Raw genomic sequence first — 288,358 nt, forward strand, 5'->3', positions numbered from 1 at the left:
GTTTGTTCATGTTACCAGAAAGCATCTCTAGAACTTTGAACAAAAGCCTTGGTACTGTTTTAAAATGCTGATTTTAACTAATATTTTTCAGGAGAGCAGAGCAGTGCTAGAAGCAATGCTTCCTTTTCAAAGCCCTGAGGAAAAATCTCAGAACAGCAAACAATAAGCAGTGTATGTTGTTACTGTAAATGTTCCTGCCTACCCTCAGCTACTTATTCTCACCCCTTTGCCTCTCAGACATGGGCTGCTGGGGGGAGGAGGAAGAATGAGCAGCTGGCCAGGAGACTTCCTCTTAAGGAAGGTCAGCTGCAGATGGGATAGAAGTAATGTAAAAATTGCTCTGGGTGTTTCATTCCTCTTTACGCTCACAGCTCCTCTCTCCCATACCCTTTCCGTGCTGTCCAGGTGAGATTTTTTGACCTGTGACCATGCACAGGTTTGTGTAGCCAAATTCTAAGCGAGAAAGGGAAAAAGGTAACTATTTATTAAAAAATGTTTTTTCAAATCCATTTCTACCTGTCCCAGGAAGGGAGGAATAGCAATGTTACTTCCAAGAAGTATGCACTTTCCACATCTAGCAGGATGCATATTTGTAGCTCTTGGGTATTTGTTTACATAAAAGCACAATAAAACAGCCATAAATTGATTTTCAAAGAATTAGATTACAGCTAAAAGATATACTGAAGTGATTTATATTTAGCTAGAGCACATTGGATTTGGCCTCAGTGCTGTTTGTGCAGCCACGACTTACAATAAAGCCTCCAAATTCCATTTCAAGCAAAATGCAAGAAACTGTATTAAAATGCAACAGCAAAAGCAGCCAGCCAGCCAAAAGAGCAACGTTTAATATTCCTATTTAAGATAACGTCCAGAGGTCATAGTATTAATACGTCTATATTAATGCACACAGCCCTGGTTAAAAGGGAGCAGAAATAAATGACATTTGCCGGAGAGTTCAGTATAATAGAGAGTCCTTTGGAATTAACCGAAGATTAGAGCTTGTCATGGCTGGAATTCTTAAAACAGTGGGGTTTCAGCCATTTTAGTTCTAGGCCTAGAATCGTTTTTTAACAGAGACATTAATCTGATTTAAGCCTACTGGCAAGAAGCAAATTGCACTTGAATATGTTTATGGACCCTTTAGAAGTAATCCAATTTGACCTTTAGGAATAGGGGACCACTGATTGAAAATTGTTGCCCTAAAGAATGTGTTTTCTAAAGGAATTTCATATATATATACACACACATACATGTGTATGTGTATTTGTGTGTGTGTGTACACGTATACCTTTTGCTGCTGTATGATGGATGTAGCAGCTATATATATATCCATTTACGCTTTTGCGATACTAGGGCTTCTGTCCTGGAGAGGGCTCTTCTGCCTTCTACTGTTTTAAATGAACAGTGGAAAACAGGTACCGGATTCTATGAGAGGATTTCAGCCATACCCACTGCCTTCTTTACCTTCTCTAACCCCCGTGATCTATAGGAAGAGAGAATCTCAGAACAATTGTTTTTGGGTTTATGTATCCATCTGGAACAGGAACGTTCATCCCAGGTGCAGCCTTCAGAATGCCAGGCCAGACTGGAAGATGGTATAAATCAGTTGATCTCCATTCCCAAACATACTAATCAGCAATTATCAGTCTAAATGAAGAATTAAGAGATCATTAGCACATTCATTAATGACAACACAGCATTATGGAAATTAACACTCATAGTCACAGCTATACCAAAGACTCCTGGAAGACTTCAGTAGTCTCCTGCTAAATGTCAGGCTCTTTTTTTCCCCGTCTATTGCTGCTACAAATAGTAGTGTCAGTTCCTCCTAACGAGGCTGTTGCACTAATAAATGTTTCACTTGTGTGAATGTTTTGACATGGAAACAATTTTCAGGCCAGTTCATAAAACAGGGAAGGGTACTATAGTGGGGCACATAGTGCTTATTTTTTGATTTATAATGACATTGCCAACCTTAGTCTTGTGTGATTGGGTGGTCTTTATTCCCTCGTAAGCCACTGCAGCTCCATCTGCTCTTCTCTAATTCACTGTGAGACCCACCTTCACTTTCTTGATGCTTCTTTCTGCGTTGTGCTGTAAGACATTGCATATGATTGACTGTGAATAGAAGAATCATTGCCTATGTGTATGTTGCTATTACATGTGACCTGCTACTCAATTTTCATGCCAGATTTTTTGCTAAGGCTAAAGCTCCTGAACAGAGAGTGTAAAACAACCCCCAAACCCCACCAGTCATCAGGGCGCTGGGACTGGGCAAAAGGGGGCTGTGGGCAGCTGGCAGGGGACCACCACTGCATGTGTGTCCCTGTGAGCATGCTGGGGTCCTAGCCCGGTGTGGGGCTGTGTGAGGGCTTGTGTAAGCTGCAGAGTAACCGTGCCACCTGGGAATGACAGATTAACCTGGAGGTGTATTTATGATGAAGCTACTGTGATGCTGTGTTACGCAGCCATGTGCCTTTCTCCGTAATGAGTGTAATAATAACCCAGGACCTAGTTCCTGCTCAGTGCTGCTGCATGAGTCGCTGTCCTGAACTACATATGTAAGGGATTTCTGTGTTCACACTTATTTATTTTTATCTAATTTAAATCTCAGTCCACACATGGCAGCAGAGCTTCCATGATTGCTGCTCTCCTTCCCCATCGGGCTGCGGTGATGAATGGAAAGGTGCTCTCTCTCAGGGAAAAAACACAGCGCTCGCTTCTGCTGGCTTGTGCCAAGAGAAATGAGAGTCCACTGCTGATCAGTCTGAAGTGCAGAGGTGAGGTATTATGGTCAGGAAAGCGTCCTGGCTGCTGCACCAGGGTGTTAAGCTGGTTGATACCCAGCTGCTTCCCGGAGCCTTTTGCTGAGGGCACCTGTGAACTCTGCCTGTGCCGGGTCCTAGATCCAGGCTTAACTGGTGGAGTCCAGTCTTTTTGTGGCCAGTCCTCCCTTGAGAAGTTCAGCAGCGCTGTGCATCTCCATGGGTCCAGTTCCCTGAACCTTTTACCCAAGGGCTGTGCTCACAACCTGTTCCCCACTGCACTCAGCTACTTGCTGTCATCTCCAGTGCTGCTGGTGCAAAGAGCTTTTAAGCAGGTTGAAGTCACGTCGCTCACATGTCTCCATTCCAGAAATGGTGCAAGAACACCTGTGCTGGCCCTGCAGCTGGGCACACAGGTAGGCGCAAGGCTCACTCGGGCTCAGCACTGACCCTCATCTCCATGCACTCCTAGCACAGTGAGGAGCACGGCTGGGCCATCGGAGGCTGCTGGTCTAGAAGACCACCACAGAAACTGGAAAAGAGGAAACCCTTTGAATTGAGGGTGAAACTCTTCAGGCAAATAGTTTGTTTCAGGCCATTAACTTCTGTTGTGTTTTTTTTTTTTTTACATGCTTTGGAAAGGTGATGAAATGATTGAGGTGATTTACATTTTTTAAAATTGTTTTTTAGTAACATAGCTAAGCTACTGAAGCTGTGACATGGACAGCAGTTGTCATCTGCTAATGCCGTACAAGGTGCTTTTTATCTGTGTAGTTTATTTTGTTTTGCTGAGTCTCAGTGTAGGATGCTGTTGTGAGGCTTCAGTATTAATGTAACTGTCCACGCTAGAAGGGCTTTCTGCTTCTATGCTGGCATAGATAAAAGGAGTAATGTCTTTAGTACAGACTTTGCACTGTGAATGACCTTGTTAAGTCCCAAGAATTACTTGCACCTGGTTTTCATGTTTGTAAGCCTTTGTAGGATCAGCTGCTCATGTGAAAAACTACCTGATTTTTACTAGTTCAAATTCTACCTGAAGTGGAAATAATTCTGAGTCTTGCATTTTCTTTTGAGATCACTGCAATGCTAAAAGTGAGGCCTCTGGTTAGGTAAAATTGCAAATATTTATATATATATATTTAGTTCATAGTGTAAATAGTAACTTTCTATTTTATTTTCTAGAGATGATATAAGCTAAGGCATATTGCTGTTTCTCTAATGTGCAAATACACAAAATATTAAAACATTGGATGGAGAATCAAATCTCCATTGAGTAGACTTACTGCCAAAAATATTTGAATTCCAGCTCCCTCTAGCTCTGAAAGCACTTAGCTCTTAGTTCAGATCCCAGATGATCTCAGTACTCTGCAGGAAGGTAGGAAATGAAACATTTGCTGGACTTGAGTCCAAGTTTTTTATGTCTTATTTTTGACTAAAGGAAGTAAATTTTACATGTACTTGAAATGCAGCTGAAACATGGTTAAAGAGAAGTAAAGCCTCACTTTTCCTGGTAAGCACATGATGCTTTGAATTCATCAGCCTCTTGAGCCCCTGAGCATCATCTCTGCTACCTTGGTATGTTCTGGGGTATGATTTTTGAACTACTTAAAGAATAATTTTAGACATAATGGTTGCAGAATAAACAAAATGGCAGTTTTTGCCTGGAGTAGCTTTTTGTGTTGGAGAATCAGTTAACCAAACAATACCTCAGAAACTGAATAAATCACATGGCCAGCTGACCTAACCAGTTTACAAAATAGTTTATTTGAATAAAATGTGGAAAAGTTGTATGGTGTGTATAAAGGATTGCCTTACGATTTACTGTGACTTACCTGTGCAGTAAAAATGAGGTATAATGTTTCCCCCAGTTTGGTGGCAGAATCCAGGGTGCTGGGGGAGCTATCTCTGTGGCATCAGTAGGTGCTGGTTAGGTGTTTGCTGGCAGGGACCTTGCCTTGCACCCAGCATGGGGAGAGATGTGCTGCCATCAGCTCCTCATTGAGTGCTGTGCTCACCGACAAAATGTTTGTGATGAAAGTTGTATTTTGTCAGTCATCTCCTGGTGTCCTGCCATGCTATGGGATATAGCCTCAGCACGTTGCTGACTCTCCTTTACCCTGTCTCTGTTTGTTGGGTCTGTATTAGTTGTCATTTTTAAATGCTAATGTGCCTTAATGCATTGTAGAAGATTTGTTAGCACAAGAATTTTCTGTCAAATATGGTAAAATCTTTGGGATTTCTTTATCGCCATTAAAAGATTATGTTTTTTCTGTTGTTGGACGTATGCTTGACACCTTAGAAGATGCTGCAGCTATAAATTTTAAAATGAAAAGCCATATATTTGAGCAGCAAGTCCCCAGTCCTGTTTCTCCTGACAGTGGTGCCCAGTCCCTGCTGTAAAGCGCAGCGTATACCCAGCTGTGCGCACTGTTCTCCCACACTGTGCATGGTACACACATAAGCACGCATGCAAGTTTCCTGCCAACATAAACAAGGGCACTGACTGATGATACACAGCCAGCAGCAGGCTTTCTCCTTGTCCTGGCTTTGGTGCTCTGTGCAACCAGGCTGCAGTTTGTCTCATGAATAATAACAAGTAATGTGATGATGATGGTGTAAGATGCAAGAAATGTCAGATCTGGTCAGGTTTGGTGCTGCTTGTACTTTATAGTATGTGTAGTTATAGCACATGGTATTACATATTCAGCATTACAAAATTGCTGCAAGGTATTTCAGTGTTATTTGACGTAACAGGTTATATGACTTGGTCAGGTCATGGCCAGTAAGCCAGAGCAAAAATCAGAGCAGCTCTGGGTGCAGTTCTGGGCAGTTACTGTAAGCATTTCTCTGCATATGTGTCCTTGAGTTACACAAAAGATTTTATCGGTCCAGTATGGCTCAGCTTTTACCTGAGGATGCCTTTCACCCTAGGAGACCTCAGCACTGTAATTTTTGTGTTGGTGCCAACAGAGTGGTAGGAGCACTTAATTAGGGAGAATGCCAGCAGGAGCTTTCTGCTCTCTTGAAAAGCTTAGGACAGCCATTGCTTTCAGCAGAGTGACTGATTCCTGCCGATACAGAGTGGAGACAACAGGCTTCAATCGGCAGCACCCTTCACCTATGCTACTTACGGCTCTACCTTACCTGTGGAAAACTAATTCTCACCTTACATGCTCCTGTACTAGATGAGTCATGCCCCCCAGCCTGGTCTCCTGGGTTGCAGCCTGATGGAAGCTTTTTGGGAAAGGTATACCAGGGGTCCAGCCTATGCAGAGCCCTCCCAGCACCTGGTAAGCAGCTGGCTAGAAACTTCCTGAGCACTTCGACCTTTGTTACAGCTTTTGCAGCACTTGTCCATGAAGCTTCCTAATGCCTTTTCTTGAACCTATTGATTCCCACCACACCCTGTGGCAGTCCCACCATTTGTGTTGTGTGAAAAAGCTGCTTCTGTTTAAAGAAGAATTCAGATCCAATCTTGTGATATGGCAGATAGTTGGAGGTGTGCTGTTGTTTCTGGGCTTCTCACCCATCTGCTGGAGCATCTTTCTGTCCTGTGACATTGAGATGTGACTTCTGTGGGATCGCTGTCCGCTGCCTTGGTGCACGAGTAGCTGGTGTGGGATGGCTGCTGGGAGAGCTCAGGAACCAGGCACAGAGCTCTGCCCGACACAGTGCCTGCTGTGCTGCAGTGGGGCAAGTTGTGGTAACTGCAAACAGGATGACCCCGGGAGCCAGCCAACAGCTACAGGGGGAAGCAGCATCCCACCGGCACAGCCTCAGTGCCGTGAAGGGCTCATAGGCAACATGCACAGGTCAAGCCTGAAACAATGCCAAATAGCCTGGGCTGAATGCCAATTCAGTATGAAATAGAAATGCATCTCTCCATTTTTATTCCACCGTATTAATCTGTAATCAATTTAATCTGTTTACAGAGCCGTTATAGCATTTTCAATTATTAACTTGATAATTTGGAAAAGGATCATAAGCGTTGGACACTTGTCATGCAGGGAAAAACATGAAGACAGCAACAAAGTGCTGCGAGAGTTGTCACAGAATTGTTTCCACCCTCCTTATATAAATTGGGAGTGCTCCCCAAATCCTCTAGCTGATGTGCTTGGAAGTGCTCTTTTTTTTCCATCTTCTACAAGTGGGTGTCAGTGCTGGCGGGACGACCTGCAGCAGGGTGTCAGCAGGGTGGACCCAACATGCAGTGTCCTCGATAGCCAGACAGCTGATATGCGGTGTATCACCTCTGTGGCCAAAGATGCTCTTCCAGATCCTTTTAGATCTGCTACCTTGGCACTCAGTCTCTTTCCAAGGTCATATGCTCCATCTCACACCTTTCAAAATATGCTAAAAAAACATTCCTTCATGTCTATCTTCGTGGTTAATTGCTGGCAGTAAGCAGTAGCTTAAATAGATACTCTTTATCATTATTTGTAGGTTCCTTGGTCCCTCTCAAACTTCAGAGTGGTGTGACTGCATTACCACATGCAGTCACAGGGTGAGTGACACTTTTGGCCTCACAAAAGTGTTTATGTCTGGAGAGAACTTTATCCTTGCCTTGCATGCTCTGCTGTGACCCCTGCACGTTAGCATCAACTGCCTTGCAAAATAACAGGCGGCTGCAAAAACTCTTTTATTTTCTGGGACGACCCAGTGTACTGCTTCCACATTCTCTGGTGTTCTCTCTTGCAGAAATGTGAATAATTGCTTTCCAAGAAACCACAGGAGAGGTTCTGTTCAGCTCTGTTCAGTTTTGTCCTCAGGTGCTTTTGTCGCATTTTGCCGTATTTCAGCAATGGGACCAGTTCTGTGCTTGTCTCCTTTTTCTTGTTTTCCCCTTAAAAAAAGATGATGTTTTGTAGATGCCTACATATTGAAAGTTCATTTCAAAGTGGAACTGAACCTGCATCCATCCATAAAGACTGTCAAGTCCAAAATCTGAAGGGAAGGAAAAGCATCTCTCTTGGATACCTGGCACCATTACCTGGCTCGCTTGCCTGTTTCTTTTTTTAATACAGTTGCGTGTGATTTAAGTAACTGTGGAGCAGTGAGGTGCAGCCATGTACTAAGTCAGGCTGGCCCATTTATGGATCCAAGACATGTGGGATGCTACTTGAAAGGCTTCCAGAAGCCAAATAGTTGTAAATGTATTTACAAGCCGTAAAGGAAATCAAAAATCCTTGTGCAATGCAGTCAGCTCTGTTCCAAAGAAAATTGGAGATGCCAGCTTGTCCTATTAAATGAAAGTGATGCATTGACATAGCAGCAGAGACTTGAATTCTCTACACTTAGCCACTGCAACATGCCTGGGTAATGGTCATGGACCCAGACAATTTCATTACTTTTTTCTACTTTAGGTTAGAAAACTGAAATAGCCCATTACTGCATTTTCCTCGTACCTGGAGCCTGCATTTCCACTGCTCTGTTTCTAGCTGGCTGCAATGGATGTTGCATAGGTGGATGTTACATTGCTCACATACCATGCCATAAATGAAAAAGTTGGATTCCATGCTTTCTGCTTGCCTCGAAAACAGAGGGTGCCATGTTAGTGGCAGGCAGTGTCCTGTCTGCACATGCATTGTTGAAGCTAATGCCATCTGTCAAACCCAGCCTTGCCCAGAATGAAGCTAAACTGTTAAGTGAGTTTATAGTGGCAATAAAGAACAACCGTTGAATATGCGTTTGAAAACAAACTGTTTCAGCAGTTAGCTCTAGTGACCTTGTGTTTGGAAGGCAGCACAGCCATAGCCAGCTCAAGGTCACATGAAGTTCCATTATGGGTTTCTTTTTTTAAGCTGTCTGCTACACATTTTCTGGAGCAAACCTGAAATGTTTACGGTTTCTGCCCTCGCCTCACCTCATGCAGTAAAAGTGATTTCAGCAACGTACACAGTGTACAGCGTAAACAAGTATGTACTTACATCCTCTCTGTCAGGACGGAGAACATGATATGGCCTTTCCTCAGTGCCCACAGCCTGAATTTCAGGTCAGTGCAGAGAACCGCATGAACAGGGAAGCCAGCTAGGTCAAGGAGCTTGAGAACGTAATTGCAGAGAAAGTATGGAATATTCTAAAGTTGAGTATACCAAAGCAACTGTGAATTTGCACACAAGAAAGGGGGGAAAAAATTTGTAGAGAAGGATGGCAGGGGAGGCATGGAGACAGAAGGAATGGAAAAAAGAACCGCTCACCAAAACCTATGCCTCAGAGAGATGAAAGAGCATGGCTGTATCAAGGCTTACCAAGCTATATTGGGTGGTAAAGGAAATAATAACAAACAAAAGAGTTCGGGAATATATAAATGGAATATATAAATTCCATAAAATATAAGTAAGTTCTAGAGTATATAAATGGAAGTTAGAAGGAAAAGCAACAGCAGGCAGTGAAGGCAGGGTGGAGGTTAAAAGTAGATACTGTCACAAATAGAACAAGTGCTCTGTCCCATTTTCATGGTGGACTGATCAGGGATCCAGAACTGGACATGAGCGCTTCCTAAATAAGATCAAAACCGAAAGATGGATTGTGCTCAGATGTGTTTTATCCCAGCAAACAAGCCAACTTAAAAGACTAGCCTGGCTGGCTCTTCAGTGACTGAAATTCAAGATGAAGGAGTCATACAGAAAATGGAAATTTGGATCATTTGCTTAGGAAGAAGATAGAAGAGGAAAATGACTGAATAGAGACAACATCAGACAGGCCAAGACACAAAATGAGCCATAACTAGGAAGGATTGTAAAGCATATGAAGGGATCATGTTTTAAGGACCGGAGAATGACAAGGCTAAAAAAAGATACTGTCCACTACTGAAAGAAGGGGAAGGGAAAGGGAAACTATAAACTGATGTACCTGAACATACACGAGCTGTGGAGGAATGGCAGAGAATAAAGAGTTCATATCAGTAGATAAATACGTTGAGCAGGTGTCTCCCCTACCATGTGCTCTCATTTTTTTCTGCTGCCAGAGAGCACTGATGTTTCTTATTTATTTACTTCTAATTACTGAGACTTCCACTGATGAGATAAATGTAGTCCAGGATGCTGATCTTCCCCTTCTCTTCCCTCAGGGTGTCTTCCCAGCATCTAAATCAAAGCCCTGTGAAAATGTAATCTCTCCATATCCCAGAACATCTCTCCAAATGTGGTGGGCTCTCAGCCCCCTCCCCAAGCCCAGAACACAGTCAGTGCCAGGAACAGAGGCAGGGGCCAAGCTGCCTGAGTGCCAGGCGTTTGACCTGCTCCACAGGGCAATGGCACACCCAGCAAAGTCTTAGAGACTAGGTCACAGAGCGCAGGGGGCTGTTGGCATCATGCTGGTGAAAAAGCTGCCAGGAAAGAAAAGTCATTCTGGAACAGGTTTTGCTTTTTGATTGTTTTTGGAACAAAAGCTTGTCCAGAATAGATGAAAACCTGAGCAGAGAAGCTTGACATTACTCTCCTAGCAATTATGCTCTCTCAGTTCAGGGACAGGCAGAGCAATAGCACACATAGGAAGATTTCTTTGCATCGTTCCCCTTGTTTAGCAAACACATCTCCAGATACTGACAATACTGTTATCTGGCAGGAGCACTTCTCTGAACCCCTTCAATCATTCTTAATGGCCAGAACAAGTTTTCATCAAAAATACTCTCTCAGAATGATGTTTGTTTTCAAAATACAGCTCTGTTTGGCCGGCTGCACCATCTTCATCATCGGCTGGAGTGTGATAAAAGGGCTGATCGTTTGGCTGAGTAACTCAGATCTCTCCTCAGGGAAGCGGCACATGGTCCAGAAGGAAGGCAAAGGAAACAGGTTTGCAGTTGTTAGCCTTGTGCTTTCTTTTCAGTGAGTGCCGTGAGGTGAGGAGACAGGTCTGTCTGCAGGGGAGAAGCTCCAGGTGGTGAGAAAATACCCAGTGTATCTCCCCACAGCCAGAGAGGTAAGAGATTCGGATTGGGACTAGTGTTGTGAAATGAATCCGCAGGGCAGGGGAATGGGATTTTTCGTCATCCCAATTCAATTTCTGAACTGCGGCCATACTAGGTCTCCTCTCAGGAGAATTTTTCTCTGTGTGTATTGTTCAGTTTTGACAAAAAGGTATGTTTTTTTGCAGTTTTGACTGAAAAACTTGGAGTAGCTCTGGAAGATGATTACGTTACTTAACCAGACTGAAAAAGTAGGATGCTTTCATTCTGCAGATAGGATCCCCTGTGATGGGACTGTGTGCTGCAAGTCAGCCATGTAATTTAAAATTTTGAAATGTTAAAGGAAAAATTATTTAGCAGATTAGTCCCCTTACCCATGTGTTACATTCTTAAAGCATCACTTGGCATATCTCAACATTTTCAAAATAGTTTTTGCTAAGTGGAAATGTCATCAAGAGATGCAGGCTTCCTGAAGAAGTTTCGGTGAAATAATATTGTCTGATCTTAACCCATCCTGCTGCTCTGCTTCAGGACAAGAGGTATGTTAGGAAGGAACAGAGGGGTCTGTAGCTCTGTCCCTGATGTGGGCATCTGTGCCAGTGTGAATGCAATATAAACTGTGGTCACAGGGTTGTGATTGATCAGGTCCACAACTGAAAACAAATTAACCAGCACCATGGGAAAGTGGTTTTATGTTTGATTTGTCTGAGGTTATTTTTCTTTTTTATTTGTCCATGTAATCTGCATGAGCCTTGGAGCTAAGCAGAGCACATTACGTACATGACTGCAACACTTCATGGGTGCCTGCTGTCCTGCCTTAACTCTCCTGGCGCAATGGAGGACACATCAAGCCAGAAGTCAGGACAGAACAAAGTGCACTGGGCTCCCTAACACCAGAAGAGAGTCCTGCCAATTTTACACATGTCGAATTGGAAGAGTATGAGCCTGCAGGCTTCAGCACCAAGGAACTCATCCTAAAGAAAGCCAGAGAGGTATGCACATGCAGTCATCAAACCACGATCCCCTTCTTCTGTCGGCTGTTCCCAGTGCTGGACTGGCTTCCCCGTTACAACGTCAGGATGCAGTTGCTTGGGGATGTCATATCTGGGCTTCTGGTAGGGATAGTTGCCATCCCTCAGTCTCTCTCCTACTCCCTCTTAGCCAGCCAGGATCCCATCTACAGAATCTACACCATCTTCTGCAACATCATCTATGTCGCTATGGTAACTTCGTTGGCTCCTTTGGCATCCTGTGCCTGATGATTGGGCAGTCTGTGAACTAGCACCTCCAGCTAGCAGGGTGCAGCAACAACAATGCAGGCTTTTTGCTGGTGGGCAACACCACCTCCTCCAGTAACGGGATGGATGCCTGTGACAGGAGCTGCTGCGCCATCACTGTGGCCCTTTACTTGAGCTTTCTGGTCGGTCTTTACCACGTACAAATGTTTGCTATTGTGCTGTTTCCTCTCTGTCCTTTTCTGGCTAGGAACTTCTCTGAGCTAAAGATCTCTAGGCTCTAGCTTTGGTTCAGACTTAAAAGTCATGAGAAACCTGTCCTGATGTGACTAGACCCCAACACCCTTCGAATCAAATGTAGTGATTTAGAAACCCCCAAACATGGCTGAATGTGGGGTTTTGTTTCCCTCCATATGATAGGCCAAGTCCTTGGATGTGTCTGGAACATCCATAGGTTGTTTCAGACACAGCAGGGGAGGAGAAGGAACTTGGAACCACCTTCCCACCACTCCCTGGAGCTGGGCCAGCTCCTGGTGCAGGTTAGAGCAGTTTCAGGGCTGGCAAGAACAGCCCTGAAGGACCCTGTCATCAGCAGGGGCTCCTTCAAAGGCCATGCTCCCTGGCAGTGCCCCCACTGGCTGGGCCTAGCTGTCACTGAACAAATTCAGGCTCTTTCACTGGAACAACTAAAATTCAGTGCATCACACTGGTTTTGTGCCACTGAGTGATACTCAGATCTGCTTTGATGGGGCTGCTCCCTGGACTTCCAGTGTTAACTGTGTGTCCCTATTGCTTGTAAGGAAATAGCGGCAGGGACCTTTTAGGCTTCTTTGTACAGCACCTCTAGCTGCAGATGAGTGCTATAGGTAGGTCCCTTTAGTTTTTCATACCCCAGATTAACTACTGAAGACAAAGTCCTCTGCCTCACACTGTGAATGCTCAGCAGGCAGAATAGCCAGAGCTGCTAAAGTAGAAGCAAACTGATATAAATTGCCAGCCACCTCTTCCAGCCCTTCTCATCAATGATAAAGGTATGGATGGCTTGCTTTTCAGATCCTGCTGGGTGTTTTACAGCTGGGCTTTGTGGCTGTCTATGTTTCAGAACCTCTCCTTAGTTGCTTTGTGACTGGCTCCAGCCTCACCGTTATCACCTCCCACATGAAGTATCTCCTGGGACTGAAAGTCCCTCATCACGAAGGGGTGGGGTCCTTCATTCTGACATGGGTGGACCTTTTCAGATACATCCAGAACACCAACATCTGTGACCTGGTCACCAGCCTGGTTGCTTTGGCCGTCATAGTGCCTGTCAAAGAGGTCAATGACTGGTATAAGGAGAAGATGAAGGCCCCGTTCCCCATAGAGCTGCTGGTGGTCATTGTAGCCACAGTAATATCTTACTACTTTAACTTTGAAGGGTGATACAAGTCTGCTGTTTGTGGGGATATCCCCACAGGTTTCAGGAAACCCACTCTACCAGATATAAACCTGTTTTCCAGCCTGGCAGTTGATGCTCTGCCCATTGCTGGTTTTGGCTTTGCCTTGACTGTCTCCCTGGCGGAAATCTTTGGCAAAAAGCACACTAGGCTGTCCGTGCCAACCAAGAGATGATTGTCATTGGCACATGCAACCTGATCCCTTCTTTCTTCTACTGCTTTGCCAGCTCTGTGGCCCTGACCAAGATTCTGCTGAAGGAGTCCACAGGGATGCAGACCCAGATCTCTGGTCTTGTCACCTCCCTGGTGCTGCTGCTAGTGCTGTTGTGGATCACCCCGCTCTTCTGCTCGCTGCAGACCTCCATCCTGGGAGTGGTCACCATTGTCAACCTGCGGGGGAGCCTGAGGAAGTTCCTTGACACCCCACGCATGTGGCAGCTCAGCAAGCTGCACACGGTGGTGTGGGGGACAACCATGCTGTCCTCCACGCTGATCACTATGGAGATTGGCTTCCTCGTGGGTGTCTGCTTTGCTCTGCTCTGTATCATCTTCTGCACTCAGAGACCCAGGGCCATGCTCCTGGGCAAGGTCAGCAACACAGAAATCTCTGAGGACTGGTGCACTCACAAACAGCTCAGCAGTATTGCCAACATAAAAATCTTCCACTTCAAGTCATCCCTCTACTATGCCAACAAAGACTTTCAAGACAGCTCTCTACCAGAAAACTGGGGTGAATCCTATTGCGCTGGCTGCTAAGCACCAAAGGGTGGAGGCCCAGGCAAATGCAGACACAGGCAACAGCAAGAACTTTTTCTGCACCATGTTTGACTGCCTGAAACAGGCCAAGAAGAGGGCTGAGAAGCCTCCAGCAGATGCCTGTCCTCCCTCTGTAGATATGCACACCTTAATCCTTGACTGTGGGGCAATGCAGTTCATAGATACCGTGGGTCTCTCTGTGCTAAAGGAGGCACATTGTGACTATAAGGAGATTGGCGTCCAGGTGCTCCTGGCCACCTGCAACCCTGCCATCTGCCACCAGCTCCAGGAGGAAGGCTGGGCTGGCGAGACAGATGGTGTTGGTCAGCTGGCATTCCACGGTGTCCACAATGCAGTGCAGTTTGCGGAATGGTGGTACCACGTGCAGCAGGAGGAGAGCAAGGAGAAAAAGGATGCTTTCCTGGACCCCGATGACCTGAGCTTCCAGGTGTCTTTGTAGACCTGTGTGTGAGGGACTATTTCTAAAGGGGGTGGGCTTGGTATGTACTTGAGAGCAGTTTTAGTCTTTGTGCAGTCAGAGCATGCAAAAAAGACTTTGTTGAACTGTCAGCAGCAGGCATGGGGCACAAGGCTTGGGGAAGGGTGTATGTCAGGAGAGATTGCCAACAGGTAAACAATCTGAGAGGCATTTCAAGGTCTGTCATATTGGTAAAGAGCCTGGATGGCTTTTAACCCTTCTCCTTTTTGGAAAGGGCTGTGATGGCACTAGGTGTGGTGCAGGGAGGCGGGATGCCAGGCTTCACCTGCAATATCCAGCAAAGTGCACCCCTCCAGCCCTTCCCCCACCAAATGCAACATCCTGGGGTCCCCTGCCAGCGTTGGCCCAGCCTCCCCACTCCACCCCTGCACAGCCACATGTCTCGTGTGGGCACTGAGGGGCATGAGCTGGGCCAGACCCCTCTCCTCTCCATCGGGGGTAAGTCTGAAGCACCACAGCGTGGCCCCGAGCCCTGGGCAGGGTGGCTGCTTGCCAACCGGGGTACCCTTTGCTGAGGCTTGGGGAGCCCCTGAGGGCTTACCCACCATCAGAAAGACCGATTGACTGCCAGTGTGGGCAAAAGCAGGAGGTAAGCTGGGGCCACCTCCGGGCTGGAGCCATGTCCTTCACTCTCTGGGTGACACTCGGAAGTGGTTTGGGCCCCGCACTGGCTGTAAGGGCCAGCAGCATGGGACAACCCTGTCCTTCTGTGTTACAGGTGCTGTCACAGTCCTTGGGGAAGCAACAGGTATCACTCTGCAGCAATGGCAATCACAGGAGGAGACTTTGCAGGGGTTTATCCCCAGAGGTCTGTGAATGGCCCAAGCTTTATGGCTAAAAATCCCATTCCCCGTGGCACCCTGGCATTAACTGCCACCTGATTGCTCTTTGGGGACAGGGATGGTTGCGATGGGACACTAAGGCAAAGGAGAGAGAAGCTGTAGGCAAGGTCTGCTCCAAGGATCCCTGGTGACAATTCTCACCTCCCCACAGGAAGGCACAGTCCCAGCCTCTGAGGCCAGGCGTGAGGGTAAGAGCTCTCCTGTGCTGTGCCTCTTGGCTATGCAGCTCAAGGTGTGCACCCCCAGACAGGAAAGGGCTGCAGCCAGCTCTAACCCACCAGGAAGGTTCACAAACGAAACAGGAGCTTGTTACATGGAGTCTCCTTCTGTGTGCAACTCCAGTGTCCATATACTGGCCCAATGCAGAATTAACTAGGGAGGGAGAATGTCTTCTCCATCCTCTCTTGTGCCACAGTCCCTTGAAAATTGCACTGGGGAGAAATGCACACCCCAAAGCATTTTTGGGTGCCAGACATCGAGGCCACCCACTCACCTCCTGAAACGTGCAGCAGCGGGGGCTATGGCCTGGTTGCACCAGGGATGAGAACCACCAGCCCTACTCACCCCTGCACTCACTAATGTATATTCATCTTTTGCCACCTTTATTTTAGACTGCCCTTCTCTTCCCCCACAGCCACTCTGAGTCAATGCAGGGAAACAGATTGCAGAGACTCATTTATTTTCCAAACACCTTACAGCACAGAGTTTAACAGCCCCTCAATGGCCACAAAACAACAGCAACAAACCTGGCAACAGCAAAGGACCTCCCTTAAAAACAAAGAAGTTTCAGAAAACTGCTGGGAGTTTGATCAGCTGATAGCTCTTGCTCAGGCCGTGTGTGGTTTAGGACAGTTTGCTACAGGGGAGGAGAGGTGCTTTTCCCAGCAGTTATTTACAGACTGGGGTTCATGTGACTTCCATGGCTGAAATTACAGATTTCCCCCCCAAAAAGGTATCTGAGATCACCAGCTGCTCTTCATGAACTGTAAACCAGTAACACCTGTGCCACAGCTTACCACGGCCACACTTCTCCCAGTGTTTGGCAGAACCTGCACTGCCTTCCACACGCACGGCTGGAGACACAGTGGTGTTGCTCATGGTGGTGGGGCAGGGCTGCTTAGCGCTGGCAGCACCACCAGAGGCATACAGCTGGAGGGAACCTCAGCTCCGAAGTGGGCATGGGGACCTGTCCTTTCTGCTGGCTCTGCTTCTGCATCCCATGGGTGAGTTCTTGCTCTGAGCTATGAAGGCTCCACAGCATTGCCAAGTACCAGAATAGATTTTCTTCTGTGAACTCCATCTGTAAAAATACCTTCTATGTTGCATATTTAATATGTAACTATTCTCCTGGCCTCACCCAAGACATGCAGCACCAAAGATATCCCGCAGAAGGGAACTCTACCTTTGGCAGCTACTTGGGAGCCCAGAGACAGGAGACTGTTGTAAGTAAAGTGCATGGAAAAGGAGTCCTACTGGCTCTGTTCAGGAATATGTCTTCTTGTGGTCAAAAGACTATTTCAAATGGATTAAAAAGTGTGGTGTGCCCAGCTGCTTGCAGGTCCTTGGAGCAAGGTTAAGTGTCAGGTGAAGCTAAATTGACTGAAGGTGCCGGTGCAAGCCTTGCAGGGTGAGATGGACAGACATGCACAGCGGGTGCAAGTGTGAGCAGGGTGCAGCTCTCAGGAGCTGCACCACCTCTCTCCAAAGGTCCTCGCAGGCCATTGCAGCATGAGGAAACTCCCCAGGGAGGTTGTATCAGCCATGGAGCATAGAGGGGCAGTTTTGTGTCTAAACAGTGAGTCAGTAGACAAGAAAAGGCTTGTTACCTGCAAGGAATATGACCTTCCTTCCCCTTTGGAATAACATTGCCATAATTTTCTTTATAAGGCTGTTTATGGAGAAAATTAAGTTGTTTTAGTTAGACTTTGATGCATTTATGATCTCAGTGGGTCATAAAGCCACAGCAGGAAATAAAAACAGTGCTGATAATTCCTGAGCACAGTCTGGCGCAAGATAGCGCAGATGAGATTACTGTCAGAGCGGTGGTTTCCACAGCCCTGTGCAATGGGAAAAGGCTGTTTATATAAGCAGTTTCTGCTCATAGCTGAGTGTGCTGTGAAAATGCCAAAGAGATACCTGGCAGTTTTTATGGGAAGCCTTCCCTTGGAAAGGAGAACTGAGGTGGCAACCTCCTTCCTTCTCTCCAGCCCAGAGCAGCTGGGATCTTGCTGGCAGACCTTGCTCAGGTTGCTTGCCTGGATCTCCCAGCCCATCAGCTCCAGCATTGCCTTCCAGCTCACAAATCAAACATCCTGGTGACCCAGTGTTCCTCTGTACCCCGCAGATAGGCAAGGTAGCTCAAGGATAATTGCTATTTTTGTATCAGTTCCTATGAAGAGGCCCTGGGTGGTAAATCACACAGAGGAGAGATGAGGAAGGACAAATGACGCTGTTCAAGGTCAGCTTATAATCAGTGTCAGGAGAGATCAGGCTGGCTTCTCACCACCTAGATCTCTGGGTGGAGGCAGATGTGAGCAGGAAGGACCCACAACAACTGCAGGCTGATTCCCAGTGGTAAGAGCACAGGGCTCCCATGTGCCCCCAGCACCTAATTGCAACAGCCTGAGTGCCCCTGTTTGCTGAAGGGCCTCAGCATCTCAGCTGGGGGCTGACCCACTGCATCCCCCACCCAAGAGGACCTGCTGCTGTATCCCAGGGCATCTCACATGCCTGTCCCCTAAAGCTTCACTGGGGCTGAGGAAATGCCATGCAGCTGAAAGCAAATGTTATCCCTCCTGGTAAGCAGCTCACCTGTTATTCTCCTTCTCTCTCTCCCTCCTGCCTTGCTTTGGATCTATAAATACTCCAGGCATGTGATAAATAGAGGATTGCTGCTAAGGCTTTGTCAACTGCAGCTGGAGCTGACTGTGCAACTGTTAATTATGCCTCAGCAGCAGCCGGACAGGTTTAAATCCTTTTGATGCTTTGAAATGCTCCCTCTGGGGAAGTTTAAGGAATGAAGGATGTCATGGCTGACGGGTGTTTGCTTCCCCTTCTAGAAAGCATACAAGACACTGACTGCTGCGTGGAAGGCTGTTCTCCTCACTCCTGTTGGCTGTTCTCCTCATTCCCGTTGCCTGTTCCTGGAAACACACGCTGTATAATGGCAAGAAGATGCTTCTGCAGATCTGTAACCACAATAAAACAGCTTGCACATGCTGGCAGCACGCTTAGAGTTTACCCGTGTAATCTTTCCCTAGCAGACAAAACTGAGTTGGAACAAACACAGTGAGCTGCGGGTGATGGCACTGGATTTTCTGGAAGGGAAAAAAAAGGGTTAGGGCCAGCATGAATGCCTTATCGGAGATAGCCTGGTGATGAAAGAATCAGCAGGCAGTGGCTTGGGCTAACATAGTCCAGCTGCAGGTGAAAAGCTCCCAAGGGGTTCAGCAAAACCCAGGGTCTCTACTGTGCCCCTTCTACCCCAGCCCCCCAGGAGCTTGCCAGGCTGAGCTGTGTGGGTGACTGAGTCTTCATCTACAAGCTTGCTGCTCTGGGTTGCTTTATGGGTTTGCTGTGCCATATTTCTACTTGTGTTTCTCAGAAGAAAGGCTTTGCTCTGACACATTCATGGCAGCTTCCAAACTCTTCCACTGACTGAGGGGCATGCACCCCTCAGCTTAAATCCTGGTCTAAAACATTCAAAGTCATGGGACAGCCACATCAGAAAACCTTCCTAAGCCACTGGGTAAAAATCCCTTCCTTCTTCTGCCACTCACCCCTACCCTCTAGTACAAAGTGCCCTGGGTGCTGTGTGGGTGCCCTGTGTAGAGTTATCATCACGGATGGTGGATGATGCCCTGGCAATATGAAAGAAAAATCCAAGCTGCAAACATCAGAAGGTGATTGTGGGCAAGTGTCTCCAAAGCCACTTGCAGAGCTGGGGTGGAGCCAGGCCTGGAGCTGCAGGGCTTGGGGCCAGGCACCCTACTCAAACTGTGTGCTCAAGGGAAAGACAGGGGGAGGTAGAGGATGGATCTTCAGTCCTGGCTTTTGCACCAGCTGTGCTAAGTTGATATTAAATCCACCAAGTTTACTACTAACCTGAGCTCCACACATCTACTTAAGAAGTGCTTTTCACACTTATTCTCCTCTTAGAAGATTGCTCTAGGGCACTGTAAAGCACTGTAAAGTCCTTGTCATAAACAATAGTCTGCTTTCACAGATATATCCTCCTGGACATAGTCTCCTTCCAACCGTGATGACTGCAGGCCAAATACCGGGTGTGATTTCTATTGGGCCATCAAATAAATGATGTTGCTGGCAGATGATGCTGCCTTCACCAAGCTGGCAGTGCACACAGGTGTGGATACCCAGGCACAGCAGCCCACATAAACACTGAGGCACATGCACTTACAAGCCCAACCTTGTAGGTGTTCACCCAGGCACAACTCCGCTGCACCATTTCCAAGACCCAGCTCTCCAACTCAGGTTCCCTGTGCAGAGCTTGCAGCATGACTGGGCTGTGATAATTTGCCAGCAAAGCCTAGGGTCTTCTCCTGCTACAGCCACATGGAAAAGAGCCTCCAGCCCCCATGTCTCCATGTGTCTCTGTGACATTTGGACCCTGCTATGAAGGTTGCATGGGTGGTGCAGCCTGAAGGTGAGAGCCTGGTGAAGGGGGATGTAACCACAGCATACTGTTCCCTGCTCCATCCTTGGCAAGTCACTGAGCATCCAAACCCTCTTTGCCTTGAGTTCTTTCCCTCCCTCCACCTGCTGTAAAGTGGAAGCGATGAGATTCATATCCCTGAAGGGAGCTGCCAGGGCTCAAACCAGACAGCTTTGCAAGTGACATTTTTGGTAGCATTTCCAGATTTTCAATGGCCAGGAATAGGAAGGGGAAGAGACACAGCACCATTTGAGATGCAAAATCTCCTGCATTACTTGACTGGGGATATGCTCAATTTGTTTTTTCCACAGTGAATCTAAGAGAAGGGGCTTTTCCCAGTGACATTCTTGTGAAAACAGGATATTTTGGTCTTTTTTTAATGATACAGCTCAGTATCCTCAGTTTAATCAGCAACCCAGCACCCCTGGGAGCACTGGAGAAGCAGGGGTGACAGCTGTCCGTCAGCAGCCGCTGGGTTCCCAGCAATCCCCTTCTCCTCTGCTTACAAACAGCCTCTCCTCCAAAGGAGAGCAGATTTACATTACCAGCACGAGCAGCACCTCTTATCTCAGCAGCACCTGGAGCGATAAGGGCAGTTGCATAAGTGATTAACATTAATGTCCAAAGAAGCAGAGCAGCTTCCTGGAGAGGCTGAGAAATGCTTCCTCACATCTACTGGGGGAAACTGGCCCTGGCAGCAGGTTCCCACTTCCCATGTCCCAGCAGTGTCAGGCTGGGCAGTGGCGCTGAGGCTGCAATGATGTCTGGGGCACAACCACGTCATCCAATTTTAGACATGCAATGGAAATTCATCTTCTCAGACCCTGCTGATCAAGACAGGTATGTTTCTCCAGAGATGGAGATGTTTTTCTAGAGAGTTCAGAGCCCTTGGAGGCAGCCTGTCTTTTCCCATGGCTATAGAGGGGGCCCAGGGGGACAAGTCTAATTTGGACATCCCCAGAGGATGTCTAGGGAGTAAATAATGCAAAGAGCCTACCCACTCTTCTGCAGGCATAATAACAATCTTTGTGTTACAGACCCCACGCGACCTGCTTTCCTGAGCACTCAACAACCATTTGGACAAATTAGCAGCTGATGCATGCAGGTAATTGTACCTACAGACTGGGAGTTAGCCACTTTGGAAAGATAGATGGGGGAGAGTCACCTCACCTCACTCAGGCTATGCAGAAGTAAATGGGAATGGTAGGATCCTGTGGCTCTGATGAAGAGAGAGGACTGGAGTTTCACCCTGCCTAAGACAGGTGCCAAAAGCAGAGGGGATAACTCATGGCTGGGGATCCCATCTCATTGCACAGCCCAGGCTGGCTGCAGGTAGGGTGAGGGTGTCCTTGTACATCCCTGAAAGGGAAAGCTGTGCCATCACCCCACCACCCGCAGTGCTCTACCAGTAACAGTCACACCGTGGTTCCCAGAGGGACCAATGCCACTCCAAAGGGAGAAGCTGTCAGCTGTCGCAGAAGGAAGAAACAGGAGGAAGGACAGAGATGGAATGAGCTGAAAAAAAAAGATTACTCAGGGCAAAATTCTTGCAGTGTCCAGGATACAAGCAGCAGAGCTGCTGATCTACAAAATAGTGAAGCCAGCCCGGTGACTGGGAAATCTTCCTGCAATTGCTGTTTTGCATTGAACTAGCTCTGCTCTTCGCCCTTTTTTCATACTTGTCTGGAGAGGAATTGGATGGAGTCAATTTGTTCCACTTTGTGTCTGATCATTTTTTGCCTTTTAATCAGGAAGTCCATCGGAGGGGGGAGGCAGATCAAAGTGCCTCCATTTTACTCATGGCTACAAGCCCAGGGCCCCGTGCTGCCCAGCCAAGGCTCTTTAGTGACAAATAATGCTGCCCCCAGTCATTGCCCTGGAGAGGACAATCCACCCCACTTGCCTGGCGATGCTCCCTCCTGGTTACAAGCGGGTGCTCTGCTTCTTGATGTTCCATTAGTCACTTAGGGGCTCATGTCTCACTAACTCTTAGGAGACCTCACTGGGGAAAACAGCTCTGTAGTTCGTCCAGCTCCATTCACGGAAGATTACTCTGGCTAAAACAGTCTTGCAGCTTCTTTAAAAGAAGGCAGTTCCCTGGTCTGCAGCCTGACCTGAGAGGACTGCTGTGATAAGTGCAGGTACTGCTCGCTGCATCAGCAGGCAGAGCTGCAGATGCTTCTCTGCTGAAGACCTCAGCTGGGGATACTGCAACACTGGCACAAAGCACAGGGGCTGGGCTGGCCTTGGGAGGCACCTTGGTTTAGCAACAAGCATCTCCCGAGGACCCAGGTAGATAAGGGAGGCGCATGGTGCAGGCCCACCCAGCCCTGCCCTCCACCGGTGCAGGCAAGCCTGGCAGAGCAAACCCCTCACTGGAGCTTTTTGGAGGCCAGGGAGCAGCAGCGCTGCTGCCCCTGCATGCATGGTGTCCAAACTGCCTCCATGCGTACCCTGCCCTGACTTGAGTCATCAAAAGTCGCCGCTTCCACAGGGATTGTTTAGCAAAGAGGAAAGTAGTGTTGTCAGACTGTGGTGTGGGCTTGTCGCGATGGCCATGGGCCGGCTCCCAGTTAGATACAGTGTGTTAGGGGAAGAGTAACCCACTGAGGAAAACCATTGATGTGAGGGGACACTGGAAAAATAAGGTCAGGGAGAATGAGGGAAGAGCAGAACTCTGCTGGTCTGGCCAGAGCAGCTCCTGAGGCAGCGATGTGCCAGCTGGCCACCTGAGACATCCCAGCTATTAGCTAACAAACTGGCTCAGCTGCTGGCACTTATGATTTGAACAGTCCGAGAGGGGAAGCCTGTGCCGATGAGACTGAGGAAAGCGAGGAGGGGACAGGAGCGGAGTGGGGAGGACACAGACACAGACACAGACCACAGCCTGAGGAGCACTGGGCTCTATGCTGCCTTCTTGGCAGCTGTGATCTGGCTGGCTCATTAGTGCACATTATCACGTCCTTTAAGAGTTTGAAGTACTTGTTATGACTAATAATAACAATAACAACAATAATAGTAAAGATTAAAAATAATTAAGGAAGCAAACCATAGAGGAAATTGGATGTTCAACTGCATGGATAACCCAGGGGACTCCCCCAGGGTCCTTCCCTAGGGACAAGGCCAATGTTACAAGGAGACGGTCAAGGTCCACCTGAGCAGAACAAGGATTTGGAGAGATTTCAGAAGAGCCAGCAAACCTTCTGTCTCTGATATATTGTTATTATTGCCTCCTTTTCAGGCTGCTTGCCCAAGAATACCTCAATTTTAATGAAAAGACAGCAGAGGAGAGCTGACAAGCAGACTCCTGACTGTGGGGACCTTCTTACGGGGGGCTGGAGAAGCTCGTGAGCGCCTCCATGCCGGTAGCTATGCTTTCTCCAAGTGTGGCAATCAGTAGGTGACAGCTTGTCATCATCTGTGGGGGTGGCAGACGTGCAACACTGGCATAAAGTGGGGGATATAGGAAGAAGTGAATGATGGCCCAAATAATCTGCAGCTGGTAACAAATCGAGCTGTGGAGCCAAATGATGTTCCACATAGGGCCTAAGGCAGAGGTTGGTGTTGTGAGCACAGCTAAATGATGGGGTTTCTGTATTTTTTTATCTGGCAATAATATAGATCTCAGAAACCCTGCGGGAAACTCTTTTTGTTGGTGCTGTCATCAATAAAAAAACGTGAGGAGGGTAAATTGTTTTTTAGTGCACCCCTAACAGCCTGTAATCTCAGTGCCTAGCAGCTGTCAGGCTTGTGGCGCACGGATGGCGAGGACAGGGTCTCAGCTCAGGCGGGCAGGAGGTGACGCAGTGTTATCATGATGGGCAAAATCAGAGCAGGGAGAGCTTTGTGCCCACCTGTCTGGCAGCAAGGAAAACCTCCAAGTTTCTTGGCCTTCAGTAAAGTAAGAAAAACGCTCAAAGCAGGGCAGGATGAAGGCAGGGAGAGGAACTGAAACGAGCTTCATTTGCTTGGTCTGAAAAAACATGAGACGTGGAGGAGGTGGATTTAGAGGGTGAACACTAAGCTGGACTCCAGTTCCAGCTGCACCGCAGCAGCTCTGGTCACCTACTGCCCTTGGCATCTATGGCAAAATCCTGCAGTTTTGTCAGGTCTTGCAGTTTTGGGGCTCTTTGGTGGATGTTTGGACAGCCCCAGCTTCTGGGAACTACTAAAGTCTGTGAAGATAGCTGTTGCATCTTTAAAAATGTATATTGCTCATATAGTTATGGAAAAAAAACACAGAAAAGGTGAGAGTCCAGCAAGAAGAAAATCTTTCTTTTCTTTTCTTTCTTTCTTCAGCGACTGAGAAGTGTGTTTCAGCAGGTATAACTGTGGTTTCTTTATAAAGTAGAGACAAGATTAAATGTATTGTAAAATACATGCCAAGCCAGACAGCAGCGGAGACTCACAAAGCAGGTAACGGATAATAGATACTGAGGTGCAATAATGCAAAGGAGAAATAACAGTGGTGAATGCTGACATCTCAAAGTTGTTTCTATTTCAAACCATCCTTGCCAAGGAATATGTTCATCACTTTTCTATGTTATGCTAATTTATTGTTTGTTTTTTTTTTTAAGAAAAGAACATTTAATTGAATCTTTGAACTTCCAACAAATGCTGGCCCTCTCTTCCAAATCAATATTTACTCTAAACACAACAGTTGGCAGTGCCGAGCATCCCCCGCCACCACTGCTCTGCGCTGCAAGCGAGTGCGTAGTGCTTGGGCACAGGGCGGCTTGTGGGGGACAAGGTCATGCAGGGACGGGGCTGCTCCGCTTGGTGTGAGTGCTGGTAGGAGGGCACTTGGGCACGAAAGTTCGGAGAGTATTTATTTTGAGATGCGGTAGTATGCCAAAAATAAATTCAAAACCCCAAACCAAGGCAGGTACACTTCGACCCCCTTACAGCGATGTGCCGAGGGGAGTGCAGGCGAAGGCTCGCCGGCCACTGGATGGCATTGTTGTTTCACGTGGATAAAAGCTGCGGAGGCTGCCCTAGCCCGTGGTCTGGAGCTGCTGCAGGAGGTTGGGCACCAGTTTTGGGGAGACTCTGTGGTTCCTCTAACCATGATATGACGGTGGTCGTGGCCTGAGTGACACCGCACATTGGCAGATCTGCCATTGCAGGGCAGAGGGTGCTGGGAAAAGCCTGGTCTGCACCATGCTCAGCTGTCCCCAAAGGTGCCACCACTGCAGCCAGGCTGGCTTCAGCTCCCTGCCTGCAGAGAGCAGCTGGAGGCTGAGCACAGCCAGCCCTGGCCCGGGCACCGTGTGGGGATTGCCCTTTGCTGGGGCAGCCAAGGGTGACAGAGGGTGCAACCTTCCTGTGTGCCCCTTGCTATCCTGGTGCAGACCAAAGGGAGCTAACACCACTGCTGAAGTACCCTCTGTGCGGTGCGTTTGGAAGGAGGCAGGACTTGGGATCTGGGAGGTGAGCAGCCCTGGCTTAGGCCAGTCAAAGTTTAGGGGCTGGTGGCATTCACATGAGATGTTGCAGACATGCTGGAGCCCCTCTGCATTTACTCACCTCATAACACCCTTCCTTCCACCCCACCTATCCAGGCCACTGTGTCTTTAAAGCAACGGAGTCATTCCTCCCGATCGTCCGCTCATGGGAAGGGAACATCTCACCCTTTGCAGTGGGGAAGAGGCAGCTCAGCCAGTGCGGAGGGAAGAGCCCCGTGGGTGGGAAGGTCCCTGAAGCAGATGATGCTGAGCAGGCAACGTTTAAAGGAAAGGAGACTTGCTGCTCTCACACCTTCACATGTAGATTGGGAAAAATGAATATTTGAAAAGAAAATGTTAGACTGGAGGGCTTGATGCTTCGTTGGTGGAATGAGCTCCTAAGAGCGCTTCCTTAGAGCATGTAGGCAGCCCTGCCACTAATACTGCTTTTTAACTATCTGCATAAGCAGCTCCTGCCTCTCCAACGAAGACACATACCTGTTTATAGGCTCTTAGAGCTGTCAAGATCTCCACATCCAGTGCAAGCACTGCAGAAGGAAACAGGAACATCAGTGCATCTTGAAGCATTAGCTTCAGGAGAAGCCCCTGGGAGTGCCTGCGCATTTATGTGTGCAGGGAAGGACTGTTCCCTGCTTCTTTCCACACGAGGAGTAGAAAGCGCCAGCTGCAACAGGCGGGTGGTACACTCCAGATACGCCAAAGGGCTCTTCACACAAGGATTAATTAATACAGGAACCCCTTGGTGCCAGATGCCAAAAATGTGTTCGTAATGCAGTGGGAGGAATTAATGGAAGAACAATCAATTGAGGCAGTGGTGTCCTCTCTGGCTGAGGGACTTGTTTAACGGCAGATCACTGGAGGCTTGGAGAGTGTCCTGGGGACGCCGTGTGCTTGCCTGAGCCCACATGCCCAACTCCTTCTTAACCTCTTCCTTAGATAGCCACTATAGAGACAAGGGATGGGGTTAGATGGACCGCTTGTATTTCCCAAGCACTCCAATAACTTTGCTGAATGCTGCTGGGATGCTTGAGGCTACTGTGGCTAGACCACAGGCACCTTTTCCTTTTCCTTTTCCTTTTCCTTTTCCTTTTCCTTTTCCTTTTCCTTTTCCTTTTCCTTTTCCCTTTCCTTTCCTTTCCTTTCCTTTCCTTTCCTTTCCTTTCCTTTCCTTTCCTTTCCTTTCCTTTCCTTTCCTTTCCTTTCCTTTCCTTTCCTTTCCTTTCCTTTCCTTTCCTTTCCTTTCCTTTCCTTTCCTTTCCTTTCCTTTCCTTTCCTTTTTCCTTTCCTTTTTCCTTTCCCCTTTCCTTTCCCCTTTCCTTTCCCCTTTCCTTTCCCCTTTCCTTTTTCCTTTCCTTTTTCCTTCCCTTCCCTCCCCTCCCCTCCCCTTCCCTCCCCTTTCCTTCCCTCCCCTTTCCTTCCCTCCCATTTCCCCTTTCCTTTCCTCTTTCTTTTTTCCCTAGAAACTGTGTTCATACAAACAACTCACTGTGTGTGGCCTCAAAGAGGAAGCACAGCAGGTGCTGCTGGTGAAACGTGATTTCCTCTTGCCAAGCGTTCCACCCCTGTGCCTGGCCTGGCCTACCATGCCCGTTATTTAGCTTAAAATGTCTGCTGTGTTCAGGAAGCTGCATAATGAATTTCCCTTCAAGGCTGTGTGAATGTTGTGGTGTATTTTGCCAAAACCAGCATGGGAACTACAGAAAGGAGAAGTGAAAATGGCTGAAGGTTAAATGCGGCACAACAGGTAAGTTAAATTTGGGTGGGGAATTTCTGGTATTTGTTTCTTGGAAATGATAATACTTTATTGTCTTCTGTATTTATTAGATCCCAGGGTAGTTCTGCAAATCCCAGCTGTGGCTTTCAGTCTTAGCCGTGGAGGAGGAATAGCCACGTGTCCATCTTGTCAAAGCCCGGACAAAACACATGAGTATCACAGCTCTGGGATGGGCAGGTCTAGTTTAACTTTTGTTCTGCTGAGCTGCTGCAGATCATCGAGTGTCATCCTGGAAACATAAAAGCAATCACCATCACATTTGAAAAAATACATTCTGGGAAGAGCCAGCCATCGCGGCTGCTGGGGTGCAGGAGGCTGGCCACAGGCTCAGGCACTTTCTGCACTTGGGCAAACATTGGCTGTAGCCATGTGCTAATCCAGCATGCAATTGCCAGAAAGAGTTTGCAAACCACCTGCAGGCTCCAGTATGTTCTCCTCTCTTGGAGCAGCTCTGAATAAATACATCTTTTTTTTCTTTTTTTTTCTGAAAATTTTTGATGGAAAATTAATGGTCAGAAATAACATTACTACACTAAGCAAGTAAAGGACTTAGGAAATAGGTTTTCCATCTCCAAGTGGGGTCTTGATTTTCCTTCCTGCGTAGCTGAGGGCGCCCCAGAGTACATCTGGGCTGCTGGCTCCCCTCTCTGCTGGGAGCAGCCTCCTGCTTGCTAAATGGCCGTGGCTCCTGACTCAGGGCTGACCTGAGCCAACCTGGCTGTGTTTCTGAGGCTGTGCAGCATGGCACTGGCATGCGATGCCCCAAACACTGCTGCTCCAGCAGCCCCAGGGAAACTTGGTGGGAAAAGCCACAGTGGCAGCCTGAGCTTTCCAGCACGGAGCAGAGGGTGAAAGCTCCCTAAAGCCCAAGGATTGGGAAGGAAAAAGTCACTCTCTGGGTTTATTTTTGTTTGTATTTTAATAGTAGGGCTGCTCACAAGTGGAATCGTCTAAATGCTGCCATGGAAACAGCAGCCTTGGTCCCCAGCACAGTTCACAGCCATCTGCAAGGGAACAATTGTTGGCCTGTTTGTGCAAAATCATCTAGGGTGGTGCCGGGCGGCATGTGGCTGGCCAAGGGGAAGCCACACGAGACACAACAGAGCTGCTTGTCATGCTGAATAATGGGACGTACAAATACCCACAGACAGGATTGGCAATGTCCTGTCCAGAGAAGTGCTGATGTGCAAAACTGGTGTGAATCAAATTGGTTTGAATGAGTGTTTGATTCCCAGGGGCTGCAGCACTTTGCATGCGATGCTCATAGGCATTCATGCTGCCGGCTTTTCAGTTCGTGTGAACATTGTGATCTCCGTGCAAGCAGAGGTCTGTGTGTGCAAACATAAGTCTTCTGAGAGGCAACAGCATGGGAGTGCCTAGGAGGCTGCTGCTCCTGTGGAGGTGAATTTCAACTGCTCCATGCTGGGACCCAGAGCCAGGTCAACTTTCTGCATATAAAAGTTCGACTGAATGCACTGGGCTTACAAAGCTCTTGGCATGAAGCACGTGCAGAAGACTTAGCATGAGCCAGCATTTGCCAAAACTGCTGGGGAACTAATTCCTGGCTTTACTCAACCATGTGCTGGACTTCAGATCTGTGAAGAGTAGCTTCTGTTCCCAGGAAGTTGCCCTGTCTGAAAAGTGATGCACATGAGAATTGGCAGAGGGTCACCTGATCCATGCTAACCTCCTCCCTGCTTGGGCAGGATGGCTAAGCTCAGGATTGCTCTGCTGGCTCATGACCTAACCATGCTGGGACACGCTCTGATGTCGTGAGTGTATGTCACTGACATCTCATGCTGGCTGACACCAGGTAGAAAGCCACCAGAGAGCCCTGCCAGAGGAAGGTGTCTTTCCTCCGCTGGGAATGGGTGAGGGTGTGACCTGCTGGTTGCTGGTGGAAGCTGGCTGTGCCCTCCACCCTTCAGAGGTCCTTCAGCACCATCGGTACCCAGCCTTGGCACACTTGGGTTTCTTCATCCTTGCTATCTGCCTGGAAGGCCAGCATGGACGGTATAGAGACTCAGGATTTTGCCTGAAGGGTCCACAGAGCAGCTGATTTCTTCTTGTCGGCAGAAAGAAGAGCTTAAACAGCCTCCTAACGTGTGTGCGTTGAACCTGCCAAGCTGAGTTTGCACACCTGCAGTCCTTCCCTCAGCAGCCTGACAGTGGAGCGCAGCCCTGCCTGAGCCCTACCCAAGCCCTGCCTGCCGTAGCTGGAAGTCCTTAATTCGAGCTAGCTCGTGAAACCCCTTCATTTCTGCTTGTCCCCCTGTTTTGAGCTGATTTTCCTCTTAGATCCCCATGACTGCACTTTACATATGTGAATGTTCAGGGGAAAGATTTTGAAGCTTCTAGGCTCAGATGCCAGAAGACACTCACTTTCTGGGAGAATTTGCAGTGGTTAACCTGACTGCAAACATCTCATTCAGCCAAGCAAAGAGGGGAAAGATTACTTGGTTTTAATCTACTTTGTCTTCAAAAATATTTAATAAAAGAGGGAAAATAAATTCAGGGGGGCTTGTGGGCATCCTGAGAGCAGAAGAAGAGGTAAAATTATTCCTATCTATAATCCATGATGAATGATTCACTCAGCTCTTTTATTCACAGTTGCATATAGTTATCCTTATTCACTCAGATGCAGTACTCATGGAAATATGTACAGACTCATCTGCATATAAATGATTGTATTGGGTTTGTGTGTCAAGGTTTTGGTAGCGGGGGGGCTGCAGGGGTGGCTTCTGTGAGAAGCTGCTAGAAGCTTCCCCCATGACTGACAGAGCAAGGGCCAGCTGGCTCCAAGATGGACCTGCTGCTGGCCAAGGCCGAGCTCATCAGCAACAGTGGTAGCACCTCTGGGATAAGGTATTTAAGAAGGGAAAAAAGTTGCTGCCAACACCAGCAGCAGTCAGAAGACAGGAGTGAGAATACATGAGAGGAGCAGCCCTGCAGATACCGAAGTCTGTGAAGAAGGAGGGGAGGAGGTGGTCCAGGTGCCAGAGCAGAGATTCCCCTGCAGCTCGTGGTGAAGCAGGGTTCACCACTCCTGGTGAGGCAGGCTGTTCCCCTGCAGCCCATGGGGGTTAACTGTGCAGCAGATATCCTCCTGCAGCCTGTGGAGGACCCCACACCGGAGCAGGTGGATGCACCTGAAGGAGGCTGTGACCCCGTGGGAAGCCTGCACTGGAGCAGGCTCCTGGCAGGACTTGTGGACCCTGGGGAGGGGGAGCCCATGCTGGAGCAGGTTTGCTGACAGGACTTACAACCCCGCAGGGGACCCACACTGGATCAGGCTGTTCCTGAAGGACTGCAGCACCCTGTGGAAGGGACCAACGCTGGAGCAGTTTGTGAAGAACTGCAGGCCATAGGAAGGACCCACACTGAAGAAGTTCATGGAGGACTGTCACCTGTGGAAGGGACCTCAGGCTGGAGCAGGGGAAGAGTGTGAGAAGCCCTCCCCCTGGGAAGGAAGGAGCATCAGAGACAATGCGTGATGAACTGTCCACAGTCCCCATTCCCTGTCCCCAGCACTGCTCAGGAGGGGGAGGTAGAGAAATTGGGAGCGAAGTTAAGCCTGGGAAGAAGTGTGTTTGGGAAGGAGAGCATTTTAAGATTTGTTTTTATTTCCCAACTCTGATTTGATTGGTAATAAATTAAACTGATTTCCCCGAGTCGAGCCTGTTTTGCCCATGACAGAATTAGTGAGTGATCCCTCCCTGTCCTTATCTCAACTCGCAAGCCTTTTGTTCAATTTTCTCTCCCCTGTCTGGCTGACAGCGGAGTGGCAGAGCAGCTGTGGTGGACACCTGCAGTCTAGCCAGGGTCAGCCATCACAATTATGAAGGCCAGCGAGGGCTCCTACGCAGCCAGGGTTACAGCTCAGCGTAGCTCACACAACCTACGCAGCTGCACGGACCTCACTCCCGCTGGGCTGGGCGCAGGTCGCTGAGCAGCCTCTGGGCCCTTCGGAGCCTCAGGGCGTTCCTGCACAGATGCGCGCCAGGGCTTGACTCCTTGATGCGTGCGTTTTCACAGCAAGTTGATCCATGTGCTCTAGCAGGGACAAGGAAGGGAAGGGGTCTGTGTCACCCTACCTCCTGGCAGGAGGCACTTACAGCAAGAAGGGCTATAAAGCCAGCGCAGCCTGGTGTGCAGCGTGCTCCATGCTGCTATGTGGGAGAGGTGACACCAGTGTCCCCAGTCCACAGCTGCCTCCACCCAGCTCCCCTGCACTGAGGCTTCTCTCTCTTTTGCCCATTTATACCAGAATCTTTTCTCTGGTTTCAGAGGTGTGGCTCCAACCCCCCGCAGCAGCAGCCAGTGTCTCCTGCAGTGCAGAAGGACAAACACCCGACAGCCCCAAGGTGCTGTGAGCCAGAGCCAGGAAGCTGTCTCCTTGCAGCACTGGGGAGAGTGGGGCAGGGGCAGGAGATGTATTTCTACCTCCCAAGCAGCTCTTTTTCTTCCAAAACTTCTTTGCAGGAGAAAAGAACCAAGTGGAAATTTTTTATTAGAAATTGTGTTTTTAAAAAACAGTTTAAAGAAAATTATGACATTTCTGTGACACTTCTGTGGCCTGCAGAGAGAGGATTGAGGTGGGCCAGCACTCCCACCTCTCTGTGGAGAGCCTCTCCCAGGAGAAGTCAGAGGAAATGCCAGGCGATACTGAAGAGCAGAGGACACAACGCCATCAGACACTGCTCCAGCTTGGGGAGCACCATGGGTGTGCACGCACGAGCAGAAACCCAAAATATACACAGAGCCAGCAGTAATGCCAGCCTGCGAGGACAAGCCAGTGGGGCCAGATGTTACTGGAGGGAGGAGAAAAGGCAGCCCAGGAGGATGCAGCCCCAGCACAGGCACTGCCTACTGTCATCCCCAGCAGAGCTACAGCAGCACTGGTGCTTCTCCAGGTACCCACATTTGCTCAGGCTGAGGATGCTTTATTATCAACTGTCATTTCACCCTCCATAGTCCCTACATTTCTTATGGATTGGTCAGTAGTTTCCAGTTCACAGACTGCAAATGGGAAACCTATCTCCCAAAAAATCGCTTCCTGTAAAAAAGAAAGACAAACTTGTCATAGAATCATAAAATCATAGAATGCCCTGAGCTGGAAGGGACCCACAAGGATCATCGAGTCCAACTCCTGTCCCTGCACAGGACAACCCCAAATTCACACCATGTTTCTGAGGGTGTTGTCCAAGTGCTTCTTGAATATTGCCAGGCTTGGTGCCATGATACCTCCCTGGGGAGCCTGTTCCAGGGCTCCACCACCCACTGGGTGAAGAACCTTTTCCTAATATCCAACCTAAACCTCCCCTGGCACATCTTCCTGCCATTCCCTTGGGTCCTGTCATTGGTCACCAGAGAGAAGAGATCAGCGCCTGCCCCTCCTCCTTCCTTTGTGAAGAAGCTGCAGACCGTGATAAGGTCTGCCCTCAGTCTCCTCTTGTCCAGGCTGAACAAACCAAGTGACTTTAGGCACTCCTTGTCCAAATTCCCCTCTAAACCCTTCACCAACTTCATGGCCCTCCTCTGGACACTAGTAGCTTTATATCCTTAATGTACTGTGGTGCCCAAACCTGCCCACAGCACTGGAGGTGAGGCCGCACCAGCACAGAGCAGAGCGGGACAATCCCCTCCCTCAACCAGCTGCCATGCAGCGCTTGATGCACCCCAGGGCACAGTTGGCCCTCTTGGCTGCCAGGGCACACTGGTGGCTCATGTTGTCCCCCGATATCAGACTTATCCAACATTCCACCTCGCATGACTGGAACCAGGGAAGGGGTAGGTGGTCTTACATACCTCTGGCCATTTAAAAGTTGGGGCTGTTGATGGAGAAAGAGGTTTTTTGCAAAAGACAGCTCAGGCCACCCATCATGGAGAAGCTGCCCTGCTCTGCAGAGGGGAGCCCTGGTCCCGCAGGCAGCAGGCAGTTGCCTGGTCCTGCTCCAGCTCTAACTCTCCAGCTGGTCCTGACATGGTTACCCCTTGCTTTGGTTTCTCCTTTGGTCTCAAGAAAATAAATACCTCAAAGGGTCACTCTGAGATGGCATTTTAATGCTTGCAAAATAATTTTGCAACCCTCAGATGAAACCTGCATTAATGATGTCTGTGTAATAACAGTGATAGTTACGCTGTTAAAAATAAATACAAATGTTCTCCTTTAAAGCTAAAAGTCAGACCTGCCTTAAACTGGATTTTAGATTCATAGATCCACATAATGTTATACATAAAGTACGGTGATTAAATAAAAGTGCTCTGCAAGCAGTGAGATTTCATACCACACGTGCTGGAGTTTGATTATTCGAAGGGCTGTCTGCTTAGGTATCACTGGTGTGACCCTCTTCCTTTTGATTGCTCTGGTTTTGAACTGCTTCCCACCTTAGCTCAGCCTGAGCACTTTTATCCTGAGTCCAAGAACCTGGCTGCTTGGCAATGCTGTAGCATCCAGAGTGTTCCCTGGACTCAGTAATGAATAATGTAAAGAAAGGAGGTGGTGACAACAATGAGACATAATTCTAAGTAAGGACGAGCACCAAATCAGCTGGTGAAGTAAATCAGATGTAGACCAGAATTTTCCTCCTGCGTCACCTCTTCACAATGGTTTTCCTCAGAAAATGGACTGGGATCCAAACAACTGAGAAACCCAAGGTGTTCGGCTACTGTATCTGGACTATTCAGCTTAGGTCTGGATACCGATAGATGCGGTGGCCCAGGCAGAGGCCTTACTTCAGAGGTAACCTCCCAGTGAGAGCGGTGAAGCTTGCATTTAAAATGGAATAGAAAGAAAGAAGTTCTTCCCCAACAGAGTGGGAGGACTACATGATCTAATGGCAGGTATAACCCTAAGAAACTTAATTTATTCAAGCTTTCTTTTTAGTAAAACCCATCCCACACAACTGGGCAAAGGAGACCATGCTGTGTTCAAAGGGAACACGCTGTGCACACCAAAAAGCCTCTCTGTTAAGTTGGTTTTATCTCCCTCTCTCTGTCTTATATCTGTGCCTGAAAGCGCAGCCAGTGATCTAAAGCAGTGACGGAGTTACTACTGCAGGAGCGAAGGCAGCGAATTCCACTGCATAGTGACTGTGATTCAGTCCTGATGAATCACTCAGCTGCTTTTTTCCCCAACTAGATCTTTGGCTTTATTATTTTTACAGAAGGAAAAAAGGAGGAGGGGGAAAAAAGAAGAAAAAGCCACTGCCTTATCTTCCTCTCTAATCCTTTCCAATTTTTCATTTAAAAAATTTAATTAAAGTTTTGTAGGCATCCCATTCAGGCTGAATAAACTCTTTGATAATCCTGGAGGGGAATCTGCATTAAAAGGAGGTGTGATGTATGGCCAAAAGCAATGACAGCATTGGGGTTCAGCATGAACTGTTATTGGGGTTCAGAAACACCCTGTGATGGAAGGGTCTTGCACTCTGCCTCCTTCATGCATCAAAATCTATTCCCCGCTTCACAGCTTGCACCTGGCAAAGCAAAGAGAGTGCCAGGATCCTGAGACCAGGACTGCAGAGGAGCAGTGGCAGGCAACCTCGCTCTGCTCGGGTACTCCTCACATTCAGGTATCTTTACACAAGGGGCCCTGTTTTGTTCAAGCTTCTGCGAATGACTGCCTTGGCTGTTGATCCACCCTGACCCACTCTGCCAGACAGCAAAACACTTTGCTGCTGTAGGCTTTGCCTGGATGGAGAGAGGGCTCCATACACGCCTGGTATTTGTGATGTAGAATATTGCTGTCCTCCAAATATTGGCAACACTGGCACACCAAAGGGCCAGGAGGTGAAGAATCACATGGCAGAGACAGCAACCAGGCCCCAGTGCTCATGCAATGGGTGTCCACAGGCTGGGATCACTGCCCTGGCCTCCAGCAGGACATAACCAAACTCCTACCAGCACAGCGTGGTCTAACCCTGGCTCTAACCCCTGGGGCTGGGGAGATGGGGCCTAAGAAGTCAAGACCCTCCTCTAACTGCAAGTTTTGAATCTGCCTTCTGGTGTTCACATTTTCAGTGCATTTCTCTAAAACTGCTGTGAGCACAGCAAGGCCGGGACAGGAGCTTACTGCAGTGCCACTGGGAAGGGGACTGCTCAGTTCACTTTTCCATCACTCTCCAACTTGATGGATGTGGGCAAGCATCTTTACTCCCAGTCCACAGTGCTGCTGGTTTTTGATCCAGTGAAGCATTTACATGCCTGCTAGGAAAGCTCCTAAACCCGGTTGACTTCAGTTCGCCTACTTGTGCAAACTGCAGCACGTGCTTGGCTCAGAGCTCTGATGCTTCCCTTTTTATGCTGTCAGGCTCATGAGCAGCTGCTGCTGGAGATCCTGACTCAGAACAACGGTGAAGGCAAGTAAGAAGCTGCTCTGAGGACTCAGATCTTGAAAGAAGAGTTACAAGTGCTCACTCCATGAACAGACATCAAGCCACATTACAGATTTGGCAATAAAACTCAAGGCTATAATGATGAGTTGTCCAGAAAGCTCATGATAGCACTATGGAAAAGAAAATGAAGGCAAAACAAAATTGTTTCAGGAACGCTTTAACTTATGGTTTTAAAGTGACCCATCTCTGCTCCTCCCAGACCAGACTCATCCAGTTTGTCCTGGGTGGTGCAAGTCTGAGAAAATCCAACCTATGACAAGGTGTTTCTTCATGGATTTGATCCTGTTTTACTTTTCTTACTGTTATTCTTTGTCTATCTTTCAGTTACTATAGTGATGAACAAATGCATGCAACAAACAGGAGGCCTGGCAGCCTGGCTATTTCAGCTGCCGGCTGAAAACACCACCAAATTTTTGGACAAAGCAGTTGAAAGATCTTTGCCAAAACCCCTCTGAACTTTAAAAAATGGGTGCTTTTAAACAAGTTGATAGTAAGCTGTGTTTAATGTACACTTGTTTTTTGAAACTTTATCTTGTCAGCAAGCAACATATATTGCGATTTGGTGGGTGCTCTTGTTTCTCCTGCATCTACACACCATCAAAGATGTCCCTTTTCCAGGTGCAACGACCAAAATCGTGATTAAAGGGCACAAAACGAATGGCTACAAACCAAATTAGTCCCCTGAACTTGCGTGTACTCCTCTGGATCACCCAGTTCCAATGCAGTTCTGCTCTGAGAAAGGACAGCCTGAAGAGCTCCCAGCGAAGTCCCTCGGTGTGACCCACACAGCCCGAGAGGCGTTGTATGGGTGCAGTGGTCTGCTGGATCCACGCCAGGGGTCTCACTCAGCAGACTCAGTCTCTCAGAGCCGAATCTGCCAATGCTTGCAGCCAGAAGTTGCATCAAGCTGGAGAGACCAAGCCGAAGGGCCTGCCCTGTGGGTTGGGTTTAGGTTTGTGAGTTATCCCTATCAGCAGCAGCTGTTGTGTATGTTTCGTAGGGCACGCAGAGGGAATGGAGGACCCAGTCTCAGGCAGACCCAGAGGTACCGGTGATGGAGGGAATCCAGCTAGACCCGGGAGCTGCGGCTGAAGCTGCGTGCTGGCAGTTGGAAAAATACTGCTTCATTTCCAGAAGCAGGTCTGGTCAGAAATCCTTCCTGCAGCAGTCAGTACTGAGCCTCGTGCTTTCACCAGAGGTTTACAGGCACTTTGCAAAGGAGAAACTGCAGAAAGGCGTTGTCACTTGAAACCTTGAGACCACAAAATGCAGATCCAGATGTGGAAGGGCAGCACGCCTGAGGATGGAGCTCCTCAGAACCTGCTTTTGTGCTCAGTCCAATATCCCAATAGGTATTTTAAAAATTCAGACGATGAACTGGTTGTGGCACCTGCCGCTGCCAAGGCTGAGGTTTATAAGGGTCACAGGGCCAGATTTTCAGCTGCCAAAACTTGTATAATGTCAAATGAACAGGGCTGACACTGCAAGTGAAAGATGCACTCCCGCCATTTATTTCACTGGGCTCCACTTCCCTTCCGCTATTTTCGCCCGCAAATAAAAAAACAAATCGCTGAACTTGGCGTCAAAAGCCGAGAGAGGGAGAGAGAGTGAAGCATCGGAGAGCCTTCGCCGGGATGGAGGGAGGCTGGTCCTGCCCTGAGCGCCCGGGGTAGCTCGGGGATGTATCCGAGCGCTGCTGGGGGCGGGCGGAGCCGCCGGCGGGGGGGGACACGGACACGGGGGCGCAGCCCCCCGGCCTGGAGGGGACGGACCCAACTTTTCTCGGGGCTGGCTGGGAAGGGGGAGCCGGGAGGAGCCGGGGTGGGGGGCGGTGGGGCCCGGCAGCCCCTCTGCTCCCGGGGCGGGGCGGGGCGGGGCGGGGCGGGGCGGCCGGGGGCGGGGGCTGCTCGGCAGGCAGCGCCGCAGCCCCCCCGCACCGCACCGGCCCCGTCCAGCCCCGCCGCCGGGATGAGGAGCCGCAGCGGGGGAGCCGCGGGGCTCGGGCACGGCGATGGTGAGGCCAGGGGAGCCGGGGGGCGGCGGGGAGGGCCGGGGTGTCTCCTGCCCCGTGGGGGGCCCGCGCGCGGCTGGGGTGGTACCCGGGGGCGTCCCGGTGGGGAGGAAGCCCGATCCGCGGTTGCCTGGGGAAGGACGCGGGCACCCGTGGGCGCCGGCAGCCGCGGCCGGGTGAAGGGCTGCCACGCGTGTGGCGGCGCAGCCGGGCGGGCAGGAGGGTTTTGCACGGGTGTTCGTGCCCAGCGCGTGTGCCCGCCGGCTTCCGTGCCTCCGTGTCTGTTCAACTCGCGGCATTCACCTAACTGCTGGAATTCCCACTAGTGATGCGCAGGAAGGCGAGAAGCGTTATTGCGGCCGGGCCAGGGCAGGAGCCCGGGGCCACCGGGGGAGTTACAGGGACTGGTGGGGCTCGGCGGGAGCGGGAAACCTCGTTTACGTGAAGCCACGGAAGGAAGAAGGTGTTTTCCAGGAGCGGAGCCACGGGGGTTCAGGCAGCTCTGTGCTCTGGCAGTCAGGGTCCGTAGTGCAAAGCTTCCCATCACATCCGAGCTATCCAAGCGCTGTGCCCCTTCCAAGCTCGCGTCGTTGAAGCTAAGCGTTTTGTTGCTGCTGAACACGCACCTTGTTCAGACTTAGCGAACCCGAGGAAAGTTAGCTGGTCCTGCTCGTGTCTAAGTGCTTTGAGTCAGGTACTGGGAGTGGAGCCAGTCTGTGGATCTGACACCGGGAGAGACAGAGCTGTGTCTGTGAGTGTGACACTAGTGTCATTTCCTCAACCCCCTGAGGCGTCTTTCCTAGCTCCAAAACAAACTTCCCCTCTAGAAACTTAATAGAAGGGTGAGTAATAAAAACATTATGCAGCTACAAGTTTCTGCTGCTTCAGGGCAGCGAGGAAGGAGCTGGGCCCTGGTTTGCCAGCTTTAAGCTCCTAGGCAGGTCCCAGTTGGCCTGGACCGTGCTTTGAAGTGTGTGATGTCGTCATGACTTCATTTCTTTTTAAAAATAAAATACTTTTCTTTTAACGGGAATATTGCCCAGTGTTTCTTGAGGGAGAATGATTTTCTCTGTCCCGTGTTACAGCAGCTGACTGTTTTTGCTTGGGATAGCAAAGGTAAGGTAGAGTTTTTTAGGATACTAGTCGAATTTGCCATTGTAGCAGGGGATGATGGATCCCTGGCTGAGGTCAGCCTCCGGGGAAGGCAGCTCGGGATGCTGCAGCAGTCCGACTGCTCTTTGGAGGAAAATATAGTGAGGGAGCCACAGGTGCTCCCACCAGGCAGGGGTGACCCCAGGGACCCGGCTCCCTGCAGCGTTCCCGCCAGGAGGGGGAACTCCTGCCATGTGCAAGGAGCAGCAGCTGCCTTTCTCTCCTTGGAAAAGACCTTCACTCCTTCCTTTCTCCTCTCCCAGCCTGACCTCGGCACTGTCAGCACCGTCCAGTAATGCCGTTGAAAAACAAACATATGAACGAACCTGTGTGTTTGCTTAAATAATAAGTACTTACACACTAAGGTATGTTTATCTTATTTCCTTAAACAGTCTCCTACTGGGTACCGACATAAATAGTTTAATTTCCCCAGGACTGTGTAAACACTGATTTAAGAGAAGAGGAACAAGTGCACTGACTGTGCTTGTTGGCTCATTAAGGCCCTCTAGGAAGTCTCCAAATCGTACATGCAGCTCCTCTGCACCAACTGTGTTCCTGTGAGCACCATCAGTGAACCCCCACCTCCTCCTCCCCAGCCCCTAGAGCCAGCTGCCATGCCTGGTTTCCCACACTTGCTCCCCTTTTCTGAGTAGTCCCTATCACCAGGAAGTGTGAGGCAGGACAAAGAGCAAGGTGCTCCTCCCGGCAAGGGTGCCTGCCAGTCTAGGTCTAAGTCCTCTGGGTCAGAACTGTCTGTTTGGATGTGGTGGAAGGGGTTGCCTGATGAATGCAAGGGAGATACAGCTTGACATGGGACAGAGGACTGCAGGCAGCCTGTGGTGAGAGGGGTGATGAACAGGAGGAGATGGGAATTCCCCACTTTTCCTTTGAGGACACCTGAAGTGTCTCCTGCTTTCCAAACTCCTCTGCTCCTGGCTGGAGGCAGGAGGAGGCAGTGCCTGGGGGAATGTGCAGGACAGGGAAGGATCCAGATCTGGTGCTGTGGTGTGCTGGGACGGAAGAAGGAGCTGAGCACCTTGAGCTGAGGACCAGGGTGTCCTCTGTGGGGAGTCCACCACACTTCCTCCTGTCTCCTGTACTGGAGGAGCAGCAAGCGAAGGGTATGGAGCATATGCCAAGAAGGTGTGAGGAGGCAATGTATTGCCCTGCATGTCCAAGCTGTCATGGTACACAATATGGAAATATTTGTGGTGGGTTTGCGTTTGAAAGCAAAGCTGTCATTTGAGTGAAAAGCAGGAGAATGTTGTCCTTCCAACACTTGCTGGTGAACAGGAGCAGAGAAGAGGGGTAGGATTGCCCCATGCTCGGGGTGCTTCACAGATGCAGATGCCCAGCTTCTGTAAATGGAAGTATTCTCAGTAATTTTATCGCGAAGCCATGCTGATATAAGCTGCCTGGGGATCTAGCACAAGGACTATGGTGCACATTCGTATAAATACTGTGAACTCTGCGGCTGAACACCTGGGGTGACGGTGTGCCAAGTCAATAGAGCCTCCTGTGTTGGGGCACAATGATCGCTAAGCTCCTAAGGGTTAAAGAAAATCTTCCCTTGTGGGAAGACTACTAATTAATTATCCACTTACAGCTTCCCTAGGCAGTTGGCTGAAAAAGACAGCAATGAGTGCCAAGTTAGAGACCGTCTTGTGTTCTGATGTTGTTATTCCTGTGCTTCATTCCTCAGGTAGTCTCTCAAAAGAGTTTCCAAGTCTAGATGACCAATACACCAAATTAAATGGTGTAGATGTTTCTTTGGAAACCCAGTTGATTGCTCTAGGAAGCAGAGTTTTTCACTCTGAACACTGACTATGACGATGCCGAGGAGCAAGGGGACAATTTCTGCTTGCCCAGCACTGACCCCCAAAATTTTCACCCTACTGGTCTCAGCTGGCAATGGGAACTTCTACCTTCAGGCCTGCACTTGTGGCCTACCCTTGCCCTCAGCTGTCTTACCTCATTCCTCCTCTATGCTGGTGTAGTGGGGGGTGGGGGGAAAGTGTGGCATCATTTCTCACCATGAATGAATTACACCTAGGCTGGGGAGGCAGGGCAGTTCCTTCAGGTCTCCAGAGGACTGAACACCAGCATATTTTCTGCTCCTGCCTCCTGCATGTGTGTAGGAATAAAGCCATAGGAAAGGTCAAAGGCATATTTATTTGGCTCAGGGCCAGCTACAGCCCTGAGGTTTCTGCCATGTGGGCACGGGTGAGCGCTGGTATTTAGCCGGGCAGGCTGCATTTAGTTGCAAAGAACCTCATTGTGGAGCGATTTATGGGGAAGAGGGAGAACGTGCTTCATGGATTTCACATTTAATCTCCTTGCACTTCTGTTTCCTGGGGTTCCCTGTTCGCCCTGGTACATTTTGTTGTGGGGCGGCTGCTTTTCTGAAAAAGCTGGTGGTCGTCAGCATGATCTAACCTTTGCCTCAGCTGGTGCAGAGGGTGGATTACCTCCCACAGGAGCCTTAATGGGGGGGTTGGGAGACAGGTGGGGGATGAGCCATATGCTTGTTCTCTCAGCTAACATGAAACTGAAACCAGCGCATTCAAACCAGCTGACTTTAATCCGGTCTTGTTGTGTAATTCCATTAGACTTATTTTTATTAGAACAAATAATCTAATTTGATCCCCTTCTCAATCCTAATGTATTTGAGTGGCTGCAGACACATGGGTTGCAGTGAGAGACACAGCCAGCAATGCATGATAGAGCGCAAATTACCTGTAAGAAGGCAAACTGAACTTTGACAATTTTATGTGATTAGGGGAACAATTAGAGAAAATAGCTGGAGGTGTACTTGCCCAGCAGTTTGTGCACTGGTGGAGATGGGTGGTGGGGTGGCAGCTGCTCTCCAGGGCGAGAGTCATCCTAAGCACCATTCTAAGATGGGTGCTGGGGTGCAGCGGCAGCCCACCTGAGTCTCTTCTAGGCTGGGATGGGAAGATAATGGTGAAAAGCCACTTGCTGATCTTCTGTGCTGGTGATGCTGGCATGTTTTTATCATGTCCTGATGCAGACAGGAGGGTTTGCTTATTCATAGGTGACCTGGGTTTTACAGAGCCATGGCTTGGTTTTGTCTGGTGCAGCAGAGGTTGGATCTGGACCTGTTGTACAAAGTTGAGCAGGGAGAGCATTTTCTTTTGGGTTCTCCCCTTTGCTTCCGAGATCCCTGGATTTGTATTTCAAGGAGCTGAGGCAGGAGATCAGTACCCTGCCTTCAGTATATCTCACTCCCACCTATTCCATGCTGCCCTCATCTCCATCTGTAAAGGTACTCTCACCCATAGAATTCTTTGAAGTCGGTCAGCTCTGTACACCTCCAAAAAGCAGGCCTGTGTGGTCCCACTCGCACATGCACCCGTTTCCTGGCTGCATCCCCACACTCTCTCTGCTTCCCTCCCTAACTTGGTGCCTGCCTTCTGATCTCTGGCTGGGCAAGAGTCGTGTTCAGCCACACATTGCAAAGCTGAAGTTGTGGTTGGTGGGTACTGTTCAGCATTTGCGTTGCAGCGGCACAGTTTACAGCCCCGAGCGCCAAAGCTGCTGTTGGCTACAGCAGAGCCGCAGAGTAAGGGCTTCATCCTAGCTTAGAGGAAGTGAAGCAAAGGGCCGGTGTGGGGTGGCGGCAGGGCACTTGCTCAGCCATCTGCTCAGGCTCTGTTTGCTCAGAACCACATTGCTGTGAGGCTTGTTATTTTCTTTGGCTCCCCCCCCCCCACCTTTCCATTTGAGATGGCACAGACAAGTTCTGCCCTTATAGTTCCCATGGAGACAGATTTGATGCTGTACAATAAAGTGGGGTGAGACACAGTCAGCTCTCCTCTGGGCCAGCAGTTCCACCCATTCATTTGCAGGCATCTCTCCCAGCAGAAACCCAGGCTCAGGGTCCATGTCATGTTCTTTGTCTTTAGAAACAAATCCCTAAAACATGTCTTCCTTTCTTATTCTTTGTGTGTGGGGCATAGCAGGAGAGTCTGCTATTGGGCTTTGGCTCTGGCACCCCAGGGGACACCTGTGCTGTGGGTAGTCCTGCCTGAGGTTTCCACCTTAATGCTTGAAAGTCCTTGAAATGAGTAAAATTCTACATTATCCCTTTCAGTATGTGAGCACCCACTCTCATAGCATCCATGAAAAGCTCACAATACTGTCTTCAAGTGCAGAAGGGTTAATTTAGGCTGATGGATGGCAACAAATGCATTCATCTATTTTATGGTGTGCCATGGCTGCTTTAATATTAGGAAGTCACATTTGCCACCTTTAAAGCCTTTCTTAGGGATCTCCCTGAGATGACTTGAAGGATGCAGCTGAACATTTGGATCCAACAAATGCACGAGTCCTTGCTTGTCAGGCAAGAAGGTGTCCTGACTCCAGTGGGACACCTCAGCTGAACAAGAGTGTGAACCTGTGAACCATTAGGCCCTTGTAGTGAAGTGATTGGCAAGGTGAGGTCCAGGCTGGTTTCATATGGACCAGAAAAGTTAGAGGAGAATGTCTGGGGCAATCTGCTGAAGTGCTGACCTCTTTTATGGTGTGCCATGTCTGCTTTAACATTAGCGATGTCAAAGCTGCCACTATTAACCTAACCCCACCTAACCTAATCTAACCCTAACCCTGCCTTCTCGGGGGTCTGCCTGTTAGGACTGAAGGATGCAGCTGATTTTAGATGAGTCAAAGCAGTGGAACGTGCTTCCTTTTTATGGGCCCTCTATGGGCATGTTACAAAAACATGTTTTCCGTAACAGGAAAAACTGCTGAGCAAACTTTTTATCATTTGGCAGAGAAGGGAAAGAGGAAATAAAATAAAAACCCCAAACCAGTTAACATTGTACCCAGAAAAATAAGGGAAGGTAATAGCAATGAATATAAATTAGAAGTTAGAACATGTAGGTATCTGATAAGGGAGGCTAAAGGAATCAGTGAAATAGTAATGAGCAGAAGGGTTAAAGATGAAGAGAAAGCATCTTCTAAGAACACTAGGAATCAGCAGAATGCTATGTCCAGCGAAACTCCTTTGCTGGGTTCAAATGGTAGAGTCACAACAGGAAAAGAGAGCATTAAGTTAAACTCCAGCACGTGGGTTGTTCTCCAAATCACCCTTCTCCTTAGCAAGAAGTAGTCTTCTGTTGCTATCACCAGACTTCCAGGTGAGAAAAAGTATTGGCCAGGTAGTCAAGGAGCATAAACTGTTGTTATAATAATACCTTGGTCTTAAACTAGTGCATTCTCTGTACGCTTTACTGAAGACAGCAGTGCTGTTGTTTCAGTCTTTTAGAAAGGATGCTGAGAGAAAAGGGGACTTCTCTAAATCAGTGTTGGTGATTAGCAGCAGGGCCAGGTATAAACCCCTGTCCTGCAGAGCCCCAGCCTCTTGACTAGGTCTAGCAGTTTGCCTGGCACAGGTGATATACTCCGCTACTGTGACATGGCACAGATTTATGCCAGTGAAAGGGGCTTATCCATGGAAAAAACGATTCTGAAGCTGAAAATCTTGCCCACACTGAAGCTGACAGTAATAATATCACTAATTTAATATGCAGATCTTTAAAGCCAGAAAAGGACTTCTCTGATCGCCTTCTCTGCTGTCCTACCTACAAAAGAAAGATGCAAACAAAAGGAAAACTGTAGCTAAGGAAATGTCTTCTTGATTAATTCCAAAATATCAGATGGGGAATAATAAAAAAGAAATAAACCAGTTGTCTTCTGTAATAATAATAGAAGACAAAAACCCCCATCAAAACCTGTTTAAATTCTCACTTGATGGTGAGGATTTCCAAACAGCCGATATAACGCTGTCCGGAAGGACAGAATGAAATGGAGTGATTTCAGGTAGTGGTTTGAATCCTTCTTTGCCTTCTTGGGCCAAACTCTAGGCTGTTCCTGGGAGTTTTGTTCTGTGAGAAGACACATGGTCTTCTGGGTGGTGCAGTGCCAGGTGGAGCCTGTATGGGGAGAGAAGAGAGTCAGGGCTCACTGCTGGAGCCCAGACCTGGCACGCTGCATTGTGCCTCACTTCATGAGCCTGGCTGTTCAAATTAGCAGGGCACCTCAGGAAGCAACATCCTATTTACTGGGCAGAAGATGAATAGCAACCCATGGGAAGAAGAAAAGGGGATGCTGGCACTGCGGCATCGCCAGGGTTGGGCAGGGTGCTGGAGGCTGAGCATGCTGCACCAGAAAGGTGTGGGTGAGCTCCCAGAGAGGAGCCAGCCTTCCGAGCCACCCTCTAGGGTGGTGATGCCATCCTTCCTGACAGCTGGGCAGTTCCTTTCCTTCGCTGTGTTCCCCGCCCCCGGTGCACTTTGTACCATCGTTCACATGGGTCTGAGCCGACTTTTAAACCAAATTTAGTACAAATGTGCATATGCTAAGCATTAGAAACCAAAAGGTCCTGACAGACAACTAAAGAAAAACCTGTCTGTGTTGAATGGATTCCAGGACTTACTCTGAAGCCAGTGTTTTCTGGGATGAAACCAGGAGAGTTAACTCATTGCCCTGGGAACGCTCTCTGCTGGAGACATGATCTGCTTGATGTATTAAGGAGGATAGTGCATGTCTGTCCTGTTTAAACTTAGACAAAAAACTGGTGTCCTGCTATTGCCAGTGAGAAGAAATAGGAGAACTTCGATGCTTCAGCTTCTTGCTTGAAATGTGGCAGGAAGAGCACAGCAGCTCCGCAGGACAACACCCTGCATGCCCACGCTGACAGCCGGCAGAGGTGGAGCAGCCAGGTTCACCTCACAGCATTGTGTTATGCCGTAAAGCCCCAGAGTACCCAGGGGAAACAGAAAGTTTTCTTGGCTTCCACAGACTGCATAAATCAGTAAATACTTTGATGTGTATAGCCTTCCTGCCTGGAGGGGCAGGAGAGGGAGGGAGTCAGAGGCTGGATGGGGTAGGTAGCAGGTGACTGAATATTTGGGGCTTGTAGTGCCCTTCTTAACTTTAGGAGATTTCTAGAAAAAGTAATATTTTCTAGAAGTGCAAAGTTGGGTGTTTTTTGTTTTTGTTTTTGTTTGTTGTGGTTTTTTTTGAGAAGAGAAAATACAGTTGACACACTGTGGGACAATTGTAAGGTACAAGAGATTCTTTTGGGCTGGATTTGCTCATGATATGCAGTGCTATGGGTCTGGACATTACCCCTCTGCCCTCACTCTGAGGAGAGTCGGTGAGAATTTGATGGAAGTAAAACAGGACCTGTGCAGAGAGGCCCACTGTGCAAGCATGTAAGAGCCAGTTGTGTGGAGCCAGTTGCTGCTGGTGGAAGATGAAGTTCCCATTCCCTCCTCTTCGCCTACATCTGCTTCCCATTCTGGAGTTATCCATGTTCTTGGATCTGTCTTTCAGGTCATGTTGCATATGGACCTGCTCTCAGAGACACAGGCAATTCAGCATCTGCAGCTTCGAAAGTCTTTCATTAGGAGCCAGGCTGTCTTTTACTGTAGGGGCATGTCAAAGAAGCACAAAGTAAGCATCTTGTTGCTAGTATGAATTTAAGAGCCTTGCTGGTCGGGGAAAATCACAGGAGCTGATTAAAAACTGCTGGCTTTGTCTTCAAGGAATAGTCTTCAACCTTGCATTCACCACATTTGAGGGAAGAGCTTTTAATTCCAGGGCAGGCTTTAGGGTTGTCTTTTCCAAATGACAGCACTGGGGACCCAGGTGGCATCTCATATATTTCCAGGTTTCTCCCATTTGCAGCGCTGGTTGGGTGTCGGGGCCTGTGTTCAATAGTCACTCTGAGCCAAGCCTGCAAGCCAGGGGTGGTGACATTGGCTTGGTAAGGAATGAAAGAGTCTTTGAAAGCTGATTTATACTTCAGGTTTTTTGTAGTTCTTGGGTAAATCAGATAATTGCATATTTTGCATTTGATGTAACATAGCCCAGACTTTCCCTGTCTTCCACCTACACTTGGTGGCCCCCAGGATGGATTTTGGAGCCCTTGCCTTGGTGGGTGGTTGCTGTGGAGGGTGAGGGGGCACAGCCCATGTACTCCTCTCTTGCTTTGCTAGTCCCTGTGCTGCACTGCACTGCTAGAGCCAGCAACGCACCAGGATTCACTTGGCCAGGCAGAAGGGCAAGAGAAAGGCTTGGGTCAGATGAAGGGTTTCTAGTAGCCAAGCATTCCTGCAGCATGCCACTTTGAAGATGAGCGCTGTGGTCTGTGAGTAAACTCCATTGTTTATTATTAGTAAGAATTATAATGGTGGCAGGTTGACTGCCTTTCTTTGGCCCATCTGTGTTTACCTGCATCCCAAAAACTCCCTGCCTCCCTGCATCGCTGCCTGACAGATGAGCTGTGAGGTATTCTGGGATGTTTGGCTTTGCAGTGTTTCCCAGTCAATTCCTCTCTCTTCCACAGCCGCATCCCTCTTCTTTAGCAAACACCTGATCCTTCACTCCTCTTTGGGTCCCCAGACATTAATTATTACAGCTTTTGTTTATTTAAAAACAAACATACAAAAAAATTAGCAACGACAGCCCAGATCAAGGATCTAAAAATAGGGAACCCAAGAGAGATCGAAAGCTCTAATCTTGGCACATGAAAACATTTTTAGGTGATGAAGACTTAAAAAAGCCTGGTGAAAAGCAACAACAGCAGGAAAAGCACCCCAAAAACTTCTGCAAAGAAAAATGGCAAACACAGCGCACACTCACAGAATCACAGGTTGGAAGGGACCTCAGGGATCATCTAGTCCAACCTTTCTAGGAAGAGCACAGTCTAGACAAGATGGCCCAGCACCCAGTCCAGACGACTCTTGAAGGTGTCCAACGTGGCCGAGTCAACCACTTCCCTGGGGAGATTATTCCAATGGTGACTGTCCTCACTGTGAAAAATTTCCCTCTGGTGTCCAATTGGAATCTCCCCAAGAGCAACTTGTGTCCATTCCCCCTTGTCCTCTCCATGTGACTGTAAAAAGGGAGTCTCCATCTTCTTTGTAGCTGCCCCTTAAGTACTGGTACACGGTGATGAGATCCCCTCTGAGCCTCCTTTTCTCAAGGCTGAACAAACCCAGCTCTCCCAGCCTATCCTTGTATGGCAGGCTTCTTGGTGGCCCTTCTCTGGACCCCTTCCAGCCTGTCCACATCCTTTTTGTATAGAGGGGACCAGAACTGTACACAGTACTCCAGGTGTGGCCTGACAAGCGCTGAGTAGAGTGGGATAATGACTTCTTTCTCTCTGCTGGTGATGCCCTTTTTGATGCAACCCAGCATCCTGTTGGCCTTCTTGGCTGCAGCAGCACACTGTTTGCTCATGCTGAGCTTTCTGTCCACCAGCACCCCCAGGTCCCTTTCCACAGAGCTGCTCTCCAGCCAGGTGGATCCCAGCCTGTGCTGCACTCCCAGATTATGTTTTCCCAGGTGCATGACCTTACACTTGTCCTTGTTGAACTTCATAAGGTTCTCATCCTTCACTGAAGCTCAAACCCCAGGCAAAAACAGTGTCAGGCATGGGACGCCATGCCACCATGCAGCATAGCTAGCACTGCATCAAGCAGCCAGCACAGCAAGACTGCTGGGCAAACCTTCCCAGTTCCACATCACTGCCTGCACCTCCTGCCTTCCTCCTCCAGGGAAAGTGTTCCTTGCTGGGGCTGTACAGTGCCAGCCTGACCCTCAGCACCCTGTGACGGCAGCTGGGGCCGGATGTGAGGTTCTCCCAGGACCGATGGCAGTTGCTGCAGCACAGCCGAGCAAGGATTTGGAGAGGGAAGATGCATTTCATCTCCCCAGAGAGCTGCAGCACAGGGAGAGGCATGCAGGAGGCTTTCTGCAGCTCTCATTCCCCCTTGTCACAGCCTGCACATGCAGGGGCTGGTGGCCTGCCAGCCACAAGAGGTTGTCTTCCTCCAGGAGTTTGTGTCCAGCCCATTTCAGGTGGACTTTCATGCCCCCATGAAGCGCCTGCTGACCACCATGTCCCGGGGTGACCTCCTGAGCTCGGCAAAGGGAGGAGGGTGTGCATCGTGCGGTGGTGGAGCTCACAGAGGAACCTGCTTTTAAAGGAGATGTTTTTCTTCCCGTTAAATAGGGAAATAAGAGATGGGTGGACAACACCAAAAAGGATTTAAAATTTGGATCCCAGAGAATTTGTAGGGGTTGCTGTGGAGGACGGAGCAACACTAGTTCCCTCCTTTTATGGCAGAGAGATGGATTTTCCACATTGCTTGTGGAGACTTTGTGGGAAAAGGTCTTCATCCCTTCAGCTTTCTTCTGGCTGTCCCTCTATAAGAGCATTACTTAGACAGCAAAAACCTTGCTAGAGTTTAAGTTTCTTTGCCCCCCTGCAGTTTTTAAAGGACGAGTGAATTACGTTTTCTATGCTACTTGGCCAAATGAAGGCAGGGGTTCCTCATCAGTTGTGCTGCTCTGTTGTTAATAGGGGAGGCACTGGCAGACTATCTGGAGCCTTTTTGCTTGTAAACTTGTCTCCTCTATGCGGCCTTTGCGAGCAATGCTAAGCCATAAATGAAATTGTTAATGGTGGTGAGAGCAGCTGAGGAAAGAGCCAGGTCCAAGGAACACTGCCTTCCAGATTCTACAGTAAACAGCTGTATGTGAAGTTACGTTTTAACGTACTTATATGTGGTAAAGCTGTGCTTCCACGTGAGGACAAATTCAGGTTGATGACACCATGTGCCCCCTCAGAAATGCGAAGTACTAAGTGGTTGCATGCCCTCTGTCAGTCATCTAAGTTTGTCAAAACACTCTTAAACGGAGTGGGTTTTGTCCTGGCAGGCTATGTACTGGATCAGGTATAGTGTGTCCTCCAGCCAGTGCTGCGCTGGGGATGGAGTACAAGGCTGGCATAAACATGGTGTCACGTGCTTGGCCACGTAAGGGGGATGAGATCATGAGCTCCTATTTCAACATCAAGATGGCATTTTCCCTGCTGGGAGTGGGTGCATCTCATATGAATGAACAAGAAGCCACATTCATACATCCAGGCTTGATTATAAATACAGACAGTTTTCCTAAACAGATCTTAAGATCACATTGTGTGAGGGTTTCTGCTGAGCTTTCCCTAGCATGTGGCAGGCTTCCCTCTGGGAAATCAACTTTGTCTGCAGGAATCTGCCACTTCCACTGGCATGTCAGATGTGTGATAGCCTCTGCAGTGTGGTCTGCTCCTCCTGAATTCAGTCATGAGCCATGAAAATTTGCAGGAAGTCACTATGAGCATGTAGCTCTTGGCAACATGTTTTCATAGCCCAGGTGGCAGAGATGCACGTGTCTTGTATCAGGAACTGGGTGCAGAGTCTGCTTCCTATCAGGCCCTGGTGGGGGTCAACCTTATTGCACCCGAGTGCCCACCTCTCCTGACTGAGAGGTTATGAAGATGGATCAAGTGCAAAACTCAGAAATCTCTCTCCTGAGACTTTCTCATGCTGCTGGGGAAGGATCTTGATATGAAGACTGATGGACCTGATGATGATGATGAGCTGTGCTTAGGCAGGAATCACTGACTGCCCAAGAAGTAGATGGAAAATGACCAGTTCAGAAGGTATGCATGGTAAAGGACATGAAAGTTATACACAGAAAGCAGGGAATCAACAAAACCCACCAACTAATACCGAAAAAGAGCGAACACAGTAGCAGCACTCATACAGAAGAATGTGATATGTAAGGCAGGGGAAGGAGTCATTCCTCTCAGCACCCTTTTCAGGTTTGGGAATTGCACTTCAGGAAAGGTATGGGAGAGGTCAGGGAGAGCTCTCAGAAATCAGCAGGAGAGAAGAGCAGAGCTGGGGCAGGCTGGGCTCTGTCAGTGTCAGTGCGGCCAGGGCAGATTTGTGGCTGCTCTTCAGATGCAGGAGTGTCTGCAGAAAGGAGAGTAATAAACGGACCTCAGTGTCTGCTGGGGGTAGGAAAAGAAGTCACAGCAATAAAATGCATCAAGAAAGGTTTAGGAGAGACCCTAGAATAATCCCTATGTGTATTCCCCCTGTGAGAATGCATAAGGAGAATGTGGACTCTCCATCCCCAAGTGCCATCTACAGCAGCTTAAAATATAGTTGGGTCTGATTAAACAGCTCCTCAGCGTCTCTCCCAGCCCTTTTTTTCTGTCTGATTTTTCTCTCCATGGCCTAAGAAGCTGTTTCGCAGTCTGTCTGAAACGAAATGTGGAGCGGAAACAACTAAATGACAGACCTAGCAGATTTTCTTGGTACTGTTTTGGTTTTAAGTAACAAATGGAAACTTCCTTTGGGAAAAGTCTGTTTTCAGGGTAGTCTGGTTTTTTTTTGTGGAAAAGCCAAGATCACAAAGAAAGCTCAAGGGGAAAAACGTTACTTAACCAGATCTGCTGATTTGGTCATGACTAGAGGTTTTATTGGATCTGCTAAGTTGGTGCTGATGAAAGATTTTGATGCTCTTTTCCATTGGATGTTCTTCCTTTGAATCAAAAGCATGGTTAAATATAATAAACCGAAGATACAGATAGCAGGGGAGGAGGTTGTCTCAGGTCAGTGTTTCCTGTGTCCCTGTACAGAGACACTTTATGCTCATTGCTGGGGTGTTTTTAAAGGGTACATTGTAACCTGCCCTCTTCCTGAGTGCATCGAGGATGCATATCCAAATACCTCTTGGTGCTTGTTCAGCATACATTCCCTATCGGCTTCCCCCTCCGTGTGAACCCAGACCCACTCTGCAGGCAGAGAAACAGACAGACTTAGTGGACGACAAGGGTTAATCTCATTTGTGCTGCTCCTTTTCATGGTGGGCTTTGGCAAAGCCACTCTTCATTCTGCCCTCAGCCGGCTCCCGCCCTAAGGCAAGTCTGAGACGCTGGGTCCCTTGGTGGGCGAGCAGGTGCCTGGGGACAGCTGGGGCCTGCGGGAGCTGCATTGCACGTGAGACTGGTGCAGGGGAAAGCTGGGGAGCAGAGCCTGGACACTATTTGTTCAGCCAAGATAAATGCAATGATAAAAGGCTTTCAACTTCTCTGGCTGCCTATAAGATGGATCTTTTTTTGATGTTCACCATCATTCACTAAATAGGGGGCTTTTCTAAGAAAACTTCTCTAATTTCTATCATTAGCAACATATGTGCAGGCACAAAGTTTTGGGTAGTCACCAATCACACCACTTGCTGCTTATTGTAATGTCCCAATGCTTTCCCTCTTTCCTTACCATACCAAAGCAATTAGCAGGAAATTCAGCTTCTGCCTGAATGGACACATTTTCATCAATCTTCCTTAATTCTTTATTTACTGTAAAAAAAAAAAAAAAAAAAAAAAAAGGCAGGAAAAGAATATGCAAAATCAGTTCCTCATCTGAAGATGGATTGGTTCTCTCATCACATCTCACACTCCTTCTCCCCTGCACTTTCCCCATCTGTATCCCAATTTCTGTTGAGCTGTGATGAAAACAGGCAGGAAAACATCTGATTTCTGCCCATTAATTCCTTGAGTGAACACATTTCAGAGGTAACTAGCATGCCATAGCCGACCGCTTGGAGCTGATAGCATCCCTTCCTGCATTAGACAGTGACTTGTACTAAGTGAGCTGAAACTTTGCTTCTGGATCATCCATAGCAGGACCTGATGTAGTTTCCTGCCATGCAAAGAGAAAATTAAATGCCCAATCTATTACTTTTAATAAGGAAGGGTTTTAGCAGTGGGCATGGGATGGGGTAAAGCAGTAGAGGGACTGGCTGAGGGAGGGGAAGCAGCAGGCTGATGAATAGGGAGAAGTGAACTGGTGTCTGTTGTATTGACCACTATCTCACTCATTAAACAGAGCCTTGAACATCACTGCTTCAGGAATAAAGTAGTCGGCTGTGAGTACGGACATAAAAACCTGGCCTCACAGAACAGGGATCGCAGAGACCTCACTGACATTTCCTTTTGATGTTCCACACAGTCAAACAAACAGTTCAGAGGTCTGTGCAGCCGAAAAGTTACACCTGAGGGAGCACGTTCCCCTGCTTTCAGAAAACAAAGAGGGGTTGGGGAGGCAGATGTCTGTTGCTGAAAAGCTTCAAGCCAGCTCCTGACATCTGAAAGGCTCAGAGGGCTCTCCCCTTCCCGGCTTTCAGCCTGCCCTCCTTCCCCCTCCATGCCTTCACTTCTCAGCCAGAGCTCAGCCTGGAAGCAGGAGCAGGAGGAGGAGGAGGAGGAGCAGGGCTGTACCACGCACAGGGCTGCACCAGAGCAGGGCTGCAGGCTGGTACTGATGGCTTCCTAGGGGCTTCTCTGGGGGAAAATTGGGACCATGGTTATAATTCAGAAAGGCACCTCTGGCTGTCTCTGCTGAACTGAGAAGAGCATCAGCTCAAAATCTCTTCTCTCTGTTGGACTCAGAGGTATATAGAAATTAAAAAAAAACCAACACCAAAAACCTATAAAAGTGTGATGCGCTGCCTGGGGTATAGCCCACCAGCGAGCGCTACGGCCAACCAGTGCTTCAGCCGATAACTGGAATCTTCTGCACCTCCTTCCCCCTTCCCTTGCTCACTTTAGGTTTGCCTTTAGACATGAAGGAGGCTAGGTCCTTATTCCCAAGGCAGGGAGGAGGGGAAGAGTCGTTTTTCTGAACGAAATATGCAATTTGGAGTTAAGCAGCTCTCTCTTATCCTCCTAACTCAGTCTCAGCCTCCATCTCTGAGACGTACACTCCCGACCGCCCTTCTCCTGGCTGTTTGGCCAATTGTGCAGTGTGCTCTGAACTGTACACTGACAGTTAGGGGTTGCTGTTACCTCTTACAGCTGAATAAACCCTTCCAAAAGAATATTGCCTTTGTTATAGAAATGCAATAGAAATGCATTTTGATTAGTTATTCTCTTATCTCTTAACGCTGGTGGCTGTTCAACAGGGTTGTCTGGGCTAGAACTTTGTCTTTTTTCTGACCTGTGTAGCAGGTCCAGGTGGGACCTTCTGAGGAGAATGTTATCCCCCAGGCATGTTCCTAAGCCTCCACCAAATGAACAGTTTGTGTTCTTGTAATTGGAGTAGCTAAGAGAACTGTGTGAAAAAAGACATGAATGGATTTAAAAAAAGATACCCCAGAATGCTGAAGCTTAGACCATACATGCCTTTGAAAACCTTTGGTCTGCAGCTGTAAAACAGCTGTAACACCATATTGCTGGATAACTTACCTGTGTATGAATGCTTTATGGCTCTTATGTCCCATATATTGTGGTCCCCAGGTAAGGACTGGGGGAGTAGTTACCTAAAGCTTGTTACCTGTACGGCTTTTCCATGTGAAAAAGAGCCACATGAACATCCAAAGAGTGTGCAGAAATGAAACTGGTTTGCAGAAGTTAGTTCAAATGGTGCCTACACACTTGGGATCTCCAAGGTCTAGGGTAGGAAGTATGCGGGCTAAGGTCCAAAAACTCAATGAAACACACACACAGATCATGATATTCATAAATTCACAGTCCGTGGACTCTGGCTTTTAGTGGACATGGCTGTTAGTCACGTGCAAAAGCCGTACCCGTAACAAGCTGCACTGCAAGTGATACAGTAACCTTGATGACCCATTATAGTAAGTTTTAACAAATCCTATGGAAATGGTTTCATGCATCAGTAGGAGTGTTAGAAAAGATCTCAGGGAAGTCAGGTGTGCAGGAAGGTTTATTACAGAAGATGCAATCAGTTATAAATCCACATTTAACTTCAACAGCAAACTGCAGACAGTGCAACCTTCCCTGTCCCTTCTTGGCCTCTGCTGTAGACCATATGCTCTTCAGTCTTTTTTTTTATTATTTGTCTTTTATCACAGTTGTTTTAAATATTATTGTGTCTGTAGGAGCTTCCTGAGCTAGATGAGAGTGGTGTGATTGTTCAAAGGCAGCTTCATTGTGCACCAGAGTGTCAAGAGGTGTGGATTACTGTACTGTGTGCAGGAGATATTAACATCATGATTATGATAAAAATCAATAAATTGATACCAGCACTCAAAGATCTGTGAGCTACAGTTAATTTCTAAGGGATTTACAGAGAGGTTATGGCCATAGTACTGTTAGCTGGATCTCTTGTGCTGGTGGGTATCATATTTGATTCTAATGAAGGAAATAGAATTAGTTGATGTAGTGAGAGAATCAACTCTAAAGTTAGGATTTTCACTTTATTTCCCCAAAGGAATAGTATCTTGAAAAGGCATGTTAGGACACACGGAAAAAGTGCAGTATTGCTGGAGCCAAGAGATTTTAGGGTAAAATAAACTCTAAGCAGAAAAGTATGTGATGATGAATATATGTGTTTGGAAGGATCTGAAAGGATTGCTGAGAGCAAACAGATGATGTGCTGCTCAGGGACAGAGGTGATGGGAGAGTCCAGAGAAGCATAAATCAGGCTTTTCTTGGATCCATTTGGAGAAAACAACAGGTCTCACCCTGAAGAGTTTTCCCAGGAATGACAAATAGGAAGGAAAAAAAAAAGACCAAAATAACAAATTATTAGTTTTGAGTGACCGTGAAGGCTTGCTTGACTTGGAAGTAATTTTTACAGATGGTTATTTTGTCTGTGTTTCCCATTGAGACACCATAAACTGGTGTAATGAGCGTATAACAAGCCTTACATGACCTTCTATTTTCTTGATGTTGTATTCTAGGGAAGAGGTGGCAGGTTTTGCACTGGTATCTAGCAGTAAAATGTGAGATGAGCGAGAGCATGGTCATTGGAGGACTGCCATCTCCCACTGCACTTGGCAAGTCCTCTGTAGACGATATCTGTTTCTTGACCCTCATTCAACCCATCTGCAAGGTCTGGTGTTTTGTATTCTCTAGCAGGGACCAAACCAGCTTGTGGAACCTGATGGTAGTGTTTCCACCAGCTTGGCTGGGAAGGGAATGTGGCTGTTCTCGCTGACTTTGCAATGAATGGTACAACCCAAGGTGAAACTGTCTTTTGAACTTAGACTCTGGGAACCAGCTAGTGAGCCCCGAGAAGGGTCTAGTCACATACAGCAAATAAGCAGTCCAAGGGTGTACCTTAGCATCAGGATTTATCAGCTTTTCAGCTGTTGCTGCACCAGAACACAAAACCAGAACACCAGGAGAGATTCAGCAAACTTTTTAACTATGAAATATAAAACTAAACCATACTCGATAATCTATGCTTGAAGGAATTGCTCATGAAGCCTATCTCCTTGAGGCTTTTTATCCAATCTCGTCTCTTCCAAATGCAGTGTGGTTCCTCCCACTGTGGCACAGCATTACCACTGAGAGCTCATTAGCCTGCATCTGTAAAGAAGCTACTGGAAGTATGATGGACTTCAAGAAAATGATGGGGTTTGTTACGGAAGGGGAGGATTGAAGTTTTTTCCCTTTACACATGTTGTTGCAAGGAAACACCTTTCTTCTGCATTTTTTGTTTTCTCCATCCATGAGTTTTGGCAGATCTTTAGGGCACTGGAACCTGAGGACACTGCCAAGTGCTTATGAACTTAATTTGTCATGCTGCCACTCACATGCATGTCCACCAGGCTTCAAGTGTGTGGGAGCGCGTGCATAGAAGCACACTCATCTGAACTGAGGCCACCAAATAAAGTTAGCATAGACTGCTGAGGCACTCTCCTGATAGGAATGGAACTTCTAGCTCCATGGTCTGCTGCCCTGTTTGGACCAATGGTGAGAGACTTGGTCTTACTTGAAACTCACCTGAAGCTCAGGTGAAGTTCTAAGCTGCCATAGCTTATAAGTTCAAGTATTTTCTTTGTGGTTTTGTTTCCCATAAGATTTCCCAAGGAACACAAGAAAAGTCAGAATCAGTTTATACTTTTCTCCCTTCCTGGTTTTGGACAAATACAACTCCATTGCTTATGTAGTGATTTACTTTTGCTCAAACAGGAGATAAATCTTAGTTAAAAGCCTGATACGCAGTTGTTTTACAGCAATCCTCCTCCTCCAGAAATGTTGCTGTCCAGAAGATAGAAGTTAAATTACATTTAATAGCAGAAGTTTACAAAATCTTATAAAAGCTTCTTAAAGTTAGACAAGTGTTAGTAACCATAACCATTCCAAAGCACTAGCTCATTTGCTCACAGGGTGAATAAACATTTTAACAGTTGTAGCTGTCAAGAGCTGTGCTGGTATTTAGTTTGTTTATAGTCGTTTGATCAGATGGTGTTGAATTTGGAAGGACTTTGCTTGGTGCAGCAGGGTAAGTTATGGCCACCACATGGCCAGAGGGTGTGACCTGTATGGAAATCAGACAGCAAACCAAGAATTATAAATTCCAGTTGTACAGTGTGAAAAAGCTCTGGTAGTTTATTCTGGCATCCCGTGCTCTAACACTGGGTGGCAATTTAACACAGAGGTTTGCTGCTGCACCTCTGCATTGCAGGAGAGAAAGGTTCTGATCTTTTGTTACTTTGGGTCAGTGACAGACCGCTGCGCGACCTTCCAAGTTTGTGATTTTGGGGGACAAAAACTACCTTCAAGCTTTAAGTATCTGCCAGTTGTGTCAATGGAGCCCTGGGCAGGTGGGCTGCACCAGGGAGCATCTTTTGTGGCATCTCTCTGGAAGATAAGTGGCCAGCTCACCTGATGGAGGAGCTGCAATGTTGCATCCACGAGCACAGTGACAGCCACAAGAGCTACAGTGAGGGAGGCTGTGGCTCCAGAGCAGTGCTGCCAAGGCCACGCAGAGCCAGCCACAGGCTGCATTACCTACCAGGCTCCTGTCGGCACAGCTCTGCTGCCATTCACGTCGCATAGCCCTGTCATGGGAATCACATCTGAACTGCCCAGGAGCCAAATGTTAAACTCAGCTGACCTAGAAGGTGTTAATAAAACTGTTCTGCAGCCATGGCATCCCATTTTCCATGGTTGATTATCTTCATCAGAAGAGAGTAAGGCCTAGCTGGTGACTTAAAGGCACTCCAAAATCTGGAGTCCTGTTTCATACTCATGAAAGGAGAGGAATGCAGATGTTTTGCAGGCTCAGAGTAGGGAAAAGCTGATTTCTAATCCCAGCTCTACTACTAGTTTGAGTTTATAGTCTTAGTCATGGCCTTTAACCTCCCTGTGTCTGGGTTTCCCATGGTCTATATGAATGCAGTACTGTTAACTTCCTTCACTTGCCAAATGTGTGGAGAAGTTCCTGTCTACGATCCTGAAATTTGTTTAAAATCATCTTTATGATTGTTGCTATGCTGGAGATGGGAGAGGATGTAACCTTGTCTTCCCACTGAGGCTAGAAAAGCTTAGTTATGAGACAGGCAGGATGGGGAGGGCAGGCTGGAGAGGAGCTGTACCTGGTTTGCCTCCACGTGCTTTGGGAGAGCATTGCTTTTGTGTAGACTTTTGAAGCTATTCTTACTTTTTTTTCATTTCTTTTAAACACTGCGGTTTCTTCTCAGCTAATTTATTAAGACACATGAAAAAAATACTTCAGCGATTGAGTGGAGATGGCTGGCATAGGCTGGCTCCGGGGCAGTCAGGCATGTGATGTGTGTGGTCCCAAAGCTGCCCCACTGTACTAGCATGAGCACACCTGGGAGGGCAGTCTTGGGTGAGCACTTCCAAAATCTTCAAGACTGGATTGATGTAAGCCCATGGGCTTGAAGCATCGTCAGAGCTAACAGAGACATGCTAGTGCTTTGTGTTCCACACTTAGCTGTGTGGGCAGCGAAGCAGTTGGGTGGGGAGACATGGGGAGCTGGAGGTGCAGCTGGAGAGGATGCTGTGCCAGGTCATGCCCAGATGTACATCCTGGAGCTAACAGAGCATGCCCAGGGCAGCTCAGTGTGCACCCAGCACAGTCCTGTGCTCACCCAGAGCAGCTCAGTGTACACCCAGGGCAGCTGAATGTGCACCCAGGGAAGTTCAGAGCACAGGCAGGGCAGCACATGCAGATGCTTCCCTTGCACTGACATCGCTGGGCTTTTTATGTTATAAAAAACACTTCTCCTTGCAGACAGATCCATAACTTTCCCATCTTGTACATCATACAAGACAAGGAAGCAGGTTTTTAAAATTCACTTTATAATAATGCTTGTTTAAGCTTTCTGTATTTAAGCTGGCTGAAGGTCAAATGAATGGTGCTAACAATGCAGTTGTCACTTCAGAGGGTAGGTCATGCTCCTCACATGCTTGTCTGCAAACAGCTCACAGAACCAGAGGAATGAGTTATCTCCAGGATAACAGGGGATACCTCTGGGAAGGAAACTCTTCTCCAGATGGCAAAGCAAAAAGCTTTTTACTGAACATAAAGGCACCTGGCACGTCTGGGGCTAACAGACAGACACACACTGATCGCCTCCTGGGCAGCAGCTGCAACACACTGCCAACAGCTCCCCTCCGAACCAAGAACACCTCCTCCTCAGCAGGCTGAGGGGAGCTCCAGCCACTGCCCTGGTGACATTGCAATGCAGACCCTCGGGCATCTCACGCACAGTGGCAGCTTTCACACCTGTCCCTCCTATGCCACAAACTGTGAGAAGGAAACTTGGTCCATGCGGGACCTGGACAGGAGTTGGCAAGAAAATCTGGGTCAGCCACTGCCAAGTTTAGAGTCAGAACCAAGTGTGGGAAGGATTTGTATCTTCTGCCAGATCACTTCTGGGGGCTAGCAGCATTTAGATCCCGCCCAGGACAGATGCTTTCTCTATGCCCAGCATGCTGTTGGCTGGCTCAGGTGCCCCACAGCCTCCTACCTGTAGACCCCGTAACTCTCCCTGTAACAGAAACCCAAAATCAGAGCCCTCAGTTCTGCTCCACACAGGCAGCGTAACGTGGTTAAGGAGTAGTAGCTGTTATGGGAACTCTGAGGTTAAGGTCCCTGCCTGGGCCACTTTCATGGAGGACTTGCAGGTTGTCCTAAGAGCCCTTCTCAGGCCTGATGGATTCACTGTCTGGCCTGTTTGGTTTCTGGTGCTTCAAGGATGCCAAGGCTCCATTAAACACTGCCCTTTCCATAACAGGTTTTGATTCAAATGGATAAAAATGTTGGAAGGGGAAATAGGCACCAAATGCATAAATTACTTTCCTAAGGGTGCAGGAGACCCACAGGCTAGACATATTGTGATAAACCTGTCCTTGTAATAGCACATGACAGAGGGAGGAGAAGAACTTCTGAAGGAATTGTCCATCTGGTGACTTCTCCCAAGTTACTAGCGATAGAATGAGAAGAAATGGCTTCAAGCTGCGTCAGGGGAGGTTTAGATTGGACATTAGGAAAAATTTCTTCACTGCAAGAGTGTTCAGGCATTGGAACAGGCTGCCCAGAGAGGTGGTGGAGTCGCCATCCCTGGGGTGTTCAAAAAACATGTAGACTTGGCACTTTGTGACATGGTTTAGGAGGCATGGTGGTGTTGCGTCGATGGTTGAACTTGATGATCTTAGAGGTCTTTTCCAACCATAATGAATCTATGATTAGCCACCTTTTGCCAGCAGTAGTCATGGGCATGCATAAGGAAGGTGCACATGCAAACCCTCCATTTTCATTCTTTCCCTGTGGCTCTTCCTCTGGTGTCCTAACTCTGCTTGCACCAATGTCCTAAAGAAGTCCTGGCAGGGACTCCAGATTTCCCACTAACATGATGTGAACCAAGCCCCCATGGACTTTCCCTTCCAGCCCTGGTAAACACATCCAGGGATTGCAGATAGAAATGCCTCTCAAACAATTATCTGCTTTTGTTTCAACAACAGTGAAATTTCTTTCCTCGTGTCCAGGCTGTTGTGGACCCTTAAATACTGCAGCTTTGGATGGAAGGGGTCTGGCAGACACATCTGGAACTTGTTTCTCAACAAGGACATTTATTTTTGGCTAATTTAGTACTTTGCAACTTTTAGGACAAGCAGGTTTTTTATTTACTTTATGATGGTCTGTGTCAGTATGAGTAAAAGTTGGTTGTTTCACTAGAAGTGAAGAAAATGCAAAAAAGGATCCTTTGGCAAACACCCACACAGGGGTTTTTAAAAGCAGTCTCAAAATACTAAACTGCATCTGTAGGCTGCAGCTCCTCCACCACCATGTATCCCTGTACTCCATAAAGGGAGTACAAAATGACAGGAAATCACAATAGCAACTTTTAAAGCCACTTTTTGTGTTTTTATAGAGAGCTACACAATTTGCAGAACAGTGCTATATTGTCACTGTGCATTGCTATATTTGTTGTACTGCCGTGTATGTGCCTGGAAACAGCAAGGAGGAAATTATATAGGCTGGAGCATCCTACATATGTTATGGGCAAGGTGTGAATTTCCCTCTGCATCTTCTTAAGGGAAACTTGCCAACTTTTGCTTTCCTGTTCTTATGGCACAATTCAGAGTCTCTGCAGTTGTTTGGAGCTGGTCAGACCCCAGCTGATGCATATTCAATACAACAAGGGCTTGGCATAAGTACTGAGACCATGAAAGAACAAAGCTTAAACAGTTGGGTGAAAGTAAGGGAATATTAGTGGAAAATGACAAAAGATAGTTTGTAAATTAAGAGGACTTACAACCTCCATGGCCAGCAGAAGCTCTTTCCCTGCATCAGTCTTCTGCCCCAGAATGAATCCACGAAGGACATGTTGTGTATCATATTTTTCAGGGACAAAAGCCGAGAAATTTGAGGTCTTTCTTAAGCTGGTTTATCTGGTTGTGACCAAACCTTTTTCTTGTTTAAAGCAACAGAGTTCCAAAATAAAGACCTTTATTGATGCTGCTTGTGCCCTGATGCCAAACTTCCTTTTCCAGTATCACAGACCATCCTGTCCACATATCCCTGTAGTCTGAGCGTGTTGCAATCTCCAGACTAATTTAGCACAGGAGGAACACACCATGAGTCTAGGTGAGCTCAAGAAAAATTAGTATCTCTCTCCCAATAACTATGGAGGGTACATGATTGAATACCTGTCTTTATGCTGGATAATTTTAGATGTAGATATGAATGATAAGCTTTGCTGACAACCTGCAAATTCTTTCCTGTACTTATTTTCAATTTGTGGACCATTCATTGCAATTTTTCAGTGGCTGATATTGCAGTTGTATTTGTTAAGTTTCATGGGACGTATGAGTTGCATACTGTTGATTGCCTTGTCCAGTTCAGTGACTAAGCCAGGTTTTTCATTGCTAGTCCTTGCCATTGCAATTTCAGAACTTATTATTAAGTACTGCACAATATTCAGTTAAAAATCTGCTGTTCCCATGAGTTTTCTTACCAGCTAACTTATTTGCTAGAATATTTTCAGTGGTGGCTATAACTGCCAGAAAGTCAGAGATTCTTTGTACTTGGGAATAAAAAGTGGGATTTTCAAATCTTCTCATGAGCTACATAAGAATTGCAAAATGCTTTCAAAATGATTTTTAGAAGTTTGTTTTTGAAAATTTCAAAATTATGTGGAGTGTGGTAGTCATCCCTGCTTGGGTGGTGAGGGGCTGGGATAATGGGCATCAAGAAGCGGTGGATGAGTGGAGCCAGGGTTTTAGAGACTCTTGGCAGTGGTGGCTTTGAAGAGGCTGAATATGAGCTGGACCTTCCAGCCTCCACAGCAGATGGTCCGGAAAGGCCACAATCCTTCAATCTGAGCAGGTCACCAGGGAAGGTGGCTGGAAAGCATGCAGGGCTGGAGCTGCCAGCTGGATTTGATCAACAGTCTTCCTAAAATAAGTATGGTGGGATGAAACATCTGGTGTTTCACGATATTGGTGCATTGCCTCAAAAACATCGCGAACAGAAATCCCCAGCCTGCTCCCAGACCTCTGGGGTGCATGGGATCCTCAGCAGGCACATCCGTCCATACTTCCAGCTCTGAGGACCTCAGCTGAACTGGCGGTTTGTTGGCCAAGGTGGTGGCTGTCACATTTGCTCAGCACTCGTGTCCATCACTTGCTGTTACCCTGTGAGGCAGGGCTCCCCACCCGCAGGGTCTGACTGGAGCAGCTGGTGTCACTGGGGACTGTTTACAGCTTTGAGTCGAGGCTGAATGGGGAATCAGTTCTGTAAACACTGCCAGAAGAGAGTGGATATTATTTATTTAGTGTGAAAAACAACAGCAGTGGGTTAGTCAAATAGTAATTAGCAACAGGTCACGCTGTATTAGAGAGCCTGTTGCAGCTGGGTACCTCTTACTGAATGCCACCAGTAAGTCATCAAGCATCTGGGGTAAGTAGGGGATTAGTTTGGGAAGCAAGTGCTTTCAGGCAGTTAGGACTGTTTGGGAACATGCAGATCTTTTTCTTTGCCTCCCTTTATCCTAGCAATTAATGTAAAACAAGGCTCTGAAGTGGCACTTGCTTCTCTCTTAGTTGCATGAAATCTTGAACAAAAGCTCCAAACAGCTCTCTTGAGTGATTAAATCTCATCTGAAAGAGTTTGAAATCTCAGGGGGTACAAAGGAGTAATTCTTTTTTCCGCTCTTACAGAAGAGGGAAAGGAAAGTTCTGCTCCTCAAGCACAGGTTTATATTTTACATGCCTTTTTTCCTTCTTGCTATTTTAAGAATCAAGTTTCCACAATTCTATTGTCTGAACATCAGAAGTTTCTCTTGCTTAGACAGGCAGTGGGACTCTGGTGCCTCATATGTGAAAGTAAAGAAAATACCTCAATCAGTTAACTGCATTAATGGTTTTGGTTTTTTTTTTGCTGAATCTTCCTTCCACTGGATGATTTGCTGTGTTTGAAGAATGAAGGACTGAAATCAGTGACTAGAGATGGCAAATAACTAATAGGTGAATGTCATGCATGCCAGTCAATAACGTTACTCAATCTTTATACCCTTGGATGTTCCTGCAATGCCTTTACATTGCAATTTCATCCTTTCAGTCATAGCTTTCCCCTCCTTTAACTGGACTGTCTGGAGCAGCTCCCATTTCTGCTCTCCATTCATCAGATTGGCTCACAGATTTTGCCTTGCCTTTATCTGCAGAGATTTGCCTCCCAATAGGAGTGTGTATGGTCATGCTGCATTGCTTGACTGCAGCAGCTGTAATCAGTACAAGCCAAATTGGAGGCCCCATCCCTAAGACAGACATTCAAGGTCGGGTTGGATGGGGCTCTGAGCAACCTGTCTAGTTGAAGATGTCCCCGCTCAAGGCAGGGGGGTTGGACTAGGTGACCTCTAAAGGTCCTCTCCAACCCAAACCATCCTACAATTCTATGAAATATATGCATCATCTTGCTTGTCTGAATTTGCTCATTTCAACTTTCAGCCCCCAGAATGTCTTCTGCCACCAGGATTGTCTTGATTGTCCTGTCATCAGTCTTATGTTTCTTGGGTACATACTTGCAGGACATACTCATGTCCTTCTTGAGCCTTTCCTGGGACAAACTAAATAGATTACTCTCCACAGGCAGCTCTTCCATTTCTTTCATAAGGCTCCTGGCTTTTTCTCCTATAGACTTCCAGCTGTTCAACATCTTTCTTATATGTCAATATCAGCATGGAGTAAGGTACCACAGCAGCCTCATACCTGCTTTCTCATTTCAGGATCCTCCTGAGAATTCTGTTAGCCACAACAAATGGCAGTAGGCAATTGCATTGAGCTGTTGATGAGCAGGGACCTAATTTCCTTTTCAAAAACATCTCTTTTCAAGGCCAAATTGTCCCTGTCCTATAAATATTGCCTTTATTTTGGCTTCCAAATATGTTGCCTCACCTTGGCTATACTCAAACGCATCTTGTTTTCTTGCAAAACATATCCAGATTTCTCTGTATCAGTATGCTACCTGTTAAATTTATCAATCCCCCTGATCCTGGTCACCAGCAAACTCTTAAGTGATGATTACAAGGGATTTTTCCTTGACATCGGTAAAAAACTGAATAGCAGAAAACTTAAAACAGATTCCCAGGAGACCATGCTAAAACCAGAATTATTAGGTGTCATTTCTATGTTTGCATGTACATTTGAGACCTCTCGCTATACTGGGTTTAACTCTGCTCAGGAGTCCTGTATGGAGTTGGTATTGTCCTTGCTTCTTTATCAAAATCTCATGTAATACCGAATCAAATGCCTTTCTGAAATCAGAGAACACAGCAGCTTATTACAGCAGTATCGTTGTTAATTATCACTGTAAATATCAAGATGGCAAATTTATTCTCTAATCCACACTGATTTGCCAAATTCTATTCCCTGTCTTTAATTCTTGGTGAATTGTATTCTTTATGAGCCATTTTTGTGCTGGAGGGCAATCTTGGATTGATAGGTTTATAATTACCTAGATTATACACTTTATCCTTTCAAAATATTGGTACTTTTTTTGTTAACTCCGATTGTCCAATTTTACTCGAAATCAAGATCAACCATGTGTAATGTTCCTTACACAGCTCTCTAAAAAGTCTTTTTAAAGAAAAAGATGCCATTATCTGGACTTGCTAATTTTGAAGCGTCTAGCATTAGTAACTGCTGTTTAACATTTTGTTTAATATCTGTGGGGATGTAAAAGTTCATCACCACGTCATATGGGTCCCAAAAATAGAACAGAAGTATTTTTTGGCGGTGTCTGCTTTTCCTGAATCATGGTCAACAACTCCACCATTTTCTAGCTGATCAGCCTAACTTCTTGTATTTCTTTTCTTCCCAATATGCTCAGAATCAACTACTTCTGCAGCCTACAGGTTTGTCTACCACTGTTACTGCTTTCTGATCATTCCCAAGCTTTTATTACATATCCACAGCTACCAGCTTCCCCTTTCTTCTCATTACAGTATTTTTTTGAAAATACTACCAAGCTGTGACATCTGACCCACGTGTCCCTACGGGGCTGTTGGCATGGAGGCTCCTCTGTGCTGCAGGTCTGTGACCTAGTGTTTATCGCTCTCTTCTGTTTACATCCTTCCTTCTGTTTTAGCTCACTGCTTTCTGTTGTGTTAAAAACATTAGGTATTGTCTGAACTCTTTAATGCACATGCCTGTCTTTTCACATATTCCTACTTTGGCTTTTTTTCTGTTTGCTTCTTAGAAACATAAAAAGCTGCCATGATCACCATTTCTTAATCTGGTAAACATTTTCTCTCAGTGTAGCACCATGATGTTCTGTGTAGAAGCCTAGGACAAATGCATTCACGCTCATCCTTTCTTCTACACAGTACGTCAGAATGAGGGAATAACCCACAGTCTCTGTGGAGTTGATGCCTGGCCTGTAACTGTCTGCTCCTTCAGCACATATCATCAGTGGGACGCATTTCCAAAAGTCCCTCCAGTATCACCAGAAATGAGGAGTGAAGCCTTCTGCATTCAAGTCCTGCCATAAATTCAGTTCCTTCCTTCCTTTACTTACCAGATAAAGTAAGCATGGGATTAGGAAGCCTGCACTTCACTAGCAATGCCAAGTGGGATGGATGCCGTTACACTGCTTCCCCCATGAGGGAAGCAACGGCATGGGGTACATCATAGAGAGCCTGACAGAAACCAGCCTGAGGACATTTTTCAGGCAGTAGCAGCCTGAAATGAGCAGAATTTGAAAAATGCACTTGTTCAAAGTATGTGTGCTGGTAGAAATAACTGTTCTCTGTGAAACCATTGAAAATGAGACACATGACATCTCATAGCTGCCAGGTGTCTGGTGCCAGACACAATTAGTGTCTGGACAGCTTGTTTTACCTGGAGAGTCTGGCTGATGAAAACTCACAGCCCACGTAAAGCATGTCCTGTCATTTTTACTTTGGAAATAACCATCTGAATGCAGCTTGCCCTATGAGCTCATTTATCCTTTTCCCCTTCCCATCAGGATTGCTATAAGGCTCACAGCTTTAGCCCACCAAAAAATCACCTTCAGGATCAACCATCAAATCTCATAGTTCCCAGTTTATTGTGGTTTCTTCAATTTTAATGACCTGAGAAGGATTCAGTAATTTGGTAATTTATTTTAAAAGAAGTTGAAAACGTCAGCAGCATCTTGGAAGGTGCTGAGTTCAGCATAGTTTGGTAGGGAGAGAAGGACACTTCCTCCACATGCATGCTTCCAAAAACAGGGGAGCCCCAGTCCCAACTTCTGCTCAAACCCTGCCACCACAGCTCTTGGCCATACACTACTATTCAATCAGACTGAGCCTGACTTACAAATATATGCTCTGTGATGGGATCACCTATTGCTTCCACCTGGGATGATGAGCTGTCAAAGCCTGCAGCTGGGACACAGGCTTTTGTTTGGGTCCCCTTGCCCTGGACTGCTGCTAGCAGTGCAAAGGTAGTGGTGCAACTGCCAGTACAGCCTGGTTGGGTACTGACTCCACAATGATTGTTTTAACTGCTTTCTCTCAAGAAAAATTGCATCCTCCAGTTGTTCCCCTCTGACCACCGCTAGAGAAGGTCACTGCTTTATTGCTGCAGCATGTAAGTACCTGCAATCATCTCAAAGTAGTTCTGTTACTGCTTTGAAATATTTGGAGCAAACTCTTCTGTAGGTAACATCAGAGCCTGTGTGTTGAGAATGTATTATAGCACGTTCCCTCTTGCACTATCTCTATCTTTTAAAAAAAGTAATTATTTAATTAACCTTTTGACTTTCCCTGATGGTATCAGCTTCTTAACAAGAAAAGATGATGGCTGTGCACTTCATATATTCTGTACAGATCTGGAGAATCACATGGTCTCTTGAGGACTGTGATTATTTTAGCTTGCTGCTCCACTAACTAATTTTTTGAAGTGAGCCAGAGGCAGATCAGCTTTAAGATGAACATACTTAGCCAGTTTTCTCTCCAGAAGCTGTCACGTTTTAATGGAGTGTGAGGAAATGGCAGCAGAGGCATGAGTCAGGTGGGTTGGTTACATATATCTGCAGCTCAGAGCTCTAGGGATTTGTATCTGCTTCATTTTCTAAACTGTCCCATGGAGTCATGGCATTTGCATCCCATCGCAGGGGCAGCAGAAACCTCCTGGTGCTGGTCTGCCCACTGCAATCAAGAAAGGTGATGAGAAAGTGTGAATGTGATGCAATGAGTTAAACTGTGTGGGATCAGCACCCTTGCTCAGAGATGTATCTGTTGGTAACAGCTTCATACTTACATTAGTTTATTTGTCTTAACTTCCCCTTGTGTAGAGAGTTTTGGGGTTTTGTGTGGCTTTTTTTTTTTTTTTTAGTGAGGATAGTGCTCATGTCAGAGCAGGTCTGTTGGTGCTCTTGGGCAGGAGGGGTTAAGATCTGTGCTTGTAGGCTTTCACACCGTGGATTATAAATTTCCAGCTAAGCCTCTGTGAGATGGCCTCTGCTGCAAAGGTATTCCAACAGATGCACCCCAAAACTTCCCATCAATACCCAGTTTGGTCAGACAGAAGTAACAGGAATCTCTGATGCTGAAGATTCAAAGGTTCACCTAAACCCTTTGCACAGCTAAAATCACAGAAGCAGTAATTCAGCACAACCGTACTGATCTCTTAGTCATAGTTACGGAGAAGTAATTACAACAAGCAAAGGTACCGAGGCCATGAAATACTCGTTTCTGCTGAAGTCCAGGGGTTGCAGAACCATAAACACAGCGACTGGTGTGCTTGGCGCTGGGCTTCAAAGCAGGAGGTTATTTCCTGCTTGCATTTCACAGGCTACAAAACAATCTTATGGCAGTAATAAAAATAAAGTGGAGGAATTTTATTCCAACACAATAAACTTATAGTCATGCATGACCTCCGCATGGGGAGTGGAACATGTCCACCATGTAGGAAATCGGGCAGAAGTTAAGGTAGTGCAAAAGACAAGTTGTGCTTAAGTCCTCCTTGTGCTTTGAATGAATTATGGTGCCTGCAGTGTGGTGGCAGCCCCAGAGGGCTCCTCTCCACAGAGCGCAATGAGGAATCTTTCCTGGCTTGCTCATCTGCTTTGACTCTCGGTTCCCCTGCTTGGCCTGGGTGATGCAGTGCTACCCGAGTGGGTTTGCAGGCAGGACAGGAATCCAAACAAGGAACAAAAACGTGAAAAAAGCTTTCCTGCACAGCTGACAAAGGAAAGAATAGTATCACGTATTGAAACGCAGTAGGTGGGAGTGACTCCAGGCTCTCCCTGTGACATTTCAGCACTGGATGGCAGGAGGGAGATGGTTCCTTTCACTGCTCTTTCACTCAGCTGTCTCAATGTGGCAACTGCCAGTGCATACTCGTTAGCAGAGCTCAGAAGAGCACAGCAGTGTATCTCTGCGGTAAGATGAATGAATGCCCATGGTAACGTGCATTTTCCACAGGTCATTTTCTGTTTGCTTTGGAGCAGGGTAGCTTTTTGAACAAGAGGCTGGAGCCTTCAGCTGCTGTAAACCAGAGGATTGCCATTGAGTGATTCAATCACTGCCCATCACTGCCTGCGATGTTCTTGGGGTATGAGCCAGCCACTGCCATGAGACCACCAGCACTTGTCTCTAAAGTTCATTTGCAGTAGGAGGACCCTATACTGGCTAGCAATTTATTAGAAAATTGGTAAAAGCGAGGATCTCGGGCAAAGTTTAGAGTTGCTCTCAACTGCAGCGAGCATCAGGTCACCGTGTGTGTGCCGTCTGTAGAAGCAGAGCTAAGTTAGTGGTTGTGCTGGGTGTCCTGTAGCTTATCCAGCGAGCTGCGAGTTACCTTCAGTACCATCGCACCATGTCAAAGCTGAAGGATTTCCTTATTTCCTGGCATTTATAGTGTATATTTCTCTGCTGTGTAAGCAAAGTAAGCTTATTTGTTTGCAGGCACAGAAAGCACAGCTGGTGTCTTTCTGGAGCAGTGGTTTCCAAACCCTGGTGTGAGAACAAGAGTAGCTGGAGAGTGTGTTTTCTAGGGAGGGAAAGCTTACAGTGAATAATGGGGAGTTTTATGACATGTGAGCAAGAAGGAAACATGGTAGCCCTGTACAAATCTCCATCGAACACATGTATTGTTTCTAGTCCTTTGTGGTGATGAGGAGCACTAACATTATGGCTTGTCCTTATCAACAGAAACCTGCTTGTGATAGTGTCATGGAAATTGTGCCCACCTGTGTTTCCACCCACACTTCTGATGCACTTGCTGAACAAACCACCCTTCTCGCCTTTATGTGTTGACTGATGCCTCTTACTGTGTCTTGGTCTTTTTAAGACACACGGTCTCACACTGGATGCTTCTCTTGCCTTCCTATGCTGAGGGTTTGATATTGCAGCCAAAGACTTGGAATATTTTAGTTACTGACTGATAGTAATTGCTAAAGGTGAGAGCAGTGAGTTGTGAAATTTCATAATATTACTGTCATAGTAAATAACCCCTCAGGTTTTATAGCTGCTTTCTCTCCTCAGACCTCTTATACAAACAAAGATCTCATACAGATGTCCCTGCATTGGAACAAAGGCACCCTTGAACAGCCCATAGAAACTTTACTGCTGTAAATATTTGGTCCAAGAGAACACGGAGGCAGAACTGCTTCCACATGCCCTTTGCAAAGGATCAGCCCTTATATTGTGCTCTCTGTTAGTATTTTTTTGGTACTCAAACATGGAATTTAAACTTTCATTTTTGCAAGTGCAGAGCACCTTGGTGTAAGGTTGAAAAGGCACAGAGGTTACAGCTGAGAGGCCATGAAGGCCAGATGAACATGAAGAAAAGCCCACCTCTCAGCAAAGAGGCAAGTGCAAGGTGCTGGTTTCTGCTGTGACCCGCGTGCTGCCTGTGACTTCTGCGTCCCTCAGGAACAGGAGCCTGTTAATCCCAGCACCTCTGGTTTGGGTTGTCAAGCCAGAGCCCCTCTCTGTGGGTTTAAAGAGCTGTTTTGAAAAATAACCCTTCAGTGAAAAGGCATTTCTTGTGTCTTTTTCCATTTAAAACTGGACTCTATTTTCTTTTCTAGGTGTTGTGTCAAATCTATCTTTTTATTTTGGTCTGTTTAAGCAAAGTACTGCATTTTAACCTGCTGAAATGACATTTGATTAAAAGCAGTCCAGCAATCTGTCTCTGCTGACAACTGAGGGACTTCTTATCAGCTTTGTCCTTCATGGGGAGAAAAGAGACAGCAGTGACAGAGAAGCCAGTGCAGTGGGAGGGGGCAGTGCCTCTCTCAGAAATGGATGGTGGAAATAGAGCTATTTTGTCTGGGAGTAAACAAGTTGGATCACTCTGGTATTTCCTACTCAAGTGTTGTCATGGGCAGGATATTCTCTTGCAACAGTTGGAGGGTTTTGGACTGCTCTGCAGTGATGAGCAAGACATTATCTTTGGACTGAGGCAACTGTCACTCCACTGCATCAGTTTAATGTGGCCTGGGAAGATCTTGTCCAGTTATCCGTTGTCAACAACTTCTCTTTCTGATAATGATGAAGAAGGAGCTATGATAAAAATCACAATCCCAAATGTGAAATGTGGTGGGAATCAAGCTACAGCTTTTTTTATTCAATCACAGCTTTAATTTGGCAGATGTTCACTACAGAAAGTGAGGAGCCTCTTGAAATCACAGATGCACGTAGTAGTAGTAGTAGTCTTTATTTATGTTAGAGTGATTCCTCTGACCTCAATCAGGAATCACAAATACTGGATGAAAGCAAAATGACTCCCTGTACTTCCAAGAACTTATACTCTCAGATGTGGAGGACAGCAATTTCTAGGGGAAGGCTAAAAAGGCTTCCCAAACATCTGCAGCATTGTTTTTTTTATCAGTCCACTGCTCTACCACCCAATAACAATGGGTGTCTGCAGGACATCTACACTGATGTCAGAGGCTGCATCAGGTCATCATCCCTGCATACCACACTCTGCTCTAAGACGACAAAGCTGGCAAAGGATGGGGACAAAGGGCAGAGAACTGCAGTGATAAGTCCAATTCTTCACAGAGAGCATGAGACACTCAGAAACTGAATTTAGTGGGTTTTTTTATATCCCACTCCCTCCCCTGTGGTGCAGTAGAGCAGAAGGAACAGTACAATATTCATCTGCAGGTAAAATGAAATGGGTTTTTCAGGCTACTCCATCCACCCTAGACATGGCTTCATTTAAGGTGTCACAAATGATGAAGCAGCACAATCCAGCACTACAGGAAATGGGGGTGTAAGTTTTTCAGAATGACTCAACTCTTCTGTTGTCATCAGCTCAGCAGTGACAGAAAGTGGAACTGGATGGGGCTTGAGTGGGAGGGAAATAAATTGGATGAAGAATGTGTCAGTGTCTCAGTTAATCAGTGCCTTGCAAGGAAAATGTCTTGCAAGGCTGGCATGGCTATTGCTGTCATCTGGTGGGACATTTTCATCTGTACTGGGCAGACTAAGGCCACCACACAGAGCAGGCCAGTTTGTGGTCATCACTTAAGAGACAGGATTAGCTGTTGGTCACCAGCTAACTCCTGATGGTCTCTGAGAAGTGAATCCTTTGTTAATTCCTTGAGGCACTGAGTAAAGTTTCCCCAAGAGTCCCTACCACTTGGTTGGGAAGATACGTTTGTTATCCGTCTCCTTGTTGGGTTTCCCCTTTCTTACCCCCTACCACTGTGGAGGTGAGGAGGAGAAGGGGCAGAGGTAGGGGAGCGTCTGCTAAGGTGACTTGGTGGTGAGTCAGGTGAAGGAGTGAGGCGCAAGCATGCAGCTGATCTCATCTTGACAGACGGATGGTTTCTGATTTCCCTGAATGCCATCAGTGCAGCCTTGCCGAGGCTTATTACTGGATCACCTTTCCCAAGTCGGAGCCTGACTCCTGTGCAGTGATGACTAGGACCAGTCATACACATATGGCATGTCTGTCTTGCTCTTGGTGGTGGTGGTTAGTGGAGAATCACATTAGATTAAGAGTTCTTGCCTCATGAGGGAAGTGTATGGAGCTGTCATGTCAAGCCTGCTGGAGACGCTGTGCCTGTATTTTTTTCCATTAAAAAAAGTTGTGCTTTGCTGAAGCGAAAATGCAAGAGTACTAACTTCAGCTAAGTTTCTCTGGGCAAACAGTTCTTTGCAAAGGCCTTTTTTTGTTGGTTTGGTTTGGTTTTTTGTTTAAGAGTTCTATGTTTGTGGTTTTGGGTTTTTTTTTTGAATTCTGATATAGAAAATTTCAGTTATTGCAGAGGTCTGTGATAGCATGATGGTACAGATATTGTGTAACTTCAGTGTACGTTAAAATTAGCAAATTTTGCAGAAAAATAAAGCAAACAAGATGATCCCAAACTGGAAGTTTGACATACACAATCACTGAAAAGTTTTTCTTCCATTTTGCAGGAGTTATCAAAATTATTTTGCTGACACCTGAAAAAGTGAAGCCATTTCACTTCTCTTCACTGCCTGAATTTAGCCCCTCCTGGTAACTGAAGTCCTTAGGTAAATTACTGTGGTGAGCTTTTCATTGCAGTCCCTGGTACAGGGAGTACTGGGGGCTCCAGTACCAGTACTCCAGATAAGTTGCTCATTTTGAGATGTATCTGGAGTGTGGATGCTCAGCCTGACTCTCCCGTCTGGCCAGCAGAGCAGACCCGTGTCTGAGTGGGAGCCTGTGCTTGGAACCAGATTTTTATAAGAGACCAGATCTGGAGCCCCACTTGGGTTCACTGGCAGGTTGTGAGTGGGGTTGCTCTCAGCAAGCCCAGGATGGAAAGGCTCTGGAGCCCAGGAGAGGAAGGCCATGGGTGTGCAGGACGGCTGCCCTCAGCCCATGCTGTAGAGCAGGGACTGCTCATGAGCTGTTGGAGTCTGGATGTTCACATTCAGGTAAAAATGACCTGGCTGCAGTGATGGGCATGGTACCGTGTGACTGCAATCACCGTCATGCACAACGGCAGAGAAGCTCTTTTGTGCTGAAGGGAATATATCTGTATGATGGGTTGGAGTTAAGAGGTCAGTGTTATCTTTCTGAAGCAGGGAACAGCTTCCTAATTGAGTGTAAGTAATTCCTTTAATAACAAAGAATAGCACCAGGCCCTCTATGTGAGCCAGATATATTTACAGAATAACTCATGGAGATTTTTTTTTATTACATGATATTGACGTAATTTTTCTTTCTTTGTTGGGACTCCAGCAACTGCAAGTCTAACCACTGTGGTGTCATGGGGAGAGGCAAAAGGGAAGGAAGATCCAATTTTAAAATCCATTACAGAAAAGATGACAAAAGCTAAAAAATGTAATTGGTTTAGTGTCCTTTCATTATATATTCATTTGTATGCTTCATTGTATGGGGAAAGGAGAAAGTACTAACAGCCCTTAAAACACTGCAGGTCTCCTGTATGGTGGTGGTGGGTTTCCGACCCTGGTGGGCTGTGGAGCGTGATGCTTTAAATTCATTGCCTGTTCAGATCCAAATGTTGCTTGTTTCTGTATTTGTGGGGAGAAAGATAGTATGTTTGTGGGGGGAAAATAAAGTGTTCTCAGGGCTGCAGAGCTTAGGAATATATACAAAATTATAAGAAAAAAATAAATTGTATGCGAGGTGCAGTGTGAGAAATGTGGCCGCTGGCAGTCACACGGTGTATGGGATGGCTGCCAGCAGCACAGCTAACAGCACAGTGAGATGTAGCAGGGTGTTTGTAGGCAAAATTCCTAGTTTTATCAAAATCCTTCAAACCTTCATTTTTTCCTATTTTGTACCAAAATTTTTATTTCTACTGCATAAATAAACACAAACTAAGTGAAGAAAATACTAATGGAAATAAAAAAGTTTTTCTGTGTTTTTAAGCATGGCACATTCGCTGTGACTGAAGGAACAGTAATGCTGGTGCCTACATAGAAAAGTACATTTTGACGAATAGGTAAGACAACAGTTCTGGTTGTACTTAAATTGTGAGTTTTGCTTGTTTTAGAAAGTTTCTCAAGGTACCTCTTAAACCCTGCTACAGAAGGGATACTGCAGATAAGTGACACTTTTTCTGTCTTCTCCCTTCTTGCTGGTTTCTCCCACATACACACATTTCCCTTGTAATTCAGAACTGTAACAGCCATGAACTGCAGCATAGCAGTTTCGTAACTTCCCACTGTAGCAGTAAGTACTAAAGCCTCACTTCTTCTGCATAGCAAAGGAACAATTTCCCCTGAATCAGTGTCAACAAAATTTGACCAGATTTTCCTTGTGGCGTACCTGTGCTATCTCAGCACTAAGATCAGTTTAATATCTGTATCTTAGGTCCAGGGGCTTCTTCTGCCCTGCTCTGAATCCTCTTGGTGGATTTGAAAAGGGTTCAGTGAACCTCTTTGTTGCCTCCATGGCAAACCGAGATGATGACTGGCTTTTGGAGGATGCTGTAAGGCATAATTAACAAGTGCTCACAAACTGTGCTGGCAGGCAGGGGAGATGGGTCAAGACCTCGTGTTTTGACTGCAGTTTATGAAGTGTTCTCTTAGGTTCATGTTAATCCTTTTTGAAATGACAGGTCAAGGAAGAATTGGTTCCTGTCCCCATTGAAACAAAGCACTGTATCAGACCTATTCTGATGTATTTGTGACTGAGCTAACTGAAATTAATTTAAAGTATATCCCAAATAAATGAATGATTTGACATAAGCAGTTACTTAAACCTCTTTGGAGGTGAAATAATTATGGCGGTTTTTTTGTCTGTTTGAGCTCAGAAACTATTGGTTGTATTTTTACATCCCCAAGACCATCTTCCAGGATATTCTTCCTGCATCTCTGACAGGCAGCTGTCCCAGCAGCTTACAAGGCATTTTGTTCTACGGAAGAACTCCAGTGCAGGAGGACAGGAGAGCTTTTTCCCCCCAAAAAAAATTAAAGTTGGAGGTCAGGTCTTAGGGACACAGAGGTGACTTGATCAGAAACTCTAGACCTCTCCCCCTCACATTTACAAAATGCAGCTGTCGTCTTTAAGTCATCAGATTCCAGAGTGCCCTTAGAAACACCAGCTGAAGCTTAATCTGTAAATAGTGGCCAAATTCTGAAGGTTTCCACCCTCAGATAAAAACACCCTTTTGACTTCAGTAAGTGTTGCTTGCAAAACTATGTACAGTCTATATGTGCTGAAATACTAATTCTGGTAAACACTGAACGAGGCCTGGATAGTGGGTGTTCATTTGCAGCGCAAACTTGGCATCGTATCTAGGAAGTCTGAATGAGTATTATTAGTCTTGTCTTTGAAGCCAAACAACCACAATGGCATTATTTGCATTTGAGTTATTATTAACAGTGCCATGGTGTGGCACTACCCTCTGCTCTCTAGAGATGGAACACAAGGTGCAATCAACAGTCTGAAGTGCTCAAAAACGTATCCTATTTTTTCCACTGGATTAGCAGCAGCAAATATGCAAACTCTTTATTAAGATGGTGCATTCATTTCTTTGGAGTCATGATAGAATTTTGATAAAATCAAAAATCCCATTAATATTTATATCTCAATGTTGCTGTGAATAAGTACATTTATTTTAACTTGACCTGTAAATCATTTAGTTCTTTGTAATTACAGTACTGCTGTTAAGTATTCATAAGGCTGTACAATATAGTGTCACAGGAAACCTATTTTAATTTAGTGGTAAGTCAATGTTTTAATTTTGTGTAAAAACAGAAACTAATTTACCAAGTATTCGTGTTTGTGTTTTCCCAGCCAGGTTTTGCAAGCCTTCTTCAGCTGATTGTATTTAAACTACTTTTTTGTACCTTTGAAAGTGTGTAAGTTACCATGAAAAGTCTCAGGTCCAGTGCAGCTTACATGTGTGCATGCTGTGGCATGTAATTTTGAATGTAAGCACAGGCTGGAAGAAGTCACTTGTATCAAAGTGCTCACCAGAACTGCAACATAACATATTTTCGTGAACTTCATAAAAAGTTGGTCTTGGAGGACAAGTGTCAAGAATGGTACCTGTATGAGTAATTTTTGTTGCTTGCATTTGTTTCTGGAAGTAAGACTATTTCAGCTGTGAGAGTCTGTGACAAAATATACAGATGGATTTCTCTGAGGTCATTGCGGGTTTCACTTGCAGAAAGACAGGGCAAACTGACCTGTGGTATTTACGTGTGTCCCTTTCCACACCAGTGTCCAGAGCTCACTGGGTAGAGCATGGTATACTGTGTGCACTAGTATAATACTTTGGGTTTGTGTCTTCTGAAATTACTTCCCTACTAACTCATTTGTGGTAATTAGAGAGAAGGAGCTGTTACCACCTGAGGAGGTGCGACACAGAACGGGATTTTTCAACAAGTGACACGAGATGTCTGCAGAGGACTGTGACAGATACGGTCTTAGATGTGATCTGTATCCTGTGCATTATTTCTTATGACTTCTGCCCATGCAGCTTCTCCTCACCCCTATGGAAACTGAATATTTGGCCATAAGAGCCTTTCCTCTGTGCCAATGTAGCAGTCCTTAGAGTATTTTACTACCTTGCTGCAGCTGAGACAATCCTCTGGGAATCTAAATCCAGGAAGTCCCCAGGAGAAGTGATGATCATGGAGTGGATTAAAGGTTACTCTTAATTTCCAGGTGAAGACCTGACTTTGCTCATAAGTGGTTTTTTTTTTTTTTTTTTTGTTGTTATTTCAGTAGAGCTAGTGTTCCCCTGGGACCTCGAAGCACTCTGTTAGCCCTAGGTTATGCATGAATGGGTGATATATACAAAACCACAAAGGGTTATCTATCACTTGAGCTTGATTTTTGTGCCTCCAGGCATGCACCTTAGTGTTGTGGGATACAAATATGTCAGGGCAGAGAACTGAAAATTGTTTTATGACAGCTCTGTGCAATGATATGGCTTCATTTTGACATGTCTACATAACTTCTTGTTTGAGGAGAAGCCAGGCCAGGGAGGCAAAATGCAGTCTATGGGTGGCTTCACTGGGGTGAATGTGCATCTGTGAGAGATCCTGTAACTTTTAACTGTCCTTTCTAACTCTCTCTACTGCAGGACGAGGTCTCTTCTATGGACATTGAACTCCCAGCTACCTATGCCTATTGCCTGTGATGGAAGAACTTGATGTTAATGTGAGGTAGGATAAACTACACAGCTCCTCCTATACCATGTCTTATCGAGCTGGCAGTATGGTGTGTTTGAAAAGCTGCAGGATGGTATTTTCTGTTTGCTTGTAGATGAAGGTCTCTGCTTATGCAGCAATGCCTTGTTTGGGGTTTCCTGGAGCTTCTGTGAGGATGTAGTGTCACCCTATTATTTGTGTGTCATATGTGGCGTAGCCAAGTCAAGGACTTCCTTGCAGTATAGGGCCACATCAAAAACAAGGCACAAGCCCATCTGTGCCTGCTGAAAGTCTGATCCTAGGTTTTTGTGGTTTTTTTGGTGCAGTGGTTTAAAAACTTACAACTTCATCTCTGCTGCCTTATACTGGGGCAAGCAAAAAAATGACATCTCTGAAGTAATTTCAAACCCCTGGGCACACTAGTGGTGTCAGTGAGAGACAAATTTCAGTATGGATCATTTTGATCCTGGAAGTGTGATGCCAACAGAAATTGTTCAAAAAGACTGGACATCCTGTTTGCAGCTGTCCCTGTGACACAGGGGTGGCATTGGCTCTGCCATTCTCCCTCAGGTGTGATCTGCAGGGTCTTTCTGTAGGACTAGGGTTTGTCCCTTTTATTTCTTGGCCTTTTGACTGGCTGCACTGCCAGTAATGTGAAACTCTGAGGAGCTGAACTGAGACTTACCAAACCCACTTCACACAAGGACACCAGACTTCTGACCAAACCCATGTTGCTGGCCCATACACAGGAGGAAGCAATATTCCAGTTCCAATGAGAGGTGTATGTTTCCACAAAGAGTTTTCTTAAAATCCACTCGGAGTATCCATTTGCTGTCACAGATTTTTATTTCAGGGAGCAATTCTTCACCCTTCCCTTGCCTGGACACTCAAGTGGCAGGTACATGGGGAAATGTCTTGGAGAAAATTGCTCTGATAGAGACAGATCAAATGTATGTGCTTTGGTCTTCCAGGAACCCTTTCCCTAAGGAGTTACTGAAGAGAGATCAGGAGGAAATGTAGTACAGAAAAGGGGGGAACAGGGTATTACAGCTCAAAGGGGATCCTGTTGTGCCATCCTGTCCTCACTGCTTTCTAGCTCTTGGGCTTTCAGGTTGGGATGTGCCTCTGTGCAAGCGGCAATCCACTCTTTCCAGTTGCATGCAGAGAGCGAGATAATACATTTTCAAAGACAACTGCTGTTCTTAATGAGTCTTCTCAAAGTGCCATGCTACCAGAGAGAACATCTCTAGTCTTCATTCACCTACTCAAGTGTTGGGAAAGTCACCAGCAACTCCAGGTTACTGCTTTAACGCACACTTAGTAGGTCACATCTATAATCTGGTAGTCAATGCTGAGAGGTAATGTGTTTTGCTTAATGAAATTTGTCTTGCCTTTTTAATACCAGAAGTGTAGTTAAATGCGTAGGCTACTGCTATTTCTCTGTAAAGGGAATTAAGGTGCTGACACTAGGCAATTTTCCTTACAATCTTTTCCTTCCTCTGAAGACACTAGGAAAAAATCTGCTTCTCACTATGGTGAAAAAAATTCCCCACTATAAATTTTATCACTCATAGAAGGAAAACTTGTCAGTTTGTAGACACCAAGGGGCACAGACAAACCTGCTCAGTAAGTGCCTGGGCACAGGGAGGCTATACTGGGACGGAAGTGTGACATTCTATTTACCTTACCCGTATACTTTTTTCAGCAGCATGCTATTTGCCAGTGGTGGAAACAGACACTGAGTAGGTCTGACCAGGCATGGATGTTTTGAAGTGATCTATTGGAGTGAATAGTAATTAACTATTTGTAGGAACCAACAGATCATTATCTGTTTCTTTCTATTTTTGAATTTTACTGTAATTCCAACCAGCCCTAATCTTGGTCCAAAAAACCCCAGCCAAAACCCCGCCCTTATCCCAACCCCCCAAAACCAAACCCAAATAAAACTGATTCCTATCAGAATTAGGCTTTTTCTTCCTACTTGTGATACTTTCCAATAAGTGATGTAGCCTGAATGCAATAGGAAGTGCTTGGGAGGAAGGGGTTTGCATGCTCAGGGGGTGCCAGAATGTTGGCAGAGCTGGGGGGTCTCCTTCGGTCAGCTTGGTGCAGAAAATGCCCATTGCATAGGCCCAGGGAAAGGTTTTTGGGAGAGAGTCCCTCAAGAGACTGCTTTCTACTGGAGACTGGTTAGTGAGGCCAGCTGGTGTGGTCTGACTGTGGCAGGGCAGTGGAAGGATTTCTGAGTGGGGAAATTCTCATTTGGTGAATTATTTCATCTGACTTCCCTTTTAGATGTTAAAAGAGGCAACACAAGGTATTCCTGGGCATCTGATGAATGAAAATCCATGGGGATTTGAAAGCTCTCCTGAATCAATACTTATTCACTGTTCCCCAGCTGTTTTGATTAAACACTGTGGTCAGACCTCACTTTGTTATACTTCAGGAATGATTTTATTCTTTTGTTCTCGGGTGCTCTTTCTGAACTGGGCTAAGGCAGTCCTTCATTTTGTGTGACTGGTTGCATGAACAGACTTTGTGGTAGGCACATGATTTTATTTTGACTCCACATTTTTCCAAACCATGAATTTTCGGTTTTGAGAGCTTTGCTTGTCAGCTACTACTAGTAAGTAGCTAATGTTTCTCCTTTATCTTCCCTGATTTCAGCTTTTTTGCTGAGATGTGAAATACTGAATTTTTTCTGTCCAAGCCAGGGGCTACCATGTGTTGTTTTCCAGAGCTGCACGTGGTCTCCAGAGCCTGAGAGGTGGGAGCACTTGGGTGACCCCTCTCCATTCCTGCATGGCTCAGGGGCGCTCCAGTGGGAAGCCTGCATGAGAAGGGGAGCAAAGCTTGGGGAAGTGGGAGATGCTTTGACAGCATGGGAACAACAGCCGGGTGGGAGGAGAGAGTGACAGGTTGACCTTGTTTAGAGCTGAGTCCTGTGGAAACAGCATGTACTCTTTGGTTCAGAGCAGCAAGTGCCACGGTTGTCCTGCTCCAGCCAGCTGGGATGGCTGTGGGCGCAGGGCTCCTGCGCTCGACAGGTTTTGATGAGGTGCCCCAGAGGATTCCAAGTGATGTGTGGCTTTACATCTCTCTAGCTACCTGAAGCATTGCTGGCAGATTCAACTGTACAAATGGTTTTTTTTTTTGTCCATGGAAAAATTTGGTTATGAATGTTACAAAGGCTGCAGTGTGCGGTTAGAGAGACATTCCTGGAAATTTTAGACAGTCTGCTTTGGGACTGGTATTTATCACAGCTGGGGTGGGTGGCAGACCTCATTTTCTCTAATTCTAGAGTAGAAAAATAAATGACCTCGCAAGTATTTCTGATCTATATTTTATAGAATTTTTTAATTTTTTGTGACTTGGTGATTGTTATTGAACATATTTATTAGAGGCAGTAGGTTAATGAGATGCTGTCAAGTGGTTTGGAATGAAAATCCTAACCCTTGAATCCTTGAATTGCTTACAGTGTGGGGGAAAAAAGCTGTTCCCTTTATTCTTTTCATTTCCAATAACTTTATAAAAATATTAGTTGGGCACACTATGAACAAGAAGAGTACAGCAGTCCTTCCTACTGACCCGCTATAGCACAGCAGGCATGTAGTGAACCGTAGGCTGTTTGCTGCTGCTGTTCTCCAGCCAAAGGGCAGGAGCCCCTGCAAATGCCTTCACTGCTACCCTCGGTGGCACAGACCTCCTCCTCCTTCTGAAGGTTGTGACGTACCACTTTGAATCTTCTGTTTGGAGCCAGACCTGGTGCAAGGGTTTCAGCAAGCAGGTTCCTGCCCTGCCTGCTCAAGACAAGGTGCTTGCCCATGTTTCTTGTAAATTTGTACAAACCTTCAAAACGTGTTTGCACTTCTTTATCTCAGTTTTTCTGGTGTTTTATTTTGTGCATCAGACAATTTCACTTTCATATAAACACAACGATTTTGACAGCCTCGGAGGAAGTAGAAAAAGGCTGAATCTTTTTGGGCACAAAAGGAAAATATGTGCAGAGATGGCTTTGCTGCAGTTTGTTTTACTGTGCCTGTGCTTGCATTTCAGTGCAGAACAGCAGTAAGGTGAATCCCCCGGTCATTCCCACACGTAGTGTATCAGTTCACATGGCAAGGGGACTTGTGAAGTACATTCCTCTTGGAAGACATTAAACTGGCAGCTCTGCACCATGCACTCTGCAGTCCACAATGAGGACTAAAGGTTTTGAAGCACCGGCTTGGACCATGCAGCTTCCACATTCAGGTGTGGTGGGACATTCAGGCAGAGAGACTGAGCGAAATCTAATCCAAAATATCCCCCCGTGTCCTGCATAGAGTGGAGATGTAGGGGCCACAGTACCAACTGCTTTGATCTGCTCCTGTTGGCCAAATTATCAACTAAAATAGACGTAGTTTGTGTGTACAGAAGTCACCTGGGAGTCCATGGACTCTTGTTTTTCTGTGTACAAACCAGGTGGCTGGCTCTTACAAAGCGTGGCTAGGTACATAATAACTCTGCCCATGAAAACTGAGAGGCGTTTCTGTGTACCAAGAATGGCACCTGCAGACCAGTGGAGCAATCCGGAGAGGCCTGAACAGGGAGGACTTTGCTTCTCTTGGGCACTTGCCAGTGTAGGTCACAAACATGCCATGCACAGGGAGTGAGCTACGGACTTATTGAAGACTATTAAAGCCTTCCTAGACCTTTGGTAAGACTTTCATCATCCCACTACAGAGCATTCCATGTAGCCAGGAATGAAGTAAAGCTTCCTGTTGGCATGCCAGTCCCTCCTTATCTTGTAGCAGCTAAATCAGACTCCTTTACGATGCTGGGACCACAAGTGACTCAAATCTATGCCAGTTCCGAATGGTGTGGTTGGCCATTCTTGTGCATTTGCCTTTGAGCTCCAGCACTAATCATTCATTCATTTATCCCATTGCTACGGCTTCTGCATGGCAAGCCCAGCATTTCTAGCTCCTGGGCGCCTCAATTTTAGCTGACCAGGCACCATAGAGGACTCTTCATGATGCAGCTCTGCAAATCTCCCACCACCCTAGAGCTGCAGGGTGCTCAAATGCTGTATTCAGTTAACTGCTTGCAGATGCTCTGCTGACACAGTTTGAAAGCCATTGGCTCAAGGTTTTTGAAAGAGCTTTTGGCACAGGCATGCTCTGGTGTGGTTTACATCAGTTCAACAGGTTGGGAAGTTGTAGTTATTAACAAGAGTCAATCTGAACATGTCTCAAAAACTGCAAACTGATTTTCGTGTGCTGGCTGATGTTTCCATTGGGCAAGCACCCTACTGTGTTTTAGGCAGATTTTTAAGTATTTCTGTTAGCATTTTAACCCAAGAGGGTGTGCATTGGGCTTTGAGAACTGTGTTGTTTTCCAGTCCTCACACCAAACTCTTTGTAGGTCCTTGGGCAAATCTTCAAGGCTGATTCTCCCCACTGTGACAACTGGAGTCCCATACTAGGTCCAGCACTAGCAGCCCTTGTTGCTCTTCAAGTCCATAGCTGGGAGGGGAGAAGTGGATGAGCAGCTGCCTGGCATTTACAGCCAGGACGGGGCAAGCAAAGCTGTGGTTCTGCTGGCCGGAGCTCTTCTCACACTCTTAGGCAACAAGGAGAAACCTCTGCTATTTGAATGAGTACTTCTGAGTGTGGTCAGAGCTGTTCTGTGTTCTTCACATTGTATGAACATTTCTTGCTTATTCAGGTGTTGGGGAGAGGCTGTTACGCCCTTGAGAAATAAGCTTTTGAAAAAAAATAATTTCAACGTTCAGTGCAAGTAAATAGCTTTTATATAAGCCTTTCTATTGTAGCTGTTGGTGAAGGCAGACTCCCTTTGCTAAATCAACTATGGAGCAACAATGTATTATTTGAGTTTGTCACAACACTAATTGCTTTTTATTTTTAAGCAGAGCCCCCAAAAGAGCTGAATTTCAGATTGATGTTAATTGCTTCCAAGCTTGGCTTTATCAGCTTTAGTTTTCTCAGTTTGTTGCTGAAGGTATTTTTTGTGGCTTGAAGTACACTGAAAAACACAGCCCTCCAGCAGTACTGTGCGGGGTTCATTAATCTTGTCTTGACTTTGAGAAATGAGAAGCGAGGTGAGGGAATGAGGAATCAAATTGGTTGAATTAGTTGTGTGTGTTTGGAAGCAAAAAAAATATTCCATTATTTAACCCAGCTGCTGTTTCCAAAGTCCTCATACAGAGGCATAGTGAACATCATGTCTGACAACATACCTCCATGGTATGCCCTTTTGAGTCAAGTTGTATGTTTGAGTGAGTCCCAAATCTGGAGCCTTGTTGTGTTGGCGCAAGAGGCTCCTTTCTCCATGCACCGCAAGAAGCGGTGCTGTTGATGGCTGGCTCTGACTGGTTCATTACCTAAAGCTGGTACACTGCAGGATGGGTGACTGCAGAAAGAGACAGAGAAGGTCTTGGGTCTCCTCTACCCATCCAAACCTGGGGGGAAGGAGGAGCACTAGTCAATAGTGGGAGGGAGAGGGACCCAAAGAGCTCCATCCCTGCAGCCCCAGAAGTACCCAAGGGATGTCCTAGGAGAGGAGTCTATGTGAGCTCTCAGTCCCTGTGCTCCCCTTGCTTAGGAGACTGGCAGCTAGCAGTGAGGACTGAGGGCACCAAGAACTGAGCAGTGAGGCAGGACAGGCAGAAAACTGGGCTGAGGCAGAGGTGGCTGTTTAGGCACAGGGGAGGCTGCGCTGAGTGATTGAAACAAAAGAAGTGTCTGATTTAATGACCAAAAATGTAGAAAACAGAGGGTTTTAGGAAAGAGCCTGTGTGCTCTGAGTGCCCTACCAGTGGGGAATCCTGGAAAGCAAATAGCTTAAGATTCCTCCAGCAGGTTGCAATATAAGTGTTTATTCTTACATATATACAAGCTCTTTTCAAATCCTCTCTATCTTCTACACTTTGAGTCATTGAATCATTGTTTATCTCAACTGCTTTGATCACATTTCTGTTTAGGTGAGAGATACCAAGCTAAAATGTCATTTCACAGGCCAGAATCAGCCTAGAGCACTTTTCCTAGTCCCCTCTCTAAGGCAAGATCAACTCTAATCCTCCTGTAATACCTGCAGCATTCATCCAGAAAGGTATTTGCTCATGCATATCTGTGGAGACAAATGTACTGATTGAGAAGGTTTCCTACAGAGCTCTGTCTTCTCCACCTGCATCCCCCAGGCAGGAATGGTGTAGCGATCAGAGGAGCACCTAGATGAGAGCTGAGTGTTTTCATCCCTTGGTATACGAGTCCTATAATGTCCTGTTCCGCTTGCTGAGCTGATGTGGATGAGGATAATGGCAGGCAGAACACACAGTGCCAGAAAAGAGCAAAGTAAGATCCTACAGATCCCTTATGAGGCAAAATTTAACAGTACTGATTTACATCAGCTGTAGATACGGCCGTATATAAGCCATGCTATTGAATAAAATGAACCATTTTATAAGTAGCCATTTGAAAGCTGGCCAGTTTCTGGCTTTGTAGCTTCTGCATGCCTGCGGTTGCTGGGGTGGTCAGGTACAGCAGGGGCACCTAGGAAGGAGTCCACAAGCTGGGAACACTAAAACGCCTGGGGCATTTCTGAATCTGCAGCTATAGACTTTGCAGAGCATGTCCCATCTGCTGTCACTGGCTGCAAGAAGAGGGGTAAAGCAGGAGGGCACAGGGTAGCAAGGCATGGTGTAGAGGTTCACTTTCATATTTGTGTGCTACCAACCAAAAATCCTTGGTAGCCAAAAAACCCTGCAAAACAAGTTCTCTCTGCTGAACGCTCCCGACAGCCCAGGCATGCTCAGCAGGACCGATAGCTATTATCAGCCTGGGTACTTTTCATATGGTTCACCTTTTTTCTCAGTTTCTAGGGGAACACTTTATAGCACTATATTTATTGGAACATCTTTCTAAACACCTCCGCCAGCACTTAATTAATGGAATTTTTAAGCCTGGCTCTGGCTTCTGTAAATTAATAGTGTGCTCCCTTATGGCAGCTGTGGAGTAAGTGAGACATTATCTGCTCTCTGAAATAGTGGGTGCAGAGGCAGAGGGGCAGCTTCACCATTTGCCTGCATGTGCTGAGACCCCACAGGGAGGTGGGGCCGTCGCGCACTTCTGCGCTGTTTCGCTCTGCTTTTATTAGTGTTCCCTGAGGAATCTGTGCCTGAGGAATTCCCTTGACAAAGAGCTGGGCCGTAAAAATTAACTTTTTGGTGTCTTTCAGCACATCCTTTCTTTAGCTTCAGTGTCTTTGCACAGAGTGGCAATTAGTGAATATCTGGAAGAAGCTGTGGAAGGCTGTTAAAACAGTCCCAAAGCCTGGAATATCTTGGGGCAGGCCTTGGCTCTAGGGCTTGGCAAAAATGGGCAGCTGCCCTAGAAAGCAGCAGATTGCCTAAAGCAGGAAAATGGGCTGGACCTTGTTGCCAGCTTTTGCCCACACCAGCTGCCTGGAAGGGCAAGGCTGGCAGCTGTGACACCAGGGGCTTTCCAGGAAACCCTGCTTAACTTTCCAGGGCTAACCCTTAGCATTAGGCTGGCAAAATTCAATTTGTCTCCATGGTTGGGATTTCTTGAGCCACCTGTGCTCAGAGGCTGTGAGTAAGGAAGCTGGGAGGGGTATTAGGGTGTTCTGAGAGACAGGACTGCTACAAAACTGGAGCTGTGAAGGAGACATGGGACCGGATTAGCTGTGTAAGGGTTAATAGGGCACCGTGAGTCATATTGACAGAGCTGTGTTTTTTTATAGAACAGACATAATGTTGCATCTCAAAACCAAAGTGTATTGGCTGTAAGTGGGAATTTAATGGCTGTCGCTCTCCTCTCAGGGAGTTAAAATTCCCTGAGTTGCTTTTGGAGAAGCGCAAGAAGGACAGTCCAAGGTCCTGGGTAGACATCTCTCTGGGAACGCTGTGATAGGGCTGTGATGAGCAATTACCTACTCCAGATCCTGCTGCAAGAGTGCATGCAGCAGCACAATGAGCCGTTCACTGCTTGGGAAGGATCATTTCTACTATCTCGGATATGAACATGCTGCAGCAAAACGTTTTGTGCTGTTTGCTTGGCCGTGTGTCTAGGACCTGCTATCGACTAGTATAAATGACTGCTGATAGACTGGTACTCCGGAGCTTTCCACTATTTATTTTGCCCTTACTGTGCTGCAGCAATGAATCATCAATGACGTGACTCTCTGGTCTGGCAAACAGTCAGGGGTCTGAACCTCAGTCGCCGGCTGAACTTACTGTCTTGCCCCATCTGTTAACTGAGGACTTGCCATCACGTGTCCTCTGAGCAGCAGCCTCTGCCTCCCAAAGTCAGAACACTAAGTAAAAGCAGCGATTGTCTGAACACAAGCTTTGCCATGTGACGGACAAGAACCCTGTGGAGACAAAGCTTTCAGGGAGTCCTTGGGTGTTTGGGGGTGAATCCATTGTAGGGTGGGTTATTAAAAAAAAATAGCAAAAAGAAAAACTACAGCTTGAGGCATGCTAAAAAACATAGCAAAGCAATGGCTTCTTCGTCGTCCCTTGGGGAGACAAAGGGCCATTACTGATGTGAACTGCTGGGCTCACATTTGCAAAAGGACTTGCAAAGAGGCAATTTCAGCTCTTGTGCTTGTATCCCTCAATACAAACCAAGTAACTGGAGGCCAGACTACTCTACCTTTAAGCACATGCATAGGAGGTGGAGAGGTGACGGGTCTGCCTGTTGCAGGTGACTTTGCAGTTGATGCAGTTTCTGCTCTCCATTGAATTGTTGAAAGCTTAGTATGGCCTTATGCAACTCAAGTCCTTCCCAGGATATGATGCTGGGACTGCTGGGAGAATTTGATCTCACGCTTGCCAGATGCCCTTCTATTTCTCACATTTGAGGAACAGTAAATCTGGAAACTTTTTTTTTTTTTTTTAAAAAGCATTATTGCAGAAGAAAGCATTAGAAAGAGAATGTCAACATTGAAGAGAGCTGCTGGGGACAGAAGCCAGATTTCTGGCTCTGTGCTTGTATGCCTGTGATAAATGGACCAGCAGCTGGCTTTTTGATTGCACATTGGCGTTGCTGTAAGCTCAGAGAGGAGTGAAGGAGACAGAAAAGGGCTCTGCTTGCTGCTGGTGAGGGGTGGGGGTGAGCAGGATGCTGTTAAATATCTGGCTATCCATCAGGTGGTGGGTCAGAGTGAAAGAGAGAGTGAATTGAGCAGGGCATTTACCTTCCCAGGGCACATGAGCGCATGCCTATGTGAGAACAGAGGAAATATGTCACGGCTGGTTTGGGTCATATCTGGCTTCTGTCACCCCTCCCTAGGTGGGGCACTTATAGCTCATCTTCAACTGTGGCTCTGTGTATAGGCACAGGGTATTTCTACCTAACAGTAGGCACAGGCATTATCCTTGCTTTTTCAATGCCCCCGAAGTTTTAACGCACCCAGTATCTGCTTGTTCATTCTCTGTGTGGCTTTCCCAGCCCAAACCCCCTCCCTGTGGGAATATTGGGTCACTGCTCCAGCAGGGTACCAGGGGGAGGTAACAGCAGACTCCAGAGGTTATAGTGCTGGGCAAGAGTATGTCCTGATGACTCTGAGTTCTTTTAAAAGAAGTCAGTTCCAGATGTCCAACATGTGTAAACATTTGACTTCACCTAGTCCCCAGTTCCTTAGCCTAATCTGAAAAATCACCTGAGCTCCCATTTCGCTCCAAGAGCTCAGATGATATTTTTTCCCCCATTTCCGTATCTGCAGAGTTATATCTATTGGCATTTAAGTTCTGTTCAACTTTGCCTTAAAAGCCAGGACCTGAAAATACAAAGTCTGCATGTTTCCAAAGCCTCCTTTCCACAGGGAAACCATAGGTCTGTGATGATGGGCCAGCTCATTGCTCACTGTCAGTAGACCAGTCTGGAGACCTGTCCAGGGCTTGCTCTTCTCATGAACTTCCTGAGAGCTCTGAGGACCTCTCTGGCAACAGGCTGTTGTCTACTCAACAGGGAGTGTAATAGGAGAATAAATAAATCCAACAGAAGAAGATAGGAAGGAAGGACCTGGTTCATGTTAATTTAGTCAAGAAGTTTTCAGGACTGAGCACTGAGTCGTGAGGAAGCTGCCCAAGAGCTGTGATATGTTTCTGAGCAGGCTCAGCCAGGGGCTTGGGTATTTGGAGGACTAGGGCAAGCAGAAGGTGTCACAGGAGTCCAGATGAATTTTAAGTTACTCTGTGGAAAGGAGACAGTAGGAGGCATGGGCCATTCCCTTTGCAGCCTCTGTCAGAGAAGCTTCTCTGGGGCTTGTGCATCAAGATATGAACCTCCTCTCCACTGGTAGACATCCCTGGAAAATTAATAGGCTGCCTCACTTCTTTGGGAATTAAACTGCTTTTGTGGTATTTGGGGCCATGCTAGAGTAGAAGAATGCATATTTTTTTCTCCATTCTCAAGCAGCTGGAATAGATTTGGTCCCATTACTGCCATTATTTGCAATTTCCATTTTTATGGGCCATAATGGGGATGTGATTCTCAGGCAGAGCTGGAAGCTACAGTGAAACATGGGGGTTTTGTTTCTTGCAATTCAGCTACTGTTCAGTATGCTTTCCTAAGCCCAGCAGATCTGGGTCTAGTCCAAGGCAGACACCTAGTGTTTTTGTATTGCTTATACTTTTCCCGTGAGCCACGCTCAAAGCCCTTGTTGATGCTGTCTTCTTGCAGCAACATGAGGATCTGTTTAGAATTACTCTTGGTGACACACTGTAAAGCAAGTTTTCACTGGAGCTCGAAGCTGTAAACTGATTCAGCTAACAGTGTCCCTCACCTGAAATACCTGTCAAAGTTAGTAACTAACTCTAAATGGCCAGAAAATTAATCACAAAATAAACTGCCTTTCTGTACTTATCCTCAGTTAAAATGAGCTGGACCAGCTTTCCAGAAATGTCATTAATTAAGGTTTTCAGTGCTTTGTGATTGACAGGTGCTGTTGCGTTTCCAACAGCCTTGCAGACCCCTAAGCACGGAATTTAAGCCCAATGGGAACATGCTTCCCTGGTGTCCCCAGATGAGCAGCCTGGCTGCTCAGCACCGCCAGGGATCTGCCAACCCCGGGTTGGGAGCTCTGACGTGGAACAAATTGCCCTCAAAAACAAATGGTTGTTGTAGTCTGTCGTCTTGTTTTTGAGCCTTGTGCCTCTATGCTTGGTCCCTCCTCTGACACTTGAAAGAGCATTGTGTTTGTAGTGTCATTTTCTAGGCGCCTGCTCTAAGGTGCCTGCTGTGTGCAGGCACCTTACCTCCTTCACTTGTCTCAAAACTTTACAAATAGGGCCACATGATACAGCTGACATGCTTCATCCCTAGACTTTTAAACCCCCAAACTGATCCTGTGTTTCTGCTCTATTTTATTAAATTTCAACTCTCCAGGCCTTTGCTTGTTTCCAAGTGTGCCTGACCAATAAGTTCTATTTCCAACAGGGCTCTTAGCTTGTAATCCATTTTGATATGCAGCTTTATGGCTTATTTTTGTAGTCTAAAGAACTTATCTGATGTTGCTGACCCTTGAACCAGGATACCATAAGCAGTATTGTGGTGCTGCTGGCTTCATCTCTCTGTTTTCTCCTTGAGCTTTTCTTCTCACTGTTCTTGGACCAGTTTCCTCAGCCAGTGGCAGGGAAAATGATAGACCTGTGGTACCCAGGATACCATGATGTAATTTATTTGCAAGTAGTTAGCTATCAAACTGAAGCATTTTTAAATCAGCCTGCACTGAGATAGCTGGGAGAGGCAGCAGCTAGCTCCCAGTTGTGGATCAAACATGAAATTCATAGAACCTGTGAGTGCACAGTCCATACCTGATGCCACGAGAAACCTCTAGGTCACTTCACTCCTTTGTGGGGAAGAAGGGCTCCCCTTCACATTGCTCCCTCCTCCAGAAATGGCTGTTTTTAGGAATCTTTGTCAAGGACTTCCGCAGAAAAGCATGGTGGGACATTCCTTCTGGAAGCTCTTGCACTTGTTAGCAAAAGGAAATCAGTACTGAACAAACACTTCTAGAGCTTCTTAGGCTGGCCTCAGAGAAATGTGCTGGGAGTGGGTGGGATCTGGGTTGCCTCTGAGCTGACTGTCTGCACAGTCCTAACAGTTTGCTTTTCCTCTGTCCTGCTGCTTCCCCAGGTTGACATCCTCTCTTGTTTATTTGAAGTGAGAAATGTGATGAAGCTTTTGTGGAAAGTATTCAGAACATGCACTTAGCTGGGGACACAGAAGGAGGTTTAAATAGAACAAGAAATTTAAGTACTTTGTTCTTAAGTCAAGGACTTCCTGTGTCTTTACTTAGAAAGGACACCTACCTGGAGCCTAAATACAAGAGCGAGATTCATACAAAATGAGCTGATGGTCATGTACTGTGGGGGTGGAAGGTTTCTGGCTGCCACCTCTGGAATTAGCTTTATTTACCAAACTCTGGTCTTTATGGTAAAGCTCAGATTGAGGTAGCAGAGTTGGAGATGCATGACATCTCAAAGATGACTCTTATCCCGCTTGACTGATGTGTTTTGTGTCAGGGTACAGCAAACCAGTTGGACAGTTCAGAAATTGTGGCATTGGAGAAGGGACTAAGGAGACACACCATTCCCTGGGGACACAAGGCAATCACTCAGTCAAGGGACATACACCTTGGGAGCTGAACAAATGAACTCCACCATGCTGTGCCTTAGAAAAACTCATTGGAACATAGAGTCCTATGTTGTCTTCAAAAAAGAAGTGAAAGTATCTTCCTGCTACTGTCTGGTAATGAATGAGCTGGGAACTGGTTTCGTGAGGCTCAGAGCCACATGGGCTGTCTGGGAGGTGTCTCAAATAAAATGTATTCCAGGAATCAATGTATTATCTTGTCTGTGCCAAGTCTTCCATTAGCAGGGGTGACAACAAGAAACTCTCGTTCCTTTAGATTCTTGAAACTGGGAAACTATCCAGGAAATATTAGAAGTTAGGCAGCCAATAAGCTGTATTTGTCTTTTATTGTCCAAGGTGTAAATAAGCAATGGGAAAAGTACACATCCTAGATGTATTAATATACAGCCTGATGCCAGGACTCTTGCCCCGGTCTTGACTGAGTGCCTCTCATTTAGCAGTATTTCCCTGACTGCAGATATTGCTTGCAAAAGCAGAGCAGGGCCATCATGTTTTTTGATTTGAAAGTCTTGCAACTTTCAGGCTTTCAGCAAAGATGGGAACTAAAGTTTTCCCTGGTTTGAAAATGAGAACTCAGTACGAGAATGGCAATAAAGACTAAGAACTGCTATTATGGTGTTCTGATAAAGAGCTATCTTTGGGGAAGCAAATGCGTGTATATAGGGCAGGACTTATATTTTGCTTTTTATGGGAAATGTTATAAGACAGGGAAACAAATGCTTTTAGCCCAGGAACAACAGCTCACCCTGAAAAAGTAGTGGCCTCTGCTTGATCAGTCTTGCACCTGGTTATTGCAGGAGGTGTCACACAGATTTCTCTGAGAAATCTGGTACTCAGAGTATGTTTAGCATGAGTCTAAACCTTGATTTTTCCAGCTTACCTCTGTGCCAGAAGAGGATATGTCACAGATCTGCCTAAGTGACTCCCTGCTTCTAAACTACTGAGATAAATCTTGACATAGTTGTACGTGTATGTGTAATGGTGATGTTGCTTATGTCTCTGTAAAGTAAAATTATGTTGTACAATAACTGAATTACAAAATTCCTTGTTCAAAAGGGCATACTAGACTCTGTCTTCAACATTTATAGAACATGGAAGTGAAATGAATGCAATTAATGGTGATGCTGCTGGGAGATAAGGTGCTTCATTAAATCAGATCTCCTGAGCATAGTTATGTTGTATTTGTCTTTTGAACATACAGCCTGCTCTGTTTAAGACTTCATATGGCATGAGATAGGCAAGAAGCACTTATCTGGAAAATATAAGTTAATCACATTATTAATGTGGAATATACACCAAAAGTCAGGTTTATTTTTGTGCTTCTTTCATCATCTTCTGTTTTTTGTTAAACTGACATGTAGTTTGGTAGATGTAGTGGGCTTACTTCTGAGAAGCAATTCTAAGTAGGAACTGATCAAGACATTTCTGATTAAAGGCACATTTGATCTTTGGTTTTATTCAGTATTTACAAAGGAGAAATTATTGTTACAAGATCTCTGCTGCACCTCGTAGTGCGCCTGAATTCCTACCTATGCCTAACCAGAGATTTGGGGTTTTTTTTTTAAAGTTGTAGAGTATTTGGTAACCTCATTTAAAAAAGTAGACCCTGCATATCTGAAAAATGTTATCTTTATGTGAAAATAAAAGGGGAGTACTCAGTGTGTGAAGGGGGCATTGGAGGAAAATTTAAAGACTTGGAAGTATATTATAAGGAGCAAAACATAATGCCAAAGTTCTGCAAACTCCAGGTAGATGGTGTAAGATTGGAATTTGTGATGGCATAGGGCTTTGCACAAGAGCTCTTGTGTTAGCGGTAGTGTTAGCGGATCCCAAACAAAGTAATTGCAGCAGCTGCCCTTCCTCCAGGTAAATACCATGATCTTAATCTAATGCTAATTTAATGAGTGAATTTTAGCTTATATTTTAGGTGACGGTCTAATGGTTTTTAAGGATTGTACTTGCATTAGTCTTGCAGCGATATCCGTTCATATGTGGATGTAAATTATGTAACACTTGATCTGCTGCATGGGGGAGAGCAGAGCCAGGGTTTCCATACTTCATCGTATGAAAAGCAGAGACAGATGTGGCTGCTGGACTTCCACCTAACTTCCCTGCAAGGGGAGAGGCCCTAAGGCTTAGGCAGTGCCTGGAGACTCACTGTGTCTGGGGTTTTTTCCTACCTCTATCGCACATTTCCCATATAACTCTGCAAGCTGCTCGGAGGACATCTCAGACCTTTATCTGTATTAAGACTGTGGTAAAGGATTGCACTGTTCAGGATGAGTTTTCAGCCCCAGATCCAGAAAAGGCAGGAACTTCTGCTGGTGTAAACTAAGGAAATTGCATGGACCAGCAGAAATCTTGATTTTTCTGGGTTTGTTACTTGGAGCCCCTCATGCCTTGCCTGTCAGTCCGAATCTTGGCAGTCTCATAGCCTGAGGTGCATGCAGAGCTGGAGCCACTGCTCTGGCCCCAATGTCTCCTGAGGTCCTGCAGTGTCTGGCAGCTCCAGCACACACCTGCTCCCAAATAGGAGTGCACTCCTAGCACGTCCTGATTGACTGTGCAGCCCACACACGGCAATTTTAAAAACATTTAAAGAGCCTGTCTTCTTTGCTTCATCTTGACAATTGATTTTAATCAGTATTATCAGCTGCTTAAAACACTTAATTCTCTGGAGCGCTATACCATTCAGTCTCCAGGAGATATGTGGAGCGGAGGAACAGTATCAGTGATGTTATCAGTAGTTTTGTTCAGGAGGAGGTGGTCTGAAGTCCTTGTTTCATCCTTCATGGTCCTACCTCAGCTTGCTGCTGTTCTCAGTAGTGTGGCACATTTTCAGCTCCATGCCATCAGTGGAAGCAAGTCAGTGTGCAGAACGTTTCTGATGTTCAAGCCAGCATAAAAGGAGAAAACCTCATCCCCTCCCGCCCGCCTCACTGCTGCAACAACTTTTTTGGTTAAAAAAAAAAAAAAAAAAAGCGGCACTCAAATAAACTAATCATGTAACTGAGTTATTTTGATATGTGGAACGTTGTTTATTTCTGGCTTGTCAATACTTTAATTAATTTCAATCTGTTTCTAAAACAGAAGTGAAGTACATAATTGAATTAAATCTGTTAGAAGTTGTCCTGCCATCTGCACGGTCTGAAGCGAAGCAGCACAGGCAGTGTAGCATTTGAAGGCATTAGAAGAAGTTATATGCTTCTGGATGAATGCTGACTTCTGATTAATTTTTTTAGGTGGCAGTAGAAAAGAATATGGTAACATCTAGAAAGCCATAGATCAAATATCATCTTCCCTATTGTAATGTTTCTATACTGAGACACGCGTTGTTAGGTTTACTTATAAAATAACATATCTTGATTTTTTTTTTTAAAGTATTTAACACCCAGTCTTTGATTTTATGCCTAGGAATAATCGGGGAAGTAGAAAGGAGGAGAGGCAGATGACAGCTTATTTGTAGTTAAAGACCTACATGAAGTATCGTGTCAGCTGGAGTTATAGAGTGGGAAGGCATGGCTTGGTTGAAAACAAAGCAGACCAACTCCTCCACGTATTCCCCACACACTTTTAAGCCATTGAGAAATCAAGAAGAAAGCTCTTTTCTAGGCTACCCTGGCAAAACTCACTGCTCTGAGCTTGTGCTTTTCATCACCTTCAGTGAGAATTACAGACAGCCCTTGTTATGAAGTGCTCACTACGGTCCCTGGCTACCTCCAGGAGATGCTCCAGGTTACCTCTGCAAGCAGAGTTATTCCTCTTCAGTTTGGAAATGGGCCATCCAGCCTCCTTTTTATCAGCTGCCCTCTTCTTCCCTCAAAAGAAAAGTCTTATTTATTCAACCCTCACTCTCTTTTCCATCTCTCTTACTCCCGTAGGAGTGTCTGTGCAGTGCCTGAGGTGCTCTCAGCACCAAGCTATTTATTAACGATTTTTTTCCCACTGCAGTGGCAGGGAGATTAGGGTGTGACATGTGTAATGAAAACCAGAGCAGCAATGTGCATGGTCTTACCAACAGGACTGATCTATGCAGTTTAATTGCTGCATAAAATATGCAAAAGCACTTGAGGTCATTTAGAAAAGTTGGGGTGTTTACAGGAAAGTAGAAATTGAGCTTGAAAAAATAATTACACTTGTTTTTCTTCACATTAATGACTATGCAGGACCACCTTTTAAATATGTCTATATATGGGTTTTAAGCATTCATTCTACATCAGTATTTCACCTTTTACCTTAAGTGATTTCTATATTCCTACTAACCAACATTCATTTTGTCTGAATCTCATTTCCTCATAATAGCAAACCCATCAATCTTTGCTTTATTAAACAGGGAAACATGCTTGGAAGCAAGAGCACTCAGATTTGATCAAAGCTGTTATGCAAACCATTGATTTTAATTTACAGCAATATTCACTTATTCCATTATTAACAGCTTTGAATTACTGAGACTGAATAATTAACAAATATTCCTACTCAATGATAGATTATTCAAAAGGCAGATGTATAGAAGCATAGCCCAGATGAACATCCTTCCTGTACCCCCGGTGATGCACATCCCTATTTAATGTTCCCCAGAGGAGCAATACAACACAGCATGAGAGAAATACTCTTTGGAGAGATCTCCCAAGTGCTTCCAAAACTATTATCACAGCAAATGCTCCATACACAAGTGTGCCAGTGTGCGTTTCTGACCGGTTTGTCTTCGTTCAAAGCCCTGGGCTGTGGCCAGCTGAGTTAAATGGTGCAGACCAGGATGCCACCACCTTCAGGGCAGGGTGGCCTGTGTACACTGGATGGGAAATGTGGACTTAAAACTTAAAACCCTGCTTCCTGGCTGAAGTCTTCAAGCAGGGCAATATTTGGTGAAATGTGGCTCTGTGCTGGTCTCCTTTGGCATTTCCAGAGATTGTTTTCATGAATAAAACTCAAAATCTCTGCACCCCAGAAGACCTGTGGTGGGGCATTCTCTTCAGTGTCTGTTCACGTGCATAGTTCTCTGCAGCTAATGAGGCTGGAGGGGGTGAAGGTCTCTCTCCTGGGCGATAAACAATAAGCTCAAGAAGACATCTGTGGAAGCACAGAGCAGATCTAAATCTTCACCTGCTGTTATGGTCCCTGTCATTCTTCATGAGCCAAAATGACAGGAAAACATCTGGGATTCTTACACAAGGAGACAAACAATACCTGCCTTGCAAGGACAAATCTCCTTTCCACCCAAACCCACATCCCTGCACTCTGGGTGTCATTGCTTAGCAAAACCCAGCTGAAATTCAGTGCTGATCCACCACCGCAAAGCACCAAACTTGGGCAGTTATAACTTCAGAGTTATAACCTCCTTGCAGCTGTTGGAGTTTTACCTTCCATGCAAAAAATCCTGCTGCTAAGGAAGAGCACGGAGGTGTCTCCAGCTATTTCTGTCCTAGATGCATGGTGAAAATCATAATTTCTCTCCACCTCCAGAGCCCTTTTTTTATGGCATCCCTCAAGCTCCCTCCTCCTCTGGTCCTGCAGAACCTCCTGTGCCCGTCCCAAGGGGAGCAGGTGCACTGAGCAGTCAGCAGCACTCCAGGGCAGCTGGCTTGCCCCTGCTGTGCTACCCCACCCAGCTGTGTGGCATGGGGATGCTGTCACCGCTGGGGAGGGAGCAGCTGAGGGTATGCCTTGACAAAAGGGATGCAGTGCTCCTGAGGAGTGGTCATGGTGTGAAGAGCCTGCTCTGGTGCCTGGGGACAGGGCCATCCTTTCGGTGGCAATAGCAGACGGCAGCCTTGACATTTGCCAGGGTTTCCTGCACAGGCACAGCAGATTTCCAGTGGGAGGTGTGTGGGCAGTTAGGTTCACCCATGCACTTATTACATGTTGACTTGATTATTGTGAAATGTTTATGTCCAAGTGTAAACCCGTTGCCATTAGGATCGGAGCAGCTCATTCAAAGAACGGTTTAAATCAAAATGCTGCACTTGCCTCTCCACCTCCCTCTGTGGGATGAGGCCTGACACCAAGTGCCTTTTGCTGGGCAGAACAGCAGCCAGCCTGACAGCCAGCATCCTCGCTGTGGGGAGGGGACAGGGATCTCTCAGCAGGCAGCCTCAAAACCCCGCAGCTTCCCCCAAAAAAGAGCCACCAGGCTTGGTCACCAGCCGCGCTCCCAAGGCACTGCATGGTGGAGTGAGAAGCCCCGTCCATGGCCAATGGCCATCTCACCCCCCAGCAGGGCTTGGGGACGAGGGAGGTTTCTCTCCCTCTCTGTACGTGCTGCAGAGTGCAGATGCAAGGTGCTCAAATAATGCAGTGGTGAGAATTGTTTAGGAACAGCAGAAGGTGGGCAAAGCTAGATAAGACAAAACATAAATCTCTCTGCCTGGTTCTGTATAAAGTAAACCATCATCATCCTTGTTACCACTGTTCCATCACATTTGTGCTACCATGCTCACTTGGGAGGACCATCTTTTGTATGGTGCTATTCAGTGTAGTTTGACATTTTGTTTCACAGATGCAGCCACAGAGCAACGTTAGCCTGTTGTGAAGGCTTATTTAGACAGGTACAATTACAGCTCCACAGTGAAGGTGCCTTTGATCCCGGCATCCCCATTGTTCCTGCGCCTTTTCATCCCATCCAGTACCCAGCTAGAAGGCCTGTGACGGAGACCTGCCTTTGAAGTTGTTTCTTTTCCATTTCCCTTTAATTTTCATGGAGTCTTTTTCTGCTGATGAACATTATTAATGAAGGTTCTGACATTCGGTTGTGCTTAAAATGCATGTGCTGAGAGTTTGAAAGACAGGCCAGAGAGAGGGAAGGCAGGGGATCCACCAAGAGCTATTACACAAGCCCACTGTGACACAGACCTTTGTGGCATGAGAGAGCATGCAAGGGAGGCACTGCTGTATGCATGTAGGCATTTCATCTCCTACAGGTCACTGTCAGAGACAGGATGAGGGTTGAGGCAGATCCTTTTGATCAATAGGGATTTTCTTCTGTCACATGGGAGGGAGTATGACTGGACCAATATAGGCAAATTGCAGGCAACAATTGCAGTGTAATTGCAAGAAGGGCAGACACAAAACCCACTTGTTGGAAGAGTTGTCCAGGAGCTACTGACCCAAGGCATCAGGAAGCAATGCTCTCCAGTAAAAACTGGGAAAGCCACATTTAGTTCAGACAGAGCCTTGTCAGCATTTCTGAATGCGCTGAAGGATTGGCCCAGAGCTACCAGCTTCCTGGAGCCTTAATTGCGCTCACTGAAGTTGTGCTATGTTCAGCAGACAGCACTATCTAATTAAGAGCAAACTCTTTCAGATGCTGAATAAAACCACATCTTGACTTTGCCTTTCTCCTATCTTAGCATCTGTAATTGGCTTGCACAAAAATAAGTGTCTTGCTGGCTGCAAACCCATGGCTCCAACTGACCCCTTCAGCATAACACCAGAGACCTTCCTCCATTCGGCAGGAGTGGATTTACTGACAGCACTGAAAACCGGCAGGGCAGAAGAAGCAGTCATGCCTTTGCCTTTGCCTCTGAGCTGGGATCATGCGTTCCAACGCAAGCCAAAACCCGCTTCCTTACCGAGTGCTCTTTGCCATGAGCCACCCGTACCTCCTCCCCTGGCACACTGGTACCCCAAAAACCCACCTCCAGAAGGACACGTGCCTGGCAGTGCTTAGGGACTTTTTGCTTGAAAACCTTGTAGAGACATGGAATACATCCAACTGACCACTTTTCATGACATTGATTTAGTTTTAACAGAAGAGATGATCTGGAATTAAGAGCTACCTCTGCCCTCACAGGTGTGAAAGCCCTACTTGGCATATGAACGTATATTTATGAAACTAGGATATGCGGTTGCCTTGGACCTCTTTCTTATTATAGCTGTATAATTGCACTTGGTTTTGAGCCTGCCTATAGCTGCCTTGTGCTGTGTTTTTCTGTGAAACTAGTATGAGGCCAGGGCATCTCCTTTCTTCTTCTTTATTTGCTCGTAAACATCCTCACCCATCTGGATAAACCTATACCCAGTGATGTATTTCCTTGTAAAACATTGAAAATCAATAAATTCCTAAGATATTGTTTATACTCAATACGAAGAGTCCAACTTCAACAGGCTGCCATCTGGCCCACTGGTGCATGTGGCAGTGGGCAAAGAATTCATACTCAATGTGGCATCGCTTTTAGGGACAAAAACGGAGGTTGTGATTAAGTGGATGTTCCGCAATGCAGGCTCAGGGTGAAATCAGTTGCTAGAAGCGTATTAAAATGGCACAGGTAGTGGAGGCAGGACCTCAGCAGCCTCTAATCTTTTTTAGCTTTGCCAAAATCAGGCTAATTCAGTGAGATAAAGTGTAAAATTCTGGAATGTATTTAGTAAATAAAAAGTGACCCCAGAGGAAGTCAAAGTAAAACAGAATAACAGTTCAATTTTTCAATTACCTGAACAATCTCACAACAGTAATCCTGGGTGCTGAATACCAGCTCTGTACGCTGTGAAGAAATTTCCCTGCTGAATTTGTGTCAAGTGCTGCTTTTAATGCCAGTTTATTTCTAGCCACGCTTGATAACATGAACAAACACCTGTTCTCACCGTTGTAAGGTAATAGGGAAAGTTACACAAGCAGGTGAAGGTTTAGAACACATTTTGTTCTGGTTACATAATTAGAAATAGCTTTAAAATGAAGTGACTCAAAATTTTGTAATAAACCTAATGTTATGAGGAATTGAACAGTATTTATTGCATGCTATGTATTACCTTCCTGCTTTGCAGGCTCCAAAAAAAACCCCAACAACTTTTTTTGAAACATTTAACAAGATATTTGTAGAAATGCAGACTTAAAATATGTCCACCATTGTGTTTGCATGTTATCCTTCTTATTTTCTCTTCATTAACTGAAAGAAATTAATGATGTTGGGGTAGGGGAAAATTGTGTACTTCTTTTTAAAAAATTCTTATTTTTTTTTCCCTGATTCTGGAAAAATTACCAAGTGAAAAAGAAAAAAAAATGCTAGACTGCCTCTTATTCTGTGGCACAGAGGGAAAAGAAGAGAGAACAAGGGAACTATTATGTAGAAGATTTCAAAATTCGAGATGTAAAATCCTCATCTTCAGGAAAACCACGGAAAAAAATTGAAAAACTAAAGGACAGAAAACCAAAATATTTCTGCATAGAAAATAACATTATTTATTGAGGTGAAAAGAGAATGAAAACATTTTCATCCGCAGGCTCTGAATTGGAAGGGGCTTTCAGAAATCAGGCACAGTGCACTCCAGCTCTCTGCCATACATGTCAGCTTAACCACCCCTGGGAAACATGGGTGGCCGTGGGCGTTGCGGGTATCCTCTGCCTGCAGCCTTTCTGCTGATGAACACAAGGCTCGCTGCTTTCCCCATAGATATGAATTGCTCCTTGTGAAACGGTGCCGAGGTCTTGGTGGGAAGGCTGCCTCGCTCCAACGGGCGTGGGGATGCTGCTCTCACACCTGCCAAAACGAGTAATCCCTGGGCAATCCCCTCTTGGCACTGCTGCAGCTTCTTTTCTTTTCTTTTCTTTTCTTTTCTTCTTTTTTTATGTGCACCCCAGTTCGAATGAGGGCTTTGGCATAGTGGAGAAGATCGTGCTGCTCACCTTCATCTCCGCCGTTATACTGATGGCTATCCTGGGGAACCTGCTGGTGATGGTGGCCGTGTGCCGGGACAGGCAGCTCAGGTGAGCCCACCCAGCCGGCCACCGCCTGCCCTTCTGCGCGGAGGCACGGGGAAAATCCCTGCCTAAAAAGCCCTGTGCCCACAGCCGAGGGCATAAACCACCATAATGAAGGATGTCTCTTGCCATGCGTTGCACCACGGTGATGGCAGACTCTGACACGGGCCTCTCTGCATCTCCACTCGGACTTACACCATGGAGGTGGGATCATTTTAGTATCCATCCTCTACATTTTTAGCACTCTCAATGTCAAAAAAACAGATAAATCAGTAAAAAACAGAGCTAAGCAGCAATTCCTTGGAGAAGCAGGTTGGCCTCTACCGCTTTTCCACCTCAAATTTCTGGACAAGTCCATCAGAAAACTGTGCAGATCAAGGTCCTTCTGCAGTTGTGCTGCCCTGCTGCAGCTTGGCAAATGCTGCCAATGATCTGGGGGGGTCACAGGCAAAACTCCTGTCTCGAGGCTTGCTGCTACCCCTGGGAGTTGTCAGACCAGCCTCAGGAGCAGAGTGAGAAATTCAACAGCCTCTATTCATATTCTGCGTGGGATTTTTAATGGCTTTAATTCTATTTTATTGTTATGATTTAAAAAGTACTCTTCAAGTTAAAATTACAGCTTCAGTCTAGATCCTTCTCAGTGCTTTCTGGAAGGATTTTCTCAATTTACAAGTTAAAACAAAATCCCCCTCCTCTACCCCAAACTCTCCAATGCAAGCTGTGAGGCTGAGCCACATGCAGAGGCCTGTGAGCTTCTATTTGCCTCTTCTGTGTGAGCAGAAAGATGTGTTCATGCAGAGAACACAGTGGATATGTAGCTGTAGAAACCAGGAACGAGCTAGAGGTGACCGTATAAAGTGAGGAGTATATGACTATATAAAGTGAGGACCCTTCAGTGTGATGGAGCAAATTAGACCCAATCACAAGCTGAAATCCCTGTCTGCATGTAGAGGATGCAGCACTGAAACTATTCCACTCTAATTTTGTCATCTGTCTTGCAGGAAAATCAAGACCAATTATTTCATTGTTTCCCTTGCCTTTGCGGACCTGCTGGTGTCAGTGCTGGTGATGCCATTTGGAGCCATTGAGTTAGTGCAGGACAACTGGATCTATGGAGAGATGTTCTGCCTGGTCCGAACATCCCTCGATGTCCTGCTCACCACAGCATCAATCCTGCACCTGTGCTGTATCTCACTGGACAGGTATGAACAGAAGAGCATAGAGAATATAGTTGCTTTAGGTTTCTTCGGTGTTGTTGCTCATCAGCCGTAGCCAAAGCACAAATATGAACCTGCTGGGAACCATAGAGCAATAAATCTCTCTCAGTAGCTGATTTTGTAGAGAGCTTCCTCATTCCGCATCAGTATAGAAAAAGTCTGAAAGGAATGAGATTTGTATCGATAGAGCAAGCCAGGTTCTCAGCTTCTTGGTGGCACAGCTCTGTTCCATTACTGATCAGACATCGCATGGTTTCTTCTTCAAAGTAAAGAAAAGACACCTTAAAGATGTATCCAAAGGAAAAACCTGCAGCTGTTGCAGACAGAGGTGCACTGTGCGCAGGACATTGTTTTAGCAGGGACAGTACTACCCATTACAGTGTCAGGTGTTGCTCACTGCCAGGGGCTGCAGGGGATGCTTGGCTGGTGCAAGGCTTAATGTGTTGTGCTGAGCCCGTCTTCCCAAGGACTTCCCAACACTAAATTATCTGCCTTTCTCTCTCTTGTTAAAAACATATTTGATGCATCTTTCAAGTGCTATGAGATCTGCTCTTCCAGCTGCTAGCAGCCATACAGGCAGATGAAAACCAGTATTACTAAATGACACATTTTGGCTTATATTACTAGCTTAAACGGAGAAAGATCAATAAGAGCAAAGCCCCAAATATTTTATGGGCTGTTTTTCTAAGGCTTCCTTTTGCACAACTCCACTAGTGACTGATAACAAGGAGGCAAATAAAGCTGGATAAAAGGGTACATAGGCTTTGTGGGAGAACCTAAAAACTTCCTTTTCTTTCAAACTTTTCTTGCAAAATTAAAATGAAACCAAAAATCCTAAATAAATTATGGCAAACAATTCTGTTTTACTGTTGTCTGCAGTTTTTCAGGATAAATGACAGAACTTCCCATAGAGAATAGCAAGAATTTTTCACAGGATAAATACTTGGGAGAAAATATTTTGACTGGCTGCTCTAATAAGCAATATTTAGAGCTTTCATTTGAGTTCTGTGCAGAGATTTCACAGAATCACAGAATAGTAGGGGTTGGAAGGGACCTCTTGAGATAATTTTGTCCAACCCCCCTGCTTGAGCAGGCACACCTAGAGCAAGGGGCATGGGAACACATCCAGGTGGGTTTTGAATGTCTCCAGGGAAGGAGACTCCACAACCTCCCTGGGCAGCCTGTGCCACTGCTCTGTCACCCTCACAGGAAAGAAGTTTTTTCTCATGTTTAGGTGGAACTTCCTGTGTTCCAACTTGTGCCCATTGCCCCTTGTCTGGTCATTGGGCACTAATGAAAAGAGTCTAGTCCCATCATCCTGACACCTGCCCTTTAGATATTTATAGGTCTTGATGAGATCCCCCCTCAGTCTTCTCTTCTCCAGGCTGAACAAACGCAAGCCTCTCAGCCTTTCTTCATAAGAAAAATGCTCCAGTCCCCTGACCATCTCGGCAGCTCTCCACTGGACTGGCTCAAGCAGTTCCCTGTCCTTAAACTGGGGGACCCAGAACAGGTCACAGCACTCCAAATGTGGTCTCACTAGGGCAGAGTAGAGAGGGAGGATAACCTCTCTCGACCTGCTGGCCACATTCCTTGTAATACAGCCCAGGATACCGTTGGCCTTCTTGGCCACAAGGGCACATTGCTGGCTCATGGCCAACCTGCTGTCCACCAGCACTCCCAGCTGCTTCTCAGTGGAGCTGCGTTCCAGCAGGTCACCCCCAACCTGTACTGGTGCATGGAGATGTTCTGCCCCAGGTGCAGGACCTTGCACTTGCTCTTGTTGAATTTCATGAGGTTCCCCTGGGCCCAGCTCTCCAGCCTGTCCAGGTCTCGCTGGATGGCAGCACAGCCTTCTGGTGTATCAGCCGCTCCTCCCAGCTTGGTATCATCAGCAAACTTGCTGAGGTTACGCTCTATCCGTTCATCCAGGTCACTGATGAATATGTTGAACAGGACTGGACCCAGTACAGAGTATTTAAAAATACTATTACTTAGTATTATTAATATGGCCAGAATAACCATAATAATTCTCATCATCATGACAATTGATATTTAAATAGCATCTTTCATCCAAAGAGTCTGTACCCAGCCAGACTTCAAAACACACTTGATTAACTTCTCCATTGATGGGCAGCACTCTGTTTTTGTGGGAGAGAGGGGCCAGCGCATGCAGTATTGTATCCAGAGAAAAGCTGACGTGCAACAGCAACAGCACATTTCCTTATCTGGAAGTTTAGATGGCTGGAACACAAACAGGAAGCTCATTATCTTAAAAATATTGACAAATTACCACTTAGAGCCAATTACCAGTAAAGCAGATGTTAGGCACTGAGCTCTGGATGTGTCCTTGGTATATAAAATGTTGGGGTTTGATTCTCCAGGCTCTAATTAAATGGAGGGGGTCATGTAGAGAAGGGGACAGGAAGGAAAAATATTGTTTTTCCCCCTCCCCTTCACCCCGTGGTCTCTGACACCTGCACAGGAGGGGGAACACCTATGTGGGGTGCACAGAAGGGAAACTCCCACTGTTCTCCTGCCTGTGCCACCCTTTGCCATGTCATGAGCTCTTGGTCCTGCTGTCTGTCCCTATCAGCTCCCATGCTCCTGGGACAGCCTCACCTCTGGGTGGCGAGGGGCTTGGAGGCAGCCTTGGGACTGTGGCTGTCAAAATGCATGGCTTAGAGTTAATTTTTTAGGGATACAGAACAGAAATTGCAGTTTTGTACAGGAAGATTTTCTTCATGTAAACAGATCTGAGGTAGAGTTTGCAAACACCCAGCTCAGTAGGAGGAACTGGAAATGGGGAAAAAAACCCACAAAGAAAAAAAAACCCTAAGTTAAGATGGATTAGATTATTCTGTACTAAATGAAACATTCAGAGCAGAGTGTGAACACCTGGAGAGGACTACAGCTCTGCTCTTCCTTCTATGCTCTTTTATCCTCTGACCCAGGGAGTCTTGAATTTTCTCTGCCAGATGCAGAGCTGCCATAGCAAAGGGTGAGCATCGCTGCTGACAGTAACACATAGATGCTTCCCCTTGTTGTGGACAGAGGGAAACAGGGAGCTGAGCCTGGGACCCCCACTCCATCCCCCTGTCCCAAGCCAATGCTTTAATCACTAGAATACTACACAGAAGAGAACGTCTGTCTTGAAAGAAAGCAGGAGCTGTAGCCGTGTTTTGGAGGAGGCTAATTCTCTAAGCTTGTTCCATGTGTGTTCGGAGAAGGCTTTGGGAAGGCGCAGCATCCCCTGCACTGGGTCTGAGGGTGATGGACACTGTGCTTGAATGAGTCCTGTATTAGCATCACTCCATTTAAGTGGCTCGGCCTTCTGTGATAAAATGATCCTGCTTTTAAAGATTGCTGCTACTGAGTGTGTATTTGAACCTGTTGCTTGTCCAGAAACATTCTTCCTGTTTCTTCAGGTTTAGAAAAAATTCTTGAAGTAGAAGGAAAAGTAGACACACACACACACACACACACACACTTGGTGAATTCATTACTGAGTGATGGGTGTGCTGAAAACCTCTGCAAGTTCAGGGGTGAGGTAGAAAAGCTGCACAGTCTGGGATACAGAAACACAGCAGCATTTTTTTTGACAGCTGACAAACCTGAAATTGCCAGATGTCAGGGAATTATTTCAGGACACACAAATACTCTTTCTCTTTTGCATGTGAATGTACATGAGGTTTGCATGTGATTTCCATACATGTGCTGTTCTTTGCTCTCAGGCAGAGCAAGGGGAAGAGAAAAGGTTCTCCAGCCTGACACGGATAATTACCACAGCTTTATCATTTGCTTGGTGCTTTCATGCTGAAGAATGCTGCCTCTGCAGACTAGCTGCAGATCTGATCTAAATTTTATGTAATTTTCTGGTACTGTGTTGTTCTTGTTTCTCTTTTCAGAATGGCTTTATTGAGTGCTTGTTAGAGCAATGACCACCACACACAACACCATTAGCAGAGCACTAACAGCAACTTCCCTGAGACAGGCTGCTCCCCTCCAAAGGCTCTTGAATTTGCCATAGAAACTTTTCTCTATCATCTAATCTCTGCAGGGCATATATAGTTTTCCTAGCCATTCAGTCTTGCTGTAGAAGTTCATCTTGGATGCTGTTTTGACTCCATGGCCCGTCATGGAGCTTTAGGAGCTTAGGAGCTTTGCCACTGACATGAAGAAAGCCAGGATTTCATCTCAGATGTTTCAAAAGGTATATTTCTTCTCCCAGTACAAGAAGGCACAATTATGTCTGTGTTTGCTGACAGTGAGTGTCAGCTGGAAGAGAAAACCCAAGATGTGAAGAGGAGAATCCCAAGTCAGCTGTGTGGCTTTCATCACTTCCTGTTTGGTCAGACATTTCACTATGAATCTGATTGAGTCCCAGGTCTATGGGCTTCTGGGTTCTCCCAGGACCAAAGATCAAGTTCAGACTACTCACCGTGGTGCTTGAGACAGACCAAGGTGCCTGCTGTAGCACCGGACTAGCTCTCTTGAACTGCTGTAAATGAAAATATTATGGAGGTGGGTCAGTCCCTAGTCATCTTCCTTTCTTAAAGCTGTATTTCTTCCTCTGATTGATTGACTGACTGACTAACGTGATTTTCAAAATACAGCTTAGTAGGACACCAGTAGGGTACTGTAGCCATTGCTGAAGTTGTTTAACATCCACCTGGACATCATCCTTGAGCACAGAAACAGTCCTAACCTGACCAGGAATTTCTGTGCTAATTCATGAGCTCTTTCATGTCCCAAATAGTCTATTAAAAAGACTTTCTTCCGGAATTACTACTGTATATATTATTTTACATTTCTTGCAGTGCTTGCTCACTGGCATGGTCTGGCTGCCTGATTAGATAAATCAGGAAAAATGTTGTATAAAAGAATTGCTTTCCACCACACAAGCAGCAGACCCTGATGCCTGCAGATCCCAAACCCAATACTCCTTACCTGTCAACACTGTCAGGTCTAAACATTAACAAAGACCAAGTACATTAAATTTGCTTCCTATTGGGCCTGTTTCATAAACCATTTTCGGACTGAAATGACACATGAGGTCTTTCCCTCCGTCTCTTGGAGGAAGCATTTGGGTGGAAGAAGACCACCAGAAGTTTTGGGGAGGATGTAGACATTTTGATTTTTGCCCTTACCACATCTCTACGGATGTGCCATGGCCTCTTCCTTGCTACATTGTGGGGGACATTACACTTGTGACATGTCCTGCTGCAGATCACCCGGTGCTAGTGACAGTCCCACTTCACTCCTTTGTCCTTTTCACAGAGATTAATTCACTTTTGCTGCCACGAAGTTGGCTGCAGTTCCCAACTTCCTCAGCAAGGAGGACAACAGGGATTTTCAACACAGTTTGGGTGGAGTGGTGGATACAGAATTTTCTGTACCAAAAGAAGGCTAAACCCCATGTTTTAAATCTGCCTTTTCCTCCTTCCCGATGTGCCAGCCCCTTGCTGTGACTGTCCTGGGAGCATCACTTCCAGGTGTGTTTCAGTCTGTGATCATCCTGAGAAGGGCAAGGAGAAAATTTCAACCTCACTTCACACCTGTGCTGGAGTTGAAAAGGGGAAAAAGTCCAGACTTCAGTCACATTGCATGTATTTATTGGATAGAGTACCAAAAATTTTCTAAATTCCTTGAGCACTTTGCCAATTTAAAAAACCCTCTTCTTTTTGCACACTGAACTCAAAAAGTTGTGCTGTTCCTGGTACATATTAGTTAAAATATGAGTACCTGACAGCACAGGCTAATAGAGATTAATGACTTGATAGAGTAACCATCCTCTAACCCAAATGAGCAGTGTACCCAGCACGTTCACAGCAAGGATTTCACAGGCTAACAAAGCCTCCTAATTTCCACTGCTGCATCGAATTTTCCTTTTGGAACTTGGACTACAGGCTTTCAAAGCATATTTGGTCCTGTGCAAACATTAGCTGAGTTTTGAAAAGACTTCCAAAGAGGTTTTTTTGGTAGAATTCTGCAGTCATCTCTAGGCAACTTTCAGATCAGCTCAAAATACTCACTCTGATATGAATAAGAGCAACATGTCTTTCTTTTCCCCTCTTGTCTGCAAAGCCTCACACCTAGGCTTTAAAGGTGGCTGGCAGAAGCTTGAACTTCTGTGACATTTTTCAGTTGTTTGGGGATTTTTTTTTTTCTGCAGTGAGAACTGACTCCCAAACAGTGTTAAGAGGACAGACTAGATGAGGAGACAGTGGTGGACGGCCCTGCAAAGACCAGAGCAGGCAGATGAATGCCTGGGTTTCTGGGCAGGGAAGCATGGCTTGGCCCATCGTGGGGCTGTTCTCCATCACCAGGGCTTCACTTGTCCTGGCAGCTGGGTTGGAAGAGCACTGACAGCGCTGCTTCCTTCACAGGGTTTTATTTAGTTTTTGCTAGCTGTTGCCCTTCTGTTCATTCAGACTTTACAGGAGTATGCTTTTTCTAGTTAGTGTTTTTTCTGTGATTCTTATATTTCCTGCCTCCTGTTTTATTTGGGGGCATACAACTGTGGGTTTTTTTTTTAAAGAAACTGGGTGGTTAATCTAATCCTCAGGACTCAATTTGGAAAGTCATTCTCTTCAACATTCTCAGAAAGTGTTGCTTTAAAAGACTTTTATCTGATAATATCTTGTGTCTAGTTCCATTACTGACTCTGGGCGAAGACAAAAAAAAGTTATTCAGGCTTTAATTCTTAAAGGCATTTGAGAAAATCTGGAGAAATCACCACAGGATAAACTGATCTTACTGGTCAGACTCAGGGAGCAAAGTACTGCAGAAACTTAGAGACACTCTCAGTCTTATCTGAAAAAGTGTTTTTCCAAGGTATCAGAAGTACCTCAGTGCTCACTGAATCCAAATTTTGCTATCACTGGGTTAAGCTTTTTCATCATCTCTTTGGTATTCTAATATAAAAGAAAGATTTATCCTTGAATTATTTATTTATTGCGTGTTTTATGCATATCTATCCATTCTTTGTGCCTGTGCAATAAAACTAATTGCACTGCACATACATGGACCAAGCAGCTATGATAGAGACTCCAAATACAGTTAATCTGTCAGCAAAGGCAATTTTCTTCTCCAATTTGCAGTACAATTTACAATACAATTACTTCTCAAAGTCTTGGTGGGAAAAAAACCAACAGAGAAGCAAACAGGTCCTAAATGTCTGTATTCTTGGGCTTAGATGCACATCTGGCACCTCTGCTCTTCCTGCAGCCAGAGCATCCTGCACCCTCTCTCCACATCCTCCAGCTCTCCTGGCTGCATCCCAGCCCGTGAAGATTTCCAAGTGTACTTCTCTGCTGGGCACTAGGTACACTGTTTGCCTGGCATGTTCAAAACATTTGCAGATTTGCTGTGTAACATGCAGCAAAACAGACCTAACTCTGTGTTTGTATATTCTCCGCTAATCTTACTGGAATTCAAACATACCACATAATTACTGCTAAATAAAGGCTAAAGCAAAGCAGATGTATCCGAAGAGTGTCAGAGCACCAGAGTGACAGATGCTTGTTGCATCATTTACAAACATTAATTAACATTAATGTACTGTTCAGACACCAAATTAGCAGTCCCTTGGGAGAGATGATGTTTTAGTGGCTCACAAACCCTAGTGCTCTGCCGTGGCAGTCTGTCTGCAGAAGCAGCCCTCTCCCTGCACGGGGTGGGAGAGCGCGTGGGTGGGAGAGCATGTGCAGGGAGCACAGGAGCGGTCTGGTTTGGGTGGTTGGGCCTCTGCCCACCCTGCCTGCTGCCCCTTGTTTCTGGATTCTGCATCACATGGCTCTCCGTGCTCGTCTCTTCTGCATGGTGTTACAGCCACGCAGCTGAGGCGCAGGGAGATCGACTGGCTCGCCAAAGGATTCTTGAGCCATGGTGGGGCTCGAGGTCGGGAGCATGATGCCTTTCTCAAGGACAAGGAGAAAGCAGCTGCGCCCAGCTGCGCTCTGCGAAACTTCTGCTGGCTGGCCAGGGGCCAGGAGAGGTTATTAGTGGGAAGACTTATTAGGTTTTAAATAGCTATCAGTAAGTAATGAATAGGCAGTCAGCAACCTGATTATACGACACAAATTCCAGCTATAGTTTTGAACCAGGCCATAAATCCTCCATGCCCTTTTCAGCTGGAAAAGTGTCTGATCTCGTACAGCTCCCAGGTGCTCCCAGGAACAGAGAGGTAGCACAGGAAAGGGCTAAGCAAGGGCAAGTGGAGACCGCCCATGAGGGCTGCAAGACGTGACACATGACTGCGGAGTTATCCCTGTTGGCACTCAGCTTGGCAAGAAAACTAACATGGATTTGCAGAATTCAGGTCCGAGAGCATTAAGAGAAATAATGGAGCAGATGGTCATGGCACAGCACTGAGGAATGCACTGTCCTTTATTAATCTTCACAAAACTCTAGAAATATGGTAATTTATTTTGCCACTGTTGCAGCCAATAACCCTACACACACCCTGACCCGCACGGGGACCATGAAGGAGTCCTCTTTCTCTGTTTGGCAACATACACTTGTTTGTATTACCAGCTAAATTTATCCAGTTCCAATTAGCATTTTTCTTCGTGTAATTATCTCAACACCAGCAGGCCGTTGTTTTTCTAAGAAGAATTTCATTTTGTTAGCTATAATTGTTTTAGGACTTTTTTTTTCTGGACCAGCAATGCATAACTTTGGTTTTTTTGGCACAGTCAGAGACCATAGCTTATTTGCTCAGTGGGAAAAAGGAAAAGAGAAAGATCTGTTCTTTCCAAAGAAAAGTAAAAATCTGGTTATGTGGAGGCCAGAATCTGGTTTCACTGAAATATCAGCAAAGCCAGTAGTGCTGTTTTAGTTCCACTCAGGCACAAATAAATTGAGATGCTGGCTCCTTAGACCTGGTCACTTGATTAGTGTTCAGGGGTAGAGTCTGGCCCAGTCTGGATTAGCTGAGGGAAAGGAGGAGCATGCAAAACCACACTCAGATTGGGGTTTTGTGGAGTGCACCAGCACAGAGCTCCAAAAAGACAAAGGGGGGATTTTCCAAACTAGACAAATCCTTATATGTAACTTGTATTGTGCAAGGAGAAGAAGCTTCTGAATAAGTGTCCTTGTCACCCTCCAGAGTTTTCTGGCAGGAAAGCAGTATTTTCAGTGTCTGGGGAGGCAGCCCCTGGGAGCCCATGTGCTGGGCTCAGCCTCCTCCCGAGTTCTGGGTTAAGAGCAGAGTCCCCTGTGGTGGCAGCTACTGGAGTCTGGCTCTCTCCTTTTGTGTTTCTTTGGCCTCTCTTTCCTCAGGAAATCAGATATGAATCATTCCCACTTTGGTGTTTAAGGCACGGTTCAGCAGACACACACAGGCTTAGAGCCTGTATGGGCTTTGGTTGTTGCACCCTAACTTCAGGAGAGAGCTAATAGCACCCACAGTTTTCCCACCCTCTTGTCTTCTCTTTTTGAGATTCTTTAAGGGGGGTAAAAAAATTATTCAGTATTAGTATGGAGTAAATTTTCCTCAGCTCAGTTCAGCCCCAGTGATGATAAAACATATGGTATGTATGTGATTTTATACATGCACATGACACCAAATGGTTTTAACTGTGGGCCACCCACAGAACCAGTCTGTTTAGTAAAGGTGGGTGTGTATTTGTCTGTCTGTGATATGTAAGGAGCTTCCTTCAGGGTAGTGTCTACATACCCATGGCTCAGATAAAATTGTATTGCAAACCAGGGGGATGCTTCAGTTTTTCTCCAAGAGCAAGGAATTATCTAATACATCTACATTATATTTCTGTAATGCCCAGAAGGCAAGGAGAGAGCGGTGGTGTGGTTAGAGGATCACTGATCCTGAGGCAGGAGCTGCGGGCTCCAGGACTGCTCTTTCTTTAGATCCTGGAGATGTGCCCAGGGTAGCTTTTACACCAACTTGGGCTTGAGGAGGCGCTTGGATGTCCCGGTTGAATGGTGGCCAGATGTGCTGGCTGCTGTATCACTGATTGCTTCTCTTTAACCAGAGAAGCTAGTGTATGTTAACGTTACTGGCCCAGCCGGTTATCTGGGTTCTTGGACCCTTGATTTCAGTCTTGACCACAGATCCTGGTCACAACTGGAGTCTCATCATGTTGGTGCTTGATGAATATGCAGGTAGTCACTACCACAAATAGCTGTCCGTGCCATGGACCACAGCTAAATTATGTTGCTGTCAGATCTTGGTCACCGGTGTGTTGAAATGCAATGTTGTTTCTCAGTCCCTCCACTTCTCTTTCTCATCCCCAAGAACTTAGAAGCTACAAACTTGTAGCTTTTCAGTGATGACACTACAGGTGTCATCACTGAAAAGTTTATGTGCTTTTCAAGAATTGGTTTTTTTCCTGGAGGAAAGGCAGTGTATGATACAAGGAGTGTGCACACATGTGTGTGCACATATGCGTTCGGTTTTTCATCCAGGCAAAATGGCAGCAGCAGACATCCATGATTTACAACACTTAAATTTCCACAAAAGCCTTGGACCAGCACAGCAGATTCAGCATTCAGTCATATGAAGCAAGAATATAACTGAGGTTCATTTTCTGTCTATTTTCTCTTTGGCTTCACAGTTTCCCTCTTACTGCCATCTCTTGTCTTCACATATACCCAAGTTTAACTTTAGGCAAGCTGTCCATGATCCTGCTGCTGAGGAATGTGATATTATGTCTTCTCTGCCCAAAGTGCTGAAGGCTGTTGGGTACAAACGTGTTGCAGATGTACGGTTCATCAGGCATTTATATCTGCTTTCTGGTTTTACATGTAACACTGACTGTAAAGAGGAGCTCGCCGGCAGGCAAGGCTCAAGTCCTGTTGGGAAAGGATAAAACATTTTGCTCTTTCAGCTTGTGGACACTGTGTAGGAGGCTCCTGCATGTTACTGTGGTAGCTCCTGCTGGTGGTGGATGTAGAATATGGAGGAAAAATTTCCCACAGATTGGGCACTGGGTCACTGAACCTTGAGTGTTTTTTATAGCTTTTGTGAACATAATAGAGGTGCAACTGCATCCCCTCGGAGATGTGGGGAGGGTGTTCATAACACACGAGATCCACTTCTGGGAATTGATCCGCTTGGCACTAATCGGTCCCTCCAATATCCTTGTCACTGGAAATTCTATGGGAAGACCAGGGAGCATCATGTTCATGTTCCTCAAGACAGAGTGTGGCCACTGCAATGTTTCTCAGAGCCCCCAGGTGACACTGGGCAGGTCACAAACCCTCAGTAGCATATCTGCAGTGGCCATGAGAGCTAGGGATTTGTTCTTTTCATCCATCTATAAAATGTGAGCACTTGATTCATTCATGTAGCAAATGTCTGATATGGGAAAGGAAAAGTGTAATAATACCCTTTGCTTTATGGAGCTACTTGGAAGATCTACAGCTCCAAGAAGGGATTCTTGTCTTTCCCCTTCAGCAAAGAATGTCATAACAGAGCTCGAGGAGAGGATGTGTTTCACACCATCTGCTCTGCTGTAGGTAACGGGGACATTAACATTTTCAAGGAACTACAGAAACATGGGTCTTGGCTGATAATAGTAAGAATTTAATGTTTAATTAAACTTGGACACGGTATTAATCATGTGTATGTATTACATTTTGTATTCATCCATCACACTGTCATACCAGTACATAATAGATATTCTTTATGAGCACAAGAAAAACAGTTCTAGCTTGAAAGGAAGCAGAAATGTAGGATAAGAAAATGTCTTTATTTAAGCTTTTGACTAAAACTATTGATAATCTTGGGGATATAATTACTTTTCTCTCAGTGACTAAATAGCTGCTTAAATGCCCAAACCATCACATACATCAAATCACTAGCTACTGCAAGAACTGATGTGACTTCAGTGACTTCTGTTAACATACACAGATTTCTATTATCTGACTCTCTGGGCCATTGAATGGAAATCCTGCTGAGCTATGGAAAAGTGGACGATGTGCTTCTCTGCCTCCCTCACCATCAGCAAAATTGTCACCCTCACTCTGATCGCGGAACCTTGTTACTGATAACAGTGTAGGGCAGGAGGAACCCAGCTCGACTTTCTGAGCGCAAGGGAAGTCGCAGTAACAGCGGTTAGCAAAAAATATATATATATAATCTTTTGACATGTAAGTGGAGGAAAATTGCTGCTGAATCACTAGGAGGGAAGAAATATGAGAGCTTAAGATGTCACTTTTACAGGCATAATTTTTACTGTAATGGCCTTTAATAGCATGTACAAGTCAGTGTAATGCTGTCAGCTGCAGCAGAGATAGATAGAAGTACAGAAATGTAATAACTCAAACTGCTTGGAAGAATTGTTTTCCTGCTGTAGGTAATTAGCAATGTATCATGGTTTCCCTTTCCTGTTTGCTTATTCAACTTGTGAAATGGTACCTGGTGTGTCTTGGCTGTTGTTTTCCATTTATTTATTGAATTTCTTTTGCCTTTTCTGCAAATAAATGTAGTCTCTTGTGACTTGCAGTAGCTTACCATCAGGCGCGTCACAGGAATCCTTTGCTGTCCAGCGCTGGGTAGCTCTTTCCAGCAGGTGTCTCTCAGATAGTAAACAACTAAATATGCCAGATACATCTCTCTTGTGTTTAGAATCAGAAAAGCAGTTGCACATAATGCCAGGAGAAACACCATCTATCCTAATAAGCAATCAAAAACATTACTGAAAATACCTGTTTGAATTCAAAGGTCAGTTTATTTCCTGGGGAAAGGAAATCTGGAAAGCAGGGGGAAATCCAAATGCAATAAACCCTCACAACACAGGACAAGGTTATTCAACAGTTGTGGCTGTCACAAGGAGGGCAGTTATCCCAGGAACAAAGCAAATATTTATTCTATCCTCTCAAATCATTAATATTTTGAAATCTGACCATGACGGTCCTCATTGTCTGATAGACTCAGAAAATTGTAGGTTGGAAAGGACCTCCTGGAGGTGTCTGACCCAGCCCTCCTCTGAAAGCAGGGCCAAACTCAAACTTAAAGCTATCGTCCTTTAATTAGGTCACTCAGGGCCTTACCAGTTGAGTTTTGCCTATCTCCGAGGCTGGATACCCTCACTTGTTCAACTCATGATCCAGTGAAGGCAAGCTCCAAAACCGAGGAAATCCTGTTCCTGTTAATAGTCAACTTCTCCGTCGTGGGAGAGACGTGAGGGCTGTGTTAGTGGTGGCAGGAGTGAGACCCACTGCCTGCCCGTGTTAGCGTTAGCTGTTAGCATGAGCTCCACGGGAGGAACAGTTCACCCAATGCTCTATAAGAACAGCTACTGTCAAATATGCCATTTCTTTGAAAGTGAAACTTTTCAGAGGAACAGGCTGATTTTCATGCACACACAAAGCCGGAAGAGAATGTAGAAATGATCAAATTGAAATAGTTGAATGCTTGTTTCAACATTTTTCCCCTGTGACATTTTGAATCTTGTTTCAAAGAGACTTTTAAAAAATGTTTTCTTTTGACACTTTGAAATTATTTCAACCCTTTGTGTGGAATATATAATCTGATTTTATCAAAATAAAGCAATTCAGTTGACTCCACATAACTTTAAAAAGAAAAGAGTTAAGAAAATATGGAAACTCTTAGATTTTTGTGCCTGTTTAGCACAAAACATTTGGTTCCCACTCATATCTTGATGAAATAAATTGTGGACCTCCACGACATCTGTCTAATACACACACATGAACTGTGTGTATGCATGCATTCACATATGTCTTATTATAACGTGCAGTAGGCATCTCAGGTTAGTGGTCCAGCTTTAGTGTGTGTTTGCTAATGTAATGTCCCTAATTCATGGTTCTGCTGACGTCATAAAATCAACTTTTATAAGCATTCGTCAGTGAGGCCTGGATGTGAGGCTTGACTCAAAAAAATCTCTGACAGAGGTCATTCTTTCCCTTTACAAATAGTTTTTGAAAGCATGGCCACTTCTTCAATGCAGTGCTCGTATCCTATGGGGCACCATATTGCATAATTTCTATGCTTACCAAATCTGGAAACTACATTTACTAGATAATCATTATTAATTCACTAAGAAAATGTATTCATCAGACACATAGATGAAGGATATATTTCATTATTTAGAAAAGCTGAGAATTTATGAGCACCTCTTGTGTCTCTGGACCCCAGTTACCTGTCACAGCAGTGGGGACATCAGTACTGGCCTGTCGCCACAACATGTGCTGAAATCCAAAACTCTAAAGATCAAGAACATTTCACTGGGAACCTGAGGCAGACTGTCAGGTCAGCGCCACCAAAAATCTGTGGTTGATGATCTGCTGTGCCTGTGGGCCTATGTTAATTTCAGAGGAAAGAGATTTCCAGTTTTAGGTTCAATACACCTTCCTGGTGTAGAAATCTGCGAGCACGTGGGTAGCACAGGGACCAAGCAGACAGAAGAGCTGATTTTTTATCTCTTTGAGGAGACATTTTTAGTTCATAGCTAGTTGTTATTTGAGAAGCAGGGACCTGTTGTACTATGAATTTGTTGGATGAATCAGGAGGAGAAAGGAGAGCAGAGGCCACGTCCCCTTGATGCTGAAAAGACTAGAAACCCCATGCAGTTGTTTGCCCTGTCCACGTGGCAGAAGGATAAAGCCCAGCCAGACAAGAGGCTGATTCCTGTGAGGTAGGAAGGGAGCTTGATTATGGAAAAACACACTTCATTTTACTGACATTTTCACAGCTTTGAAACACTTCGTTAATTTGCAATAACAGCTTTTGCAGACTTGTCAAAATAAATGTCCATTGCAGTTAGGAAACCCCCAACATTTACTCAGTTATGGAAGGAAGGTGGACTCATTCATCGTACTAAGGAAGGTGCAGACAGCTTTCTGACTAAGTGCAGGGGGTGAGGAGAGCTGAATATGAAGTCAGTCCCTTGCTCTGTGACCTCAGACAAACCACAGCATTAATCTGTGCCTCATTTTCCCTAGCCAGAAGACAGAAAATGCCAGCTTTCCCCTGCAAGGCACTGTGAAACCTTATTTACTCATGCTGTGGAAATATCCTGAGCTCCTTGTGTGAGAGGCAGGCAATAGACATAGGCTATAGACTCATTCTTTTCTCTTTTTTGAAAGGCAGGAGAAACAAGCTGGAGAAAATGCTTCATAGTTTTAGGTTTTGAAGACCTGGAAGTCTCCTCTGATGACAGTTGTTCTCACTTTTCTCCTTGCAGGTATTATGCTATCTGCTGCCAGCCTCTGGTTTACAGGAACAAGATGACTCCATTGCGCATCACTGTAATGCTTGGAGGGTGCTGGGTAATCCCGACATTTATTTCTTTCCTCCCTATCATGCAAGGCTGGAATAGCATTGGCATCATTGATCTGGTGAGTAGCTAAGGAGGTACACCAACCTGGTATCAAATATATTTGGTGCTGTATATTCTTCTTTAAAAAGCAATATTCAGAGAAAAGAAGGCAAGAGAGACTGAAGGGGAAACTTCTTGTTATCGATGCACAGGGGCTGCTGAATTTGTGGAAGGTGTCTTTAAGGGGGTTTGAGATTACTCAGTCCTGGAAGGACTGTTTCAAAGACAGTGGTGGCTCTGGGAGAGGATTTTTACCTGTGTCTACCTGTCAGTTCAGTGAATAGTCCTTTGAAAACATGCCAGGCCCCACCTGGCTCCTGACAGGCACCTCGGGAGCCCTCAGATCCCCTTGGCCTCTGCAGATCTTGGGGAGTGCTGGCCACTGCCAGCTGAGCCTGAGGGTCCTTCCTTGCTGTACTAGTGATGTTTGGAGAGCCAGGAAACCCAGACTTTCCCAGAAGGGATGGTGCTTTGGGCCAGTCCCATCAATAACCTATGTCTTGGTGTGAGCCTTGAAGGTGAGGGAGAAAATGAAGTTCCCCCATGCAAGTCATTGCAGCAGGAGTCAGTTTTCCCTGCCACTGTCTCGCTTCACTTGCAGGATCCCGTTTGCAGGGCAAGGAGTTAAAAGCTGCAGATCTGCTCTCCTTCCTATATGGAGGTGCAAAAACTAAAAAATGGCAAACTGTGAAAACACCTTATTTAGAAGAGTTTGTTTAAAGTGATGGGGCATCTTCTATGCCAAGTCTCAGTCAAGGAGATATGAATACTTTTTGGCTCATGGAGAATAACAGGTGCAAGCTGCCGAGCCTCTAGACAAGACAATAAAGCCAAAATTGCTTCCAGGCAAGCACCTTTAGAACACGGAGCTGGTAGAAAAGGGAGGTGTATTTTGTTTATTTAACAAACCACATCAGGTATCTGATTTTTGCCACTAATTTTTTGCCCCCACCTTTTCAGAAAAGACTCGACACCCACCTGTCTATACTAGACTTTCTAAACACCAGTGCAAGCCGTGCCCTTCCTTGTAACTTGCTGGTGTTCGCCATGCAGGTTTCAGTAACTACATGCTGAGAGGTAGTGCAAGGTTCAAACACCACCTAGAGAAAATGCTTCATATTTTATTTTAGAGGTAAACTTCCTTACTTGCCCAATTTATAAATAATTACATAAATTATTTAAATTAAAAATGTAAATTAATAAATTTAAATAAATAATTTACTAAATAATTTTAATATTATAGTTTCAGATAGGAGACAGGGTATTCTCTTGTTGGAATAAACACCAGAAATTATGGGCCTGATTAAGCTGCAGTGACATTGTTTTGTAGCAAGAATAACCTCAGAGAAATCTTGTCTGTCCCAGTTATGCCCTCTGCTCCCCAAAAATCACATGCAAGACCTCTTTCTTCCTCTGTTGTCTCTGTTTCTGTCACAAGTCATTGACCAGATCTCAGCCTACAGAGTCAACCTGCAGACTTCTCCTGCCCAGGTTGCTGCCCACACCCCCTGTGCCTGGGAAGTTCAGTGTCACCCTGACCTGGAGCTGCCCCCAGATGCTGCAGCCCAGTCCCTTCCCTGTCCATCTGGTCCTTCTCTAATAGCCCTGTGGGGCTAAGCTGGGTGAAACTTGTGTGTCCTTGGTCTAAAACCACGCCCTGATGACCAGAGCAGCAAGCACCTCAAAAAGCATGGCACAAAGTGAAGTTATTCCCCCTCACTGTGTCTGAACTGGGGATTTGGGCTAATTTTTACTGGCCGGGTTGAAGCATGGTCTAGGGTGCCGGAGCTGCAACACAGGCTGGTCCTGCATACCTGGGGACCAGGAGGGCCAGAGAGCACATGGTGTGAGCACAGGCAGGAGAGGCAGCAGTGGGTAAGGCAGATATGGCAGATGGGAGAGGGGAGGGAGGAGAGAGAATTGGAAGGTGGTAGTGAGGTGTCCTGGCAAACAGACTGCTGGTATCAGAGGAGCGGTGCTGAACTTCTTTCCTCCTTTGCCCTTGTCCTTCCTCCCCCTGCCCAGATTCAGCAAAGGCAGTTCAACAAGGCTTCCAACTCCACTTACTGCATATTTATGGTCAACAAGCCATATGCCATTACCTGCTCTGTGGTGGCCTTCTACATTCCCTTCTTCCTGATGGTGCTGGCCTACTACCGCATCTACGTCACGGCCAGGGAGCACGCCCGCCAGATCCGGGTGCTGCAGCGCGCGGGGGCCCCCACCGACGGCCGGCAGCACCACCCAGACCAGCACAGCACGCACCGCATGAAGACTGAGACCAAAGCTGCCAAGACCCTGTGCATCATCATGGGGTGCTTCTGCCTGTGCTGGGCCCCCTTCTTTATCACAAACATAGTGGACCCTTTCGTAAACTACACGGTGCCGGGCAAGCTGTGGACGGCTTTCCTGTGGTTGGGGTACATCAATTCAGGGTTGAACCCTTTCCTCTACGCCTTCTTGAACAAGTCTTTCAGACGTGCCTTCCTCATCATCCTGTGCTGTGGTGATGAGCGATACCGAAGGCCTTCCATCTTGGGGCAGACGGTCCCCTGTTCCACCACCACAATAAATGGATCAACTCATGTACTAAGGTGAGTGCTTCTCGGATACTGCAAAATGCCTGGGGTCACTAGAAAGAGTTCTTCTCCAGAGTTTTCTTAAAGGATTGGTTTCACTTTGAATTTGAAATATCTGATGGATTAACTGTTTAAAAAGGGAGGGGCAAGAAAAGTGTCCATAAATCCTTGGGGTGCTCAAAAAAACTGGGTTTGTAGGTAACAGATAAGTGTTGGAGTGCACAGTTTCTCCAGAAGTGTGTTCAGGAAAGAGCTGGGAGATAGCAGAAGTCATGTATGCATTTTGGCAGGCCCTGCTGTTTGGTCTGAGGGGAACAACTTGAGTCCATGGGGAGCACCTTGAGGGAGGCTGCCTACTCAGTCATCTTTAGCAAAGGGATCATGACCCCGTTGCCCCTTCTCAGGTTCTGCCTTTGTATCCCCACTAGCCACTGCTGCATCTTCTGAACTAATGAAACACCTTAACCCTGCTGGGGCACCTCAGTAGCTCTCTGGGAGAGGGGAGACTTGCCATTGTGTTTTAGCAGCTCAGGCAATGCTGGGGTGTCTGCCTTTTACTATAACCCAGACAAAGCCTGCCCCTGTGCAAGGCACCAGCACCCAGCTCTGCAGGAGCCCTGGGAGCTGAGCATGCCTTACACAGGCTACAGGACAGAGCCCTGCTGGTTGGCATTTTGGGGTTCCAGTGAATTTGAACCCCACACCTCACACACCCCATCCTTCACTGAGTACCACAATGTGTTCATTGCAAGAGAGAGTGTGTGGGCTGTGCACTGTGGGGGTACAGAGGGGTTTGGAGGGCTCTGTGGTATGAGGCACACTCTGTTGTCTTCTCCTCATTGAACAGAGAGGTGGGAGGCAAGCACAGGAGAAAGGCAGGAAGAACAATTATCTCCTGTAATATCAGAACAAACCACAATCTCTGAAAAAAACCATAGATGTTTCTATGCAACTGTCTAAAGGAGATTTGGTTCTTTTGGTAGATGGATTCCTGGCTCTTCACATGCAGATGAGGACTTTGTAACCATATTTGTGTTCAGAGCTTAACCCATCCGGAGACAAAATCAGACACTGAGCACTTCCCAGCTGAGTCTGATATGCTGGTTTGCCCGAAGCTCCCTTCTGTACTGATTTCTGAAGTTTTGGAAAGAGTCCTGAGCTGTATAATGGATGGGAGGTAGGGCAGGGCTTGTCACAACCTCGAAACAGACCTCTCAATCTTTTTAAGTCCTTAAACACATTACAATGTATTTATCTTCTGCTGATAAAAAACTGTTCGGGGACTATGGTCCCAGAGCCCTCTGTGATGGATGTGTGCCACTCTCAGCCTGTATTTCTGTTGGAGCTGTGCTCCTGGGGGCAAGCCAGATAGATGCTCCTCTGCTGCCATTAGGCAGATCGAGAGAGCAGCCCTTATGGGGCACAGAGCACCATCCTGCAGCAAGCGAGCTGGTACCTCTGGCTGGGGTGCAGGGGTGAATGCTGGAAAGGTGTTCCTGTGCAGGGAGATGGGGATGGAGGGCTTGCTCCCATCCCTGGTTAGCTGGGATGGCTCCATGCTCTCAATACGGGACCAACCCAGTGGCCTAAACACAAAAGAGTGGAGTCTATTTTGGCTAGTAAGCACAGCAACAAGATACCTTTTGTTAAGTATACAAGGCAGAGAGACGACAGGAAGCCTTTCTTAGGTGTGGGTTTGAGATGTGGAGGGCAGGCAGCATGTGAGCCCAGAAGGTGAATTGCTTCAGTCTGTGCTGACATTTGACCTCCAAGCATTGCAGATGACAATGCCAGTGCCTCCTCATGTCTCCAAGTTGTCATGCTGCTTTTGCACTAAGTTATCTTGCTGTGAGACCTCATCATCCTGCCTGTGCCCTGTGGGACAGGCAGGCTCAGGCCAGCACTGCCCTGGGGACACTGGGCAGTGGAGACGGGCTCCTGAGAGAGTGAGCAGCCAGGGAGGCTCTGCGTATCTCCAGGAGGGCTGAGCTGCTGGGTCTTTCCTTCATTCTGTGCTGACTGTCCCTGAGCTGACAACCTCCTCATTTTGAGACTCTTTTTAAACGTATTGATGTCCCTGCAATGGCCAAAGCAAATGTGAAGAGTCATCTCCCCTCCAAAGCTGGGGTGGCCACAGTCTCAGCCACCCTGGCCAACTGGGGAGGCTCTGGTGGGTTGCAGTAAATGGTGAATCTTGCCATGGAGCTGAGATCAGCCTTTCCTCATTTCCAGCTTCACCCTCCCACTTCTACCACTCTGCTCCCACATACAAGTTATCCATGGTAAAGGTATAACAATCCTGTCAATCTAGATGTGACAAGCATTGCAAAAGGCCCCATAAGAACCAAACCCGCACAGGGCATCTTGTCCACTTCTAGCTTTTATGGGTACTTTTATGGATAAGAGCATGTTGCCTCTCTTCAACATGCAGCAAGCACAAGTCAGATTATCTCCTGCCTGTCCATATCACTCCAGCTCTGCAGAAGGCTCTTGCTTCCCGCTGCCACATCCCCTCCTCCCTCTGCATGGTGGAGGGATGTGGCTCTACACATCAGCACTTCAGAGAGCAATTATTTTCTGTTTTACTCAGCTTTGTAACTGATGAGAAAAGCATGACTTCTTTCCCTGGTGCAGATTATGCTCTGATGATGATAGAGGTGTGGACATTAAAGGAAAACCAACTAACGGTAGTCTTTGGACAGTTAACCTCACTTGAGGAGTTTGTATTTCTTTGGTGCTTCTCTCTTAAGTGCAAAAAAGGTTGGACTCAGCATGGATGGAAGAGAAATTCAGTGTGGCAGGTTCTCTCGAGGTGTAACATACATTTGCTTTCTAGCATGGAAATACAAGGGTTTTGTGCCCAGCAGCTGAAATACTGTAACCTTCCTATATGGGTTGGCCTCATACCAACCCAACTGAGAAGCTGTGTAGGGTTCACACACTTCTTTTCCAGCCTCAAAGTTGTTTCTTCCTGACCAAGAGCTTCTGCAAATGGGGAAGTTGTGCAAGTGGGATTTTACAGTTGTTTTTGTACCCTGGCAGGGAGAGCAGTGATGAGCAGGACAGACCACGTGCTGAATCTAGGGCAGAGTTCCTCTCTCTCAGACTGCAGAGATTTGAAATTTTCTGTTAAGCTGATGTGAGTCATTTAGCCTCAAAGGGAGTCAGGAGTGGTTGACAGTGGGAAAGGGATTTCTAACTCCTCTCTACTTCCAGTCTTGAGAATATCTGAACTTTCCTCCAGCTCTACCTGTCCAAAGCATTCTGTCCTTGCTGACAGTCTTCTCACCAGAGTGTTTGCAAGTGCAAAGAATGTTTCTCATTACTAAAATTCAGGCTCTTGCTTTTGGATGCGTCTGACCTGTGAGAGTGTCTTGTAGGGAAGGAAGGCATTTCTTCTTTTTTTCTTCTGATAACTTTAGTGTCAAAACGATCTGACATTCCCATTTTGGGATTTTTCACATTTATATTAGGAATGGGAAAAAAAGAAGAAGGAGGAGCAGAGTGCGATAAAACACGGCAGTGAGAAGAGGCAGACGCCCTCACCACACACAGGCTGAGAGACCGCTTGGGAGACAATACTCATTCTTTCTTTTTTTTTTTTTTAATTTATTTTTCAAGTGATCTGTGAAGACTGTGGTGCTCTGGGTGACCCAGGAAGGGGGAGATATTTTACAGCACACCTGAGGTCAGATGTAACCACAGTAGCAATGGGGTGAGAAAGCAGACTGGACAGTGGCTTGACCATGATATGAGGGTGACCACAGCTTTCTTAATCCCCTGGAAACCACCTCACTTTATCCCTAAATCATGAACCAGAAGATGGGGAAAGGATTTCCTGTCACCCGTTTTATTCGTGAACTCTCCATCAGCTGGTGTGAGAGACACCCTTCCCGTGGGTGGGGCGGGACGTGGCGCAAAATGTGTTTTGAAGATGTCATGAACAGCCAGGTGATAGGATTTGGTTACAGCTGGAGCTATGTATATGATGGGAAAGAGTATTAGAATTAAATATTCAGCTTTGAAAGAAAATTTTGATTTGCCTGTTTTCCAGTTTTGCTTTCTGCAAGTGTAGAAATTGCCAGAACCCTTTTTTTTTTTAACCCCTGGATATTCACCTATTTCAATTCTGATGTGTATCGTCAACTGGAAAATTCAGATAGGACACATGCAAAAGGTGTACTGAAATATGCAGGTGTGGCTACAATCCAAAATTCATGCCCTATTAATTTTTCAATGGCTGAGATTGCAACTCACATGTCATATACAAAGGTTTGTTTCTCTGGTTTCATCGCAAATTGTGTAATTCATTATAAATATTTGCAATTCATAGTTCTAATAACCACGGTTTGGAATATCATTCACTGAGAGGAGGAATCATTCTGAATAATGAGTAGAGAGCAGAATTTACAATAAGCACTCAACTAACGTATGGCAAAAATTAGTACAATACTTAACGACAATAGATATGGGTTTCTGGACAGCTGTAGCATGTGTTCAGGGGTTCTGTGTGCCATGAGACTGAAAGCAAAATGCTGAAAAATGCTCTCTTCCCCTTTAAACATATTGCTTGCATAACTTTTGCCATGCATAGCTATTTATTCAACACAAACCAACAAACTCATGCCTTCATGAATCATTAAACTCTCGTACTGCACAAGCGGATGGGAACCCAGATCAGCATTTCCTGAATTCTTGGATAAAACAAGGTCTGAAATTTTGCCACTGCGAAGAGGATGACTTTGGATAAATATAATTGAGCAATGATCAGAGTAGACAAACTCTGGAATGTTTGGGTCAAGGAGATCGCTTTGGTATATTCCCCATTTCCTCTCAGAAGTGCACTGTTCAGCACAGGACAGTGTATTAGTATATTCTGGGAAAGCCAGACTGAGTGGCTTATCTACTCATTTTCCATCACAGAGAGGTCTTCTCAGACAGGGCTGATGCCAATTTTATTTCTCCAAAGTAAAACACATCTTCATTTTCCTTTCAGAAGACCCAAGAGAAACAAAGCGAAAAAAAAAGAAGCATGCAGCTTGGGGGGCTGGATGTTCATTGGCTTCATAAGTACTAAATTAAATAAATAACCCAATCATCCCACATTCATGTCAGCACTCTGCAGGTGCACAGAATGCTGGGAGAAGTGTGCAGTAAATCATTGCGTGCAGCCGGCACTCAACACCAGAGCACTGTTGTAGAGTCTTATTGGTCCCTATAAAGAGCAAGAATAATTGTGTCAGTAAATCTGAACTGCAGCGAGCCCTGATGCTTCCTTGCTGCTGCTGGAACTGGCAGTGCAGCAGCTCAGGTCTCCAGTTTTTAGAAGTTTAGCAAATCCTGGCTTACAGATCTGTTGGAATAAAAATAAATCAACTTTGATTGTAGGGAAGAGAAGGTCAGAGCTGCCGTGGAGCAAAGGAAGAAGTGATGTGTAACTATCAGTGATGCTTCCCCAACAGGAGTGCACAGGGGTGGTCCTGCTGCATGGCTCAGTTCCCTACACATCCCTCCCACAGAGCTGCCCCAGCTCTGAGCTGGAAGCCCGTCCCAGCACAGGCACACTGTCAAATGTCTGCTGTAATTTGAGGGAGACCCATAGCAGTGCAGGCAGTGTCTGCACAGTGAGGGGAGCTCCATAGGTACCCAGTGCACTCGCTGCCCCTGTTCCATGCAGCCAGACCCTCCTGTTGCAGGGGTGTGACATGTGGGATTAGCAGGAGGGTCAGGGCTTGAGAGGGAATTTGCACGTGGGTTTAGCTTTGTGTTGCTACTTCAAGTCTGTAAAGGCAAAGGTAGGAGCTCTTCCTTTCTCCTTGCCTGTTCCTGGCCAGGAGCAGAGGACACTTTGGGCTAGAGGCCACTACATACAGATGGGATGGATGAGCTGCTGGCACTGCATTACTTTTTGCAGCTTTAAAACAGTGAATAAGTTAAAGAGACTTTCCCCCTCTGTTTGTGAGGTAGCTTTTCACAAAGATGAGCAGCTATCCTGAAACCCTCCTGGCTTTGCAAGGCTGTCAGCTCAGAGCCCCATCTCCCCTTGCTCCTGGGATCTCCCCGACACCCCAACATGGAGGACTCCCCTGCCTGAGCAGCAGCCTGGGTGCTGCCTGCAGCAAATACACAGCAGGACGCCCAGATGCCCACCGCTGTGGAAGCAAGGCAATTTGCGTCTTTTCAAAGATGACTTTAAATGACCATGCCTTTTCAACAACTTTAATTTCACAAGGACGTTAACTCCATCACTGCTCAGTCACCTCCTCACAGGTCAAATCCTGCCTGGCCAGGTGTCCCTGTGCCACCACGCACCATCCCCTTCTTCTGCGGAGTCGCCTTCAAGGGAATGGGCACATTTGGTGGCTGTGGCGTTACAAATCCGCTGGCTGTTTCCAAGCTCCCAGGCTCAGAAATGGCTTCACAAGATAGGTTAAAGAGTGCTGTTTTCCCTGTGCATCCAGGTATGGGTATGGGCTGAATCACACAGCAGGTTCAGTGCCCAGTGTGGATCATTTCACTTGTGTTCATAGGGCATGGATGGAGTGGCAATCCCATCCCGTCTGTGATGGTGGGATTTTGTGCATGTCTGTTGTGGCTTGACTCAGAAAACACAGAGGTTAGACACTCAGAGCTTCTTTCTGATGAAACTGTCAGGTCTCTCTCAAGGATTTGCGTTTGCAAGTAAAAAAAATCTCCTCCTGTTCTGCCTTTTCCTGTTCCTCTTATCTCTTATCCTTCCTTAGGCACTAAGAGCCGCAGAGACCACAGGGCTTCCTGAGGCAGAATCACACCCTTGCTGCTGGGGGTCGGAAAGCCTCGGCAGCTCCCAGTGCTGCTTCGCAGCAGCACTCATGGGCTGACGCCAGCAGTGGGGCTTTCCCACCCCACCCCAGCCTAGCCGAGCCAACAGCCGACAGCCTGGCCAGCACAGCCTGCCTGTCCTCTGCTCGCGTGCCTCCTCTCCAGCCCTCCTGGGGCAGAGCAGACCCTTGGCATTTGGCAAGCCAAAAGCTCTCCTGGCACGGGCGCTTCATTGGCAAAGGTGCATTTAGCCTCAGACCGGGGGGATGCACGCCTTCCTTATTGCATTTTCCCGCAGGACAGAATGGTGGCCACTGGCACTGGCAGAGGTGTTTTGGAGGAAGGAGGGACCATGGCAGCGAGAATGGGGGGACAGGTCGGGCACGGCCAGGATGGTATCTCAGCCTTCCCTGCTGAAGACCCTAAAACCCATTTCAGTAGCAGCAGAGAGGAATCAGCCCAGGTCTGCTGCTGCTACATGATGCTAAATATTTGTCTCCCCTCTGTTTTCTCTCTTTCTCTCTCACACATGTGCATGCATTTGCAGAAATGACTAATTATGTAAGCCAGAGGGAAGTTATTTCTGGAAAGGAGATGTTTACAGGCTGTGTTATCAGGGAGGTGTTACACCCTGCTCTGTTTGTGATGCTGGGGAGAGCACGGTGTGCGAGGCCTGCAGTGAGACCCTGGAATTCAGTCTGAGGCTGCAGTAGCAACCTGCCAGGCTGGGCAAGGAAAGGCTTCAGCTGGCCCAGAGGTGAAAGATTTAGGTTTGGGTTCAAACTCAGGGTGCCCTCACTGCTCTCAGCCTCAAAGCCAGCTATTTGCAGTCCTCATTCACTCTGCTAGGCTGCCTGGAGGTTCCACCAAATTAGTTGAAAGGGTAGAAATCCAATATTTATTGGTTTTCCAGAGTTTCTGAAAGGTTTTTTTTTGTTTTGCTCTTAAGGAGAAATAGGCAAGCAGCAGGTAGGCATCCATGTGCACAAAACTCACAAACAGACAAGACAAGGGAACAAAAACCATCAATGTGCTATTTGGTTTGGCCAATTTTGAAATAGATGTGGAAGTGAATCTTCACTGCAACTCCATTTTTAAACACAAAGGATGCACGTCTTCGATTTAATTTTTTTATTTATTTATTTTAGCACTAACTACAACATGACTATTCTTCTAAAAGGTTTTTTTCCCATTTACACAAGCGGAACAGATTTTTCTGTAGATGTTCTGTGATTTTTTTTCCTATCACTAAAGTATAATTTAGAAAAGCATTCCAGTGGCAGGATACTACTGCCCAAAGCTACCCAGTTATTTAGAATAAAATCAGGCCATTAAGGTTAAAATTTCTGACTGGCAGGAACCGCCTAGGAATTTTAATGATCCTGCGAGATGGATCAGAGCTTTGACATATGCCATCATCTTCTTCACTACAAGTTCATTAGTCCCTAGATGGATCATTTGGACTTGGTCCACTCTTTCCTTCATTGCCTCATTGCTCGCTGTTTCACACTAGGTTTCCACAGGTCATTTTGGAGGAGCAATGTAAGCAGCATCTATTTTGCTGTGCTTGTGAGACTTGGAAAAATTACAGGCTGCTAAGCTTTAGTTTTTTAGTGTTGTAATTTCTCCAGCAGTCACCTTCTTAATGGGACCAATAGGCAAAGATCTCACCCCTTTGCAAATGTGCTGATAAAGCATATTCCTGCTAAGTTCTTTTTAGGAAGTTTCTGAGCAAAAGCTTGAGAAACACAACAGATTATGACATCGCTGTGACATCTCCATCCCCTGCAAATTTTGCTTTTTTATGTAATTCCTCTTTCTGACAGGAGTTTAGAGGAAGCTGCCCATTGAGAGACACAAATAATTTTCATTTTCAGAGAAGCTGATGAAATACAGATAGGGTGAAGCTAATACCTTTGTATGTGTTTGGGCTGGGATTTTGATTCTTGTCCTTGATGGTAGGAATCTACTTTGCTTCATTGTAGTGAATAGATGCAAACATTATGTTTGCATGCAAACCATCGTGCTCCTGTGATTCAGCTACTCTGATGAGCAGGCCTGTGGGCAGTCACCCTCAGCTGACTGTACCCAGCAGGCACATTATCGCATTGCTCTGTGGTGGCTGGAGGACGTGAAGGAAAGTCCTCTTCTGTGCCTCAGAGGGCTCTGTCCATAGGGACCCTCCAGAGCTTAGCAAGAGGCACAAGAGAAGCTAATGAAATTTTTCATTTAATAGACGTGAATCTGCTGGTGGTCTTGACTTTAAATTGCAGTAGTGTCATTTTTCGTCAGCTGCAGGTGCCTGGAAAAGCCATGCTGACATCCTTGGGTGCTGTCCAGCAGCCTTTTTCACCAGTCTTGGACACTTTCCCCATTACAAGTCTGCAAGCAGAGCATTAGGCATGGCCAAAAACATACTGCATACGGTATGCTTACTGCCGGAGGGGTACCGAGCAGGTGGCCCCATGGGTGACTCTGGAGGCTGCACTTCCCACCATGGTACAGAGACATGCCCAGGAGAGAAACCTTGTGAGAGCTCTCTGTCCCAAGGCGCACAGTATTATGCCAGCCAAAACAATTTAAGAATGGTGACTTCAGGGATGATAAAGAGTATTTTCTTCATTTTGGCCCAGCCCTAGGTCTGAGCCCTCTAGGCAGCGCAACCAGAGATTGCTCAAGATGTTTTTTCCATTCCAATAGTTTCAGTTCAAGTATCAGTCCCCCGTGTCGGCAGGAACAGCACCATGTGGCTCTATACCACAGCCTCAGCATGGCTAGCTTGTTTCATCTAGCAAAATGGGGGCTAAGAGGGGATCTGATTGATGCCTGTACTGCATCAGAGAGGTAGAGGCTGGGAAGGGAGATGAGTTATTTAAAGCAAGAAATAATGCTAAGAACAAATGGATATAAAATGCCCAGGAATAAGTTTAAGCATGGAATTAAATGAAAGCTTACAGCCATCATGGCAGTGACGGTTTGAAACAACCTCTTAGTAAGACTAGTGGAGGAAAACATCTAACTTTTAGCAAGCTGAAGTTTGATGAATTTCAAAAATCATCTCATTATATGGTATGACTATGATAGCAGGAAACTGCCTCAGGACCCCACAAAGCCCCACTTTGTCCTTAATTCTGACCCTTGTGGAAACCAGAACCGGAGCTGAAATGCTTCAGGTCTTGTCAATACCTGACCACACTGCCTACATAAAATGCAGCTTTCTCCCCCATCCTACTGATTTTGCATCCATCAGGGATCACTGAGAGAAACAAAAATTGTCCCTATTTTCCAAAATACCTCATGGACCAGATTCCCATGTTCCTACCTCACCTTTCCCCTCTGGGCAGTGCAGTATTTCCTGCTAGCTGGCAAGTGGGCTTTTCAAGATCATAACCAAGATCAGCACCTTGATAATCTGAGGTTGCCTCTGTCTCATTCCCAAGATCTGGATTTGGAAGAAAATTGCACCCGAAGATAAATTGGAAGGAAGAACAATGTCCTTAAGTGATAGTGTTCAGACTGTTTGATATAGAATATGATGAAAAGACAGGGTAATGTCCATACCACTGGCAAACATGAGATTATGAAAAGTAGATTTCAATTCTCCAAGCTAATTTTATGAGGTTGCAATTTGCAAGAAGTGTGACACCTTTGACTTTTACCTATATCAGCATGGCATGTATTAACTAGATCACCCCATAGTTTGTAAACCATAATAAAATTACCATCTTCTAGCGGGTGTGTTTGTTGTCAGTATTCTTAAGGAACAGGTCTCGTCCATAAAATGTTTACTTTTAATCTCTCTGGAGAAAAACAAATAATTGCTGATAACATATGCAGATAGTAAAGAATAGAGGACTAACAGTAATAAGTGAGCACCACAGGGCTACTCTGCGCTCTGAATTACTTGGTCAACTGAGCACAAGGAAAATGTTTCCACAGAGTTACAGAAACACGGTCATTATGGCTGTGCCTTTTGGCATGCTGAACAGAACCTCAGACCACTGGCTGATCTAATAAACTGCCACTGTGAAACAGGCTTCGATGCTGAACATCAGCTCCCACTTGAGCCTGAGGGGTGAAGGTGGCTGCTCCTGCAGACATGGAGCCAGTGCTGCCCACGTACCTAGCGCAGGCAGGGCTGGCAGTGGGGTACCATGCTCCAGAGGGAGGAGGCTGGAAAAAATGAAGTATGATTAAAAGTTTCAAAAATAGGCTGCAGCAGAATTGTCCTGGCACTAGATCTATTTATCTTGTACTAGAGAAGGTAGAGAGATCAGTGTCTGTTTGGCATACAGAAGTCTAATGCACAGATGTGTAGCAAGGGAAGGACCTGGAAGTTTAAAGTGCCCAAACTTGCATTAGACACACAGTGTTCATTTTTAAAAGTGAAAATTGTAAGTCATGACAACTGATTATCATATGCAGCTGTCTACCACTAGAAATTTAAGATTGGCTTTCTTTGTAATAACCTCTCTAGCTCAAGAACAAGTCTTGAACACAAGAGTGAGTCCAGGGAAGACCCACAGCCTGTTTCATTCAGGACATACTGGGCGGTGACAACAGCCTCTGCTGGTTGAGCGACCTGGTCGCCAGGACGGGGATGTCCTCAGCGCCTTCCTTTGCTTCCAATCCATTGTTTTGTTGTATTAGCACTGAGGCCACCCAGCCAGGAGCAAGTTCACCATTTTGCTGGATGCCACGCAATTTCAGAAGGGAAATGCAGCCCAAGCTCCTGGCAGCCATGCCTAGGCCAAGCGAGGGACAGGGGGTGGCAGCTGGGAGCAGAGGGACACCGCGTGGCACGGAGCTGGCAGGCTGGACCATGGCCTAAGACGATCAGCTCTCAGCAGTGTGTGGCTGTGTAAGCAGCTGGAGTATTTTGTTGCAGCCTGGTGGCGGTGATGAGTGAAGTAAAGGAAAAAACTATTTCCACCTCTGTCCCTGAAGTATTAGCAGAGCCAGCACAAGTGTGTTGGTTTGCAATTAGGTCAGCACAAGTGCTCTCAGTGACCTTGAAATAACCTCCACTATATCTCTAAATACGTTTGTTGTGCCTTTGCTCTTATTTCCCAGTTTCTTTTCCAGAGTGGGTATGTGATGGCATGTACAGTACACACAGATGACTCATCTCCCTCTGCCATTTAAAGCTAGACTGGACAAAGTAGTTAAAAATAGTACAGGGGACAATCTTGTACCAGAGAAAGGGCTCAGACTGGAGAATTAGAGTATAGCACTTACTAGGTCTTCCCTTTGCTAATGTTGTTAATCTTAGTCAAGAGCCAATTTGTTTTTCACTGAAATTTCATTAGCTGCAAATCTGAAAAGGTATTCTTGTAAAAATATAGGAGATCATTAGACTCAGTTACAACTAAAAAAGAAGTGTTTAATTTCTTGGAGGAGCTTTCTTGTGATTTTTTGTGAAGCTTTGCCAATATTTACAATCAAACTTATGTTCCAACTTCCCTGGCATGATTTTACAAGTTGGCATCAGTCTTCTCCACAGTAACAGCCTTCTAGTGTAACATTCACAAATACTGTGACTGGGAGTTGTGAAGGATCATGAGCAGAACACAGAGAGCTATAAATATCAGGAAGTACATGATAGCTCAAACAGGAGATATGGGCTGAGTCAGGAAGTGCAGGGTGAGATGATACACTCTGCTATGCAGGATGCAAGAGCAGAGAAGCCCCTGGGTCTGGGAATTCAGATGTTCCACAGCAGCAGAAGTTATCACCATAAAAGTAGAGAATTGCACACATGGCAAAGGTCTGTGCAGCATCAAACAACCTACAAACTAAACGATGGGACATCTTCATCTGCACATCTGTCTTGTCCCTCCATCCCCCTTTCCCTCATCTGAAGAAAGATGTATTTCTGTGTCTCCTGACTTCTACAAGCAGGTACCCTGGGCAGGAGCTGGCAGCACACAAAGCTCCTCCAGCAGCTGATATGCCACCCACAGAGGCTGAAGCCATCCTGGGCAAAAGCATTTGCAATGGCCAGGACCTATATCTAGCATTGCAGTGCACACGGCAATGTGTGGAGGGCAAAGCAGCCGCAGCCACAGCCAGGCTGGTGGGAAGCTGCAGTAAGGGCTCCTTCCCTTCCCATCCCTGTCTGGCTGCTTCCTCATGGCGGTCGCCTGTGCCCACCTTCCACTGATGCTCCCATCGCCGAGCCCTGGACCACTCGGCCTTCTCAGCTCTCCTCCAGCAGCTTTCTTCTCATTGTTGAAGTGTAAGGATTAAAAAGGAAAACTGGGGAGAAAGGGTAGAGAGCCAAGGTCAGCGCTACAGCCTTGCTGACCGCTTGCAGCTGTGCATAAAGGGGAGCTGGTGTCAGCGGAGGTTTTGGCCCCTTTTACTAAATGGTGACACAAACACATCTTCAGGCTTTTTCTGTCATACTGTAACATCACCCTGAGGGGAAGGGAGTGGGAGCTGCTGCGAGCTGCCGGGCTGTTTGGCACAGCATTGCTTTTGGGCTCCTGCTGCACAAACACTCCCGGGCAGGCAGTGCTGCGACCGCAGGTACCAGCTGCTTCCCACGTCATTTAAAATCCAAACATCAGAAAAAAGACTCCCAAAGGCCAAGAACTGCAAAAGAGGAAGAGACACTCCAGCACAGTCTGGAAAATAAAGAGCAGGGTTTGCACCATTAATTGAAGCCAGAAAAGCTGTGGGGGGGTGGGAGCTTATGGCAAGACCTGATAGCTGGGATCCTCTCCGAAGCTGTGCTCACTGTCTGAGATACAGCCACTGCTCTGCCCCTGTCCTGGTTTTGGAAAGGCAAAGCATGCCTGTGCTTACCACCAGCATTACCGCATACAGCGTACCTCCTGCTTGCGTGGGGGTGGACTTTTTTTATTGTGGTTGTTTTCTGAAGTTATTGCTGAAGCCTTTCTTTGTATTTGTAAATGTGATAGGCTTTTTATTGAGGTTGGGTTATCCCCAGGGTAGGGGGTTGAGACACTAATTGTTGTTCTCAGTTGTCATCTGTGAAGTCTGGGGTAAGATTCCTCCTCCCATCCCTTCCCTGCTTTTGCTTTCCTAGGAGTCTGCTAAATTTAAAAGCTAAATGGTTTTAAGATATTTTTTTTTCTTTTGACACTTCAAAATTCTTCTGTGAAAAAGGTTTAAGTCTAGGGAACGGGTGTGGGGTGAACCTGGCTCCCCACCCCGCTCAGCATCACACCAGCTCCCTGGGACAGTGACGTGCTGCCAGCATCCCACTGGGCTGTGTGGGCAGCGTGGGTGCGCATCGCCCCTTCCCTGGTCCTCACTGACTGCATGCCAGTCCCACCCACCACCCAAGCCCCCTGAAACCTGCCGCCAAAGCAAACTGCCTGTCCCAGTACAAACCAGCTCCCACAGGGACTCGCCTGCAGGTAAACTGATGCTGGCACCTGCACTGCACCCTGTGTCAGGGGAGGTTGGTATCTTCCTTCACCCAAAAAACACTTGGCTTGCCAATAATCAGGACACTTCTTAAGGCTGGTACACAGCTCAAAAACATGCCTCACCAGAGGAAACAGAGAAGAAAAGCTTCTTGTAATAGTACTGAGTGAAATAAAGATGTTTATCTTATGTCCTACTGAGGAAAGAAGGGATTAGGGTTTTAAAATACCACAGTTTCCTTCAATTTTAGTAAGATAATCTCTTTCAATATGTCTGTATAGTGTAAAAAGAGATTAGAGCCGAGATAAAAGCCTTTTTGTTATTTGGCCTAATATAAGATTCTAGATCAGAACTTCTTTTCTGCGTCGCTTTGTTTCTGGTAGAAGCCAAGGCACTGAAGGGCACCTTGAGCTTGGAAGTGACTGAAATATCGACTCATTTTTGTCTGTTTTTAATTGCATGACTTGTGCTTTGGGTAATGAAGGCAATTGACGTACTCTGGTGGGGCAGCATCCCAGCTGAGGCTTTCTTATTGGTCTGAGATTTACTTTTGCTGTTCATTGCCCTGGTTTATATCTGCCTAGGGAACGCCTAACCCCTGGCTCAGTAGCTTCCCATTTGCGGAACAATCCATATAATTTGGAGGTTTCTGGGAGACCCCTTTCTGCAGGAAACAGTGAGGATTTTGTACTCCATGGGCCATCCAGGGAAGCTGGGCTCAGTCCAGCAACTCCAGGATCTGCCTGCCCACGCCACCCTGCATTCTAATTCTACTCAGTCTTTCCAAGTACCACCAGCAAAGCCTACATAACCAAACCCCTGGCTCAGCCCCGTCACTCTGTGCAAAGCCTCTCCTAATCTGTTTATTGTTTATGAAAAATGGAAAGTAACTTGGTTTACAGAAGTTGGCGGCAATCCAGGTGACAGTATGCCCTCCGGTGCTGTCGGAGGACGGTGCTGGAAGGAAGGGTGCTGTTAAGAAAAGTAGAAGATGGGAAGAAGCCACAGGGGTGGCTAGTCCTGCTGCAGGTCAACATTTCTTCTCTGTGTAATTATTGCTGGGTTTCGCTTCACTGTGCCTCTGATTCAAATGGAAACTTTAAGTAACTTACATTAATTGTTCTCTTTTCCAATTAAACCTCTCTGGTCTTTGACATGCATGACTGTTTATTCTGTCTCTCTGCTTTGCACAGCCAGTTTGCATAATGAACAGCGTGTCCCCAGCATTTTGCAATCGCTGTCCTGGAACAGGAACACAATTTCCACATGGAGCCCTGGAAAGCTCTGACAGCTCTCCCGAGGGCTTCAGAAGTGCCTCCCTCACTGCAAAGCCTCGGCACCTACTGCCATTCTCCCATCTGCTTCCCTCCTGTCCAGCATCTGCAGTTTTCCTCAAAGTTTCTTTTCCTCTGTCCTGCAAAAGATAGTGCAAGGAAACAGCAAAGGAGTGCTTGACAAAAACAGGAAAGTCATCTGCCTGGTGGGACTCACTCAGTAAAGATGGGATAGATTTCCACACATTTACTTTTTCATCCTTCTAGATCTCCTGACTGTAAAAGCAAGCAGCTCCTGTTCTGCACAAAGTTATTTGAACGGTAATTTTAATTGGTTTGGATGCCTTGATGAAAAAGCAGGACATTATCTGTTGGGAAAAGCTCTAATCTGATTTCACTTGACTCCTTACTGATATGGAGCACCGTTACTGGACTGTCTATTTTAATCCCAGCTCTGCTTCCTGAATCAGTGGTATGATGCTAGATATTTATTCAGGTTTATTCACCTAAAGCGGAAAGCTTCTGCCAAAAAATGAGTTCTCTCTCACATAATGGTACTTAGCTGAGTTTTTCAACAGCAATGTGTCCTATGTCGGGAATACAAGACAGACTGAATAGCTGGTGCTGGGAATGGTGCGATGAGGTTGACAAAGACGGACTGCTTGGCATCTCCTGTTACGTGACAAGGCCCAGACCTATTGAAAACATTTCACTTAAATAGTTGAATGTAACTTAAACAATTACATTTAGGTAAATACATACTTCACTCATACTGAATCTGATGGCAAGTCCTCTGGGACTCTCTCCATTCATTCCAGAGGGCCAAAACAGGGTTTAAAACTAATTTCGGTACCTGAATAAATTCTGTTATGGATAGCAATCTACTATCCACCTACTTCCCTCCTGTTTCAATTGCAGAGAACCCAATCGAGACCTTCGCACAGTTGTGCTGAATGTGTTGGGCTGTTTCCCTCCTCTCCAGAGATGAATATGTTTTATCAGTCAAAATGGTTTTAGACAATGCATATCAGCATTTGCAAAGAGCTCCACATGCCTTAGGGCTAGAAATGCTATATAAATCTAAGCAATTACTGTTATATTCTCTTATTCATTATGGCAGCAGACATCTCTCAAACTCAGGGCTAATTGTTTAAGTGCATTTTAATTTTAGGTTAACTTCTTTTTTTGTTTTAATTTTTAAATACCTGTCTTCCTTTCTTATTGCTGTAGGAGAACTTATTTAAGCATTATATGTACCACCTCTTTCTCTGTAAACCCACACTGTGGAAAAGCTTCCCCGTTGCGGTAGCTAAAACTGCTTCTAAAGTCTTTTGTGTATCTGTGGGGGAGAAGAGCCCTGTTAATCGCAAGACATTTTGGCCAGCTCTTTGATATCTTCAGGAAGATGTCAAGAACTTTCACTACATCTGCTGTGATTTGATTGCCTTTTACCATTTTGCCACTTTTTTGGATCCTTAACCATTGCCTGTATTTCCGATTGCTGGGTGGCTGGTAGCGCCAGCCTGCCTGGTTCACAGTTCACACACTTCATCAAATTCAGGTACCTGCTTAGCCTGCTGTGAGCCTGTCTGCAGTGCTCATCCACCTGTGATTTCAGTTCTTAGTCAGCTGTAAGCATCTTTCTGTCGCAAACTGCATATTTCAAAACAGTAAATTGGCCATTTGGGGGGTTTTGTTTTTATTTATTTGGCACAGCAAAGATTATAGTGGCTGCTAACATCTGCTACTCAGTATACATTTGCATCTTGAATAGATGACCTGACCTGTGAATTGATACAGATGTGGTTTTCTTTTGGTTTTGTCGCCGGTAAAGATGCAATATATCTTTATGTACGCCTTTGGGAGTACATAATGTCTTGCAAATACTACATCAACCATTAAGTACAGCTGAGAAAGGCTATTTCTTCATTAGCTGATGATTTCCAGTCCTCTTCCTCTTTCTGTTCTTTGGCTATCACAGGCTACTTTGGCATTATTATCATCCATCACAGAAGACAGCATTTTTAACATTCAGGTACCTACATTTAGGAAGCAGTTTTGGAACTCACGTTGTTGTTGTTGCTGTGTTTTGCTTTATGGTTGCATCTTTATCAATGAGATTTATACATGGCATGTGATGCCGTCATTGATGACAACGCTATCAATGGGGGATTTTTCTGGCTTCTCCCTTTGACCCTATGTCTTCATTTAATCCTGATTAAGTTCTATAATTTCTCTTGCTTAAAGAGCTCATTGAACCACACGTGTTGCTTTCCTCCTACTGGTGACAAAGTGTAGTCCTCTCCTTTGAGATGAACAAGCCACTTAATATCTGAAGCCTTTTTCTTACTTTGCAGGGATACAGCTGGATGTATTTTCTTACTAGGGATGTCAAACCGTATGAAATTCTATAATCTGAAGACTAGTTTCACCATGAACCTTTGTATTTTGCAGATGATGTAATTAGAAGAGTAGTCGTATGTTAACATGCAAGATTAGTAACTCCTGGCTGGGGAACCTGTGACTGACACATGTCAGAGCCCCAAGTCTATTTTCAAATTTCCAGGGACAAAGCAGATTCCTCGCTCTCTTTAGGGAACACTTTCATGATTTCTAGGAGCTTTCACTATTAGATTTTTTTTTAAAAGTTCTTTTAAGTCTTTCTTTAATTTCTTCTGTTACATCCAGTTAATTAATTTGCTAGAAATTCCTCTCTTGATGTTCGTATTCTTGGCATCTTATACCCAAAGTCTACATATGTAGTTAGTACAAAGCAAGTTAATCACCTTCTATTTTACAAATTCCTATTTGACTTTGGCCTATAAGCACTACTTCAGGTTCATAACCTATGAACTTCCCAAGAGGTCACTGGAGCAGAGAAAATGTAACTAGCTCATTCCACATCAAGTGTAATTAACTGCACTGCTAGATGCCAGAAGAAGGAAAGACTGACTGTAATCTCTGTGTAAGTAGAGTGAACTCTAGTCATGTCTGCTATTTTGTACGAGTTTAACTTCTTACGGGCCAGAGGCAACAGGTGAGCAGGAACAGCATAACAGACCCACGTGCGAAGGGTATTAAAGGGTATTACGAGGTGCTGATCTACATTAAAAGCTCAGAGCTTTCCTGAGCAATGCTGGGAGGTTGTAACTGTGCCCCTGCAGGAGTCTGCTGCAGGGCTCCAGACCAGCAGCAAAGAAGCATGAGGGTGGACTGATTTGTTTGGATTAGAAGAAATAATATCTTCTGGAAGCTTAAGAGGTCTCTGCTGGTACCCCTGATGTCGGCGGTAACTGATGAATCCACAGTGGGACTCGGCCACCACTGTCTGTGGAGAAATGTGCATTTTTTTCTTCTGAAAGATCATTCTGAGGGAGTGATAACATGTAAACATCTGGTGATAAAGAGGCAGGCGGCTTCCTCCACAGATGTCATGTACTTGGATCAAAGTGAGCTTTCTATGTAAAATGTTTATAAATTAACTCTCAAGCACAGAGGCAAACTGACCCTGGAGGAGAAATGGCATAGGCACTGTCAGATGCAGGGCTGGCTGAAATTGCCTCAATCTCATACGTTCACTGCAGAAAATGTGGGGATTTCTGAGAGGATAGCTCCAACGGTTTTGCCTTCTTCCTGCGGAATGAAAGTTTATCGTATAAAAAGGGTGAGGAGTTAACTAGCAGACAGACTCACTGATATTTTTCCTCTTTTTCTTTCATCAGGAGAGAAAGACACGTTAGCTCTAGCAAAAGCTCAGTTTAGCTTTGTGTGCTTCCACATATAGCAGAGTCAGGAACTCCTACCACAGAGTCTTCAGCTGGACTTCCCTTAAATTAATTCAAGAAAATATAGACACGTTACAGTCACGGGTTTTTAAATGAGTTTTGCACAACAGAGCAATCCTTAGGATATAGCTGAGCTGTATTGGTTTCCTTTGCTTGAAGAGTACTGTGCTGGAAAGGAGGATTATTGCTGTGGTCCATCCTGCAATCTTCCTTTTCTCTGATGCTGTTTTCCTTCACAGAAGTCAAAATAACCAGCTTGCTTTGTTAAACCTTTCTTGGCAGTGACTGAGCCAGTAGTTTCAGAGTCAATCACATCCCTTAAGGAAGAGTGTTGACTCTGTCTGACACTTGTTAAGTGTCACTGTCACTAACAGTCTTTGAAGAGATGTTCTTGCAGACTCAACAGAAGGGATGTTAATTAGGCAGTTGATTTGTGTTATTCCATAGGCCCATCAAACACAGCACTTCAGTAACTAGACACATGGTACTAAAGACCATTTAGCTTTATCTATAAAGGGCTCTTTATTACCTGGGAAGAATGTCAGGTATAAGCCAGCATTTTTTTAGACGTTGTGGCAGCAGCCATCACTGCCTGCAGCAGCTTCCTTAAATAATGACATTGAATGCATCCGCACGGTGGGAATACACTCTGAGACTCATGCAGGCAGTTGGACCACATGCAAATGCTGCTACCTCTACTATGAATCCAAGTGCAGCTGAATGCTTTCAAGAAAGCGTTTGCTTTCAAGGTCATTAACTTTGTTCCTGTTCACAAAAATGCTCTTCCAGATCCTTTTGAAGCTAATAAGAGTTTTGTCAGTGAGCGCATTCAATCCCAGGAGGATTCAGTGTTGCAAAGGATCACTGACCCATTGCTCACCAACCTGGGCATTACCTTGCCTATACCTGAAAACAGGCAGGGACTTGCATGACCCAGAGCATCAGCCAAGCTTTGGCACGGCATTTGCAAGGGCATCACCCTGTGTTTTGCACACTCCTGGAAGAAGGAGGCAGGCCAGAACAGCTTGGGAAACACTGCTGTAAAGAATAACCCTTTCTGGACTGCTTTCCAAATCATCTAACACAAATATGTGAATAGTAAACTGAATTTAGCTTATCTTCACATACACCTGCTTGTATGAAGGGAAAACAAAAAAGTAGTTCACATCCCTGTACGTCCCATCATATTTTTTCTCCATTTTTGTGTTTTGCCTTGGTGTTACATCACACATCCTATAATGTGACGTCCTTGTCCAGGAGCATTATACTGCTCTGAAATCCTTACCTCTCTCAAAATGATGTATAGCAATTCCTTCAGCCTCAAAGTCTCCCAAAGGTCTGAGTCTTGGCAAGGCTTTTTGCACCACTGAAGTGAAGCCACCTCTGGAAAGACATGTAACAGCTGTTCAAGTGCAAACCACAGTAATACACTATTTTTTAGGAAGTGAAGGAAACAATATGGATTTGTCACGTTGGAAGGAACGGAAGGATGCAGCATTGGCTATGCTCCATTCCACATAGCAAACAGGCAAACTCAAGTATTTGTACCAAAGAAAAAAAATCAAGAAACTGGTAGTATCTTATGTTAATGTTATGTATGAATAATTTTATCATTGATTGATCTGTAAGCTGCCTGGCAGTGCACAGAAACAGTTCACATTAATGTATTAAAAGCACATATAATTTATTCAGTGAGATTCATGCCCTGTGGTGCTTTTTTGACAAGCCTTTATAGCACCCTAGGTAGTATTTATTAGCAGTGAAAGCACTTTATAACACTTTGATACAATATTTGAGACAAGAACTGCACAAAGTAACTAATTCATAGGCAAGAAAGCAATTGCGAATGACAGTTCAAGAAGTGTGTTACCAAGAAATCTTCAAAGAGCTCAGTTTCATACCATTGACAACACAGCACCCAGCAACAGCACAGCACTGTCAGGGTAGAGGATGGGAATATTTGTTCAGCTCCACCCCAGCAGGAGTGTCACATCCACCTCCCCAGCAAGGAAAGGCACTTTCTGCAGCACCTCGGCATCCCTGGAGCTCCCTCATTAGGCACAGCCCTGTTCAGCTTCTGTGATCATATGGGAGTGAAGAAAGCAGGATGCCTGAGAGGAGTCCATAAAAAACCCCAAACAGCTCGGAGAACTTAGGGAAATGATGCACTTCAGTTACACACCATTTCTTTTTCTGTTTTTGAAAGAATCTTTGTTCTTAATAAATTTTAAAGAAGCCCATAAGAAGCCTTTAAAATAAGCTGTAGGCTAAATTAATTGCCTTAAAAATCTGTTTCACCTATGCACAGGTTCACATGGGTTTGCCTTGCAGATTTGGCTGTAAAATTCTGTATGCTTACTTTGGACTTCTTATTGTCAGCTTAATTAACGGTTGAGCAGTACAGGCTGTTGTGCTACTCTGGAGCTGTCCTGCCTTGCCTGTGCATCTTGTTTGAAGTCTGGAGGCACATGCACATTTTACAAGCAACTATTTCAGAGCACCTCAGACTAAACAAAAAGGCTTTGATTTTCAGCAACGCTTCTCCCTTTGGCTTCCAGTACAGACCTGGGTGCTGAGTGTTTTGGAGGCAATTAGATCCTCAGTGATCTGCAAAATCCGTACCTGCCTTTAAGTAAAAAATACATATATTGGAAAGCAGCAGAGAGGCAGCTGGACAGAAACTGGTCTTTGGAATATTGCTCAGAAACATCAGACATACATTAACTATACTCCCATGATAAAAGGAAAGTTGTCTAATTCAGTCAAATTTTTAGCTGCCTGAAGTTTGGTTTCTTCACCAACCCAAATTCTTAGCTGTTGTTGCCATAGTTTTTGTCCAACTATGACACAGGTAACACAAGCTGAGAGAGACATCACCTCTGGTTAAATTAGCCTCACAAAGCTCTTGTGCCCAAACGGGATAGTTTTCAGCTATTAATTACGTTGTCACTGCCACTGATGCTACTTACACCACTACTGTAAGCCTCTTAAGCCAATTCAGTGGCTTTTAGGGGAGGAAGAACAGGCAGCTCAAGTGATATCCAAGTGTTTGGGTGTCAGAAACATGACTCCTATAGAGACATGCAGAGGGCTGAGATAGCCATGAGCCTGCAGTTGCCTGGGGGCGGGTAGTCCCACTGCCCTGGTGAGGCACCTAAGCTGGGACTTGCCTCTTGCCCCAGAGATATCAGTGATTACGAGCTCTGCCAGAAGGCAGTTCAGGGTAGCTCGGCTCTGTGAGTACTCCACCTCTGCAATCAAGTGTGTCACACAGGTGTATTGCAAAGCCTTCCCTCCATTTTAAGACAGCAGAAGGAGAATAAAACCCTGATCTAAATATCATGCAGCTCCCAGTATAATGCTCTCAAAATACTGTCTAGGCAGATGCAGAAGTACAAGGGTATTGTTGGGCTGAAAGAGAAAGGCTTTTATTAAACTAGAGATGTCAATAAAAAGCAAGGAAATTGAGAAAATAAGGCAGGTCTGTTAACTGTTCAAATCTTTTCTTTCTTCTCATGGTTGACCCTAATGTGTAATTCTTTTCTTTCTCATTCAGTGGAGCTGCTAAATCACTTGTGTTTTGCACTAACCTCCATGTCCTCCACAGCTTGGGAAACCTTCTTCAAATCTGCAAAGTACCTCATGTTTCCTGACTTGTTCTGTCCTTTTCTGTTTGGCAAAGAGTTACTACCACAGAGTCCTCTTCCCATATATGCTGCTTTATGAATTATAGTATTTTTATTTTTGATAATTGTTGCAGAATAAGGTCTAGATCTGCTAAATCTCAGAGAAATAAGGCCTACAACTGATGCTTACATTTTTTAATAAGTATGAGATAAAACACCCACCTTCTCATCTCATGACTTTCTGCTCAGGTTCTTGGAAGTATACTTATAATGACCTGAATATGTGGGTGAAGATAATCCCCACAAGGCTGGAAAGGCAAACACGGATAGTCTTCATTGCACTACGGCTAAATTTCAGCTACCTGCTTCTCTTAATTCCCCAAAACTCCCTTTTTTGGGCAGGTGTTGGAGGATCAGAGTCTCCTTTTCTGATCCCCATGAGCTGCTTGTAAGTGAGGGTCTATCAGGGGAAGGGAGGGGTCGGCAGAGGATGAGGCTCATGTGTAACTGAGGACGGGCAGCTGAATGCAAATCTGGCAGCTCAGCACACCCGTGGGTCAGGAGGGCAAAAGGTTCTCTCCTGTCCACAAATGAAGAAGTAAAAGGAATATCAAGTAGAAATAAAGACGTGACCCCTTTATTTGACATGGTGTGGTCACCGGCTATGCTGTAGCCTGTTCTTATGCACCCACCTCAGGAACGTGAGAAAAATCAGAAAATTCAGGGGGAACAAAGCACAAAGTAACTGAAATATTTGCAAGCCTGCCTTACAGTGAGAAATTCACTGATAATCTCTTATTTGGTGCCTAAAGGGAAAGCTGGTCTTTAAAGCTTCCAGAAGACAAAAATAATCTTTAATATAAAAGGCAGTGAAAAGAGGATCCTGTGACTGAAAGCTGAAACTAGAACATTTGTACTGAAAATAAGGCACAAATTTCTAACAGTGAGGGTAGTTATTCAAAAGATAAAATTATCAACTGCAGTATGGCTTTTGTTTTACTTACATCTTAAGAAATTAAGGATTCTCCCCCAAGGGTACAACTGGTTGAAACATTTAGCAAGGTCCCATGCTATACACAGGCAATAGGGTGGGGGTTTTTATCCCTAGGGCAGCCCAGATGAAGAGAACAGTGACATCAAAGTCTACAACAGGGACCTGTTTACAGGTGCCTGTAAATCTCCAGGCACCTTGCCAGTGGGGAAAAAACCCAAACAAATCCATCAAATCCAAGGAAATCTCCATTTAGGAAAAGGTCTAATTAGCTCTCAACTTCTCCACATCAGAACTGCAGCTGTTTACATAAGAAATTTTTCTTCTCCATTTGCACTTTATCAGGCTGTGGTCGGCTGGTCAGGAGAAAAATGCAGGACTAGGAACGGGAGTTAACAGCTGTTAAGTGCACTAAGAGGCACTGGTAATTCTCTGTTACACTTCAGAGGTTTGGTGAGAGACCAGTAGTATTCACAGCCAACAGCAGTATATTTTTAAAGCTAGTACTGCTGGCTGGCTAGCAGCCAGGTGTAGTGATAGCTTTACTAAAAATTAAACAGTAACTGTGGTATTCCTGCACTGCAGTCTGACAAAATCAAGAAGCTCAACTGTTACTCCCCCATCTGTACTTAAAAAAGCAAACCAACATTTCCAGCATACTAGAGCCATCAAAAGGCTCAAGGAGCACTAGCCTGCAATCTATGGCAGGTCCACATTTCCTCCATAAATCGAATGTCTTTGTAGTGAACATGTCAGTTATCATGGATAGAAATTAAATGACCCAATTACTACTCCCTAGACTTTTGTTTAAGAGACACAAGTGGCTTCCTCAAAAGAGGATGCTCAATTAGACCAAACAGGCTGGTGGTGCTCATGAAATTGGCAGGAGGAAGACAATATGTAGCTACCAAATCCCCTCTTAGAGCAATACTGAAGAGCTTTTGGAAAATGGGCTCAGCAGAGTATTTCTGCCTAAAATCATATGAGTGAGACAGGAAAAGGCTATTCTTGTGAAGCTGAAGGAATCCCAAAATGATTTATGAAAAAAAAAAAGAAAAGAAAAAAAAAGACTCCACCTGATGGCTCATACCGTTCTAACCCAGTTACCACTGCTACTGTAAAAATCAGGTTTCCCCTTTAGTGGGAGGTTTGGGGATGTAGCTCTAACTTTGACAGTATTGGAATGTAACTTCTTGGTGTTTAATGTTGGGCAAGCTGGAAAGCATTTTCCTATTAACTATCTCTGTGGTTTTTTTTTCCTTTCTCCCACTTACTACCTCACTGTGTCTGTCTTTCCTCCTTTCTGCACTAAAAGTGGCTGTTCCTCTGTCTCCAAGCTCCTCCTGCTCTTCTGCAGTAGACCAGCTCCTCTTTAAGCATGCTCTGTAAGTCCTTTCTTTTATTGCTGCAGCTCTCTGTGTGTCTGTTCAGCATTTTTTGTAACACAATTTAAAGCTTAATATTTGTGGGTTTGAGTCAGAAACCCCAACTGAATGGGGATGTTTCACCCCAGGACATTGAGGGCGGGCTCCTGGCTTCAGGATGCTGCAGACAGCATGCAGCAGGAATTCTGCCTTTTGGTGATGGTTGTCCTCACTCAAAGGACAATGTTACAATAGTGTAGGGTCTCACCAGTAGGTACCAAAATAGTAGAACAAAATACAGAGGACAGTAACAAGCTGGGAATAATTTCACATTAGAGCTACACAACACCATGTATCACAGACTGTGCTCAGGACAGAGGAGCTCTCTGTGGCCCTTGGCTGGACCAAGCCTGACCCATGCATAGAGCATACAGGACTTTTAATAATTCCTGGTGTTTAGATACAGCCATGAGAGGTTCTCATAGGGATGTGGAAAGCTCCAGTAACTCCAACACCTGTCTTAAGTCAGATAAATCTTCTGACAGCTCTGTGACTTCCTCTTCCCTCCAATGGTATGTAAGGTTCCTGCCACAGTGGGACAAGCGTCATGGGAATGCTCCAGGGGCCAGGCACTTCCAGCCATGCAGCTCCTATTAGCTCACCATTAAAAATAAAAAGGGAGTAGGTATGCAATTTTCTTCCTGCTCAAGATATTTCTGGAAAGAGGGTAGGGAAAAGGAGCAGAGCTCATTTCGGGACCAAGAAAATCCTGGTGGTCATGATGACAATCTCCCTACCTTTAAACTGGGATGACAAGTCACAAGAACTGATACTTGACCAACCTTTTGCCTCTTCCATCAGGAGACACACAGAATACATCTGGCCCTTCAGTGGCACACACCCACAACTGCTCCAGCACATCAATGTTACTGATCCCTCCACCTGCTTTCCAGACCATGGCATCTGCGCCAGGCTATGAAGCCACAGACCCTGTGGAGATTGCACCTCCCAGTACCCACAAAACCACCAAATATCCCAACAGATTTGTGGCAGGCAGGGAGTTTCTCCCCTTTTTCCCTTCAATGCTTTTGTTTATTCCTCATTAGGACACCCAGATATTGAAGAGAGGTAGCAGATTTCAACAGTTGCTTTAAGAGAGCAGAGTTCAAAGTGGAGAACGCAGTTTCGGTTTCTGCCATCTGTAACTTTCTGTAGCCAGGTTCCCAGACAGGACACAGCATACGCAGAGTTAGAGCTGTGATCAGGCTGCAATCTGCTCCCTATTGGCGCTCAACTTGCTTTTGAAGTTTTGCACTGCAGAACTCCCAGCCACTGACAGATAACTGGCGCCATCCCTTCAAAGACCGTAAGAAATAAAGGACATTCCTCAGCAGCAAGGCATTGCCAAAATGCATTTTTGAAAGCAGCCAGTGGAAGCTGCATAAACTGCTAATTTAAGGTAGACTAACATGAAGTAGGGACCTCAGGCACAGAAAGAACATTGCTGGTTAAACAGAAAGGGAATGCTAAGCACTTCTCAGAGAGCACATTATTAGAAGCAAATAAAAACTTCTGTAACTTCCAGCATCTCCCAGTTCCTGGCCATCACTGAAACTTGAAGGATTAGGAGGAGACTCCGGGGTGTTTCAGAGCCAGTCAGACTATCCGCTGGATACACTTGCAGGTACAAAAGCACCCATGAAGCAGAGCTCCTCAGAGGAGAAATCTCCTTGCCCTTTGCAGCGTCCAGGGCAGGGAAAGCAGTCTCCTAGCAATGACTGCCAGGATCACCCCACACCACTTCATCCCCGATGGACTCAGTTCCTGCACCTCAGAGGCTATGACAAGCAGCTCTGCTGAATTTTCAGCAATATTCCGGTCCTTCCCCAGCCCCACAGCCACTTACAGCTAGACAGGCAGAGAGGAGGGGAAGCACTTGGAAGAGCCCGGGTACAAACCCCATAACTCCCAACCCACAAAGATTTCCTCAGCTGAAATAAGTGTCAGTGAGAACAGGATTAGCACAGCTATTACTCCATCTGATAGCTATCTTCTATAACATAATTTCCTCACATTTTCAATGCTCCCCAGGATAAATGAGCACTGACAGAGCTTCTTTAATCACCACACCCACTCCAGCACCCAGAAGGGGTGCTCTCCCACCCTTGCTCTTTTCTTTCCTCGTCTCCACCAAGGCACTTGGTGCTCATGAGGCTCTTTAGGCTTCCTGCTGCCCTACCCTGCTCTGCAGGGGCAGCTGCCTCTGGTAACCCTCTCCTGGCCAGACTCTGTACACAAGCACCCTGCAGCCGTCTCAGCTGTGAAAAAGACACTATTCTACAGCATTGAAGGACACCATAAACAGGCAGTATCTCAGTTCGCGGAGAGGTCCACTGCCTATGGGCCTTCTCGCTGAGGATTGTAATTTTGCAGTCTACTCCTTTACCTAAACCACTTAGGACCAGCTGTCTTTCTTCTTCAACTCATTTTTGCATGTCTGTTAATAAGCATGCACAGAGCGCAAGTGCAGTCTCAGGCCATCAGACCTTTTCACCATGTCCTGTCACCTTCTGAAAGGCCCCTGGGCTCCTTCATGTGTAGGACATGAGCTGTGCTGGCCCACAGGACAACAAGACCAAGGTGGGGTGAAAGAAGCACCTCACTCTGCTGGTTGCACTGCTTTGAGATTATTGGTTTTTTTGAATGATATGCAGAGGGCAGGTCATCCTGATTCTCCTCAGTTGCTGATGTGCTACTTGATATTGCCATATTGCAGCAGTCATTGGCTTAGGAGATGCCACTCACCTCATCTTCCTTTTCTTAAGCAGGGGCGTTAGCCACAGAAGTTAAAAAGTCATCCTGCACTGCGTGTGTATTTAAATACTTGTGCAGAATGGAAAAACTCCAACAGAAAACACAAGCAGGAATCAGTACCTAAAAGCAGTTACTAGTCTGGAAGTGGTGGGTCACTTCCACAGGATGGGGCAGAAACAAGTTTGACTCTCTCTGGGAGAAAAGAGACACGAAGGCTGAACTCCAAATCCCTTTCTGCTTACTAAACTGCTCTCACCAATGCCAGCCTGCCTGAGCTGATGGGATGGGGCAGGAAAGCTGAGACTCACTCAGACCAGGGTTAGGAGGCTCCTACAGTTTCTGCATGAGGCAAGTTCATAGCTCTTCTGGGTTCTTTGCGTTTAGGGATCTAAGAGACTTGACTGGGCGTTCATAATTAGATGGGGGTTGAGCACAGAGTCCAAAGGTTTAAATCTCAGACGTAGGTGTCTGATGTGTCTGTTATGCCTTCAGTTCTTTGTGTCAGGTGTTTGTGAACTGTCCTCATGAAGTTTTGTGTCTGCTTTCCTCCCTTTGGCAATTTCTCCACAGTCATTTCCCATCATATGGCCACATGCTCTTACCCCTACACAAACATCACTCGGCATGTCCATCACTTAATTGTAATCCATCTATACTGCAGTTCTTCCAAAAAGCTCAACTGAAGAGAGCAAGCAAAAGGTGACCCCCAGTCTCCAGCTCTGTGTGCTGCTATCTCTGCTTTACAGTGAAATAAGTAGCTCTGCCTGGAACAGTCCAAGCTACTTGAGGGGCTGCCAAATCCTGTGACCCACTAACACTTGAACGTAACACCTCTCCACTTGCTCTGCTAGTCACAGAGAGGAAAACCTTGATTTTCCATCCTATACTCAACTGTATCTGTGCTAAACAGTTACAAAACCTTACCAATCCGATCTGGTAGGATTTTACACTTTCCTGGTCAAAGTCAAAAAAAACCTCTCTAAAGGTCAGGACAATAGTGGAAGTAGCTCATTTTTGGAAAGCAACAAGGAGCACGGAGAAAAAAAGCAAAATGCCACTGGCACAAGCCAGTTCACGCTTGTGTAAATCAGCACAGTCCATCACCTCTTACACTGCTCTGCCTAACTAGCAGCAATGGGAGATCTGATCCCATGGCTTGGCAGGCTTCGTCGCAGGACAGACTCCTGCTATGCTGGTTGTGAGATGTGCAGAGCTGTATTTCACAATTTGACATTGATAAGACTCGTCTTTATTTATCACAGTCTTTAGAGTTACAACTACTTTGATTAGGGTCTGCAAAAAACCCATGCAGGCTGCCAAGGCAGTCTCTAAACCACATGATTCATTCGGAAGTGAATTTAGCTGTTCCAAAACACGGAATTTGGATGAAATGAAAAGTCCTGGCAGGCTGCAATGATAGAATTAGTTAAGAACAGTACTTTGGTTGGGGCTGCCTCCCTGTTTAATGTGGATTGCTCCATTTCTTTTGTTAAGGAGGTGGGTGACTCTGCCTTGGTGCCACTGGTGAAAGATAATGAGAGGTTCACTTTGTGAATCAGAGCAGAGAGCTGGAGCATCGGGGCAGAATGAACCTGCACTACAACATTTTAGTACAAGTAATTGCTGTTAAAAAATAACTTGCTAGCTCCTTTGTCCAGGAAGCTACACTTTATGGGATCCCCAAATGGAACTCGCCAGGGATGGTTAAAGGGAGAAGTTTTCCAACAGATTCATTCAGCCATTGCTGAGCTGTGATGATTACCTACTAAGCCAGAGCAACACAAACACAGTCCTACATTCCTGGTCCCTTAAACATTTCTTTTCAAAGTTTTGACAGCATACATTGTCTGAAATACTAAAGAAAGCAGATCCATAGACCCCAAAACATTGTAGTCAAAAAGGAGGGCTGACTGTGCTTCTGAACAATGATTTCATGAAACAATAAAGCACCTCACTTAAATATATTCCCTTCATGGGCCAAGTAAATTCAAAGTATTGCCGAGTCTTTAAAATTAAATTGCCACTTAGAAAATCCATGCTCAAACCTATGCAGATGTTTTCTCTGAGATAGCGTTGTCCTTTGGAGCCCTTTATATTATAATGTGAATAGAAAATTGTTGTTTATATTTCTATAAGATAAATGGGCTCCCTAAATGCTATTTTAGCCCTTGCATTAACCTTGCTCTAACCTGAGTTACTCATGATGCCATCCTGAACTGTTATACTGAAGGTAAAAAATATCCATGGTAGGGATGCTCTGTGTAGGCGAGGATGCAGACCTTAGGGAGGGCAAGCAGCTATTGCTAATGAAACGTGTGAGAGGCAGTGGGGTCCTCCAGTCAGTCCCCAAGGCTGATGTAGGACGTGCCTGAGAGCTGAGCTGGAGCTGCCATGTCCATCCCAGATGACCTAAAAGCCAAAGTCAATACCCCGCAGGCTGTCCCAAACAGCAAGCGCCTGTGCTTTTCTTCTCACGGCCATGGCACAGGCAGCTCTGCCAGACCGTGGCAGTAGTCTTCTGGCCAACCCCATGAGCCACTGTCACACCCACAGGTTATATCAGCTCTGGGCCAATTTAGCGTGGGCTAGAGACAGAACTGGGATGATAAAACTGCTTCTTGGTCTTCTGCTTCTCTTTTACCTTGTTTATGTCCCCCAGTTGATCTTGTCACAGTTGTTATTGATGAGATTCTCAGTGAGGCTGCAGAAAAGTTATTTGAGACACTGCTGGGGTTTTTTTGAGGCTTAAAGGCACTGAGAGGAAAGCTGTCAGTGCCTGTCATAGGAATACAGCTGATTCAAATGCTTCAGACATCAGAAAAAGTATTTTCAATATGTAACACAACCCTTTTCCCACAATCATCCTTGGAGACTGCAGGTAGGATGCTACTGCCAAGAAGAAGGAAAAGCTCCTTTTTGTCTTCCTTCCTACTTTAACAATGCATTAGTATGATAAGGATAACCTCTGGTGGGAGTTATGGCTGTAGTCATACAACAGTTGTCTTGGAAAGATGTTTCAGCAACACCAATGAGGGGCTGGACAATTTTCCAAAGCATAAATCTCTCAGTATTGAAGGCTGCTCTCAAAGAGGAACTGGAAATACCCAGCCTAGAACTGGCTTCCAGCTGGAAAGGGCAATTATAATGATCAATGCTTCACTGCAAGCAGCACACTGGGATTAACTGGAAAGTAGATATCTGGCAATTTGCTCAGTAGGTGCAGCGTACGCATCATGCTCTGCGCACGCCATATGCTTGCTCTCCAGGAGAAATTAACATCCAATATTGTGCAGTATTTGCTACCTAGTGCAGGAGGGGAGTGCAGTATGCTTCCAGTGCAACATCTTGACTTTAATCAAAAGTGAAGGAAAGAAAATGTTCCAGTTTATGGGGGGAATCAGGAAAGAGAGGAAGGCTTTCCCTTTTCTTCCTGTTAAACCACAGGGTAAAAGAGGAAACTGGCGCGCGCGCGCGCGCGTGTGTGCACGTGTGCCTGTGTCACTATATTCCACTTGCACCACTGCAACAGCCTCCTTAGCGTTTGCGGGGAATAGCATGCAGAGGGCCAGTGCCTCCCCCGACTGCCAACTGTAGCAACAACAGCAGAAGGCTGTGCAGCCAGCACCTCCTTGTCTTCTCTTCCAGACAACCACAACGGGAACTTCAAGGGTGCTGTTCTTTAAGATGGCAGGGATTTCTCAGCTGAAATCACTCCTCCATTTTCATTTATTTCAACTAATGACCCAGGAGTTGCACCATGTTTTAGCAGGACACATGAGCATGTAGAAGAGCAGGGCACAGGATGGGTCCTGCTGCGGAGTCATGTCCTGGGGATGAGAGCCGCTGCACCATGGTGCAGATGGCAGCGCCATTTTCAGAGCTATAAACAGTATCATTGTCATAGCTCTTTGAATGGTACTGCCATATGTACTGGAAAAACAGCATTTATGCTTGTAAGGGCTTTGGGCCAGCTGGATTTTCTCCCCATTTGGATGAAGCTGATTCCTGAAGTATGAATGAAATCTGCATGCTGCTTTGGAGTAATTCCCCCTCAGTACTTATTTTTGAGTCTCCAAGGATCATCGTGTTCTCATCAGCCTCCTAACCTGCCAAACCCAAGTGTCCTGCACGTGGAGAGATTGCTGATACATCTAAACCTCCCTGCTCAGTTCAAGAAGAAGCAGAAAGTTCACGGAAATTTTGACAGCAAACCAGTCAGGCTCTGCATGTTTTTCTTTAGCAAGTATTGTACTTTTACGGTAAAGTGTATTTGACTGAGTGTATATGTCTGGGTGGGTGAGTGGGTGGTTGGAGAGAAAATGCTTCATTTAAACGATCAGTCTTCAGGGGCTGCATACCTCACCAGGTTGCCAGCACAGCTGATGTGCTCCCTCCATTTGTATTGCTGAAGGAACAACAGCCATGTGCAGCAAAGTGAGAAAAGCATGATGGCAAAGGGTGCCACTAGTCAAGTTGACGAGCACAGCAGAGCCCAGCAGTGCAGCAGCATTAGGGCCATGCTGCCCTGGGAGCTCGGGGAAGTCCCCTGTCTTTGCTTAGCTTTGTCCTTGCTGCAAGAGGTTTGCTGTAATGTTCAATTTTTTCCTGACCCAGCTTCTTCTTGGCAAAGAAAAGGGAGAGGCCAGTGGCTCTGAGCCTTGTTGAGAAAAGAAACTAGTATGGCCCTGTAAAGATATACAGGTAGGTGCTACAGAAGGAAATGTCCTGTTTGCCATAAAGCCATTGCAAACACTGAGATGCTTTTCTAGGAGCAGTGGTCCTGTGTTGTGCTGGTTCTGCTCTGGCACAAGTTTGTGCTGGTGTACCAGATTTCCCTGGGCAGTTGGTCCCTTTTGAGAGATGGCTCAGACCATAGCACAATATAGCTGGGGATGCAAAAAGGGGCCAGTTCACAGGGAGCAAATGTTTATGGAACAAGAGCGAAACTGTAAACTCTGCTGGGCTGTGGCCAAGCTTTTCAGCTGACAAATGCCAGATATTTCTGTTTAACATTAGTTTGATTCCTACTTTAGAAGAGCCTACAGATTGCTGAGAGCCACAGAACCATGCAATGCGTTTCTGATTCTGTGTATATAATATCAGCAATAGATTACGATGACTAATGGGTCCAGGCGTTTGTGACAAACATGCAGCTTACTTGGCCACCCATTTAGAGACATATTCTAACTAATTAATTATTTCAGTTTCTGGATTAAACTATTGTGCAAAGCATCCCATCAAACAGAAAACATTTTATGGTATGTTACTGTAATTAAAGAAAGAGATAACTGAGCTTGAGAGATGCCTGCAACACTTAATTAAGATTAATTAAGCAACATGATTGTTGCTGGAGAAGATGAAACTGAGCAATTCAAAACTGGGTAGACAAAGCGGCCCTGACACGCTGAATTCATGAAGGCACATACCAGGACCATGTTGTTAGGTAACTGCTATGGCAGCCTCACCAACCAATTTTATTTAATGAGCTTGTGTTTAGCCCCTGGAACACACCCATTTTTTGACCAAACACAGGCATGCCTGTTAAACAGCTAGGAGTTAAGACCTTGGTGGCTGGAGGCTTGGTAGCACAGATAAAGCACTGCCAAAATATACACAAGATTTCCTTTATAAGCCCTCAGTAGCTAGATTAGTGTGTTTTTAATTTCTTTGGTATTTTACTCTGATAGCAACACAGTTTATCTGTGTAACAGAATTATCACACTCCCAGCACTCTAGCTGTATGAATTGGTTGGGAGAAATTAGCAATTCTTAGCCTATTCAGAATGAAAGGATAATTCTGGTAATCAGTGTCATCAGTTCTTAGTTCAGGAGGGAAATCTTAAATTGTCTCTCCCATAAAAACAAAGCAAGAAGCTTAGTTGTTCTGGGACAGATTACACAAAAAAAAAAAAAAGGTAAAAGCAAACTAGAGATTTTTTTTTACAAGAACTGGGGAATCCTTGCCCAGAAATCCCCATTTGACCTATTACAGTGTCACACCTTTTATGCCTCGGCTGTGCTGCTCTCTTGCTATACATGTGCTCAGGGCATGCCCATGTCCCATGCAGAAATCTGCAGCTATTCTTAGGTCTCACAATACATTTCTTTTCTCAGCCTCTGGTTTTGCAAATCTAATGCCTATTATATAGATGATCTCAATAGATAGCCTCCCTCCATATTTTATTTCTCAGCCGTGACAGCCTCATTTTATTAAAATAGCTGTTTCTTTAAGCCATCCTCCTAAATAATCTGAGGTCTCAGTACCGCAACGTCCTGGTTTTCTGTCCTCATGGTGTATTCATAGCCAGTTTGGGAATTCCCACCAGGGTTAAGTGGCAGTATATTACCAAGTTTTGTAGCTGAAACTATGTTTTTCAGACTGTTGTTAATCATTGTGAGATCTTGCTTAGTGCTTTTCAATTACCCAAAAGCTGTAAAGCTCAGCAAGAAAACACTTTTTGCGCCAATAGAGTCAGCTGAAATTATAGACTAATAGAATCATTAAGGTTGGAAAAGACCTCTAGGATCATCAAGTCCAACCATCAACCCAACACCACCAAGCCTCCTAAACCGTGTCCCGAAGTGCCGTTTCTACATGGTTTTTTAACTCCTACAGGGATGGAGACTCCACCACCTCTCTGGGCAGCCTGTGCCAATGCCTGACCACTCTCAGTAAAGAAATTTTTCTTAATATCCATCTAAGTCTCCCCTGACGCAGCTTGAGGCCATTTCGTCTTATCCTACCACAAGTGACTTTGGAGAAGAGCCCAAACCTACCTCACTACAACCTCCTCTCAGGTAGCTGTAGATAGCAATAAGGTCTACCCTCAGCCTCCTCCAGGCTAAACAACCCGAGCTCCCTCAGCTGCTCCTTCTAAGACTTGTTCTCCAGACCCTGCACCAGCTTCATTGCCCTAAATTACTTCCATGTTGGTAACTGAATTGCTTTATTGCTTTTTGGGATGGTATATGAGGTGATAAGTCTATCTGGAGCCACCAAATCTGTGGTCCTGCTTGAAAGTTTCTGACTGCATTAGAGACATATTAGAAGCAATCATCATCTCTGCTTGCTAAATAAGGCTTATTCTTCAGGTAACCTGTCCTAGACTCCTCTGCTACACTATTAGAGAAAACTGAGAGGTTTGGCTGCAGACTCAGTGTGGAGATCGTAATGTGCAAACCCATTCGATGGGTCTGCAAAGCAAATGGTCTAGGGGTGAAGTAAGGAGGTGAGCTGGTTGTTATATGAATGACCTTTGTGAGCGAAAAAATTGATTGTCAGTTTAGGGTGTCTGATCCTAAAAATCTTGCGCTTCCCTGACGTAATTGGTCTGACTGTGCACTGAAAACTGTGAGTTTTGTGAGCAACTGCCTCCTTCTAATCCTTCCTGTGACCATGCAGGTCATTACTGAGGCATCTTGGGGGCTGGTTGCTCCGTGGCTTCCAGAGAAAGCAAAAAGTCAAGGTTGGCTGCTTTGACAAGGTGGCAGGAGAAGCTGCCACCTTAGGCCAGTGTCTTCAGCATCCCAAGTCCTTCACAGTGCTCTGTCCTTCCATGTTGGTGAATTGTAAGGGAGAGACAGCAGTGAGCTCCTGAGGCTTTTAGTTGTTGTTTTACCCTTACTTTACTGTGGTTACTCAGCCCGGAGGTTTTAAGTCAGCTCACCTATCTGTGAGCTTAAGAGTCAGCAAGAACTCTGGCATGAAAATAGGTGTTCTGACAGGTATATCAACTTTTGTCATGCTGTCTCTCAACAACTTCCAACCCCAAGATCCCTTCTGTCTTGTCAGTTTAATTGTATTTGTTATTTTTGTTGAGAGAATACTAGAACATAGAGAGGAACAGCATGCATAACTCTCCACTCCAAAACAGTACATGCCCCTTTATTTTCTCACTCTGCAGAGTAATAATTAGTTCCTATTTTCTCTGTGTTAATCCTATGTTCGAATCTAACCAAAATATTTCTTTCCCCCTCTCTCACACTGCAATCACTTGTAGTCTCATGCTTCCCTTTCACCTTTCACACTGAAAGAATAGAATAGAATAGAGAACTTTCTTCCAACTGAAAATACTTCTATTCTATTCTATTCTATTCTATTCTATTCTATTCTATTCTATTCTATTCTTTTAGCATGAGCAGTGGGAGTAGAAAATCAGAGCACTCAGGGTCACATCTAGCTTTGAAACAGGAACATTTAACCAGGAGCTCAGTGTTGATGTTCTCAATATCACAGGGGATGACTGGAAACTTTTAATTTCATTGCTCTGTATGGTTGAAGTCACACTTCTCAAGTGCGCTCATTAGCCAAGGGTGTGACAATGTCCTCCCCAGATAATACTCTTCTCAGATATTAGTACACCGTGCTAATATGCAGGTGTGTGATCTTTTGCTAAGTTATTGGGCAAAGTGCATCTTGGATTGCCTCAATGTAACACAAAGAATCATAGGTAAAAAATTGGGTTTATTTTCTAAGAGGATGGGCCACTGATTGTTGTAGTTGAGCCAAAATTTAAATCAGTTACATTTGAAAGTTGCTTGCTAAAATGCCATTTTCTGTTCCATTTGCTATATGTATCATTGCTTTGCTTTTCTTCAAGAATGGAAACAAACGTAAATCTGAGCAACATTTATTTATCAAAGCAGAGGCTAAGGCAGAGATTTACAGACTATGCCATCTCCTTTGATGCAGAAAATGCAGAGGCCCAGGAGCAACCGAGGAAGGGGATATCACAGCCTTCACAAGTTTGAACTTATTTGTTTGCTTCTGCACTTCAAATTTGAAAGCAATGGATGAATAGGGTCTGCCAGTTTTGTGAGCCCTGAAAGATACTCATGTCTGCAGAAGGACTAAAAGAAATCATAAAATAGCAGAAGTAGCCCCGTGTTAACAGCAGGTATATGCAAATAAGTATTTACACACAGAGTTACAAACGCGAAGAGACACAGACAGAGGGTTCCAGCAGGTTATGCCAAGGCTCGGAAAAGCTGCAGTATGGTAGGTTGAACGACACATCTGAATTACTGTACAGCATAGGACTGTGGTGCTCTGGATATCAGGTCCATAGGTTGAAGGGCTAGGGTCACCAGTGAGAGATGCATTATGTGAGGGGGAAAGAAATCACCTCTGTGGTTAGCCTGGCTTAGGGAAAAAGGCTTTGCCAGAAGGAATCAAGCTCCAAGGCAGCACACGCGCATATTCTTGCTGCAGCAGGGAACAGCAGAAAAAGGCACAATCTGATCTCTCAAAAAAAGTTTAAGTCCTTACCTGAATGTTCTCACCATGTTTCCATAGCTGTGTTTGACTGCTGGAGTAGCATTTTCCCTTTAAACATCCTCCTTCAGTCTAGGAGTGCCTTGGGCAGCAACAGATGAGATGCCGTTAGTTACAAAGACAGGGCAGAGCTCAGCCAGGTAAGCAGATGTCTTCAGGGAAAATACTGCAAGGACGTGGTCAAGGTCCCACCCTGTAAAGCAACCCTGACCAATACAGCCTCATTAGCTCAGGCTGAAGGACCTAAACTAGCATAAACTAAGGAAAAACACAGATGGGGTTTTGCTTGCTTTATGTCTGTTTTCGGTTTTACATTTTAAATATCCTTTGTTTAAATAAGATACTGGTATTTCTTGTGCTGGATCGACTATAAAGAAATTCCTTAAGTAAGCTAATAGCAGTTCTCATGTAGTCAGAAGTTTCATTTGTGGATCGAAGAGAGGTTTTGCACCTGAGGCTTGCTGGGACGTCCACTCTTCTTCCCAGGCACCTGTGCTTGCGCTCTTGTGCTTTCTGAACTACTTTTGCTTCGGAGAACAGTTGTACCTGTGCTAAGAAGTGATGAGACACTGAAAAAGATGATCTTGCAGAACAGAATTTGCCACAAGATTTGGTGACTTTGGGCTTATCTGTCCCATCTGAAGCGAATCAGCCTCCTGATTCTGAATCTTATGGCATTTAAACCATACAATGAGTATTGCCACAGGACAAATGACAAGTATATTTATGATCCATCTAGAGAGTTAGTGTTCAAATTTAGGTACCACATACTGTTGTGGTTGGTCTCTGTGCTTTGCAGGTGTAGCTATGATATGTGACTTGAATGCTAATGAAAACATATATTCCACAGAACCATTCCAACAAACTGCAGAGCTTCACATATGTTTAAAGAACTCAAACTTGGCTAATCCAAACACTCAATATTCATAAAATATTTTTGGATTGCTTTCTGCCAGCATTTCACTTTACATCAAGTAGAATAAATGACTAGTTTCACCTGACGCTTAATTCCCCCACCTTGTATTTCTGCAATGAAACTGAAAAATGAATTGTGTCAGCAGGGGAAGGAATATGACTTTATCAGCAATTGTGTGGGTTTCTCCCAGCTGATTGCCAGATATTTTGATTGTGCTAGTTACCTCCTCCAATGATCAAAATCAATGCATTGATCAATACAGCTCTTAAGTATCATGTTGCAATCTACAAGGCATTTGTGTAACAGAAGATCTCACAAGGAATTGCCTAGGGCTCTTTTTCCTTTACAAGACCCACCAGAGCATAAATATCTGCTTTGATTATGCTCCCTAGTTTCTTGATTCCACTCAGCCTCCCAAAAATTAGAAACTGTTTGCAGCTATGCTCTTTCCCTTTCAGATTTTTGCCTCTCCTGACACTTGGAGACGCGTCCTTGGACATGGTATATTCAAGTGTTCAGACTGAGCTTGACATTTTTCTTTTGGACATCTTCAGAAGAGATGAGGTTCTGCTTGTTAGGATGCTCAGATGAGAACATTTTTTCCTTAGAGCCTTCTTGCACACAAAAGTTCAGAGGGTCCCTGAGCTAGGTGGCGAGCAGTAGCTGGCATCACTCTCATGAGATCCCCACTAGCAGATGTCCAGGAACTACTCCTGTTGAGATTGGAAATGCTGAAGTCAGATAACAGGCTATCATCACAGGATGTTTGGGGATATAGCTAACGGAAAATGGGGACTTAGAAACCTCTGAATCATATTGAAATGAAGAAGCTGTCAAAGGCACCTCCTGTCCTCCCTAGCACACTCCTGAAGACGATCTAACCTAGCTGTGAAATAGCTCTTGGCAGGAAAGGCAGATGAGCAAACAAAGCATCATCCTTCCTGAAGAACAACAGGGGAATGAAAACACAGCCACCAAGCAATATGTACTTATTGGCTTATTTTGGTATCGGTTTTAACCAAGCTAAAAATGAAGATCAATTGCCTATGAATGCGATGCAGGAAATTAACGTTTGCAAGTGGGGTGTATATAAGAGGACAGAGTAGGATGGGCAGCACAGAGGCTCTGCTGCTGCTGTTAGTGCAGTGAGGAAAACACGGTGTGCATTTATCAAACATGAGCTGTATGGAGGAGAATATGGAGATTTTACTCAAATTAAGCACTGACTTTCAATGCCACCATCTGTGGTATGACATTTAATCCTAATAGAATGCTTACAAAATAAGACTAGTTATGAGCACAGTCAAAAGTTTGCCATGTTAATATTTTTCATAATACGATGTATAAAGTTTTGCAAATTCCTACCCAGTGTGCTGTAAAAGAGAAGTGGTCTAAAGCCAGAAATATGCTAGTTAATGCATATCATAGAAATATTAATTGAAAAACCTTTAGGAAGAAAAAAAAAGAGTGGCAACTCCCATTCAACACATGGTGAAACATGGCGTTTGCTATCTAACCTGTCCTTCCCTTGGAGCGGGATGGAGAGCTGAGATAAGGCAGCAGCTACTGTAGCCAAAGAAACTTTACCTTTAGTAAAGCTTACTACAGCTTAACTTAACTCAAAGTAGATACTAGTTGAGAAGTTAAAGACACCAACAAGGATCTTCGTTATAAATTTTGATCTTAATATGTATTTTTGTTATCTAATTTTTGTGTCATTGTTCCATTACCAGAAAACATAATTTTAAGACCTTACCATTAGGTGCCTTAAGTTCTGTACAGCTTCACAACACCACTTTCAGGACATCTGGAAGTTACCAGGATACAAAAACATAGACACTGCATGGGCACGTGTGTGAACTGGCCCCACGAAAGGCGTGAAAGGACGATATGTACGATATGTAGAGTAGGAGGGAACATGTGTGAGCTCCAGATGCTGTGAGGGAGGTTGTGATAGTCTGCTATTCAGAAAGGAACTTAAACTAGTGACTGACATTAACAATGTGCATAGCTAGGCTTTTGTTATAAAACACATAATTCTTTATAGAAAGTCTTGTTTTGATGCAAAAAAAAGTTCTGCTGTTGCAAACACAAAGTAGACACATGAAATGATGAAGAATTTTTTGCCAGAATATTTCAAAAAACTGCAACTGTCATTTTTTTACTGGAGTTTTCACTGCAGATAAGCCACCTAGTTCCCAGGTAGCTGCAATTCTAACACTCTTTTGAAGCCCATCGAACATGTTTGAAGCCTGACAAGCAAAACTCAGTCTTAGGGCTCATGGCTACTGGTCTGCAACACATTTGGGAGTTGTGGTGTCTCCACTGCACAAGAGAACAGCTCCAAGTGTTTTTGCCACTATTTCGCTCCACAGCTTTGACGGATGTTTTTCTCCTAGCAGATAAAAGACCTAATTATGCAGTTGCAAGATCTCCATTTATAAAAACCATTCATTATCTTCCATTTGAATATTCTTAATTGATCCTCCTTGTACTTCAGTAATTGAAACACCTTACTTAAAATACAAAATCCTATTATGAGCTATCCCATCTGCGGGTAGTTATAAACCACTCTTAACGTGATGCTGTGTATTTCTAACATAAGCGAGCACTTCCAAGTACTCTCCTAATTATCAGATTTAGGCCTCTTATGACTGTTGCATTAATTATGGTGCAAAAATGAACTGTAGGCCAAAATCTGCAGGTAATTGGAGCATATAATGTAGTGCTAAACTTAACATTAATGAGAGAGAAATGGAAATACAGAGTTAATGTGAGAAAAAGGGGAAAGTGCCTGTCTTCTGCAGCATGGCATTGGATGGCCTCACTCATTTGCTTACTTGTTTATCTTGGTGTTTATAATTAGCAAATGGATTTAGATTACTGAGAACAAATAACTCCATCATTGATTTAAAGTTAGCTTAGATTCTGTCCTTCAGTGCCCAAGTTTCTGTTTCTCTTGTGGAAACATCAACTATTATAACATCAACAAGTTGCAGATCTGTGATGGAAGAATTCAACATCTTTGGACTGACTCTGTCATATTGATTGCTGTGTGGATCCCATGTTTTTCATCACCAGTCATTTTCACATCTGTGTTGATAATATCCAAAGTCCAAGGCCTTTTGCTAAAGTTGAGCAGAATGTCCTGCAGTGAAAATAGGGAAACTTCTAAACCTCATTCAGGCCAAGCAGCTGAAAGACAGAAGCATAAGGAGGCTGGGAAAAGAACGCTCCAAGCTGGGAGATAAGACAAGCATAATTAAGATGACCGTCAGCAAAGCCAGTTAATGATGACACCTATTAGCACATGAAGTAGTCTCTTGAGGGAGCCACTCTTGAGGGAAACACCCTTTGGATGATCAAAATTAGGCCAGATAAAGTAATGGCAAGTGGTAGAGCCCTGTATCAGCAAAGGGATAACTGGCAGGTGATGATCTCTTTATATCTCTAATGCCTCTACTGGACTTGTTAGAACAAGGAAAAAGTACCTTTCAGCCCAGGGCCTTCCTGGTGATGCCATCTTCGTCCCATGGTTCACTCTCGCGTGAAATCCAAGACTGCTTGTCCAGACGTTGTCTCAGCAGCTCTAAACAAAAAGCAAAACAGACTTGTCTTTAAACTATTGCACCACATGCTGATATTTTGCAATAGTGACATTCAGCAACTGGGGGGGGGGGGTGGGGGGTGTGTGTCGTTTAACCTCTCCAGCAGGGCCAGGAAGGGCATTAGCTAGCATAATTTTTCTAAGATCCACAGTGCTGCTCAGCACCCAGAGCTGTGGGGGAGGGAGCTGGGGTTACCCATCAGGTTTCCATGAACAGGGCAGAGGGAAGTAGAGAGTCGGCAACTCTCACACATCCAGGGTTGGGTGTTTTCCCACGTACGGGTGCCTGTGATTCTCACCCTTACACCCAGGAAGTGGTGAGATACAAACTGCTAATCTTTGTAGCGAGGGGAGAGTGAGATGCATTTGGGATGCGCTGGAGAAATGTGCCAGCTATTGTTCTGACAGGATCAAAACTACTAACACTATTATGAGGCTGATTATTTTTGACATGAGTTTTGTGGTTTGAAAGCTGCCGTATTTGACAGCTCTGGAAGGCACAGGCACCTGCTCAAGCATGAGAGGGAAAATGCAATCAGGCCATGGGAGTACAGGACCAACAGCAATGAGAGTTTATCAGCTCCCAGGAAACAGAAACTTCATTCTCAGTTGAGCATTGTTGCTTGGGTCAGGCTGACAGCAGAGAACAACTTTGACAACAGTGATGGCATGTCTTGGGTGTGTAGTTATTTGGTTTATTTAAGGTCCAGTTGAGCCCCATTGGCTCATGTCTGAAAAGCCATTGAGCCATCAGCAGCTCAGTGATTCTGGCTCATGGAGGAGAGCTGGTGACCATCTCCCAAAGTATTAACTTTCTCAATGGTGACATTGCTTTATGCTGAAAAATGTAACCCGTTCAGCTGCCTGCTACTGAAGGTTTGGTTTCATAAGACAGGGGCTAGGAAATGGGCAGGCAGGGAGATACACAAGCTATACACGGTCACAAATGTATATGCTCAAGGGCTCACAAAAGGATTTCTTGCCTCTTCCAGGCCCCACTCAGAGAATGTTTGCTGTTCTTATTTTTAAAAAGTGATTGAAAACCTTGGGCATGTCTTAGCAACATCCACGTTATAGTTAATAACTGACCAACATCAGATGGACTTTCAGAGCAATCTCCACTGGAGGCAATGGAAATAAACCTCTTTAGTGTGGGTCAGGCACGGTGCCTGGCCAGACTCAACTGTTCCCCTTGTCTGAAATTATGTCAGGTAAAACTGAGCTGCTGAAGTTTAAAACAGGACAGCAGTATTACATGGTCAGCAGAAGAGAGGGCAGCTGCTAGTGGGTGCTGCTTTGTGCAAAGGGAGTGTTCCATCCCGATGCTGGCTCGGCATCACAAGCACAGTGCTGCAGAGCTGCGGCGTGACCATTATGGTGTGGGAAGGCTTCAGCCTTTTCATAAGCATTGTGAAAAGAAGGAAAGGAGGAATCTAATTATTGTCACCATGCAATGAGAAACAGAAGGTCCGAACCAAACTCGATTATTTCCCTGTTTCTATTTTGCCAGCCTGAGAGCATCATTACGGTCAGTGACCCAAAGGCAAGATATTCCCAGCTCTGAGAGTGTGAAGGATTTAGTGCAGGAAAGAAGTACTTCAGTAAATAGAACACCTTTCATACAACTGTAGGTTGTTCTATCCTGGAAAGCATTTCTGACATTTTAAAACTGAAACAAACTTATTAATGTAAGTGATTAATTGCTGCTGCTGAAGTACTGCAGAACCAAACCAAACTATGATTTAGTTGCACCAGACACTATCTAAAATGACACAATACTTGTTTCAAGGAGGCTAAGATCTAAAGACAAGGCATACAAAGGAAGGATTATTGCCTTTATTTTACCCACAATGAAAGAAGGCTCAGAGAAATTGCATGGTTTGTCCACAATCAAACAGAGGTGGGAAAAGCCACCTCTAGTCCTGAGGTGTCCTGAGTCCCTGGTAATCTTCGGTCAACAAATTCTTAAAATAGCTCACTGAAGAACTTAGCTGATCTTTGTTCTTATTAGCACACATTTAGCATTTCTCTATTTGCTTAGCATTAAAGTATCTGTAGTCATGTTCGTGTTTTTACCTGTTTATGTCTATCAAGAATGCCATTATCATCTTAAAAGGTTAGTATTCAATACAAGGAGACCTTATAATATTATGCAAAAGGTTTTAGCCAGTACCCAGAGATAATGTCATATAAAAATATGTTCCTTCAGCCCTATTTTTTATTGAATTTGACTCTTTGCTTCTTTGCTGATCTATGTGAAATGCCTTGGCTGATTCAGACCAGGCTCCTAATTAATTATCTTCATTAATCAGTCTCTATCCAGTCTAGTTCCTGTGCCAAGTGAAGGGTTGTGGTCAGCACTGTACCAGAGAGACCAATATGATTTTCCTCCATTCATGGAACAAGAGTCTTCTGAGTGAAGGAGCAGTGTGCTGGGATTAGCTGTTGAAGTTAAAGTAGCTTAAACAGGTTCTATAATTTTTCTTAGACCAAATTCATTAATAGAGCCTGGCAATGAATAAAAAAAGGAAGATGTAATAAGCACTTGCAGTTCCAGGGAAACAAACTTATTGGGTCAAGTTCAGCAAATGCTTTCAGCAGGAGAAAAGGAAAAGGAAACAAGGTACTGAAGTGTTTTGACATTTTAGTTCAAAATCATATTTTAGTTTATTATTTGCATGCAATTTTAAAAGGAGTTAAATATCCTCCTTAAAAAGATATGCTTCTACTGTAAACACAAAAATAAATGAACTGGAGAGGATTTTGGTCTTCTTGTGCCAGAAAAAAATATATGAAACATCCTATTGCATATCAACCTAAAGCAGTAGTGCCTGTGTGTCGGTGCATTCACATATCCATCAGGCAGTATCTGCACGCCTCTACTTTTGGAGATGAGGACATCCCTCGTGTGGCTACAGTGACTTTTCTGGTACTGTATGGGAATGCCTTGGCCTGTGTCCAACTGAGAGGGTCTGGGAACATTTCCTGGAGCTGCAGGTCCTAAAAGTAAGTGGCAGCCAGAGCTGGCTTGTAAGAGTGAGAGAACGGGAGAGATTCAGCTAGGAAAACATCCTTCAGGAATGATGGAACAAAGGAAAAAGCAAGGAGAGAAACAAATCTATTGATAGATGCTTGCTTTGTTTTCTGAGACTTGTCTGATACAAAGAAAATAATTTTTTCTTCCAGTGGTATGTTTCTCTCACTTGAGGACTCTGCTTACTGGAAGAACTGTCTGCTAATTTTAAATCTGAGGAGGCATGTTGAAGTCTTACAAAATGTTCTGAAGCTGGATCATGTGGGCTGGAGTCAGCTGTTTTTAAAACCTCTAACTGAAATTTAGTAAAGAATGATGAGTGCTTAATTCCAGCTCACAAGGTCTGAACAGCATTATTTGATTTAAAGATAATTAAGATATTCAGCGTAACTGCTCTAGAGTGGAAAAGATTAAACACTTGTCATAAGACAGAGACAAATTTGTATTTACATTTGACTACAAAGGACTTTAAAATCAACATTACTGTCATAGGCATATAAATAATTTAGCTATCCAAATGTTTCCTGAGATCTGGATTTTCACCATTCAGCTGCAATGGGAAAACTGAATTTTTAATGACATTTCTGTGGACTTTACCTATGTTTTCCCAAAGGACTGCGTCATCTCTAAGGAGGAATGGTCCACCAATATTTGCTCCTCTTTATTTAAAAAAAAAATAGTAAGACTAGTTCAGACTTCAAATTTGGCTAGGACATTTTAAGAATTTAGGAGTATTTTCTCTTTGGTGCTGATGCTGCTTGAGACATCAAGTCCACTGACGAGGTGGGCTTTACACACAGATAAATGATGATCCCTCCCCAAGACTGGAATAAAAGAAGGAAGGTCCCTGTTGTAAGGCTCACTGCAGAGGATGGATTTACTTTTCTTTGCCACAATTCTGTGCTTTCCTGGTGCAGGCTGTGAAGGGACAGACAGATAGCAACCATGTCTGTTCAGCTGTTTCTCTGCCAGAGCTCCGATAGGTGATTTAGCAAATCATCTATCCCAGCCACTTATTCAGATAATCATACCATATCTTTATGGGCTCTGCAGGCTGTCAGCTTGCAATTAAGAGAAATAGTCATAGGAGTAGGGGATGGAGACTTTTGTCTGCTGTCCAGACTGACTCAGCTCCTAAGCAGAAGCAGGGGCCAGCCATAATGATGACTTCACCATCCCCACACCTGAGTTCACCCAGTTTGAAATCCAGCTTCCTCCAACCCACTTGGGTGGGAACCCTGCACTTGAAAGCACACGAGAGACAACATTAGGTGTTTCTACAGAGTTAAAGGAATATATCTGATATTTGAGGGCCTTCTCTTGGAGCAGTTCTCATTGTATTTCCTGAGTTCATGCACTCTTTTTGTAGTCATTGGTTTCATGTATATTTAGAAGATAAATTCTCTCTGAATTGGCTCCTATTGGACAAAGCTGATCACAGGTAGTCACACTCAAGTGCAGTGAAAGACCTACCTTTAGTAACCTCATCTTTGGTAATGCACTGGTCTCTGGGTTGCGGGTCAATCAGATGCAGCACAAGGATGATACACAGTAAACTTAAAACTTATTGCTAGGTAATCTTGCAAGTATCTTTCTTGTCTGAGAAACAGGAAGAAATGGGAAACCTACAGAGAAACAAGAGGAGCTATTCATCCTAGAAGTACTAGATATATTAGTAGTTTTGCAGCATACAATATGAAATAGATGCTGTTCTGCAATGTTGAGATATATCAACAAAAAGAAAGAATGAGCTTGTCATTTCTGGCTCCATTTTGCCCCAGGAATTGTGCTGAATAGGTAGAGGGAATCCTTCTTATCCTGCTATAATGATTTTCTACTGATGGCCAAATGAGAAAGTTCACATTCGTGGCTGGAACATGAGTCATTCAGCCCAGAGATTACAGAGTTACTAAAAAGCTTTTAATTCTATAAAGTCTATGAACCTGGTAATTGTGAGAGGGACAGTTCTGCACTGACCTTTTGAAAATTAAATATGCAGCTGTATTAAAATGAAATGTTTCATGAAAGCACATTTAATTTGGATGAGGTGTATTCATTTTTTTTCAACAGTAAATGGGAATGAAACAATGTATTTCGTTCACATTTCGTTTTGTCATTTCATGTATTTCAGATTTAAAAAAAAAATTTCCCCCTTTCGGAATTGAAAAATGCCACAGATTAAAATAGCAAATTCCAGAGATTCTTGGATTTTATATTTACACTCTTCTCAACTTACTGACTGTTTCCCAAGATTTCCCAGTTTTCCAAAAAGTCAAAAGCATCTTTCAGGGAGACAACCGCATTGCCACCTTTACCCTTAGCTCCTGTAACCCCAGAAGGCACTCCAATGCCACAGGCCCTTTTTCCTGCTGTTCTGAAAAACATGCTCAAAGTTTATTCCTGGCCCACTGGGACTCAGGATGCTCTGTGTGATCTTTCTTGGGCGCTTCCATCGTAGACATGGCTAAATAATGACGCCAACCAGAAACTGTACTGCGCTTAACAACGTCTCTATCATCTACAGGCAATCATTTACTTTGGGTTAATGACTGCCATAAAATACAGAATTAAAAGGCTGTTTTCTACGTGCTCCTGGAACAGGAATAGAGCAAGCAGATGCATCACTGTCTTGAATAACTAATAAACAGTCATCTTAACCTGTTCTCACTTTCCTTCTCATTTATAGTGCATTTATGAATTATGTTGTTTGCATTTGTAATTATGGGACTGGACAGATGGTAGAAGGCTTATTTCAGAATGATGTGTTCATTAAAATACATCTGCTCTGCCAAGTGATTGTTAACTGAAATTCCAATTTGATATTGAAGAGAGTTATTTAGTCTTTCTCTGTAAGTCCATCTGAAAGAAATGGAGCTTTGAGAAATGGACGTGATTGTGAAGCTACAATAGTGGTGCTGCATATATTCCAGATGGGAAACCACTGAAGAGTTTTGCACCTGTGAAAGAAAGAAAAATGCAGGGACAGATAAATTATGGACTAACACAGTTTTCAAATCTAAGAAAAGTTTAAATTCTTAATTCAATTTGGAAGCTAAGTTCCACTTAAAACATGGCTCCAGCCAGCTCCTACCTATGCACAAACTCTTGTTTGTCTTGTGTCTACCGTCTTAGGTAGTTGAGTTCAATAATGGTAGATTCTGTTACTAAAAATGTGACTCTCTGCTCAAGCAAAACGTAAATGTTCACAGTTTATCACATCTTACATAGTAACATCCTGTTCTCCTGTAGTCCCAACAAGTGTTTACTGGGTGCTTCTGCAAATAACAAGAGGTTTTGCGATTTAACTGGGCACGATCTTCGTGTATTTGCCTTCCTTCTTGGAAATCTTACTGTACCAGCTTCACTTTAACAGCTTCATCATCTTGCAAGGTGCGTGATGGATCTGGAGACAATTCTTTGTGCTTCAACCCCTTTGCAGTATTTTATTTCTGAGATCTCATGCCCCACTATTTTCACACCAAAACTTCAGGATCTGGTCTGAACATAGATGAAAGCAGAGACACAGTGTCAAGGTTTCTTTGTGGAGATTGAAGGAGTCTCTATTTCTACAGTTCTGGCCATTATCCAGGTTCTAATTCCTGGCCCTCACATCTCCTTGTATATATGTCCTGTCCAGGCTATCTCAAGATGCCACCTGTGGCAGATCATCTTCACTCAGTGGGCAGTCTGAGGGCTGTGCTGCTGCTGAGCTGCTCAGAAACATAGTTTACAGCTCTCCTATGGCGGAAAGCTTTGCTCTTCTGCACCAAAGCAACTGGCATCACTTCTACCCCACCGCTGTGGCACAACCATGGGGCCTTCAGAATTTTGCAGGCAAAACTCAGGAAATAGTGGAGAAAGAGATGAAAATGAGCAGGACTCCTGACTGCCTGCCTGAGCCCACTGGGAGCAAAACCAAAGGTGGGAGGAACGTGAAAGCAGTGGAAAATTTGATTGTGTTCACTAAGAATAACCAGAAATATTAATGTTTTCTGGGTTGCCTCTGCAACCATTGTCACAACCTTCAAAGATACAAATTGGCTGTACAAAAGCTGTTACGGAGCAGTTTTCTGGGGTCCTGGAGGGAGTTTCTAGTGGCATATGAAGGAAGAAATGTATTTTGAAATGTTTGATTTGGAGTGCTGGCAATCAACAATTGGAAGCAGGAGAAAATGAAATAGATGAGCAGATGAGTGCTCACTCATACAAAATTGCCAGTATCACAGTGGTTAGATCAGTCACCTTGATAAAAGGCCTTGGAAATGAACTGGAGTCTGCTCTTTATTTCTTTTTTTTTTTTTTTTTTCTTTTCTGTCCCATGAGAAGGTGCAGACTTGCACCAGATCAGAAACAGGGAAAATAATTTGGAACTGTGAAACTTTTGGACAATGGGAAAAATGTTTTCTATACCACTCTGATTTTAGCTTGAAACTCATTATTTTTGACCTAGTGAGTAAGTCTTTATAATTGCATGTTTCTCAGATGCTCTGACCTCCCTCAAACATCCACTCCAACCTATTAAATCTCCTAGCTGTAAACTAAATTTGCCTGTACATTTTTTTTTCAGGGCACGCACTATCTTGAAAAGGAGCTTGCCAGAGCTCAGCACAACAGATTTCTGCTTTAGGTTAGACTACAGTGTGTTACTCTCAGGAAAACATGAATAAAATTAGTCTTTTCAGAGTTTTGGTGTTGTTGAAATGTAATGCTTGGTTTAATTTGAAATCTTTCATTTAGAATGCAAGCAGTTGACGAAAAAAAATTAAATTAAAAATATTAATATAGGACACTTCCCAAAACTAACAACAACGCCTTTAAATGAAAAATTTCACTTGCCATTTTTACAGGAAGTATGGCTTTTTAAGATTTTTTTTTAAAGACAGATTCATAGAAACTGGCACAAACTCAGGAAAACTTTTAGTGTTAGTGCCACAAAACTTGCAGATTTATTTTTCTTATTATTTCAAATTTTTAAGAATGTCACAGCCAAAACTTTCTCCTTGCCTGAGTCTGCCATGCCTGAGTTCCCTCCATCAGTCCAGTAGTGAGTCACTAATGAACTGTCAGCAACAAACCCCAAATCCCAGTACAGGCGTGCCCAAAGACCACAGTGTCGTTTCAGATAGGGCTAATTTTCCCAAATCTGGGAATGTGGGGTCAGTAGGAGACTCTTACAGGCTAGCACGTCCATAAGGTCACTGTTGCAGGCAGTGGTGGAATACATTACAGGCTTCAAACAATTTAATGCGAACAGCTAAGAACAGCACTTATTTCAAAGAACTTGGTACAAGGTTTTTATATGCTATTCTTGCATTACCGGGGGGTATTTAGAAACTTTGGCAGCCATTATTCTGCCTTTCTAGTACAAAGATTATCAAAAAGATTTGCAAATGCAATGCAACTTGGTGCTTATGAGCTTTTTATATAGTTCATGGCTGAATTTCCCCAGACTTTGTGGCCGTTTGTGTCCTAGCTGAGACCCAAGCTATCCTGGCAATACCAGTAACAGAGACATATACCATAAATTATATACCATAAATGCACCCACTCACCTACTTCTGCAGCACCACTGACCTCTTGGTGTCTGAATGTGTGTGCAAAATCTCTTCTCTACCTGGTGACAATGAGGCTTTCATCTTCTGGGCACAGGGGATGTGGATTTAGGTGGCAAAAGTGCCAGGGAGCAGAGAGTTAACAGCTCCCAGTATTCCCCCCCAACCCTGCACAGAAGTGAATCCTTTCCAACCCAGTCCAGGGACAAGCACAAAACCTCACCTCAGTCTCCAGGGAAAGTCAGGACAACACAAACTACCTCCTGCCAGTTCAAAAAATGGAAGCAATTAGTGATGTAAGCAGGTGTGTTGGGAAAGGATGGCTAAACAGAGAGCACAGACAGCTGCACACCTACAGCAGCCTTAGGATAGCTGTAGTTTGCTCCGTTAATCTGCTGTCAACCCAGCTGAAAGCTTTGCCCTGCTTGGACAGTTGTGGGCATTTATTTTATTAATTTTTTTCTGTATTCATTATTATGACCTTCTAGGTAAAATTAGTTCTCCTGCCAGTGTTAAAGGGACAGAGGCTGCTGGGGGAACACTAAGCCCAGTGTTTGTTCAGAGGCTTTGGAAGGTGCCAGAGATGCTGCCACACAAGATCTTTAGCCCATGAGTGATTCAGCTGGAGCTGGGAGAGGCTGTCTTTGCTCTTTGTCAGTTTGTTATTAATGAGCAGTGGCTACTAATGTGATCCAGTCCCTTGCAGGGTTCTGTACCTGTGAGGGGTCCCTTGCCCTTTGCAGCAGCCACCAGGATTAACTGCCTGCGGGCAGTTTGCAGGGAGCTTGGGGGAGAAGGATGGATACAAATGTTCAGAACAAGGAGTATGGTTAAAAACCAGGGGAGTAATTCATGGGTAAAACAGCTGCAGAACTGCATGCTGCGCTTCCCAGGCAATTCTGCTATGTGTAACCAGTGTAGGCAGCTTTACACAGATGCTGCAAGCATGATGGGCTCGCAGGAGCCATTTTTTAGGAAAGATCAGATACCTTCCAATTCCTGTCCGTTCCCCACTGTCCAAAGGACTCCAGGCACCATCTCCAGACAGAGGCTCCCTTCTGGAAACTGAACCAGTGGCTACGGGCTCCCGTAGAGGGATGGCACACACACCATCAGGATATCACTTCCCTTCCTCCTTGGGTCATGCTTTGCCGAGGAAATGGATGCAGTTAGCTTTTGTGTTCAGAGCCAGGAGCCCTGCTCCAAAATGGCACTGCTTTCAGCTTTTCAGCAAGACAGGCATGATCCTGGGGAATGGGGCTGGATGCCAGAGGTTTGCTCATCAGGAGGGGACTAAGCAGGGACCTCAGGCTCTGTGAAAACAGTGACTGGTTTTCACTATGGTTGGGGAAAGCCGAAGAACAGCAATTTTTTGGCTTTGCTTCCTTAATGAGTTGTACAAGTTAGCATGGGGGATAGCTCTCCAGGGAATGAAAGTGGAAAGATTTCAAACAGCCACTGCATCCCCCTAGTGTTTTCTCCCCAGCTCTTGCCAAGTTCCCAGAATAACACTGGAGCTCCTTGTTCTGGTCATTGGCCTAGGGAGGATAAAACCACACAACTCCCCTCCAATACACTGAGAACTAACCCAACCAGTTAATTAAAGAGTCCGTTGGACTGTCAGAAACAGCAGGAGCAATTATTTCCAAATTGGTCATCATCACAATTAAAGTACCATTTGGCAAGTATGTGGATAGCCTACAGCAGGGTTCCTTTATAGGTGGCAATGCCTTTTCATTATTGGGCTTTATTGCTGGGTGGTGGTGCTTATGCTCTGAGTAAAGCTGTCAGGTGAAATGACAGTAACACCCGCCCCCGATTCTGGGAGGAGTCGGATGCAGAGGGCAGAGGCAGCCTGGGATGCTATTTGTAACAGCTTGGTAGCTTAACATGCCAGCATGTACAAATCCCATCGAAGGAACTCATTACAGGCAGGAAAGCTGAGCAACTAATTTGCTGCAGATAATTCATTTCATGCATTTAAAACCTTTTCAGCTTTTTCCTGCTCACATATTATGGTTTCCTCAGATATGTTCATTATTCAAGCCCACTTGAAAAATTTCTCTTGAAACAATCAGCCCACACATGCAGGGTCCAAGTGTTCATTTCTTCTTGCAGTTGGTAAGATAGATAAATCCCATGGTGCTTGGCATCTCAGCTGGGTGAGAGCTGAGGCACATTAGGTGTGCCTTCCTGTAGGTGAGGCAAAAATGAGTTTCAGGTGCAGCTGTGCTTTTTTCTCTGAAACTTGCTTCCCACAGATACTGATGCCTGAAAAATTAATTGTATTTTCAGAAAGCGGATCAGTTAAGACATGGTGGTGTGAAAAAAAAAAGCAGGGCTGTTGTAATCATGTCTTTTATCTGACACTAGATTGGTGCCATGTAACTGGCAGGTAGCTTTGAACTTTCATGTGAAGGAAAAAACTGCAGTATGGGAACACAATCCTGGTAACACAAAAGCCCACCAGTGGACGACTGCTTTAACAGTGTCCTGGAGATGTTGGTAAGATTTTTAGGAATGATGTGCCAGTACCAGAGCAAGCTGTCACCCCTGCAGTGCAGCTTTTGCACCCTGCGAACGAACGCTCTTTCCTTCTCTCCTACCAGTCCTCTTTCCCCACAGGGTAAACAGCTGGAAGTGTTGAGCTAACTGCCAGAGGCTTCAGACAGACACTTTGTGCCACAAGAGCTCCTGGGACACCTTAATGACTTCTCTTTAGCTTAATGCATCTTTGTAACAAACGGCATCACCTGCTAAATTGCTGATCTTACACTACTGTTTTCTGACTACTGCAGAAGAAGGAGAAAGGTTTGGCTCTTTGGATATCCTCTTTGAAGTCAGCTTTTAGTACCTGTCTGTTGTGCTTCTGAGCAAGTCCTGAGTTGCTCTGAACCACCTCTGCCTCGTTCACAGAGTGGGGGGTCTCCTGGCTCTCATCCTCTCTATCACCATTTGTAGCAGACACTTTGCCATGCTGGAGGTCTCTTTGGTGGATTGCCTCACACAATGTACCGTGTCTGACTTGGTATATAAAATCATAATTACATTATGCCTTGTATGCATCATGGTCATCTAATTGGAGTGTCTGTTCAGTGTTAGATGCAAAATGTCTTTTCTTGTTTCTCGCATTGAGTCTGTATCTTGTCGGTAGAACTGGCACATTTTTAAAAATTTATTATCATTATTTGAAGTGATGGAGTACTAAGGGAGCATGTTCGATGGGTATACCTGCACATACAGTGACCTGCATTAAGGTAACCAAGCCTGACCATGTTGAAAACCAGCATCTAGTACATCAGAGGGTAAATCTCTCTAGGAATATTCACCAGGGCAAATTCAGACAGGCAGTATAGTTTATACCCTGGCTTTCATTTTGAGTCCATGGCTGATCTCCTGGAACAGATACATCTGTAGGATATTTAGGTCATCTACTTCAGATGTTTCAGTGGCATTGTAAGCACCTTAATTAGGAGCATAAGTCCCAAGTATACTCAATGGAGAAGAGATGCATTCAGATTAATAATATCACGTAAACTGATGTTAGTTTTTTAATATATAGACAATGAAAAGTTCCAGACCTTTTTTCTAATGATTATTCAAACAAATCCTGAGGCTGATAGCACTTCTTTTCCCTCTGCTAACAGCAGGAGAACCAAGATATTCTTCTGTTTTCTTAGCCTTTTTTCTTTTTTTAATCTTTATTGAGATGCAGATATTTCAGATATGTCTTGGATGATTGTTACTAAGAGGAGTAATATATCTACATCTCTAAACACTCGGGAGAGAAAAGTCTTAACAGAGACCTGATTTCCCCGATACGCATTTGGCCTAGGAAAAAGTATGGGTTTTGCAGTTATTTTTGCAGCTTCCTATTCAAAGGATGGTTTGGTTCAGCTTTAGTTTAAATGAAATGGACTGCCAAGGGAAGATACATGGCTTGCTTTCTACCCTTTAGGGGGTCTGCAAGCAAGAATGATTAGATGTGAAATTCTAAAAGATGTGAAAAATCAGTTTTACTCCAATTAGCCAAAATTTTTGCCATCACCTCAGTCCTGCTTATTCCTACTAAGCATTGCACACCACTTAGGGAAAAGAGCTGCATGTCTTTAGCAAACTAAATCAACAGTCCTGTTCAGAAAGCCATGTTGAGATGGGCAGCAGGAAATGGCCTGGTAGATGAGGCACAGGGTAAGAGATAATGTGGATTTCCTTAAAACTGTATTCTACTTTTCCATATCTGGCCTAAAGCCTGGAAAGAATATTAGAAAGGTGTATATGCAACATGGTACCTCCAAAGAACATAAAACCTGAACAGCACTGGTTTGATAAAACATACTAGAATTGGCACTAAACCCAACCTTGCAATAGACAGAGACTACTTTCTTTCGTAGGTGGAAATGCCTGAAACATTGGTCTTGGTTTTATCTTAGACAGCATTCACTTCCCAACTAGCCTCAAATGATTCTTTGAATGCTTGCATTGAAGACATTAACTGAAGTGCCTTCAGCTTAGGCCACCCACACATGATCAGTGTTTCTTAGTTCTTTGGTCTGGTTTCCTCTCATTACCAGCTGCACCTTAGACACACAAAAACCAACAGGTTCTTGGCTTTCAGGGATTGCCTTGACTGCATCAAACTAAAGATTTGGTTTCCTGTCATGGAGCAAAGTAGGGATTCACATTTGCTTGATGTGGGATCTGGATATTTGGAAGATGTACTCTCTTAAGATGTACTTCAGGGTTTTCAATAACTCATTTTACATATGCTTGTCCTTTTCACTAGCACTAACAAATCTGTCTCTATGTTTTTCTGCTCCCAGGTACACCGTTTTACGTAATGGGCATCATCAGGAACATGAGAAGCTTCCCATCCACAATGACCCTGAATCCCAAGAGTCCTGTTTTTAGTCCTGGTCCTAGAAGAGGAATGGCCCATGCTGAAGGAAGAGATTGCTTTCAGGATACCCAAAGGATTCATGAACAGCAGAACTTTCATTCATCTGCACTGTCATGGTGCCTCCTGCACAGACTTCATATGAATGTCCAGCTGCACGTGTGTCGATTGATGGGGGCATGGGAAGGTACATGAGCAGAATGGATGAGGAGACTTTCCTGTATCTGCAAGGACAGCTGGACTGTATGGCTGCATCAGAGCCTTACACCAGGAGTGAGCTGATTTCTGTCAATGTAAGGAAATGACACAGATACAAACCACCCAATATGGGGACTTCCATTATTCCTATGTACAAGCCATTGCTCTGTCCTGCCATATCATGATCTTAAAGATTACAAGTTCTGGCTAAAGCCCTAACATGATGTGAGACTAAATGCCTGCTTTACCTGCGCGAGATCCTGTCCACCAGTGACCAGATGCTGGCAGGAGAGGAACAGCACTATGGAATTTTTTAGCAAAATCAGAGGAAATAGTTACTGGTGAGAGGTCAGCATGAGCTGCTGGTTCACCCTACCCTGCAGAGCTTTCTTTGTAAATGCTTTTATTGTGTTGCCTGGCAAAGTTCATTGGTAGAAGACTCACAGGGTGTATGTAGTGCCTGACAAGCTGGAGCGGGACCTACAGGGACATTTCACCACTAACAGAAGGCCCTGCAAGTGCTCTGTCAATCCAGCCCAGTTGCTAAAAGACAGTGGCCATCCTCTGCCATTCGGAGGCCAATGGATGGGATGTGGCCCCCAAACCCCAGGCAAGCTGCCAGTGCTGTCCTCATCTGAGCAAACTTTGGGCATTCTTACCATGAAGAAAGGTTGGCCCAGAGACACAGTCAGTCAGATCACTAAGTGCCATCTTGAAAAATATACCATCTAAAAAACTTTTCTAGCTACGTTAGGAAGACAGACTTCTACTTACATTTTCCATCTTTATTCTTCTGTTCGTTTCTGTTCTCTTCCAGTTGAGGCAAGAAGTTTCAAGACTTTCAAATATCACCATATGCACATCTCTGTTTGCAAAGATCTCAGTCCTTAGCTGCTTCCTGCATGTAGATGTTGCTATGTTCCTTGTGAACTGCTTCCACCTATGCATGGAACAGGTAGGCAAGGCTGTAGACTTCGCAACTTTGGGAAAATTATTTTCATGCAGCGGGAAATATGCAGGAACAAGACTACCAGCCTCTACCCTTTTTAGATGAAGATTTAACCCAGAGATGCCACCCTGAGCCTAGAAAATAAAATTGTACTTTGTTATATTGTGTAATCATGTACAGATATTTTTAACGCAAAATGAAAAGGTGACATTATTTATTTTTTTTTATCAGGAACATGTGGGTTTTTTCATTAAAAGCTTCTAGACCCAGGAGCTTAACATTATATGTATTATTATTTAGTAATATTTCTGTTGCTATGTGACAGGTATTTATGGTAAACAAACAAACAAATCCTGCTTTGAACAAACCAAAATATTGCTCAATAGCAAAAAAAAAATGTGCATGATAAGAACAACTGGCTTCCTTGCCAAGGTGTCTGACTTCTTTAAATACTTCTTCCACATAAAAGTCCCTGATAAAGCTTCACTTGATTTTCCTTTAGCATTCAAAAGGACCCTGGGCAGAAACAGCCCTAATTAGAAGCAGCTAGACACTTACCAATGTAGAAAATTGCTAGCAGTTAGAAAGTGACAAACTATTGGTGTTTGTGGTGATAGATGCTGGTGGGAAGAACATGAGCTATTTTTTCTGAAAAGAGAGGGTGAGAGAGTTTGAGCCAGTTCCTGGTTCATCATTAGAAACAGTTCAGCAACGACCTGTTTTTACAGGGTTGTGTTTCCAAAAAAAAATCATTATCAGTTCAACTCTATTGTTAACACCAGACAGAGCAGTGGGTGAAAAAAATAGGCCATTATTGAAAGTTTGGAAAAAATCCATTCAGGGCTACTTCAGTCCTATGATCTACACCTCTGTTGAACTGCTCACATGGGTTTTTGTCTGGATTTGGGTACGCAAGACTGTAGAACAGGTTGTCTTGGTTTCACCTCAAGTACCAAATGTCTTAAAGAAATCCTAGAAAACCTTTGCTCTGTCCCCGTTATAAGGCAGCAAAATATTGGTGTGAAATTTCTCAGAGTGACACGGAACCAGCAGCATGGGGATGCTATAGTGATGGTGTTCTTTGTTTCCACTGTTGTCCCTGAAGTGTTGTTTTCTCCTATATTTTTATGCGCTTTAGTAATCTATCTCTTCTTAATTTAAAATTAACTTCTCAACACTGAATTTTACTCATGGGCAATGTTCAGAAGGCTCTATAAATGGGATCAGTAGCTCACTAGCCAAAATGGTCAACAGCTCTTAACTGGAAAAAAGGCTCCAATTCCAAACACTGTATTTGAATGAAATACAAAACACAAAATGTCCATGTTCTATGTCATCTCTGGCTAATAGCTCGTTGGACTCAGGAAGCCTGTCATGAACCACTGGACAGCTCCTGCTTAATAAGTCAATAATCTCAGCAATGCTGCTGCAAACCCAACAAATGACGCTGTCCCTGATAATGTTAGAATTTCTATGGAAAAGCAGCTGTCGCATGGCAAGGACCCATACTTGATTTCCTTTGCAAAAGGTAGCTGCTCCTGTACCCTGAGTTCATCTTCCCATTGACCATTTTGGCTACCGATGTCAGTCTTCACCTGTGCTGAATAATGTGTAACACATTGGCTGTTTCTAGAAATAAAAAATCTCCTATTTACATTGCAGTAAACTCCAGTTCATTTCTTGTATTGCTTTCACTCAAAACATAAGATGCTATCAATACTTTCCACCCGCCTTGCAATATACGCAAACATCTGTGACAGCAAGGGAGAATCTGGCCCCACTGCTTTGAAAATACAGATGAGCTCTTGGGTTATAATACAAGTTCTTAATGTTTATTTAGCAGAACAATCCTGCATCCTGCACCAAGTTCCCGTATACTGTCCCTCTTTCTCCCCACAGTTTCACTTACATTGTTACTGAGCCCTCTTTCTCCCTTACCTGTGCTGTGTCCACCTCATCTCTCACTATCACCGATGCTGAGAGATGTCACTGCTGTGGGCATCACGCTCAAGACAGGCATTTGCAAATGGGGAGTCAGATATAATTTTGTGCGGCTCTGTTTCTCTGAGCTTCCCAGGGAATTTGACTGAAAAAGGACACTCCTTCCTTACTTTCTACCTCTTTCTTGCCATTTCTCACAGATTCACTCTAATAACCATATATTTATTTCTTCACATAAATATACTAATACTCATCAGCAAATTATCACACCACCACATTTATGGCCTGGGAACACTTTACATTTTTTTTTAATGCAGTAAGCCTCAGAAGTGTTAAGCCTGCTGTTGCTGTTTTCTTGGATTACAACTGATTACACTTTTCCTCACCAGAAGCAATGTGCTAGCAGAACAGCTAGTTAATAAGAAATTGGCCGGCTGGGCCTTTGCTAAACTGCCTTCAGGAGGCTAATCTGTCAACACAGTTGTATTTCTGTATTTTTCTAGGCTCCAGAAGCATTTGTGAGATCTTGCATGACATTGATAGCAGGACATGTGCCCAGACAAGCAAATCCAAAGACACACTGAGGTTGCTTGTGCTGAAAGAGGGAAGCAGAGCAACAGGCTACTTGCAGATGCAGATTGAAAATCTAGCCTAACTCTAAAACTGCGGGCCATCTGACTTTAAGTGGGCCCTAGACAGTGTCAGGAAGCACACCACAAGGTGAGCCATCCTTTCTACTGAGCAGCTTTCCATGTCTCTGATACTCAGTTTACTCAGACAGAAACTAAGTCACAGTCATACTGCAAAGTAAAATTCAGAGACATAATAAACATGTCACCAATGGGAAGCTGTGTTCACAAAACAGAAGCTCCAAGAGTGCAGAAGAGACCATACACTTTAATTAGCTGATGATCAAGACTGTCTGGAGGGATGTGAAACAATAACTGGATGATACACGCTCTGTAAATGTCAGTGCTTGAGGCAGTCAGCAGCTGTGTTGCTTAGTGAGATGTATGGAGATATGGCTGCAGCCCAAGTGTACTAGCAGGTCATGCTCATAAACACCATGCAGACAGATGAATCCTTATGGAGAAATGTCCCTTCCACATTTATCATTCACTGCTTTTTCAACACAGAATATATTTTCAGCTTTTAGTCTTGGAGAGGGCAATACAAAAAAAAAGTATCTCAGAAGAACAATTAGGAAAACGCTTTCAATAAATTCTCAAAGCCCTTTTCATTTAGTTCAGAAGTGCAATACATGACCTGCTCCTGTCACAGGATCCAATGTCTCTCTAAACACAGTAAGAAACACTTACCACAGCGGCTTAAAAATTAAGGCAAGAGCTTCCATCTGCTTTACACCGCAGTACACTGCCTTTGTGCCTGCACTCCAGTTGCGGTGTGTTAGAAGAGCTGAGAAGGGGCTCACAGTAGAAACAGAGACGGACAGTGTTGGGGCTGAGGGGTATTTGTAGAGATGTGTGGGAAGCCCTTACTCACTTCTCACCCACATAGTGCCTGGCTCCAATCTACATTTTCCACATTCCGCTTGTTTGAAGGCTAAAATCCCCTCTGATCTCAGTGTAGAAGTGTATGCTTCAGAGAGAGGTCATGCACAGCATATGCATTTGCAGAGGACTTGAGTGGAAAAAACAAACTCAGCACACTGAAAACCTCTTTCTCAATGCTCTGTTCTCTGCACATTTCTAGTCACAACAGATAGTGGGGCACACACAACCACTGTCTCCTTACAGAGGTACTGTCGTATTAATAAGCTTAATTCAATACTGGATATGATTTACTTGCAATCATAGGAGCCCACACCATGGCCTAGCATATCTACCTGAAAGATTCCCAGGTTTGAGGGTCACTGCAATACTGGTCTAACTTGCAGAATTAGTGCAATCAAGATGGACTCACATGAGTAATGATAATGACTATTATGGTCATCTCGATTTTGAGCAGTATGAATCCCTAGCTCCAGAGAGTCTCTTATTGCAAACTCTGGTCCTTTATGAGCCTCAGTTATAACAAAGGACACTTCAGGGACAATGCACATTGGAAATGTGTTAGGTAACCACTGAAAACTTGAATAGGAGTCAGAGCTGAGAGGGCTAAGCAATACTCCTCTTGCCTTTGACTTCAGCACACTTCAGAATGGCTTTTATTTTGCCCTGCCTTCTGCTACTGTCCCCTAAATAGGATCAAGAGCTCTGTGAATAATCAGTAATAGCATATTAGTTGTACTTAAATACTTTTGTGCATCTCGAAACACCTCTCAATTTAGGTATTACTGACAAATATCTTCAACCTAAAGATCATCTGACCAAAGGATTGCGGCTTTTAGAATGGGATACACTCAAAAATGGCTCTGCTTAGCAAAGATGAGGAAGAATCAAAAGGTATTTATTAATGTCAGCCTGACTTAATAGTGTGCAACAGAACTAACCAATTGGGTCCAACTCATGTCCATTTAATTCCTAGCACAGTTGAAAAATACAAAACAATGCCAGTAAAATTACGTTTCTTGGAGCAGGCAGCCCACACATGGCAGACTCTGAGTCATTCTGAAGAGTTTTCCTCACCCATCTTCATAAATGCTAAAGTCAAGGAGAGCATTTTCATTCTGTAACTGTCAACTGTAAATCCTTCAGTAGTTTAGGATCCAATCTTTTCCTCTGCATTAGATTTTCTGAGCCATCTCTGAGTACCAGCATGCCAAAAGGCAATCTGTTTGTTTTTGATGCTAATATGAACTCAATGAAAATATTCAAAAGCTTTTAGTTCTTTAATTGTTGTATAACTTAAACCTTTCTGATTCCAAAATAATCATGTATTTACTCAGCATCTTATAAAAACTTACCTTATCACAGGAACTTTCTCACTCAATTAAAAAAAAAAAAGATATAATTTAACCAATATCTGAGTTCCACTAATTCCTGTTAAACTGAACTGAAATTGCCTATGCTATTAGGAAATCTAGTAGACTTCCTGTCAAACATATGCTTGCTACTTAAAGGATTTAAAAGATTTGGAAGAAAAGCTTAACACTATTTTAGCGTACATTATTTGACAATTTAGAGAATTCTGACATTTTTGAATGCTTTTCATTGATCTTCTGAAATTCTTGAAATCAATTGTTAAAAAAATGCAGAGAAATGCTAAATATCTTTCCTGGACCACAACAGAATGGGAATGCAATGCTAGCTGATGCTCCTTACACAACAGCTGTAGTGCCAAGGTCTGTACTCTCTAAGAGATATTGTGAAGGGGGGGCTTCTCAGTCCTCTGGGACAGAAGGACAATTTATTTCTTTGCTGAGTAAGTAGCACACTTGACTTCCTAGCAGCTTTCTTCCAAGTCAAGATCAGGTGGGCCCCAAAGGAGGACCTCCAGCTGCCATGGGGTGTGTTTAGCCAGGCAATGATCCAGACAGAGTCTCAGAACTAAATTCTTCCCCAGCAGCCTCAGTAATGAATCTGTTTTCATATTTCTGACAGCTGAATCCCACCCACCAAAAAGGGCTCGTGACACCACGAATATCTGATAGGGCTGTCAACCATATCAACAGTCATTTTCATATCACTAATCTCTAATCCATCCCTATTCAAGGCCATCCCTCTAACTGTAAAAAAAACCAAAACAAAACATAGAGGAGAGTCTAGAGCATTATTGCTATTAACTACTACCAGTGACTGAACAACAGCAGTTAATACAGGAGTTACTTTAAGGACTATATAGATTAACACAGGTACATGTGCTCATACAGTTTCCATGACTGTGGCCCTCTGTCACACTCAATCATTGCTCTCTCTGAAAGAGTCAATTCACTTGCTGCTACCTTTACAGCCCTCAATGGCTGTCCCAAGATCATTACTGGATCATCTTCACACAGACTTTCAAGCTGTGAACATCTGTGCTCCTCTTGCATAAACTTAGAGCAGCCAAAAGAGAAGTTATCTACTTGGGAGCCTACACCGAGTTCCGTGTTGCCAGCACTGGTGCCCTGTGGACAGTCTCACCTGAGAGCACAACTCATCTCCCATTTCAAACTGTCAGAGTTTTTGCCCTTTGCTAGACCAGGCATGTTTAAATCAATAACCTCCACTTGCTTACTCCCTTCCTTGCCCAAATAACGAGTTGGAAAGAGGAGTGCAGCAAAGCCAGAGTCCAACTTTAACATCAAATCTGTGATTTTTGTCTTTCTTCGCTCCTGGAAGAGGAAGAGATTAAGAGATAGATACGGAGATTACACTACATTGGGAAATATTCTCAAGCAGAAATCCACCTCAGTTACAGAGCTGGCCAGTGTAGACCACCAAGAAACACGATCATATGTTTTGAAAAGTGAGTGAAAAAGTTGCTGATCATTTTTATGGCAGAAGTGTGGCCTTCATCTAATGAAACCTAAAAGATGAACCCCATCCTCCCTCCGCAAACAAATGGCAGCAGCCAAAGCGGGACCGTCATTATGCTATTACCCTCAGACTCTTGTCAGCAGACCTCCAGTTCAGCCACAGATTTGGTAGCTTGTCCACAGAGCATAATTATATGCAGCAGATAAACCCTGCCACCTCCCTCTTCTATACCAGAGCTCCCATGTACAGCTTTTCATATGTCCTTTACAGTTCTATTTGTAAACGCTCACATCTAAACTGCAGACCATCATGGGAAATATTTGCTGAAGGAGAAAGCTGATCTACCCTCTGCTTCTGCTTTTGATTCGTCTGTCCTGTGGAAGCAAGGACATTTTTAAACAGCCCTGTTATTGCATGCAGTGCACAGGTACACATACAAATGCCCTGTCTTCCCCGTGACAAGGGATTAAGCTTGAATTGCTTGAACTAGTAACTTGGAGCAGAAATCACGGGCAAGGGCAGGAGCCTGCAGATGCTTCTAACACACTGAAGAGCTTAGAGACCAGAGTGAGGGGTAGAGGCAAAATTCCTATCTCCACCAGCTCCTTATAGCTTTTCATCAAATAAAACCATACCTTCAAAATCCTTTTTGTTTCAAAACCCAAACACTGGTTTTGCCTTTCTCCTAAATCAAAGTCAAGAACCAGCATACGGCCCATCTCTGAGACACAATGTTTTGTGCTTCTCTCTCCACAGTGCCCACATCTCAAGACGCTTTAAACAGCTTTGCTTTGATACCCAGATGCAGCTATCACTGTTTGTTAAGTGGGCTGTAAATGGATTTCACAGTTCATGCCAAACCTGCCACACATAAGCACAGTAAAACTAAAAGCCCCAGCTGGAGTTTTCTCTGTTGTAGAAAGATGAGCAGAGCAGGATCACCCAGCCATCTTATTTGCAGCGACAGCAGCCTGCTCCTTCTGCCAGACACCAAAAGAGGTGTCAGACTGGACTTCAGCGTGAAGAGGGAAGCCTGGCACGTACAAACAGAAGGCATCCGGGCTGCTTCTTGAGGAAAGTTTAACAACTAGCAGACCAATGGAAACCCTTTCTTGCCCTTCAGGGCTTGACATGGCAACTGAGTAACAGACTGCCCAAAAAGGAACTAAAATGGAGAGACAGGAGGAAGCTCAGACAAAAAAGATCATATTCCTTTACAACCTGGAAGCTGAAAACCAGAATTTCCCAAGACTAGTATCCCTACATCTGCTTCTATAAATGTGGTAGCAGTTTTCCAGATGGTATATAGGATCTTTTGGAGATATACATAGGACTTAAGAAAATGAAATGGACATAAAGTATCACTTTTTCTAGATACTACATCAAACTCTCTTAAAAAAGATTGGTAAAACACTCTCTGGCATGCAAGAGATTTGGCATGGTAAAATACATAATACTTTTAAATGTCCAAATACACTCTGTTGTACCTTTTGTGACCTCACAGAATCAAGATGCTTAAGCACTAAAAAAAGGAAAGGAAGTGACTGGTTTCTACTTAGTTTACCTAGAGCTCTGATAGAAGGGTATTTATTTATTTATATCAGCTGTTCTTAGCTCAAGAAAAGGTTATGAGCCCGTGCCACGAAAAAGGACTTGCGTCTCATAAAAGGAAGTGAAAAGTGTTTCTGAAAGACAGAAAAAAGTCAAGTTCCATTTAAAGTAAAAACAAGAGAACAATTCTTAACTGCAAATGACTTAATTCTAAGCCTTAGTTTCCCCTAAGTGGTCAAAAAACGTATGCCAGAATTTCATAGAACTGAAGTATCTAAAACTTTGCAAGAGATATTGCTTTGTATAGAAAGCGCTCCTAAAACAGCCTTTGCACATGAACCTGCCCATCCAAGAAACCGGATGTAAGTTTCTTGGGGCCCCAGTTAGGCAGATGAGTTAGCTGCCAAAGCCGGCTTTTATACCACGCAGCGCTACCCCGAGTCCGCCGAAATAACCCTGGCCGCGGGGGGGAAGACGATGAGGAGGAGGGTAAGGAGGAGAGGGAGGAAGAAAGGGAGGCGGTGGCGCGGGCACCGCCCTCTGCCGGCCGCCCCGGGCACCGCCCCCAGCCCCGGGCGCCGCCCCCAGCCCCGGGCGCCGCCCCCAGCCCCGGGCACCGCCCCCAGCCCCGGGCACCGCCCCCAGCCCCGGGCACCGCCCCCAGCCCCGGGCACCGCCCCCAGCCCCGGGCGCCGCCCCCAGCCCCGGGCGCCGCCCCCAGCCCCGCGGCACACCACGACCCAGCCCCCCCAGCCCAGTCGCTGCCAAAGCAAGGCGAGCGAGGGGCAGCACAGCCCTGCCGCAGCGTGGAGGAGCGCGGCACCAATATGACCATGCCGGCTTGGTCTTAAGTATTCAAACCAGAGGGCTCAAATACGACCTCTGGTTAGGTTCCAGTCCTGCAACGGAGAATTGATCCTCATGGGAAAAGATTTCTTGTAATGTCAAAATCTCAGAGGCACCTTAGCGAGTGAACAAAGGGGATATGAATCAAGTTCATGCCAGTTACCAGGTTTTGGTCCCCTTGCTCTTGCGGATAGTTGTTTGATATAGCTAACCCTCTTTAGTTGACAAAATTAAAAACAACTTGCAAAAGAAAACACTCATGACCACTGCACACCCCATCAGCAAATGTGGGCCGATGCCAGAGCAATCTTTACTGTAACCACACATCCCCCAGTGCAGTCACGCAAGGATCCACAAAAGAAGAAATCAGAAACCCAAATGACAACTGCAACTTTTTGTTCTTCATGGTGGAAAAGAAACCAAGACATTTTCAGCCCCTACAACTGGGACAGCTTTCCGGCTGGCAGTTGGTGCAGTACCGAGTGTGCGTGCTTGCCACTAGCAGAACACCACTGAAGCCAGAGACAGGCAAGCAAATTATTGTTTGTACAGCAGCTCCTGCTGACACAAACTATACCTGTTCCTGTACGAGTAATGATATCTTCTCTTTTTTTTTTTACTAATGAAGGTTGAGCAGGAAAAGAATTCGTTTCATCTGCTTTGCTCCTTTCCTCAATTTCAGATACTGAACTTAGCGAAGCGAGCCGGTTCCCTGGCCAGATCCCAGATACAATCTCAATCACCCAGAGGTCTCGTGGGATGGACACAATTAATTTAGTCACTACATTACCACTATGTGTAAAATGGGTGTAATGTTTAAGAGGTTAAAACTACTGCAAGATTCAACTGCTTACAGAAAGAAATATTGAATATAAATAAGTACACTATTTGTATAAATACTTCAAAAGGCTAAGTTAGAGATACCAGATGGGGATCTGGTGCCATACACTAGAAACGCAGTAACATTTTCCTGTATGTGCTGTATTAAAATGGTAAACATGACTGAATCGATGACTCTGATTACTTGAAACAGTTCTAGGAAAGGTCATGACTACGTTTTGTCTGAATATCACTGAATATTTTATCTATGGTTAAATATATTCGTTACAACTAAACCATTAACTTTGATCTTGCATTAAATCAAATTTAACAGCAGTCGCATCGTTATCTGGGATTTAGCACTCCACCGGTGGACAGAGTAGAGCACACATGGGAGAAAATGCTACTGTACCAAATCTCTTCCTACTTCCACTATGCGCCAGTCGTCTCCTCCTCTATCTAATACATTTCTAGTTCCACATTACCTCAAGGCTGTCCACAGAGGAACAGAGGCAGAGAAAACTTAACACTGGCTTTGCTGTGTTGAACAGTTTTGCCTCTTCAATTCTCCAGAGCTAAACATAGAAATCCCCATTAGCCACATTTATACCAAAGGTCAAAGAATTTAAATTATTAAAAATAAGGTGTAAAATTGTACAATGGTATGAACTGATGCTCTATGGCTACGAGTGGTAGATGAGGCCATAGTTGGAGGTACAGCACACGCAGAGGTGCGTTTCCACAGGCACAGCTGTGTACGGATGCAGACGCTGTTTCACAGCACAGCAAATTTGCCTTTGAGAGGTCTCTCAGCCCCACAGGGCACGTGACTAAGAGTGCACGAGGCAGCTAGTTTAATTCTACCTTGCACATTTTTAAACCTGTACACTGGACTTGCAGCACATTTTGGATGTACACACAAAACATCTATGGATACTGTGGGAACCAGAGGCGTTTTCTTTATACAATAAAAACAAGTATTCGGGGCAAAGAGCAGCAGTATATACTGACTGGACATGGAAAATCTGCATTCGTCAGTGGGCACAAATCAGCCTGAAAGCTCACTGTTGGAATCAGATGGATCCTGTACTGACAGACAACTAAGCAATTACACATCCCTCTTCCTGCCTGTCTTAAGGGAAGATTCAGCTTTCAGCCCATTAGTATGCACAGATTTATGTTGAAGGGAGCAGAACCAACAATTAGCAACTTAGCTTTCATATTAGAGTCAAATACACTATTAAAATGAAATCTAATGGTACAAAATACTTTAGAACATATCTTCTGTTTCCAAGGTGCTAAATATGTGGTTTTTTTCTTCCCCCAAAAAATGTTTTTAATGAACTCTAGAAACTACCACAGATCACCAACATTGCTACTATTTTTTCTGCTTTTGGCCTTCTTCGCAACAGCTGTAGAATAATTATCTGTCTTTGACAAATGCACACAAGACACACAAGATTGTGCTCAACAGGTTTACTCAGACCGGACTCTCAAACGCTCAAGGAAAAGGCACAGATTAAAAGAGACACTGATGACTCTTTTGAACACAGCAAATGGGATTTTGTTTATAAGAAAAAAAAATACTGCTATGAATTGTATGGGCTGAAAAATTCAAATATTCTTCCCTGTTCCTAATTATTGGCCTTCATTAATATGGAATTTAAATTAAATTGTATAAACATATGAAATAAAGTCTCAGGAAGTTTTTCTTTTGTTTCCTCTATGTACAAATCTTAGTATACAATTTTTACTTTTCATTATACATTTACTACACACTCTTTTTCAAACTGTGTGAGAGCAACTGCAAAGTATGTGTTTCAAGAAAATGCTTTGCATTCGGGAAGAATGCACCTGCTTTCTTGGCCAGCAGCGCCAATGAGAATTTAGGAAGAAATGACGGGTCAGGGAGGGTATCCACTCAAATGTAATCATCCTCTACCGGTTCGCCGTTGACATCACAGTAATGGATGAAGATAGCCACCACGCGTTGGAATACACCTTTTTTCATCTGGCGCAGTTCAGAGATCTCTTCTCCTATTGTTTCCATACAGATGTCTGCAGACAATTGTCCTTTCCTACGCGGTGCGTAAATAGTAGCTGTGGAAGGCACATAAGAATAAAAACTAGAATCTTTCCTATAAAGAAATTCACATGTAAATCTGTTTTGCATTAAATGAGATAGATAGTCTTGGAAAACAAAGCAAAGAGAAAAATCTTCCATCGAGCAACCACGTTGAAGGAATATTATTCAAGCAGAGAAGGCATTCTGCCTTCCCCATATTTAAACCTTTTGATAGCTCCAATACTCATTTAATGCCTATGTCCATATGTCTGCATCTGAAGTGAATCTCAGCACATAACAAAGCCTTCCCTCTGAGACTTATCTGACATGCTTTCAAGGTTATCCATTTCAGTGATACCTTAAAATGTTTTATAAACAAGAGCAATTAAGGATAAAGCAAAGGATAAAGGAAAAGTCTTTTCTGTATTTTTTATGCTTTAACATCATGTTTAATCTAATTACTCTTTTAAATCAAATATAAATTTTTTATAATTCAGACTACATACTGAACTACAAGCATTAAGTCTATGAATCAGTTTCAAATAAAATAAAAATAAAAAAGTCAGAGAAGAGTATAGCCAAAAGAGATTTATTCCTCATCCTCTTGAGTGTCATCCCCTTGAGCTGGAGCTAGATAAGAATATCGAAAACGATGTCAATTAAGAATACCTGTAAGGAACGAGATTCCAAGATTTTCCCTAATTAAGTAGTGGAAGAACATGTTTTTCCCTGCTACCAAGCAAGTTTCTCAACTGAGCCCTAGGAACTGCCCACTATAACATTTTCTAAGATAAGCTCCTAAATAGAAAGAGGCATGACTATCCTAAACTCTAATCCGCATCATCTCTGTCCCAGAGTTTTCAAACCCAGTGCTTTCCCCTTTTCTCCCAAGTTTCTGTGAGCCTCACTTCTCTTTGCTGGACTCTCTTCAGCCTACCATAACAACCTTTCATAAAGCAATGCCAGAGGCAGCAGTCCAGCTGAGCTTTCAGTAGTAATGCCAGCAAACTCCACAGAACACGAATTGCTGGGACTACACATCACAATATTAGTTTTGTGTGTTTTAAATGCACTCATTCTTCTGGATATGACAAACCCTTTGGATTTTTAGGCAAAGCACCAGATTGGCTCTCAGATTTTGTCAGTATTAGGGGTCTCCAGCTGGCTGATACACTGTTGTAGTACTATGGCGCTCTCCTCTGCTGGACTCCCTCCCTCATCCAGCTCCCAACACTGCTAGAAGTAGTTATTTATAAACTACCAAAAATAGTATAAGAATTAGAAAACAGGAAAATAAAGGAATGCATTGTTGGCTTGGGACCAAGCAACATGTTAAAATTTCTTTGAACCCATCAAAAAGATTACTCACTTCTCTCATCATCCTCAAAGTCATATCTAGCATAGCTGTTTGGTTCTGCTGTTCTCAGTGACCTCAACCATGGGAAGTCAGTAATCATAGAGTAAGGAGCACCATCCACAATGCCTAGAAGACAGACAGGATGAGGACAGAAAAAGGACAATGTCACTCCTGCAGCATCAGCACCCTTCGTCAAGTAAACTTCACTGATACCACATAGATTGGTTATTCTAACGTAGGAAAAGCACCTCCTCCCTTCAATTCCCCCACTCTGTGCCAAAGGTCCACCACTTCCCTCACAAGAATTATTACTCACGTCTCTTGTAACTTGATGCAAAGTTACTTATCTTAGCAAAAGACTGATCATCAGCTTTCAGCTCTCGATAAACTCACCTTCCAGAGTGTAAATATCTCGTCCCCAAGGGTACTTAGTGTATTTCTTCAGGTCTTCGTCACTTCGTGTAGCCTCAGGGAAGAACTCATATTTAATAAGCTCTCTAGAGAAGAAGGAGGAAGGGATTACAGCCAGTAGCGATAGGAAATGTGAAGGTGGGAGGGAGAAAAACCAAATGGCAAATCCTATTACACAACCTTTCTTTTAATGAGCCTGAACCCATAGAAACACTCCTCCAAGACCCTCACACAAACCCAGTATGCAATCCCTTCCCTTTTGAGAGTAACCACAGAGTGTACAGTTTAGATGAGAAACCAACTAAGCTCCCTTCTAAGCATAGCTTTCTATCTGTAAGGAACAATCAACATAGCTGCAACTAAACAAAACTTCAGAAGTAAATTTTACTCTCTTAGTCATTTTAGTGAAAAACCAGGACAACAAAAACACTGGTTAAAACAGTTAGATGAGAGCCGCTGTATCCAGTTCCCTGCTGCTGGGACTTTTTGTTCCTCAGTACGAAGCTGATATTGATTGCACATCATCTTCCCCAGAAATTAACATTATTTATTGGAGTAAATCAGTCTTTCTCTTTTTTAACAATTTTTTTAAAATTCGAAGACATTCCTCAGCCATCCTGACAACTTCAATGTTGAATTTCATTACTGCTGGATGGATTAGAACTGCAGAATCCTACGGTATTTTTCATATGGTTAGGTCTATTTAAAATACGTTTTGCATTAGATACATGTTGATGTTGAAATTCTACATTGCACCATTCAGAATCCAACCTTCACTAATCAACAAAGCATTTTTTTAAAATTTGGCAAGTCTGCTGCTTGAGTGAAGCTGCAGCTGCTGAATCAGGGTTGAACTACCTTTTCTGTAAAGTTACTGAAGGGCAACTACTCACTGGTTGATATTTGCTATTGTGTCCATCCAGCTCCGAATGCGCACCTTATTGCGGACATTAGGTGGGTTACTGAATTCATGAATTATGCAAATGTGGTACGGATAAGGGCCACTAAATATCTTTTGCTCGAGAGTCAATGTGTCAACCTGTGAAAGGCAGCAAACAAAGACTTGTAACCAAGAGAAACAAAGAGATGTGACTTCAGAGACAAGAGCAGACATCTACCAAATCCCCCAAATTCTACAGGAACATGTCCAGTGAAAAGAAATTTTAACAGCATGCAGGGTCAAATACACTATTAAGCGGAGTAAAACTTTCCTAGTGCAGCTCAGCTAATGAATCTTCTCAGGTAGTGGAATTTGATGGGAAATGTCTATTTTCTGATGAGTTTTGCAACACTAATATGTAACTAAACTTCCACAAAATTACATAATGGTCTAAACTACATTCGTTTTCTCAGAATTTGTCTCTGTCTTGGGGTGAGGGGTTGTTTTTCTGGGGTTTGGGTTTTTTTTTCTCTTACCACTGTCTTCCAGTGATAAGGCAAAAACAGTCTTACCACTGTCCTCTAAGAGCTAAAGCAAGAGGTCTGGTTTCAAAGAAAAGTTGGCTTTTACATCAGATCAGCCTTCCCTTGTTAGTCAGGCAAACTGAATGAGAAAAAGCATTACTTTGCATGAGAGAAGCAGCATCACAGCCTAATACAGAATGCTCTGGTTAGAGCAATAAAGCCAAAAAAACATTCTGGATCTTAAAATAAAGCTTGCTGATTTACTTGTCAAATGACCTCAACAGCTTACTAAATGTCAGTGCTTACACATCTCCTACACATAACCTGGGGGAAGAAAGGGTGGCTCCCAGTATCACAACTGTCTTGCATCACTGTTTAGAATCAAAAGAGGATGCAGCTTTCAGCAAAGTATTATTCAAAACACTAATTGTTGTTACTAAATCTAAGAGGACATAGACTTCAGAAACCTATGCCTACGTCATGCTTCTGCTTATATATAACTACAAGCTGACTTAGTAGCATCTGGGTTCTTAAAGTTACTTTTAGTTATTCAGTCTGGAATGAATTCAATGCATTATGATTTTTTACAGTATCTTCTGATGCAATGAATATTGGACATGGCTAACATCAAGTCTTAAAATTCAGCATCATCCAAGTTCCAGATTCTGCAAGAAAAGCCTTGATGGGATAAAGTTTTAATAAACATGTTTCTCAGAGTTGTGTTATTGCAATATTTACATCTCTTGCATTATTTGAAAAAACACATGAAGCCAAGAGTGGTGAAAGAATACAGGCAGAACTTCAGATCTATTCATGATTAAAGTTGGTTGTGTACCTGCTGCATTGGACGAAGATAAATGATCCTGTTTCTTTCTGGTGGCATCCTAAGAATCTGATCCAGAACCTGATCCATGTTTAACTTCTTGCACTGGGCATAGTCGAACCGATTGACAACTGGTGCATTTTCTACTTTTAAGTGTTTCAATACACGGCACCTTGTAGCTATAAATCAGCAAATGAAATTATTAAAAGAAATACAATACTGGAAAGATCTTAGGAGTCTCCTGTCAGATATTTTCAAACCAACTGTTTCACAAAAACAGGCAAACAAGTAATGTAGGTAACAGACAATTACTGAAGTAGTTTGGATAGCTGGCAACTTAAGTATATCAAAGAAAAAGACTAGCTGTTCATTTCTTCCACATTATGATCAAAGTTTCAATTTGTGAACTTGTAAGTAGAGCCCTTTTAAAACACCACGTCAAATTTAATCTAGCAATAACCTTTTTCTCCCTTTGTTTCCTTTCACAAAGTCCCCTGAAATGGTCTGTGGACTGCCACAATTGAAAACCACTGACTTCAAAATCAGATCAAATGTAGAGTATTGTGGAGCCACACAATGTAAAATAAAAACTTTTTCCTTTCTAGCAACCCTGCTCGTGTAATAAAAATTTAGTTAAAAATTAATATACGTTCTGAGAAGTATTCTGAAATAAAGAAAGAAATAATTTCTTCATTCTCTGCTAAGTAGAGATACCTCATTTTGGAAGAAAACGTGTTATTTAGTGTAGATGTTGCAGAAAACAATAAATGACCCAATGCTTCAATACAGGACTAGTCACACACCCTGGCATGTGAATCTAAGGCAGCTGAAGTGCCATAATTTAAAACAGATTTTTATCATATCAAGGAGGAAAGTATCATCATGTCAGCTAAATAATCTATGGAAACAGAAAGAAATGAGAGAAAACCCAAAGTACTCGGAAGCTCAATTCATCAACTTCCACTTATTGCATTATCACTCTTCAATAAACAACTAATCTTCCTGTCATCTAATTTCATCTGTTGATTTTCAGATACTAATCTTTATTAAACTTGTTATGACTTATAAGGAAAGAGGCATTCAAACTGAGCACCAGTAATATTTTGGTGCTCTAAGCATCAGTCTGATTTGTTGCAAAGCAGCTGATTAATACAAAATAAGCAGTGGACTGTCTTTAATTCTTTCAGAAATTTCTAATAATGCCAGATGGAGGAGGCACACATGACATTAACTACATACCATGTATGAACATCATTTTGGGGCAGTCTTTCAGTACCAAATCTGTTATTCCACAATTGGTCAAGGTGATTCCAACGAGGTTTTTTGATTTCAAAGTCAGTACCTGGTGAAAATTTAAAAAAAAAAAAAAAAATCTATGAGGGGGTAAAAACAAAGAAAAAAAATTAAATAAACTGAATTTTAAAAGATACTGCCAGATCCAGAAGACTATTAACTGGATACTAATCAATATAATACAGTTTCTGTCCACAACAGATATTTGAGATGACTAGGCCACTGATGTCAATGAGAAAAAAAACACTTCCTGCTGATCAACAACATCACAAAACACAAAAGAAACTTCACAAGATTAAAAGAGGACTCATATCAGAAAGCACGATTTCTATCAGAAAACCCAAGTATTATCTGTCAGGAACTTCAAACCCTCTACTACTCAATTTCTATTTTTCAACCAGGATGACAAAAACTGGCAATTCCGGACAGTAACTCTTGTTTAAACACAGCAAGAAGGTATGGCAGAGAATCATGGTTTGAACTTCCTATACCAATGTATTTTACCAGTGCTATCTCGGAGGAAAGCCTCTCACGGAGGGTTGAAAATTATATACAAGCTTTATTTAATCTTCTACGTCTACTGTCAGTGTTACAAAAACAAAGCACGCATCAAGCTCAAGAAACACATAAGCAGAATCACTTCCAATAGCGTAAGCACAGGGAGAATGCAATTAAGAAAGGACCTTTTTGGGTTTTTATCTGAATTTTCAACGTTTTATCACTAAAAATTCTAGCAAAATTTAGCAGCCCAAGGATGAAGCTGACCAATTCTACAAAGACAACTAAACAGAGTTTTAATAAAACAAAGTAAACACATGTAAAGAGAAAAAAGAAGCATTCAGCAAGGGATTCTCAGTTCCAGCAATTTAAGCTGTTCCTTGTAACCACAGATAGTTAAAAAAAGTCAAAATATCACAATACTGTTCTTTCATAAAATGGCATATTATAAGAAGGAAAATCATGCACCCAAAAATATCTTTTACGCTAATCACAAAAGCTGTAATGCATCCTAGTAACCAGAAAAACATCATGGGACACATTCACAAAAGCTATCTTAAATTAGGGAGGCTAAGTTCTTCACTAGACAGAGAGGTGAAAATAAATGCAGGCAGGCTCCTCTACAGCAGAGCTCAGAAGAGAAGCTTAAGTTAGCTGCTCAAAGTCACCCTCTGAAGCAAGCTCATGCAGCTAGAATATGAGCCTTGGGTAAACAGCCCCAATACAGTAAGCCAGACCTTGCGATTTCTCCTTCCATGACTGACCTTCACTGCAGAAGAATTAACTCACGTTATTTATATACTAAGGGAATCTCCAGCCTGTGAAGTACCAGCTCAGTTGCTGTGCGCAGAGGTAATTACATATCCCATGTTTCTTTTAAACAGCAGCAGCCTGTATCATGTCGTTTCAAAAATAAATGCCAGAGAGAAAACTTTTTCCTTGCACATCAAGAAGGACACTGTGGGAAGGCAGGACTTCATGCTGCACTACAGCCACGAGTATCTGACAAACTTCAAGTTTAGTTTCAGCTTACGCTTTGCTCTTCTCAGGCCAGTCAGAGTATCACTGTACCTAATACAGAAACTTCCTATACAAGGTTAAGACCAAAGAGAGCAGCAACATCAGTTATAACTCATCTGGTTCTACACAGACGACAAGTTTGTATAATTCTATCATTCTTCACGAGCATCCCCAGCTGCTAAACTATAGCAGGTGAGGAAAACGACCTTACTTGAACATGATCATCTTCAATAACCGGGTCACTTGTACTTGTGGACTTGTCAGCTGTCCTTTTCCGCTTTGTGGTTTGACGTGGCTTTGGCTTGGCCGCTTCTGGAAACAAAACCAGAAAAACCATTCATCTGTTTATATTTCAGGAGAACAGTAGAGGCATCCCCTAGCTGAAAACATCCAATAAGAACATATATTTCTTACATAAGCAAATGAAAATACCTGTCTGGCTTGAAAATGACTACCTCTCTTTTCCTGGCACAAAAACCACTTTCAGGTTTGTTGCTCCAAACCGTTCACACTAAATAACTTGGCCTGGGTGGTGGGCTGTTTATAGATGAAAACACAGAAATGCTGAACCTACAAGTTCAGCATCACAGAAAGGTGCAGAGCCAAGAAAAGATGATGAATTGTTAGGTTACACTTGGTTCTCTGCAGCAAACAGAACATTCTTGACAAATACAAGAACCAAAATAGCTTTAATGTTTTAAACAGTAGAAATAATCTCAATCTACTTGAAAGTATGCTTTTGATTACTTCACTAAGTTTTTCCTAATATTGCAAAGGATGCCCAGGTATAAAACACTTTGATGTTCCCAAGCTGCTTCTTACTCCATTTCATGCACCAGTGACATCAAACTCCTGCTTGATTTAAAAGATGAGGTTTGGAAAAGAAATTATGATAGATGGCCACCCTTACTTCCTACAGTAAGAAAAAAAATTGCTCTAGAATTAGTTTTCTGTGATTAACAGATCAAAACGAGAAATTGATTTACTAAAATCACTGTTCCTTCGACTTTTTTCTTAAAACATATGGCATGTTCACAAAGAGTCACAATCAAGAGAGAAGTGCAAAATATTAGAGACTATATATGAACTACCCCATGCTATACTACCATTAATATTAAATATCCCTTTTCCTACTTAACATAATCAAATTCCACCAAAACATGTAAACTATTAATTAACATGTGACATTCAGTGGGTCTATGAGCTCCAGAATTCAGGCTACTGCTTTAGGGGATCCACAGGCTGAAAGTATTCAACCTGTGGCACCCATGAACTGTCATCCCCAGGGAATTTTTTTGACAGTTCCTAGAGTACCTACAGACAGTGAAATACTTCCTAGCTGTAATATAGGAAAAACTTCCCGATTTTGCATTGAAGTGCTCAAGGTGCAGCCCAAGGCCAAGAAATCTTTACAGAAGGTTTAACATAACACACATTCTGAAATGTGAAAAGCTCGCTTCACTACAAATGCAAACTAAAAAAACCCATTTATTACAAGAAAAAGTGTGGCTTGCATTTTTACTAAAGTAAAAATCAAAATCACACACCTGAGTCTTCCTTTAGCCACCTACTCTGTGGTGATAATGCTTTTAAATTTGCATTCCTTCTAATATTTGACTTGTTCCACTGTTTAATATGAGTAAATAATTTAATTCTATTATCAAGCAGAGGTTTGTTCCAGGAGCCAAAACCACAATGTCAATTATGCTAGATTAATAGAAAGCAGTTGTATTCAAGGCACATTTTTAGTCTATTTATGGAAAAACATTTCCAACTCTGTAACAAAGCATTTTCAGGTTATACTCTGAGTTGCATATCCTATCCTAGTGAAGAAAAGCACTGTAGCAGCCAGGTAGAAGAAGCCTTGTTGTTTATATATTACATACCGATTTAAGAGATTAAAATGACACATCAAGTCTCATATTCTGCCTCAAGCATCAGCTAATATCTGATGCTTCAAAGACGAAAATAAGTGCATAAAGGCAAACATAATTCTATGGAGCTGGGAAAAGCTCTGGCTGTTAGTAAGCTAAATATAGGAGATACTGAAACATTTTTCTCCATGAGCAGAACAGATCTTTTTCCTGACTAACAACTGAAACATGAAAACAGAGATACTTTCAGATGGGTATCCTAATTTAATACTTACATCTGACTGACTTCACTTCATGTTTTGGTAATGGATGAGGATTCCATGATTTTTGTGGAGTAATTACTAGTCATAATGGAGCAAGGTAAAAAACAGACATTTTAAATTCAATAGCAAGATCATTTTTTCAGTCTGAGATGCATCTAGCTACAGAACAATATCCTAGGTGATTTAGGTTACATTAACAGTGGAATATTAAGATAAACTGGAAAAACACTAGGACATACTGTGTTTGAATCATTCCATATTAACAGAGATACAAATTTGCTATCAATCTTTTCTACCTCCAATGCACACAGTTCAGTAACTAGCACGTTTCATTTTTCAGTTTCATTTTTCTTGCCAGATATTCTCAGCAAAGAATCCTGGATACACGAGGTAATTATAAAGTGTGCAAGGAAAGCAAGTATATTTGGAAGAAACAGCAAGTTCCCCTCTCACATCTATTCTTTTCTCCCAACATTTCTGGCTTCATTCCAGCCCTTCAGGACGCTGTTTTTATTTTATTGTTTTGTTTGTTTTACATGATGTGAAGCATGAACCTATTAACAAAAAGACAATTTTCAACAAGTTTGATCACCATGCCTTATACACTTGGAAGTAGAATCCAATATGCAGGTGCACAAGCTTGGCTCAATTATAATTATGGCTTCCTTTATTGGCTGATAAAGTATCAGTTATTAACTGTTGCCTTCTTGCTAAGATCTGAGCGTACCTGCTGTCTTCTTCCTTTTAAAGGGACAATTTTAATGGGGGAGACAGTCTTATGTTTCAATGAATAACAGCCTTCACAGGAAGAGAGAAGCTGTCAAAAGAAGTTGCATTTGGTTTTCAAATGAGTAAATCAAACAGTGTTTGATATGTATGGATAACAGATACAGAAATACTTGCACGGAGAAAAAAGTCACTAGCACTCTTTCAGATAGATCTACTATTTTACCTAGCTATGGCAGTGAAGTCAGCCATTTGTGTTCCATCAATATTCCGTCCTTTTGACAAACCACTTAGTTTTAAATTATTAACCAATAAACTTCACGTTTAACTTCAGTATTATCTGTGGGTTTTGCTGTTGTTCAATACAGTTGTTCAATACAGTCTCATGCCAGCACAGTAGTTTATCTAAAAATTAACATATGTATATAGGTCATACCTGATTCTGACACCAGGGGGACGTGGGACAGCTTGCTTCTAGCTCTTGTTAGTGGTCGGCGAGGATACTCTTCTTTATACTCCATCTCACAGCTCTTTCTCTGGGACCCCGTGCACTCCTCCTCACTGGCAGGCCCACAGGCACTCCCACTAGTCCTATCACCACTTGTTTCTCCTGGAGGCCCACATTTTGGCAGAGTCCTAAGTGCAAAATCTGACCCACCCCTATTTGGTCCATTCCGGCATGCTCCACTCGTGGATGGGCAATCCCCGTCGCAACACCCACTAGTCCTCTGTTGTGCGTCCTGTGGCTTGTAGCAGGAACATCTGGAACAAACAGAGCTCTCCTCGGTCTCTCTCTCGCTGGAACCTTCACTTTTACAAGGCGAGCAGACACACTGCCTGGATTCATCTCCAATTGCTGGACTGCTGCCAGCAAAGTGGCTATTAGCTGTTTGTGCACAGTCAGGGCTAGGAGAAACACCACTGCAGGAGCTGGATGTTCCCGTTGATCCTGTAGCATTATTGCAACCTGGGTAAGCATCTTTGCTTTTATTCCTTTCAGGCATGTCACTCGCTGCTTTCATGTCTGCTTTAATCTGCTCGCTTGTTACTTGACAACCTTTCTCACAGCTGCTTTCCTCAGTATGGAACTGCTTTGTCTGGCCCACTTGGCTGGCACTGCATCTCTTCCGCAGTGGTGTCTTGCCTTTACCGCTCACTGGAAGGGTCAAGCGAGAGCAAACAATGAGACAACCTCATACACAGTTTAAATAAATGCGAAGTGCTACTCTGTCAGAGACTATGTAAAACAGAAGGAAGCCTAGAAGCCAATGACAAATCTTGTCAGGACCATGCTGTTATTCGCATGTTACGAGAATGATTAATATTTCTAGCAGTTGCTGAATCTCTATAAAGTCTTGCAGCTATTTTTGTAGTGATGTGCTGGAGCGTTTGTCAGTAAATGAGATACATATTTGCCAGACAGGCTAATATTTTCACAAAGCAGCTAACTGGTTAAAAAGGGCAAAGCACAAAAACATTAAAAACACACAGATAATAAGCTTCTGTTTTCTTAAACATGAGGAATGAATCTGAGGAATTAAGTAGTAACATAGCTAGGACTAAATTTTATGGTTTCAATAGCAATCCTTAGCTCCCCCTCCTGGGTATGGAAAGTGGTGTCAGTAAGCAACAGCAGTCTCAGTTTACAGATCAATAAAAAACCATCGCAAATAGTGTACAAATCACAATTGGAACGTAAAGTCTATTGTCTTAAACCTCTCAGCTAATTACACTAAATCAAGCCCAAAACACCACTATCAGCACTACAAAAGTTTATGCAAATTGTCTCCAAACACAGGTTATTTCGACCCTCAAATCAAAACTGACATCTGCACTATAAGCACAGCACTCTGCAGATTTCCAAGTTGAAACTACCAGTCTTGTTGAAACATACTAAAATAGCAGGGGAGCTGACGTGTAGGGAGTGTGCTACTTACAACAGGAAGATACTTGATCCACTGTAGCTTTGACATGTCCCAGGCTTTGCAGAAATTAAACCAGTACTAGACCAGTACATTTCTCAGTCCTCACAACGCAGAATTTTTACGTTAACTGCTTAGCCTTAAGGCTAATTCCTTAAGGCTTAATACCATATGCACTTCATCTGTCAGTTACTTATATATTACAATTCGACTTCAACTTCCTCCTTTCTTGTGTATGTATGAAACTACTTCACTTAGAATACAACTACAGGAAATAGCATGTCATCTCTGTCGCTGGAAAAGCCGTACGTCATATGGCATTGGACCCAGTAGTGAGTGCCAGAGATGTGTGGCTTACAGCTGTAAACTCAACAGGGAATGTCCTTTTCTATGCCTCTCTATAATTGCCATACTACCAGGAAGTTCTAGGCCTCTGACTCTGAATGAGTCATCATAATACATACACTACTTATAATAAATATACACATACACACATGCTTTAATAGTAAGTGTTGTTCAGAAGTGAAGAAGACAGTACTGAACATCACCCTGAGAATTCTAACCTCCAAAGCTCCCATCAAAGTAAAGCTGATCATAAAGTGTCCCCTTCAAGACACTCTCACCGGGCTTCCATGAACCAAAAAAATGGCTCCAACTCTCATGTTTTTGCCCCAATGGTCACAATTTGATTTCAGCAGCAATGCTTTGACGGATGAATCATACAGGCAACATAGCTGCAAATTTCGTTTCACAGACATGTTAAATTGTGTGCACTGCATGTTTCTGCATGCAAAGCAGTGCAGCACCACTATTTCTGTGTTTCTGTACAGCGATTGTGTATTTGGAACTCAGACAGATGTCTCCTTACACCTCCATTCTAGATCTGTAACAGGAACAAAAGAGTAGGGGGCAAACAAATGAGCATGCCTTTTACAAAGCTAGAAATAAAACTGAACAAGATGGAAAGACCGAAGCTTAAGAATAAATTTTGCTTAGCAATGCCCAGGAACCCATCTATTCCACACCTGAAGGTTCTCTGGTTTCCACTGAATCTCTGCTTTTCTCTTCTCCATCTGAGTAATTCTGTGCAATGCTGTTAGAGATGCAGGCTCTTGAAGTCCCAATGCTTTCTTCCTCATCCTCACTGTCCGAATCATGGACAGTAATAGGTGCTGCTTTTACAACAGGCTGAATGCCGCTTGGTCCTGAAAACAGTAGAAGAATGCCAACAGTTCATGTAAAAATAAGCCAAGCATGGATTGATGGGCTGAAGAAATTTTAGAACTGTTTGAAAAAAATTACAAAGACATGAATTTGGTTCAATTTAACCACCCATTCTGTGGCTTCCTCATTAAAATCCAAATACAAGAGCAGCAAAACACTGCATTTCAGCATTAAAGCATTCTAGTTTAGAAGGGGGAGTGTGTCCCAGTGTAAGACAAAACAGGTTTTCTGTAATGCTTCTCTGCTTCAGGACAGCTTAAATGCTCTTCCACAGCAGTACAAGTAACTGCATAACTATGTATTATAATCAGTCCCTGAAACCTCCACCACAAAGACAGCAATGTCGGTCAGAACATCTGCAATTATCCTTCTAAATCCCACCAGCAGAAGTGGGAAGGAGAAGCATGAATTATCAAGCTTCAGTATAAATGTGCTTTGTTAGTTACCTCTCTTGGCTACTAACCGAAGGCATTAGCCAGTCACAGTGACTTATCTGCCTGTCAATAACACAAGAAATGAACATGAAATTAAATAACATTTTCAGGAGTTATCTTGAATAAGTGAACAGATCCAGCTTCACGTTGTTGGCATATTTAGCAGAAAATTAAGTTGTCCAGCAAATAGTGGCTATAAAAGAAATCAAGACTGCCTTATGTCACTAATGTGTGTCATTAATGATGTCACTAACACAAATTAACACTGGAACAAGTTGTTTTGGCTTGAAAAAAAAAAGGCAAAAAAAGAATCCACATGCTGCAGTGAAACAAGTAAGGCCATTAACACCAACACTGTAACGTGACAAGCTCACTCAGGCCTTCCAAGTCTTTTATTATACTGGGCACAAAAATAAGGCTTTAAGATCAAAATATTCTACTCCACACGCAAAAGAATACTGGGGACAGACTTTAAAACAGAATAAATTTCTTCACAGCAGTAAGCTGTCCAAACACACCAGACAACCCAGCTGAAGAAAATCATCAAAAAACAGACTTATACTGAAAAATTTAATCCCACAAGAAAGGGATACCAGAAGGTAATTTCTTTCCCAAACCAGAGTTACCTGCTTGCTCTTCGTCAACCTCCATAGGAACAACAGCCTGGCTGCGAGCCGGGAGCTCATTCTGGCCCTGCCCAGCAGCCATCTCTTCTTCCTGTGCCACCTCCTCCATCTCATTCAGTGCTGAAAAGGTTAAGACAATGTCAAGAAAAGGAAACAGAAAGAACAGAGCCCAAAAGCATAGGAGGAATGCAACAGGCACCCACAGAGAGGCAGAGAATCCTCAAGAAATAAGGAAGAGCTGCCTTGATTCCTTCAGTGAGTCTTCTAGGTTGCACAAAGCCTCTCAGATTTGTTCTACATCTCTTTAGCCAAGGCCCCAGCCTAACTTTTGGGGTTTACTTCTCCCAAACTTTCCACTCCTCCTCAGAAGTCTTGTTCTACTGCAGTGAGCAGCATAACCAGGATAACAAGGCCAAAGGAACCCAGAAAACATGTTGCACTCTCACAGATGAGTATCCCACTGAAACTCTACATTGCTGTCATCTGTACTGACATGCGTAATTGAATGTAATGTGCCTGTAACAGCTATGAGATACAATACAAAGATAGCACGCAGGTGTCAGAGATGTGCAGGCAGCCCTCAGAAAAGATTAAAGTTACATACCAGGGTCGGAAAGAGCAACAAGCTTTCAGCATATATTCATATCTTCTCTACGACCCTACATGAGTGGCAATGCAAATAAAATCACTCCCTACAAAGGTTCACAAAGATCAGAAATTACCCTCAGCTGCAATCTGCTGCTCTTCAGCTGGACCATCTTGCTGCAGCTCATTCTCCTCATTCTGGTCATTTGGGTGTTGGTTATTGTTGTGGTGGATGTTTGGATTATTGTTATTCTGGTGGTTATTGTTGTTGTCATTGTCATTGTTGGAGTTCTGATTGCTGACTAGGGCAGATGAGACACCAATTCCTGTGCCTGCACTTAGGCCCACACGAGCACAGCCCTGAACCAAAGAGCAACTATTAAGATTTGAAAACACGGACACATTATCTTGACAACATATCCTAATGCCAACAGAAAAAGCATTGTCAGTAGTATCCAGGATCGCAGAACAAAATGCATGTGAAGAACTGGGAAACTGCCCCTAATTCTTCCTTAGGCTACACATTGCAGAGGTCCATCTTAACTTTGGCAACCCAGAAAACCTACACTCTGTTAAACTCCTAATGGAAGGGAACTCCACAAAGCATATAATCTTACTTTATTAAATTGTATTTCATTTACTATGAGATCATATTACATCAATACAAATAGCAGATTATATAGTCTTCCCAGAACACTGTAGCCTCAAGACAGAATTAACTATCAAAGAAAACAGTTTTTTACATAGGCAGTTTTCATTATGCTACAACAGCTGTTACAAAGATTTGTGTTAGGGTGTGGGAGAGGGGACGACATGAAGAAATAAAATTCCTAAGCTTTGAAAGCATTCCAACAGGGGAGCAGTACCACCATTTCACCCACTACAAAACCACAAAAACACCCTTAGCATTATAAACAGATCCCTAAGAGTGGGAAAAAAAAGTCATACAAAAAGCAGCAGCAAAACGAAGCAGCAGCAGAGACCTCAGCAGAAACACAGAATCAATGTGAGTCTTGTTTCCTGGTCACATATTCATACTTGCCACTGCTCCCATCCGCAGAAAAAGCATCATTCTCCCTAACATATCATGACAATAGCAACTGCAAACCAAAGTAATTTATTTACCGAGCTGTTTAATTAATTACAGCTTTTAAACAATGCATAACAGCTGGCAACAATAAAAAGCAAAACCATTCCCTGGAAGACTCACCTTAGGAGGTTCACGGAACATCTGGTCTAGGGAAATAAATTCTAAGCTTGGCAATAACTCAATGAACTGACTAAAAGAATCAAGCTTTATTGCATGGCATCGCACCAGGGTGAGGTCAACCAGTCGGGTCCACCTTGAATGATCTGCGGAAGAGAAGAGATGCATTTCCTGAAGGATTCCTATCTCACTTATTTTTCATTATACCCTTTTCAGATTTCAGATTTCAGAGTAGGCACCTTCTTTATCCCCATTCTGACTGTTACCAGCACCATTATGGCTCCAAACCAAGTATCATCTACTGAAATTACTAAGAATTAGAACAAGCAGTATCATGAGCAGAAAAATTCTGTTCTAACATCACAGCAATTCATATATCTCTAAAATTTCAAAGGTGTGCAATACCTGTGATCCAATTATTTGGGTTATGTAGATGTGGGCAGTTGTAAATGACCAGATACTTGATGCAAGAAAAAACTTCATTTACAGCTTTCATACCAATATCTGTAATAATTCCCGGATTTTCAACCACATCAGCCAAGCCATACTTCACCAAGTCTCCGTTCGTCATTTTACCTATGAAAAAGATAGCAACAAACACAGCAGTATATTTCTGAAACTTGCCTTTTATAGCATGATTTCTAACTCCCTATTTTAGTCCAAAACGCTGAGACTTCCCCAATTTCAGTAAGAATTTCAGGAACTGAAGAAAAACATATTTGGCTGTATGAGATCAGCAGCCTCAATATGGGTATGTTAATAATCTTTTTAATCACTCTTAGAAAAGGATTGAAAACATATCACTGATGTAATCCTTATATTTGTCAAATAATTTATGTATATTAAAAATGTCATACACTGTAGTAAAAACTCATCAACGTATCCTAGATGAAGAGTTTCAAACTGTGGAAATTCCAGTTCAGCCATCTTCAGAGCAGAAAACACACCATCTTTGGTCAAGGAAGGCTGGATCCGCACTTCATGCAACCTGAATGCAATTAAGAATTGTTCCTATTAAAAGGCATACCAAAACACAATTGCCATAGAAACCACTCAAGAAGATGCCCTCCCATAATAAAATGAAAATATTCTTTCAACAATGGCAGGATTAAGAGGATATTTGTTCTATCTCTATGGCAGTATTTGGCAGTTACATAGCAATATAGCTGTGAGACTAACAGCACCACACTTTTCAGATACAGGTCTAAGAAGAAGGCTTATGACACAAAGTGATTCAGAAACAGACGTTACTCCAGTTTCTCAACCATGGAATACTCCTGTTATGTAAAGTTTAAATGTTTATTCCTTTAATTTTTGAAGGCTGTTCTGCTTCTTTGACATTCTTGGACTTCCGTAGTAAGACACTTACTCTGAAAAAGGAGAAGGGGGAAAAGGTAGATCTAAAGGGCCATACCTTCGTGCAGCAGTTATGATGAGGTAGCCAAGATCCACTTCAAGGGCATTCTTGCAAGCTCCCAGAACTATAGTGTGCAAATTCCTAAAACCACCTGACAAATAAAAAACATCCTTTCACTTCAGTCACAGATCACAACCTTAAGCCTTATACATTTCCATCAGTGTTGACTTGGCAAGTGAACGAACAAAACACATCTTTTTTAGCAAATCAAGAAAGCACCTATTTGCAGCCAACTCCCGTCCAGTCCTGCTAGTGCTACTCACTAACAAATGTAACTGGAAGGTTAGCTTATCAGTCAAGAGTTAATTGCAGTTGAAAGATCAAAACAATCTCAATGCAGAGCTATATTTAGCACCATAACCATAGTTCCAACTTAATACCTTTAAAATAATAATCAAGAAGGGATAAGGAACAGATAAAAATGATGAGCTTCCCATGCCTCCAGTATTTGCTAATATTTTTATTTGGGTTTTTTGCTCATTTTATGTGTGATGGATAAGAAGTTTCATACCTGATCTCCAGCTATCTTCTACCACATGTTGGATAAGTCCTCCAAGAAATGGAACACGAACCAGTTCTAAATGCTCCAGATTTCGAGCAGAAGCTAGGCCTGTCACTAGGGGAACATACTTCAAAGAATTTATGGGTCCTACACAGAACAAACCAATACAGACAAAAAGGTTGTTCAATTAACAACTTTGAATGTATCTCGTTAAAGAATTAAAAAATGTCCACATGTATCCATCTAGGTCAAGAAGTCAACAGAACTACATAGCACCAAATAATGTACAGGAGAGGGATACATTTCTATCCAACACCATGAATTAAATGCTAATTGTTTTCAGAATCTTGTATTTTAAGATTTCCATTTACAGTTGTTGCCTATGCAGCTTTAACAGAATTAGTATATTTCCTGCATGCTAAAACATCCCCTCCGTATGTGAATCCCTCTTACCGGCACAGTTCCTCATGACAAAAGTGCGTAAGCTGATACAAAGGAAATCTTTAAAAGGCTGTGGTTTGGTGAGTCTCACCCACTTCAAATAAAGGTGCCTCAGCATTGGAATACAAGGAATCTCAGGGACATTCACCCCTAATAATACATAAAAAAACCAAATATTTTAAACAAGTCTGTAAACCATAAACTCTAGGAAAAATTTATTTGGATTAACATTCTGGATTTAAAAAAGAAGTCTTCTTTGCTACATGGCATGTGAGAAAAGATGTAAACATTTTAAACACAAGTTCTCCACCTCAGTTTGTCAACACAGTTTTTTAGAATTTGCCTTTGGACCTCCTATCATATATATAGCAACGATATTTCAAAAACACCACATGCCAAATTCCCTCTCTTAAAAATAATTACAATCTTGCAGAGTTTCAAAGCCTTTAAATTCACCTGTGTTGAAGTCAACTACTTCCCCATTACCACACTTACCGACTAAGTGCAAAGTCTGAATTTTAGCTCCTATAGGAATTTTCAGCTTGTTCTCAGGAGGAATTGGAAAAGCACCATTACGATTACGAAACTTCCCTAAAATGTGAACTTGTGGCATGTATGTCCAAATAGCTTCCACCAGCTCTAAATGAGAGGTCTCAACACCCTGGAAAAGGAAGCAAAGCAAATGCTTTAACACCAGTTCAAGCAACAATATCCTCCAACCTTCTCAATAACACACTATACATAATGCCATATGTTATTTCACTTTGAATTTGTAGCAAGACTTGTCTTTTAAAGGCAGAGAGATCAGAGTTTTAATTAATTTCTGGACTTGAGAGCACCTGTGATTCCCACTGGTGCAACTAAAAATAGTACTCGTGGAAATATGGTCACAATTAACTGCTACACTATCAGCCAGATCTGAATACAAAGCCTAGGCCTGAACATGAAGCCCTGTAAGCAATGAGTCCCTGCCACATTTCTTCTGCTCTGTTAACATGCACCATCACAGCTGCTGATGTAGGTTCTCTCTCAAGTGTAACCACTCACCAGCAGATTTGGACAGGCCTGCAAAGCCTCTAAAACTCCAGGAATGCTGAAAGCTTCATGGCCACGGACTCTGCGTCTTTCAAGATACCTGGGATGAAGACCATAAAGTTGTTCAATGTCTGGCATCTTCCTCAGCAGCGTTAGGAAACTGGAATCAGTGAAACCTAAGATGACAACAACAGATTTGGTATTTGTGTGACGGGGGGGACACCTAGCTGTAAAGGGAAAGCCAAATACATGTTCTCTTTATATGGCAGTATAAATTCTACAGTGTCAAAAGACGTGCTCTGTGAAGCAATAGCTTGCCTTGTATCTCTGGATTCTAGAAAATCATGACCTACACACTCTTCTGCCTTGAACTTTGCAGGCTTGCTATAGGTTTCCTTCAGTGGAGTTTCATGGCTACAGGATTAACTATACTTTCTCCCTTCTGCAGACTGCAGAAGCACCTCTGCAGACTGCCAGGCTTTGTGTCCCTACCTTTCCTAGAATTCCATTTATCAACCACGTGGTTCAAAAACGCCCAGCTGGATCAGTTATATGCAGTACATCCCTATTCACCACAGCTCACAATTCTCAAAGAAATACGACAGTCTCTAAAACCAAAGGCTTGTTTTATTCCAACATAAGACAACACGTAAAAAGGATTTTAAACTAGTATGTTACCTGTATTTACATCTATCTTAGGGTAGGTCTAACCTGATATCAGTCCTAATAAATCTAACTTTGCAGATCCTCTGACTTTTAAAATTCATTCACTTTAGCTCTCTTCCCACAGCAAATCCCAGTAGTGTAATTTAAATCCAACAGAAATCCTAATACTCACGGGGTTGACCTAGGTTGCCAAATTTATCTATTGATCTGAAGATGGCTTGAGGTGTGACATCAAAACTTATTTATTCTTACATTGTTAAGTGTTGGCAGATGAGTTGCTCTCTCATTCCATTGTATTTTTTCCTGCCTGCATGCAAACAGCCTCTTCTTGGATTAACCCTTGGATTAACTCCCTTACAATAATCAGACAAACACAAATTGTATTTACAGATTGCTACAGTGAATCCCCATTTCTGCTACAGTAATATCCAATATATATACACACACACACAGAGAAAAATATTCCAAACCACATACTCAAGGAAGCCACCCAAATCTCACAAAAGCCAAAAGGAATTAAACATCTAACTCCTCCTACCGCTTTTGAAAATTTACCCTGCATGTGTCGTTATAAATACCAGGATAGCACAGGCAATTGTGCTCAATACCACTTTAATGCCATATCTTGAGCGAGTGCAGTACTCACCAGTGGGCATGTATTCCCACCAACGGCCTGCACATAGATCCACAACCTTCACTACTCGCAGATAAAGAGTGACTGCTTCCTTCAGCTTCCTGGACAGGCATTCCATGCACATGATATCCTGCAAGGGAAGGTACCTTTGGGAGAGGAAAAAACACTCCTCTGGTTTATCAAAGGTGGATCCTTTTTGACTTTTTACAAACTAAAGAACATCCAAAGCATTACTACACAAATTCATATATTTCTAACACCTAATAACATTAATTCAACAGAATTTTCAGACTGTACTCTAATAAAGTCTGAAATTTTGCTAAGCAGAATGACTCACCAATTTTTGACACTGAATATATGATATTTAAGGTACAAATATAATATTTAAATGGAGAGATTATTTAGTTCTCTAATGAATACTGCTGACCAAACCATTTGCCACAATAGTTTCTACGTGGGTACTTTCATTTTCTAGTACGTACTAGAATGCTCAATTTGCAAACGTTTTGGAGAGCTCCTGTTTTTAAAGAACTTGACAGGAAGACATTATATTTTGAATATAATAGGCACGAGTTAATATCTTGGAGAAGGGTTGTGATGTAGGGAAGACTGTACACTCATCCAAGTTCCCTTCTGCACACTATGAAGCAGATGCAACATTTTCAAACCATGCACCTCAGCTATGTAATACCTGAGATACATTTCTGCACCAAAATCAACATTTAAACACTTGTTACCCCACACTGGTGAATAGAATTAAATCACTCACTCACTTCTACCATTCGTGACGTTTTCAAAGAGTCCAAATGAATTCTGGGACTGAAAAAAAAAATCTCACCCCTTTTTACCCAGTTTTTATCCACCAGTTCACTCGTAGTACATCTATACTGTCTGAATACTATGTGACACAAGCCTCAAGGCAAGTAAGATTGGTAAAAAAATAGAAAACAATATAATAATAATAAATTGACTGCTGACAAGCCGCTCACCTAAAGATGTGGCAAAGCACTTCATGAGAAAGCTGGTTCATGTAATCTTTTGGCTCATCAGCTTTGGTAGACTCGGAGCCTTCCCTGTTCACTGAGCATGGTTTTACATTTTTCCGCCGGGGACCCATATTTGCAATGATTTCTGATTAAAGGAAATGATCACAGTGTTACACAAATTCAGTGCGACTGAAAGAGAAAAGGGACAGAGAGTAAAGGAGGACACACCAGTTAAGCTTCATTTACTGAAAAAAACAGCAAAATCTGCCAACAAAGATAAGCTCCAATACAGCTGAATTGAGTTAACTAAGACATCAAAAAATTCTTCCAACAACTTACAATGTGCCTCACACGTGAGGTCTCGGACATAACCTGACTATTATAAGATAAACTAGAAAGTCCCTTGGAGCTAAGGGACACTGACAAAGAGGAAAATCACCACAGATTTAATCAATTCTTTTGCACGAATAAAATGTCTTCAGAGATACCATCCACACACTAGTTGATCAAGACAAATCACAAGAGAGATGTGCGGAGACTAGAGGTAACCAAGCAAATACCAACTAGACATCTTCCAGTGAAACAGAAAGCCTGAAGCCTCTGTCTAGCAGAAAAATAAAGAACTTTCCTTTTAGAAAAAACAGCCTCCCCAAAAATGCCCTATTAAAGGTCCTCAAACTAGCTCTTCTTAGAGGTTAGAATACCAAATAAAATATTTAGGTTGCTTAATTAAAGATCAAAACCCATGCCCCAGCAGCAATGTGCAGAATATCCTCTTCTCTTTCCCTTTACTGAATTAATGTGTTCATGTCTACATTGCTCCTACAGCACATATACAGGCACTGAAGGACTGAAATAGCAACATTTCATTTAAAAACATACAAATTGATTCCAAGAAGTAACAAATAAGTAAATAAAATAAATATGAACTCAATATTAACATTAGAATAACTTAGTTAACACCTCATGCTGTTGAAAGGCATGAGAAATGTCTGTTCACTACTGGTATTTAGCTGAGGAATGCTTTCTGGTAAGCAGGGTAACTCAGTAAACCTGTTTAACAGGTTGAATACCAAAATTCAGTGGATGAGGAGAAACAGCTTTAAAAAAAGACAGATTTTGGAAAACTAATCACAGATGCATCTGGTATGGCATTCACCGTGATGTAAATACACCACTGTGTTTGCTTCACATGTGGAAGTGGCAACTAAGAAAAACAAGGTACCTCACCAAAATGAATAAGAAAAATTTTGCCTTCTCCAACACAAAAGATTTATATGCTGGCATAAAATTTTAACTATCGATAGCTTCACGGTGATCAAATTATTGAAAAACATGTGCTTTCACACATTCTTATGCAGTTCAAATTAACAGCTATATGTTATCATAATCAATTTTATTTAAAAATTGTGATATTAAAATAACTAAACTAGCACCCTGTACCTGTGAGTAACATGACACACATCTCTGCTCCTTTGGATTGGCTGGGAAATCTCCAGCCAAAGTTAGACGCTGAGTTTGTCGCCTGTATGCATATTACCCTTCTTTTTGGTGCCCACCAGAAGGGTTTAGTATGTTCGTAATACTGCATTGTAATTTTGTTTAACTTCACAAAGCCCAAAATTGACTTCAAACCTCTTATGAGATTGGATTCTGATGAAAACAAGTATTACACGGACTCCCAGTGAATGTCACCTGATGACTCAATTCGAACAGAGAGCAGGGTACAAAAAAATGCTAGACTGGTGCAGACACATGATGGAGTACCATACAGCGGTATTTAAAGGATGGCATTGAAAGGACTACGATACAAGGCAAGAGAAACACAGATATAAACAAACAGACCAGCATATCAGGAAAAGGTCTGAAAGAATCCTGTAAAATTTAAATGCAACAAGCACAACCTGCCCTCTGAGTTTGGGCTGTAGTTTAGTTTGGCCTCTGCCATTAAGTAAAGGGGAAAAAGAATGACCTAGTCTCTTATGAGGCAGCAGATTCTGCAAAATACATTCTCTTCCTGATACTGTTTTGAGCTAATGCGTGCAGCTTTAACATCTCATTCTACATTAGGAAGGTGACTCCATTTGCCAAAAAAAAACCAAACAAACAACAAACCACACCAAAAAAAAACCCCAACACAATCAAAACCAAACAAACCCCCACCAAAACCCACCTTTTCACATATTTAAGAAAACTGATAAAACAGAGTTTTGCTCTCCCCAGCTCAATAAATTCAGGCGTCTTTGTAGGACACAACAGCTTGATGTGTTACCTTCTCGGTCAGAAACTACTATAAGCAGTAGTTTAAAAAGCAGCTTAAAAAAGGCCCAGGGAGACCCGCGCGGCCCGCTTCAGAGAAAAACGTAGGGAACAGAGCTAGGGACGGCCTGGCAAGGGCTGGTTTAAGAGGGGTGTTTCCTTAAGAGAAGAAGAAAAAAAAACCCACAACAACAAAAAACAAAACACCAAACCAAAAAAAGAACATGTTTATTTTTGCTTGGACAAGCGATACGACAGCAGCAGGTCTCCCCAGGGCCAGCCCGGGGGCGCCGTGCCCTCAAGCCCGGGTGGGGGCGGGGGACGCCCCTCCAGAGAAGCCCTAGGGCCGCCCCCTCTCCCGCGACGGAGGGAGGACAGCAGCCTTCCTCAGGGCTTGTCACACCGGGGAACAGCCCTCACCGGCCCCGGGCTGGGCCGCCCCGAGGCGCCGGTGCCGGGCGGCAACAGCCCCGGCCAGCGACGGGGGACAGCAGCGCCACTCCGGGCCCACCCGCCGCGAGAGGAGGGGCGGCAGCTCACCGCGGTTCGGTTCGGCTCGCCCCGCCAGCCCAGCCCAGCCCAGCCCAGCCCAGCCCAGCCGCCCCTTACCTGCCCCTCTGCCGCCCGGTATTGTGGCCGCGGGGGGAGCGCTCACCCCGGCAGCCGCTTCCGGCGCCTCCCCTTCCGCCAGCGCTACCACGCTTCCGCTACAGCTTCCGGCGCCGGCCGGGAGAGAGGCTCAGCCCCGCCGCCATCTTGGGACAGCGGCGGGCGGGGTTCCGCTGCCGACATCTTGAGTGCGGCGTCGCGCCGGAGGCCGCCATGTCGGTGGTGGCCACAGCGTGACAGCGGCGGCCGGCCTCCCGCAGCCCGTCCCGCACAGCCCCGGCCCCCTTGGCCTCACCCCACGTCGCGGCTGGCAAGACGCCCGTCCGCAGCCCGGTGACAGAATAGAGATCGCCGGCGAGCGATCCGTGCCCGCTGAGCTACAGGGACATAAATTGGGTACGTTGAAAGGGAAGGAATTGAGGAAACCCTGAAAGGTCCGTGAGGCGGTCTGGCACAACGGCAGCAGCTACACGCGTGAGGCAGCGTGCCCCTGAGGTGACGTGGATGACAACAGCTCGCTGGCCACAGCGAGCCTCTGAGGTCCCTTCGCACATGTAGGGACACTAAAGTAATTTAGAAAAATGATCCCTCAACCCACAGTTCTATATGAACAGAGAAGTAATAGCGATAATATCTCCAGAGGCTTTAGCCCAGCTAGTTGCCTTTGCAGCATTTTTTGGGTCTGTATTCAGGGTATCTTTTAATCATAGGATGGTTTGGGTTGGAAGGGACTTTAGTCCAACCCCCCTGCAGTGAGCAGGGACATCTCAACTAGATCAGGTTGCTCAGAGCCCCGTCCAACCTGACCTTGAATGTTTCCAGGGATGGGTCATCTACCAGCTCTCTGGGCAACCTGTGCTGGAGTTTCACCGCCCTCATTGTAAAAAATTTTTTACCTATGTCCAGTCTAAATCCATCCTTCTTTAGTTTAAAACCGTTACCACTTGTCTCATCACAACAGGCCTTGCTAAAAAGATTGTCCCCATCTTTCCTATAGTCCCCTTTGAAGTATTGAGAGGCTACCATAAAGCGTCCCTACAGACTTCTCCAGACTGAACAACCCCAACCCTCCCAGCCTGTCCTTGGAGAGGTGCTCCAGCCCTTGGATCATTTTTATGGCCCTCCTCTGGACCTTCTCCAACAGTTCCATGTCCTTCTTATGTTGTATAATCAGTGCATTTGGATTGATCCCAGTAGAAATCACAATTTACTAAACATCTTGAAGGCACATTTCATGCAAACCCCAAGGAACTGAGAAAAAAAAAGAGCAGGCTGTTTGCTTTTTGCAAAGACCAACATGCAAAGAGTCAGTTACTGGTTTAATGATCACCCCACAATAACCCACAATGCTCTGTTGTAAAATATGAAGTAAGACAATAAACTTCTAGTTTGACTTTACAGAATGAGCAGAGTGAGCCTCAGAAAAGCTATTCAGAAAACCCGCATGTACAGGATGCATTGAGACCATCTCTTTTGAAGGATCACAGAGCAAATGAGCATTCACATTTAGCCTGATGTTGCTCTTATTTACTCCAACTGTGAAATGGCTTCAGGAAGTGTTCCTATTTAACTTTTCCTCTTGCATATTAGAAGCAATTCTCATGACTATAAAATAACTGCTCTGCCCAAGTCTTGTTTCTCTTCATGCCTTGGCTAACTTCTCACATCATCACTGCTACCTACAAAGACTGCAGGAACTTCTATCAGCTAATGCCTCATAAAAATCTACTTGCAGTCTGGCATGTTACATTCCTGTAAGGTTCTTTCAGTACTGAGGAGAAAAAGAAGGTAGAAGAAGGCAGCATACAGCAAGAAAAGAATGACCCAGTGACAGGAATGCATGCAGGACAGACTAGTTTAAGCCAGGTTCCTGAATCAGAGGAAGTGGTGCCACTGGTGCTATTGCTGAACATAGGGCAGTTGGGAACAGCTGTGCAAAACAGGGACAGACCATCTTCTTGTCAATCATTGTGGATTTTAGATGTGTCAACAGCAGCACCCAAAAATTTAGACCCCCAAAATATGGAGAAAGTAGGTAAGTGAGGCCTCCCTGCTCTGAAAAGGCAGAGAAAGGAAACAGTAGTTCATTCAATAGAAGGATTCAAGTCTAGCAATACTTGTTCCATCCCTCCCTCCCCAAAGGCAGGGGGGCATGCATTCGGTGGCAATAAGATAAGACTGCCAAAAGGCCACAAGAGAGACTAAATCAAATTAAGGAATTTGGGCAGGGCAGTTTGGTTTAACTGTCATTTAAACTTACATATAAACAGACTATATGAATTGTTAAGTGGTTACAAGATAGACAACAGAAAGAAGACACACCTTTTTTTTTCCTTAAGAGAAGCCTAGTAACTTATCACATAGATCAGTTATACATAGATCTTTGAAAGTAGTTTCATGGTTCTATTTCTTTGTCTCCAATGCTACATATGAGCAAGTTTAGCCTTTTAGGCACTCAAGGATATCTAAACTAAAACCCAAGGCAAAGCAATTAGAAACTAGAGATGCTGAGCCATCAATAAAAATACTGTTCTGGTCTTGATCAAATTTGAAATAGCACACTGTATTACATGTAGTATTTTACTGAGTTTACAAAGTTAAGAGGCTATTTTTTCTTTAATATTGGAGCATTAGCTTTGCTTCCTTTTCTGCAGGGTTTTGAAGCCTCATTTATAGCTGATGGAAGCTATTTGGTCATACATACAAGTTTAGATTTTAAGAAGGTCTCATAACTTATTTCTGTAACACAATTATTATTAAATCAAAAAGGAGAGACCTGAGGGAATTAACACATTCCTTTATACTTTAAAGAAAAAGTCTACAACCCACAGACTCTCAATATTTACCAGTCTCCAAAAGAGATGTTTAAAAACTTTAATATTCTGAGACAATGAACACATAGAGAGCATTCCCAACCAATGACAAAGTTAGGCACTAACTACATATGAAGTGGCTAGCAAAACCTCATCAACATTTCAAAACTTAAAGCTTCTAAGGGAACAACTTATTAAATACCCATCTAGCTCCAAACAGAAACTTCAAGCTGAGAAAAATTACTGTAACACCTCATTAACAATTTATGCATCACTTTCCTTGTACCTGCTCCTACCCCATCAATATAGTTCCTAGGAGAAAGGGGGGGAAGAAAAAAATCTTATAGCATACCCTAACCACAAACACACCACCATTTTCTCCCAAGACTAGTCTTTCTCTCCATATTTATAAGAAATTGGTACCTAATGTGTCTCACCTGCATCACTGAGTCAGCAGCTAGTATTTTGCTCCTCTCTCCACAGCTGATATTGGTAAAAGTGAATCAAAGGGATTCTGACATACAGGGTTCCTTCTACATGTCAGTAGTGTCTTCACCCAGGTATAAATATCTATCCTCACATTTTTGTGCCTTCTATACATAGAAATTTTCTTTTTTAACAATGTTAAACTTTGAAAGAATTACTTCTATTTTCTGATATGCATATGTACCTCTTCACCCTGAAAAAGCTCAAGAACGTTTTATAAAAACTTTGGGATTACCATAGCACTGATATGGTAAAAATATTTCCTTCTGTTGCTAATACTTGCTGTTGTCTGCCAGTTTTATTGGAATGCTACCATACTGTCTTTATTCATACCTGGATGTTACAACTCATATCTGCGCTGGCCAAGTGTTTGGCCATAACTTATAGTTTAAATATAGAGGATTCTGGGACTACATGTCTTTTCCCTTTAAGGAAGGTGGTCTCAGCTTGGACAATTACATACCTGTTTGCAATAGTACAAAGTTACCAGATCCTTAGTGCTCTTGGCAGTCATGAAGGTTTACAAAGTCATGAAATCACTTCTCACTAATTCTTTAATTAGGGAAGAGTTTATGGAAAAGGATGATGCATGCATTTGTAAAACAGATTTGCTGCTGTGAGCTTGAAGTAAGTTTATTCACAGGAGAAAATGCTTTTCTAGTGGCACTTGGACCCTTCTGAATTATATTTATTTACAGTTTCATAAATGGGAAGTCCATCTGCTGCCAAGGTGTTTTGGTTTTACAGAGTGGAACTGTCTTATCTTCCCAGACTACAAGCTACTCAGGGCTGCCTTCAGTTGACCTGGCTGATGGAAGCTGTTGTGATTTCCTCCAGCGAGAACGAGAGTTCAGCTGCCCAGTGACCCCATTCAGAATAGCCATGTTTGCTTTGGTTGCTTGAAAACATGGAGGCGTTGCTTAGAAATTCATGTAAACTACTGGCTATTTAATTTCATACAAGTGACAAGGGATATCAGTTTCTGTCAGTTTGTGGGAGATTACAGGCAGCCCTTTGTGGAAGAGTGTGCTGGTGGCATTGAGAGGTGCAGTCTGCTGACAATCACCACATGCACCTCTCCTTTAAGAGGGTGCCGAATCGGCTAAAACAACAGGCCTGAGAGTCTGTGCTGGATGTCAGAATGCAAAAATAAAACAGCTTCCATAATTGCAATAAATTCTTAGTAAGGTATATAACAAAAAAATCAAATAGTGTAGCATCTCAGTGTCTGCACTCTTGCCTCAGGCAGGCATGGGGTGAAAGGCAATAGGCACAGGGGTGATGTTCTGTGATTTCACAGATTTACAAAAGGATTCAAGGAAACTGTGTCTTCCTTTGAGCTTCTGATTTTTTTTTCCTGCTCAGACACCTTCTATAAGACTTGGACTCAGAAGGGAACTATAGATAAATGTATATTTGGAGTTGGGAGGTGGAAAGAAATTTGCAGCCTTCTGCTTCAGGGTAGGTAGGGTTAGGACTGGGGTAGGGAACTGAGGGCCTTCAGAGCTGGGATTAAACTGGGTTCCTGCTCATTGTGGGAGAGAGGTAAGGGCTGGGGCCGGGATGAGCTACAATGCAACGCTTGTTGGGAACTGGGAGGGAACTCCCTTGTTTCGTCATTCCCCTGTTTGGAAGGGTGTGAGTCCTTCTCTGTCAAAATCCTCAAGCCCTCCTGTAAAGTGTCACTGAAGTGCAGTCTATGGAAGTAACAGCAGATTCAGTCCTTGCAGTGATGGGCTTGTCCACTGCCAAGGTGGAAACCAGCCACGAGAGTGGATACAGCAGCAGGAACAAATGTGTCCTTCTTTTGTTATGCTCTGTGTCATGTGAAATCATCTTCCTTTCAGCACACTCAGAAAGGGTAGAGGTATGCTGGTGGGAGGCCAGCAGCTGCAGATGTGCTATGCTTCTCCCAGGAGATGGCACCTCAGTGGCATGGATGGAAAACAGCCATCTCCCTGCCCCTCTACCTTCAGTTGCTGCTTCTGGGAGGTCTGAAAGAACATGGTCATAGCTTGGCCAAATTAGCATAAAGTTTGTGTGTCACACTTCTCTGTAAAGAGGGGCTATTATTCTTTGAGGAATTAACCTTTGGGAATGAGATACTAGAGCTGTCATGCTTGTAGCTAATGCTTTCTGATTTCCTGTTATACCTGAGAATTTCTAGGCCTAACAAGGGGAAAGCTTCGTAATTAGTGATCCCTGTGACCATCTTGTGCTGGAATTTTATGAGTCCAATTGGGAAAGAAAATTTTTTAGATCTTTCCAGTTTTTCAGATTTTAGATGTGTATCTCTCTGTGTTTGCTTGTGTCTCAATAGTTTAACACACCTTATGTCCCACAGAATTGGAAAAATAGCCCTTTATGGATAGTTGATAAGTTAATTCACATGTAACTCACAGTGTACGTAACTTGCTTACAAAGCTTTGCATTATTAGAAATTGTCCAAACTGTCAAAGAATTTATGTTCTATAATGTAAAAGTTGACTATCGTGTTATGAGTTATCCAAGGACAGATGGATGCACAGTTTGGATTACTATTTGAATTTGATCATGCCTCCTTCTGAGTGATTCCTGAGGAAGATCGTTACTGCCTCAGTTTCCCAGTTTCTCAAGGAACTGAATCCCAGAACCCAACTGTTATCAGACTTTAGCTGTTTTGATCACAGTCTTTTATCTTCTGCAAAACAGAGAGGAAATTTTGCTTCTTAATGATTTTTGCAAGGAAATCTGTAATATATGAAACTGAGGAACAGGGTAAAAAAGAGCCAAAATTTATATATGGATTTGTTCAGGCATTAGTCCAAGCAACAAAGGTCATCAGGGTGTACCTAGGAGAAGTAAGGATGGTAAAATTGAATAATGTTCTCTGAAGAATATCAGAGCTCATTTCATTTCAATTCACTTTAGTATTAGTCAAATGTTTTACATTGATGGTTGCTTCATCTGAATTGGAGGGAAAAAAGTGAGACAATGATTAGAGTTGTCATAGTGATAGGTGAAGTATGAAAGCCGAAACAGAACAGAAGAAAACTAGAGATAATGAGCTCCATGCCACAGAGAATGGTTGGAATCGCCTTTTTGGGAAAAATTCCTAGACAAGACTGTCAGTCTCACATTTCTTGACAATCATCATGAATTTTTGTTTTGTTTTATTTTTCATGACAGATACATATTTTTCTCCATGTGGCTTGTTAAACCCAGGAGAAGACCCTTTCTCTTGTAAGTGAATATGTAAAATCCTATAAACATTTTTTCATTAAAAATATATGTCTTTCCTCAGACACCAGTTTCTTTTCCTGCTTCTTTATTAGTACACTCTATGTGTGTTGGTTGTTGCACATTACTGAAATACATAGCTTTGGTACTCTGATGTTCTGCACTGTAATTTTTAAAGCTTTGGGGAGAGAGGGCAATATATCTGTTTAAACAGAGCAGGTGGGAACCTGCATGTTTTGTGCAAAGATAATGGGACAGCATTCCAATCTCCTTTACTGTTAACGGTGTCAAATCTGGTAAGAAAAAATATTTTTTCTATCTTTTTCTAAGTTTTCAATGCTAATGTGATCAGAGTTAATTTAGCACCATATCCTGATTGTTCAACCATTCTCTTAGCTCAAGACTTGCTTTTTTTCCTCTCCCATCTATTTTTTTCATATTGGAGCTGGCTGAAGGATGTTCCAAAGCCAGATATTGCCATGAAAATACAAATTCAATAAACGCGTAAACTTTTAAGATGCCTTCTTGACACATGTCTGAAATAAAGAGTGCTAAGTGTTGGCAACTTCATTTGTATTTTGGTGGTGACTTTTTTTTTTTTTTTGCCAGTTGTATTTGCAGCCACAAGTTACAGAGTCTTCTAGAGTAAGATCTTATGACCTTAAGATCAAATAGTTGAAAACATCTTCTGCTTACATTCTCTAAGTTGTGACACTGAGGGCCTGTTTTTTTCCAAATACTTAGTATTATTAGAAGATTCAAAACACCAAATAACTGTAGTAGCTGGAAACACTCAACAAGCATGAGATAACATTTGAGCTATTTAGTGCAAACAGCCTGAGCGCTATCACACTGGTTTTAGAGCAGGGTTAGAATGCAGGTCACCAGGCTGACCAAGACACCATAATGAAGCCAGTCGAATGTGAATTATATTCCATTATACCTCACTAGTCAGTCACTTGGTATTCTTCAATCCAGAGACATGGGATTCTGGTCTGATCTAAAGAATGATTTATGTAATAGTAACTGTAGAGCATGGCTGGCAATTTTTCATGTTGCCCTTGATGTCTTTGAGATGGTAATTGCTAGTGTAGGAGTCAGGAGATCTGGATGTTGGTTCCGGCTCACGCATACATCTCTGATATATAAGAGGTTTTGATTGAAGTGGCCACATTCCTCCTCAACAGTTTGCTTTCTAGGTCAATCTCTGAGTTCTTAGGGGCAGGGTCCATCTCTTATACGGAGCACATAGAGGACCTAGCACCAGTACTTTTCATCTGCTGCACTTAACATGCTTGAACAATGACAGTAACAACAATATCAGAAAATACAGTGCAGGCTTTCTGGACAAGTAATGTAGCTTTGTATGGCACTGGCATTTTCTTCTTCAGGAGTCCAACCCATCTGATTTTCAGGCCTGTATTTCATTACTTCTTGTCACAGACATGAAAAACAAAATGTCGTAAGACCCTACAGTGAAAGCCCTTCATTCTCCTCCACTTATAACTAGATTCATCGATGATATGTGAGTAGCTTTTCAGTGCTGAGTTTTGAAAACTCTGATCCTCAATGAGTGCAAGGAGATCTGTTCTATTTTTCAATTCAATGCCAATATCTGGCTAGCTCTATTTTATTTTCTAACAAACAGGATCTGAGCATGTTTCATCAGCTCACTCAAGCTACATACATTTTTCCTTCCCCATATTTCTATGTCATTGCTCCGTCACACAAACCTGACTGTCCAGATTGTCCGGCTGCTTCAGCATTTTCTTCAGATGTCATTTACAGCAATTTGCAAATCATGTTCTTTGCTCTGGTATGTGGCAAAAGCTGGAATGCTTCTCAGCATTATCTGCAGCTATGGGCCAGCACATGATGCTAGCAGGAGCTGATAAAATGCACAAGCGCTCCATGTTGGAGAGTATTGCTTTTCGGCTGTTCACGTCGACTGTTTCATGTCAGAAGTTATCAGAAAGGAATTAGAGTCCCAGGGGTCTGTGGAAGATGATGATGTCTGTGGTGGACTATTTTAGACCTCTAACTTACAGGGTTCTGAATCACCCTTGTGGATGTGCATTGGCTGCATGGGAAACCTAGTATCTTAGGTTGGGCCACAAACACTGTCAGTTAAATATGTCAATATACTAAAGCAGATGGTGTGAATATCCACTTAGGCTATAACAAGCCAAGCTAGAAAGCAGAAAATGTTCCCAAATTGTCTGCTGGGTTTTCTGACATCATGATGGAACATCAAATCTTTGTTTTCTCATTTGGATCATTGTCAGTCAAGACACATCCAGGGTAAATTGAACTGTTTTGAGAATCTTTTTAGGTTGATTGTCCAGACCCACAAGCCTTTGAGCTATGAGAAACTTTTACAATATTACCTTGCTCATCTGCATTCCTACTGCCTAATTGCTGAGACCTGGTTTCTAGATAAACAGAATTCATGATAGTGATGGTTTTAGTCTGTATCCTAGGATAGACAGAAGAATGTTCTGCTAACATCTTCCATTAATCCCTCTCATTCAGTACTACTCTTTTAACAGGGAACAAGACTAGTTGATGAGCAGTAACATTTCATACTGGCAGATTTTTTGCTGCCACTGATTTAAGTTGAATTTCAGTACCAGCCTACATTCTCATGTAGTCAGAGTCACCTGACTAGCCTCTTTCACCAGTCCATGCTCATAGCCCTTAAGTCTTGCTGGTCTTGTGCCAGAGGTCATGAGCACTTGTGGCTTTAACCAACAGTTTCTTATTACCTTAGCACAGACTTACAATTAATCTTTTTACCAGCAACATATCTAATTAATGCTGGAGGTACTAATGTGAGCAGTCTAGCTAAAGAAAGAAAAAATGCACAGAAAGTACCTGATCTGGTAGTCTGGTGACAACAGAGGATTTTTATTGCATTGCTTTTCTAGTCAAATGACTTACCTGCCACTTAAAGACATGGCAACTTTACTAGACTCGTGAAGATTTTTAGAAAATATTTCAGTAGTATCTAATGTCCCTATCTTTGGCCAGGTAAAAATGAAAAAACCCCTCTAATGTCAGTTTACATCAGTATTCTCATAATATATGCCACCATTCTAGTATTGTCCATCATTTATTCACGGAAGTTCACGCTGGGTTGAAAGAGACTGGGGAGATAACCATATAAACTCCTAAAAAAATCCACATTAGTTTGTGTTAGAATTACAAGATTTTCCAGCCTCTTTATTTCATAGAGAAGATAAAATCCTTTATTAGTGATTCAGTCAGCCTGCAGGATTCTTGAGTACATGGCTTAGCTGAATATGTGGACTCCACTAAGCAGTCATGGGAAAAGAAAGAAGGCAGGATGGTCAATGTGTGTTTTACTACATTTTTTTTTTCAGCTAACAGATGTATCCTTAGGAATCAGCAAAGATTATATTGCTCTGGTTTGTGCACTAAAGTAAGCCTGAGGACATAATGAGAAGGAATGGACAAGTACTCTCCAGCTTCCTTATTTAAAGTCTTCCCTGAGCTTTTTTCTCCTGAAGGTTTCCTCCCATTTTTCCTAAGATTTGTAGTATTTGTTACATTTCACCGTAAGCTTCCCTTGTTATGATAATGTATTTTACCTTCCATAAAAAATAATCCTCTTCAACTTAAATTCCATTGCTTCTCAGCATTTGATATATTCATCTCTGGTATCCTCTCTCTACCTTCTGTCTTCCCTTTCTCTTTTAGGTGTCAGAATGCAGGCTAACGGAGAGGAAGAGATGAACAAAATTAAAGAGATTTTATGGGATGTTAAACTCTAGTCAATATGTGTTGATCTCTGGTAGATTCCTGTTGTTGTGTTAAAACACTGTCCATTGGTTCTGCTTGACATTCACCCATCTTCCCATAGTACTGTCACTGCCACCATCTGAAAATGCTTGAACATGCCAAATTTCTTAATCTGTGATTTGTTACATCCGTTCTTCACTAATGTAGAAGGAAGGTCTGCTTTCCAAAGCAACCATGAGTGTAACTTACATATGAAAATGTCATTCTGATAACTTGCTTCAGTCTTATGAAAAAATTATTTTAAACATACCCATGAGAACAGTTCATAGCAAGGTAAACTTCCCACAATCAGAAAGTATTAATGATGGAGGGACTAAATAAAGAAATATATGTGATAGAAACCTGCTTACTGTCTGGAGGCTCTCTTTTTTAACTATGAAATGAACATTTGGTTTCATGGAAATGGCCTTTATTAACTAAGCCTTTGTTAACAACGTGCAAAGATGAAGAATGTCACTGTGATTTGCTTTGCCATCTTTTCTGGAATAACAACAATAAGCTGGCATTGTAGGGAACCACAGCTTGTTCATAATGAACTGTGCTTTTTGTTTCATGAAGAACATGGCCTGTGAAGATGAGCCCCTCCACCACTTCCCCCCACTCACACCACACATAAAGTTTGATTCTACTGAAAGGAATACACCAAGCAGAAACACAGTCTGGGAGGTACCATGAAGAGAGTGACCACACTCCTCACTCTAGGAGCTTTGTGTTCCTCACATACTTGTGTGATCTGCCATTCAGAGCAGTAGTCTGTCCTTTGACACATGAAGATGCTAATTAATCCTGACTTTAGTTACAAAGAGAAGGGGGCTGTGGTCTATGCAGAAACTCTTCATCCATCTTCTTTAGTCTCAGTGTTTAGGTCTGCAGTTTTATCCTGGCACTTGGCTAAGACTGCTGTTCTAAACTGATAGCCTCAACAGAACATCAAAGTGAGTATTTTCTGCTTATGCATTGCCTAGAAAATAACATGCCCATTGTGTCCTTTCTGAAAGATGAGAGTTAAAGCCAAGGTTACAGGTAGGCTCCCATCAGTTTCAGTGGCCTTTGAATGATCTGGAGAGTTGAGAAGGTTTTTGATGTACTAAGAGCACCCCTGTCCATTAGAAAGGAGTCTGAAGCCTCCCACAGTGGCAAATAAGCCCCACTCCATCCCAGAAACAGTCCTCAGGTTCCTGTCTGCTACCCATGGTTTCATGGCACACATCAGTGTCTGGGAATAGCATATAATAATGTTAAGAAATCCATCTGGCCAAGATTTACATAACATTCAGTAGCTACTGCTATTTTGTATACCCTTGACTGACTACTCAAGTGTAAATGACATAAACTAGCTTAATAATGAAGATAATAAGGGTGTAAGAGCGGAACAGAAATTTCTTCAGGTCTGAAAACAGCCAATTTATCAGAAGTGAACAGAGTCATTAATGGTCACATTTAAATGACAGGATTTAACAGAGACACTGCTATGAAGCTTGTACACTCTTACCGTTTACCAGATTTGTTTCATTTGAAGAAAAAAAAAGAGCCAGATTATAGGGTAAATTCCAGTAACATGAGGCCATCTAGAGCATATTATCCACGTTACAATTTTTGTCTTCTGGGCTTTGTTTTTTTTGCCTCTGGCCCTAGCTCCTGCTCTGTGATTATTTTCTGTAACTTGGGAAATATCTCATTTGTGAATAATAGATGCAATAAACTTATTCGCTAGAAAGGTCACCATGGACAAAAAAAAGTGTCAACGTCTATTTTAATAATCATGCAAACTAAGTAGCTAAACAACACACATCAATTAGATTTGTACAAAGTTACAAGAAAAATGAGCGTTTAAAGTTTAGCTACAAAACTGGAAGAGTCCAAGCACTGCCTAGGAAAGCTGAACCCTTTGAAAAGAAACATCTGCAAAAGTTTCTGGTTAAATGAAAAGAAAACACTTCAACAAGGGCAGCAGAGGCAATGCCTGCGCTGACCGACTTGTGTCTGCCAAAATCAGGTGGCATTGCCAGAAGATTTGAACATTAACCATGGAGACAAATATATGATGAAGGGCTCATGTGAAAATGAGAATATGGGAATGCTCCTGAGAATCCTGAGGAAACATTTTGCAGGGAGGACAGAAGTGTCAATCCCAACACTCAGAGGCAGAGAGAAGCAACAAATGAGAAAGCGCAACTGAAAAGCCTACTTTGTGCTTTGTTCACCATCATCAGAACAGGCAGGATGAATGAAATTAAATTAAGAGATTGTGATAAGGCAGTGTAAAGCTGTTCTCGGCACTATGTGATGCAGAATTCATTCAGCATGCCCCTGCTTGCTTCATGTGTAAGGCACCTCTACTTCTCCTGCAAAGGAAAGGGAGGACATAGACATTGCAGACAGTAAGCTTAACATTATAAACTAAAATCTCTCTGAAATCCTCAGCCAACAACTTGCTAACAGACACTATAAACATTTGTAGCAGACAAGAAAGCACTGATCTGTAAACAATTTTCTTTTAAAAATTATGTATTTTATCCTTAAAAAGCAAGATATTTCCAGTACTGCTTTTGAATTCTAATATGACCTGATTTGGGTCCAGGTGCCTGGTTAGCCCTGAGTTGCTCATTGGATCTTCTCTTTACTTTATGACTTCTACAGTTTATGCTAGAATAGGAAGTTGCTAACACAAATATCAAGGTCGTTTGTTTAGCTCAATTGGACCTTATTGGTGGGAGAAGTAATAAGTTTATAAAGATTAAGCAAAGAAGCAGAGGAGTAGCAACCCACAAAAAAATGATAGCACTTAGGTGGAATGGAAATACTCGATAACTCAGCCAGTGTCAGATTTTGTCTTGTTCAGGAGTAATTACATAGCATTGTACTTACAGGACTGCTTTGCAGAAAGAACATTTGTTGTTATATGTTTTCCCATCAGAGCCGCAAAAAGGTTGATAGAGTCTTTCACAGTAAATAGGTCTTCCTCTCTCTAGGTTCTTGTATTCATGGCAGTCTATCTGCAAATACATTGTCATTTTAATTTGAATCCATCTTTCTCACATTCTCCATTCACCTACAGAAATAATGATTATATGAAATTTTTGGACAAGTGTGTCAGCTGCTCCAGAGCAACATAAAATCATAGAATCATTAAGGTTGGAAAAGACCCTTAAGATCATTGAGTCCAACCTCTAACCGCTAACCTATCACTGCCAAGTCCACCGCTAAACCATATCCTCAAGCACCACATCTACCCTTCTTTTAAATACCTCCAGGGATGGAGACTCAACCACCTCCCTGGGCAGCCTGTTCCAAGCCTGACAACCCTTTCGGTGAAGACGTTTTTCCTAATATCCAACCTAAACCTCCCCTGGCGCAGCTTGAGGCCATTTCCTCTCGTCCTATTGCTTGTTACTAGGGAGAAGAGACTGACCCCCGCCTCGCTACAACCTCCTTTCAGGTAGTTGTAGAGAGCGATAAGGTCTCCCCTCAGCCTCCTCTTCTCCAGGCTAAAAAACCCCAGCTCCCTGAGCCGCTCCTCATAAGACTTGTTCTCCAGACCGTTCACCAGCTTCGTTGTCCTTCTCTGGACACACTCCAGCACCTCGATGTCCTTCTTGTAGTGAGGGGCCCAAAACTGAACACAGTCCTCAAGGTGAAAAAGAGTTCTCTTTTTTCCAACATGATCACTGGGGCTCTACCATCTATATTAGCTGAGCCTAAGCCTCAAAAACCCCCATTATTTCTGACAGAGATGTGTGTGATGCTACCCACGGCAGGTATTGAGCACCTTCAGGGACTTCACTGTCTGTCTGAATAAGAATACAGTCAAGTAGAAGAAATACAGCCTCTTTTCCGTCTACAGAAAAGTTGAGGCTTAACAGTTTTTCTTCTATCTGATTGCAATTGTCAGTAAATTCAGGTGAGATCAGTTCTCAAGGATGTGAAAGGTTTCTGTCTCTCTATTGCACAAGTATCAGCTCTTGACACTTTTTACACTGATGAAAGGATTTGCCCAGGCAGAGTTATGTAAAGCCCTATTTAAGTATTAGCATGAAAATAAGTTCTTTAAAGGCCCTCATCTGATGGTGGGACTGTATGCATTACATATGAAAATGGGAGTACAAACTAATAAAAGGAGTGACTGAAAGTGCTGATGTCCTGGTTTTGGGCTCAATCTTCCTCTATCAAGGGAATGTTGTTCCTGGTATTTGACAAGCAAGGAGTTCCTTTTGCAGTGCACATGTTCTATTTAATGTACTGTTTGTTATTCTCAAAAGCCTAGGGTTTGCTTGCCTAGGAAATCACCTCTCCTTACAGGTGCTGTTGGAGCTAAAATTGGTTCAGCTCTTTTTGCTGCTGGTCTGGTGACAATCTGAAGCATATTAGTCTTTGGAGAGACACTGTGAATGGAGCTTTTACTTTCTGAAGGTCTAGCCAAAATATGTATTATAAGTGTATATATTTAAAACAGAACCCAGCCTTGCTGTTCTCTTGTTATGGCCTGATTATTTTCCCCTTTCATTCCAACTCTCAGTGAAGGATAGGAGTATTACTTCAGCCAAACCCTGGAATTTATGATAGATTATATGAATGGGTTTATGATAGTCATTGCCTGGGGTCTGCAGGTGGGTGAAGTGAGGAGCTGTGTGTGTTCAGCGCCTTCAGCAGCCCAGCTCCTATGCCATGGCTGCAGCACAGGCTTAGAGGTCTCCATTGGCAAAAAGGGTCATTAGCCAGTCATTCCTTTGGGTATTATGGGCTTAAATCCAGTTCCGGGGGGTGGGGGTGGAAAGCAGCATGTGGGGTGTTATTTTACTCAGGTTTTTCCTTCATTTGGTCCTTTCCCTGTCCTCCAAAGCCCTGGCTGCTCACACATTTCAAACTCCTAGCCCCAACTGCAAAAGCAGGTCAGAGACCTGACAGGTTTCCACAATGTAACCCAGCAGAGGCAGTGGCATGGGAGGGAATCTCTGTACCTTGTAACTTTTCATCTTTAAACTGGCCAGCCACCAACTCATGAGAGTCAAGGGCCAGTTGATAAAAAAGCTAGAAACTATGTGAATTTGCCCCATATATATTTGTAACAGCTGGTACAATTAGGAAGGTACTTAATTTGGTATGGAGAATGGAACAGGCTCTTCCTGCAAAAGTATATATGTCTTGGTGTAGTTTGAAACATCAGAGGCTGTATATGTTCTGCTAGTATGGGACCAGCTCTGTGTGTGTGTATGCGTGTGTGTATGAATTCCCACTCCCTGCTGCTGTCCACTGGAATCCCAAAGGGCTTGTCTCTGCTCATCTGAGTAAGGAATTTTATTGCTTGGTGCCTCATTTCTTTCAGTGGTTGACCACAGGATGGACACTCCAGCATAGTCAGAGAGAAATTAAAATCTCCAGATAGGTGATTTAGGATCTGAAAGTCACGAAGAAAGCCTTATAGTGTCATCATCAGATAAATATTAAAAAACCCTTGATTTCTCTGACTTAAAACTTGGCTTTGGAAAATTTCTTGCCTAGGCTGCATTACATCTAAAAACATAGAAGTTGTCAGGGCAACCGTATGGAAACTGCATACCTCGGACTCAGGGATTTCTCTCTTAAATACTTTGGCAACATTTAGTTAATGTTTAATATGTTTGGTTGTTTTTGTTTTTACCTCATCAGCCTCATGTTGTTACAAACTATATATTCTTATCCTGAGATAAAGGAGAAAATTACTCACCTCATCCTTTTCGGCAGTATCTGCAATATAAACAGAATCACAAAAGAGTAAATAAAAACCACTGTTGAACATTCAGTTTGCAACTTGGATGGTTTCATTAGTATCAGACCTTCCAGCAACACCAAGTCTCCTACCTCCTTGAAAGTAAATACTGGCATAGTTTTTTAGTGTTTAATAAGATACAGATGTCAGGACATACTAAATAAGTAGACCTTATTGTATTGTTTACCTTAGAAAACTGTCAGCAACTAGAACAGCCTTTGTTGTCAGAGGTAATTTCCTCTTTTCCCAAGAGAAAGATTGGAGGCCCCAGAGTCAATAGTATGTTCAATGGCCAGTCTGTTTAGGATGAACTAGTTTTTGAGCATGACTGGGTTTTACTTCCCAAGTTTGTTAAAAAAAGTTGTATGTGGCTGTTAGCAGATCACACTGTCCTTTTATACTTCGATTTTCTGTCAATAATGAGGATAATACCATCATTAAAATATAATACTAAACATATGTAATGATGATAATGCAATTTGGATCATAATGCCACTTTTAAAAGTGTTTTTTCTTGCCAGTCGATACACATTCTAAACTATTTGGCAGAACAATTGACTCCTGTTTTGTATGTGCATGGCATCTGATATAATGAAGCCCTGTTCTCAGGTGGGGCCTCAAAAAGCTCCTTCAAAACAATGATAATTACGCCTCCCAGAAAGTAATCAAGCATTATGGGCATGTCTCCATTATGGTGACACATTTGTTACTTTCTTTAGGAATGTATTTTGTTCTTCTCCTGCCCTGATATCATCATTCCAAGGAATAAAAGTTATCAGGCAGAGGTTTCTGTACAGAAGGAGCAGAAAGAAAATGCATTATGGTCTAAAAGGCAGTACAACTCTAGCACTTGTCTTCCTGGCTAAATGAAGCTTTTTTTGATCTTTAAAGCCATTAAGCTTTACCTTGTCCATGTCAAGTTTCAGTCTATATGACTAGAAGTTTGACTGAGTTTTCATTTTTCTGGATTTGGATCAGATTTAACTCACTTCCACAAAAACATTAAGAGGATATTTTTTCTCTGGTAACCTTTTAGCATCCACTATGTATTTGGGAGTGAATGCAAAACAGATGTGGCTCAAAAGTATCGATCTGTAAAGTTTTAAGACAGACAAGATAAACTAGAAAGTTCAAGGAAGGGATTTTCTGGAATTCTTATGAAAGCAATATTTATTTATTTATCTGCAGTTAATGAAACACTGTTTGAGAGAACAGTTTCCATCAAAAGCATGCCATTTTATTGAAATTTACATTTTCATAAGAATTTTGTGACAATTTTCAAAGCAAACTTTTCAGAGCTATTCAAAATGGAAACAGATTATTTTGTTTCATGATTTTGGTTTTGTTTTAACATTTTCATTTGGTTGCTTCTTTAACATTCATAATGCTATTGAACTGCTGCACTACTAGTTTTAGAGAATAACTCAAAGAGGAGAGGCCAACTCTTCTTTGCTAAGTACAAATTAAGTTTTAGAGGGTTCTTATATTTGCCAACTTATGGTATCAATTCTAAATGTCCTTATTTTTCTATATCTTACTTTTTTTTGTTGCAAGTTTTGATTTAAAAAAAAAGATTACCAAGTGAAGGCTCAAGAAATTCCTCCCAGTGCCCTATTTTACCATTAAGTAACCTGCACCTCAAAGGTCTCTCCAGCCTGGCAAACTAGCATCAGAAAGAGGCTATTCACAGCCATGTTATATGGCCTGTGCATAATCAACTGTCCCCTGCTTGCTCAGTTTGGCAGGAGAAGGACCTCATCAGGTCGAAGTTCCCTGCTCAGATGGAAGAAAAAAATAAACAGGTAAAACCCTGCTTTAGTTCCAAGGCTTTACAGTTCACTTTTTAGTTACAATGCAGAATGCAGCTCTGATTCACACCACCATCAAGGAATAAGTTTCATCTACTCAAGGTGGCAGCTGTACAGCTGGTGCAGTATTGCTTGATAAATAGTGTATAAGCATAAAATTTCATTTGCTTTTTGCCACACAAGTCCAGCAACCATTGCTTACTATCCCAGCAGATGGAGAAGACTGCAGTGTTTGAACATTGGAACTATAATATATCAGGAAGTAAAAAACGTTACTCACTTGCTAAGCAAAGAACAGCCAGGGTGAGGAGCACAAAGATGCCTGTTATCTTCATGGCAGACATGGGTTCTTGACCTGTTTCACAGCCAATCTGTGCTCTGAGTATTCCAGTACACTTAGCTCAAATGTGTATTCATGTATCTGTGAGAGCAGATATATATACACCCATGCACAAAAAGCAGGAACCCTGATGATGAAATCCCCCTTGTACAGAAGGTAATTAGAAGGAGGTGTTGCCCATGGGTAGTGTCAATAAGAATGTCTTCTCTACAACATAGAGGTCATATGTACAGGGCAAAGATGAGCGTCACAGCATGGATTGTGTTGATAAAGGAGATGTATTGTACTTTGTCTAATCCCCTTGCCTAATTAACTGTTCCATCTCCATTAGCAAGTTCAAGGAGTGACTCAGTAAGGTGGTTACTTATTGCTGTTCTGTTATTGCCATATTGACCCTTAGAGCTGCACATAATTCCCTGGGGAAAAATAATTCTTACTGGGTGAGTTTTACAACATTCATACCCGTAGAGCTGAAATGCTTAATTTGTATTCTCTTGAAATTTTTGAGATCCTTGCCACTAGCTGCGCATAGAGGCAATGCTGCTTAGTATGGCCGTACGCACGGCCCTTTCAGACTGCTCTGTGGTAGTCATTGCTGCTTGGAAATGTCTGTGTCTCATGTGAACACCCTCACCCTCACACAGAGCCCAGAAGACCCCCCAGTCTTTCACTGTTCTGCCTTTAAATTTCCACCAGTTTAGAGATCAGAAACAATGCTTTGTGACAGAAGGAGTAAAGATACCGTACTGCACAGCTGAGCAAAGAGAAGTGCTGGGTTCACAGCTGTTGGGCATCCTGCTGAGTTACTGCCTGGTTTGCTGCCATGGAGATATGGAGAAGAGCCCTCTGCCTGCCCCCCTTCTTCTTTGTTGCTACTTCCAGCGCAATAGGTGTCATGTCATGTGGGATTCTTTAAACAAATCCAACATACCGGTGTGTTAGTAAATTAATCAATAGGCATAATTTTCTGGCTCTTAATAGACGGACCGGGGGAGAGTCACAATGGGAAACTCAGGTCTGAGTCTTAGTTTCATAAAGTTCAAAGTAATGTGGAGTTTTGAGCTTATAGTTTTGTTTGAATCCATCCTTCCAGAAGTGCCTCCTCTTTAGCAATTTGCAATGTAGATGTGCAAATTGTCTCAATATTTATTAATTTTTCAATTTTCAATTATTTAATTTAGGGCAACGAAGCTGGTGAAGGGTCTGGAGAACAAGTCTTATGAAAAGCAACTGAGGGAACTGGGTTTTTTACCCTGGAGAAGACGAGGCTGAGGGGAGACCTTTTTACTCTCTACAACTACGTGACAGGAGGTTGTAGCAAGGTGGGTGTTGGTCTCTTCCCCCAAGTTACTAGTGATAGAATGAGAGGAAACGGCTTCAAGCTGCATCAGGGGAGGTTTAGATTGGATATTAGGAAAAATGTCTTTACTGAAAGAGCGGTCAGGCATTGGCACAGGCTGCCCAGAGAGGTGGTGGAGTCACCATCCCTGGAGGTGCTCAAAAAATGTGTAGACGTGGCACTTTTGGGACATGGTTTAGGAGGCCTGGTGGTGTTGGGTTGACGGTTGGACTTGATGATCTTAAGGGTCTTTTCCAACCTTAGTGATTCTATGATTCTAATGTGAAGGATGGCTGTACACCATGACAGTTCACAGTACTTTAGTGATCACCTTCCCACATTGCAAGATAGCCTGAAGTTTTTTCCCCATAGAGGAGTTAGGGTCATATAATGCTAATTTCACTAAGACTGAGGGACAGAAAGTTCTTACAGAAAAGGCTGTAATAGGTCAAGTAGACCTTGGGCCCCACTAACTCATCCCAAGGGGGATACAGATCACCTCATCTTTAATGCATAAAGGGTTAATTTCTCATCACTTAATGGGACAAAAAAAAACAAACTATAAAAGGTGCCATCAAATTCCAGTTCCAGGATAGGTTTGAGGTGGAGGCTTGTAGATTTTTTTTTTTAAAATGTCCTTACTACAGTGATTTAATTTCAAATTTTTCTTTGTTCTTAACTTGGACATCTGTGCATATTCCTGTGAGGCAGAAATCACAAAACACAGGCTGTGTAAATTGGGGTTGGTCTGGATTCTGCTGCTTTGGGATGTCAGTGAAATTTTTGTTCTTGAAAGCCCAAAACTTTTCTGAAGAGCCTGGCATAAAGCATGTATACTCATGGAGAATATTCTGGACATGTTTGTTGGTTGATGGACAGTTAGCAACACTAGGCAACAAGGGCAAAACCCAAAACAAACCAAAAGGTACTCCTTGCCTGAGTAGTTTTGAGCAAACAAGACTCTGGAGGATATCGTGAAACTATAAAGCTGCAGCTTGACAGAACAGGCAGGTTCCTTGACACTGGTATGAGGAAATCTGCCACTTTGGTTACAGTCTTGCCTAATATGGTGCTACAGAGTGTACTGTCTGATGCAATCTCAGTATCCATCCCATCCCTCTAGCAGAAGAATATAAACATCTGTCTGCAGTCTTCTGGGTTGATGTAGGAAGATTTTCTGAGGACGAGAGTAGGAAGGAAGAGAAGACTTTTGGAGGTTGAAAGAGGCTAATGAGGGAGGCATATTTTGGATCAGATTTTTCATAGTATTTGAAAATTACCTTGCTATTGAAAGGATTCCTGATGCTTATTCTATGCCCCACAGCAGGAAAACCATAGAGTCAATGTTTTATTTCTAGTGATATTTAGGTGTTTTGATTAGGGCTTTTGAGCCAAATTAAGATTCATTTTCTGAGACTTGGACCTTAAGCTTTGTAGGGCTTGCCCAGACCACTCAGATAGGAGGGATACAGTTCTGATGAGAAGCTGTGACATCTTGTAGGGTGTGCAAATAGCAGCTCAGTACAAGCAGGGCAGCTCGGGATCAGCTGAACTTCTGGACATTTTTACATTTTGAAATACCAAAGCTGTCTTGAAGACAGCATACATACATTTCCATACACAGAAAGAAACAGTCTGTTTCACTTTCTGCAGCAAGGTAATACTCATATGTAAAATCTCAAAATGAAATTTGGTAAAAAGTGATGCCACGGAGCATTCAGTGCAACTCCACTTTAAAAGGATACTGGAGTACCTCGGTATCTATATGCCTAGCTTTAAGAATGGCCAGAATTCACATTAGGCAACTGGAGAAAATAGTCACTGTTTGACCATCTGAGGTGTCTTTCTGTCCAAACTTGCAGAGTCTTGTTTTTTGCCCTGGTAGTCTTTATACAGAGCTGGTCTGACAACCTGAGACTTGTCATCCTCCGGTAGGCCAAATGTTCATCTAGATCAGAGTGCTGTCTTTGACAACATTCAGCAGCAGATTGAGAGGAGAATAGAGTGGTTCTTCTCTTGGTGGACAAGTTGAACATGAGTAAGTGGTTTGCCCCTATAGTGAACAAGTCCAGTTCTGCATACTGGGCTGTAATAGTAAGAATATAATTATAAGTAAAAAAAAAAATTGTTTCCCCTTGTTCAGCCCTTATGAGGCTATATCTGGAGTTCTGTGTACAGTTGTGGGCTCGCCAGCACATGAAAGCCACTGAAATGCTGGAGCAGATCCAGTGAAGGACCACCAAGATGTTTAGCAGGATGAAGCATGTGTCACACTAGGAAAGCTTGAGAAGTGGTTTGTTCAGTTCAAAGAAAGAAGGCATAGTCTTATCTGTTGTCTTCAGCTACTTTGTAGAGGTGGAGAGAGAAGGCAAGAGCCAGACTTTTGGAGGTGCACAGTGAAAGGAAGAGAGAGAATAGTGCAAAATTCAGCAAGAGAAATTCCAATTAGATACAAGGAAAACAAATGTCACAATGAGAGTAGTCAAGCATTGGAACAGGTTGCCTAGAGAGATCATGGAAACTCTGTCCCTGGAGATATTAAAAAATTAATGTGTTCTAAACTGGCTATGGTCTGGAGCTGGGGCAGGGATGTGGGGAACCAGGCGACCCCTGATTCTGTGATTCTCAGAGGTGAATGTTAACAGTTGCTGGCAGTCAGATGCTTAGGGACTATGTGGCATATTATATTTGTCCTTACGAGTTAGCATTTCTAGATTTTCCAAAGCAGACATGGACAATAGAGTAGTTGGATTGATTTTAGCTACTTGAAAAAAATGTTGTTTCTTGGAAAACAAGTGTTCAGATCTGTTTAGTAATAGCTGCTTCCCAGAGTTGGATAAGTAGGCCTCTTTATCAGACCTAAACTAATTCTGAAATTAATGGTAAATACTATGTTTGGATTGAAAAATTGTGAGTGAAATTTTGGCCTCACCAGCAAACTCGTATCGGTTTCTATTGAGCTGGGAGGTACTGTTTGAATACATGTATATTAATTGTGGGCCTCTGATAGTTTTCTACTTCTATCATTGTATCTTGTCTTTCCTGGCTTCTTACCTCTCCAAGTTGTTGTTTTGAAGAAGAAAAAGTAATTACTTGGTGAACGAATATTTATTCACTTTAATGGGTCTGTTACATCTTATAAAATAAATATTAGTGCATACTTCTCTGGGAGTGAGAACATTTGTAACAACTATTGATATATTGCTCTTATTTTTGGAGCCTCAAATGGAGCACAACTGTGATGCCCAATACGCTGCTGCAGTATGTCATTAGCTAAGTGCCTGCTTTAGTCTGCATGGGAGGATGTTCTCTGGCTGCATTCCAGGAAGCATTGATGCACAGTAGCTTGTTGCCATTCATATGATGGAGTGCCTCACATTGAGGACATTAACAGTGCTGAAAAAACAGCACATGGAATAGCTAAAAAACATATGCACATACACCAGGTATACCTGGAAAGAATGTACAAGTCAAGACAGGTATTGATATGGTCACAAGTGGCAATTCAGATCTCGTAGTGATTCCAGTGCATGTTTATACACAACCCAGTACACCGGCTCCTTCAGTTTTATTTTGTGTGGGTGGTTAGGGTTGTCCACCCATGTGCAATTAATGTATCAGGCTTTAAAGTCTTGCTCAATGGAAGATTTAAGAACCAAGTGATGCATTTCTTAAGGCATAAAACTGTGCCAAAACATTTGGGTATTTGCCTAAAGGAAGGTGAGTTTCCCATTTTCCAGACCTTAAGAAAGATTAAAGGAGCCTTTCTTTAAAATTGCAGGTATCAAGCTGGGACATATCCCTGCTGAAGGTTTCATATGCTATTTTAGAAAGGAAGAAAAAAACCATCACTGTACTCTGATCTTTATTCTTTTTCTTAGTATCTTCTGATCTCTTTAAGATAAATTACAAGGCTGTGATACCTGCTATTGTGCAACTAGCTTGCAAATCCTTTGAGCTACTTACTGTCATACCATTGATGTTTCTGAAAGACTTGATTCTTCACAGAGTGCAAAACAGGCATTAACAGCTTAACACAGCACTGAATGAATTGGACAGTGGGCATTGAATAGGACTTATTTTAAATTGCATTCTACTTTGCATTTTAAGATGTAATTTCCAGGTGTTTAGCACATTGCAGTTCTGTCACACTGAAATCAGTCAAACTGAAGTGTTTGAGAAAAAGTTTCTTTTAAGGTTTTTTTCATGTCTCAGAACAAGGTTAGAGGATGTACATCATGAAAGAGAAGCTACAACTTAGGAAAAATTGGGGAAGTATGAAGGTCAACATGGGAGGAGGGGTGGATATGAAGCGTTTGGACCTGCAATCTAATTCATGCTCTCTCACAGAACCCCTAATTAGACATAAGCCTTTTTTCCCCCCTTGGCAAACCATTTTTTTTTTCCTTTTGCTGTTAGCAAGTGCCTGCTTACCCAGCCCTAGTGGCTGAAGCACTTAGAGGATGGCAAGCTCCTACAGCAACCTATTAGTGTCTCATTAAGTACACCAACTACTTGTAAAGCATTCTTTAAGGTGAGGAGCACCCACAAAAAGCCCTGGAGGGAATTAGTCAGTCTTTGTTCAGTGCAGGTTTAGGGAGGTGTGGTAGGCAAAACTTCAGCCACATGTTGAATGATGGGTATGAATAGAAAGCTGGAGGAGTAAGACAGGGGTCTGATAGAAGACCTCTTAATGTGTCTGTATGATTAAAGACTCTCATACCATAGCGGCTTCAGGAATAAACGTAGTTCTATCATTATTTTATTTCAGAAGCTTTGTTTTTGCAGTCTGAAGTTTTCTGGGGGCAATTTTGTACATTGTGCAGCCTGAGTCTAGAAGGTTTCCAGATTATTTGCAGCACAACAAGGAGAGGAATTAAGACAGAGAAGTACAAGGATTAACTGACACGTCAACTATTATTTGCTTGACTGATGGAGTATGTTAGGAAATGATGTCCAGTGTATGGAGCCACCCTAGTGAATACTAGTGCTGTGATATTAACACCTTTTTGTACAACCTAGAGAGTTCCTCAGAGATGGGAGGCTGACAATTTCTAGAGCAGATATTCAGAGGCACTTGGTTCCATATAAGGCTTAGGAAATGGACAATCAAGGACTGAAGCCAGCTTATGTCTTAAAGAACAGCCATCTTACAACTAACTTGGTTTCTGCGGAAAAAGGGGCAGTTTCAAGCTGTGATTTGTTATTTTTCTGAAGAATCTTAGACAATTACTTTCCTCACTACTGGCTCCTCATTACCTCATGATCTATGCCAGGAAAGCTTCCTGTAGGAAGGTTTAACTGCCCTTATGGGATCATGGCACAGAAAGGCATATTCCTCTAAAGGTAATAGACCAAAATAGTCTTTGTCAGGATACTTGTAAATTTAGCCTGGGTATTTCTGAGAGTGAGAACTAGGCTGAATCAAAGTTAACGAGAGGTTTCAATGATTGGTTTCAGTGGTGCCAGGTTTTCAACCCAGAAAGCTGAAGAACAGGAAGGTCCTACTAGTTCTGAACACTGTACTGACAGTATTAGAGAGAAACCTCAAAGACCTCAAGATATATGTCAGCCCGGTTTCAGTTGCAAACCTCCTGACCACAAAGGCCAGTGAACTTCAGTGTACTGCAAAAGAAACAATCACTTCTTAGCCTGCAGAAGAGAGTTTAGAAGAGAGCGCTGAGTAATAGGCATCACTTTTCTGTGTTGTCCTCTACAGTTTTACAAGCCATGAATTTGGTAGCATTAATCAGTAATATTGCTTCTCCCTACAGACATTGCTTCAGAAGTAGTGTATAATATGCCAGTAGGAAAGTGAAGAGTGATATTACGCATTCTTTTTAAAAGATCACCAGTAAACCAAATTTTCTTGCTTTCAGATGTATATATTATTAGCAACTTTGTAAAACAAGCACAGTAAATTGTGTTTATAGCAGAAATAACATGTATACTTAATATTAAGAAATACTAAGAGCACTTGTAGCTAGATTATTAACAGTTTTCTGAAATATCAGATACTTCCCACATTTCGATGTTTAAATATCTTAAATTACCACCCATTTCTAAGACTGGGAAAAAAAGGAAGCATGATTGCAATGGAAGTCTTTCTTTAAATTCAGTGATTCCGCATCAGGTATTAAGGTCTAAATCCTCAATATAATTTGCCCTCCTGAAAGTCAGGACTTAGGTGGTTTGACAAAAACATACAGGCTTCAACACATGCTTCGGCTTCTTTCCAGGCCTGGGGACTTACACTGTAAGCAGTTCAGAACTAGGACTTGAGTTTTTTTTTTTCTAAGGTGCTGTGAAGACACCTGGCACATATTGCAGTACTAGGGAAATATTTTTAGAATGAACTATAAAAATCCATACTCTAAAACTCGAACTTTAATTAGATGCTTAACATCCACATATAAAACCAGTTATCAACTGCGCTCTGAAATATCAGATACACTGCAGTTAAACTTCTAGATATTTTAAGCTGCCTTGGTTTCAGTTGCAGATTCTGGACTACTTGTGCCCTGTGATTTTGCCTGTGGCAAAGCAGGTCTGAATTAATTTTATTTCAGAAAACTCCACTGCAAGAGGTACACTGGGTACACATGGGTCAGTGAATAAAGGGCCTCTAACAATCACAAGCATGAAAGACAAGGAGTTTTGTTTCGGAGGTGTTATATTCAGCTACTGGCTCCAATTTCCTTTCATGTTCATGAGAGGTGGCAACAGGACTTTTTCAACCACGGGACCTCAAAGCTGCCTCTGCACCAGCACTCCCATTGCTTCCACTGCAGCTTGGGCTTGGCTGCAAATGTAGGGCTTTGAGGGTGGTTGATCTCCCATGCAATGACGATCTGCAGTGTTCACCAGCTGGGTGTCAACATGATGTAAGTACAGGCAGCTGACAAAATTCAGCAGCTAACATTTCCAGGAGTCTGAACTTGCAATTCCTTCTTTTACTAAAACACCTGCCATCAGACTAGAAGATGAGGATGGCCCTGATTCATGACAGATAGCTGCCTCATGCAGCCAAGGCTTTGTATGCAGGTACATTTCAACAAAATAAATACAAGTAAATAAATAATCAAATAATTAAACATTTAAATAATGGAATACTAAAAAGGTTCTTTCAGTGAGTTACATTCCAAATAAATTAACATGTGAAACAGTTTGAATATCAACTGCCATCATCTGGTACTACATGTCACGGCAAGTAAATAAATAAATAAATAAAAATAAATAAATAAATAAATAAACAAACAAACATGAGACAATAATGTGCAGAACCTACAATGATAGCTGACAGCAATCTTATCAAAATACTATACATGTTAATATAACATGATGTATACTAAAGGTATTACTCAAATCTGGGGAATTTAAGAGAGCTGCCAAAATCAAGAGCATATTAATCTGTTACAAAAAAGACATGTTATGGCTCCTTAATAATCTCAGATACAAATTTTTCTTCTAATTATGCTTATGTTCTTGTGCTAATCCATTCTTTGCTTTCTTTAGGAGCATTGTGCAATTCTCCTAGAATCTCTTACTCGTTATCTGTAAAATAAAAGAAAGGAAACTTATATAAGAACTATCTTTATTTTCCTCAGACCTGGATTTTTAGCCCATTTCTCAATAAAGCTTAGCTGGTCTGAGCCATCTAGTGAAATGCCACCACTCAATTTCTCTAAAGGGCTCAGGACCACATAATGCAAGGCTCAGAAGTTCATGTGTCTGATGGGCATTAGGGATTCAGCTTCAACTGATGAGAGTCAGGCACCTGCCAGACTCAGCCCTTCTGAAAATTTCCATCAGTTCCCATTGGTATTTATACATGCCTCTGTACCAACAAGAGCCGCATCCACAGGACAGCATGGTCTCATTTCAAGTGTTTCAATAGGGCTACAAGTTTACAACTTTTCAACAGTGTGACTCAGGAAACTTGGAAACTTGGAGGTCAGAGAGATTTGCATCTACATCTAATTGGAAAAAAACCCACCCCAAACTTACAAAACAGAAGAGAGGAAGATTAAAAAAATCCTCATAATTCTTTTTGGTGTTGAGCTGAAGGAGACTATTTCCATATTTAAAAATATGTTCTGACCTGGAGAGCTAAGCTAAGGGGCTAGGCTGAGCTGTCAGAGAATGCTAATCAATTCACAGAATAAGAAAACAGCCATTCCTAGGACTAGCAGAAGCTGCTAATAGCTTTTCTTTCTAATAGCAAATACCTCTCTCCTCTGTCTCTCTCTTCCTTTCACATTTTACTGGTAAAACCTGCTGTGCATGCACTGTCTGTTGTGTTTGGACACTCAGCATTGATTCATAAGCTATCAATGACCAGAAAGGATAAAAATCAGCATGGGCCACACTAGCAAAGGCCAAATGCTCAAATACTTCTTAAAGAATATAATCACCTAGTTAGGTAGAACACTACCCATGTCCATGAACATACATCCATTGTTTCCTCTCTGTTTTAAATGGATTCTAACTGTTTCCTCAATTATTTTTTTAAGAGAATCATCATTTAGGCAGCCCAATACGTTTACATGTCTATGCTCCTAAGACAGTTCATAAAAAAATGTTCAGGAGACAAAAATGATTATGAGGAAATGTGAAATAAATGAACTTTTAAGAACCAGAAGTAGTTCATAGGCTTATTACTCTCTTAGGTAAGGGATCACCCCTGCTCCTCCAGTAGAAGGTTCTTTAAGCCTTACCTGCAAAGCGAAGACCACTCACTCCAGGATGAGTTGTAATAGCGATCCCTGGCCTGCACAGAGATCTTGACTTTCAGCCCAGCCGTTGGAATTTGAATAGCCTGCTCATCAGCATCATAGATCTACGAAGAGGGCAGAGCTCCGTCAGCGGATTGTAAAGGTCAAGCAGAACATACAGTGGAGAACCAGATTGCAACAAGCACATGTAACTCAAAAAACCCACTAGCAATCGGTTGTTTCAAAGGCACCAATCTTCATCCACAGATACCAAAGTCATGAGGACTTGTGAGAACTAAAGCCTCAGCAGAAACAAACCAAAAAGCCCACTTCCCACTGAAGTTAGTGTTGTAAAGTGATCCAAACCCCAAACTGAAGCAGTCATTAAAACAAAGGGTTTATTTGTTTATCTGAGTTTTTCTCTTTTGCCTTCTTCACCCAGACTGGGAACCTGAGAAGACAGAAGTTGCTGATTTTCAGTATCATTGAAATTTCCACTGAAGACTCGTGGCTGATACAAGAAACACTCTGTAGAGTCTCCAGTTCTCTGCCTAAGGGATTGTACAGGTTGCACAGGACAGCCCTGCTGAAATCAAGGAGTCAGCACTAGGGGAATGGCCCCACCTGCTGGTACAGGCTCTTTTTTTTTTTTTTTTTCTTTTCCACACAGAAAAAGACATCCTCTAGTGTGTTTGGTTTAATCAGTTGACAGACTGGAATGATTGGTACATTTGTTTACTTTTCTGATTGCCGGACCAAAGAAGAGCAGCACTGCAGTTAGGGACCTACACTGTGGTCAACTGGTTTGTGTATTTCTTTCCAGTTCTGCTGTTGATGTCTTTGCCAACCTGTAGCCAAATCACCATACGCTGTTGTGCACCCTTCAACATACCCATGAGCATTAGCAAAGGAAGCAAAACCATTCTGTGATTTAAAGCTAATACAGAGTAGCAATGTTTAGTTAATGAATAACTAATAACTGGAAAGTGAGTGGGAAAGGCTGCAGTCTTTGCCAGTCTCCACAGAAGTGCTACCCAATGAGTCATTGATTCCTTGTTTGCCATTCACCTATAAAGTTTGAGCTACCCAGGTACAAGCAACATACGAGGAAATCAGTGCAACACATCCTAGACTTCTTGATTTGGAAATTGGGATTTTCCCACACTGGGACCCACACAGCCTACTAATGCATTAGTAAATACTCTTCTCACGCTAGCAGAGCTATGCAATGCTGGGCACGATTTTATCTCCCCAGTTACATCAGGGTTGCATCCACCCCAGAGTGTGTTAGTGTGTCGGTTGTATCTTACTGCTCATAGAACTGGGAAGGAGGTCGTCTTCTGCCAAGGCAGAACCTTGCCACATTTGGGTTTCACCACCTTTTTTTTTTTTTTTAATTCTAGTCCATGATTCTTGCATATTAAGCTTATATTATTTATACTGTCTATTCAAGCAAGATAATTGTGGTTCAAATGTTGTATCTCTACCTGGCTTTTGTGTTTCTTTGTACTTTCAACTTTGACCCTGAAAGTCAAAGGGAAGTAGGACTTTGGTGTGCTCCATGTTCTGGGGTATGCCCAGCTCACTGTTCCGTTTGTGGCTGCATACTGACATTGGGGTGGGTCGGGTTTTACTGCAAGAGAAAATATAGAAGGAATTAATTCACATTAGCAGCATAATATCAGATGCTGGTGTACTACTGTTGATAGCCTTATATGACTCAGCATTGGGAGCCTCCATGAGATTAAGAGAGGAGCAGGCATGATGTGTAAGAACTGCCTTGTATGCTTCTTATGGAAAATTAAACACACTCCCAGAGTCTCTCTGGGCAAGATCCTTCTTATTTTGCCTGAAGAATTGCAGGGGACTCTGTTGGACACAAAGGAATATCTTCAACTCCTGCTGACTGTTAGGGCATTTAGGAAAACGTCTGGTTCTTCAGGATGCTGCTTCATTTTCCTGTGCCCTGTGGCACCGTGGTCATAACTGGTCCTCTTATTTCCTGTCACTCTCTATTAACCTGCTCTGGATGCCCATCTGTAAGAATGGATCAGGAGGGAAGCATACATAGCATTAATGATTATCTGAGTAAATCTGCAGTTCTCAGAGAAGAGCTTCCTGGATTATTGGTTATTCTCTGACTTCTCCCACATACCGCTTCCAAAACATGTCCATCTAATAGAGAAGGCTACAGAAGCTTCTGGGAGATGTGGGGGTGAGAGGGTTGGAGGTCACAAGCTAGGGAGATGTTGCTTCTTCACTTCCTCATCCTCTTCTGGACTGCTGCTACATTTTGTTTTCCCCTCTTCCTGTAACTGGGGGCTTGATACAGTTTTGCAGCAGAATAGGGCAGAGATTCCCAAGCTTGGTTTGATCAGCTACTGTTGTCAGTTCCACTATCAGCAGCAAGAATAAAGCTAAGAATTAATCATGATTCCTGGTCTACTCACTGATATCTCTGATGAAGAAGCTGCTAGTGTAGTTCTCATATTCCACCTCATCAATGACCTCCAGGAACATCTCAATTGGCTGGTGCTCTTCAGCAAATGGACAGTAGTTTTCTTTCTGGCACTGGGCTGTGTATTCAGTCACTGATTTATCAGTGTGAGCTACAGGGCTGCTGCAGGTTACATCTTCTTGAGAGCTGAAGACAGAACAGAGGAAAAGTACTGGAAATTTTTGTTTGTTCGGAGAATTTGTTACCGAAACAATAACATGTAGTCGGTAAGGTAATGTTTTGCTGTTGCCTGTATCATTTTATGGCTGCACTTCAACAGCTGCAGAAACAGTTCAGTGTGAGTTCTTACATCTTCAGTGTAATATTACAGTGTATTAAAGTGTATAATATTAAAGTGTAATACTACATATTATTGTAAATTCACAAAAGCCCCCCTGCCTTAGCAGAAGGAATTAGTGTTTAAACCTAAAACAAGATATCTAATTTCTTATTACCATTGTCCGATGACAAGCTCTAGTATCTTACTTTGTTCCTTAGCCTTTCGAAAGCCTTGCTGGAATAAATAAGGGAAGGTCAAAATGTACCCTATGGGAAATAAATAACAAAAGCCATCTATAAAGTACTACCTGAAACTGGTTCTATTTTTGCATTCAGCAAAATAAACCACTTTGCAGTTGTTTCTTCTTTAACAAATGGAATTGACCTTTGCTCAAGCACTCCTTGTTTTGGAGAAACCCCCAAGAGTAGTGGGAGGTAGGAAATCCCCACAAGGTTCCCCTCACATATTTCCCTCGCAGGTTTCTGCAGTGTTCCTCAACAGAGACTTGTCAGTGGACATGTGGCTTTTGCAGTGGGTGCAGCCTCCCACTCCCTTAATTCCACTGAATTTGCTGTGAAGGGGCTCGGTGCTATGATTGTTTCTGCTTTTGGCTCAACTTCCTCTCCCCTGCATGAACTATTTTTGCTATTGCTTAAGTTATCCTGTGGCTGTACTGTAGCAGCTGTAACAGGACAGTGGGGGTTGGTCCATTTTCAAGTCTCTATTAATTCCTGAGCAACTTCCATGCCCTTATTAGTTAAGTTAGTCCCAGAGATGGCTCAAAACTTTTTGCAGATATTCAGACTCTGGAAGTGGGATTCCTCATCTTCTGCATATCCTAAATAGCCTCAGATCCAGGATCTCCTACACAGAGTAACACCAAGGCCTGTTCCAGCCTTACTATGAGGTTGTTAAGGAAAGTACAAGCTTTTACCCTTTTAGACTTCTGATTGTGAACTTCACATTTGGACTCTCATTTTCTGTCATCCATGAACAGATGAAAATTCCAGAGTAGTTCTTTGCCTCACATTTTAAAAATGTCCTGTTAGGCTCTAGTTGGAAAAAGAAAGAAAACGCAATTTATTTACTCTTTTTGCCAAGATGGTCAAAGCGGAGACAAAACAGTAATTCAACAGACTTCCATCTACTTTGGCAGGTGGTGGGTACGTAGGCAGACACAGCCTCATATTGCCCCTTAGGCAGCCACCTGTAGTTAAAGTCATATAACCACAGTTAGTGGCTGAAGGCTGGTTTATGTGGCACCACATTAACCACATCTACGTGGCTACTGACAGGAGCTCGAGCAGACCCAGGCAGTTGCAGATAGCTGTCAGTAAGAAATGTATATAGCTAAATCCATTGTTCCTTCCACAAAGAAACATTGCAGCTATTCCGTTGGCAAACCTCTGTGTTTGTTACCCTGTGCATGAGAGTCCTCGCAGTGGAAAACCTCACATCTTCACACACTGGGGTACTTGGTGGGGAATGTTTCCAGTGTGAGAAGTGAATGAGGCCTCAGTATAGGTGTGTGTTTCATCTCTGCTGCCCAGCACCACAGACTCTCAACACCTCTGTATTGTACCCTGAATGTAGCTGACTGGCAGACCAGCCTACTGCATCTGATATGTGGGTCCAGGAGCCAGGGAAAAAGCCTTGGAAATTCATAAGTTCCTGGCACTACAGTGAGGGACTGCAATATGATACATTGATGACTGAAGTTGGTGCAGAAAATGCAAAACATCACAGGCTTGTCCCAGTGGGTTAATGGTGAATGGAGAAGCCCAAAGGACAGCACTTAAAATCTAGGTCAGTCCCTGGTTCTGTCAGTTCATGTAGCCTTGGTTTTGCAAACCTTCTGAATGTTGGGTCTATGAGATGGAGGCAAAGCTAGTCAATTGCTCCCCTCCCTGAAAAGCAGTGGTGTGGTATTGATGTTATTCTGTATCTAACAATTCCTACCATCACTCCATCCTACAGGTCTAGAGAGTCCTAAATTAATCCCATGGCAGCTGAGTCCTATGCTGCTCATCAGCTGCACCATATGCAGACCCACAGAAGTAATCATTTGCCTTTCATTGTCAGTAAAGCATTTCAAGAGGACCCATTTTAAAGTGGCTGTTTCTCATGCATTTCTTCAGAGAGCTCCCTCTGGTCCTCACAAAGCTCCAATGCACAAAGCTGAGCAAGATACATCACATCATCTATGACCGTACCTTTATAGCTTTTCAGAATTGACCTTATCATTTGCCCATTGGAGTCTATTTTAGTTATGAGGAAGAAATCATAGCTGATGGTTTCATGGGTATCAGCTGTCAGACAGGTGTAGTTGCCAGCATCTGGGAACTCTTTTACTTCGGCAATCAGAGTCTTTCCAGTTCCTTTCAGTTCGGTGCCCTTTTTCCAGTAAACTGGCAGTACTTCATCAGATGTGTTACAGGTCAGCTCCACTCTTTTAGCTGGTGTCTCATCATTCCACTCTGATTCTATGATGTACACTGGACATTGCAGAGAGAACCATGTTAGCAGCTACTCACACTTAACAGTGTGAAGATTGAACTGATCCCTTTTTTTCACCTCTGCTCTCCAGGAAAACTGCTAAGAAATCTCTGGCTTTGTTGCCCAAGGCCTCACCATCACTTGGAAATCTGTACTACAGGAAGAGGTTCAGCTTAGAAATTTGCAGCGTATCTAGAACCTGCTGATCAATAGGGATAACATTTTAATGGAAGAAGTTATTTTTTTGCCATGTTCCCAGAGAACCATACACTGGTGCAAAACTGTGGGAAGTAGGCAGGTACCTTTGTTTTAAAGGTGAGGATGCCAGGACACACTGAGCCCAGGTATTCCTCTGTCATGTGGCCTGTGGCCCTTGCTCACAGAATGGCATGTAAAACCACCCCGTACTATGGTGCTTTGCTATGGTGCAAAGCTATGATGCTTTGTCCTCTTCAGTGTCAAAGGTCTGTGAGTAAGTGATGGGAAGGAGGGGAGCTCTGGATAAGTGCTTTGTATTTACCTGTAGCTGAGGCTGTTTTCCATTTTCTGCAGGGAACAATCTGTACTTCTCTCACCCTGGTACCAGTGGAGCAATTACTAAGAGATGAGGGATTGCTGAGCTACAGCAGAGGTAAGTGGACTGTGACAGGGAGATGCGGTCTTCTAAATGCCATCTTGTAACTGTGAAGTGCCCTGCTGGTCTTTCCAGATTAGAAGATGAACCACATAACAAAATAACTTGGAACAATTCCATTAAAGGATCATTATCTTCTCTTGTCTTTTTGCTGTGGTTGGCTGAAGAACTTCACCTATGCTTCTGTGTGGCAACAGTTCTCAAATCTAACTGTCATTGCTCAGGTATACTCCTGCTGTCACAGGCTCCCCAACCATGTTCAGTGCCCTCAGAATCTTTTCTACATGCAAGAAGTGGCAAAAATTTGCTTCTTACTGTGTCAATGCCACAGGAAGCACTCAGCTCAGGAAATCACAGTTCCAGTGAGCTCTAAGACCTTTTCACCAGAGCATTTCACTACCAGAATGAGAGCTTTAAGACTTTACCACAAAGAAGCAGCACTAAAAATATGTCAAATGGTGAATCTAAAATGGCAGAAAACATGCAGCTGTAGGAAGCTTGGAAGTTTTCTAAACTGCTTATGGCTATTTGATGCACAGACAAGATAAACCTTACAGACTTCAAACACAAAGATTATTCTCAATACTGACAAACATATTTGCAGTTTTCAGTGCCATGGTACTGCCCAAGGAACCCACAGGATAAATAATTTTTTAATGTAAAGATACAGGGAAAAGTAATTTAATTACTTTTTACAAGTAAAACACAATCATATTGAGAATGCTTTTCTCATGTTGACTAGAGTCCTTCTTTTTGGGTAATCACATTCAAGGCAGCCTGGATTATGGAGCTACACTGGGTGAATAAGAGCATCAAATCCGATTATCTGAATTTAGCCCAATTTTCTGGTAAGTCATTCAAAAGAATTGTTTGTTCATTACTGACCCTGTATTTTTACAAATGTATTTACATTTAAGTTATTTACCAGAAAAGTTGTATAAACTATTTCTAGGTTTCGGGTTTTACTGTGAAATATTCTTTTTGACAATTAATTCTTCACTTGTTTGTTTGTGGGCTATTACCTAAGTCACAAGATACTGTTTCTGCTTCCAGACTGCATGACTGAAACTTTTGAAACAAGAGAACAGGGAATAGGAAATAAGACAGTTTGTAATGCAAATATTCAGAATGGCTGTTGTACACATTTTAGATCATCTAAATATTTCTTCCAACCAATTAGGGCTAGTTATTCACAAACAAATAGGAAGAATATTGGCCTAAGATACTACAGTTAACAAATTCTGTGCTGTGGACACAGGTATAGTTCTGAAATACCCTTGTGTCCTACAGTCAGCTGTAGGTCTCAGTAAGTGAAGACTGCTTACCATTTTCCCTCAGTTTCCACTGCGCTTCCAGAAGGGCAGCAAAGGAAAATAATGAAAGTAAGGCAAGTAGTAGGTGAGACATCTGTAGGGAAAAAATAAATAACTAAACTTCATTGAGGATTGTAGAGTATGTGCTGAAATCGAGCTCAATGCTGGACAGGATAATAAGAAGACAGAGTCAGTTCCAGTGAACTAAGAAACATTCTCCCATTCTAAGAACTCTCAGATGCCATAAAAATTGAATATGAGGTTTGTACTGGAGCTCAAGCCAAGATTTCGATGCACTTGTTATTCACACCACAAACCAGTTTAGAGAAGAAATCATGGAACTTAGGGGAAATTGTTGTGTGCATGGGTCTTATACGGTCAGTAGCTCAGAAGCATTCCCACCTCTCTCAGTTAAACATTCCTCATGCAAGAAAAGTCCTGCTGGTGCCAGTGAGGCTAGTTGCATGAACAAGGCGTTGGATTAAAGGATCAACAGACATTAAATTCCAGTCATGCAAAGCTTGTAAGTATATTCCTTGGTTTAAGCATGTCAGTAGTCCTATTAAAACAAAGTGTTGCGACTAATATGAAGGACCTGCTGAAGTGTTTGTAGTCTTCACCACCTCCGTGAGAACAAGTGATAGCAGTGTCAATAATGCAGTGTAAAGCTGGCGTCAACACTGACGCTTCCCTAACTGTTACTAGTTCTAGCATCTGCCTGAAGTTGCATAGTCTAATTCATTTTGCAAGCGATTTCAGGCAAAATTCCTACTGGATTCAGTGCCACAGCTACATTTGCAGAAATGGCTGTGTATGTATATCATCGTTGCTGTGTTCATTTGAGACACGTACATATATCTCACTTGAGAATATGTAAGTATGTAGCTGTATATACAATATATAAATGTATATTTGTCCTGAACTGAAAATACAACTAGAGGTCTTTCTGAAATATGAAACATATATGCCAAATATTCTAGTAACCACTGGGTGAGTAAAAAAACCCACAGATAGATATTGAAAACCCACCGACAGATATTGAGATACACTTTCAGACCTTTTTCAACTGGAGATTAAGCCAAATGAATAGGAGTATGACTTAGAAAAAGAGATTGGCGAATATATCTTTCAAAGTCTATTCTGACTGCAGAGGGAGTCTGAATGCACATGAAAAACACAAAATTAAGTGGCTTGGGTTTTTTCCTTCCAAACCAGTTTTTTTCAGTGAAAGGGGAGTAGTCATCCTGATTTCTTCTCCTGTGCTATGAAACATTTTCGTTTGGGTTTATGAAGGAAGAGTATGTGTGTATTTCCATGTGCACTGAATCTGTTACTCACTGACAGCTCCTGCTATTATTAGCAGTCCTTAATCTTGATCAGAAGTCAGCTGTCTCTGGACCAGTGCCAAGAAAGCGCACCATCTGATTTTGTACACCACACAGCACAGCTATTGGTAGGACCAGAAGCTACAAGTGTAGTACTGGAGAGAGTATGTAGGAGAGGAACCAGCTCACATTGCATCCATACTCAGAGAGAGGCAGGAGCCTCAGTGAAAAGCCAGACACTATCAGGCAGCCTATCAGCAGTATATTGCTTCATTAAAAGTAAAACATTCCTAGCCATTCAGGATTAGAAATCCTGAAGATTTTCTACTGCAGGCAGGATTATCTGTAATTTGTGAAAGAAAAATGCATTTTGCAACTTTCTGAAAGATGCTAATTTCTTTAATTGTAGCATGGCATTCATCACTACCCTTCATAAAACCAATACCTAAAATATCTATTAAAACTTGGAGGGGAAGGGTGTAAAACATGCCTTCTTTTCCATATCAACCTTTCATCAAAACTGAAACCTTGAAAAGGAGAAAAGTTTCTCCTGGTTTTAGGGTTAAAGCTTCACGATTCAGGTTTTTGATGGAAAAAGTTAATAATTTTCATGGAAAATTGTTCAATATTTGAGATGGGGGAGAACACCCCCTCCCCATCTCAAAATTTTATTGAAAAATTATTCAGAAATAAACTCAGTTTCTGAACATCACTAATCAGTGCAGTTACCCAAGCTCTTCATAGATGAAGAGAGTTTACCAGCATCATGTTTCCTGTGATATGGAGCATGGGCTGCTATAAATCAGCACAGATTCCGAGCCCCAGCTCAAGGCAGGGCCATGTCAATGGAGTTGCATGTTTTTTAAAACAGAGAATGATCTGACCATAAATACATATTTGTCAATACACACACCCAGCAACATGAGTATTGGTAAGATACAAAAGATTACTACCTTATAACATTAGCTGTTCTGTTAGTTAGATAACAATTCTATGAGCTAGATACATATATACTCTATGTGCTTAACTTCAGGCACATAAGCATATAAATACTGCCCTGAGAAAAATGTCACAACAACTATTTAAAAACACCTTTAAATAAATAATTTTAATTTTTCATTAGTTTCATCTGAAGCAGCTGTTACCAGACTTGCCCCAGTGTTAGAGAAGAAACGAATTCTTACCTTTTCCTGCGATGCCTGTTAGCTGAAGTTACTGGGCAGGTTGGTTTTTTGATCTGAAGGAAGCAAAGTGCTGGCTCCCTTATAAATACTTGTAAACTCTGAAAGGAAAGGGATGCTCCATTTCACCGCAATACCACAGAATTGCAACACGTGGCCTGAGTTCCTTTTTTACATAGTGGCAGAGCTAAAGCAAAAAAAAAAAGTTTGGGACTCCCAGGTAAACTTTAAAGAGGAAACGAGATTATGAGATTGTTACATGACCTTTATGGTATGCCAGAGGCATTTCTTTTCCTGCCTGATTTTCTGTCTCTCTCATACTGCCTCTTCATCATCTGAGGAAGAGTAAATACAGACTAAATAAACTTCCCAAACCGCCTGATGGGAAATATATATATTATGAAGACAGAAAGAGAAAGTTAAATAAACTAAATCTACTTCTACCTGGTAAGCACAAAACAGATAATTACATGAAATAAAATCCCACCTACCATATCAATCAGAAGTAAAGCTAGGGGGAATTAATTTTTAATTGCTTATTTAGAATTGTATTTATTCTAAAAATTGAGACTTAGGTCAACCAAAAAATAAACAATTAGTTCTGGCTCAGGGATAAAAACCTGAGATTGTCACATTATTTTATGTTGCAGTTCTTAAATATAATCTATTGTTTTTTTCTTTATAAACTCATGTTCCTTTTAGACCTGTACTCAAGCATAAGAAAAACATACGTAATATATAATTGAAAATGAGGAAGAAGTTTCTGTTAGTTTTTTAATTATTTGTGAAATAATAGGAAACAATTCACTTTGTCAGGCAAACCAAACCTGACTTTTCTTCCAGCCCTGTTCCAAACCTGAATAAGATGACTGAAAAGTTATAAGCAAGAAGAAATACATTGCTTATAAAAGCAAAAAAAAATAAAAGGTTTGAAATTTGAAATTCAACCTGACATGCTTTAGGAATTCACAGAGACAGCTCTGTCCTGTGTGCTTTCTAGTGATGTGAGTATTCCCACAGCCCAGAGGTCAAAGGTATAATGTAGAAATCCAGCAGTGAAAAGATGGTGCCTGTCCCCTCTGCTATAGACAGCGGTCTTTCAGAAGTCCCTCACACAGATTAAACAACACAAGCATCTGCAATATCTTATGTATTTGGTGCCCCCAAATATGGTGAGAATATAAAACAAAAGGAGGAACAACCCAAATTAGCAGTGAGATAAACTTATTGTGAACCCCAGCCGTTCCCAGTGCCTGAACAGAAACTGGTTCCTGTTTATTGTCACACATCTGGGAGGCAAACAGCAGAGCTGGTGGCATGCTTTAACTTGAATGAGGGTAGTTTCAGGATTTTGGATGAACTGTGCCGAAAGTTTTACACAAATGTACAATATTGCCAGTGGAATCCTTTTCTCTCCTTAGCCATGCTCTTCAAAGAAACACTGCTTGAGTAGGATCACATACACCTTTGGCAGCTGAGCTTTAGCTCCCTCCCATCTGACAAAACATAAAACTAGAGCACTGCAATCTCAGATGGGCCTAATGACTTCCCTGCTGAGTCCAGTGTGCCCAGCCTGTTACTCAAACATCAGCCCCAGGCTTCCCTTTGCTAGAGCTCACAGCCAGAGCTGGAGTGAGAGGGCTGCGGGCTGTGAGCGCACCTTTCTGAAGCATGTTTGAAATGGTGTCTCTGTCACAGAGAAAAACTGCTCCCTTCACATACTGGATACTGAGTCTGGACCAAAGTGTTTATTGATTTGTTCATGACACAGAATTGACCAGCAACCAGTGAACTATTCATCTGAGATCCATATCAATAATATAATGGATAAGCCAGAGTACTAGAGACTTCCAAAATATTAATTAATACCTACACATCTCCACCCTCCACTTATCCCAAAAAGCTCTAATCTCCCCCTCCCACACATACACATGGTCTCACACACACTTTGTGAGGATGCGTGGGTTACAAGCGCACCTACCGTCTTTACATCTGGCTGATGCTTGTCTTTCTCTCTTACAGGACCGTTTGGGATAGATGTCTTCTCAGGCAGTTTTGGGTCCTCCATTCACATGCACTGTTTATATTCCCACTCCTATCTTAAGGGCTGTTGTTATCCAGGCCATTTTGCCAAAGGTGGGCCATGCAGACACTGACACTTCTTCTACCGTTGTTGTTTCACTATTCAGAAAGAGAAAATGGCAGTCTGAGAAAGCCTGTTGAGGAAGATGTGGCAGAAGCAGCTGAGGCCCAGGTAAGTGAAAGGTATGCAAACTGTACCAGGTGTCACAGTTACCTCCTTCTGGTCTTGGTCCCTGACTACCTTTGAAATGCCTGTCAGAAGGAGGCTGGACTGTGCGCCATTCACCTGCTTCTCCTCCCAGGGGAAGCCTCCTAATGAGGGCAGGGAGGAAGCCTCAGGGAGGAATCCTCTGTGAACATCAATACCCATTTCCCTTTGCAGTCTCAGCCTGTTTTAACTGCAGCCTCTGGGAAGCACTTAGGGCAGCCCTCCCTTCACAAATGAGAAAAAGCCCAGGCTGAATCAAGGTTAGGCAAAAATTTGTTCCCATTTAAGACAATTTCCAATTTCCAAAATTCACTTCTGTGATAACACACCAGTTTAACAGCAAGCCAGCAATGACCAGGAAAACTCAAGAGCTGCATTCAGTCACTGAGCAGATAAATAAGGGCACAAGCAACTTTACATATATGCTGTGTAGTTCTTTCTCAGTCCAGCTCAGCTTGCCTGTTTGCTCATGTCAACCATGTGTTATGGCTTTTCTTAGAGACTGTAATGTCACTAATGCATAGCTTAAACATCTGTCCAACCTGATGGTAGTCTTTAAATGCCTGGCCAGTTCTGAAACAGGAATAGTTAATGACCAATATAAACAAATACACATTTTCATGTGCTTGCACAAACACGCATAAAACCTACACAATTGCCTTAGCTCAGTTACTGTTACAGGGCAAATGGAGTAATACGCTACCCAAGCTTCATGTCAAGAATCCTAGATGCCACTTATGGAGCACAGACACATCTGTGTGGAACTTCCACGATGGGATAGTTTGCAATGATCCATCAGAGGAATTTTTAAATATTAAAACATAGAGATTGTGAAAATATCTTTTTATGACAGTCTGGTTTTCCATTATGAGCTCATGTATTCTTAAGGGGAAATTTGAGGGAGAATAGCTTCTCTCCCATCATTTTATCCTACTTCCCCTATGACACTGAAAGAGAATGGTAGAAACTCTATGTCCATGTTTTGCTTTCCTCAAATGCAATGGAAACACTCCTTTTTGGCAGAAATGTCCTGTTTGAAAATTATTTTCTTTTCTTTTGAAGGACAGATTATTTTTGCTTTGTGGAATGACAGTTATTTCACCACAATCCAGGGAAAAACCTGCATAACATTAGTAAAAGGAAGGTTTATATAAACTGTATGATCAGCATGATTCCTCTATAAGGAATTTCCTTCAGCATCTGGCTAGTTTTGCATGGATGCTGATTTGGAGATTAATGCCAAAGATCAAGTGTTATTACTGTTATTATTAATGGAGTAGCAGCAAGAAGATAACTGTTCTTTATGTATAATTCACTAAGCAGTGATTTATGTGACTTCATCAGGAATTACTGTGTAATATTAGAATATCAATGAAATTTCCTAAAATGTTCCAGTCACAAGCTATTATGTGGAATCACTGAACCAAGATCAAACCTTGAGAGAAACGCAAACCAATAAAGGGGAAAAATATATCCCACATATATTAAAAATAATTAAAAAATCTGAGCTTTATACGACAGTAATTAATTTGCATTATGATACAGCTAAAGCAGCCAACCAAGATGGGGACTTCAGGTATGTCTCCTTAGATGAAGAGGACAGTAAGATGTTTACCTTGTTTGCATCCAAGCTGGTAGGCCATCCACTGCCTCCAGAGTGGAAGTTGCACAACAGTATAATTGTGGTCTGACCTAATTAAGTGGCCAGTACCATGCTAGTGTAGCTACTCAACTTTCAGATTAGAGCTAACTGTTGTTCAGCATAGGGCTGAATGTGGATGTAAAATACATGTAGACACAGAGCACTGGCTGGTACTAAACAAGAGAAGTGGAAAGAAGGGCTTTTCATCTCTTAGTTCTACTCCCTTCTCCCCCAGTAAATCGTGGGGAGATGCAGGGAAATCCTCTGCCCAGTCAGCTTATAACTTGCAGCACACTGGGTGGATCTACATGACTCCATTATACATTCAGCCTGTATTTGGAGACAATATTATAATTAAAAAAAATGCAAGGAGGGAGATAATACTCTCGTGCATAAGGATTAAAAAAAAAAAAAAGAGGTATGACATTTCAAAGGGTTTTAAGAACCAAATCACCAAATTTTCTACAGTAAATGCCTCCAGAGAGTCAATGGGATTTGGATACCTGTGTCTATGATATGCTTTTGCAAATCTTCAGTCATTCAGAAAATATGGAGCAGAGATACAAAAGAAACTGGTATCTCTGTAAGATTAATAGCAGAACTATAGAGATACCAGTCCTCTTTAACACAGGAAGCACAAAAGTTCCTCCCCCAGAGCATGCATACAAAGATGGCTCATTGCTTTAACTACAATGCAGTGCAGCGCAGTGCAGTGCGTCCTATTACATCAGTCTGCTGTTTCCATCATAAATCTGTTCTTTGCATTTGATAAATCTGATATACTGCATTCAAGTGTAGGATCTAGATGCAAGCTGCTCACTTTATGTGAAGTTCACTCATTTCTTGAGTATGATGTTGCAACTATTTGAAATCCACTGTCACCATTACTTAGGCCAAGATATAGTGCTGGGGGTGGGGGAAATAACATATTAAACTGAAAGTGAAGGGAAAAACCCAGTAGTAACTTATTGACATAAATTCAAGCAGCATCTTCTTGTTTGTCAGGCAACTTCTATACAAAGGAGGCTGGACAATTGGTTTCTTTGTAATTCTAAAATTGCATGTAGCATTTTTGCAGGTATTCACAATAAGTTAGTAATAGGCAATGATAAAATCCTTGGGCAACAAATTCAGTAGCTGAGTATCTGTGCAGAGAACCTGATGACACACATGATTTGTATTACGCTAATAGGAATTTCAGCTGATCTAAGATATGACAGAGGAAGGTACATAGGCAGGTAGGTGGGTAGGTGCATAGGTAGGTAGGTAAATAGATTGGTCACAGTTTTTAGAGCCATTGATTGTTAGAAACAGATGTGTGATGGGGTCACGTCATCATTTAAGACCCAGAATCACACTACTTGACTGGGATCAACAAGTCTACAGGAAACAACGGTAGCCTTTCTACATAAGCTTGAAGGTGACAAAGGAGGGAACAACCAATGTAGTCCACCATGGTGCTTTAAGCCATAAGAACATCCCTGGAAAAATCTGTATTTTCTTTACTAAAACCAGTTAATATATAAGAGTTGTCTGTTGGTGTTAGGATCAGGCAACAGAGGAAAATCATTTCAATGTAGACAATTACTAGAGAGCATCTATTGTATGGTCTGGAAAATGCTTTGATGCTCTTATACTGCTCTTCAGTTATTCTTTGGCCACAGTTGAAGAAAGACCAATGCAGGAGAAAGACAATGTGGAGAACTATAACATGACATTGAAGAGAAGAAAAAAAATCTACACTAACATTCAGCTAGAGCAGAAGTTACTGAGAAATTAGTCTCAGGTTTTGGAATTGTATTAACATCTAAAATTGATTTTCTTATATGAAATACATCTATGATTAGATATCACTACAAAAGATATTTGTTGATAGGTGGGAATTAACTTTGTGATATGTGTGAGTTTTCTGCAACAAGTGACATGCTTTGAACGGATACATGTAAGACAAAGCGTTCAGTGAGTGACTTTAAGCAAAAGATCAGCAGAGTAGAAAAGAATTACACAGGTTAAGCATGTCTCAAAGGGAGACAGAAATTAGTTATAACAACACCTTTTGCAGATCTTTTATATTTCAGGAGTCATTATACTATAATTTTTTTGAAATTACATGGAATATTCTATTTTTAACCACTCGTCTACCATTAATAGCACAGTATTTGAAGGACGGTTTACTTTTAAAAAAATTATTCTGTTTCAGCAACAGTAACAATTCCTTTTGGCATTTGGATCTGGAGTTTCAGAGGTGAAACAAGGACAAAGCTGTTGGAACACGAGACAATGCTCTCCTTTAATGCAGTATGAGCTTGTTACATCCCTATGGCCACAGGCGATATCAAAGGGCCTTATGAGAAATGGGCTGCTTATGAACCATAGATGAAGGACTGCTGCTTTAGCGCTGGCTAATATAGCCCGTGCAACGTGATCTGCAGCTCTGGTGAAGGGAAGACCTGGGGAAAAAAGTGCTGTCTATTTCCTCCCATTTTGGGAGGAGCCTTTCCTCGTAAGGGAGATTTCCAGCCCCCTGATCATCTTCGTAGCTCTCCACTGGACTGGCTCAAGCAGTTCCCTGTCCTTCTTAAATTGGGGGGCCCAGAACAGGACACAGCACTCCAAATGTGGTCTCACTAGGGCAGAGTAGAGAGGGAGGATAACCTCTCTCGACCTGCTGGCCACATTCCTTGTAATGCAGCCCAGGATACTGTTGGCCTTCTTGGCCACAAGGGCACAGTGCTGGTTCAGGGTCAGCTTGTTGTCCACCAGCACTCCCAGGTCCTTCTCAGCAGAGCCACTTTCCAGTAGTTCAGCCCCCAACCTGTACTGGTGCGTGGGGTTGTTCCTCCCCAGGTGCAGGACCTTGCACTTGCTCTTGTTGAATTTCCTCAGGTTCCCCTGGGCCCAGCTCTCCAGCCTATCCAGGTCTCGCTGGATGGCAGCACAGCCTTCTGGTGTATCAGCCGCTCCTCCCAGCTTGGTATCATCGGCAAACTTGCATAAAGTAATGCTTCTTTAGGGGAGAAGAAGGGAGGAGAACAGGTCCTTCTCCAGAAATGGCAGAAGACTTCTAAATAAAATGTTCCAGGAAGTCACAAAACATTGTTGCCTTCTGCTCCAAACGCATCTTTTCTTTTTTCTTTTTTCTTTTTTTTTTTCCACCCTGCCTGCTCTGTGTCTATAAATATAAAACCAGCCCTCCTTCTTGCACTTCTAATCTGTGCACACTTCCTTCTCTGGGGAAAAAAATCAATCTGTGCTATATACATTCACATTGCTCAGGTACTGGCTTGTTATCATGGCATTAATGAGAAGAGAGCAAGGTAAAGCAGAGCAGAGGAGTTAGTCTTGCTAGTAGTTCCATTGACTAAGTCTACATTTACGTGGCATTTCACAAGCAGATCTGAATCTTTCTTAAGAGGGCACGTAGCTCAGGCTTGGCACAGTGCTAACTGCTGCCAAGCCACTTATGATCAAGCTCAGGATCCCCGCAGAGCAAGCCAGCATCTGTGTACGGAATGCTGTATTGACAGAACTTCTTAGTGCATGTATGTCAGTAGGTCAGTACACAGTGTAATCATTATAAAAAATACTTATCTGCTTTTATTGCTGTTTTGAAGGGGAAGATGGACATAAATTAAAGTACTTGGGGATATACCTGGAAGAAAAGGGAAGTCATGACAATCTCCTATTTTGCTATGTAATTATTAATGTGTATATATTTATTTTATGCTAAAGCCTAGAGACTCAAACCGAGAACAGGACCCCATCTTATAAGGGATACCAGGAGTTCATAGCGAGATTCAGTGCCCAGTCATGATCTAAGCATCTTGTTACATCATTTTTTCATCTGTCAGAAAATTCCAGGTTCCTGGAGGTGTTGAAAAGATATTTAAATTACATAGTAAGAGCTTTAACAGCTCCTATGACTATTAATGAATGAGGTCATACACGGCCTATTTGGAAAGCAAAGATGTTTCACAAATGAAGCATCCCTCAACTTCTGAAAGTCAAAGGAAATTTCTGAAATGCCTGCAGTGGTTGCTTTGTGATATGACATCTGCTTCTGTAACTTCTGTGAACATTAGCTTTGCTGAAGTCATGTCGTAATAAGTGGGACTACAGTATTGCCAACCCCGAGTGCTAAAATTTCAGGAGCTTTGACATGTGATGTTTTCTAGCAACCACAGCAGAATGGGGAAAAGAGGGGGGCTGTGGGCCGGCAAATCCTCCCTGCTGTTATGTACCAGATAACATTTGGAATAAATGTGCCCAGGAGGGGCTACAGCCCTGCTAGCTTTCCACAGTCCCCAGATATTATCTACTCCAGGGAGTTATTTTTTAAACAATATTCCCTATATTGTATTTAGGATTCACAGTGGAGCCAAGTTACACTCATCGGCTGTTCTTTGCAACCACAATAGCTAGAAGCTTGTTTTAGTAAAAATTGTAAGCTGAGAATTCAGTCTCATTTGTTCTCATGTAAATCTAAGCCTTAAGATCAAATGTCTTGTTAAGAAAAGATGAATCCCTGTAAAATTGTAAGAGTTATTAATAATATAATTAGAGAAATAACAAGGTTGCTTCATACTAGTCTAGGTCTAAATAAAACTACATAATTCAAAACTTTACATAGCTTTTATGTTAATAAACTGCCAAAGGTAAAGTAATCTGTGAGCAGTTTCTGGAACTTTGCAACATGCTCTTAAAAGAAAGCTGAAAGAAAAGCCTTTTTTTTTTTGGCTTTTATTTTCTTTTCCTGATAGAAGACAAATTTGGATTAATGTGAATTTATACAGAGTTCGTACAGTGGAAAAAATGGTATGTTCCTTGTTTAAAGTAGAAACAGTACAGGCTTAATCATTCTCCCTCTAACACAATGGGTGTTTCAGCGTAGACATCACAAAAAACCCTCTTGGGTACTAAAGTTACAATGCTTAGACAGGCAAACATGTTTCAGACTTCTCTGAGTCTGACCAAGGTGCCCGCAGAAAGGTTGCCCCATGTGCGCAGGCTTTGGCTGCAACCACCTGGAACCGCTGGACTCAAGGACAGGAAAAATTTCCACTCTTTTCCAATGGATCATGATCAGACCTGAAGCATGCTGCCTGACTTCTCGAAGAGCTGAGCAGGACACCTAGGTCTATCCTCTGGCTTATTTAGGGAATGAATGCATGTGTTAGGCTTTTTTAATATATTCTGTATGTGAGAGGTTTGCAAACTGGCCCACGGCCCATTGAAGATTCTTATAAATGAGTTTTTAAAAGAGTAAGGTCACCACAGTAGTTTAAAATTCTCAACAGACATTTGAAATTCCACTGGAAAATTTGAAGAAATGTGAAACCCAGGTTTTCAATATCCACTTGAGTCATATATCATAGAATTTAAAGGACAGAAAACTAATATGTGCTGTTCTCTCTGTGTAGTTAGTTTCATATAGTTAATCATGCAGCAAACCACTAGGGAGACCAGCAACACATGAGCTCAAGCTGGAAGTGTGCAACAGAATTCATGTTTCTTAACTTTGTCCGCTGAAAAGGTGTTCAGAGTAGATCTGAACTCTATAGGGAGCATACAAACATTTCAATAATTTCTCAATGCATTTCTGTGTAAATTTTAAAAAATGGAAGCCCAAAAGGTTATCTTTACAGCATCATTTCTTTCAGTGCAAAACCACAATTTCTGTAGTACTGCATTGGGCTGTAATTTTGTATTACATTTTTATACTTCTTAAAATTATTGTCCCTGAAAAATTGTCCTTTATTACAGAGTTATTAATTGTAGCCATACACCAGGAGATCCATAATATTTTTTTTCTATTTTCAACAGGATCAGCTTTCTTTGTCAATTTTTAAGCTGCTGAACAGTCCTTGTTGTTACAATGTTATGATACAAATCAGTTAACTGAATTTACCTTGGTTTTGTTTGAAAGGGGGAAGTCTTTATAAAATTTCTTTTATCACTAATAGGATGTCTCTGTAGCCCAAAGTAATTAAACAGGCATAGGAAAGAGATATAAGAAAGAGTCTTTGGTTTTTAGCTATGTTTTGTCTGTCTCATTCCCAGTTGCATGGCCAGACTGTTAGAAAAATAATGGGAATTAGATTGTTTCATACTTAACCACAGCAACTCCATTTCTCACCACCACACATTTCTGAATGAAATCTTTGCAGAAGGCTTCGCGTTCAACATAGAGGGGCAGGTATGGGTGCCGACATGCCAGCTGTAAGAAGAGAACAGTGATGACAATCTGGAGTTGCATCTCTCTATGGTCCCTGTCCTGAGCTTGCCAGTGTTGGCCACCACCACTCCTGACCAGGAATAGGTTGTTTCTGGTCAAGACAACTGAATGGCAGTTTTGTACTGGGTGCAAGTGACTTAGTTGCTGGTTGTACCCACTACTTTTTTCCCTATTGTGTGCTGTATGGCCTGCGGCTTTCATTACATTTTGTGCCCCAAAAATTCACTACCTCATTTGCACCTAGGTTCAACAAACTACAGGGGACAGGCAACTGGACAGTCCTTGTGATCACAAGAATGCAGCAATGGCAGATTTTTGAGCCCATATGGACACGCACAGAGTCTGGATCTCTGACTCAGTTCTGGATCCTGTAGAAGTTACTCTCTTGCTAATAGATTTTGTTTTATCATGCAACATTTTTATAACTAGTTCATGGTTTAACAGTTCTGATCAGTTCTCAGGTTTCTAATTAAGGGTGGGGAGGGGAAGTAAAATAGGAAGCAAGGAATAAGAATGTATGGCCCAGATCAGGCCAAAGGCCAGCTGAACTCAATATCCCATCTCAAACAGTAAGAGAGAACAGAGGGAAGAATTGTAGGCTAGTTAAGACCAAGCACACAGTGGTACCCACGGACAGTTTTTTCATCTTCAGCTGCTGACTGATCTATATGGTGGTCAGAATCGTACTCAACAGCGTTACATATACAGATGCTAGAATGATAGAAATGTGACTGGAAATGAAGAAACAAAAGAATGTAATCTTTTTTATTATTATTTCTTCAAAAATTTCTGAGAAATCCTGGGTTTTATTCCCAATTTCAACCTCGGAAGATCTGAACATCTACCTGACCCCAAACACTGTGGTAGGCTAAAAAACCAAGAGGATAGTTCCACTGCAGTGTGCTGTGTCTTTGTGACTATGTATGGCACAGGACACATCAAAGCACATTGCAATGTCTCATCTCAGGACTTAACAGCAATGGGACTAACAGACATTGTCAGTGGTGGTGTTATTGCCATTTTTCTGCAGTTTCTTAAAAAAAGCTACTTTTAGGGGATACAACATCAGCCCACTAGCTAAGAAGGTGAACACTGAGCCAGCTGGTATGGCTCCTATGTTCAGATGCAAGGAAGAGAGTAGGAGAGTGAAGATGTTAAGATCAAGCTGCGTCATCCAAGGAGCAGGTGTGCACTGCCTGAGCTGCCCAGATGCAGAGAGGTGAGGAGCAGAGTGATCACTGTCCTTCAGTTCTTACTGCCTGCAAGCAATGTAACTGGACTGGGGCACAGACAAGGCAAAACAGGGAAGAAGGTGACTACTTATGTTTCTTTTTGAGCAAAGCAAGAGCAGACACACAGCTCTTCTTGTCATTTTGGGGTCTTTTGAGACTCTGGGTGTGAATCTATTCAGGGTTCCTTATTCAGGGGACAGTACTGGTTGGTCAATAACTTATCATTCAGCAATTTAAGTGTCAAAGTGAGGAGAAAGCCTTGCATGAGGGAACTTCCACTAAGGACTTTCCCAAAAGAATGATGAAACTGCTTGCACAGAGTGAACACATTCATTTCTGCTTACCCTCATGCCATGGAGTATGAGGATGTGCCTGGAGTTGCTCATACTGGGAATTGTGCTCTCTTGCTCCTCCCTTGGCTCTGACATCATCCTGAGTAAATGCACCACAACAGGTCCGTAGATGAAGCATCTGTCACACAGATGAAATTATTGACCAATGTCAGTAAATTCCTGGACCTGAGGAGGAATGAGAGCTCTTAAATTTGTCTGAGGAGACATAGCAAAAAAAGGAAAGGAAATGCTTCACATTTAAAACATTCATGGATTTGTACTTAGGGTTGGTTTTTGCCAAGAATGTAACCCAGTGCCTTTTTTTTTGTGATCCTATACACAAGGCTCTTCAGAGTTGTGAGCTGACTATCGATACTTAATTCAAGTTAAAACTAACCGCTTTTGGCACATATGAGAGCTCGTTTGATCCTGTGCCAGAAGAGGAGAGTCTTTGCTGGCTTCGGCTCTCATTATAGGCAGAAAGTATGAAGGTAATGAAACCAGGGGCTTCTAGATTATGGGGAGAAGAGGATGCTATCCTGTTAAGTAAATAAATAACACCTGCAGCTATCACACAGTGATTGCTGACTCTCCTGTGTCATTTCCTAACTCTGCTCTTCCCTGAAGCTTAACTGTGTTTTTTGGGGGGCAGTCCTCACTCTATCTAGCTGGAGAACGAATGAACAGGATGGAAATTAAATTTCATCTCCAGCCCCACAGAGCAGAGCTGCAGAGCATAGGGAATCATTGGCTCCCAAACTCCACTTGACTTTATAAGCTATTTGAGCCAAAAGTGCATCACTCCATACCTTTACATCTTTCATTGGATTTTTCTGTTGCCTCTTTCTATAGGCAAAATCCCCTAGGACACTCCTTGGAGTACTCAAAGCAAAAATTCAATTCCTCTGTGCAAAGCTAAATGAAGTTACACAATAGGTATCGATGTAACAAACGCACTTGGAGTTTCTTCCTAGCTCCACCAAACCTTTCCCCGGCACTAGAAAGTCAGTCAAATGTGGGTTCCAGCCACAAATGACATTACTTCTTTTCCGTGGTATCAGCTACTGCAAGAAACACCATATGAAAACATTACACCTAATATTCACTGTTTATTTCTCTGACTTCTGTTGACTGAGCAAAGAGTTTGCTTGCATTTGTGACTTTCCACAATGTAAATTCCTGTAATATGTGAGGCAAAGCTGTACTGCCTTCCAATTAGTTACGGAATTTCTAAGGCAAGTGAGAAACAGCAGGAGAAAGCCCTGCATTGCGGAATCTCTTCTATAAGCACATGCCTGACTGCCTCAGAAGATAAACGTTAAAATTTCTATGCAGTGCTTGCTTGTATATGTAATAATAATATCAGGTTTAGATGTTCTGTTTCAATTCCCTCCACCTATAATTAACATGTGAGAGCAAGAATCACTTCAGAGAGCTTTAGTCTGACAATCATAACAATACATCTCTTTATCAAAGGAACTGTTGTTTGCCCAAAGCAAACAAGATGTCAGTCATATTTAGAGATTTCAGCAGAAAAGTGCTTTTATTGCAGAATGCAGTTCAGTATAGGCAGCTTAACGTTGTAGATACATTGGATGGAATGGAAATTTTGCAGAACAATATACATCACATAGTGCTCTTCATATGGTAACTGCTACCTTCTGCTGGGTTGTTGGTTTTTTGTTTTGGGTTTTTTTTTCCAACCAGCTGAATTTAATGAACATACCGCTTAACTGTGGTGAGCAGCCTCATGGAAGGACACTTCCATCTGGATCTGCAGGGAACTTCATGTTGGCTGAAAGGGCCAGTCAGGTTGCAGGCTGTGGTTGGCACCATGAGCCTGGCACTGCTCCATAAGCTAGCTTGCAGAAACGCCACAGGATGTGCTGCGAAGGCAGCCATATTCCTGGAGTCACCACACAACTTTGCACAGAAGTCAACTCTGCAACAAAGTGTGTTGTTTCAAGAAAACAGGAACCTTCCCGTCTGCAGCAGAGTTATAAATAACTGAGGGCAAAGTTTATTCACAACTGCTCGATGCGAGGTGACTGGGCATGGCCATGGGTTTGAGAAAAGATTCATCAAAGCTAAAATCCCTAGCAGCCACAAATTCCCATTGTGACAATGCTATAATTACCATTTAATTGTAGGGGACTACATTTGCATTGCCTTTCCTTACAGTTAATTGTTCATGAAAACAAAGAAATAGAAATGAGGAGGAAAGAACCTGAGAAACTTTATACTGTCTTATGCACAAATATCTCTTTTGAATGCCTGTGACTGAGCAGGTGAGAGAGAAGTTCATTCACTTGTGCTGCAGCTTTACATATAACAAATCTACAGACAAGGAAAGATGGGGAGAGAAATGCAGATTTGACTAAATAGCCTTGATTTTTGCCAAGACAGCGCAGGTTACATTATCTCCTGCTGTACTGCTGATGTACCTTCTGTCTGCATTCATAGATGAGCCAGAGACATCTTTTGGGAGAAAGGTCCCATCTGACATATTCAGTAGTGCTCAGGTTTTTGCTATGACCTGAATCAGAATTCCTAGCAAGCAAGGCAGAAATGTGGTAGAGAAGACATAGGTACATTACCATTAACAGAACATATAAAACCATATGATGTGGACCAGGCATCAGCAGATAACATTGTGTGTAGCTGTATATAGGTCATATCTGTTATCACTATTTGTTGTTGAAATACTTAGCCATGAGGATTTGCCCTAGAGAACGTCTACCTCCACTTCTCATTTTATACAATAAAAAACAGTATTACTAGTGTTGAAATCCAGCAGAATGCAAATATGTTTAATATCCCTCACAAATAACTTGAGCATATCTGCATTTGGGAAGGAAAATTTAAAGCTATTCCTCTTAAAAGAACTGATTTTTTCAGTTGAAGAGGGAATCCTGGTCAAAGTTAAAGCAAAAAAAAAAAAATCCCCTTTGCTTAAAGTTAGAAAATTGTGATAAAAGATCCTCTCTGTAGGAGAAGGCACTGTGCCCATCACTGAGAGTGAAGTTAGAACTTCTGCCAGCTGCCCTTCCCTGTCACTGGCTTTCATTTGGAGGCTTAGAACAGCCCCACAACCATGTGGAAGGGTTCCTGCATCTGAGATATTACAGAAACCCCAGGATGGCGCAAAGTGCTACCCATAACATCTGGTAGCCTTTGACGCTTACTACCTCCTTCAGACCAGAGACTATGTCCTACCCCATCCTGGCATAAAAGTTCACATTCCTGCTGGCCTCAGTCATGTCGAAAGCCATCCCAGCTGGTGCTACTGCCACTCTTCGATGCTTGGCTTGGCTGTTATGAATCATGTCAGCTCAACTGGGAGAAACTACCACTTGCAGAAAAGGAAACAAAAGACCAGAATCTTACATGAGCTGAACAGGCACAGTGATACTGCAGAGCTATGCCAGCATGGCTCCCACAGGCTGAGAATCCGACCTGAAATCCCTGTAGGATTTCACTGGCATTGCTCACACGGACAGGGCAGAAGAGTAGGGAATATCCCATTGATTAAGCAATATCTCATAGTTTAAACTCCCTAGGGATGCTCGGGCTGTGGTGTTTTGCAAGTTTCCATCTATCTGTTAGAAAGCTATTATTTATAAATGGTTGTGCTATGCAAAAAGGAAAAAAGTGCTAAAATTTGTTCAAATCAGTTTAGGTTTGGGCAGTTTGTGGGAGCTGAAATGGTCATAGGGAGATAAGAATGACTTTAGATTTCTTTGGAATCAGTTTAAAATCTGACTATAATTGTTAGGAAAACATTAGGCACTCAGCAAGTTGTCTTGATAGATTTGAGCAGAGTGGGGGTAGGTGAGAGGAAGAGAGAAAGAAACAAAGAAAGAAAATCAGAGAAACAAAGAAGGAAACAGAAAGAAAGAAAAAGTAGAAGAATTTAAAGTAAAATTTCAAAACCTAGTTTTGGGGAATCTTAGCCTTAGGGACTTTTAAAAGACCACACTAATAAAAAGCACTGTAAGGCATTTTGCCTGTGGTTGCAGCCTTTCTTGATTAGTTTTGATTAAAAATTCTTCCCAGATTTTTGGATCCCTTTTCCCCATACTGATGTCTTTTTGTGATAATGGAACATTTGGTATAAAAGAAAATTCAATTTTCCTTCATCATTTCACTGAAAAGAAACCACTTTGAGTTTCAGCAACATTTTTTGTCTTGAGAAGGCCAGGTAACTCCAACATTTTCTTAGTCAGAAACAACTGAAAGGTGCATATGGCTTGGAAGTGTAAAAGGTTGTAGTAACTGTGCAGCGTGTTGCTGCACAAGGGCTGGAGGGTGAGTGCGGAGCATTGGCGAGTGATGGCCCTGGCCCCTGGCCACCAGGAGGGACCTTCGTGGCATCTGTGTGGTGCATGGTAGCATGGCTTTGTCTGCCTGAGGCCCCCTCTTCTCATCAGCACCGTTCTCCCAGGTACTGCCTCGCACCGGTCCGTCAGGAATCAGTCCTCCCTGCTCCTGATCTTGCAGTGCGGAACACATAAGAGTCCCCAGCACAGCTGTAATCACATTAAGGCAGAGACACCTGTTTCATTACAGATGTAGTAAGGGCTTTGGGATTTCTTGGCAGGAAACATCAAGACAACAGTTCTGGGAGCAGCCGCTGCTTCCTTCTCACCAGGCCTATTGCTTTCGTCAGAGAAAGCACAGATTTTTACCTTTGTTCCTGATCTTTTTGCATAGGCTAACAATAACTTTGGCTGACATTTTAAAATGAATATCCAGAAGAAACCCTCAGGCTTCCCTTTTTTCCCATGTTTTTTCTCTTATACTGGCCATTTTCATGGTGCAGTGTACTCCATGCTCTTCAGTGAAATAAAAGTCTCTATGAAAAGAGCCACATAATGACAGACTGAAATGCCAGTTCCTCAGATTCATTTTATCTTTCTTGGAACCTCTTAATTTGCAAGAAGTTGATTATTTTCACCGAGAATGATTTCCCTGCCTCAGAAAGTAAAGAAATATTTTCCTTATAAAGAGTTGTATCAAGCCCAATGAAGCTGAAGCATGTCAAAGGAAAAAAACCCACCCAAACCACCCAAAGAAACAACAGAGAGAACAAGTCTAAGGAGGTGCTCACTGCAGAAGCAGATAGCAACGCTGGCTGGATGTGGGTGTCCCATGTGCATTCAGCTCAGAGTGCAGGACAACCCCACTGCTCCGATGGTATCCTTCATATGCTCCAGCTAATAAGTGGGGGCCACAGCCTCCCCCTTCTTAGCATGAGAAAAAAGTCACTGTTTTGAAATAACGTTCGGTACGTTGCATCTCTGCCCACTGAGAGTACTTTGAGTATTCCCTGCAAATTCCTCTAGGAGCATAGCGTAGGTTTGTGCTGCTCATGCCCACCTTCTCACTCATCACAAGATACGAGAGCTTCAGATTGAAACCAGCCATTCAGGACTACTTGTGTATTATTTGAGGTCATCGCAATGTACTGAACATTATTTCAAAATAGTGACCTTTTCTCATGCATTCACAATTTCTCCCCCTCAACAGTTCTAATTTTCAGTTTTGAAATACTAAGACAGTTTTGTTATGTTAAAAACTTTGCTGTTTCCTTCTGAGAGCAGCCAGAGGTGGAGTACGCAGTCACTAATTTGCATAGCCTCCTCGGCTTTAGCAAAGCTTCCAGTTGCTGGCGGGTTATCTAGGGATGTAATAACCAGCGGCAGTCAAAACAACTCTGTGGTTTCATTTACATATTAGGGGAAAAAAAGCAATACAATGAGTCAGAAGTGGAGCTCTCTATTATGTAATAAAATAGTAAGCCTTTCAAAGAAGACGTAAGTCTGAATTCGATGTAGTACTTCCCCCCGAACTGTTTGTAAGACCTAACTTAACCTCAAAACCAAGAAGCCTGAAACTGGGTCCTTATTGTCACAGGAAAGTGAGCTGTTGTAGCAGTCATTTGAGAACCAAAAGCAGCACAGTCGTTGGACTTATCAGCAAAGTGGTGGGTTCACACACACACAGAGACACATGCGCGTGTGCACACAAATTTTCCCCTCCTCTCCAATGTCTCTGATAAAGTTCATGCAATGCAACCTCTCAAACTAAAAGAAGAGTGCAAAGAAACTTGGAAATCCTCACCCTGAACTGTTCCTCCTCTCATATACCTGCCACGTCTCTCTCACAAAGAGACAGAAATGTTGTTGTATGGGAAAAAGTATGAGAAATTTGCCAGGCTTTCTTACTTGAGTCAATGGTGCTTCTATTTCCAAATCATCTTCAGAGCCAAAAGTAACAGGTCTGTAGAAGATCATACCCCAAGACCATGAAAACCGAGCCATGGATACTGCTGTCACAGTGGGCCAACTGATACAGTGAAGGGTATCTCCTTGTAGCTACCAGCTGGAGGATGGAGAGAAAGAAAGAAATTTCAAGACCTTCAGATCCAGTGAATAAAGGGAAGAAAACACAGTTGCTGGGAACAGGAGGGTAATTTGATCCAGTGAATAACATAAAGACCAGAAAAGCTGTGATTTCAGTGATTAGCATCTTCAAAAGTCATCTGGCAGGGGAACTGTGCCTGCCTATAAGTTGGTGGAGAAGGGTTTTACCTGCCTCTGTAAGCACAGCTCTGCAAACTTCATTTTTCTGTACATCAGGGAAAGAACCTGTAAGCTCTGATGCAAACTCATATGCTGAAACTCAACAGTGCTGCCGTGTTGTCATGATGTCCTGCCAGTGGAATAGAGCTGTGTGGTGTCTGATTTGTGTCTTTTCAGTGGGTTTGAAGGCCAAACTCAAAATTCAGTGGAAAACCAAAACATTACGTAAGAAATAAACCTTATGCATTATTTAAAAACAACACTAAAACCCAAGCACCTCCTGACAATGTAAACAGATTTACAGAGATAGCATCCTTAAAGTGAAGAACATGCTATTTCTCTTCAACTATGTCAATATTTTCTACATATCTTGTCCTGCTGACCAGTTGATCAGCTGCTCTTTACAATTTTAATTACCATATTCTACACAAAAATCTCCCACACTGTGAAAAACCAATATCACCATTAAAAATAATGATAAAGCAGCTGAATCTCTTAATTTTCTGAGATATTTTCAAATATCAATTTTAATGCTTTTCTTGGATATAAAATCCTACCACGTTATATTGGGCATCAACCAATCAACTCTTGTGTCACATAACTTTCATGTCAGTACAGTCATGTAACTATGAACGGTGACTTTACACTGACTTTTTTGGAGTCAGGATTTGGCTGATGGTTTCTAGGTGCTTAAGAATAGAAGTTATATCTCTGCTCCATTTAAATAAGAGAATATTTAACTCAGCATGAAAAAAACTTGTGTTCATTTCACTGGGTCAGTATTTCACTCCTTGTATTTACAGATGTGACTTGTGAAATGGCAGTAGGAATTAAGGAATTTCTGATAGCTCGGTGGAGATTAAATACAAGCAAGGAGGATTTTAATTTTATACTCCAGGTGCTGCCAGATAAAAAGGAAAGCTAAGTGGACACATTTTAAAAATACTAATCAGTGCTTAGCTGTTGGCAAAATGAAATATCGTAATAAACAATTAAGATTATTTTTTTCAATAGAATTTCTGATTTGACAGAAGAGTATGGATACTCTGATGCAAGTTTCTTGTGTGGCACTTAAACCAGTTGTAGAGGTGTTTGATTTTCATCCCCTCCCATATCCACACTACCAGCCTTCTAATGGAAGTTATTCTTTTTGTCTTTTACACACATCTTAGTAATCAACTTGTGATTTCAGTAATTTTTTTGTGGCTGTTCTGTCAGTACTTTTCAGTACTTACAAAAAACAAAACCAAACTGGAAATACAGAAGTCCCTCTGTGTCATGTCACATTGCCACTCTATAGGCCATCAGGAGCCTTTGGACACCCACAAATGAGGTAGAGGCAGACATGGTGAGAGCTAGGGAGGGCCACCTGTGTAAGTGGCATGGGATGAGGCACATACTTTGAGTAATAGGTTTGGTCCCTCTTTGCTGGCAGTGGAGTCACACTGACCTCCAGAAGCCCCAGGTCCCTCATTTATTTCTGCCAAGAAGGCGCTCTAACAGCTGTGGACTGTGGTTGACATCATTCCCTCCTGACCTTCCGCGCCACACCCTCCACCCTGTCCCCCTCCTCTCTCTTCAGCAGCGTCCCAGCTGCCTTCCTTACCTGCTAGTTCCTATTACCCTCTCCCCTCCACATCCTTCTCATCACAGACAAGCTGAGTTTCATTCTCCAGACTTACTGCTGAACTGAAATTCCCAGCGACATTGAGTTTTATCCCTTTCCTTTCCCTTCATGCTCACTTCCCTCAAGTGCCTTTCAGCAGAAGCTCATCTGCTTTGAAGGTAATAAAAATAAAGCTGCATGAAATGCCTGACTTGAATCATGTGTTGAGTAGAGTTTGTACATTCCAGTTTGCATTTTATACCCAACTTTAACCTTTCCTTGTGTTTAATTGTAGGCTTTGGTTCCTGTGCTTTTTTTATCAAGGAGTCCTACACAGTGTTTAAACCAGATCCTGAATTCCCAAAGCTCAGTGATTTTCAAAAAATCCCAACAGAAACTGCAGTTTAGTTGAACATTGTGAACATATTCACTAAACCCAGAGCTCATTAACATTTTTGAGACTACTCTGGCATCAGACTGCTAGAATCAGAAACTTCAAATGTATTTGTGACATTCAAATTGGGCAACTAACGTATTTTCCAATGTGACTACAAGTCTCACTTCTGGTGTGCCAACAAAGCCCATATGACCAATGCAAGTATGCAATGACATAAGATGATATCAAAACCAAATCCTGCCAATGGTTTTTACAAAAAGATCTGATTATGGGAAATGAAGAATTGTTCAAGCTGAAAGCTTTGCCAGCTTCAGAACAAGAGAACTAATGCAAATTGAACTGGTATAACAAAAATCAGGAACCTGTCCTGAACAAGTGATTTAGATTTGGACAACCCTGCAAAGGGCACGCAGTAGTCTATACTAAGGGTTATACTGGGCTCTGCATCAAAACCCTTTTTCTCCTACTTCTCAGCGACATAATGCTACTGGCTAGGCAAATTAAATGTGAAGAACAGAGGCTATTATTAGTGAACATAATTTACTGGAAACAGCCACTACATTGTGATTTTCTCTTGCATATGTGTTTTTTGGAAAAAAAGGCAAAAGTGATGAGAGTACTGGAAAGGAGAGAAGGAAAGGAAGAAAAGGAAAATGTAAGGGAAAAGGATGATCTTGCACAAGAACCATGTGCAGGTATTTTAAGTAGAAAAAAATACAAGGTAATTTGATTTTAAGCCGTATTAGGTAATCATAGCATCATTAAGGTTGGAAAAGATTTCTAAGATCATGAAGTCCAGACATCAACCCAACACCACCATGCCTCCTAAACCATGTCCCAAAAGTGCCATGTCTACATTTTTTTTGTCACCTCCAGGGATGGTGACTCCACCACCGCTCTCAGCAGCCTGTTCTAATGCCTGAACACTTTCAGTAGAGAAATTTTTCCTAATATCCAATCTAAACCTCCCCTGATGCAGCTCGAAGCCGTTTCCTCTCATTCTATCACTAGTAACTTGGGAGAAGAGACCAACACCCACCTCGCTACAGTCTCCTGTCAGGTAGTTGCAGAGAGTGAAAAGGTCTCCCCTCAGCCTCCTCTTCTCCAGGCTAAACAACACCAGTTCCCTCAGCCACTTCTCAAAAGACCCTTCACCAGCTTTGTTGCCCTTCTCTGGACACGCTCCAGCAACTCAATGTTGCTCTTGTACTGAGGGGCCCAAAACAGAGCACAATATTCAAGGTGCGGCCTCACCAGTGCCCAGTACAGGGGCATGATCACCTCCCTGCTCCTGCTGGCCACACTATTCCTGATACAAGCCAGGATGCTGTTGGCCTTCTTGGCCACCTGGGCACACTGCTGGCTCATGTTCAGCTGGCTGTCAGCCAACACCCCCAGGTCCTCCTCCCTACAGGCAGCTCTCCAGCCACTCCTCCCCGAGCCTGTAGCGTTGCATGGGGTTGTTGTGACCCAAGTGCAGGACCCAGCACGTGGCCTTGTTAATCCTCATACAATTGACCTCAGCCATCGATCCAGCCTGTTCAGGTCCTTGTGCAGAGCCTTCCTACCCGCGAGCAGATTGACTCTCCCGTCCAACTTGGTGTCATCTGCAAATTACTGAGGGTGGACTCGATCTCCTCGTCCAGATCATTGTTAAAAATATTAAACAAGGCTGGCTGCAAAACTGAGCCCTGGGGAACACCGCTTGTGACCAGCCATCAGCTGGATTTAACTCTGTATCCACATTTGGGAAAGCAAATAACAGTGTGAAAGTAGTTTTGGGGATTTTTTGTTGTGTGTTGTTTGTTTTTTGTTTTGATTTGTTTCGTTTTGTTTTTTTTAATAAGTGAAATATATTGCTGAAATCCATATTTTTTAAAAGTGGAGTATGACATTCAGGTATGCTCAAAGCAATGGGAGTGTCAAAGTTCAGGCCACCAAGAACAGTGCAACTAAATCACAGCAGAAAATGTTACCTGATGCAGCTTCTGCTTTCAGCTTAGTATTTTGGAACTGCCTTCATGATTTTAATATTATTTAAGCATTTGTACCTTCCCTTCAATAATTTCACACTGATAGTCATGACTATTCCTATGGAACTCACAAGGTCTCAGTGTGGATTACCATGGTGTTTGATATTGAGAAATTAATGTACTGAAAGATTAAGTTACCTGACTAAAGTAACACAAACACACATGATTTTCCTCTGCCATGTGCTTTAATTACAAGGTTTCTTCTCTGTTTAGTCAAATGACTTAAAAATGGGAAAGAAATTGTATAAAGAATTTCCAACAGAGAGGATGACAACAAATCTTTTACCTATGAATCAGAAATTTACTTCCAACCTTAATCTACAGTGACTGAAAGCCACTGATCCTTAATGGGTAGCTTTATCGAAAGTTTGAGTAGTTCCAGTCCACTTTCTGATAGATAAATCCCCGTTAAAGATTCATATCAAGTGTGATCTCACTTGCAAGACAATTAACTTGCTCACAATTCACCTTAGAATTAATGAACTCCAAAAAGATTCCTAAAAAACATATAGTCAATTCTTTTCTTCAGTCTACTTCCCTTTTGTTATTTCTCCTTGTTCCCAGTTCATGCTTTTTGGCTGAATCAGACACCTCCGGTTAGCTGTGCCCATTCCCAAGGCACATGTCCCCAAGGCAGTGCTGTGCTATGACCCTGGGGATCCTCCATGGCCCAGGCAATTGCCCAGAGTCAACGGGCTTCCAGGACCCAAAGCCAAAACATGAGAGACGCTGCTTTTCTCCAGGTGTACTTACAAGTCCTAGATCCTGGAAATACTGCTCTCCCTCACCCATCAGCCAGCTCCTTTACTTTCAGCAGAGGCTGATTAACTCCACAGCCCAGAACCAAAAGCATGTGGCTCCGAACTAGTGGCAAACATGGAGAGAAGCAGGACTGCTGTTTTGCAGCAGTGTGCTGCTAGGTGAGCTGAAGCAATCTCACAGATTTACCCTAAGGTTGCAGGAGGAGGTAACGTGGCTCTCCTGCAGAGCCTGATGATGGCTGCAAACAGCTTGCAGCCATCCAAGTTCCTCATAGCCATTCTGCTACAGAATGGCTCCCACTCTTCAGTGGAGGAGACCCTCCACTCCATGCCTTAGCACCCCTCTGGTCCTCTTCAGCTTATTACTGTGTCTCAGCAAAGAGAATTTGCAGGGATGAAGCTGATGCCAGAATAACTATGGACGTGAGCTCCCCTCAGTGACATGGAAAGCACAGTGTTTGAAGGCACACAGCAATGTGAAATGCCATAGCTGCTTCTCAGTGTCTGTAACCATTTATTCTGTGCTGTTTGTCTGTCTTCATAAGCATTCTAGCCTCTTGCTTCAATAAGAACAAAAGTCATTAAAGAATAGAGTATTTCAGAAAGCAATGCACTTCTTATACACTGGACTTCCTATCTCAGGAGTGGGTGGAAAATGTCAATGGTAGCTTCATTCCCATGACATCAAGAGACCTCTTACAAGACTAATAGGGGTATGAAATGGGGAAACTCACTGGGGCAATTCTCTTTTCTTCCTCTTTCATTTTCCCCGTGTGTGAATATAATGCCCTTAATTGGTAGATTCAAGTTTAAAAAACAAAAAAGTAGCTGACACTTTGAAAAGAAAGACCACGTAATTCAGTAATGGTCAAAGAGTTCATACGTCCATATTTTTTGCCCTGTTGAAGAATGAAAAGAAAACCACAAAGAAATTTATTCCCTTTGAGACATCTCTTTGAGACAGTTTTTCTTTAAAAAGAAATGCCTACTAAATTGGAACAGACACCTGAATCACCAAGATCAATTTCCCATCATCAGAACTGCACAAGAGATGTTTACTCCGAAGCATCCCCTGAGCAGCCCCTTCCCAAGCCATTAAATGCTCCTCTAAATACCTTTAAAATTGAAGGTTACAAAACCAGTGTCTCACAGTAACACAGCGGGAAAGACCAAGGACATTATATTGAGTATAATCAGTCTCTCTGCTTCCAGGGGATTTCTGAGATGAAACACCTGAAAAAAAAAGGACCACATCTCTTGCTGCCAGAAAAAGGCAAAAGAAACTCCCGAAGTCCTTTACCGGATCCCACTGAAAAGTCCTCTCTGATCCTCATCCCATTAATTGGCTTAACAGCAAATATGTGGGCAAAATATATTCTTAACTTGGTTTCTCTAAACCGTGCTTTAGAGGGAATAAATCAAAATGTTAGGCAAAACCAGCATCTCCTCATTCTTCCAGAGACTTTCCTCATTAACTGGGATGGTACATGGACAGAACAAATACTATCCTCTCTCCCCAAAACAGAGGTCTTGGAGGCTGGGGTGGGGTAGTTGAAAGCAGGATAGACTTTTTGAGGTCAGAATTAAATGGGTTGGGGCACTCTGCCTGCTGCGTGTGGCTGCCCCACAGAGGCTGTGAGCACCTGTGTGGGTTGGCTGGAAGATGCTCCTACAGCAGGTCAGGCATGTCCTCATGCAGCTCAGGTCCTGGATAAAAGAAATGGCAGCCTCAGACCTTTGAGTTACATCTCAGTGGTGGTGATTTTGATGTTAAACTGTGCCCCATGAATAGAAGTCTTCCTTAACTTTTGATTTTGTTATTTTTCATCTGAGAGGGCTTGTTATGAACATGGTCAAGTATGGCATAGCAGGGGGGTGTCTCCCTACATTTCTGCTACCAGTTCAGAGACAATTTATCCCTCTGGTTAAAAAAATGCAAAAAGAAAAATCCAACCTTATTTGCTTTCCAAACCACTATGTTGCACTGTATTAGAAGTTGTTTGATGTTTTTAATCACCCACGCAACAACAGCAGCGTATCACAAACATACCACAAGCATATTACAAACTCTACAGTCTTCTTACTGTGAATCTCAACCTTTATCTCTCATCTTGGCAAACACATACCCACGAGTTTCCCTACAGGTTTCAGTGCTGCTAGAAAAGAGCTGTTTTGTGGATCCCCTTGTTCAAACGCTGTCAGAACACCACTGACATAGTATTCCCAAATCAGATTCTCAGTTCTGCAATATCTTCTCTGTAGCCTTTGAGAGTTAGACAGTTTTGACAACAGCAGTGTGGTTTGAGAAAAAAAAAAAACACAACAAAACCACACACACATGCAAACCCGTATTTAGAATTGAGGAATGGTATCATCATTCTGAGTTGAACAGAAATTCCATATTTTCCTCAAAGCATTATGAGAAAGGTACCCTTTTCATTGAAAAAGGCTTCTTCGTTTTTGTGGAGACGTGTTCCAAATACAGATAGTGAAATAAGCTCTAAGCTTCTTAGCCCTCAGAAGTCAGATTTTGTGCCATAAGATTTCCCACCTTAGAGGTGATTCTCCAATGCACAGTGTGTTCTGAACCACAGTCTTCAGCCTCAATATTGCTTTCTTTGTGGGTCCCACAGGGTTCAGACACTGGCATTACATATCCTCCCTACCCCTAGCATCCTTTGATTAGTAGGTGTAATGACCCAAAACAGCTTTAAAATACCAGAATTGTTTATTTAACAGGGTATTTAATTAAAGTCTAATTTACTTCATGTTATTGGCATTCCTATCTTACATGAAGTAGATAAGGGAAGCGAGAAGAGCATTGCCAGTGGGTAGATTTGCTCCCTTAAATCTTCCCTTGCTTCTTACTGTGTTTAAATCCAGCCAGGCTTATCTGTTTGCACATACCCAGTTTGGAAGTACAGCCTAAAAATCAAACTGGTACACTTCCCAAGGGCAGAAGAAAACAGTGAAGCCAAAACAAGCCTTACTATTGCCTCTGTTTCTTAGAGATTTCTCAAAGGGTTGATAGATATTCCCATTTCCAGGCAATACCTTGCTTTCCTGTATTTTTTATAGCGGCTCTAACAATTTTGTTTATCTCAGCTTCAGTAAGGCATTCGACACTGTCTCCCATTACATCCTCACAGGCAAGCTAAGGAAGTGTGGGTTGGATGAGTGGACAGGGAGGTGGATTGAGAACTGGCTCAACAACAGAGATCAGACCGTCGTGACCAATAAGGAAGAGTCTGGTTGGAGGCCTGTCACTAGTGGTGTTCCCCAGGGGTCTGTGCTGGGTCCAGTCCTGTTCAACATAGTCATCAGTGACCTGGATGAACGGATAGAGTGTAACCTCAGCAAGTTTGCCGATGATACCAAGCTGGGAGGAGTGGCTGATACACCAGAAGGCTGTGCTGCCATCCAGCGAGACCTGGACAGGCTGGAGAGCTGGGCCAAGGGGAACCTGAGGAAATTCAACAAGAGCAAGTGCAAGGTCCTGCACCTGGGGAGGAACAACCCCATGCACCAGTACAGGTTGGGGGCTGAACTACTGGAAAGTGGCTCTGCTGAGAAGGACCTGGGAGTGCTGGTGGACAGCAGGTTGGCCATCAACCAACAATGTGCCCTTGTGGCCAAGAAGGCCAACAGTGTCCTGGGCTGCATTACAAGGAATGTGGCCAGCAGGTCGAGAGAGGTTATCCTCCCTCTCTACTCTGCCCTAGTGAGACCACATTTGGAGTGCTGTGACCTGTTCTGGGTCCCCCAGTTTAAGAAGGACAGGGAACTGCTTGAGCCAGTCCAGTGGAGAGCTGCTGAGATGATCAGGGGGCTGGAGCATTTTTCTTATGAGGGAAGGCTGAGAGGCTTGGGTTTGTTCAGCCTGGACAAGAGAAGACGGAGGGGGGATCTCATCAATACTTTTAAATATAAAGGGTGGTGCCCAATGACCGGACAAGGGGCAATGGGCACAAGTTGGAACACAGGAAGTTCCACCTAAATGTGAGAAAATACTTCTTTCCTGTGAGGGTGACAGAGCAGTGGCACAGGCTGCCCAGACAGCTTGTGGAGTCTCCTTCCCTGGAGACATTGAAAACCCACCTGGATGTGTTCCCATGCCCCTTGCTCTAGGTGTGCCTGCTCAAGCAGGGAGGTTGGACAAAATTATCTCAAGAGGTCCCTTCCAACCCCTACCATTCTGTGATTCTGTAATTTAGTCCAAGATTTTCTTAAGTAGAAATCAGAATATCATGCTCAACATTATCATGGGTTACTCCAAATCTGCCCAACCACCAACTGAGCTAGAAGGTTTGAAATTTTTTCTACCTTACTAAAATGTTGCTATGCACTCAACTCTAGAAGGTTTTGTACCATGGTTATATTTCATTAGGCAGTCAGATACAGCAGCTGGCACAGGAGAATCTCTCTGCAGCTTGTACAAGCACTGAATTTTGATCAAGGTGTCAGGCAGGCATGGATGCTTGAGTCTGACTTTCTGATTCTCTTCAGACACTGTTGTTTCTGAATCTACTAAGCAGCAAGAAAATCATCCACATTCTGTCAGGTAAATGCATTTGTGCCCAAAAGGAAATAATTATTACTCATGCAGTACCCACCTTCCGGTAATTAAGACTCCATCTCTCCTATGTGAAAAATAATGTCTTGTTCCACCATTCAGTGGCTACATTTTAATTAGTTTCAGACCTCATATCAATACAGAAGAGTCAGAAATCCCAAACCTTCCATTCCTGACCCATGTTCCAGCAACATCCCTACAACCAAAACAACCTCCTTTCCCCCCACCAAGCTTTTCTTTACCTTACAGAGCTCAGCACCACAGTAATTTATACCTTCTGACGAAAAGGGTGTGTTTCAGAAGGTGTTTCTACTAGGAATTAGCTGTGAGCACCTGTATCCTGTTATCCTGAACCTTGGAAGGAGGATAGCAACGCAGAGTCTTCATACAATTCAAAGAAAGGCAAGATAGGATATAATGTGATTAAAAGTGAATGGATTTTGCTAAAAAAAATAATTCGGTTTCTAAGAAATGTTAGTCTTCACTGAAATTGCACCAAGGGGATGAAAATGGTCTCGTAATCAGAATCTAAACTCGGTGGTCCTAAAGGCATCAGATTATGTAGCTTGAGTGGTCATTCCCTCCCTCTCTCTAAGGCTGAAATCAAGAGGGATAGTAAAAACAGAGTTCAGGCCTCTTCTATATTGGCACTGGCTGGCCTTGTTGTGGGTGGAAAAGTTTGAGCCTTATGATGATATTGTCAGCAGTTTCATATTCTCAACAGTCCTGGAAGTTTGCTGCCTTTAACATACAAAAAGGCTTCAGATATTGCTCTATTCAAAATGTGTTGTGATCATTCTTTGCGATAAGAAGCTGAGATGCTTTGTTTTCATACAAGCTATCAGCTTGAGGTAAAGGACACAGAAAACCTCATCTTAAGATCCTAGTGAGGGTGTGACTTTATTCTTAACTCAGGAGAATTAATTGATCTCTCATGACATACTGAGAAAGCTAAGATGTGTGATAAAGAGGTATGTGAGAAGCTCGATCATTTTTTAGGACTCTTTACTTAATGTGGTCAGGCACCTGGTTAGGCATGAGGAAGGAGAGGAGGATACAGACAGGGAGCATTTAATGACTATGTGGCATTTGCCTGGGAAGCGCCAAATAAAGCCAGAAACCTCTTCGTTCTCTTGCTTGGTTATTCCGCACAAGCAGCACAATAAAACTACCTAAAATGGAAGAAAGCTTAAGAGATAAGTACAAGCTATGACATATAGACTCCTTGGAAGATTTGAATCTCTGACATGCAGAGTGTCTCAGGAACTTTGAACTGTGAATCTTGTCTTCTGTGGCTAGACTTAGAGTGTGCATTTCAGTTTTGGAAGATCAGTCTTTGCATATGTGCACAGCATAGGATGTGCCATCCCACAGGTGCTACAAGAGATGGTGTCTGTTTAATTCCAGACCAAGCATGACACGGCCAGGTTCACCCTAATTTCTCAGCACTGTAACTTGATCCTGGGAGGCTTTTTTCAGTCCAGACTGACCTTGGGTCTCTCTCTGTAAGTTTAAGAAGTGTAAACTGAGGTTGACATGATTCCTCGCTTGCTTTCCTCATGTTCAGGTCTTTTAAACCTGATATTAAAACCAGCCTTGTTTTGCCAGCACTAATACTTCTACTATTAGCATCATGTCCTGCTGACAAAGGACTTAAAAAGTACTAATGATAACAGGACACTTGAAAATGGAAGTAGCAGAACTGCTGTTGTACAACAGAGGGTACTGGAAATTCCCCTTCTGGTTCCAGACCACTGCACTCTGCAATAAACTGTCAGCCAGGGCAGGGTGCACTGGTTCCCTGCAGTAGCTCCAGAAACACCTTAGCAAAAGCACTGTCTGTGGGGGAGTGGGCAATGACAGAGCAACCTCCCACAGACTGGTCTTTGTCAAGGAGGGGATGAACAAGAGAAGTTCCTCCGTCATAGTTACATGGCCCTGAATATCAGTATGGTTAGCACAAGTGCTGCTAGCAGCATTACTGCCAGATTCAACTCATCTAGAAGTGCTGAATTGCCACCTAGGATTGCTCAGATGAAAAAATGAGTACAAAAGGTAGCACTTACTCATTCTTTGAATCTGGGCAAATAGCTAAAATTCTGATGTTTGACTAGAAAAATGTGTAGGTAGATAAAGATAATATGTCTGGGGAAACCCAAGGAGTGTATTACCACTAGAGGAATGCATTTGCAGGTGGGAAGAAACAACAGATCCTGAGGAATGTGTCTCGCACCTGGTTCTCTTGGGGTGTGGGGCCAAGTGGAGGCCTGGAGTGTGGATCCCTGACACATCTGCACCAGCTGACAGGTTGCAGCACAGTCCAGAGAGAAGAGGAGAGGTGGTATTGCTGTGTGCATGCAGGGGAGCTCCATGTCTCCGTACTGGAGAAAGTCTGTGGCACAGAATAAACACAGACTCAGGGCATGGGATGCAACTGGCCTGATGTTTGCAGATAGCAAACCCACTGGGGTGCACATTACATTTGTGTTGTGCTGATATTTGGGTGTCATTTATTTTCTCTGGGGTTTTGCAGTACCCAGCTGTTTAGAACTGCAAGGCATCAAACATCCCCAACGATACTTGGGTTTTACTACAGTGAAGTTCCATGGATGGGGAGGATGCTCTTTTGGGCAGCTGCCCTCATTTTGAGAGCAGCAAAAAAGAAAAATCCCACAACTTGGTCTTTAGGACCGTTCCATATACTAGGCCTGAGGGGTGGTGGGAAACATTCTGTACATTTTGTTCCAGTTACAAACAACTGTTGATCTGATCATATTCTGGGGACTGTTCTGTGTTTCATAAATATTCATATGCTTGGAGTTCTGAGCTCCAATATATCCTGAATGAATTTCAAATAATATTATATGTTTATTTGAAAAGTCTTCATCAAGGATGCCTGCTGAGTTTGCTTTGCTGTATAATTCTTCTGGAAAGATTTGCTAGAGGAAAACAGTGCCATTAAATATAACGTGTGAAATGTCTAACTATTGGGCAGTTATGCAAATTTGATTGAATTGTTTCTGTTAGTTACAATAAACAATAGAATCACACTGAAACAAAGCAATTTCAAATTGAATGTTCTGTTCTTGTATTCATAACTAGAATCACATTGGTTATTTACGTAAGTCATTCTGCCAGAACAGAGCTAATATCACATAACTCATTACCATGACAGTGCAAACAGCACATCGTGAGTACTCGCTGAACATTTTGAATGTAACCAAAGTCAGAGAAATAGGAAATTTAATGTAATTGTTCTGAAGGAAATATGCATCTGAATCTCTCTGTTCCTTTGCAAATAACGAAAGTGTGAAAAGTTACCTGATTGCCCTGAGATTTATTTTATTCCTTGAACTGGAATTAAGCTAAAGAGAGTCTGTTAATTTGTTAATAATAATAGACACACTGTCCTGACTCTTCAATAAATTTAGAATGATAACTGAGAATGAACAAACTCAACAATGCAAGACTTTTTAATGATTACATTGGCAAATCCTTTGAGATGAAGGTATTTTCAATTTATGTTATATAAATCCCTTCAAAGAATTTGAAATTAGATATAGAAGCTGAAATTTAAGACAGTTTTATTCCCTAGGAACCTTGAATGATTGTATGACAACCACAAGTAAAAATGGAAGTTTTTAATATACTCCTCCTTTCCTAAGTATTTAATATTGAAACTCATTGCCTCTTTGCTTTTCTCTTTCCTTACGTAGTCCAGAAGGATGTCAGGGAAGATAAAAATAGACCTTTATCCATTTTTAGGATCTATTTTTATCTTCCTACTGCAGTTCTCTATTGGTCAGTGTTGAAGACCATTTTTTCTGCTTTGGCAAGAAGTTACTGTTTCTCACATTCATTTCCTTCAAAGATATACTGATTTGGATTATTTTTGCAAGTTTTCTATTATTTTGAAGAAAGTTTTTTTTTAAAAGGTAAAACGTATTGGAAATTTAGAGGTCATGTATGGTCAATTAAAGAACAATGCATGAAAACCTCCAGTTAACTTCCTGTGTTTACTTCAGATGCTGATGCACAAGGGCTCAGCCACTAGAGGGTAATATAAGATAAGGAAAAAGGGAACTTAACGCCCTCCAACTTGAGCTATGGCTTGTTTCCACAAGTTAGAAAAAGTTCAGATTTTAGTCACAAAATTTGTTCAGTTATTTTCTAAGATTTCTTGGTCACAGTAAAGAGCTGATGCTGCCTATACTAAGGCGACATGGCAGAGCCACAGCTAAGGGTAAAGACACACTTGTACAAAGGGAGATGTACTTGGGAGAAGGAGGAGTATGATCTGGCAGTTTCTCTACTTAAAAAGCTACCTTAACAAAGGAAATGATTTGTAAACTCTAATGAATGTGGAAGCCTTGAAGGCAGCTGCTAAAAGTTAGTGTCAGTGTTGCTCTCAGGCAGGTGAGCCCAAATTCCCCTGAAGCTGCTGTTTTTCCAAAGAGCAAATGAAATTTGGCGTAATGGAAATTTGGCCTTATGAGTGAGAAATGACGTTTTTCTAATGGAATCACAGAAAGTAAAGTTAGAAAAGACCATCCTATTTCGGCCTAAACAAATGCAACCAAAAGTCCTGGGAACTTCACAGTGACTTTTACAGGCTGGATGGAAGGGCCACGGGATGTTTCCCAGACACCAAAGACTAGGTCAGGGCTACAGACCACACTACAGAATTTGTAATCTGAAGTGCATGGTCTTCTCTACTTTCAAGTGACTTAAGAACAAAGGTTTCTGCAAGTTCTTTGGGGATAAATGCCTTTGCACTGACTTTTACAGGAAATTACTGAATGACATGCAATAGCTGTTACATTCTCAAATCTTGATGCACAAGGCCAATACAAAATGTTCTAGGCACTATACTATGCAAGCTGTTTGATTTTGCTGGGATTTAATTTCCCCAATTTTTCCACCTTTTCATTTATTCAGTGCAAATGAATTTACAGATACAGCTTATGTCAATTGGGTCAGTACTGAAAGCTGTGAGCTGATCAAAAATGTCTGTGAATCCCACACCTGACTAACCTGTATTGGATTCAGATTAAAGGCACTGGCATGAAAAGACATCCATGTATTATAGCAATACTTTAATAAGACATTATGAAAATAAATGCTGTGATCACAATTTCAGATAAGTTGCCTTTGCTTTGTTTCAGGAAGAAACTAACTGAGATCAACAGCATATACAGTGAACTTTGCTGCCTGTATAGGTAGGCTTGGGTCTGCAGTATGCAGACCTGTAGCCTTATTATCAAATCTAAGCTTGTCATCAATAGATTTGCTTTTTGTCCCTGGGAGTCCAAGACCTACTTCTCATGCCCAAGAAAGGTCTGTAGGCTATTGGGTGATGGCTTTGTGGTGAGGATGGGAAAAGGTGTGAACACTGGGAAAGGAAGAGGGTATTTCATACCGCCTGTCTCTAGGACCCTAACAGCTTAATCTCTGGGGTGTACACAGGCAGTGTAGTGATAGTGGGGGAGAGAGTCTGCTCCAGGTGCAGCCAAATCTGATGCTTGCTTTGAACCTTCCCTTATATTCTGTCTCCATTTGGACTCTGAAATTTGCCACACAGGTTTTCTTATTCCAGACTGGAAGGCACCCACCAGATCCCACTAATGGCCCCCACACCTCAAGCTGTGCACATGCTGCCTTACCTTGTCGTCCCCTGACATCAAAAGACTATTCCACAGTTTGGGTGTCCAGAGTCTGGTATGTGAAAGGTGTCCAAGATTTTGCAGTAAAGCTGCTATATACAGCCAGCGTTATTTTGCGTGACAGCTCCTAACGCTTTACTCCAACGATCATATGGCTCCTCCTGCGGTAAAATCCTAAGAGATTTCCTGTGCGGAAATAGACACAAATTAATAATAAGCTGCTCCTCTTTTGAGAGAATTATGGGCTGACAGACCACAGGTGAGAGATACCCTGAAAACATGTGGAATCACGCTTTACAAGAAATGCATGCTCAAAGCATGTAGATTCTCATCTGCTACACTTGTTTAAAGAAGTCTGGTCAAGTTAAGTCACTCCCAAGTGTAGACTTTATCATGAAAGATCAAGAGATACCTTCACCATAACAAAATTTGCCTCAAAGTATACTCAGAGCTTGTAAGTTTAACAAGTATGCGTTCTCCTGCAGTAGTCGTAGCTCACACACTTCAGCATTGTCCCACCACATACTTCAATAGTTCAATAAAACTAATTTAAAAAAATGAGAATTTTAAATACACCAGAAGATCAACAATTACTCGGATTTTCAAAAGCACTTAACTGTAAAACCCCCCGTCCACATTATCTGTCTCTATTCCACTCTAGTTACTACTGAAAATCTATTTATAACTGGAAAGGAAAACTTTTTTTTTATTTTTCAAGCTAAGAAAAATATAGTCAGCACAAGCATCAGGGTAAAGCATTTTTAAGCCTTTGATCAAGTATGATTTGGAATTATTTTATTACAGTATACTCCATTGCTTATATTAATAATAATATTTTTCAATGTATCCTTTTATTTCGTCCCATTTTGGGGTGTCTCAAGTAAAAGGAGCATGTTTTTTGTTTTTAACTGAGTTGTTTTGGAGGACAAATTTCAATCGTTGTGTTTTTCAGTATTGGCTGTTCATTATTACAGAGTCACACAGGATAAATGGTGCTCACTGAACTGCCAACTAAAGCTTTCAAAGTCAAGAATGACAAGTGGCATGCCATGAATAAGGACCACCTGGTGCAGGTATTTTTATATTTATGCTTGTGTTTAAATGCCCCTTAGGATTTGTGAATGTGCTCGGAGAGGACGCAGGCATGTCCTGACTGATCAGACAGTTTTTCTCCATAAATAACAGGAGAGCAGGTTTGTTATGTCCTCTTGTGGGAACTGTGAACCCTTTCAGTATTAGATGGACAAGGACCTTTGCAACCTGCCTCTGGGAAAGCAAAAACTTAAAATCCTAATAAACTAGTCAGGGACAGGGTGAGGGCTGCAAAGATCTGAAAACACTGTAGAGCAATAAAGCCTGTAGTCTTTGTGAGGGACGGAGGGTGACAAAAAGCAACAAGCTGACTACTGTATCAAGCTCGTGTAAATACTCATTTTAACTCATTTCAACCTCCTCATCCACAAACTTTTCAAAAAAGTTTCAAAAAAGACATTTATAAATAAAAAACCTCAAAACTGAAAACCAAGCAACACAATCCTCCCTCCCCCCAGCTTTTTAAGATTAAGGAAAATATTTCTTGTGCTTAAGAGGTGTGTGAATTATGAAACTGGTATTTCTGTTCCAGAGAACCATCAAACCCAGAGACAGGCAAAGAAGTAAATCTTCCAATGCTTCTCAAACTCTCATTAAAGTCTCTCTTAGATATCATGTTTATTAACTGGGCAGGACTGGAGCAACTCCTTGCCATGATTTCTTACAAGTATAGAACCCAGTGACAGCTTTGCTTCATGAGGAGAACCAACAAGTCTCCTTCATGGTTATATGCTGCTGAAAAGTGTGTTGCTACAGAAAATGGCTTTCTGTAGAATATCTCAAAGATACTCTACACCCAAACCATTACTCCTCAGAAATAAAGACTCACTGCAACTCATCAGCTAAACTTTAAGAAAATAAAAGGAAACAATCTTAAAGCTGTGGAATATTACTTTTTTTTTTTTTTTTAACCAGAAAGTGATGACAAAACCAGAGTAAAACAAAACGGCCCTTCCTTGTCAGAAAACCAACTGCATCTCCTCTGATGTTAGTTAGCGGGACAGTCATTGGGTCTGTAGAGGGGAAGAGAAGTTTATTCCACCTTATGGGTGTGTTTTGGGATAGAGTGAATGTCCTGTCTCTTCCTACAGGGAAGCTGAGATAACTTCGTAGTTTAGACTCAAGTTAGATTGGATGGATCTTCCCAAAATATATTTTTGAAAAATAAGATATATTTTATGGCTGCAGCTTCAAGCAGCACAGGTCAAATGGATACTTTTTATTTTTTTCCTCCTGATTCCACTCTACATTGTTCATTAAACATCAAAGTAATTGTGGGGAAAACATCCTCAAAGGTAGCAGAGTTGAAGTAAGAGTTAACTTGTCCTCAAGCAGCCAGTAGGGAAATTTGTTACACAAGATTGTTGCTGTCTCTCTGGGATGATTTAGAGAATGTAATAATACTGCTGAACTGGTTTTCAGTGCAAGCAAGAAGCAAAATAGATGTATTAATTCTTCAGGGCCTAGCCATTTCTCTTTCATAAACACTGAAAATTAAACAGTTGTCTGTTGCTGTGGACCGTAGAATCTACATTTAGTTACATAGTTGGCATAAATTTATCCTTAAGTTGATATTGCTGAGATTAATTATAGAATAGCTCAGACAAGCTCTGGCTTACTTGGTGAGGCGGGCTTTAAACTGAAGGACTTGGAAGGTGGGATCCGTTGCGAAAACGCTCACACCAGCACGTCCAACGGGGGAGTAAGTCAGGCCAAGCAGTGTGGAGATAAAGGTTCCTTAGCTGTCTCCCAAGAGGTGAAACAGAAGAGTAATCACCTCAACTGTATGTATACAAATGCACACAGTCTAGGTAACAAACAGGAAGAACTGGAGCTCCGTGCCCACTCAGAAGGGTACAACATCATAGGAGTAACTGAAACATGGTGGGACAACTCCAATGACTGGGGGATTGCAATGGACAGTTACGGGCTCTTTTGTAAGGACAGGCAGGGTATAAGAGGTGGAGAAGTCACACTCTACATCAAGGAACACCTTGAATGTATCAAAGTCAACTATGGTGACTGCGACTGCTCTATCGAATGTCTCTGGATTAAAGTCAAAGGGGTCGTCTCCAAGCAGGACGTCACAGTGGGCATCTGCTATCGACCCCCTAACCACGATGATTAAGTCGACGAAGAGATATTTGGGGCACTCAAGCAAGCTTCTGACCAACAGAACCTGGTCCTGATGGGGGACTTCAACTACCCAGACATCTGCTGGAAGAACAATACGGCAGCTCGCATGTCATCCACCAAGTTCCTGGAATGCATGGAGGACTGTTTCCTGATACAAATGTTAGATGTGCCAACCAGGAAGGAGGCACTGCTGGACTTGCTATTCACAAACCGAGAAAGCCTGCTTCGTAATATCTTGGTTAGTGATAGCCTTGGCTGCAGTGACCACAATATTGTGGAGTTCGGGATCCTGCTGAGTGTGCTGGAGGTCAGCTCCAAGACAAGGGTTCTGGATTTTAGAAGAGCAAACTCCAGTTCACTCAGGGCTCAGTTGGGAGGGATTGGATGGGAAGCTTCCATGGAAGACAAAGGAGCTAGTGAGTGCTGGGAATTCTTCAAGAACTCTCTACTGGAAGCACAAAGCTAGTTTATCCCCTACAAAGGAAAGGGAAGTAAGTGGAGCAAGAGGCCCCCTTGGCTCAACCATGACCTCCTGGGTCTACTCAAATCCAAAAGGGAAGCATACCAGAGATGGAGAAGTGGAGGATTATCCATCGAGAGCTACAAGGGCACTGCTAGAGCGTGCAGAGATGCAGTTAGAAAAGCAAAAGCCCAGCTCGAATTGAAACTGGCTGTAGACGTGAAAAATAACAAGAAAGGTTTCTTCAGACGTGTCAACCATAGGCAGAAAAAGAAGGAAAGCATAGCCCCACTGTTAAATGGAAAAGGAGAGTCAATCACCAACGATGCAGAAAAGGCAGAGGCCCTCAACACTTTCTTCACCTTTGTCTTTACCAGCACTTTTGGGTCCCAGGCTTTGGGAACGAAATTGCTGATTGATCCAAACACCGACCCACCATCAGTGAAGGAAGAGTTGGTACATGAATTACTACAGGAGCTTGTCCCCTACAAATCATTGGGCCCTGACGCCATCCGCCCAAGGGTGTTGAGAGAGCTGGCTGACATCATTCAAGGCCACTCTCCACAATCTTTGAGAAGTCGTGGAGGACGGGGGGTGTCCCAGAGGACTGGAGGAAGGCAAATGTTACCCCTATCTACAAGAAAGGCTCGAGGGAGGATCCAGGTAACTATAGGCCCATCAGTCTTAATTCAATCCCTGGGAAAGTTATGGAACGAATCCTCCTGGGGGCCATCACAAGTCAAATGAAGCACGTGATTGGGAAAAGCCCACATGGCTTCACTAAAGGCAGATCTTGCTTGACAAATGTGGTGGCCTTCTATGACAAAGTGACTTGCCTGATTGACATGGGGCAGGAAGTGGACATTGTCTACCTGGACTTCTCCAAGGCCTTTGATACGGTCCCCCACAGTCTCCTCCTGGAGAAATTAATGCATTATGGCCTAGACAAGTGG

General features: G+C 43.5%; 4 protein-coding genes, 1 long non-coding RNA gene and 1 pseudogene across 14 annotated transcripts; 3 read left to right on the plus strand and 3 right to left on the minus strand.

Annotated features, from left to right (window-relative positions):
- Window positions 1–11,301: 11,301 nt before the first annotated feature.
- Window positions 11,302–14,676, plus strand: LOC142061248 (sulfate transporter-like; annotated as a pseudogene).
- A 22,953-nt stretch (window positions 14,677–37,629) lies between these two features.
- Window positions 37,630–178,217, plus strand: HTR4 (5-hydroxytryptamine receptor 4). 4 transcript variants are annotated; one of them, XR_012662082.1, is made up of 8 exons: window positions 37,630–37,757; window positions 77,534–77,615; window positions 100,854–100,979; window positions 101,975–102,175; window positions 117,364–117,517; window positions 119,524–120,092; window positions 173,139–173,324; window positions 175,337–175,415. XR_012662082.1 is itself a non-coding variant. In XM_075102059.1 (7 exons), the coding sequence occupies exons 2-7, from the start codon at window positions 77,590–77,592 to the stop codon at window positions 175,422–175,424; spliced, it is 1,164 nt and encodes a 387-aa protein (XP_074958160.1). In that variant the 5' UTR covers window positions 37,630–37,757; window positions 77,534–77,589; the 3' UTR covers window positions 175,425–178,217. The 4 variants fall into 4 exon arrangements, 3 of the variants coding, with proteins under 3 accessions (XP_074958160.1, XP_074958161.1, XP_074958163.1); XM_075102059.1 differs by lacking the exon at window positions 173,139–173,324 and having other exon boundaries at window positions 175,337–178,217; XM_075102060.1 differs by lacking the exons at window positions 173,139–173,324; window positions 175,337–175,415 and adding an exon at window positions 123,551–124,401.
- Window positions 178,218–187,536: 9,319 nt separating this feature from the next.
- On the minus strand, window positions 187,537–212,466 carry FBXO38 (F-box protein 38). 7 transcript variants are annotated; one of them, XM_075102066.1, is made up of 22 exons: window positions 212,357–212,466; window positions 209,492–209,633; window positions 208,515–208,632; window positions 207,215–207,302; window positions 206,663–206,828; window positions 206,180–206,317; window positions 205,736–205,873; window positions 205,222–205,315; window positions 204,665–204,795; window positions 204,213–204,383; window positions 203,811–203,953; window positions 202,738–202,960; window positions 202,016–202,135; window positions 200,757–200,936; window positions 198,246–198,965; window positions 195,158–195,258; window positions 193,375–193,477; window positions 192,148–192,314; window positions 190,802–190,947; window positions 189,891–189,994; window positions 189,510–189,623; window positions 187,537–188,175 (listed from the first exon to the last, which is right to left on the minus strand). In XM_075102066.1, exons 2-22 carry the CDS (start codon window positions 209,514–209,516, stop codon window positions 187,997–187,999), a joined length of 3,369 nt encoding a protein of 1,122 aa, XP_074958167.1. In that variant the 5' UTR covers window positions 209,517–209,633; window positions 212,357–212,466; the 3' UTR covers window positions 187,537–187,996. The 7 variants fall into 7 exon arrangements, with proteins under 7 accessions (XP_074958167.1, XP_074958164.1, XP_074958168.1 ...); XM_075102063.1 differs by having other exon boundaries at window positions 207,215–207,378; window positions 208,515–208,648; window positions 212,357–212,460; XM_075102067.1 differs by having other exon boundaries at window positions 208,515–208,648; window positions 212,357–212,424.
- Window positions 212,467–212,471: 5 nt separating this feature from the next.
- LOC142061254 (uncharacterized) lies at window positions 212,472–222,722 on the plus strand. Its single transcript, XR_012662083.1, has 3 exons — window positions 212,472–212,752; window positions 218,824–218,877; window positions 222,595–222,722. It is a non-coding gene; the product is annotated as an uncharacterized LOC142061254 (long non-coding RNA).
- LOC142061253 (ovomucoid-like) lies at window positions 221,760–230,790 on the minus strand. Its single transcript, XM_075102070.1, has 4 exons — window positions 230,531–230,790; window positions 228,401–228,420; window positions 225,565–225,692; window positions 221,760–225,041 (listed from the first exon to the last, which is right to left on the minus strand). Exons 1-4 carry the CDS (start codon window positions 230,592–230,594, stop codon window positions 224,996–224,998), a joined length of 258 nt encoding a protein of 85 aa, XP_074958171.1. The 5' UTR covers window positions 230,595–230,790; the 3' UTR covers window positions 221,760–224,995.
- A 9,852-nt stretch (window positions 230,791–240,642) lies between these two features.
- Window positions 240,643–257,067, minus strand: IL12B (interleukin 12B). The gene is made up of 8 exons (XM_075102072.1): window positions 252,351–257,067; window positions 250,373–250,556; window positions 247,876–247,957; window positions 245,634–245,915; window positions 244,355–244,472; window positions 243,094–243,287; window positions 242,131–242,276; window positions 240,643–240,768 (listed from the first exon to the last, which is right to left on the minus strand). The coding sequence occupies exons 3-8, from the start codon at window positions 247,955–247,957 to the stop codon at window positions 240,643–240,645; spliced, it is 948 nt and encodes a 315-aa protein (XP_074958173.1). The 5' UTR covers window positions 250,373–250,556; window positions 252,351–257,067.
- Between the last annotated feature and the right edge of the window lie 31,291 nt (window positions 257,068–288,358).

This window comes from Phalacrocorax aristotelis, chromosome 8, assembly GCF_949628215.1.
Source record: "Phalacrocorax aristotelis chromosome 8, bGulAri2.1, whole genome shotgun sequence".
Lineage (NCBI taxonomy): Eukaryota > Metazoa > Chordata > Aves > Suliformes > Phalacrocoracidae > Phalacrocorax > Phalacrocorax aristotelis.

Excerpts from the sequence above, each read along its gene's own strand:
- HTR4 (XM_075102059.1), top strand. The coding sequence starts at position 77,590 with ATGGAAGAACTTGATGTTAATGTGAG. Across the intron at positions 100,980-101,974 it reads TGCCGGGACAGGCAGCTCAG|GAAAATCAAGACCAATTATT; the intron begins GTGAGCCCACCC and ends TCTGTCTTGCAG. Across the intron at positions 102,176-117,363 it reads TGCTGTATCTCACTGGACAG|GTATTATGCTATCTGCTGCC; the intron begins GTATGAACAGAA and ends TTCTCCTTGCAG.
- FBXO38 (XM_075102063.1), bottom strand. The coding sequence starts at position 209,619 with ATGGGTCCCCGGCGGAAAAATGTAAAACCATGCTCAGTGAACAGGGAA. Across the intron at positions 202,136-202,737 it reads GCAGCAGATTGCAGCTGAGG|CACTGAATGAGATGGAGGAG; the intron begins GTAATTTCTGAT and ends TAACCTTTTCAG. Across the intron at positions 190,948-192,147 it reads ATCTTCGTCCAATGCAGCAG|GTTGACACATTGACTCTCGA; the intron begins GTACACAACCAA and ends TGCCTTTCACAG.
- LOC142061253 (XM_075102070.1), bottom strand. The coding sequence starts at position 230,594 with ATGTCTGCCATGAAGATAACAGGCATCTTTGTGCTCCTCACCCTGGCT. Across the intron at positions 228,421-230,530 it reads GGCTGTTCTTTGCTTAGCAA|ATACTGCCGAAAAGGATGAG; the intron begins GTGAGTAACGTT and ends TTTATATTGCAG. Across the intron at positions 225,693-228,400 it reads ATACTGCCGAAAAGGATGAG|ATAGACTGCCATGAATACAA; the intron begins GTGAGTAATTTT and ends ATGTATTTGCAG.
- IL12B (XM_075102072.1), bottom strand. The coding sequence starts at position 247,957 with ATGTCTCACCTACTACTTGCCTTACTTTCATTATTTTCCTTTGCTGCC. Across the intron at positions 245,916-247,875 it reads GTGGAAACTGAGGGAAAATG|TGTACATCATAGAATCAGAG; the intron begins GTAAGCAGTCTT and ends TGCAATGTCCAG. Across the intron at positions 240,769-242,130 it reads CAAAGAAACACAAAAGCCAG|ATCTATGATGCTGATGAGCA; the intron begins GTAGAGATACAA and ends CCCTCTTCGTAG.